The sequence below is a fragment of the Ictidomys tridecemlineatus genome, chromosome 15, assembly GCF_052094955.1.
Source record: "Ictidomys tridecemlineatus isolate mIctTri1 chromosome 15, mIctTri1.hap1, whole genome shotgun sequence".
Classification (NCBI taxonomy): domain Eukaryota; kingdom Metazoa; phylum Chordata; class Mammalia; order Rodentia; family Sciuridae; genus Ictidomys; species Ictidomys tridecemlineatus.
In genome coordinates this window covers 52,321,104-52,609,461 of record NC_135491.1, presented here as the reverse complement: position 1 = coordinate 52,609,461, position 288,358 = coordinate 52,321,104, and the positions used below count along the sequence as shown (strand labels likewise).

Genomic DNA, 288,358 nt, shown 5'->3' with positions numbered 1-288,358 from the left:
TACAGAAATAATTGTTAGCATAGAATTGTTGGCCCATTTTTAAAATGGGACTATTTTTATTTTTTTGTTGAATGACAAAGTTTCTTTACGTAAGTGATTTACAAATATTTCATCCTATTCTGTAGGTTTTCTTTATTTTTAGTTTTATATTTTGTTACTTGGGATTCAACCCAGGGGTGCTTTACCACTATCCTTTTTTTACTTTTTCATTTTGAGACAGAGTCTCACTAAATTGCTGAGGTTGGCCCCAAACTTGTGATCCTCCTGCCTCATCCTCCCAAGTCACTGGGATTACAGGTATAATCCACCGTACCTGGTTTTATGGGTTTTCTTTTTTTCTTTTTTGTTTCTTTTGTGTCCAAGGGAGAACAATGGTTTTAATTCTTTCATTTCTTTTTTGTAGTAGTTTTAAATTTTGCTGACATTCTTTTTTTTCTATTTTTTTAATTTTGTTACCTGACCGTTGCCTAATACAAAGTTATAAAGATTTATGCCTATGTATTTTTCTAAGAGTTTTATGATTTTAGTTCTTATATTCAGGTCTTGGACCTATTTTGAGTTTGTTTTGGTATGCATGAGAAAAGAGTCCAAAATGATCTTTATGAGTGTGGATAACTGGCTGTTCCAGCATCATTTGTCAAAAAGACTATTTTCTCCCACTGAATAATATTAGTACCCCTGTTGAAAAATCAGCTCTGTTCTACTGACCTATAGGTCTCTCCTTCTTCAAGTGTCATACTGTCTTGATTACTCTATAAGTGTACTAAATTTTGGATGTGTGAATTCTCCAACTTTGTTCTACTTTCCCCAGACTGTGTGTTCTGATCCCTTGCAATTCCATACGAATTTTAAGACCAACTTGTCAGTTTCTGTCTTAAGTCTTTTTCCTTTGACAAAGGAGTCAGCTTGGGTTTTGATATGAAGGTAATCTGAGGGATTCTGAGAGTGCTCATCACGTCAGATCCTATGCTGAGCATTCTGACAGGCGCCATCTCGTTGGATCCTCAGAGGACACAGGATCATGAAGACGGTGTGGCTTTGGGTGACATAGTTAGATTTCTCAAGAATAGATGGAAACAAGCTTTGCTTGCAGCAGGTTTATTGAGGGAGGGGGTGTCCTTAGTACCAACACCTGCCTTGAGGGCTCCAAGGCAGCAGCATAGGCAGAGGGGGAAGTTGAAACCAGATGCAGTTAGAACAGAAGCCTCAACTGATCCCATGGAAAGAACTGAAGCTGGGGTGGCCTCTCATCAGGTCCCAGAACAGAGGCAAGGACAGGTCTCTGTCCCTGATCATGGATGTCAGCTGTCCCGGGAAGAATGAAGCAGCTCCCTCTTCTGTTGAGTGTGATTCCTCAGGAGGGTCCCAGCTGGGGGCATCCAGGAACCATAGCTGGGATAATGAGCCCCGCATTCTAGAAGAGCAATCCAGGGCTCACCACGGCAGAGCAGATCAAGGTGACCTCTAACCCCTCAGCCTCACTGCAGCCTCCTGGCTCTTAACACACAGGCTACACCCGTAACTCATCTGCACCCGTTCAATCAGAGCTCGAACTCCCTGAACCGCAGCCTCACCAGCACTCCTCCTCCCCCAATGTTGAGCCTGGGACTTGTGAAGTGCCTCAGCCTGAGTCCTTGGGAGGTCATCTTGCACTGGGACTTCAAAGACTCAGCATTTGGAAACAAACTCTGGAATGAAGACTAAAGCTTCCCCCTTCTTAACTCTGCTGAAAAGTGAGGCCCCTGTCTGTGCTTGGGGCTCAGAGAGGCAATGCCTCGCAGATGACACCCCATGGTTTCTCGCTTGCCTCGCTGCCAGGAGATAGGGCTGGAACATTGTCTTCCCAGAGGGCAGGTGGCAAGGGCAGAGGCCCTGCTGAACAGATTAGCGAGGACTCGTCTTTCCTAGATAGGCTGTGGCAAGGGTACAGATTTTGGTATTTTGGGTGCTTGAGGCTCCATTTCAGCAGAGTTTCCAAGATCAATGCAGTTTAACCATCGGCACGTGTTTTTCCAGAAGTCTGTTTTGGGTTGACAAACATTCACTATGACTCCAAGCTTTACATTCAGAGTTTAAAAGGATTGGAATAGAGAATCCCGGGAGTTTATGAGGCCCTGAAACTGTTGTTGTCTGTGTGTGCCCACGTGGGCTTTATGGAAGGAGAGCTCAAACGTCTTCAGTAGGTCTTGTAACCTCTGCAAATACAGGATTATTAGTTAAGTGGCCAGGTGCAGTGGCACAAGCCTATAATTCCAGCAAATCAGAGGGCTGAGACAGGAGGATCACAAGTTTGAAGCCAGCCTGGACAACTTAGTGAGAAACTGTCTCAAAAAATTTAGAAAAGAAAGGAAAAAGGCAGGGGATGTAGATCAAGAGTAAACTATCTCTGGGTTTGATCCCCAGTACCACAAAACAAGACACACATACCTGTCCACACAAACACAAACTCCTGTCCCCAATTCTTGGTCTCTTCCTAGTTTTACCAAAAAGTGGTTCTAGGTTCGATACCTGATGTCAGTCATGAGACATGCAAATGACAAAGTGAAAAATTCTGATCCATCTTAGCATCACGTGTGTGGCTATTAGACCGCGCGGAGGTGATCCAACTCCGGCTTTTTCCTGCACGTCTGATAGTTAAACAATTGTGCTGAGCACTTTTTCCTCATCTTAAAATGTTTGCATTTTGATCCTGTAAAATATTTATACAATGCATTGGTGAAGATGGAGGTTATACCAAAAACAAAAAATGAAAGTAATCTAAATAGGCCAACAGTTCCTTAGAGGCTTAAACTAAAGGAAGGGGAAGTGAACATTTATTGAGCATTTCCTTTGTCCTTTGAAAAGCATGGGCCTTTCTATTCATGTCTTATAACTCTGAGATTGCCATTGCCCATACTCTCAAGTGACTTTTTAATTTTTTAACCAGAATTCTGAAACTTAAAGAACTTATCTTTAGTCCCATAGAAAGCGAATGGCAAAGTACATTTAATAAATCCATGGAATGCTCGTTCTTATTTATGCACCAGGACTGGTCACATTTCTCCCTGGAATTCTTGGTGAACAGTCAAGGAAGACTTGAACTTTGAGTGCAGAGGAAGAGCTGTTCCTCTCTCAGGGACTGACCTGCATTCGGAGGATGAGGAAGAAAGCGGATGCAGGTGCTCTCTGTTTTCTCTTTACCTCTTCCACCTGCCACTCCCTGTGTTTTAGAAGGAAAGTTTAACTCCTGTGAGCATGGCAGGATTGTTTTCAGACTGAGGAGTTTGGAAGGGATACTAAGATTCCCTTCTCTTTTTTTCTGGGAAGGAAGCTGAAGCTTCCCATCCCTTCCCATCCCTTTCTCAGCTCTCCTTCCCAGACGGACACTGGCCCAAAGCATCCTTTGGCACAGGAGGACTCTACTCCTAGAATTTCAAAGCCAACTGTTCTCTAGGATTGAATGATCATTTGCTGTGCAACAACACAAGCTCCATTCGTGGAAATGAAGTTACTCCGTCTGTGTCTCTTCCTGCCTATTGGATTATATGAGGAGCACTCCCAAAGGAATGCAAATAGGGAGAGGTCAGAAAAAGCTACCTCAAACCTCAGCACCAGGGAGGAAACAAGTACCAGTTGCAGGGGTGTCTTTGTGCCTGGCGCTGTGCTTGAGGTGCCCACACTTCTCATTCCTACTTAGTCTTTAATGACAATCCTTCGAGCTTGTTACAGATGTGCACAAATTTTAGGGGAGGATATTAAGTATCTGAGAAATCCAAAAATTTGCCCAATTTCACCCACTAATCATTGGTGGAGCCCATGTGTAAGCTCGGGTTGACTGACCCCTATCTCCATCCAAGGGAGGTTACCTCCTAGAGTTCACCTTAGCAGGTGAGTACACAGGGTATGGCATCCGAGAATCCAGTCTCCAGGGACCTGATTCTTACATGTCCCTCTGGGGGATTCAGCAGATGCCTGGAGTTGGGGACAGGGAGAGAGGCTCTTTTCTTTCTAACTATGAAAAGTCATCCTGCTAGGTGACATAAGTGAAGGATAACAAGAATAGCAGATGTTCTTTGCACATACCTGTGCATCTGTTGGGAGTTCATGAACACCGTCCTATGCGGTCCTCACAATAACCTGGAGATGAGAAGCTGAGGCTTGGAGAAGGTACCTTGCCCAGGCAAACTTGGGCACTTTTGCTAGTTAACTAGTAAGCGAACGATCCTTGATTCACACCGGGGTCTGTCTGACCTCAAAGCCTAAGCAACTGCTGCATTGCATCGCATCTGACATTGAGATTTTTCTCTCTGTCCTCAACAACTCAACAGCTGCTAACCCTTTTATTTACGGGCAGTGCAGGCAAGTAAATTTTATTGCCTAATGACAGAGCTCTTTTAATTAGAGAACGGTTCACCCGAGAGAACCTCCCTCTCTAGTTTGCTGGTGGGTATTTATTCATTTAGGGCTGCTGTCAATTTTAATTAGTTGTTTGATCTTTGACCACTATAAAGTTCATCTGATTAAAAAATATTTTCTTTTTATGTAGAAAATTACCAACAAATACCAAAAGCTTTAGATCAACCAAGACAAACATGCCTGAATAACTATCCACAGAGTTTGTAAAGTGTCTGCATGCACCCTTGGCTTTTGTAGAGACATTTACGACTTCAACACAATCTTTGCTGTCATTGAATTATTGCCAACACATCAACCTCAACTTGACCATCAACTTTGACTTTTTTCCCCCTGGCAAAAGAACAGCTTAATATCTTCACAAATGCTGAATTACTACACAGAGAGAACTAGCACCATTGAATACACACAGATACACAAACACACACACACACACACACACACACACTCACACACTCACATTTTTTCAGCAACAATCACTTTTGAGAGGCTAAAATAATACAAATCCTTAGTACTCTAAAACACAGAAGGCAACCTTTCATGGGTCATAGGAAAGGGAGGGCTTATAGCATAGCGAAGAATATACATTGAACACAAAAAGGAATTTCCTCTCTGAAGTTTAGGGACATTGTTTGCCAAGAATGTCCTTCTTGGAAGAGGCCTGTGAATAGAGTCAGTTTCTCCTCTGGTATTTTTGGAATTGGGGAAGGAGTCCTATGAATTTTTAAGTATTTTTAAGTATTCCTTCCATATCTCCTCCTCCTCCTCCTCCTCCTCCTCCTCCTCCTCCTCCATACCAGGGATTGAATTCACGAGCACGTAACCACTGAGCAACATCCCCAGCCCTTTTTGGTATCTTATTTTGAGACAGGATCCCACTGAGTTGCTTAGTGCCTTGCTAATTTTCTGAGGCTGGCTTTGAAATCACGATCCTCCTGCTTCAGCCTCCTGAGCCACTGAGATTACAGGCGTGCACCACTGTATCTGGCTTCTTCCATATCTTCTTTACTTTAATCTCTTGACAGAGCTCTTACTCTTCTGTGGTGGTGTCTAGATTATTAGGCAAAATTAATCAGAATTCCCCTCCAAAATTTGTATGTGTCAGAATCGCCTTGTGTCCCGCTAATCTGAGGCTGAGTGCCACGGTCCTCACTCACTACCTCACTGTAACTTGAGCTGAGAGCTGGTCTCTGGCGAAGACCCATGTTACTGGAAAATGAAAAAGTCTCAGGACTGGTCCCAACTCAAGTACCTTTTCTCTCTTTTTCTTCCCATGGAGCTCCCTTTCTTTGAGTTTGTTAACAATGTCTTTGTTTATCTTTCAAGGTAGCCTGAGACTTAAGCAACAGAAACCTTATGAAATGTGAAGCTGACAAATGACTCAATGGGGGTGACCTCACCAGAGTATCAAAATAAGTCAGCCATTGATAATCCTTTTACATACACCCAACATTCTTCTTGATTTAAAAGTGATCTATGCTCATTATAGAAAGCATGTAAAATAAGACAAAACCCAAAACTCTCCCCAAATCCTATCATCCAGAGGTAACATCTATTAAAAATTTAGTGTATTTCCTCCCAATTGTGTGTGCCTGTTAATGGTTACATGTCCTAAAAATCCAGACCAGACTATGAGCTGGGGGTTAAGCTAGAGGTCTTATGTTTTACTTAGCTTTTTTTTTTTTTCTGTGACCAAAAAAAAAACCGGACGATGACAACATAGAAGAGGGAAAGTTTATTTGGGGCTCATGGTTTCAGAGGTCTCAGTTCATAAATGGCCGATTCCATTGCTCTGGGCCCAAGTGAGGCCAAACATGATGGCGGAAGGGCATGGAGGAGGGAAGCAGCACAGGATGTGGCAATCAGAAACCAGAGGGAACTCTGCTCACCAGGAACAATATATAAACCCCTAACGCATGCCCCAAATGACCCACCTTCTCCAGCTACACCCTACCTGCCTATAGATCTCACCCAGTTAATCCACTCAACTGGATTAATGCACTGATTAGATTTAGGCTGTCATAACCCAGTTGTTTCACCTCCATGTTTTCTTGCATTGTCTCACACCTGAGCTTTTTTTGGGGAAACCTTATATCTAAGCTATAGCACTTTGAGTTCAATCCCCAGCACCACCACTCCCCTCCCCACCACACACACACACATACACACACAAAGAATCTAGAATAGTGACTTATGAATCTAATATGTATTTATGCTTTTCACTTGACTTGAGTTTGTTTTCAATTACTGTGAACATTCTGTGAGATACAGCTATAAACAACATTAATCTGTTTTGCAAGTTACTCCTACTGGTTACTTGATTTCCTCTGGGTGTTTGTCTTTGAACTTGGGAGGCTGTTCTCTAGAATGACCTACATAAATATGGTAGTTCATGTTTCATGTTAATATCACTGATAGATTAATTAGATAAAACAGCCACATGTTAATTTTAATTGGTAGGTTGTTACCATAAGATCATCCTGACTTTGAAGTTCTCCGGATCTGGGTTCCAGTCCTGGCTCTGCAACTTAAACCTGTATAGATTTAGGTTTAAGCAAATCAACCCAGATCAAAACTCATTTTAAATATTCACAGTGTCTGGCTATTGAAAGATAAAAATATATGAATATTCAAAGAAAATCGCCAGATACATTTGAGTTGCCATATTTAAGTAAGCGAAACTCAAAATTAAAAGAAACAACAAGCCAATCCTGTTTTGTGCCATATGAGTTTTCACCAGAGAAAAGGCCACACTATTATGTGGTTAAAAAGTACTTTTTTTCCCTCAATTGATATGCTAAAAGATGACAAATATTAAAAATCAAAAGTGTTCACTTTTCAAAGGGTTACTCTAGGGCTGACTGAGGGTTATTAGTCTGGCTAAATCTACACCTTGGAAAATAACTGTCATTTTAATTTTCTTCCCATTGTTCTTTGAATACTCCAGAAATTCGTCTTCCCTCAGAGCTGCCTGATATCTAATTTTTGAGTTGCTGCTTTAAAAGATGAGGGCCCTTCCCCCACCCCCGTCCTTAGAAATCTGTTCACAGCTGGTAACACTTTTCATTCCCTTAGCTTCTTCTCTGAGCAAGGACTGTGCAAGCTCCTTCCACCTGCAATGTCTCATGGAATCCCAGGCTTTGATGAACTGGGGTATCTACTTTCCAGATGTTCCTATTACAGTACCTGCACTTTGCAGATGAGGAAATCAAGTCAAAAAGCTGGTTTGATTCTCTGGCTTTGCCATTCCAGGAGGGAGCGAAGACAGTCGAGGCCATCAGTTGTCACTGATCTGGAGGTGAGTGTCCAAGGCTAAGGGTACAGTCTCTTCCCCCTTGACCCCTCCCAAAAGAAGGTGGAAGCCAGACTGCTGCCCCTTCCTCTCCAGGAGGCTGAACAGATGCTCGTGGGAGGCATCGACCCAGTGAAAAGTGGCCAAGGTGCCAGTAGCAGCCTACCACGTTATGGAAGTCACGGGAGGAGGCAGCCCTGCCGGGTCCTGGGCTATCTGTGTAGAGCGCTCTCAAGTTCAGCACCGGCTCGAGCGGACAGCGACCAGCCCAGGGGCCAATGGGGACTGCCCTGCCATCCTCAGCACAGGCCTCAGAGCGGTCCCACTGTGCTGACACACTTGCCTGAAGTCCCCACCCAAGGCCTGTCCGGCTGTTCTCAGGACTCTGTGTGGCACCCACCCCCAGGGGTAGCACCCACCCCTCTAACCCAGACACAGGACCCACATGGGCAGCTCTCCAGAGTACCCAGGTTGGCGTGTAGACTGCCCAAGCACAAACAAGGTCTGGACATGTACCCACCCTTTCATCTGGCTAAGGGCTCTTGTCACCCTGGGAGTCCGGAGTCTGTCTTCCTGGTATCATTTCTTGAGAACCCCTTCTTCACGTATCTTTTTAGAACCCCTTCTTCACATATCCTCTACTTGATTTAAAAATATGCTTATCAGTTTGTAGTCATATATATATATATATATGAAAAATCTAAAGTGAGGAAGAAATATATATATATTTGTAGATATATATATGTATGCACACATGCACACACACACACACAGACCAGGGGCCTCACACACGCTATGCAAACACTCTACCTAACTGGGCCTCATCTTCCACCTTAAGCACCTATGCTTATGAATAAGGTAGAGCACGAGATAATAGTGTCTGAATAGAGGGTAATGGAATCTCTGCAGTTTTGCATGGGTGCTGGAAGAATTACTTAGACACTGTTGATACAGGTGCTCAATAATGTTAATTGAATGAATGAATGAATGAAAAAGACCAGGATAAAGGGTAATTTCTAACATGTTTTTCCTGTCCTTTAAATTCTTTTATAATGAGATGTATTGGTGTTACAATATAATCAACACTATTTTTTTAAAAAAATATGTTATATGTAGAGTTTGCTTATAAATTATAATTTCAAATCTTATTTCACAGCCCTGTGGACGCTCTAGCATTCTCACCGACAGAAAAGGAAATGAGAGCTCAGTGAGTATGATAGAGCATAGTTTATTCATAGCTGCAATCACACAGGTGCTAAGTGCAAAAAAGTCTGGGTTTTCTGACCCCATTGCCCTTGACCTTGCCTGACCTTGAACTTGGCTCTTGTGTTCCAGGCTCTGGATGGAAAAATAGGAAACCAAATTCCAGTTCCTTCCCTGTCCAGGCTTGCTGGCTGATTAGGGGGTAAAGTCTCTTCTCTTTGAGTCCCTATTGGATCTTTCTTTTCCATTCTCTCTTCCCGTGGAGAAGGGGCTACCTTGGGAGGACGTGGCCGTCATGTTTAAATTCCTCCCCATCACTGTTACTCTCACTCCCAGTTTTATTTTCATGTATCATTTTCATGGTGTTACTCTGTTGTGTCATTTTCTCGTGTCAACCATTTGTTGACATTGTGTCAAACCATTTCTGGAAACGATCTTGCTTATTCTTTGCTACTGTACTGTAGGTGCCACCTCTCTAGGTACAAACTCTGGCAGCACCGAGCCTTCTCTGACTCATCTGTGTCTCCAAAACCTAGCAGAGTTAGGCTGCAGACTCACAGGTAATTCAACAAGATGTGATTCAGTGAGTTGAATGAGCAAAAAAGTGTCTGTATGATCACAGAAGACGGAAAATCACACAGCAAAAAGATCAAAATCAGGCTGACTCAACCACCATTATTTAACCTAAAGCCCTTGTTTGAATTTTTTAGATTATCTTAGTTTGTGAGGCAAGTGTCCTGGGGCTATTGAGCATCCCGGACCTCTCTTGAACTTGGGTCTCTCGTTCTAATTCATTTCAATGTCATTTGATAAGATCTGAAGCTTTCTTTCCATTCCTGGAGCCAATTCCTGCCCTGGCTGGGGCCTCCATATATCTGACACCAAGTCTGAGATGTTCTATTTACTGGAGGGATTGGGTGCAGTGACAGTGGGACCAAGCCCATTTACCAGGGGCACGTCGGTGGTAATTGGGAAGCTGGATAATAATGACCTGGATCTGGAACTAACATCTCCAAACTCAAGTCTTCTTCACCCAGTCTCCTTCGAAGGCTCTGGCGGTTCAGTGGTCTGTAATTATGGCAGAATGTTGTACTCGTTTTTCTCTCTGCCTTGTTCTCATAATCTCTCAATAAATTCTACCAGAAATGCACGGGACATCTTTTAGGAGAAATATTTACGCGTGGACCTTCTTTGCCGTTGTTGGGTATTGGTCGGATGTCACTTGTGTAAGACGGCATGACATTTCACGTGATTCAGATTTCTTTAATCCCTTCAGAAGCACATAAATTCTTCCTTCTGTCCTAAGAGGACCAGCACTGGCCAGTATCTAGCACCAAGTGGATGTAATTAGTGACAATTGGCTAAAACCGTATCTGTAAGAGCTTCTGTGAAAAATGACTCAAACCTGGGTGGCTTAAAATGGCAGAAAATTTATTCTCTCACAATTCAGGAGAACAGAAGTCTAACAGCAAGTGTGGGCAGTGCCTCCCGGGGACTCTGGGGGAGATGCTCTCCCATTCTCCCTCCTGGGAGCTCCTGACAGTGCTTGAGGTCTCTGGCCTGGAAGTCGCTCTGCTCTGATCTCTGCCCCAGGAGATCTCTTCACAGACTCTCTCCCTGGGTGGGTCTATGTCTCTTTCCCTCTATTTAATTTATTTATTTATGGTACAGGGGATTGAACCCAGAGACACTTAACCACTGAACCACATTCCCAGCCCTTATTATCTTATTTTTGTTTTGAGGCAGGGTCTCACTACGTTGCTTAGGGCCTCAATAAGTTGCAGAGGCCGGCCTCAAACTTTTGATCCTCCTGTCTCAGCCTACAGAGCTGCTGCTTTCTTGGGTCTGTGCCACGGTGCTGGTTCTTCCCTTCTTATTACACATCATCCATTAGGTTTAGAGCCCACTGTAATTCAGTTAGACTCATTTTAACTCACGGTGTCTGTGTGATGGACTGCGCAATATCCCTCTCCACAAATTCCTATGTTGAATTCCTGGTACCTCAGAATGTGACTGTGTGGAGATAAGGCCTTGGAGGATGAGGACACACACAGTGGGAAGTGCATCTGAAGATAGGCCATGGGAAGACGGCTTTATGAGCCGAGGAGGAGGCCTGGAAGACACGGGCCCTGTTAACACTGCTGTCTTGGGCCTTGAGCTTCCAGAACTGTTAGAACCTAAACGTCTGTCCTTTGAGCCACCCAGTCTGCAGTACTTTGTTACAACCACCCTAACAAGCAACAACACTCTGCAAAGACCCTCTTTCCCTGTGAGGCCCTATTTGGCAGTCCTGGGTAGAAATCAATTCAGGGGTTCACCATCAAGTACAGCATGAGTGAAAGAATTGTGAATTGGGAGAAATGATTCTAGAAAGATGGTCTGCGACCCAAATGTGGAGAGTCTCAAATGCCAGGGCTAGGGGTCAGGACCTTGTTCTAGGAGCGCAGACTCTGTCCAAGAGAACAAGAAACATGGGAAGTAAGCAAAAAGAAATGGTTGCAATTTCTAGACCATCCCTGCATCTCCTAAAGAGCGTCCAGGTGTGTCAGACCTGGGCAGCTGGACCTGATGATGCTGAGCATGTGGGAAAGGCTTTGGGGGTGTATAAACTCTTGGGATAATGCATGTTTTCTTCTGGGCCACCGCTGATACCAGGTGGGGGCTGCTGGAACTGCCCTGCACAAGGACTGCTTGTGGATTAGTGATGTCACTGGGGGTGAAGGAGGGAAATGGGGTCTGCCTGGCTTGAGTGCCTCCTGCAAAAACACTCATTGAAATGTAGTTACCATTGGCACGAGGTATGGGCACGAGGGACCTTTACGAGGTAATTAGACCACGAGGGCCCTGCCCCCGTGGGTGGGATGAGTGTTATAAAAGCCAAGTTCCAGCCCTCTTTCTCTCTGCTCTCTTTTGCCTCCACCGATTGACTACGCAGAGACAGCCCAGCCTCCCAGCCTGCCAGCCGTGAGTCAGTACGGTTTCTGTTCCTTATGCTTTCTGTGGGGTTCCGTTTTTGCAGCACAAAACAAACTAAAAGAAAGGCCCAGGTGCCTCATGTTTGCTATCCCCGATTGGATCATTCGGCTCATGGAACTGGTGTCATTTGTGTTTGTGATGGAGATGAGTACTGAGGATTGAACTCAAGCATGCTCTACCACTGAGCCACCTCCCCAGCTCTTTCAATTTTGAGACGGGGTTGCTGAGGGCCTCAGTACATCACTGAGACTGGCCTCAAACTTGTGATCCTCCCGCCTCGGCCTCCTGAGTTGCTGGAATGACAGGTGTGTGCCACCGTGCTGGGCTTGGGGCTAGTTTCTGAGTGGCAGCTGCAGCTTGTCCAGAGTCTCTAACTGTGAAGCAACACTTTTATTCTAATGTTAATCATTTTGGGAAGTGAAAGGTTTGCAAATATCTTGTGGAATGTCACACTGCGACACCTTGTGCATGGTGAATTCCATATGGGACGATGGCCTTCCCGACACCAGGTTAGAGGTAGTAGCACTCAATACCACTTTGACAAAGCTGTTTATTGGGGTTTTCCTTCATCTGGTCCAGGCAGCGTAGCCCAGAGTTTCCCCTGTGACATTTTCAAGCCTCCTGGATCAGTTCAGCTGGTGGTTGTTGACTCCTATGTCCTTTCCTGTCCGTCACCAAGAACCTGTCCCGTGCCAATACACCAGGTTTATGTTTTTCTGGATACAGTTTTGATATACTTCTGGGGGGATTCTTGTTTGGTTTGGGTACTGGTGATTGAATGTAGTGATGTTCTACCATTGAACTACTTTCCTGGTCTGTGTATTTTTTTTGTTAGTTTTAATTTTGAGTCAATGTCTTGCTAAGTTGCTTAAGGCCTCTCTAAGTTGCCTAGGCTGGTCTCAAACTTGCAAACCTCCCAACTCGGCTTCCCCAGTTGCTGATGATAGGTAAGCCCCATCACACCCAGCTCGTTACTGGTTTTAATTAGGAAATAAACCAAATCTTTTAGGACAGCAAAATATTTCAACCTGGAGGTAAGAGATTTAACAGAGGAAAAAAGTTCCTGTTGAAGCTTTGTATTCTCTGAGAAAATGATTTAATGATATTTAAATCATTTGTTCCTTTAATAATATATAACATCATGCTTGGAACCTGGGATATAGCAAATAGAGCTTGCATCTTGTACCTGAGCAGAGGGATATGAGTTTGCTAGTTTGAATAAACCAGTTAATGCATTAATGAACAATCAATGCATATGAGTTCTGTGGAAATACAATAATAAACAAAACATAATTTTCCAATTCCTGGGCACTTGAAGATTGCAGTATGAAGGGAGAGAGAAATAAATTTTAAAAAATCTGTTAAAAATCAAGCAGGAGGTACATGGTGCAGTGGGAATTTATGAGAAGGAGATTTGATCCTGGCAGAGTCTGTTCCTTAAAAATTTTTCTATTACCTTTCTTATTAATAGAACCAAAATTTTCTTTGGGGGTGGCAAGATATGCAGCCCAATAATCAGCCGCCCAGCTTTTCACGGGGCTAACAAATCCACACAGCAATTCTAACCTTTGAGGTTTGAGTGACAATCTACTGGAGGACATAAGAAAACAAACCAGAATGGTGTCATCTCACTTTGCATGTGGATATAATGTCTGGAGCTAAAGCAGATACTTTGTGATTATGAGGAAATGTGAACAGGATTACAGAAATTCTATTCTTGCCCTTTTTAACCTGCTAAATAGCAATACTAACAATTGCCCATGTCCTGACTTTGTATAATACATGGAAATCCTCATCTGTTTCATCATGTTTAATGGCATTTTTGGTTTCTTGTCCCCACGTGCAATCCTAAGGTCTGATGTGGGAGCTGTTTCCCTGGAGAAATCTTGATTAACTGAGATTTGACATGTGAGTAAGATTTAACTAGTTGAAGAAGGAAGAGATTCTAGGCAATGAGAAACAAGTGTGCCTTCCTGTGCTGAGTGGGAGATTGATGCCTATGAAGGGCGTCCATAAACTGAGAGCCCCACAAGCAAAGGGAATGGAGGCTGAGAAGGGAGAAGGTCAAGACCATGTGGCCTTTCCTAGCCTAAGAAACTTGGAAAGCCATTAGAGGATTTTAGGGAAGGGGGTGTTCAATCACATTTGTATGTTGTTAGACACACATGGTGTGTGCATGAGTCATGTGAGGGGTTAGTGATGGCCAGAGGAGGGTCACTAAGGCACTGAGCCCTAAAGGAGGACAAGATCATGGCAGGGAGGTCTGTGTTGAGGGCCGCTGGCCTGAGTTCATGGGGCCTTTAGTCTCCATGAGTGGCTTAGTTTGACTCGTGCATAAGGTTGCTGCGGGGGTGGGGAGGGGGCGAGAAGATGACCTTTAAGACATAGGCAAGGTCATCCAGCCTCTAAAACAAGGCCAACCTGGGTTATAGTCAGGATAACCATATGATTTGCTATTCAAACTAGGGAAATTTCAGAGTAAGAGGATGTTAAAAATTTCATGATTGTCATACGTCAGCACTCGCCAGGGAAAAACTGGGTCTCTGTGTGGTCACTCTACTTGGGCAGATTAAATATGTTGGGTAACTGGAATTACTGGTTTTTCATAAAACGCTTTGCATATACCTTCTCCCTACAGATTTACACTTGCAGAGCCCCCTTCCCCTAGAAAATGACCCAGAGGCTAAGAGCCTGCCTTTGGAGTTGCAGGTAGTAGTTCTGGTTTGAAGAGCTGAACAAAGCAGAATTGGTTTCTAGAAGATGAAGCTCTGACCTGGAGATTCCATTCCCCAGCGATGAGCCTATTGCTCTCTATTCTTCTCTCTCTGAACCCACTTTCTCCTTTGGTTGGATTATGGTCTTTCTAGTCTCGCCTCTCTTCATAGATTTTACTAATCAGCATTATTTTGGTGGCAAGTGACAGACCCAACCATGGGAGGTATGGTATATGATCCTGGCTCTCCACCTCCTGGGAATGCAGCAGAATTCTCTTGCAGATCTCAGGGCAGAGACGATGTTTGCCGTTTCTGTATCGGGTAGTGCCAGCCAAGGCTGTCCTGGGTCTCCAGAGCGCTCTTCTCCTCTGCTCTCTGGCTTCCCAGCATGACGTAGAGTAGAACCCCTTTCCCTGGACACCGAAGTGCACAAGAGAAATGAGCTTGTGTTTCAAACCACTCTGATTTTTAAAATTTTTAATTTGTTTTAATTAGTTATGCATGACAGTAGAATGTATTTATGCACTTTGATATATCATACATAAATGGGATATAATTTCTCGTTTATCTGAGTGTACATGTTGCAGAATCACATTGGTCATACAGTCACATATATACATAGTAGAATAAAAGACACATGACTGTCTCCCCTCCCCTCCTCTCCCCTCCCCATCTAATGCTATTCTTCTCTAGTGACCTCCACCTTATTGTAAATTGGCATCCACATATTAGAGAAAATATTCAGCCATTGGTTTTTCGGGATTGGCTTATTTCACTTGGCATGATATTCTCCAACTCCATCCATTTACTGGCAAATGCCACTTGAACTTGCAACTGCAGTACTACCCAGCCCATCTGGCTGATAGGTTTTGAGATGGCCACTGCATCATCTCCCGGCCTGTCCTTGCTGATGGGCCACTTTAAAGCTGCTCAAATGCGAAGGAGAACTTGTCTTGTGTAACTTGGGAATTATGGGGCAGCTCATAGAAGTCACAGAAAGTGACACCAGGCCTTGGGGACTGGGATGATGAACTAAGTGTTAGGCGAACACACACATTCTCTCTCTCTCTCCTGCCCACCCCCACCCCCATCCCCTCATTGCCCCCCCATTTCTAATCGCTGTTGAGATGCCTTGGAAAGCAGGAGTTCATCTGATGCATCTTTAAGGACCCCCTCCCTCCCTGATTGCATCTACTTATTGCAGGTGAAACTGTTCTCTAAATACATCGGTCACCAGTTTGGTCAAATGCAGAGTATTTTCTGCCAAGTTTATACAAACCAACATAGTTTGAATGACTATAATGAACATACAAACACGTCCACATTGATCAGAATCCAGGCTTTATTATTGTCTGAAAAGAGCTAAAACTTAATTCCAAGCACGTGTAATTAAAGTTTGCAGAGCAAGATGTGATTCACAAAACAGTGAAAATTTAAAGAAACTGAATATTTGTTGGAAGGACAGAATCTATTGAACTTTTTTTTCTTCTAAAAAAAAAAAAAAACCCTCTTCCCAGAGCCTCAATTTTGTAACTTCAACTGAAGTGATGAAATTATTTTCTGCAATTTTGTTGAAGTTTCATGGGGATAGCATTTAGCAGGATAAAAAAATTACCTAGATGCATGGCTCTAGAATAGTGCTACCTAAATCCAACTTGCAACTTCCAAAGATAGGTTGTCTTGAAGAGACTTAAATGGTTTTTTCCGCCATCATTATTTAAATATATAAAGAAAGTTTTAAAAAAGCTAACATATATATAGGGAGACAGTAAAGATGCAAAAGGAAGGAGAAAATAGGCTTTTCCACAGCGCTCCTGGCCCACAAGTTCTGCTGCTCTTGTCCTGCTTCAGGATTGCCCCTTTAAGGGGAAACTGATGTCATGCTTGGCATGGAATCCATCACCCATGCTACTTGCTCATGTCTTTTTGGACCCTGCCTGGGAACTTTAAAAAAAAAAAAAAAAAACTTGGGTGGGGGAGTTCAAAAGAAACAGTTAAATCAGAACCTCCTCAGACCTCATGGTCCTGAGGCAGCACACAAGACACAAGCCCAGCAGGGGAAGCAGCCACTCAAAGAAAGGGCCCTGGGCTAGCAGGTGTATGGGAGGTGGGGCAGATGGAGCATGAGAGAGTTGTTGGGTTACACAGCACCCAGAATCTCTGATTTAGGGAATTCTCATCCCACAAATACATACAGCATGCATCTATAGCAATGTCTGACCAATGCATGGTGGTACATGATGGTGGTCCCATAAGATTGTAATAGAGCTGAAATATGACCTTTGCCCACTGCCATGGTAGCTGCCCAATGTCACAATGCAGGGCACTACTCATGTGTTTTGATAATACTGGTGTAGACCAATGCACTGCTCTGTCAGTTGTATAAGATACAGCACATACAATTGGGCACCGTACAGAATATTTGATAATAAATGATTTGCTGCTTTGTGTATTTAGCATATGCTATGGCTTGAGGTAGCCTCATTTATTTCTCCCAAGGGTCCCCAGGGTGGGAGTATTAGCAGGTGCGGTGGATCTTAAGAGATGGAGCCATATTGGAGGCCCTTATCATGCCCTGAAAAGAGATTGTGGGACTCTGCCCATCCCCCCTCTCTTGTTGTGCAATGGTTTGAAATGTGACCATTTACTCCAACATGGCCCCTTCTGGGATATGCTGCCATCTGCCACCCTCCTAAACCAAGCCAACAGGACTGCCCAGTCTTGAACTTTGAACCACCCAAACTGTGAGCTAAATAAACCTCTGTACTTCATATGTAGACTGTGTCAGGTATCTTATAGTGATGGAAAACTAATACACTATACTATCATTTTATTACTGTTTTTAGAGTAGAGGTCTACTTATAGAAAAATAAGTATATGATAAGGCAGTATGCCATCCTACACCAGCAGCAGCCTGCATGTATCTTGTGTTTACTGCATCTGTTGATCACATCAAGAAGCCACTTGGAGTATTTAACTTATACCACATAAGGTCGAATAAATATACACTATGATGTTCATATGACCGGAATCACCTCTGACGCATTTCTCAGAAAGTATCCCTGTGCTAAACTTTCAAGAGAAAATCTTCCAGGTAGCCTAAGCTTGCTTCTCTGGGTTGAAGCAGTGTGTTGTATTTTTAAACAGACTGAGTCTACACAAATGAGAGGAACAAGGAAAGAGAAAGAATATGATAGCCCGTTTCATAGATGTCATTTTAATAGCATGCACATGTCTGGGTCATTATTTTCTGACCCCTTGAAGGGCAAACTCGCAATGAAATATGATAGCACAATTGTCTGATCCTGTATTGCTATGGACTTTGACACTTGTGTGGCAATTTTGCAATTATTAATTGCAATTCTGACTTATTCTTGGGGACCAGCAGCCTCTAAGTCGTGTCCGATCTTGCTTGGAGGATGTATCTGCAGAGGGCCTCTTAAGGGATGGTGAACTCGCAGATGTACCTCTTGCTACTGCGGCAGGCCTCATCGCTCCATTTCCCCTGAGCCGACTGGGAGAAGAGGATGCAGTTTTCCTTCTTGCCTCCGTTGGGTTGTGCGCGGTCCCAGTTGAGGAAGGAAACGGCGAATCCGTGGACATCGAGAAACTTGCCTTCTGTGACCATGTCATTGATGCCCAGCCAAAAGTCATCGACGCCTGGCAGGCTCCTCTTACCATAGTCTCGGAGGGCATTGATCTCGTCGGTGTTCCTGGGTACGACCAACGTCCCTCCCTTGGAAATGCAGTCTTCATTGGCTTCATGGAAGTGCTTCGAGCTTTCCGAAGCAAGGTAGCATTTCCTGTGAACTTTTGTGCCTCGAAGACACACTGTGGGAGGTGAAAGTACATACGTTAATTTGCTTTTGAGTGTGGACCTGTCGCTGGACCTGGCAGACGGCCATAAACTTGGATGGAATGGATAACATGCGACAGTGATGATGAGTTAATGTTTATCGGTGATTTTGTGTTTGTGTGTGTGTGTGTGCGTGTGCGCTGAGCACTTTACATACACGAACTCGTAATAATCATGACCACCCTGTGAAGTGGTACATCATTACCCCACTTATCAGGTCATTGAGGCTTAGAGAAATCCTTACTTTTCACAACTTGGCCATATCAGTAATGTAACTTGCATAGCATGTAAAATCACCTCTACACAATTCAGGTCTGCCCCACCCTCAAAGCAATTTTTTTTTTTTTGGTGGGGGGAATACTGGGGATTGAACCAAGGGGTGCTTAACCACTGAACAACTGAACAACATCCCCAGCCGTTTGTTGTTGTATTTTATTTAGACACCAGGTCTCACTGAGTTGCTTAGGGCCTCACCAAGTTGCTGAGGCTGGCTTAGCCCGCCGAGCCACTAGGATTACAGGCTTCCACCACTGTGCCCAGCTCAAAGCATAATCTTCAGCCTCTAGCTGCTTTGATACACCTGTGCATCCTAATTTATGCAGATCTGTGATATGCTGAATTTCCTTGGGACTTCTGGATTCGGATGGGATTTCAAAATGATCAAAACAAAAGCAAAAGTCTGAGTTTGTGTTTGCAGAGCCCATGTTTTTATTAAGTGGAATAACCGAGACCTTGTAATACTTTTTGGGCTACCTGGGATAAAGTAAACATAAACATAATTTTTGAGCACAGCTCCAGGTCCATGGTGTCCAGCTTTGGGTCTCCTCTCTGATGTTTCCTAGCTTTGTAAACCTTAGATAAATTTACTTAATTTCTGTGTGTATCACTTTCCTCATCTGTAAAGTGAGGATAATCGTCATGGCACAAGCTGGAAGAGTCGACATAAATCAGATATTCAACTTAAGTTGTTGGTGGGTTCATAAAATAGTAGTTTTGTGTAGTGACAGAATATGGGTAAAAGTTTACCCAAACTTTATTTTCCTTCTGCATGAGCATTTAACTTCACTTTAACTTTCTGATTCTATAACCCCGGAAACCTGAACAGGGGAACATGGTACCGTGTTACTAGGAAACTTTGCTTATGGTAAAAGTGACCCTGGATTGGTAAATACCTCCAGCCTGGGAGTTATAATTGCTTGATGGAAAGCTGTGACTTGTGTCTTCCCTGAAGTGTGATCTTGTACTTGGGCAAGTCCTGTGGGGCCTTCTACACTCTGCTTTTGGAGTTGATGTGAAGGATATTGTTTCCAGGGCTGGAAGCTTTGCAGGCCAGCGCTTTTTCTGAACCTGCCCAGTGCACTCTCATTTCCTCCCTCTTGGAGATTAGCTTCTGGATGCTTGTGTGGCTACACAGGCTGTGCACAGAAACACAGGACACAGCCCAGTGGGCAAGCCTTGGCTCTCACCTGTCTCTCTCCACAGGCATCTGATGCCCAGGGTGGCCTGGGGGATGGCCGTGAGCCTGGTCATTTAATCTCAGTGGCTCTCCTAGTGGTACCCATTTCACATTCAGTCAATGCTGTGCTTTGGTCATTTTATACTTCCTTCACTCTGTTTCTCCACCTAGTAGAGAGGAATTATGGCCTGGCTTCTAGAATGTATTCTTGAGCCACCTAGTTTTATTTCTGTACCACCCACATAGAGGAGGAAGGGTTGGCAAATGGAGCCGATTTCCCAAAACAATCATCTCCCAACTTTCGGGTCCTCTCACTGGGACACATCTCCGGTTTGTCCACAATTCTTTTAAGAAAAGCTGTCACCCAGAACTCGAGATGTGATCTAGGTTAGTCTAGAGCACGGGCCTGACCGGTGCTCTTCTGCTGTCCTTCGGAGGAGGTGCTGGTGGGGTGGGGGAGGGGCTCTCACCTGTCTGCAGGGCTTGCATGTCCTTCAGGGCGTTGACTTCTCTCCAGAGCTTTTCAACCTGAGACTTCAGATCTCCATCCTTTTCTGGGGACATTTTAGGGTGGGGTGAGGTAGATGGGAAAGAAAGCGTATGATTAAAATAAAATTCTTTAAAAAGAGCTTCAGGATGCAGAATTCAAGGCAGTGGCAATTTGGAGGAAACTGGGCTGAGTGTACGAAAAACTCATGCATGAAGACAGCGTGGGCAGGAAGACGGGGGCGAGGGATTGCTGAGGCTGTAACCCTGGGAACCCTTTTGAGATGGAGCTTTTGCCCCTCTTTCGCCCCACAAGATTCCCCTTGTCACAAGCCTTTGGACTCTTCAGCTCTTGGCATGTGGGAGAACGAGAGCTGTCTCCCCTCCCTGTGCACCTGGGTTGCCCCACTCCTGCCTCCCTCCTGACCCAGCTCCTCTTTGAACATTTCTGATTACGCTCTAGGTTGGAATCCCATCCGTACCCTCTTTCTTTGATTATTGTCTATTTTCTCCAGATCACTTTCTCCAATCTATATATCACCACTTATTTCCTTCTGAATGTTTTCACTACCCAGGGTATTCCTGATGCCTAACATGATGCTAGGCCCATAATATTCGTGGCATGTACTTTGGTGTAAAAAAATACTTTCATGTTAAGTGCTCTTTTTAAAAAAAAAAAAATTTGTAGTTGTAGATGGGCAGAATGCCTTTATTTTATTTGTTTATTTTTATGTGATGCTGAGGATCGAACCCAGGGCCTCACACATGCTGGGCAAGCACTCTGCCACTGAGCCCCAGCCCTAATGTGCTCTTTAAAAATAGAAATAAAGGGAGAAAACTGATTCTCATTGAGAAGGAGGCTCAGCCCAGGGAGTTAGGTGATTGGTAGGTAAGTTCCAGGACTCCAACTAATGTAGGACCCCATGCCATCTGTCCCCAGTATCCATTTACAGCTGATACATCTTGTCTGGTGGCTCCCAGCAGGGCTGAGCAACAAAGGATCAGGTAGAAATTCACCCATGTAAGGGATGAGCCACTTCTTTAGTCTTGAATGTTCTTGGATGGTGCTAAAGAATTTTCCTGGCTGTCGGATCAACTTGGCTATAGGTAAGTGGTGACAAATTAGTATCCTTGGCCAAATGCAAGCTCTAGAACTGCTAGGGACTCAGACATCAACAGCTTTATAATAAATCATAGTAAATCATAAAAACAAATATTAAAAGCCACCATATACTGTCTTCCAGGAGACTAATTCTTTCAGTATTCCTATGAGAAAGATGCTACTGTTGTCTCCATTTTACAGAAGAAAAACTAGAGGCAAAGAAAATGGAATGAGCCTGCTGAAGGTCACCCAGCTAGTGAGCTGCAGAGCTGGGAGTGCATTTCCCTGGCTCAAGCCTGTTTTCATCCCACCCCTCTGATCTGCTTCCACCCAGGGATTTCCTCTACTCCTTGGTCCCAGGCACATAGCCTCTGAGTAGATGCTTAAAGCTTCGTAAGAACTGTTCCCAGGAGTCTCTTTGTGGGGATGCCATACATAGAATCCATTTCATTTTTTTTTAATCCTAGGATTTTTTCAGGACAGTCTGAAATCTACATGTCCTAGTGCATTATCCCCCTTGAACATGCTCACAAGCCAGATATTTCCACATTTGGGTAAAGAAATCACCTTCTGGGGTATCCAGGGCCAGTCCCACCTCTACTTCACTTAATGCTGTACATGGATTCTTAAAGTATCAACAGCTCAGCTCAGAAATACAAAAAGACAGAGATTTTCTCCAAGGCACCATTCAAACAGGAATAGACTAAAGGGCACACTTAGAATGCAAAGCCATCAGCTGTTGGGCCAGGCTTGCAAAGTCCTCCGAAGAGACTCTTCCAAGTTATGCTGTCAACTGGACGACTGTCATCCCCCTCACTCTTGGCTTCCTGCTCCCTTCTATTTAAATAAGTGGCCTCCACTGGGAGACTGTAAACACTGTAATTAGCACCAAGACAGTGAATTAGTATTAGGCTCCTGGGAGATCATTATGGAAGTCATTATCCAGGTGACTTGGCTTCTGCTGCCTTCCCTTTGTTGCTAATGGGGATGAACAAAGGGATTATATTTCGCTGCAGAATTTGTATTTTAGTTATTAACGCAACACATAATTTGTTGTGACCTGGGATGTAAGTAATCACAGGAAAATCTCATGTTTGGAGCTCACTCATTGCCATTTTGAATTTCTGAAAAGGTTCCCTTTTATTTTATGAGGGTTGTTACCCAGAATTAGACATAATACGGGAATACAAACAATGTTCCAGAAGATATGACCAATAAAATTCTATGTTGATACTTTAAGAATCCATGTACAGTTGGTTGTCATGATGCAGGGGAATGGCCACGCCCACACACTAAGCCTAGGGCGTGGATGGCAGAGATCTTTTGAAGAGACGAGCAGAGAATCCCATTAACCTGCAGTTCTTCTTGAAGAAACATAACATCTAGCAAGGGGATGGATATGTGTATACAAAGCACTTCCTTGGGGACTCTGTACCATAAAGAGATGGATTGGAAGCCATACAGAAATTTACCAGGAGAGAACATTGTCACAACCCGCCCAAACAGTGGCACAATATCTTGAATGAAATAGGTTCTCTATGGAGAGCTGTCCAGGATTTAACAGATGAATTAGATCCATTTGCCTGCCAAACATTTTGCACAGCCAATCTGGAAACATTAACACTCAATGTTTAATGGGGGTAATACTGTGACAAGGACTGGGGTAGAAAAGACAGCTTGGACTTTTGACTTCATAAACTTTTAAAATATTTTAAGCTCTTTAAAACAATACCATAGTATATGGGTGGATGGGGAAAGACCTGTTCAGAAAATATGGCTATTGCTTCTCCTCCAGCAGGGTCTACTTTCTTGGATCTGATGGTGAGGAATGTTTTGGAGAGGCAATGTTTAAGTTGTGGACTCCCCAAAAAAGTATGTGTGTTGGGATGGGGGAGAGGGGGATGGAGAGCAAGCAAGCACACATTGACATTCTCTCCCTGCATCCCTCCTGGGTAACCCCCATTTTTTTCCTACTTTTCCCAGCAGTGAAGAGAGGCTGGCCAGAAAAATCTGCCACATCACCCTGGATCATCTCTCTCTCTCTCCCTTCTTCCCCTATCCTGGTCCTCAGCTGTGTACTTCATCTATTTACTAGAAATATTGTAACCTTTCATTAAGAGGGGGAACAGGGACATGTAATCCTTTATAAGGAAAAGGTTCTGCTTAGGACACCTCACACCAGACCTAGATTTTATAAATAAATACCCCTGGAAAGGGCCCTTTAAAATCACTAAAACAAAACACAATCTAATGCAATCTAGACTTTTATCTTGTTGGTATTTTTTTTCCCCTAAAACAACAAGATGAAGTGAAATTGGCATCAGTGCCATAATATCCCCCTTGAAATGTCCTGAGAGGAAAATGGCTAAAAGGATGAGATGAAATGTCCCCCTGGGTCTGGCTGTTTTTTTTTCTTTCTCGGTTTCAGCAAACTGCAAATACATTGTCCTACCTTAGTTCTTGACAACTTTTTTAAACCTCTTCGCCTATATCAAGTCGCCCCAAGTTTGGAATTGCTTAGAGAGTCCATTTTGTTTCCAAACATTGCATGACTTTACATGTGGACATGTAATCTTAAAGAGGAAGCTTGATGCTCTGACATAAAAAATGTAAATACGTGGCATAGACTCTCCTAAGACGGCCAGGGAATAAACATATAGGGTTGCTAAGGACAAGAAAGGAGCTGGCGGATACCTACAGTTCTGTCCTCTGCTGCACGTTTAGTACAATCACAGTTCTTACATATTTGAGGGAACTACTCAATACTTAGGAGTATTGAGTACTCCTACATAACGGTGGACTCTACTTGCCCTGTCATTCGTAATGCCCCAGCTTCACGTACCCAGGTGAGCGCCCTCCGAAGAACATGCCATATGTCTAAGCCCAACTGATGGGTAAGCCAGAAAGTTTTTATATTACAAAGCTTTTCTTCAATAACTATAAAATCCCGCATGATTCCTTTAACAAACTCTCAGAGATTCCAAAGTTCACTCACTCGGTCCCCTGTAAAATGACATGCACATGCTGGCATTGTGCTGTCACCAGGGACAGGCTCCTGGTGGGTAGATAGAACTTGCCCAGCACCTCCACACACTAAGCCCCAAGGGTGGCTGGGCTGAACAGTCCCGTTACCTTTCACTCGGCGTTTGCTGTGCTTCCTGGCTTTTAATCTGGATGTGTAGCTGGTGGTCTGGTCCAGGAGTAAGGTGATCACCAGGATACAGATCACAAATCCACTCTTTGCCATGGCTCCTGGGCAAGTCGGTGAGGCCACTCTGCCAGCCCCTCTGCAGCAGCAGCTACAGACCAAGGAGACTGCTCAGCCACATCTTGCCCTGGGTGCCCTGGGCCAGCTTTATAAACGTGAGCGGAGGAGGTTGGCTGAGCTCCTGCTGACGAAATGTTTGAATGCCTCGGCTGGCCAGGGCATAAGGTGGCTCCTTGTTCTCGGGCCACATGTTGGACTTTTTATTTATTTTAATTCTGTTTCATTTGCCTTCTCGGAGTGTATCAGAGTTCATTAAGGGTTTTGCCTGTTTTCCTATTTTTATTTTATTTTTTTAAATCTAAACTCTGGGAGCCTTGGTCTCCTTGAAGACCCAACACTTAAGTGTTTTATGTGGAGCTCTAAAGTTTATTAAATGTTCTGGAAAATGAATTCGGTTCAGTTTCAGAGCAAAAGGTTGGAGAGACATGGAGAGAGACATGGAGGCAGACAAACAGATCCCCAGTAGGGTGGTGAGAAAGAAACATCAAAAAAAAAAAAAAGCCAGGGAATTTACTTCTTTAATGTGCTTGTGTGCATGAGAGGGATGTTACAGAATTGGGCATTTAAACTATTGTGTGTGCACATGCATGTGTCTGAATGGCTCAGGGGGACCTTAGGAATAGTTCATGCAGTGGGATTTATGGAGTGGCTCATGTGAGTAACCCACAATGCAATTTATGAGTCCTCCCTCTGTTAGTTTTGTGGCTGCATCAATATATGCATGCATTCTTGAAAAATACCTTAGAGTGAAAAGAATATTAAAAAGGTGAATTACTTCCATGAGAATAATGTAAAACAATAATTATTTTACAAATTTCTATCGCCCTACTCTTTGCCCTTGAAGCTACTTGACCCACATTAAATCATACTTTCTCCCTGCTCAGTATTAGGGACTGAACCCAGATGTGCTGTACCACTGAGCTACGTCCGCAGCCCTTTTAACATTTAATTTCAAGACAGGGTCTTGCTCAGTTGTTGAAGCTGGCCTTGAGCTTGTCATTCTCCTGCCTCAGTCTCCCCATAGCTGGGATTATAGGTATGTACCACCATGCCTGGCTTGTAGTCAAGTTTTGATGGACAGTGTGCTTTGGCTTGAATACAGAAGATCAATGTGTATAAATCATTGGTCACACAATTGTTTAAAGTTTTCTTTGTCATCTTCCTGGATCCTTCAGGAAGAAATTTCAAGTTACAAAACAGTAATAGAATGTACAGCATTTTTCTTGATCTGTGTTGCACCCTTACATGGACAAGGTGTCTTTCTTCTTCAAAATAATTCTATATTATTTTAGGACTCTTCTTCTTTCCCAGTGACACCTCTGACAGATTGTTGATTTGGTTTTTCTTTGAGCCTGATCCTAAAGCATATACTCTTTTTCTTTTTTGTGTTGCTAGGGAACAAACCCAGGGCCTCATGCACACGAGGCAAGCCCTCCTTCACTAAGCCACACTCCACACCCACATTCTTCCTTTTAACTTAGATTTATGGACCTTATTTTTCTGGAGCACTTTTAGAGCAGTTTCCCATATGACCCTTCCCCCTATAGTTCTTCCTATTATTAACATCTTGAATTAGTGTGGTGTATTTGTTACAACTGATGAAAGGATTAATGATGATACATTGTATCAATTAAAGTCTGCAGTGAACCATGATCCATGGGCGGTGAACATTCTGTGGGGTTCAGACAATGTACTGGGTTTTGTCTACACCATCATAGAATCCTGCAGGATGGTTTCTCTGAAGCCCACCCTTCTGGTTCTAATGAAGCCTAGGAGACTCCACCTCTTCCCTTCTTCTGCCTGGCACTCCTCAGGACTTTCTGTGGGCTACTCTAATCCCCATCATCCCTCTTGCACAATCTGATTCCGTTTCATGGACTTAGATTCTCCGTCTTGGACTCCTCCATCTACCTCTCCAGTTGGATCTCTTCCCGTCCGGCTAATTGTTCCCATTTCCCACCTGAGAATTCTAGTTGTTGTCTCAGACATTTCAAACCTATTATGTTCAAAAGTCAAATTCTGGATTTTTTTCTCCCATGAATGCCCTATGGATTAAAAAAAAAAGTCACATTTCTCCCAAGGTTACAAAGAGATGTTAACTGGGAGTAAACAGAAAGGGAATAGACTGGATTTCCTCACTGTGATGTAGAAGGGGGCCCTGGCTCCTTGAGTCCTTCTGTAGTGTCTCAACAAGAACAACAAAAATGCAAGAAGCTCAGGCCTTCAGAACTTCCAAATCGGCCACCCCAGAGCCCCCTCTTTACCTGGCAGTCCAGACAATCTCCCCCATAACCTTGCCAGTAGTAAGTACCCCAGAAATGCTCATGACTTGTCCTTCTGCCCTGTCCTTACCTCCTCCAAGTCACCAAGAGCTCTTGTCCTGACCCAGTGAACCTTGTGTTCTTTGCTGATGGGACAGTCATCCTCCACTTCAAGCCCTCTGAATCTTCCCATCGTACTTAGCATGAGGCCCAGACTTCCCATCATGGTTTCTGAGGCCCTCCCACCTGGTGACATCTCACTTGGTCCTTCCTGGTGACTTTCTCCCATCCGAGACCCTTCACCAGTTTCGAGTCATTTCTAAGTCAGACTCCTCGCCCACACAGAGCAGTTCCACATGCTTCGTCTCCATGTCTCTCTACCCCAGCCCTCCTACACTTTAATTCCCCATGAGTGCCAGCGGGACCATGGCTGGCCACTTTTGTCCTTTAGGTCTGATCTCTGTGTCACCTGTGCTTTCTGTTTGCATCATCCAGGAGGGTTCTACTCTGTTGTTTAGGACCCTGGAATCCTCCCTGAACCCCCAAGAAGACTGGGGGACAGGAGGAGCATGCTCTCCTCCTTTCGGAGAGCACCCTTATTCTCCCTTGAGAGGGTCCCCTTTTCCTATCCCTTCTAACCTCCTGCCTCCCACTCTGAGGAAACGAAACTCTACACACATCAATGATAACGAGGCAGGTGGCCCCTCCCCTCCTGGTCCCTGGGAAGGCAGGCCTGTGTCCTCTGGAGGACTGAACAATTCCTTATTTGTGGAGCAGGATGATGTCATCTGCCTTGTCTCCTGGGCTGGACCTGGGCTTCTGAAAGGACTATTTCAGAAGAAGCCCACATTCATAGCCAGGGAACAGGAACTATAAAAATATTGCCTCTAGACAAAAAGTGTTTTGATGAGGATTTTAAAACCGTCACCAGGGTCTTATTTTCCTTAATAAATGACTATTGGCAGCACAGCCCTTGACCACCCTGTGTAGCTGGTGTGTTTATTCCACAGGTTGCTATTTTAAAGTTGCTCTAAGCTGTTTTCCAGAGTCTCGGATTCTAACCCACAAATCCATCCGGCCTCGGTGCTGTTTGTCTATTAATACTCAAGTCCGAACAAGTCTGCAGGCTGCGTTCAGAGGTTCAAGGGCAGCATTTGGGGGAGGTCACAGGACTGAACTTGAAGATAGCACAGAGAGCTCAAGGGCACGGAGGAAAGATTTGTTGTGGTGTGTGCGCTGAAGTGGCCTTGTTTCTCCTGTGGTGATTACTCGCAGCTGTGACTGCTGAAAATGTCATGGGATTTGAAGACAGAGTTGGTGACAGGTTTTAGGGAAGAGGGTTATCAGACTTCTAAGCCTGGGTTAGCACTGAATGGGACAAAGATCAAAACTCTGATAGTCTTGAGATTGAAGTTTTTGATGTCACTTATGAGTGGCGTGACAGTGGCCAGACTTGTTATCTCTTTGAAGCTGGTGTCCTCACCTATCTTGCAGAATGGTTATAAAAATGGGAAACCATGTATATAAAATAGGCAGAGCCTCATAATGTCATCGTAGGTGATCAGGCTTCCTTGGCTACTGTCCTATACACACACATCGTCTGAACTTCTCAGACTCACCCCAACCCTCACCCCAATCTCAAAGCCTCGGTCCTCTTTGAGCCCATAGAACTTCTAAAACATGCAGTCATTGTACATTTATTTATCTTCCCTCCTGCCACATGATGTGGGATATAAGTCTTAGTCTCTCCTGAGTTTCTAGACCTGTGTAGTTCAACAGGTGACACTGGCTGCCATATTGGATAGCATGGTTCTAATGCCTGTCTGAATGCCTCATAAATATGTATTGCATGAAATGATTTAACCAAGTGGCTCTGAAGTCAAGAAACTGGTGACTTAGATCCAATTACTCTTAGGTGCCATGCTAGGACTTTTTTTTTTAATGTAAATCCAGTAAGAAAGTCATTATTATCTGGTTTGATGAGAGTAGAGTGATGGTTCTTACATTTCTCAAATTGTAAGAGTTGGTCAGGCTTGGATCTCTCACACCAGAGCTCGGCTATGGGGCGAGATCCACCTGGTGGTAAAGGGGATTTGTGTCTTCCTGGGCTTAGCCAAGAGATCAGTCAGGAGGTGAGGTGAAAGTTTCTGGCAATCTCAGGGCAGTGGGAGTAGAACAGTTAGATACCAAGTTTAGGAGAGATGGGGAGTCATTCAATCCAACTAGATACTTGGGTCTCTATTTCAGAATCCCTGGCAAGTCTCTACTCTGTACCCTTCCCTTGATGGAGGACTCGCTACCCAGCAAGGTAGCCAATTCTATTGCTAGAAAGTTCTGTCTAACCCAGAAGGTATTTTTCCTCCTCCTCTACCACCTTACCCAACTTATTATGACTAGTTTTCTTTCTTGGCAACCCACGAGGAAAGATTACAGCCCCAATTAGCTCAGAGAGTCTCATGTTACAGCATTTCCCCCCACCTCCATGTTCTTGGAGTTCTCAGGATTAGTTACCCTCTGGCCTCTGGTTCAGCTTTAGGCATGTGGCAGGCGCTTCTCTGGGCTGGTTTCTGCTGTGTGATCTCATCTTGAACCAGTTCCCTCTCCTTTTTAGGACCAAGTGTTCTCCTGGCTCCTTCTCATCCTGCCTACTTGTGGGGCCTCCCAGACATGGTGCTGAGGTCACCACATCCCTGGCCCTGTAATAACCGGACACCTCACCTATTTCCCTGCTGCCCATACCAACATGTGGCAGTGGAGAGTGTACAAGTGACATCACACAGACAGGAGCTGAGTTGTGGTGCTCTTGTCTGCCAGTTCTGTGATTCAGGGAGCTCATTAACCTCTCTGGTCCTTACCTTCCTATAAACTGGAGATCATAAGGACAGTTCACCAACAATGCTGGGAAGTTTGAAAAGATGCCCTGGGGGGGGGGGAATCAGTTTAGTGGCTAACACTCATTTGAGATATTTAAAAAGTGGACTTTCTATTTATAATTTTTTCGTCACCCCTAAAAGACTATCCAAGTTCTTCCCAACTTCAGTCTGAAGTCCATCCCTTTTCTACCAACTAACTCATGTCCATCTGGTTACCCCATCTGCCCATCCTCCAAGCACTAACTCCAGTGAACAGTCCTTTTCTTAAGGCAGGCAAACATTTGGTTGATCTGTTTTTCCTAAGTGTACTGACGTTTCAAATTTATTGTGAGTTTTGCCTGGCCCCGCTGCCAAGAGTCCAAGAATACAAAAAAGACAGTATTCGCCTCCCTTCCACCAAGAGCAAGGGCAACCCACAGTGGAAAGATCTTCACAGTTCCCCTCTGTGGGCCTCCTGAGGTCAGACCTGGTGGAAACGCTTTTCAAACTTCAGCTGAGGATAACAGCAGGGTCCTTGTTCTTCCTGGAAATGCAGAAGCTGACAGACCCACTTGTGTCTGGAGCAAGATGGCGGCTCTTGCTGGGTATAAACATCCCTAGCCACATTATGGGATGAAATTTAGCAATGGCACTGGGGTGAGCACTCCCCGTGAGCTGGTTCAAAGAAATAATAAAGCTATTCCTTTTGGATCAAAGGTCATACACAAGCTTTGTCTTTTGGTCAACTTTCTTATTATTTTTTGCAATGGAAATCTGCTGTAGGATCTCGCTCCTAAGCAGAAAATGTAGCTCCATAATTTTGTGTGAACCTCTGGAGATAATGGCTGTTGTGTGCGTGATTGGATGGAGTACTGATGGAGATGCCTGACAACAGTTTTCACCCATGCTGGGGAGAACATAGATTGGCGCAGGTACTGTGAAGTCTGATGGTAGACCTAAAAGGTTTATGCTTATTTGCTACCATGTTTACCCTGGGGTCTGTGGTAGAGAAACATTGACACATGCACATTTACACAAAGTCCTGTGTCAGGGTAGTCATTATAACATTGCTCAAAATATAAAGAAGTTAGGAATAACTTAAGCATCTGTCAATGGAGAATGGCTCAGTATAGTTTGGTCTATTCAGATTATAAAAAAAACTCAAGCTATCACAAAGTTGTGGCCCTAAGATTCCCTAACATAGATAGATAGATCTTTAAGATGTACTAGAGGATAAAAATAATACAGTAAAGAATAAAACAGTGTGTCTCGGGTCATCTAGGCAGAGCACATGCAAATACTGTGTACCTTCTGTGAACAGCTGACCAGGAAGGTTTGCTTGTATGCTGGCAGCAGGGGGTAGGGTGTGCTGGGTGGAACTGGTCCCTCTGCAGTCTCCAGCCCCAGTCCCTGTCACCATCCTGTTTCCTAGGCCAGGCCAGTTCCAGCCCTGGGATCTTGCATGCACTTTACTCTTGTTGCCAGGAGTGTGCTGGCCACAGGGCCACAAGAGCCATGCCCACAGGCAGATGGGCAGAAGGTGGCTCCTTCCACAGACTGTGTGGGCTGGTGGATTCAGCACACACCGGAACTAGACTACCTTGGTCTGAAGCCTGGCTCCACCTCTCGGCTGTTGCCACATCTCCCATCTCATGGAAGGAGAGTCCTAACAGTACCAGCTCCTAGGTAGAGATTGAAGTAGCAAATGCAATGGGATGTTCTGAGTGGGGTCTGTCTGGTAATGAGTGATGCTCCTTAGTAGATGGGGTACTGAAGGGTTGTCGTCCTGGTTTGAAGGTTTTGTCTGTGAGGGTGGAACTGATCCATTTAATGGGTTGTCTGAGAGCTTCTTCTGGAACCTCACCTCCCGATTATCTCCTAATGTCATTCAGGCAGGAGGAAGCTGGCCGGTGGCTCAGGGGCACTCTGCTCTGTCGTACATATTCTCTGCAGGTCTGCAATAGCCTGTCCACCCTCCAGGTTATTACCCTTCATTTGAGTAGATGCCTAATAGTTCATGAACCTTAACTTTATAAACTTACTCCAATTGCTTGACCAATTACCATTTTTTCCCTTATTATAAATAATGATGAGAGGAACATCCATTGGTGTGTCAAACTGTTTTTCTCCTATACCCAGGGGGTCTGTCCTTCCTATTTGTTTATGTTCCTATTTATTTGGGGGGTGGCTGGGAATTGAGCAGGGCCACACACATGCAAGGCAAGTGGTCAACCACAGAGCTTTATCCCAACACTTGTTGGTTTATTTTGAGACAGGGTTGCACCAAATTGCTCAGGCTGGCTGGAGCTTGGTTCTCCTGCCCCCTTCTCCTGAGTGGCTGGGATTACAGGCGTGCACCACTGCACCTTGCAACTATAGGTTATACTCTTAGGAGTTATGATTCTATAAACAGATGTGCTGAAAAGCAACCTAGTCCAGAGCTGGATAGCAGAGATGGGGATCTGGAGTGTTTGTGATCCAATTCAGTCTCTGCCACTGATTGTGGTACCGTGGGCAGGGTTCTCAGCCTCTCTATACCTTGATTTCCCCATCTATGAAATGTGCTTCAAATATTAGATTATAATGGGACTTCAATAAATTCATGCCTGTAAAGCATATACTTAAGAAGAGGCCGTACCCACAGTAAGCATGGGCATATTGTAATTTTACTGGCCCAAAGGGAATGAAAACCTTAAGATTGTCACTATATGCTGCTGCCCATTATACTTGATGGGAAAGAGGAGTCAGTCTTAAGTTGTCTCCTTCCCCAGAGAAGAGAACTGTGATTGGATGGGGTCTGTGTCTAGGATCCAAGTTGGGCCATGGGAACAGCTGGGAGGTCAACAAGGCTTCCACGTGGGATGCCAGTGCTTTCTTCTTACCCTTTCATATGAGTGTCCCTTCTCATCTGTCTTTAATCCACATCGTGCAAATACTGAGGGAGGATGGGAAGGGCTCAAGATGTGGGTAGGGTTCAGGAAAGATTCAGATGCTCCTAAATTTGGGGGAGACTCTGTGGTCCAGCCCGGTACTCTGTACAGGGCTCTGCAATGGCATTTAGGGCCACAGCTCTGCAATCACAAAGTGTGTCCCTGTGTCCTTTCACCTCTGTCTCTTGTGCATGGAGGAGGAGGGCTGGGTGGGCCAGGGGAGACTCGGGTGCTTCTATGCTCCCTGACCATGATGTCATCTCAATGCCCCCAAAGGCCAGCCTCACACATGACTGTATTGAAAATGGTTGTGCCCACGTTCCCACCAGGAAACAAATGTCACAGGCAGACTTCAACCGTCTTTTTCTCAGGCAGGCAGAGAGGCCTTCAGTCGGGGGTGGGGGGTGATGTGGGTTTAACAAAGGGTTGGGCTGGCATCTAGAAAACGCCAAACTTTTTTTTTTTTCTTCTCAGAGCTGAAAGATTTTAGGGATTTAGAATGTGAACCAGCTTTTCTTTCCTTTCCAGAAACCGCCAGCACATCGATTCTGGATGTCGGTAAACAGGGAAGGAGTCGGTGTTTTATTAGTGTCTAGTTTTCTTCTCTGGAGTCTTTTTCGGCTTCTGCTTTTCCCTGATCAGCAGAGGGCCATCCAATTTGCACTGGACGCTGTGTTTTGTTAAAGGGCTCCTTCAAGTGCAAACCAGACAGGAAGCAACCCCAGAGCCTGGCCGCCTGACTGTGGAGCCAGCAAGCAGGTCCAGGAGACGGGCTGGGCCTTGAAAGCCCCACATTCACATGCCTGCCACTCCTTCTCATTTATTCCTGCCTGGAAAGATCAGGCCACCTCCAGAATACACGCGTGATAGCTGACGCTGTTGTTGGGAAACCAGGCATTTGCCGTGAGAGTCCTTTATCAGAGCAAAAGAGCAAATACAGTCTCTGATCTGAGCCTATGGATGATTATTCAGGGGGAATTGGGGACAAAATTGTTTCTAACAATGAAAAATTAAAATGGTATTCATGAAAGGGAATTAAAATATTGAAGTTCTAGGCCATCATTAAAATTCTTCTGTGGAAGAACTTTGATCAACAGAAAATGCTCCCCCCGCTGCCCTCTGCTTTTTTTGTACCGGGGATAGAACCACTGAGCCACATCCCCAGCTCTTTCTCATTTTTTATTTTGAGACAGAATCTTGCTAAGTTGCTTAGGGCCTCACTAAGTTGCTGAGGTTGGCTTTGAACTTGCCATCCTCTTGCCTCAGCCTCCCAAGCCGCTGGGATTACAGGTGGGTGTCACCACACCTAGCTATAGTGTATTTGTAAAGGAGAAAAAGCAGTTATAAAGCAGAATGTGTGGGTTGGGGAGTGACGGACATAGGGAGACGTATAAGGGAGTATCTGTATATTTGAGATGGGTCAAAATGAGAATAATGGCTATTTCTGAATGCAGAGATAATTTTTTTCCCCTCTGGTTTCCTAAACCATCTGCATCAAAAAATACGTCGATGTTTTAAAAGTAAATGTTATTGAAATAAAATACATGCAGACATACTCCCTGCGTCTTAAGTATTCAACTTCTGACTTTTCATAAAATAAACCTGGCTGTGTAACTAGGACCTAGATCAAAGAAGCAGCAGGACATTCCCAGCGCCAGACGCTTCCTGGTGTCCAGTCTCAATAGTGACCCCAGAGGCAAGCTGCCGCAGTGGCCGCCACAGTAGCCCAGGAAGGCCACCGCAGGGCTCAACTGCGTGTCCCAGAATTTCCTCCCTGGGACATTTCTGCCTATGGGGAGGCACCAGCTGTCCCCACAGATGCCCAGGTTGTCCTGGCAGAAGACCACGAGAGGTCGATGAGGGCTCCAGCTCACACTCGGGGTCCCTTGTCCTCCTCCCCTTCCCCTTCGCTTCTGCCCCCCACCCCATGGCTGTGGCCTTGGCGTCTAGTTCCAACTGCAGATGTGGAAACGGCAGCCTGCACGCTGCCCCGCCAGTTCCCACCAACACAGAGGCCAGATCCCCGTCTTGAACCCCCTCTATGCAAGTGTGTGCAAATGCCCGCGGACACAGGCTGTCTCCTGGCGCTGCTGGCCGGATGGCACCAGAACTAGAGGGTGGGTGATGAAGAGCCTCCAAGCTGGCTCCCCAGCATGGACCTCATCTCCTGGAGTCACGCACCTGCAAACTCTAATCCCCACCTCCAGGGCACAGGAGGCACCTTGGTGCTGGGTAAGACTGAGGAAATGGGAAAGGCACGTGACCTCCAAGACTGGGTCATGGAAGGCATTTCGACAGCCGCAGCTGTCTCCTGGATTTCCTGCTCTGGAGGAGGCCTGCCACCGTGTTCTGAGGACATTCAGCCAGCCCTGGGAAGATGTCCACCACCAGCCAGGGCCACTGACTAACCACTTCCAAATTCCCAACTCTCAGAAACCACATGAGATGATAAAATTGATTACTGAGCCCTAAATTGGGGGGTAATTTGTTACAGTGTTAGGCTCACGGAAGTGTAAGCAAATGAAATAGTACATTTTAATCCTCTAAGTTTTAGGGCAGTTTGTTACCTAACAATTTAAAAAATTACATTAAAAAATGTGTTGATGTTGTCCAGGATTCTATCACAGGCTTTTTTTTGGGGGGGGGATCCCCCAATCATGAAATGGGGTCTGACTTCTGGATGGGATTTCTTGTCTCCTTTCCTGGCTCCACTGCTTATGAACCCTTTGACCTTAGAGGGGCTCAGAAAGGTGAGGTGTCTGCTTTGTTCATCTTGGAAGCAAAGATAATACGTGCCCTTTGTAAGCCACTCGTGTGGTTCACGGGTCAGCGTCCATGAGGAAACGCCTGCAGACCTAATATTGCCAATGGTACCAGAGACCAGAGCCAGCAGCCCCGTTCTACAGGACATTTCTGCACCTGCTGATGGTCACCTGGATCTTCACAAACGTTAACACGCCGAGTGGCCTCTGCCCTCTATTAGCATCTTCACTTCTCCAGCGCCTGACCCCAGGGAACGTGCTGGATGAAGGTGAATGTCTTCAGGATCTTCTGCACTTTCACCACGTGTCTGTGGGAGGTGGAATAACGGCCCCTGAAAGATGCCCGAGTCCTCGTCCCCGGAACCTGTGAATATGTGGTGTTACAGAGCAGAAAGGATTTTTTTTTTTGGAGTTAAGGATCTTCAGAGGGAGCGATTGTCCTGGGTGATCTGGGGGGGGACCCCGTAGAATCCCAAGAGGCCTCATGGAGCTAGAAGCAGAAGAGCCAGGCTGGGAGGGAAGGTGACGTGATGGCAGAAGAAGAGGCCGGAGTGAAGCCCATGCTGGAAGAACACACAGCCTGAGGACAGCGGCACCTGGAGAAGCTGGACAGGAGGGGACAGATTCCCCCTGGGAGGCCTGCAGCCGTGATGCACCTGGTGTTGGCTTGGGGTTAGCCTGCGAGACCGGTTTTCAAGTTTCTGACTTTAGAATGACAAGATGACAATTTATATAAAGTTGCTGAACTTGTGACGAAGGCAGTAAGAGAAACAAGCCCAGCAGTGGGAGTGTGTAGGACAGGGCACATGGGAACCAGCTCTCACAAGCGGGTGAGAACCCCTTCTTCAGTATTTGAGAATTTTGCAAGATCACCATTCAACTATGGGCAGCCTGGAACTCGCTCTGGTGGGGGTATTTATACCCCTACAGTCTGCAGTTAAGCACCAGAGCTTTCTTTATTCTAACTCCTGAGCACTGCTTTGCCAGCACACCTCTGCAGTGGATGTGAGCAGTGGATGTGAGTGTCTGAGGGGTAACTGGGTCCACGTGGAGAGGCATGTGAAGGAACCCCAAGGGCCTCGAAGGCAGAGTCTGCTTCTCGTTCATCTCCCACCCTGCTCTTTCTCTGTTTCAGTCGGCTTTTTTATTGCTGTGATGCAAAGACCCCACCCACCAAGAGCAGTTTTAGAGGCGGAAAAGACTATTAGGGGCTTACGGTTTCAAAGGTTTCAATCTGTAGAGGGCTGACTCCCTTACTCTGTGCCGAAGTGAGGCAGCACAGCATGGCGGAAGGGTGTGGTGGAGGAAAGCAGCTGGGATATGGCCCCAGGAAGCCGAGATGGCTCCACTCTCCAGGGACAAAATATGTACTGCAGAGGCACCCACCTCTCCAACCACACCCTGCATCCTTCCAGTTACTACCCAGTTAATCACAGACTAGGTTAAGGCTCCCATAACCCAATCAGTTCACCTCTAAACTTTTTGCATTGTCTCGCACCTGACCTTTCGGGGACACCTCGTTTCTAAACCATAGCACTGTGCTTTGTACATTGTGGGTTCTCAAAATATTTGGAAAATAAAAATTTTAAATATATCACCCTTTAACCACTGTTTTAGGTGGTTCAGTGCTCTGATGTTGGCCTCTAGCATTCCATTGTCCAGCTACCTGTCCAGGGGCAGCCCGAGGGGGCAGGAAGCTATGGGGTTTGGCATTGGTCAGAGTCTGGACCTGAGACTTTGCCTTGTCACTAAGTTAGTGACCTGAAGAACTGACATGACCTGTTAAGAGCCCAGCTCCTCCTCTGCAGGGTAAAGATGTAGTGTGAAGGTCAAAGGTAGTAGCAGGTGTCACATGGGGAACCAGGGTAAGAGCCTAATGATATAGAACTGTGGCTTTCTACTCTCTGTTGGGGGGGGTTTATAAAAATTAGAATATCAGTTCAGTGGCGTAGACAAAGGACAAAAGGGAAGGGAGGAAGAATGGGATAAGAAAAGATAGTTGGATGAATCTCATCCAATTTTCCTATGTACATATATGAATATACCACAGTGAATCTCACCATATACATCCACAAGAAATCAATTAAAAATGACTGTGGGTAAATGGCAGAAAGATCCATAGAGGGAAGGGAGCATGGGTTGTGGGGAGACGAGAGGAAGGGGAGATATTGGGGACTGAACTAGAACAAGATATATTCCATGCTTTTATAATTATATCAAAATGAATTCTACTGTCATGTATAACTAAAAAGAACCAATTCAAAAAAATATCTGGAGTTTATAAACTGTTTTTACTGTGTGGGAACCCATTCCAGACATTCTGACAGACTTTAGGATCAGGCCCCTGACTGGGTCTATTTTCAACACCCCTTAACATGAGTGATTCTGATTCCCACCCCTGTTGTGTGGAGGAAAGAACATTTGGAAGTGAGTTATCAGAGTTGATGTGGGACCACGGGTGAGTCATCCCCACTGTCTCTGAGCCTGTCTCCCTACTGAGAAATGCCGAAGTCTGGCTTGGCACAAATCAGGAGCCACTTGTCAAAAAGAAACTAACTTTATTTTTAGAACTACAAACGCCAAACAAAACAGCTCCAGGGAAAAACCCTCAGAGCCCAACTGCCACCACCGGCTTCCACAAGCCTCTCTCCCCCACACCAGCCTTTTCCTCCCACCATCCTCCTCCTCTTGAGGCCGATTGGCTGGGTTGCGTGGGCAGAGCCAAAGAAGTCAGCCCAATGAACATCACCGCAGAGGAGCCAATCAGCTAGATGTTGCTGGGGCAGTCTGAAGCTTGCTGGCAGCTGGAAGTTTGCTGGGGCCCCTTTGGCTGTGGCTCTCAACATCTCCCCCTCTCTGTTTAAACAACAAGCATGTGGCTTATGGACCGTGTCTGCCTTAGGTTGTCCAATACATATGGTCCTTACCCGTCTTCGGATGAGCTGACCTCAGGGCGTCAGCCTCCTGTCTTAGGTTGGTACCATTGTAATTGGATCTTACCCGTCATTGACTACCGGTCCAGTACAGCCACACCTGTGGAGAGGTCTCAGCGGGGGGGGGGTGAGGTTCTTTGCCTCACCTCTGTTGACCCCCAAATTTTAGCTGAATGATCATGACAAGCAGAAGGGAGGAAGATATACCAAGTCAATTGACGGTTCTGTAAGCAGTTCAGTGTAAGTTCTGTAAGCAGTTCAGTGATGGCTATTGCAGAAACTGTAGATTAGTTTTATCTTTGTCTTCACCGGCACAGGGATGAAGATAGGAATTCTGGCAATAATGACTAAAGAAAAAATTAGGTAACATTCCAGAAGACACTAAAAGAAAACAATTTTCTTAACAATTTATATTATCTTCATCGGCACTGGGATGAAGATAGAAATTCTGGCAATAATGGCTAAAGAAAAAATTAGGTAACATTCCAGAAGGCACTAAAAGAAAACAATTTTCTTAAAAGAAAACAATTTTCTTAACAATTTATATTATAGTGAAGAGAATTATTAAATATAATGAAAACTAAAGGTGAGAGTAAACAAACAGATCTGTTAACCTCCTTTTTGTTTACATATTAAAACAATTCTTAACAGTTATTTACCCAATTTAAATTAAACCATTTAAATCACGTGAATAAAAAAAAATATTTGGATCCATCTTTTCATGAGCGCTCATCATATATGATATATGGAAATACGTACATTGGACATACGTACATTCAAACATATAACACAAAACACAAGTGTGCACACATAATATAATACATACAACACATAACATAATAGTAAAGGCCTTATAACTTTTTACAGGTAAAATCTCTATTGCAATGTTTAAAAACTCTATAGTCAAAAAAAAAAAAAAATAGAACTGATCAGCAAAACATTAACCTAGGTCTGTATGAGCTCAAAAAAATAAAATAGAACTTCATGATATGGGAAAGGGCAATAATAAAATAGATATTGAAAAAAGCATCCTGGTTCTGTCGCAGATGTAAGGATAGCCAAATTGGAGTTTTGGATATCAGCTATTATGGATTTGAGCTAAATCATCTTCTTTTTGGTCTGTAGAAATCGCTTTAGTTAATCTCTCTGGAATCCAAATCGGCTGCTGTTCTCTCTGTGGAAACACAAAAACAGACCCCCGACTCCAGACAATCACTGGGTCAGGATTTTAGTTAATCTCTCCGGAATCCAAATCAGCTGCTGTTCTCCCTGTGGAAACACACAAACAGGCCCCCGACTCCAGACAATCACTGGGTCAGAACCTTGGTTAATCTCTCTGAAATCCAAATCGGCTGCTGTTCTGGGTCAGAACCTTGGTTAATCTCTCTGGAATCCAAATCGGCTGCTGTTCTTCCTGTGGAAACACACAAACAGACCCCCGATTCCAGACAATTACTGGGTCAGGACCTTTCCATTGTCCTGTTAGAATATCTTTCCAAAGTACCTTGGGCTTATGTACATTTTTTGGACACATATGCCTTTCTGCAGCACTAAGTCCTGATGAATCCAAATTTAAAAAGTTTAGAGTAAAAAGCGTTATTTTAAGTTTATCTTTGGGGAATATATACCCCTTCCCAATTCCATCTTTTTGCTTTAATAAGTACATTTTAATAGTTTGATGAGCTCTTTCAACTATGCCTTGACCCTGTGGATTGTATGGGATTCCTGTTATATGAGTAATGCCAAATGATGAGCAAAATTGTTTAAAAGAAGTAGACGTATAACCAGGGGCATTATCTGTTTTTAACTGTTTTGGAATGCCCACAGTGGCAAAATTTTGTAAGCAATGAGCTATAACATCTTTAGTTTTTTCGCCGGCATGAAGGGAGCCCATCAAAAATCCAGAAGAAGTATCAATTGTAACATGCAAATATTTTAATTTTCCAAATTCTGGCAAGTGTGTGACGTCCATTTGCCAAATATGGTTAGGCATCAATCCTCTAGGATTGACTCCAAGATTAACTTGTGGTAAAAAGGTCACACAATTTTGACATTGTTTTATTATTTGTCTAGCTTGTTCCTTAGTTATTTTAAAACGCTTTTGTAAAGTATTAGCATTGACATGGAATCTTTCATGAAAATTTATAGCTTCTTCTAGTACAGAGAAAATATGTATGTCACGTGTAGTTTTATCTGCTAAATCATTGCCTAAACTAAGGGCTCCAGGCAATCCTGTATGTGCCCTGATATGTCCTATAAAGAATGGATCTTTTCTGTCCCAGATTAAACTTTGTATAGTGGAAAACAAAGAGAAAACAGTAGAAGAAGGGGAAATTCTACCAGCATCTTCAAGGGATACTATAGCATTAACTATATACTGGCTATCAGAAAATAAATTAAATACAGAATCTTTAAACATCACAAAAGTTTGTAATACTGCATTAAGCTCTACCTTTTGAGCTGATTGTTTGGGTACTAAAAATGTAAAAGTTTGATCAGGTGTAACTATTGCTGCTGTACCATTATTTGACCCATCAGTGAATATATTTGGAGCATTCATGATAGGTGTTTTTCTTGTCATTTTTGGAAAAATTACAGGATGCAATGACCAAAAAGACAATAAAGGATTAGATGGTAAGTGGTTATCAAATGAAACATTAGATTTGCACATTATTATTGCCCAAGTATTTAACTCATTAGCTAATTCATCAATTTGATTCATAGTATATGGAGTAATAATTTTATGGGGAGAAATTCCAAACACTGCCTTTGCTGTTTTTATTCCTTTGAGTATTAATTGTCCTACAGCCTCAGGATATCTAGTAAGAATAGTGTTAGGAGAATAAGATAAATGTATCCATAATAATGGACCTTCTTGCCAAAATACTCCTGTAGGAATATTTTTTGTTGGTAATACAATAAATAATAAAGGCAAACTTATATCAATTCTATCCAAATGCATATTTTCCATATATGTTTCAATGATTTTTAATGCCTTTCTTGCTTCAGGCGTTAACATTCGGGGTGAATTTGGATCTGATGGACCTTTTAGGATATCAAATAAAGGTCCCAATTCTCCTGTTGGAATACCTAGATAAGGCCTTATCCAATTTATGTCTCCTAATAACTTTTGAAAGTCATTAAGTGATTTGAGTTGATCTACTCGTATTTGAATTTTTGGTGGACGGACCATGGTTGAGGATAATAGAACTCCTAAATAATTAATTGGAAAATTTAATTGTACTTTATCTATTGCTATCTCTAGATTATAATTTTTTAATAAGTTTGTAAGTGTGGCATAACATTCTAGCAATGTGTTTTTAGCTTTGTGTGCCAATAACACATCATCCATATAGTGAAATATTTGTAGTTCAGGATTTTGATTTCTAAGTGGCTGGATTACTTTGTTAACATAAATTTGACACATAGTTGGGCTGTTAGCCATCCCTTGAGGGAGTACTTTCCATTCATATCTCTGATCAGGACCTTCATGATTTAGTGCAGGGATAGTAAATGCAAAACGTGGACTATCCTCAGGATGAATTGGAATTGAAAAAAAACAATCTTTAATATCTATAACTAAAACATACCAAGTTTTTGGCAAAGCAGACAATTGAGGAATCCCCGATTGAGCAGGTCCCATAATGACCATTTCATTGTTAATGGCTCTTAAATCTTGCAGTAATCTCCATTTACCAGATTTCTTTTTGATGACAAAAATGGGAGTATTATGGGGAGATACAGAAGGTTGTATATGTCCTTCCGCTAATTGTTGTTTGACCAGATCATGGGCTACTTGTGTCTTTTCTTTAGTCAAGGGCCACTGAGGAACCCATACTGGTCTTTCTGATTTCCATGTAATTTTTATTGTCTCAGTGGCCCTTTGTGAAAATCCAACCCATGTCTGTCTGTTCCTTGATCTATTTGTATTGGTGCTGCTATACATTGTTCTTGTCTTTCTAATCTTTTTCCTTTCCTAAAACCTTGTCTAGCCATAATAGTGGGTGCATTTTGATTGATATTATTTGTTAATGTCAAACCTAATTGATCTAAGACATCTCGTCCCCATAAATTTACGGGAAGATGATCCAATACATATGGCTGTATAGTTCCTTCACATCCTTCAGGATCCTTCCAATCTAATAGCATTGCACTTCTATCGGGATTAGTCGCCACTCCTAGGCCTCGAAGCGATTGAGTGGCTTGTTGTAATGGCCAATGTTTTGGCCATTCTTGACGAGAGATGATGCTAAGATCTGCACCTGTATCCAGTAGCCCATTAAATTCATGTCCTTGAATATTTAGTTTTAGCATGGGGCGAGAATCTAAATTTAAAGAAAGCATAGCCCAATCTACACCTGTGGAGCCTAATCCCTTGGAACCTCTTTCTACAACATGACTGGAAAATTTATCATGTAGGCTTGGTATTATTAGTAACTGTGCTATTCTATCTCCTGGTGAAATTACTGATATACCCTTTGGAGAACTGGCTATAATTTTTATTTCACCTTCATAATTGGAATCAATTACCCCAGGACTTATCAAAAGTCCTTTTAGAGTAGAAGAGCTGCGTCCCAATAATAAGCCTACTGTTCCTTTGGGAAGAGGTCCTTTTACCCCTGTGGGAATGATTTGAACTCCCATCTCTGGAGTTAGTACTGATTTGGTGGAGGCGCAGATGTCCAACCCTGCGCTCCCTCTGGTTTGTCTGATGAGGGATCTGATGTGCTGGGCACTACCCTGATGGGGTTGCTGGGGTTGCTGGGTTCCTCCAGTGCTCCGTATATTTGTGGTTTGGGGCCCCGGAGCATTGGGGCCCCCTGTCCATTTTTTGGCAATGGAGCCCGATGCCTTTGTCCACGATATTGTGGATAAACACCTTGTCCTTGTTCGTTTTTTGATAATGGAGTAACCTCTATGGTGGTTTGAGGACGGTATTCATTAGCCCAATATAATGGAGTACCCTCTATGGTGGTTTGAGAACGGCATTCATTAGCCCAATGTCTCCCTCTACGGCATCGTGGGCAAATACCCGGTATTCTACTTGTTTGATACCTAGTTTTGTTAAACCCTCCTCCTATGGGGCAATTCCTTTTAAAATGTCCTGTTTGTTGACAATTGTAGCATGTTCTTGGCCTGGCATCTAAAGCCTGTTTTACTGCAGCTGCCACAATTTGCCCTTGTTCATTAATGTCTCTGGCATCTAAAACCTGTTTTACTGCAGCTGCCACAATTTGCCCTTGTTCATTAATGTCTCTGGCATCTAAAGCCTGTTTTACTGCAGCTGCCACAATTTGCCCTTGTTCATTAATGTCTCTGGCATCTAAAGCTTGTTTTACTGCAGCTGCCACAATTTGCCCTTGTTCATTAATGTCTCTACATAATTTAATATATGTGTTTAAATCTTCATGTTTCCATGGTCTAATGATATCTCTACACCAACGATTCGCTTGGTCATAAGCCAGTTGTTTTATAAATGGCATTGCTTGTTCTGTATTCCCAAAAACTCTGGTAGCTGTTTGAATAAGCCTATCTACAAATTCAGCGTAAGGTTCATTAGCTCCTTGTATTATCTTAGATAATTGACCTTGTAAACCTCCAGGTTCTTGTAAAGACTTCCATGCCCTAACTGCATCTACAGCAATTTGTAAATATACACCAGGATCATATGCAAGTTGTTGCTGCCGATCCTCATAAGGTCCCTTTCCTAACAACATATCTAGATTTCTCTGAGGATAACCAGCTGCTGCATTTCGACTAGCCGTCTCCTTGCAAAATTCCTCATTGGCAACCTTCCATAACAGGTATTGTCCTCCATTTAGCACAGCTTTACACAAACTAGCCCAATCTGCTGGCGTCATGCTTAAGTTGGTAATGGATTCGACCAAGCTTACAGTGAAGGGTGCTTGAGGACCATAGGTTGCTACAGCCTCTTTTAGCTCCTTCACTGATTTGAAATTTAAACCCTGGTAAGTTCGCTGCCCTCCTACCTCAAATACAGGGCATACTTGAGATCCTGTCTCAGGATCCAAACTATCAACTGCGGGGGTTGGGAGTCTCTTAGCATATGGAGGTGGTGCTGTTGATTGGACACTTATGCCCTCTGGTGATAGAGTGCTGTTAGTAGCAGTCTCCTGTAGAGGTGGCGCTGTTGGTTGAACACTTACGCCCTCTGGTGATAGAATGCTGTTAGTAGCAGTCTCCTGTAGAGGCGGTGCTGTTGGTTGGACACTTACGCTCTCTAATAAAAGGGTCTTATTAGCAGTCACCTGTTTTAACTTTTCCCCTAATAGATTTTTCTGCTCTAAACTTCCTTCCTCTGTCTCACTATCTCGAAAGACCTTCTCTTTTACTTGAATCTTTTCCTCTTTCTGACTAGCTCGAGCTTTTACTTGAATCTTTTCCTCTGTCTGACTAACTTGAGAGACTTCCTCTTCTACTTGAATCAATATGTCTTCTTCTTCCTCTACCTCTGTCTGAACTGAAGGCTTTGGACTAAGCAAACTAGATACCAACGTCCACAATGACAATGTGCCAACTGGCAGAGTCCCTGGGTAGTTCTTTTCTATTCTTTTTAAATCTTCACCATGATGGTTCCATTGTGATATATCTAACAACTCCTCCTTAAAAAGCCATGGGCTATATTCTTGTATTACATCAACGTATGCCCTGACTGCTCTTGGTTTTACTGGGAAGCTTCCTTCCTCTAACAATTTACTTAACACTCTTTCGGTTTGTTTTTTACTAATTGCTGATCCCGTATTTCTACTATAATACAACCCAACAAGATGACGCCAAACAAAACCGAGACAGAATCCAATAAAAAGGGAACCACACAAAATCATTATAACAGCCTTTCTATCCTCCTGACATATGTATCCGTCCTTTCTCCCTATCTGTTCCTCAAACGCAAATAGTTTTTCCTCAGATGTGAGTGGTTTTTCTTCCCTCTCACTCATCTCCAGGGACAGGCAAGTTAAAACAAAAATGAAGCAAAACAAAAGAGGAATCTTAGAATGGCTCCCCATCCTCTCGCCCTGCCCTCAGGGGCGAGCAGTTTACTTACCCTCAGTTGCTCCCCGTGCGAGCCACCAAATGCCGAAGTCTGGCTTGGCACAAATCAGGAGCCACTTGTCAAAAAGAAACTAACTTTATTTTTAGAACTACAAACGCCAAACAAAACAGCTCCAGGGAAAAACCCTCAGAGCCCAACTGCCACCACCGGCTTCCACAAGCCTCTCTCCCCCACACCAGCCTTTTCCTCCCACCATCCTCCTCCTCTTGAGGCCGATTGGCTGGGTTGCGTGGGCAGAGCCAAAGAAGTCAGCCCAATGAACATCACCGCAGAGGAGCCAATCAGCTAGATGTTGCTGGGGCAGTCTGAAGCTTGCTGGCAGCTGGAAGTTTGCTGGGGCCCCTTTGGCTGTGGCTCTCAACAGAATAGCTTTTCTAAGGATCAGTAAGGCTCCTTGAAGCTCCCCAAGGTGGCATCTTGTTCATCTCCACAGCTCTGCAAAGTCTCCGCAACACTGTAGCTGCCCATCAAACTCCCTAGGGCAACAAATTAGAGTGGAGGTTAAGAAAAACTAGCAGCGTGTCCTCGACTGACCACTAGGTGGCAGGAGGCTTGAGACAGATCCAAACAGGATCCCTGCAGCCAAGTGGCTCACTGGGAACCTTGGCAGGAAGCCTTGAGGGCCCTTCTAGTGGGGGATTTACCATGGGGCTAGGGCTGGAGGTGGAGGTCAGGAGGCCTCTTTCACACAAGGCCTCATACTTAGACTTTTCACCTTGTTTTCAAATGAATTCATTTATGTTGTCATGGAAATTCATAGATAGGATTGAAACATTTTTTTTCCATATAATGGTAGATCCGTACATTTTTGTAAACTTAATATTAAATTTAAAAAATGTATGCACAATCTCCAAACAGTATGGCAATTTCTTTTTCTCCTTTTCCCATCCCACACCCTGGGAGCAGGCCTGCACCCTGACCTACAGGGCCCAGTGTGAAATGGGGTGGGGGGCCTCCCCACTGTAACATGGCCCTGGGCCCTTGGGCCTCATAGCTCCTTCCCATTGCAGGAGGAGCCTAACTCTAAACAAATCTTACTCAGTGTGTAGCAGAATGCTCAGAAGCAGATTCCTAGGGATCACCAGACTCCCAAAGTTGGAATCCCTGGAAGTGCAGTTGTGTTGACCTTTCACAAGCTCCACGGGATTCTCATGTTCAGGGAAGTTTGAAGACCATTCCCTGGGAATGTCCTAGTGGCTTCCTGGGCTCTCACCTCCTGACCCCCCACATGCTTAGATATATGCAAAGGGTGCTGTTTGTGTTCTGGGTTAAATACGTGATGCAAATTCATCATACAAACCCACACATAATGAATATGAATAACGTAAGTAGAAAACTGTATTCTTGTAGAGGAGCTGCTATTTGTATTTGGTATTTTATTTGCCTCCAATTTAGACCACCTCCTCCCTTTAAATACTAATACAGTGGAATATTTTTTCTTTTCCTAGAAGAGCCTTATAAAGCAGAACAGAGTGCTCACCCACCCAACAGATACCTCCTGGCTTCTCTGAGATCCAATCTACTTTTCCCCCCTCCTGTAGATACCAAGCTTTGGTCCTCTCAGTGGGGACCTGCAGGACTGTGAGGTCAGGTTCCCTCTTCCTGAAGCCAAGGGGCAGGTGCTGTGCTGTTCCAGGGTTTTCAAGGTGTGTAAGAGAAACTACAGTCGGGCCCAGGGACTTAGTTATCACACATGGTTATTATAATACACTCCAGAATCCAAGTTCTAGGACTTCTTGGAATACATTTTTACTTTAAAGTTTAATGTTTGTGACATACATGCCTGTCATTGTGATCTGTTGCTAGTTCCCTCCCTTACTGAAGCTAAAATTGTTGGCTATGCTAGTGAGTTGAGATCTTTCTATGAGCCCAAGCCTAAGCTAAGTGCTTTATGTGAATCAGCATGACAATTCAACTAGCTGGAATCTATTATTATCCTCACTCTACATATTAGGAAAGTGGTGATGTCATGACAAGTCTGACTTCATGAGATGCACAGGTGGGGTTGGGATTTATAAATCTGCGCAGTTTGACTTAATCAGTGTAATTCACTGGCCAGCCCATGTTTCCTTGCTGCCCATGGAGAATCATGGTAAATATTTGCTGTTTTTTCTAAGGGAAAGTGGACAGTCCTTTGCTTATGATATAATTTCTCTTTGAATTCTCTCAACAGCATTGCAAGGTGGGTGGTGTTCATCTCATTTTGCAGGTAAAGAAACTGGTCCTGAGATGGCATGATGGAATTTTGAAGTCACTCTCCCAACGCCTCCCCCCATGGCTCCTCCCTTTGCTGTGAACATCCCTGCATAATATCTTCCCCTTGAGTATGAGTGACATCTGGGATTAGAATATGACAAAGGTGAAGGGAATTTGCAGATATAATTAAGCTCCATGATCTGTTGACTTCAACAAGGAGATTATCCAGTGTGGACCCGGCCTCATCTGATAAGCTTTTTAAAAGAGGGTCCAGGTTTCCATGAATGAAGAAATACGGGGTCATGTTGAGATGGCCGTTGGTGTAGAAGATGACTCTGGGCTCCTGCATGAACTACAGTCTGATACCTTGATTATAGCTGTGATGTACTATGCAAAGGAACCAGCCAAGTCACGTTTGGATTGCTGACCCACGGAAGCAAGGAAGTAATATAAGTTGTTTTAAGCCCCTGAGTTTGTGGTAATTTGATCTGCAGCAATAGAAAATGAATAGAGATGTTCTGCAAATTTTCCAACACCACATCACATAGCCAGGTAGCAGAGACTCCAGACCCATTGCTCACAGTGCCAGAGAATCTGAGGCTTACAAGCACCATATTTAAGTCTGGTGCCCCTGGTGTGGCCGAAGCTCAATCAAAATGGGCTTGAACAAACAAAGCCAGTTTTGAGCCAGTCTGTCTGTCTCTACAAATCTGGCCCCTTCCATGGGGTCACACTTTCCTCTAACCTGACATCACAGGACATGTTTGGTGCTGCAGCTGGGTGTCTGTCGAGCATAGCTTTCCTTTGAACTTAATCTTCCATGAGTCAATACATCTGCAAATATTTACTAAGCGTGGTTAGATTCTCTGCCTGACTTGGGGAAACGGGAGAAATATGTAGCACTTGCTGTGAAATAGATGCTTGTTTGAAAGAGAAGACAAATGACCGAGGTCCATTCAGGTGAACACTATGTGCCGAGCTGGGCACTGCGGTGTTAATGCAAGGGGCCTCTAGTCCACAGGCCAGCTGTGTGGTTTGCCCATGGCCTGGGAAATGAAGTCTCCATGTAGACCACCACTCGGCCCCGCCATGACCAGGCATTGTGCGTTCCTGGGGGTGAAGGGAAGTGTGGGAATTGCTGGGCTCCTGGTTTTCTGTAATGAAAGACCTTCTCATAGCCATTCTCCCGCAGTGGCTGCCCCAGGACCTTCAGGAAGGAGTTCCCGATGCTCAGTTCCCCTGGAGGACTGAGAATTCTGGGTGGGCACTGTCTGGGGGACCCTAACCTAGAGTTGCCTAGTCCAGCTATTTCATTTCCATTACTATCTAAATTTATTATTATATTTAAAAGTGGGTTGTAATCTACATCTCATAATATTTGCCACTTACAGTGTGCAATTCCGTGGTTCTCGAGCTTGTGCAGTCATTCCTAGGATCAAATTCCAGAACATTTCATCACTGCAACAGGAAATCCCTGCTGGTTCAGAGTCCCTCCTGTCCTTCCTGGTTCAGAGTCCCTCCTGGTCCCTCCTCCCCACACCTCGGATCTACCTGTGGTGCCTAAGGATCTGTCTATTCTGGACGTTACCTATGAATTGGATCGGACAGCATGTGGCCTTTCGACTTCTTTCAATTAGCATCAAGTGTTCGAGGTTCATTAGTTTTCAACTGTGGGATGCAGCGGAATCTCTTCAGAATGCTATTAAAAGGTAGTCTTCTGGCTCTTCCGCTAAGACGCCTGGTTTGGTTGGTTTTGAACAGGAACTGAGACTCTACCTTCTTGATGCTGGTGATGCTGGTGCAGGTGGCCCAGGGTGTACTTTAGAATCCCCCGGTCTTCTCCAATGTGCTTCTTCTATTAGGATTTGGTTGAAGCTCAACAAGGGAAAGTGGCAGAGCTGGGAAAAGCTCCATCCAGGGTTTGCGCCATATTTGAGAACTGAGGCTTTGCCTTCTCATTCTCATTCATCAGACCCATCAGAACATCTAGGCACCCCAGTTCCTACTTTATAATTTGCTCATGGGATTCTCTGGCATCTTCCTAGAACATAGTCTCTGAACTGTCTACAATTCTAGAATGATCTGAAGGATGTTGGGCATGTACACTTTTGTGGAAGGTTCTAGAACACCTAGACCTCATGGGGATAGTTGATCCCTGTGGCCTAATACTTAAGCTACTCATATTCTGAGCCAGGGGTTGTGGGTTTGGGTCCTACCAGGTATAGGGTTCAAAATTGAATAAATTAAAAATAAAGGATGGATCCTGAGTTACATTGGAATTTAGATAAACAACAGGGACATTTTGATATAAGGATGTCTTCTTCAACATTTGGGATATACTTGTACTAAAAGTAAAATTCATCGATTGTCTGAAATTCCAGTGTAACTGTGAGTCCTATATTTTATGTGATAACCTTCCAGCGAGGTGCCCGTTTAATGTGGGGTTGCTCAGCTTAGTGGTTGACAGTGGCTAAGCTCATGAACTCCTTAAACGGATGATGGCAAGGTTCTGAATTCTGTGTTCCATGGCACATAGCTAGCCGTGGAACCAGGGTAAGTGACTTCTTCTAGTGTTGATTTCTTATCTGTAAAATAAGAGTTTCATATGGTGAGAGAATTAAATGGAATAATCCATGCCTATTACTTAGCAGGGGTCCTTCTTTGTGCTGATACATAAATATTACTGGGGATCCCCAAGACTCTTCCCAGCACCTCAGTTAAACATTCAATGGCTGTGGCCATGGTAATTGGGGCCATTGAAGTTTAGCCTTTAGGAAGCACTGGGACCCTTTGGGGGGGGGTCCATTTGGAGAGCTCTGTATTAAGTTTGAGACAGCAGGTGTCTGGGAACTGGAAAAAAACTGTAGGAGTGGTAGACAGATGGTTTCTCTTTCCATCCAATCTCCTGGTGGGGAGGAAGCAACACTTCTGTCCTGATGATTCATTGTGGAAGCAGAGTCTGGCCAGTGTTTAAATAGAAACAGCTGGATGAAGAAAATATTGACACCACCCAGAAGCAAGATGTGCTACCAAACTGTTGTGTGTGAAGTGGATTCTTACCAATGAAATGAGGGTATTAAATTATAGGCGCTGGGTTGTCTTCCCAGCGAAGAGCTCTGCAAGAAAGTTAGGCTGCCCTGGCCTCCAGCCTTCCCTGGCTGCCGGCCAGTCGACGTGTTGGAGGTTCTGCAGGCCTCGCGGCTGGAGAGCAGCTGTCCTGAGGTTTAGCGCTCACACCACGGGGCGCGTACATTAAAAAACACCGGAGCCCACAGGGAGAGGGCTGTTCCCTTTCTGACGTTCTTTACAGCTTGGATGTGGGGTAGAGGAAGCCACTTCAATTTGATGATGGCATGTCTTTTAACATCTTTCTAGAACTTGCTAATCTCCTTTATTAGCAAGAGACTGGCCTCAAGCTTGGAGACTTCAACAGGCAATAGTTTTTAACTAGATTCATAAAATGCATTTTTACCTTCATTTTATTGGTGTTCTTAGGATGATTTTTAATTTTAATGATTTTTCAATTTATAGAAAAGTTGCAAAAATAGCTTAAAGAGCTCCTTTTCACCACGGACCCATCATGTACCTGCTGATTTCCCTTCGGCCCTCTTTATAGCTTTCATTCTCCTATTAATATTTTTTGAACACATAGGGAATGTTGGAGACATCATTCTCCTTGACACCTAAGTACTTAAGTGGGCATTTTCTAAGAAATTCTTTTATATACCCACAAAAAAATATCAAAATTGGGCAATATAATAGTGACACAATGCTATTATCTAATCTGTAGTTCATATTTAAGTTTCATCCATTGTCTTAATATACACACGTGTATTTTATATATAACTGTGTGTATATAAATATAATTTTTTTGTGTCTGAGGTGCTGAGGATTGAATCCAGGGCCTTGTACGTAGGTAGTCGAGTGCTCTCCAACTGCGCTACATCCTCAGCCCTTTTTAAAATTTATATTGTGGGGACAGGGTCTTGCTGATTTTCCCAGGCTGGCCTGGGAAATGTAAGAGAACTTGTGTCCTTCCTTCCCCAGCCTCCCAAGGAGCTGGGAGTATAGTCATATGGCACCATGCCTGGCCCAGCAATTTGTATTAAAGGTGTAATGTGTTTACTTTTCTACATGTACACATTAAAAAATTTGTACACACACATGGGGTTTTATAGTGTGATAATTTAGTAGATGTATACCATGTGTAATGATCATGTCAGGATCAGCCAGGTGTTGTCCTTAGTTACCAGGTCTCTCATCTCCTTCGTCTCCTGGAACTGTGGAAGTTCTGCAGGGTCTTTTAGCTGTCTTGATCTTGCCATTAAAGGGTACAGGCCAGATTTTTTCCTTTTTTTTTTTTTTACTTTTTAGAATGTTCCATGTTTGGGTTTGCCTGGCATTTCCTCTTGAATAAACTCGTTGTGCCGATGTGGGCAGAACTATCCCAGCGGCGATTGTCCTTCTGTGCAGCATACATGTTGATGGCTTATCTGCATGGTTCTTGCTGCCTTTGATTCCTGGTGAAGGGATCTGTCCATGTCTCGGCTGCACAGCTCTCGGCCTTCTACATGTACACATATATTAAAAAATTTCATTTACAATGAAGTGATTTGAGGGGAAATATGTTGGGTTTAGGAAAATAACGTTTCTTAGCAAATTTTTGCCAACCAGTTGGTTTTAGAATGCCATCACTTCTATTTGTATTTTTTCAGTAGTCAATAGTGATTATTTATTGGTTGACTCATGTATTTACTTATTCATGGGGTATAGTCGATTACTTCCAGGATTTATTTTGCTGCTCTGATTGTCCTAGATTTGACCAGTCAGAGTCCCTAACCTGGCCCCAATGTACTTATATTTACCATTGCTTTCTTTTGGTGGCAAGTGGTACATCATGGAATTTCTTTTTAAATGGCATTAATGGAATTTAAAAATGTTTCTTTAAAATCAACACCCTTTTTAAAATATAAAGACCTATATTAACGATTATATATATATATATAAAATAAAAAAATGATAAAGATATTAATGATACCAGGGGCCTGGTATGAAAAGAATCGTACACGTTAGTCATGTAAATGATGGATATTTGGGAAATACTACACTCTTGCGGTGGTTATATTAACATTTTTTTTGTTTTGTTTGTATTTCAAATATTTGACCATTTTGTCCTGACAGAAAGTTTGGAATATTTCAGATATGCCTCTATTTTGGAATCCAAACTCTCTCCCTTACAATGCTCCTTATCTATGATGTGTGATGGAAATCCTTTGCCAGACTTGGTCTTCTGACCTTCCTTTGGGAAATAGAGGTGCTATTGATATGGATACAACCAGGAAGCTGAATCACCCCAGTTATAACGCAACCAAGTTGTGCAAGGCGCGCAGTTCAAAGGCCCTCTTTTTCCCAGATAGGGTTCTTGGGTTGCATGCAACAGAAACCAGGTCTGACTAATTTAAGCACATAAAATTCAATTCTGAGGATCTAAGCTTGAGCAGCTTTGGGGGTGTGGGTATTAGGGAATTTGGGGGTCTCTTTGGGTACCACTTTCAGAATGGATGGGTTTCATCCTCCTGTGTTTGCATTTCTCTTCTTAAGCTTGCATTGATGAGGGGGACATCTATTTGGCCTTCCTTGGGTCATGAGCCCAGAGATGGGGAGGACACCTTGATAGCAGAACCCCCACAGAAGATGCCAGAAACAAGGCCATGCTCCAAAGGAAAATGAGGCACCATGGAGAGAACATCTCAAAATCACAAGCACTTCCTGGGTGCCAGGCACCCATTTTACATCTCTCACTCTAATGGACACCACAACGTGGTAACACTTTGGAGAGGGGTGATAAAGACTCAGATTCAAAACTCATAGCTGGTTTGTGAGTCAGGATTCAAGCCCAGGCCCTCCGTCTTCAGAGTCCCTGCTTTGGATCACAGAGCTATAAATAGAGTTCAGTCAATTCTTGGCAGGAGAACCGAGTCTACTCCACCTCCATATCACAGGGACTTTCCTACAACCTGCTCCAGCATTATCTCTTAATTTTGCACCCAGAACCCCTGCATCTCTCCCTGTCAGCTCTCTCCTGGTGACTGAGGTCCCTGTCTCACACCAGCCTCTAGACAGTGGGCCTTTGGCCAGCAGTAGCCAGGCTGTGTTTATCTCTGAATCCTTCACAACATGTCAGAGCCAAAGCTTAGCCAAAGCACATAGCCGAAGCTTAGTCAATATTTGCAGAATTGAATCAAATCTCCTCCATAATATTTACCTTAATGGAGAGAGAGTGGGGAGAGGGAGAGAGAAAATGACAGCTTCTGGGTAAGAATGAGAAATTCCACACACTCTTAGTGCAAGGAATTAACTAGATGAGTTAGTGTCAGTTTGACGTGGCACTGACGTCCTGCCTTGCTAGGTGGTGAGTCTCAAAGCAATGTTGGAGATATCCAGACTTCTGCTCCTAAGCAGAGGCCATCATCAGAGCTACTATCAACAGTCAACTTAGGTATCAGCCTGGGTTCAGAAAGTAGATATTTATGCTGCTTTTGCAAAAGGTGAAGAAAATACATGTATTGGTGTCCCTGTGTTGGCCTGATCCCTGTCCCCAGCACAGCCCTTTAACTCATCAGGGCTGCTGGGCTTCCTCCTGCTGGCCTTGGATAGAGTTCTCCAGAGCTGGAAAAACAGCAATAATCCCTTCTCACTTTCTGGGAAGGTTTTTGAAAAAAGTGAGAAGGGCTGGCCCCAGAAGTCATTTTAATTATGACACTGGTTTAGCCTTTTGGATAATTTTTTCCAACTTAAGTGGTAATGTCTGTTTTGAGTGAGTTGGTCCTTAGAAATTGGCTTGATTTCTGGGCCCAAATGCTGGAAATGCAGTTAACTGCGTCGTTTGGGATAGTCTATTGAACGTCTCTGATCTTCATTGCATCAGCAGTAAAATGGGGATAGAGCATTTACTTTAGAGGGTTGTGTGCATGGTCAGCAAGTCGGCACGTGTGAAATGCTCTCTTCATTTGGGTTCCCCGAAAGTAGATTCCAGGACGAGGACTTGGATAAAAGTGGTTTATTTCAAAGGTGATCTCAGGAAGTAGGAGCAGGGCAAAGGGGGAATGAGTTAAGGAAAAATAAGTCAGCAAGGACCCTAATGAGGGTGTTGACATTGTGGGCAACCTGGGATTGATGCCACCAAGGGCACGCAGGAGATACCATATGCTTCAGACTCAATGTGCCACGAGGACAGGAATCTGGGGCATTTATCCACCAGCTCCATTATCTGCTGGATGAGCCCATCTCTGTTACTATCCCCCACCCCCAAGCCATCATTAGCTTGGGTCACCCTTGTGCATTTGTGTCATTGAGGCTGGAGTAAGCCTGCAGGTACAGAAAGAGACCAATGCAAGTGCTCAAAGTGGGATCTGTCACCCTGCCAGAAACCTTTTACAGCTGCAGGTGAGCTCTGGTGTACCAAGACCACATGGGGTGGGCATCGATGGGGCTGCTATGAGAGCTTCAGCAGTATCTGACACACGATGGGCACTCAATATGCTCTAGCTGGAGTGGACATGGGACTAACTGCTCAGCAACCCTTCTTATTAGGGTCTGGCTTCTGTCACTTGACATGGTTTTGGTATGGCTGTCAATCAGGTTGCCTGACCCTACCATGGCCAGTTACCTTTTCCAGACTGGCCAATCTCTCAGCTCAATGATTGGTTTATAAACAGGCATGTGACATAAGCTGGCTAATCAGCCTTCCTGAGAACACAAGAATTAGTGAAGGAAGTTATTTCTTGCCAAGAGGAGCTGGGAGCTTAAGTAGAAATGCTGGCCTCCATATTCACTAGCTGCTGGGAAGAAATCTCTGTCATGTGGAGTCCTGTGCTCCAAACAAGAGCCCTCTGTTTCCTGGGTGAATGTGCACAGACAGGCCGACTAACGTCCCTTAAATTTAGCATCCTTATATGTAAATAGGGACAATACCCACTTTTCAAGTACTGTTGCATTTCATTGGGGGTACGTGTAAAACTGTTGGCAAACGGAAAGTCCTCAGTAAATGTTAGTTTTTGTTTTGGTGTTATGGTTTGTCTTGATTCAGCTTCACTCTAACTCTGAGCTAGAGCAATGCTTTTGAAAACAATTCCAGTCTTTGAATGTGTCAGTGACCATGCCACGTGAGTTGTTGTCTTGGGTTAGTTCTGACTCCCTTATGTGATGGTTTATTTTCTGGGGGCCTCTCATGGAGGAGACTCCCCACACCTCCAGGAAAAGCCTGCACCCCCACCATCCCCGCCTTGTTTTACTGTCCTTGTGTTCCTTTTCTTCCACTCATGACAATTCCGTGGCACCTGAACTCATGGCCAAGTAGATTATGGATGGACCTTGGGAAAACAGCCAAAGAACAGTTATTCCAATATGGTACCCACTTCTGTTCTTGGCCTCTCATGGCTAGGCCAAGTAAAATAGTGTTCATCCTGGAAAAATTTCCCACGTTGTTTTCTTACTTGAGACCATTCTCCAATCATCACTTAGTCGTCTTGTCTTTAATATAAAATTAGAGTTCTTAAAGTGATAGGACTGGATTATGGAAATCCATGAATATCAGTCTCTTGGTGGATGCAATACCTAAGGGGACTGTAAAGCTGCCCTGAGTTTCCTCACTGAAGATAATTACTTCTCCTAGAGAACTCTCTACACATGCCCCAGATGGGCATTTTTCATCAAGTATGGTCATACTCTTTACTACCCAGTTCACACAAGCTCTGTCAAGGCAGCTCTACAAATACATTATCATTTGCACAAGAGATAATTCATTATCACATCATTGAGCCACAAACTCCTGGATATCAGTAGCTACGCATTTTTAATTTTTGCTACCAAAACATTAAAATTATTATGCCAGGAACATGCTAGGCATTTGATCTGTGTTTGTTGAAGGAATGGAAAACCTTATTTGAAGACATTCATGATCTGTGATCTGGCTTCTGGGATGAAACTTGAGAGTGATGGTTTCCATCAGGCTATGTGTATAATGCAGTACTTGCTCTTCACAATAACTCTGACATCTACATTATTAGTCATCTCTTTTTAATGGGAGAAAGCTCAGATGTCAAGCAACATGCCTTAATTTGTCCCCTGGTTTGAAAGAGCCTAAGGCATATGACCTTAATCATTGTGTGTGGGTGGGTACATGTGCCTCGGCTGTGGGCTTCCATGGCTCTTCTCTGAGATGTTCCTTTGTATGATTGGGTGCCAGTTTGAACACTCTGGGGACATGTTTCCCAGTATCTTTGCTTGGCTGCAACAGGAGATCTGCTCATTATGCTCATGGCAGAGGATGCAAAACACTATTTTTTTTTCTCCCATAAACAAATCTGGAAGCAAATATTGGGATCTGTGTGTTTTCTGTTATTTAACAAGAGCAGGAGGAAGAAGCTACTGAGCTTCTTCCTCCAAGAATCTCATTCTCCAAGCACCTCATTCTCCCAAGCACTGGCCCTCGGGAGCAGGGAAAGGAGCTCATGATTCTTGAGGGCTCACCACATGCCAGACACTAGGATGGATGCAGGAAGAACCTCTTTCAAGTTTCCCTCAGCATCACCTGCTCCATGAGGACTTCCTCTCCATCCCTTCCTTCATGGGGCTGAACCCTCCCTACTTTTCGTCCCTAACATTGTATCCTTGACATTAAATATAATGTCATTAAATATAAATAAGCCTTGGGGTCTATTTCTGTCCTTCCTTTAGACCTTGCCTGTCCAAATGGTAGCCCCAGTCATGGGTGCTGCTGAGCATTTGAAATGTGTTTAATCCAGGTCGAGCAGGGTTGTAAATATAAAGTGCACACCTGAGAGTTGGCAAATGAAAGAATGTAAACTGTCTCATTATCTTTGTTGACTACATATCAAAGTAACATTCTTTATGTACTGTTATTAAAGAGGACCTATTAAAACTAAGTTGGTCTCTGTTCACATGTCACCACTAATGTGATGACGGAAACGACTGACAATTTGTATGTGGCCCACGTTATTTCTATCAGATAGCAGGGCTCTGGACTGCAGAATTTCTTAAGGGACAGGCTATGTCTTATTTTCTTTTCCATTTCTAGGACTCAGAGTAGGGTCCTGTGTCCAGTAAACTGAAAATAGGCTGTATGTAAGAGACCAAGGAACAGAACCCAAATCAGGAAGCGGGTGGCCTGCGCTAGTGGGACAGCCGAGTGGGCAGTGGGGCAGTTGTTACGAAGGCTGGAGTGTAGTTTATAGAAATCCTCAAGAGCTTCCCCCTTGATGTTAAAGAAGGAGTTCCCCAGACAAGTTACAAATGCTCTGACATTGCTTATGTCCCCTCACCCTCCCATCGGGCTTGTGGCTCCTTGTGCCTCTGTCTGCAGCCATTGTGTGGCCACAGCAAAATCCAAGAGGCAAGACTGGAGTGGCAGAGCGTCAGCACCTTGTTGGGGGCAGTCATCTGTCGTGTGGGAACTGGGCCAGCACAGCAGCTTCCTTACCTTCAGAGGGACAAATCTGGGTATCACGCAGTGTCCTGTGCTGGCGAGCTGTTCTGGAGATCCCTGTCGGGCTCATTCCCACTCTTGGCCTGTGCTTCTTGGGTTCACCTCCCAACACTATTTACTTCCGCATCTCTGTGGCCGTGTCTGGTTTTGGAAGACCCACGCCAGGGGAAGGGCAGCCAGGGCATTGGTGCCTGCCTCTCGACCACCGGTGGGCTCCCCTCGGCTCCCTCCTCCCACTAAACCCCGAGTTTGAACTCATTGCCCTCACGCTCCAGGGCTTCATGTCATGCCTCTGCACACCCTTATTCCTTCCCTGGAAGCCCAAGATTATCTGCTTGGCCCCCAAGACCCTCAGACCTGGGTGCCAACTTCCAGAAAAGACTCTCCCCAACTGCCCTCCATCCTCAAGATTTTGGGATTCTTGTTCTCTTTGTTCCTTACATATGCCCTCCAAAATGCTCACCTCTTGCTCTTCACAAATGTTCCCCTGTGCCCCAAATGGCTTTGGAAATGCCGCCCTCCGTTACTACCTAACCTCGCCCCCAACTGCTTTAAAAAAAAAAAAAAAAAAAAAAGGCTTCCAACTGCTAGCAGGCCTCCTTCCCGAGCTCAGATTGCAATTTCTATTCCGGGTTCATTTCTGGGCTGTGTTTAAATGTGGCAGTGCACCAGTATCGGCTCTGTGCAGCCAAGAGATTTATACCGAGAACACGGGCACTGAGAAAGAATATAGGAGGACACCTTTAGTACAGTGACTTTGTAAGAATTTCACCGACAGTGTCGCTCCCTATTCTGGTTTGAAAACGCAGATTTATACGTGTGGCTGCCTGCAGAGAAATAGGGTAAAACGCAGTACAGCCTCCTGGATGATGGATTCCTCTTTCGTGAGGTTCTAGCCCTTGGAAATGGTTACCTCTGTTTCTCTTTGATAACCTTGAGAATTGTAGATCATGAAAATGGAAATTGTTGAGATGTGTCAGACACTTGGATAGAGGGCCAGAAAAAAAAAAAAAGAAGCTTCTCGACTGATATTAGTTGCTATAAAGCAAAACAAATGGAAGAATAACCTTGAAATAGGGAAACAGAATCCCCGGAGAATTTCTAGTGAGCAAGTCATGGCAATTTGAAGTGCATTGTATTTTACCCTTATTTAAAAGGCAGGGCAACGAGGTGTGGGGTTAAGAGCGTGAATTCTGGTGGCAAAGGTGTGTGGCTTGAATTTGGGAAATCCTGGGTCCCAAGCTTCAGTCTTGTCCTCTGTGTGTGGGTGAGATGACACACCTTGCCTCTTAGCCCTGTTGGGAGGGTAAGTAAATAGATGCACGCACAGCTCCTCCAGCAGCATACAGTGGGTGCCTAATAAATGTTTGTGATGGTAATTACTGTTACATTTTATTATTAGTCATATCATCACCATCATCCACTCACGATTTTTTTTTTAACATCACCTCTTTGTTAAGTGTTTTAAAACTATCATCATGTAATTTAATATACACTGGTTTCGTTTACATAGGAATTTTTGTTTGGAAATAAAGTGTTTTTGTTTTTAATGCTGCTTTTTTCAAGTAGTTTTACTTTCTTGCCTTGAGGGAACCAGAAAGTCTCTTTTGTTCATTAAAAAATTTTTAAAACAATCTAATATGTTCATCACATACATCAGGATGTTTGGTGTATGGCTAAATCAAGCTAATTAGCATATGCATTGGCTCCTTTACTTACACTAAATCTAAATGGCTTTTCAAAGGCTTGTCTCAGTTCAGCCCCCACTTTCCCTGTGGGCTTTCCCGTTTTCACTGAAGGCTGTCCTGCTGCCTTCTGATTTTTTTTTTTTTTTCATTTTATGTTACTCATCTTTCCGTCATAAGAGCGGGGCTCTCATCCAAATAGTTTTTGTGGATTAAATGATACCAGAAGAGGTTATGCTATGCTGAATACTTTATTTGTATTTTTATGTAAACATAATTTGCTTTGTAGGCACAATATAACAAAAGCTCTAAAGCCACAAACACATTAGACAATGCTTCTGTTCGCTCCCACCACGCTTCACTCGGGAGAAGCCTTCGCGGTTCCTCTAAGGCAAACCGAGACCTTCTTCACTCTTCCTTCAGAAAAACGACCAGGACACGGGGGAGGAGGTGCTTAAAATGGGAGTCCATGGAACCAGCAGATGTTCCCCCATTCTTCACAGCAGAAACTGACACGGTCGGTCAAACTCCAGCTTCCTCCCTCCGTGTCCCGAGAGGAGAGGGTTTTAACCAACGGGTTCGACAGGGAGGCTGGATTGACTTCACTGGCTAAAAGAACAGATGTGGGAAGGATGACGTTCATGCTTCTCTTCTGGACATAACAAAGGATGCCTGGAGGCCAGGTTCCCTCCCCCCGGAGGAGGACAGCCCCCTCAGGGCCAGCTCTTCCAGCCCTGGAAGATGCCATTTCTGCCCTGCTTCCTAGGAATCTCACCTGGACAGTGGTCCCTTAGAAGCCCCTTTCAGCCTGGTTATGGGAGAAACATGACCCGTAGTACAGTGTCCAGTTAAGAGAGGTAAACACTTGTTCTCAGGATGGCCCCAGACTGGACAACTGCCGAGTCCTGGGATAGGAAGAGGTGGTGACATGAGTGTCCCCTCTAGGGACACTCTCGTCCCTTGACTTATCAGATGGCCACCCCCTTTCCTGTCCTCATAGTTGACATGCATTCACCACCAGGAGAGACCCTTTTCAGATCGATATTTGGCATAAGTCATCACAAGCTTAGGAAAAACAGAACGTGCTGAGTGGGGTGACGAGTGTTACAAAGAAACTGGAAACTCGGCAGGTAACTGGAAGCGCACCCATTCCTGTCACTGGGGGAAGAGGTGGGTCCGCTGTCGAGCTTGTTGGTGGAAGAACTGGGCATGTGGGAACCCCCTTAGGTCTTCCCCAGAGCAAAAGCCAGTTGCCTGTGCTCCTTGTGTTTCTAGCGTGGTTTGTGAGTGACGGATGAATCATTGGGCCTGGGAGAAGGGAAGCGGGAGGCCGCTTCCCGGGTACGTGTGTTCACCTCTCAAGCCCAGTCAAATGGGCAGGTAGTGGGTGGAGTTTCTTAGGAGCTGAGGAGCTGGCAGCTGGACAGGGTATACAATCAAGCAGTTTGGTCCCTGGTTCCTGAGGAGCAGGGCCCTGCAGGATGGCACCATGGCCCTGTTGTGTTGGAGGGGAGGAAACTGCACATCTGGCAGCATAGAGTGAACAGCCACCTTCTGCATCCCTAGAGTGGTCGCTTGTTGGAACGTGCTTTGGCAAGAGAGAAGAGTTTTGCAAACATGGTCTACAAGGGAGCTCTTCCTTGGGGGAGGGTGGTGGCTTGCTACCAGGAATGGAAAATAGAAAAGTTGGTCATGCCGATGGTGAGTATGCAAACGCGGTCGAATCTCGGTGACATTTGAATGAGTCCTACACATGGTGAGTTTTCTTAAAGCCTCCCCACAGCCATATACATTTTGTCTCATGAGATGTGGCCTCAAAGAAGAAATCTCTGTGGCTGGTCTTCAAGTACAAGAAGATGACCCATTTTTCTATCCTGAAAAATTCAGAACCAGCCTCCCTGTGTTTATGAATGAGAACCAATGAAAGGATCCAGTGACAGAAGGTTAGAGGAGAGTGGCTCGGACCTATGGCCTTAAGACAGTGGATGGATGTCGGGAAGTTTTCCTCTTAAAGGGGAGAGAGGAGAAAGTACTGTTTGGAGAGTTTTTAAATTCATAGGCTCATGCCAATCTCTCCTGGCCTACCTTCTTTCTCCCACGGCCAAATTGGCGAGTGCTCTGGTCAGAGACATGGCAAAGAGTATCATTGGCCCGAAGAGTGCTAGGACCCGGACAGCTCTCTGTGACGATACCTTTCAGTCCAAACTTGTCTTCTCGTCATCCTTGCCCACATCTAGTCTCTTAGGTGTCGGGCCGGTGGGCTATTGGCAAGGCTATTCTAGAACCATCAAGAAGGACCTGAAGATGGATGGTTTGGATACCAGGGAGAAGGGAGAGTGTGATACACGGATCGGGAAGGGACATAATACTGCATGGAAATGGGCTTGGCACTTAATTCCAAAAAAACAACAGCGATCAACAGCTTCTTAGCTCAGCTGACTGCAGACGAACACGACACGCAGGGACTACAGCATGTGTTCACTGGGGCGGAGAAGAGATTCGCAGCGGGTCCTCTTCTTCCAAACCGTCCTTCACATCCTCCTGTCTGGTCCTGGGCTACTGGATAAAGGGCATCCGCTCCTTGTTCTCACTGTCGCCCTCGTGGTCCTCCTCCTCCTCCCCCGCCTCGCTGGTCTCTGTGCTGTCGTTGGCCATCTGTAATTCAATGGAGGCCGTCAGGGGGGCTCTGTGACCCACCCCTCACCTTCCCCAAGCATCTGATGAAGCCAGGCAGGTGGGGCTTCCTGGAGAGCAGTCATGCCCAGAGGTAGAGAAAGCGCTTCTTGTCCCCATCACCAGTACCTGCTGAGCTTCCTTTTCTATCAGATGCATGCGTTAGCGGTGACCTTGCGGGGCCCATCCCAGATCTCGGGATGCCCTCTGTGGAGCCTGATGCCACCCTCTCTCCCCTTCAAGTCCAGTCCTCTATCTGGAAGGACTGTGGTCTCCTCCCAAACCCCAAGACACTCCAATACCCGTTCTCCACATCTCTGTTTCTTTGGGGCTGAGGGGTAAAAGCTGCCTGAGGTTCAAAAACAAGGACAATGACATATATGGGTGCAGGTCCCAAGCTCTTGGTCTGAAAGGTGAGCTTTTCAGCTCCAGCTGGGGTGAAGCGGGGCTTCTGCCAGCTGGGACCCCGTCTCCTGGGGTATAGACAGCAGTGCCTCTGGGACAGCCAGTGCCAACTACCTTGCTCAAAAGCGATAAGCCATTCCTGACCACTCGGAGGCCTGTTTCCTGCTACCAATGGTGCTGAAGTAGACTCCTTCTTGTGTTGAAAGGCCACAGTGTCATGGACAGGGGACCCGGAATCCCAGCCCCTCCTTCCTAACCTGATCCCCTCATTCACCTTCAAACAGCCTTGGGACTTAGCATTTTGCAAAATGCTATCCATATTGTTTTCAGCCACTGAAATATCACAAAATGCCCTCTCATTAAACTGACCTTCACCCAGTGATAATCGTTATTAGACCTCAACTATATTATGGTTGTAAAGACCAAAATGCTTCTTAAAATACACGCTTTGACTAAAATGTGGAATGTTAGTTTTTTTTTTCTCTTAAGATTGATGCAGCTCTGAGGCTCAGAAGGGGACACCTCAGAGGTGGACACATCAACCTGTCAGGTCCAGGAATATGGGAAACCCACATTCCTGGACCACATCCCTGGAATCCTCCCCTCTTGAGAGCTCACGGAGGGGTGGGGGTAGGGGGTGGGGGTGGGGTCTGCTTTTCCTCTCCTTTCCTGTCTGTGCCCTGGCTTGCTCTTGACCTGCTCTTGCTGGGGCATTCGACTTTCCTCCTGAGCCCCCATCTCGGTGCCCAGGAGCGCCCATTTGTGAGGGTGTCTGATACCCAGCCCCTTCCAGCCCACAAGCTGCCTGTGCTCCTTCTGGCCCTGGGTTCATCTCTTGTGTAGAAAGATTTCCTCTGATTGACACTCACCAGTGGAGTCGGGGTCTTTTCCACATCCAGAATCAACTTCCCGATATTCCCTCGGTCGTGGATCCGCTGCATGGCCTCCTTCACCTGAGACACAAGGTAAGAAGAAACAAGCTCTGGTTAGGTGAGACGTTGCCCAGGTGAAAGGGGACCTGGACGGTCACACCGACAGCTTCCCACCAGGGGGCGCTGCAGTCCAAGCTCGGTGGTGGAACCCGCGACGTCTCCTGGACCCTGGGGTGCAAGTAAATTTCTGGTTGTGTCATTCACGCGCTCTGGTCTTCCTTTACAAGAATCTCCTCCATCTAAAATCAAAAGGTGGGCGCTTTTGAAATAATTAGATGAAAATTTCTTTTACAAAAGGGTCTGGGAATGTTCTCCGGACTGCCAAGAGTTATATGATGCAGGATAGCAGGGCAAATTAGTCCGACTAAGTGTTGAGCAATAAAAGTATTTTTGAGTATGATTAAGCCCTGTTTACTTAATATAATTCAGATTTATAATTTGGGCTAAATAAACCCATTATCCGGGTCTGAACTGCATTCAGAAGACAATTCCATGTTGCCTTCACCTGGGAGGAGTTCCTTTTAGAACCAGTAGTCAGACTGAGTATTTCTAGAAAAGATGACCCACTGTTTCCTTTCTGATGTCAAACCAAAGGATGTCTCCAGGGGACCCTCTGAAAAAGCAAGGGTGGGGCACAGACCCATGGTTTTATTTCATTCTGTTGCTGTGCAGAAAACGAACTGTAGGAGGCGCTGTGAGGGTTCAATGAGATATGGAAAGGGCACCAGGGAACCCAGGTCTCTGCTTGGGTACATGAAAACAAAACATTCCTTGATTTTAAAAAAGAAAATTCACAATAGATCTGGCCTAAACATTGTTCTCAAAATCTCTCACTTTCACATCTTTTTGTTCAATCATTCTGTCTGCAAATATTCAGTGAACGTTGCTTCTAGGCTAGATGCTGTGATTAAAAAAAAAATAAAAAGTAAGACATGGTGCCTGATTTTGAGGAGCTCAGCCTGTGGCTGATGGAGCCGCATTTGCTTATATAAAAAAGCAACCCAAGCCTTCTACTCATTTGTATACAAATTTGATAGAGCCATTAAAATGTTTGTATTTGAATTGCTTTTCTGGGACTTCATTCTAAAGACATAATTCAATTTATAGGGGGAAATAACACATAAAAGCTACTCAATCATGGCACTGCTTTTAAAGGCAAATCTCTGAAACTTTTATCACAGAGTAAGACGGTGTCTAAGTGAACAGTGGCTCTTTCATTTATCTACTGAATAGAAATGTTACGGAGCTGTTAAGGAATATAAAGATACACACAGCTAATCATCAAGAACACACAGGATTAAATGCTTTTGTAATACTGCAAAATGAGAAAAACTACATGTACATTTTCACATGCGTTTCTTTAAAGACATGGCTATTCTAAACAAGGAAGGGGCCACGGATCTATGATGAAAACTAATGTAGGGGAAAGAAGTCTTTGGCCACTAGTGGCCAAATATTATTATTTGGTAACAAGTTATCAAATCAATATTTAATATAAACTCAATGCCTCTTTAAATGCAGTCTTTGGATAACTTAGCATTGGTTAGAATCAACCTGTTTTATAGACAGTCTCATATGATTGTCAGTTGTCTGACCCTAATACATAATCCAGTAGATTCTATATCTGCGGTGACATAGCTTTCTGAAGTGCCTTCACATTTACCGTGAAGTTACCATAATTGTTCCTCAATACCTGTGGAAGATGGTTCCAGAACTCCCCATTGGTAAGAAAATCTGTGGCTGTTCCAGCCCCTTCTATAAAATGGTGTAGTCTGTATTTGCATAAAACCTATGCACATTTTCCCTTATACTTTAAATCATCTCTAGATTACTTATGACACAATGTAAATGCTATATAAATAGTTCTACTGTATTGTTCAGGGAATAATAACAAGAAATCAAAGTTGTTCAGGGAATAATAACAAGAAAATCAATGTATATGTTCATACAACTTTTTTCCCTGAACATTTTCTATCAGAGGTTGGTTGAACCTGTGGATGACAAATGTGTGGTTGAAGGGGGCCAACTGCACTCACTGAGAATCTATAAACAGTGGGTGATATTTTCTAAAGTGGCTATTAGTGACCTCTTCCCTGCCATGTCCATGTGTAAGCCCCTCTCTTTGAGGGCAGGCTGGTCAGAGTGACTTGCTTCTAACCAAGAGAACACAGCAAAAAGTAGGGAGATCTCCCTTCCAAGGTCAGGCTGCAAGAGACTGTCTTCCATCCTGCGGTCTCTTCTCCCTTCCTCATTCCTGTGGTGCAAACAGCCAAAGTCCTGAGCTGCCCCATGGAGAGGCCCCTGTGGCAAAGAACGGAGGGCAGCCTCCAGCCAATGGGGAACTGAGATAGTCAGCTCCATATCCTCCAAGCACTGAATCCGGCCCACTTGCTAAGGAAGCTTGTAGGCAGAGCCTGCTCCAGTCAGATCTCTAAGTGAGATCACGGGCATCTTGATGGCAGTCTTGTAAGAGCCAAAGGACCTGGCAAAGCCACACAGATTCCTCCCCACAAATTTGAGAGGTCACAAATGCTTTTTGTATTTAAAATATTCTTACCTTGGAAGAATTATACACATAATTCTTATCTATAACATCTTATCTATAAAATATCTTGTAAGCTAAGTACACCAATATTAAACAACAAAAAAAAAATATATATATAAGCAAACTGCCCCCAAATAGAAGCAAACCTGCTATTGGGGACAGAACTGTGGTTCTAAGTAGATTGGCTGGACTTCAAAACCAATGCTTTCCCCCAATTCCACCCAGACTAAGCAGCTTCATTTGATTCTCAAAGGCAAAGGAAAGAGGTAGATAATGTCTCCCTTAATGGCTCCCAGAATCCAGTTGTTTATCACTGTGGCAAGTCATTAAGCACCTGGAGACTCCAGGGAGATGAGGAGCAATTTTTAAGCTGTTTTTCTAATAGGATGGAGCCCAGGGAAACAAAGCTTTTTCTCACCAGTAAAAGCTTATCATGATGCTGGGGTGGGGGGGAGCCTCTTGCATGGCCGCCTCTAATCTGCATATTTTTGGATGCTTCTCTCTGAAATGAACTGACTCCTTGAAGTTTCTTATGTGGGAAGGGGATCAAGGGCTAGGAGCATTTCCAAGTGATCCCTTAATTAGTGAGATCACAATCACACTGTGAGGTCTCCATCTTCCTTCGATAACTTAGATGGAAAGAACCATCATTTGCTATCCATTCTCTATGGGGCGCAGAGTGTGGCATGTCTGTGTTACTTCGTTTTTATCCACACCCCAAGCCCTTAGGTGAGTACCTGCATCAGTGTTTTATAGATGAGAAAAGATGAAACGCCCCAGGGGTCTGCCTCTGGCCGTAATCTGGAAGGTGGTGGGAACCGAGTGGGAAGTGAGAGAGCGGCTTCCCCCTTTCTGGACTGGACAAAACCCAGGACAGGACTCTGCTGGCTGCACCCCAACACTGCTCTCTGGCAGGGGAAGCTCTGCAAACAGAGACTGCTTTCACGTCACCAATTTGCAAACAGTACCTTGGTGGACCTTGGTGGGTGACATCACCCAGACATGAGTGACAGGCTCCAGAAAGCTCAGTAGGACACTGGGAGACTTGTCTCCCTTGCAGATGCTAGACAGAATTTCCTAAAGCACTTTTCTGCTTACATTCAAGAGAAAAGCCTAGTAGACCTGCATTGCCTAATCCAGTGGCCACTGGTCACACGAGGAACTGAGCACTTGACCAGTGCTGAGGACCAATTGCTATGGGTACCATGTAGGCCAGATGTCAGAGACCTCATAATCATAACAGACAGGAGATCTCAGTAAGAATTGTCAACATGAGTAAATATGGAAGTAAGATTTTAAACATATCGGTTAAATAAAATATATCAAAGTTAATTTTTTTGTGTTTTTCTGAAGGTGGCTACTAGAAAATTTAAAACTGCATTTCCTGTAGGTGATGGAAGAAATTACCACTGACATAATGGCGTGAAATGCAAATTTATCCTCTTACCGTTCTGGAGGTCAGAAATCGGATATGGTCTCACTGTGCTAAAATCAAGCTGTGTTTCTTGTAGAGGGAGAATCCATCTCCTTGACCTTTCCAGGAGAACACCCCCATTCCTTTGCTCCTACTTCCCTCCTGCTGTCTTCAAAGTCATCTCTCCAACTTGGACTCGCTGGCCTTCCTCTTTTAAGGACCTTTGGGAGGCTTGACGGATAATCCGGGATAACCTCCCCATCTCCAAATCCTTAATCTCATATGCAAAAATCCCATCTGCTTTGTGAGGTCATGGGTTCTGGGGATGAGGATGTAGACTTCTTTGGGGATCATGAATCTGCCCATCACAGGTTTATACCCACACAATAGACTCGCATGGAGACTGACGGGCACTAAATGTCCCCTGTCTGCTCAGGACCAGGCATCTTGTTCTCCTGTAGGAGCTGCATCAGGAGAAAGCCTGAGGTTCCAGCGCCCTCTACTGGATTTCCGAAGGGTCTCTATAGAGCCCTGAAGTCTTTCTTTATGGGATGTCTCATCCACAGTATGCCCAGGGCCACCTAATAAGGGGTGGGCTCCAGCTGGGCTCTGCATGACTCTGAGACCTGGGCACCCCTCTGCAGGGCCAGAGGGACAGATGCCCAAAGCCAGGACCTACTTCTAAACCCTACTCTTGTTTTGTGGGCTCCCAGACTTCTCTTCCCAAGCATCCTCCAGATCATGTGGGAACTTCCCACCATGTGAGCGAGATCTGTCCTGGTGGTGCAGGTGGTACTCAAGGGTGGGGAGAGAAGGGGTTGGCCAGGGCTGGGAGCCCCCATTGTACTCTACCCTGGGGGCCTGCAAATGTGACAGGTCAGGCTGTGGGACACAGTGACTGGGCAGTAGGACAGGCAGGGCCTGATGACTGGCCATGGAGACAGAGGGCAGAAAGAACTGAGGATGATTCGGCTAAGAGGCGGTGGCACTCCATGCGCCTGGCATGGCAGAATGGGGTGCCCAGTAAGGGATTGGTCACTGTGCAACGCTAATGATGACGATGACAGTAATCCACATCTGTTCAGTGCTCCTGTGGTAGTCTTTGAGCTTCATCATGGAACAATGAACCCTTGGTTTCGAGATGCTATGTGCGTTACCTAAGGGTGCCCAGGGGCTGCTCCAGGAGCTGGGCGCAGCTGTTGGGTGCAGGAGCTGGGAGCGGAACCGGAGCACGGGGCTTTTCCTTTTCTTTCTCCTTGTTTTCTCTCCGAGGAGAAGACCGAATTCAAGTCCAGTGTTGTGTTTGAGGTCCTGCGTGTCCAGCCAGGGAAAAGCATCTGGCAGAAAACGCCTACATATGGGGCTTAGGAAAGAGGAAGCGGTAGGAGAAGCCCCCAGGGTCACCAGACATCACCTTAGTAAATGCGGTACCACTTGGGTGTGGGCGACTTACTGAATAAGCCAGTCCACAATGAGAAGATGGCCATGGAAACCTGAGAAAGATTCTTCTCCCATCTCCATCCCTAACAGGCCCAGCACCTGAGAACCAGGAGTAGCGCAAGCTGAGGGAACAAGGTGACCAGAGCCCAGGGGAAAGTTAAAGGCTGGCAGATGCCCTGGATCTTGGGTCATGGTGATTTAGAGAAGCTAGTTCACAGTGCATTGTGGGGAATGCCTTTGCAGACCTCCTGGAGCTCCTGTCTCTTGTATTTGGCTTCCCATTAGACTCGCCACCAACAGAGACTCTAGCCCCCAAGCCCATCTTCCTTGCATACATACATACATACAGTTCCAGCCGAGTCCCTCAAGGTTAAAGTTAGACACTCCCCAGCACAGAGGCTCTCCAGATGGCTTATCTAAAAGTATTTCACTGTGCAGCTGGACTCATGGAGGCAGAATGCCTGATTTGTTCACCTGGCCCTGATGTACTGCACCCTGGCACGGCTGACCGAGTGTCACTGGTCAGCATGCTCTCGGTGAAGTCTGGGGGTGCTCGATTCTCAGGGTGTCATTTTACAGTGCAGTCATTGAGAATTTAACTGGCTTACATTATGCAAACAGGGACATAGTCATCGCCATACTTATTTTTCTGTACAATGGAACTAGGAGAGAAGGGGTCTCCAGAAGTCAGAACGAGGGTTCATGGGCTGCAACCTATTCTTAGGGTATTGCTCTCCTCATCCATTCTTGGGCTTCTCTGTGGACTCCGTGTTAGCTGGCTTTGCATTGCTGTGACCAAAAATACCTAACAAGAACAACTTGGAGGAGAGAAATTTGACTTTGGCTCACGTTTTTCAGAGACTTAGTCCATGATGGGCCAACTCCATTGCTCTGGGTCCAAGATGAGGCAGTACATCAGGGAGGAAGGGAGAGGGAGCACTGGCCAGGAAGCAGAGAGGGAAAGGGGAAGGGGTTGCAAGGCAGATGAACCCTTCCAGGGCACAACCCACCTCTTCCAGCCACACCCCGTCGGCCTGCAGTTAACTCCCCGTCAATCCATCCAACCTGGGATGGACCGATTACATGACAGCTCTCACAATCCGGCCATTTGACCTCTGAATTTTCCTGCATTAACACAGGAGCTTTTGGGGGATGCCTCGCATACAAACCCTACATTTTACTGGGTCTCTTGTCCATTGGCTTCCACTTGGTTCTGACTATTGAGAGACACTGGAAGTGCTCAGAGGCCAAGAAGAAGGTCAAGGAGTTTCCTTCTTGGTCCCTGCCTTGAGCCAGGTCTCTGGCAGTACCTAGGCCCCTCTGCAACTGCAGCTCCTGTTGGGTCCCAGCTCCTTCTCTGGAATCCCATGATACGTTTTCTTCCCTGTGCTTCTTGGGCCAAGGGATGGGTGAGATCTTCCTACTATTGCTAATTTACAAACATCTCAGTAGCCCTGAAGCATCTCAGCAAATGCCCCCTTCATTTTTTAAAAACAAACAAAAAACCTTTGCCAACCCCAATTAAATGTGCCACTTGTTTCCTTTCGGGATACTGACTGATACAATTAGATTTTTTTTTTTAAATACAACAAATGTATTGAGCATGCTCAGTGTTAAGCCATGGGAAGTGGTGGAAAGCAAGACTCCCTGCCCTTAAGCTTACGGTCTTCTGGGGATACAGGCTTGCTCCAACAATGACTGCACTGTAAGATGACACCTCATAATTGCTAGGATGGTTTTATGAAAATGCAGATGAGGGATGTGACCTGGTTGGGAGGACCATGGAGAGCTTGTCTGAAAAGGTGATAATTGAGCTGGAATTTAAAGAATGAATAGCATCGACAAATATATGGGAAATGTTCACCATCTCTAGTAATTACAGAAATGCAAATCAAAACTAAGATTTCATCTCATGCTAGTCAGAATGGCAGTTATGAAGAATACAAATAAGAATAGGTGTTGGCAAGGATGTGGGAGGAAAAGGCACACTCATACATTGCTGGTGGGACTGCAAACTGGTGCAACCACTCTGGAAAGCAGTATTCAGATTTCTTAGAAAACTTAGAATGGAACCACCATTTGACCCAGATGTCTCACTCACTCCTTAGTCTATACCCAAAAGACTTAAAATCTGCATACCATAGTAATGCACCCACATCAATGTTCACAGCAGCTCTCTTGACAATAGCTAAACTGTGGAAGTAACCCAGATGCCCTTCAGTAGATGAGTGAAGAAGCTGTGGTATATATACACAATAGAATATTACTCAGCATTAAAAAATAAAATTATGGCATTTGCAGGTAAATGGATGGATCTTGGAGAATATTATGCTAAGTGAAGTAAGCCAATCCCCCCAAACCAAAGGCTGAATGTTCTGATAAGTGGATGCTGATCCATATTGGGGGTGGGGGGCATGGGAGAAATGGAGGAACTTTGATTGGGCAAAGGGCAGGAAAGATGGCGGAATGAGATGGACATCATTACCCTAGGTACATGTATGACTGCACATATGATGCGATGCTACACCGTGTACAATCAGATAAATGAAAAGTTGTGCTGAACTGTGTACAACGAATAAAAATGCATTCTGCCGTCATCTACACCTAACTAAAATAAATTTTATAAAAAAGAATGAATAGGATTTAGTTGTGGCCCTAGGGGGACAGAAGCTACTCCAAGCTGAGGGAGCAGGATGCAAAAGAGAGCTGGAAAAAGTCTGCTGGCCCCAGAAGGTAGGAATGTAGTGCCTTTGGTACTATATTCCCAAGAGTTTCCCGAAATACTCATCTCCATTTCCCATCCACCTGCATGGTTTATTTCTTCGTTCTTGGGCAACAGGGCTGGTTAACGATGCTCAGTCTTTGGGGTCTCATTTAATGCTTCACAATATTCAGTTTCCCCTTTGCATGGTGTGAAAGGCGCAGAGTCATTAGGGAACAAATGACACCACTTAATAACCACAGCCCTTGGCTTGTGTTACTAATGGTAATAAGCATAGCCACCTAAAGTAGGAAAAAATAATGATGAATGATTCCACGGATCACCGGGCCGATCAGATGATAAATTAAAAGCGTTGGAAATGAAGAAATGAGCAACAGCCTAATTGAGAAGGACATCTACCAAAGTCATCTGTGGAATATGGCTCACATCCATGATGTCCATCTCCGGGAGGGCTTGGGTGTTTGTGAAAGGAATACTCATTTCAAGTAGGACTGGGGTCTGCAATTTCTGGGTACTGCTAAGTAGCCAGGGGAGTCTTAATGTAAGTAAATTCCAATATTTTGATGGAAGAGCAACTAGAAATGTACAGATGTCAGGTCCATGGATTGACCCACTGGCAAGGGAGAAAAAGGTTCGAACATAATTTCCTTTTTGGAAGAGATGCATAGGGAGCTTTAGCAGGGCATGGACTAGGCTGGGCCTAGGGGTGTGACCAAGGCATAATGTGTACAGAGAGGACCATTCTCAGGGCCATGTAATGCAGGGTCAGCACCTGAGAGCAATCGCTGCCTTGCACTTGACACCCTAATTGCCTCTCTTAGCCATCCCTGCAGGACCAGGACTGGGTGAGCTATCACTTTTAAAGGAAGGGAAACGGAAAGGAAGCTGCTAGAAAAGAAGTCTCTACTTGGTAGCAGGATGATGAATGGGGATGATTTAGGAGGATTTTCCCCAGGGTCAGACATAGGGAGGAAAAAGGGCAAGGCAGCATGGTCTGGATGGAGTGCCTGGACCTCCGGTCCTGGGTGGCTGGGTGACACTGTCTGCCTTGGTCCTGCATCGTGGTCACCAGGAGTTCAAATGAATTGAACACCGAACCGAAGCCAGAGCATCCCGTGGAGGTCTACCTAGTCCACAACCAAGCCAGAGTGTGTTCTCATCCTCTTCTATTCTAAAGCAAAAGCTGAAAAGAATCTAGTGAATTGTCTCTGGTGTTTGTATTTATTATCAGTGTTTCACGGTGTTGGATTTGGATGGTTGAACAGAACTGAAGTGGCCCCTCAATGGATCTCAATTCCCACGTGTGAATGAGGCCTGGGCAGGAGGATGTGGTGCCGCCTCTTCTGGAGTTGCTCAGTTTCTCAGAAAGACCTGAAGAGGAATATCAGTTGTACCATTTTTTTTTTTTTTTTTGTATTTACTGTGCTGGGGATGGAACCCAGGGCCTTCTGCATGCTAGATAAGTGCTCTGTCACTGAGCTACACCCCAGGCTTTTGTATAATCTCAAGAAAGATGCTTGAAAGTGTATTGGGCACAGAAGAGGAGGTAACCTGTTTGAGATGGGGTAAGGGTGAAAATCAGAGAAAGTTATTGAGAAGAAGTGACATTTATTCTGGGACTTGAAGGTGGAGTAGAAGTCTGTCACCCAGCCAAATAGAAGGATGCAGAAATAATCTGAGGAAATATTGCTCTGTGCAGAGAGTTGAGGGGTTAATAAAACCCAAGATCCACTGCCCCTCAATTGTACAAGAGGAAAACTTCCAAAATATATGTCAAACTCATTCTTGCTTTGAATTTTTTTTTAATAGAACAGAATGGAAAGCAAGATTATTATTTTTTTAAGAGAGAATTTTAATATTTATTTTTTAGTTTTCGGCGGACACAACATCTTTGTATGTGGTGCTGAGGATCGAACCCGGGCCACACACATGCCAGAGGAGCGTGCTACCGTTTGAGCCACACACCGCCCCCAGCCCCTTGCTTTGAATTTTTAGAGAAAAAAAAAGGGCAAGAGATGCTGCATCTTTGCTTGCAAGATTCTAGTTCCTTCCTGACGTAACTGCCTTGCTTTGAGGTGGCGCTGGTTTTGTTTATTTGCAGATTAACAACAATATCACTGTCAATGATGGCTGAAGTTTTCATCTGGAATTGTCAAATGTGAGAATTTGTGGGAAAGTGTTAAAACAAATTGTAAGGAGTCCCAAGACCCTTCAAGGCCTTGTAGGTTCTTGAGTGGGTGCCCATCTTTGAAGAGAATGATGGTCAGACTTAATAATATTTGGAAAGGACAGTTTGGAGGGTACAGGTGACTTTTCCTTTAGGGTTAGAAAAAGAGGGCTGACTTACAGGGATTTGGGAGCATTTTAGTACTGAAGGGAACTGAGATCTGTGGATGATGTCCCTTAGACCTCACTGTCATTTGGACAAATGTCGGGTGATGGTGCAGATTTACAGGTGGCCCAAGAGGCAGAGTCTGGGGCAAGTTGCCTGGGAACCGTGGAATGATCTAAAGCACAGAGTAGAAATACAGAGAGATCCTGTTTGTGTAAGAAGCATTTGTGACCAAAGCGCTCCTGTAGAAGGCTGGCTGTGTGCCCCACCCCCTCCAAGCTGGCTAACGCGGGTGGGGGGTGGGGTTTCTATTGATCTTCCCACTTGGAGGAGGAGGACAGGGAGGGTTACAGGCTCTGAACCTAGAGCATAAAACATGAGTCACCACCTTCCCATAGGTTGTAGGTGAGCACTGCAGGTGAGCACAGAGGACAGGGCGGGGGTGGCGAGTCCACAGAGTGACAGAGGATGTTGCTCATCACTGTCACAGTAGCTGACATATGACTAGGAATCAGCAGGTGCATCACCAAGCAAAGCACCTTATATACATCATCTCATTTCATGGCATCCACCCCGTGAGTTGTGTGGGAGTCTGTCAGGCTGTCAATCGGGGGTACATAAAAATATCCCTCCTTTTTTTCTTGAGTCTGTGGCTCATGAAGGAGAGTTGAAAGAAGAGTGAAGCTGAGTGATGTTACTGGCTGCCAACTCGCCTGTCCCCAAGGTTAGACAGTGGGATAGGAAGGCTCGGGCTCCATGACCATCTCTGTACCATGGTAGTGCTCAGTGCACTTAGTTATCCTAAGAGAGGGGCCTGGGATCGGGAGAGTCATGGAGCCCGGGAGAGGAGTGAAGTCTGGAGCATGCTGGGCACCAGGCTACAGACCAGCAAATCATTCCCTCTTGAGGGATTCTCCCAGGAACATGGGCATTTAGAGACCAATGGCCCCTTGCTGTGGGGTGTCCTATACATTGCGGGATGTTTAAAGGAAATCTGGCCTCTGCTCTCCAGATGCTTCCAGACATTGCCAAGTGGCCCCTTCTTGCAAACTGCCTTCAGGTGGGAACTACAGGGTGCAGGAATGTGTTGCCCATCTCCATTCTTTCCATTGGTCAGTGGGCGCTCTATGGAGGCATCTTCATCTCCACATCACGAGGGAGTTGGCCATAGGAGATTTGGTTCTGCTCTCCAGGACTAGGAAGAGTGTGTGGCCCATGGCCCAGGGGGAACTGAATAACAGAACACACTTGGTTTCTGACTTCAAAATGCTTCTGTGATTAGATGAGCTTTTCTCAAAATATGATGGCTGGCTGCCTGCATCCAAGTCACGTGTGCTGCTCTAAGGAAGTGACGTTTGGCCTCACCCTAGCCCCCTCTGTTGAGACCAGCAGGCTGTCCATTTCCAGTGATTCTGGGGTTCTGAAGTTCTAGGACCTTTGAATTCAAACAGGGCTTCACTTAACAAATACTGGCTGCCTGGTGACTCATGCTAGGAACAAGAAAGATGAGCCCCTTGCTTGACTAAGAGCCCCGAGAGGGCGAGATGATTGACATCTGGGTAGGGCCTTGTTTAATGCCTGGCATTAATGCCATGCCATGCTACAGAGCCGCAGAGCACAGGACAGCTCCTTCCTCTCTGGAGCCCTTGATGAGGAACCGGATCTCAGCTGTGGTGCTGCACAAGCACCAATTAGACTTCTGCTTCGTGCATAAAGAAACCTTTGGGATATTGTTTTACAATTAATTAAAACCACTCACTGTCTCTACGTGGCCTCTCTGGGGCCCAGCAGCTGACTGCCCTCTGCTCATGGTGGGAGAGGCTGGTCTCCGTGATGGTGGGGTCAGAGGATGTGTGACGAGTTAGAACCAGTGGGTTACTACAGCAACTCACAGCCCAAGGAATTAGGAGCCAGATCTTCCTGCGATGTGAGTGGAGATATCAGAAGCAGGACTGCGCGCCGGAGATGCAGCCGGCATTTCCAGGCAGGAAAGAGCAGGAGGGGGGTTGACCCTATGGCAGGTGGAGATGCACATGGTTGAATGAGGAAATGCAGATCAGTGTTCTGCCAAGCTCCCACCTCAAAAAAATATCCCAGAAATAAAACTTTATTTGGTTTTTAACTACAACCAGGTAAATAATTGCATATGGACACCAGTGTAGAAACAACACTCTCTGAAAAATTACTCATACACAGCTAAACTAATCGTTCTTTGTTTTTTAAAAATTATGAGCACATGGTAACATCTGGGAAGTACATCATTTTCCTAGGGCAGCTGTAGCAAAGTACCACCAAACTAGGTGGCTGAGAAGAGCAAGAATTTATCCCCAGCTCTTTTATTTTATTTTATTTTTTTAATTTGAGACAGGGTTTCATTTCATTGCTTTGGTCTGCACCAAGTTGCTGAGGCTGGCCTCCAGCTTAAGATCCTCCTGCCTTAGCTTCCTGAGTTGCTGGGATTAGAGGGGTGCACCACCACGCCTGGCAAGAATATACTATTGCGCAGTTCTGGGGACAGAAGTTGAAATCAAAACAGCAGGGTTGGGCCCTCTTGAAGGATTAGCTAGAGTCTTTCTCAGGCTTCTACCCTAGTGTCTGGCAGCTGCTGACAGTGCCCAATGAACCTTGTGGACAGGTCACTCCAGAGTCTGCATGGTCCACCTTCACCTGGTGGTTTCCCTGTGCCTCTGTTTCTCTCTCCTTACAAGGACAGTCATTATTGGATCAAGAGGTCCCCCTACTCCAGTCTGATCTCCTATAGCTGTCTGCAATGGGACAACATCATGATACATTTGTAACAACTGTTTCCAAGTAAGGTTACGTTTTAGGTTTAGGGAAGGACATGGGTTTTGGAGGGGCACTAATGCAGTACAGCAGTAGCAGCTTTTGAAGTTCGTTTTTCAATTTCTTGTGTTTTGGATTTTTAAACCGTTTTATTATAAAATAAAACAGTATCAGGTCAAGAAATAGAACTTTGCCATCCACCCCAAAGCCCCCATCTTAACCCTTGCCCTTCCCCGAATGCCACCACCCTGATCCTGATGCTGACAGTGAGCACTTCCTTACATGTCTTTAGTTTTCACCCAACTTTACATCCCTTGGCACCATAATTTTGTCTGCTATTCACACACACACACACACCCCTCTATACCTTTAAGTCCTTTTAAATCTACAAGTTCTTCTTCAATTTTATTATTGTCCTCTGCAAGCACTACTGAAGATTGACCTGCGGAATCTGCCACCTCTGGACTGTGTGGATGTCAGCCAGCCAGCAGGAGTCCTGCATAGTTCCTCCAAGTTGGTAGGAGTTTGATCAGATTAAAATGTTCCCATGGCCAAGCCCATTGGTGCTCTTAGGTCCTCTTCCGGGAAGGCGCACAAGAGTTGACTGGCTCTCTTTTCCTAAGACCAGCTCAGTGCTAGATGCATTGATTTTCTGGGGGTGTGAAAGTACTCTCCTAATTCAAACACTTTGTGTTCATTTATTAGCTGTCATCACTTGATCAGGAAGTGACATCCCTCCAACTGCTATTTCATTACCAGTGATAAACAGTTCACATTGGAAAGAAGAATTGACTCTTTATGTCATAAGGCACAACAATGCCTTTAATAACAATCAAAGGAATGGAATTAAGTTTGATAGTCTCTTACTTGCAATTTAAAAGCAAGAGTTGGAGCAAAATGTCCATCAGGAGAGGGATGGTGAGGGAAGCCCAGCTTATCCTTGACGGATCACCTCTCCCATTTCTTCCTAACATAATAAGCAGAGCAACTCCATATTTAGTGTGGTCACATCTATGTAAAATATGTTAATGTAAATAACGGGTTATATCATAACCCTGGGTTATCTGAGAAGTAGGGTTAGAGCTTATTTTCATTTTCTCCATTTTCATTTCTCTGTATTAAGAAAAATTGACCACAATGAGCACACGTTTGTTGTGTACAAAGTTGTTGTCGGGGCTCGTGAGAAGGCTCGGGCTTCCTTTGGCAGTGAGGCCAGGTGACAGGGCTGGGTAGGACAAAGCGCACGGGGCAGGCTGGTCCGGACTCTTTTGCAGGGAGTCGTGTGAGTAAGTCCAAAATAAAACCAGCTTCCTGCTGCACGAAGGCCAGTCGAGGCTCAGCCATCAGGACCGACAGCCCCGTGTGCCAAGGCTCCCTTTCAGGTTGGCCACTGTGGGATGCCACCCGTCAGCACCACAGAGATAGCGACTCTAGGAAGAAACTCGCCACCCCCTCCTGCCACCTCCCCCTTTAACTTACTCTCTTCAGGCCACCAGAATCTAAACTTGGCCCGATTTAACTGCAGAAGGACGTCTCCAACTACCGCCCATTAGTTGGTGGCCTTTGCTCTAATGTCCTGGGTGCGCTGTCTCCACCCTGTCCCTGGCTGGTTGAGGGCCTCCTCATCTCTCTACAGGATTCTTTTCCTAGGCTCCTACCTGGTCCATGAGTTCCTGCTTTTCCACTCTCAATCTGACCCTCTCTGCTGCCAGAGTCTTGATTTCAGATAGACGCCCGTCTTCTTATCTTTCAGGTCTCGAATGCTGGGGGCTGTGTATAAATTCAGTAATGCTAAGGACAATGGGAGTGATGTGATGGCTGAAACTGACCGGTCCGCACATCAGCTGGGCATGTGCCCTCAGGGGTTTTCCATGGAGTGGTCCACTTGCTCCTCTTTGTGACCCTGTGACCAACGTACCAGAATCATTCTCCCTTTACATACGTAAACAATGAGGTTCAGGGAGGTTACCCTGCCTGTGGCCATAGGCTCAGCAGGCAGAAGAGTTCGGCTTTCAACCTGGACTGTTTACGAAATATTTACAGTTGGAGTGATATTTTATCTGAGATGTACCTTAAAATACTCCAGAAAAACACCGAGGACAGGAAGTCAACAAAGGAGCACTGATCACAGTGATGTGTTGGGGCCATGCGTAGCAAAAAGGGAAGGAGTAGTGCCAACGCTCTATTCTCGCTGCTTTAGGGTATGTTTGGAATTTTCCCAAAAGTTTATGAAATGTGAGCTCTGGGCTTTTTTTTTTTTTCTCAGATGATGATGATGATAACCCAGCAATTCTAGCACCCAAACGCTCCACCATGGTATAGGGTTGCCAGGAACCCAGCATATGGTAAGGATGACATCACAGATGAAAGGTTTGGGTTGCCCTGCAACTTGGGGTTAGAGAAGTTGAAAGCATGACTGCCATCTCCCCAATAGAAGAAGATATCCCTTCCACCAACAGCCCACCTCTGCAGAACGAGAACCTTCCACCTCCTAGGAGCCAGGTGACATGCACAGGTGGACACAGGAAGCTCCTGTCCCAGAGGATGCCACCAGCCGGCAGAGGAGAAGAGGAGGTTGGGACAGGAGGGGTGCAGGCCATGGAGGCAGCTGACAGAGCAGGGAACGTGCCAGATTCCAAGTCTGAATGAAGAGGCCTGTGAGCCCAGGGGAGGAAATGACTGCGTTTAGAGACGGATGGCATCTGCGGTGGGTTTCCATAGTTGGTGGGACTCTCTTTTGTGGGCAGCATGGAGCTGGCCATTATGGGTGTGTGTCTTAGGAAGCCAGCTCCGAGGGCAGTGTTGACAGGCAGGCTCTGGGGGACAGAAACTGGGAAACCAGTGAGAACTGGGATGAGGGACACTGGAGAGGTGGAGCTGGCGAGATTTGACGTGGGTGACAGGTGTGTCACTGCTAAGGCCCACTTCACCTTTAAGATCATTTTAGGTGGTTTGGAAGTCAGATAATTCCCCAAAGAATGGACGGATCCTCTAAAATGACCTACGCTTTGAAAGATTCTCCACCAAGGAGAGATGAAATTTGATATATCCTCATCCATTTTAACTAGCATGAGTCACAGATGGTCTTGCTAGCCCCGGAACCTTCCTTATGCTCTGTCAGTGTCTCTGTGACTCTAAAGCCTAATTTTTAATCTCTCTGTTTGTGAGGCACAGAAGGGAAACAGCAAGGTGCTAACCTTTTCCTTCCAGCATCTTTTGCGCCTGCCCATGAGCTGAGACTTCTCTCTCAGCACCAAGGAATGTCTATCAGCCTGGAGGTTGTGCTGCCACTGTAACGGGACCAACCTGGGTCCAGGAGAGAGGTGATAAAATTAAAGGTTTCAGGAAGGCATCATTTTCCAGCCACTTGGCATCTCTCTGAGAGGCTGACATGTCAGGCACCTCCAGGCTGCAGCTCCTCCCATTCTAAACTGGGGTTCATCAGGTGGCTGGGTCGGACTGATCACTGAGGCGTGGTTGTTGGACAGCAGCCAGACTCTTGGGGATCTGGGGGATGGGGGCCTAGGAAGTTCCCCATGGCAGGCCAGAATTTAGTGGAAGTTGTAGAAGAGGTAAGTGGCACTCACTCATGCTGACAAGAAGCTGAAGTCGCATCCATCCTGAGTGTTTGACTTGTTCATCAAGTTTTTAAAAGGTCTTTAAAACACCTTGCAAACTCTTAAATATTCTCTGACCTGGAAATTCTGTTTCTGAAAATATATCCCAAAGGAATAATCCTGTCTGGAACTTTTTTTTTTTTTGGAGAGATTTATATTCAAAATATTTGCAGTTACCCCAATAAAAATGAAAAAGTAACCTAGATGTTCAGCAACAGGGGACTTGTTGCAGAACATCATCATTGGTTAAAATATCATGTAGCCACTCTAGTGTAAAATGCTTACAAGGGTGTATAAGAGGGGAAAAACAGTTTAAAAATATTACACAATATAATTATAATCTCTAGAAAAGATCACACCCCTAAACAAAACAAAAGCAAAAAACAAATTCCCATGAGCACACAGAGAAAATACTGGAAGACAACAAAATATTCATTAGGGTATTGTCAGTGATAGGAATATAAGTGCTTTCTTAAGTTTTCTTTCTTTGAAGGACATAGTTTTAATTCTCTATTGAGTATATGCTGCCGTTTTTGTTGTTGTTAAAAGAAAACAACTAAAAAATAAGTGCTCCGACCTAGACTTAGTCACGTTCCCAGGTGAATGAGTCAACGGTCTCATTAGGCACAGATAGCACACGCCACATTTGGGGGGATTCTCCTGGGTGCCAGGGCAGCTGTATGCATTGTGCAAAACACACAAGCAAATGATGGTATTTTTGCCCTCAGGTACTTGACAGATTAGGTCTGTTAGCTTCTAGATGGTTCCAAAGTTGAACATTCTGAATGGACTTTGACTAAAGCCAGATGGTCCATATGAACGCACAGCAGACAGGCCTTTGTGCAAGGCAGAGTCTATAATTAGCCTCGTCTTTCTTCATTACTGCGGCTTCCAGGCAGGCTTGAACGAAGCCGGCCCTGGTGAAGGCAGCTTGGGAGAACGTTTGGTTTCTCTCTGCACATGTGCAGTGGGGTAGGAGAAACCTGCCCCCATGAAGGTCCATCTGTTGGAATTATTTTCCTTTCCTACAATCTGCCCAGAGTTGTGGCTCAAAGAATAGACAGGTACATGTGCCCCTCAGCTGCAGCCATTTAAGAAACAGAAACATCTAGAGTAACAATGTTGATGAGAATAGCTATTTGAGCTCTGCCTACTGAAGACAGGAGCAATAGATTTTGTGTACTAAGGACTTACAACCTGCTGGCAGCCTTTGGTCAGCTGGTCTACCCAAGGGAGGTGTGTTGTTGTTTCTGTCTTACAAATGAGGAAATGGAGGATCCTAGAACTTAATATGCTCAGGGTCACGTGGCTGAGAAGTAGAGAGCTAGGATTTAAAGGTGGGGATCAGATCAATACAATGCAAATCTGTTGTGCCTACTACTACCATTTTGTCATTTTGTGTTGCTAATAAGTCTCAGAAGTGTGAGACATTGTTGCCATCACTAAAGATGAGAAAACAAGCCAAGAGAAGTTAAGTAACTTTCCCAAAGCCACACAGGGGGAAGGCAGCGAAACTGGGGTTCAATCTCAGCTGATGTTCCTGCAACCCCACAGCTTGCTTCCCTCCTCCTACAGCACAGTACTCTGGTCACCTAAAGATGGCTTAGAATATCAGCCAAATATTTCATTTCTGACACTTAACACTGGACCTGGTAGAATGGGTGAGCAAATATAAAGATTGAAATGAGGGAATGATGCATAAATGCCAAGAAACTCAGAGCAAGGCGGAGAGAAGGTCTGAGACAGATCCATCCATGCCAAACTACATAATGAACCATTACAGACAGCTCTGAATGTTATGTAGCAGGTGTCTATCTATACCTTATCAATGCAGAGGTCAGAATACATATTTCATCCTCTGAGTGATTGGTCTTGTTCTGGAAATGAGGTCCTGGCTTACAGGGACCCGTGCTTTGCTGGCAGGTGTCTTTGAATCCCAAATAGTCATCAGGAGAAAGAGCAGTGGGCGCAACCTTGGAAAGATGGTCTCATTCTGATTGGGAAGCATGAGATTTTTCTTCCCTCAGGGTCTATGCTACCTCTAGGGGTCTATGCTACCTCTACCGTCTTCCAGAGGGACACTGCTCTCTACCATCTTAGATCAGGGTTTCTGGGGTTGGCATGGTGACATTTTGGGCTGATTATTTTCTGGTTGTGGGGGCTGTACTGGGTATTGTGGGATGTTTAGCTACTACTCACAGGATGCCGGTACAATTCTTCCAGTGGTGAAAACTAAAACTTTCTCCAGATGTTTTCAATTGTCCACTGAAGGACAAAGTTGCTTCCGGCTGAGAACCACCGTCTCTGCGGTAGACATTAAGAATGAGAGGTCTGGAGAGGAGCCAAGCCAGGCCTCAGCTGGCAAATGCAGGAAGGACCTGTCCTATAAAGTGCCTCATCTGGAGCTTTCCTTAAACGATGCTCATCTGCCCTGGTTCTGCAGTTATAGGAGGAAAAAGGGGGCAGTGATCCTAAATAGCTGCATTTGCTGGGAGGACTCTGTGTTCCGCTCCTGGAAAGATCACTGCTCTTGAGGTTAAATGACTTGCTTGAGGTCACACCACTAGTAAGCGGCAGAGTTAGTTTGGGAATATAAGACATTCCTGAGTCCAAAACGGTGTTTTGCACCATTGACACATGGAAGTGACGTGGGGACCTCCCTTAACCTGATTCTCTGAAGTCGGCAGAATCAGTAATTAGAGAATGGGAGACATGGGGCTGGGGATGCAAGGTTCCTCTTTCCCCAGTGAATTAATTCTCTTTCCCTCAAAAATCTTGTTTTATTACCACTGCCATTGCTACTCTGACCTGTGGGGACGCTGCTGTCCTTCACCATCTGGCTTATGTTCGGCATTGCAATATTTACTTAAGTATTGAACGAATGGAGAATTGGTTATAATATGGAAATAAGACTTAACTAAAAGTTCAGCCATTAACCTTCATCATTAATCCACTGTCTTTCCATGAAGACAATGACGTCATCTTTTAGTTCTGAGTGAACCCTGTAGTGATTAGAGAATACAAAGGAGGAAATGGGCAGCGAGAGGTGAGTGATCTGCCTGTGGGTGCACAGCCCATAAGTGATAAAGGATGAAAATCCAGTTTTGCCTTACTTGAAAAGTCTGGCTCCTTCCACTGTATTTGGAAGGCTCACAACTCAGGCAGGCTGCGTCTTCAGGACTTAGAAGCAAGCCATGGTTATTCTTAAGTAACAGTGACATGGAGGAGGAGGAGAACTGGACCTACTTCACCAAAGACCCTATAACAGAGCTGAGACTTTGACACTGAGACATTCTGGGCTTTGCAAGTCACTCCACTTTCTGGCCTCAGTGATTTCGTCTGAGACGCGGTGAGAGGTCTACCTGACTCGCAGGTACAGGGGTTTAAGAGTCCTTGGCTTGTGTATCTCATTGGTTGTTCTAAAGATCCGATGAGAATTTGTGGCTTCCTCTAGAGCCTTTATCCTTACTGTCCTGGGACTCAGAGAGCCACAGGGACCTTCCCCAAAATGAATGCATTTGGGGGAGCTCTCATGAGCAACCAGGAGTGCAGCTAACAGCCGTAGTGTCTGAAGAGAGAATGATCCAGAAACGCCAGCCCAACCAATATGGATGCATCTGCTCAGCAAACATCTACAGGGCTACGCCACCTCCCTGCCCTTACACTCTTGCTGTTGGGGGACCAGGGAGGGGCCACACAGAGCAGAGCAGTGGGGGTAATGCAGGGAGGTAAAGTAGCCTCCATGGCCAACACAAGCAGATAGTTCCAACTCTGCCTGGGAGTGGGAGAGTCAGTTACTGCTCCCACTGCTCCTGCTCAGAGCAGAAATCCACAGAACCCCTCCAGCATTCCAGGACACTAAGCCTACCTTATTCCCCCACCTCAAGGAATCCTGGAGCCATTGCCCTGGAGGGCCCAGACTCCTGGAGGTCACGTGGCTCCCTCCTCTCCCACTCCACCCTGCACCCGGACTCAGATGACGTTAGAATTTAGTGAGTCTGTGGGCAGGTGCTGGCCCTGCGGCAGAGCAAGTTTAGTAGAGACTTGGTAGGCTTTGGAGTTCCGACCCCAGCCTCCCCCGATCCAACCTGGGTGGTCTCCAGGATGTCACTCAAACTCTGAGCCTCACTTTCCTCGGCTGTAAAGTGGCGACGCTGCTTACCTCACGGAATGGCTGTGAGGATACAATGAGAGCTGTGGGCAAAGACAGCGAGCACATGATAGGTACTCAATCAATACTCCTCAATGTCACGGCCAAGGTGAAAGTGAATCTTAGCAGCAGCAGGATAACTGGGGCTTTCTAGTGCTAGACAAAGACTTGATGAAAGATGTCGTGGATAAAAATGCTTTTGCCTCGGGTTTTCCCCTTAAGTGCTGCATGGATGGGTTTGGAGCAGAAAGTGGGTATGAAAAGAGAAGTAAGGCAAGATGGGCAGAGCTTCAGTTGCTTCAGGCCTCACGAGGTGGGAGAAGGGAAGCTTTTACTTGAAGGGATGTGCGAGGATGATGGCTGAGTAGAGCGATGCCAACTCCAGTGTGAACTAGGTACCCTGTTGCCTTAGACCTGGGTTCAAAGCCCACCTCCATCACTGACCAGTCATGTGGCCTTGGGCATGCCATGCATCCTCCGTCCTACAGGTACTTATCTGCAGAATGGCAGCCATCATTCTCAGCAGCTTACAGCCGTGGGGGGCTAACATGAGGCCCATGTGAATGTGCCTTGCGTAGTCCAGGACCTTACAAAGGTGTGCCTGAAGCCAGTGGTGTGCTGGGACCAGCTCCTATGGGTTCATAAAAGCTGACCATGCACATTTTTCCCCTCCTTCCAATTCCTGAGTTCAGTGAAGCCAGCTTGGCAGCTTAAGATGAGCCATGGTGGAGATAGTTACATCACGGAAATGGCCATGATACAAACCAGCAACTGGTACAAATGAGCACGAGACAGGATATTGCTGCTTGAACCTAACCTGTTTGGGTGGGCAGCAGATTCCAAAAGTAGTAACAGCTAATGCACCCAAGCTGCCCAGGCCATTCTGTGCCCACACTGCCCTCCACGCACAACCCATGAGAGGCTGGGCCTCACCCGCCCAGGACTCCCAACTGCAAGTGACTGTTGCTTCATCCAGATACTACTACAGTACAAGACACATGTTCAAGAACATACTAGTAACACATTTAAAAGAAATCTCTGCACTACTTCCATATTAAAAAAAAATCAGTATTGTGTGTCATAAGAAGCTGAATATAAAGAGTAAAATGAAAAGAAACAATTTTATTTCATTCTAGGTAGAGAGGGTTGCCTGCCTATGATCCTGAACCTGAGTTCTGCTTTCTTTAAGAGGGACAGTGTTCAAAAGGTATTAGGGCACATTAACAGCAGTATCATGGGCTGAGTCTTGACTTATGATAGTATGAGGAGGATTGAGAGAGATAAATGCAAAGGAAGTAAGTTTTCATGAAGCTAGTCTATATTTGAGCCCCACCCAAGTCATCACACATGTAAGGGAGCGCTTTCTTTGGGAAACATACCTCAGGTGATGCTAGAAAATTTGAAGGCAGAGGAAAAAATTTTTAATTGAGTATGAATATGTCATTGAACTGAATGCAAAGTTCATACTAACTCATAAGCTAGAATGAGTGGTGTGTTGGACGTGGCTTGTACTAGTTCATGTAGTTAAACTTTCAGGAACTTACCAAGTCAGGCAATAGCACATGGGTAGCTTGAAATTGGCCACATGGGAATCTTTACACTGTGGATATTGGAAGATGCTACAAAATGCCTTACCCTGAAGATCTGCGTTTTCAAATACTTCCTGGCAGACCACTGGCTAAAACCTCATGCCATTTGGGCTTATTGAAATGCTTTCAGCTACCACCGTTAGAGTTCTGGGATGTCCATTCTTTGTCCTGCCTTAGAGAATTGTGTGGATGTACTGAGCAACTTCCTCAAGTCTGATGGTCTCATTTCCATTACTGCATCTTAAAGGAGAGTGATAGAAACTACTGCTGAGAAGTGTGCTGTAATTGATTATTGTATATAAAGTAGACTAAGCAGCCTTCCTTCCAGCCTACGCTGTTTAATGAGCTATTTTAGTGCTGGCCCTGCTAAGTGTTTGAAATTTACAATGCTCTGGAAACTCATCAATTTCCGAGGGTGTAATGACTATTAAGAAAAAAACACAACAACTCAAGATATGAGACAACTGAGTGCAGCGATTTTACACCCCTGGTATTCTCTCAAAGCACTGCTGTGTATCTTTGGTCTAGAATCCTAAACTTTTTGGTCTTTACCCCCCAGGAAGCAAGAGAGGGAGGAGGCCCGGGTTGTTGGATGTAGGGAGGGCAGTGCACTGGGATTATGCTCTTGTGAGACTGTTTTTAGCCCATAACTGTGACCATGGTGTGATGGTAAATGTGTAATGACAGGGTCTCTGGGGGAGCCCTTATCCATGGTGCTTGCTGATTTATCAGTCTGTGATGATTCCTCCCATCCCTGCAGATTTTAAACTAGGTTAGGAATCACTGAGGCGTGGCAGTAAGGGGAACACACAATTGACTCTCAGGAGCTGGTGCATTGTGGGTCTGGCACAGTACTGCACCTCGAGTCCTCCCAGCGTTTCAGAGAACTGTAAGTGCTCAGTCCCACAGACAGATGTGGGCAGGTCTTTTCCCAGAGTAGCCTGGAGAAGTGGTGATGAATTCCAATGAGCCTGCAAGTTCCCTTCCCGTGCCTTGTGGGTGGAGCCTGTAGGAGCCAGGAGCAGGCAGCACAGAGAGCTCAGGGCAGGAAGCAGGCAGCAGAGGCAGGAGGTCCAGAGCTGAGCAGTCCCAGTGGGTGGGACTACTCAGATAGATGGGAAGATTTTGCAGCTGCATTCCAAGGGTAGGGAAAGGGTCCAGAGACCCAGGAGCCAACCCACCCCTCTCCAGGTTTCCCCTTCACCTTCCTCCATGTTTTCCCTGATGCTCATCCCTTTCTAATATAAAGTGAAAAACAATTTCCTTCTAATTCTAATTGCTTATCATTTTCCTCCCCCGACCTACAACACAGAGTAGAATGGAAGCTGTAGTAAACAGAAAGTTTTGGGTCAGTTTTGTTTACAAGTGTTATTTATTCCAAGGGCCTAAAGCAGAGTTTGACAAATAGTTGGAATTCAGTGAATGACCACTGAAGCCAGTAGGCAAGGGGACACCAGACAGGAGCTCAGAGCGGAAGTTCCCACCTTGTAGTACGCATTAGGGCCACCAGGGTAGCACATTAAAGCAGAAGGCTGTGAGGCCCTTTTCTGAGTTCTTGGGTCAAGGTGAAGCTCGGGAGTTGACCCCGGGGTCCACACTAGAGAAGCCCCATCTCGGCAGTCATGGGTGTGAGCCACAGTGACCCAGTGCCGAGAAGAGAGGGATTGGCCCTTCACAACCAGGCAGTGGACCCGCCAAGAGCACCTGGTCAGACAGGTGTGAGTCAAGTTGTGGTCTTGTCTTTGGGTGGGTTCAGATCCACTTCAAGTCGTGATTTTTTTTCATGTGCTCTTCCCCAGTACCAAATAGACTTGATAATGAAATATATGACCCTCCCACCTGTTCAGAACAATGCTTTGAATTTTTAGAACTGCAACTTTCCCCAATTTTTAAACCTTCAATGATTTAACAACTTCTTTCAAAACATTATGATTCTATCTCAAGTATTTTGGGGGGAAATTCTCTTAAGTAATTTCTACCTCTCCTTAAATCTCGTTTGAATCCTCACTTACCGCGAGGCATCACGGTTAAATGGAGGCTCAGATTGTCTCCTGCTTTCATGAAACCCTGGGCATCTGTTATGGTTTGGATGTGAGGCTTCCCCCCAAAGTTCATGTGTGATACAATGCAAGAATGTTCAGGCGTGAAGCGATTAGATTATGAGTGCTGTAACCTAACCAGTGGATTAATCCATTTGATGGATTAATCATCTGAGTGGGTTTTGGGGTAGTAACTGTAGGCAGATAAGGTGTGGTTGGAGAACAGATACTTTATGCCATAGATGGGCCTGTAATTCTGGCCAGTATAACATCACTGCCAGTACTGATACTCCTGAGCGATGGCTGTGTACCATGTTCCATGTCTGAACCCCTTTCCCACGGTTCTGACTTTTTCTCATCTTCATTCTCTCCCCATCTCTCTGCATCTTTCTCTCAGAGATTTGGGATAAGTATACATTCTTCCGTAATCACTGCTCGATAGAGAGTAAAAGAACTATTGGTGATAAGCTCCTGCTTATCACAATGTGTTAAAAACCCTTGGTGTCCCAAAGAGGCTGCTCACTTCTAATTTCCCAATTCTGCAGAAAAATCTATTCACCTGCACTGCCAGTTTATTTCATTATCCATCATAAACAATAATGACATTTCTTAATTGCACTTCATAAAAATCTCAATTATCACTTTAGAATTATGTCAGAGCCATCTCGTAAAATCAAAAAGAAATAGAAATTTCACTCCTTGAATGGACGTCTTGCTATTTTTTCAGATGCCATATACTCCGTGGATGATTTTTCTGGTTTCAGTAGAGGAATCAGAACCAAGTGGAACAAATGACATTGGGTGAGGCCAAAAAAAAAAAAAAAAAAAAGGAGGAAAGACCTTCTTGGGGACATTCCAGGGGCCCCCAAAGGCCTGGGAGCCACTATGCCTTTCCCTCTGCACTCACAGGGGAGGCAGATCCATTAAGCTGTCATGAAATTATTCCTTGGCCTACAAGGTTATCCACCATGGACCTGGCCCACATCTTACTCATCTCCTTCCATCCTTCGGTGTAGGACCTAGGCATAAATAGACACCTCCTACTTGTCAATGAAAAAACTAGGTGCTTTTCCATTTTAAGGTTGAACAGTAAATCTATTCTGTCTCCCTCTCTGCTTTAATCCCTAGTTTTCCAGGATGGTCACTGTGTAATATTTTACATGCCACTGTATTAGTTTCCTATTGCTGTTATAACAAAGTGCTATAAACTTAATGGCTTACACCAATATGGATTTATCATCTTACAGTTCTAGAGGTCAGAATCCAAAGTGGCTCTTACCAGCCTAAAATCAAGGTTTCAGCCAGGCTCTGTTTCTTCTGAATGCTCTAGAAGAGAATCTATTTCCTTGAATTCTGCCTGAGGCTCTTGGTCTCTTCCTTCATCTTCAAAGCCAGCAGCATCTCCAAATTTTTACTCAAACTCTGGCCTCATGCTTCCAAACTCTCTCAGGGATCCATCTAATTCATTTGGACACTCCTGGATAATTCAGGATCAGCTCCCCATCTCAAGATCTGTGACTTCATCCCATCTGAAAAACCCTTGTTGTTGTGTAAGCTAACATATTCACAGGTGCTTAGGATTTAAAGACAGATATGTTTGGAAACCATCGATCTGTCTACCACAGCCCCTATTCACCCATTTACTTCAGACCCCAAATCAAGAGTTTTTTCTTGATTTTCTTCTTCTCCTCTATCTTTGCTTCCAGTCTACCATCAGATCTGGCAGCCCAACATCAAGAGGACAGCCTGAATTTGCCCACTTCTCACCTTCTCTTTGACCATGGTTGTCCACTACTGCCATCTTTTGCCTGCATGACTTCAGAAGCCTCCTAATTATTCTCCCTACTTCCATTCTTATTCCCCCCTTTCCAGAACACTCTATTTTACACAAAGGAATCAGAGTGACCTTTGAAAACAAGAAAACCAGTCTATGTCAACTCATTGCTCAAGGACTCCAAGGGTCCTTCCCATCATGGTCAGAAAACTCTCAGGTTCCTCACTGTACCCTCTCCCCATGCCACACACCTTCTGCCCACTTCTTGACTTCACCTCATTTATTTCCCCAAAGCGGCCACCTCACACTTGCTGACCCCTCATCCAGCTTGGCTGAAGACTGCTGCTGCTTCCTTCAGCTTCCTGTCCATGAATCAGGCTTTCCTTGACTCCCGTATCTAGAATATCTGCCCTCTCCATCCCCCTCATCTCATTCTCTAGCTCATTTTATTTTCTCTTAGCACTTGACATTAAGTGATTTTATTTGGCAATTTTCCTACTTATCCCAATGCAAATATAAGCTTGACAAGGGCAGCGTCTACCAATTCCTCCACATCTTAAATACCAAATGGCACCTGTAGGTGTTTAATAAGTATCTGCCTGAATGAGTCAATTTCTGACATCATCAGTCCTCAGAATAGCCCAAAAGGTACGTCAGGCAGGTATGGCTTTGGGTCTAGCTTTGTCATTGTTAGCCCAAGGACCCTTGGGCAAGTTATTTAACCATTCAGAGCAACAGTTTCTCAATTGAAAATGGGGAACTCGGATGTGTTCAGGTTTACTATAGGCAGATCAGGGAAACTCCAAGGTGTGAGAGTTGAAGTGTTCTGTCACAATAATCTCCCTTTCTTCTCTTGGTCACTGGCATTGCTAACTCGGGGACTTGGCTTAGGGAGACAACACTTCCCAGGCTCCCTGCAGTTAGGTGGGGCCAGGGGACCAGCCTGAGCCAGTGAGATCTGTGTGGGACACTATTCCCAAGTCCCTGGAACCACAAAACACTGTCCCATTTGTGTTGAATTCTAACACACTGAGTCCTCGTGCTGCTTCTCCTGGTTGCTGGCTCAGCACTGCTGGTGAACAAAGACCCCCTTTTGTATTTTCCCTTTGGATTTCTGGGAATCCCTGGGGGTGAGCAGGAATGCAGGTTTGTGGGCAGAGCCGAGAGATGGGGAAACTCGGGGGTCAGGGACTGCTTTCTAGGTGGGAGGCCCCATTCCTTCCTCAGGCACCCTCAGAAGCAGAACCTAGGGTTCCAAATGGTGGGCTTCTCTTCTCGGAAATGTGAACTACTGAGTTGCTAGCGTTTGGCAATCTGATGGCAGAGACGGTTATAAGTTTGCCAAGAAGTCAACTTTCCAAACACTGCCCATGGGACATGAGTGCCACATGACATTTTATTCAGTGAGATACTATCCAGCAATGAGTCTTCATAGTCAAATAAATAGAAAAATGCTATACGTTCTGTCAACACGAACTCTTCAGGAAAGAAACATGTTTGACTACTATAACCTAGTGCTCCTTTAAACTTTGTATTTCAAGCTTGATGGATAATATTCCCTACCTTCTTCTTCCCACCATGCAAAAATCCAAAAATCCCACAAAAATATAAACACTGCCCTAAATGCCCAGGTATGAATGGATGAATGAAAACCCAAGAAATGATAATATACAATGACCGTCTTGGCAACCAGGTGGAAAAGACGACCCCAAACGGTCCCAGTGATGATATCCATTTTTCACATTAGGTCAGAAGTTGAAAGTCCATAGTTATTTAGGTGTGGAATTTGGGTTCTTCCCTTAATAGGAAATCTAAACGTATTACTACTAACTCAACCATGTGCTAGAAGCAGTCACTAAAACCAATATATTTCTTTTAGCTTTGTGATTTTCACATCCCTTCGGAGGTTTGCATTATCTGAGAACCAAGCACTATGATTTCCTGCTAGGATTCCAGTGTACGGCATTCTCCATTTGCATGAATAAATTATTTGCCTCCATAAAATCACTTTTTAAAAAGTATGATGAAAGGTACTTTCTTGCATGCAATTTCTTTATAAAACTGGGTTATGACTCACATAACTGATGCACTTTACACATCAGCAAATGTAGAATTTGACCCCCAAACCCTCCTCTCTCCTTCCCTGAAGTGTTTTTTAATGTCTTGCTAGCCTCACTTTTCTGAGGAATGCACGTTGGAAAATCTAATGTAAAAATTAACTTTCTGCAAGCTGCTGCTGTTTGTTTTCTAGGGGTCAAATCTCTGGTCTTGGCTGAGTTAGTTCTTCTCTCTGGGTCTCAGGTCCCTTATAAGAAAATGAGTGATTGAAATACCTACAGCCCAGAACCTTTCAACTCTGACATTCTGTCATTCTTTGGGTATGCTAAGCTGCCTAATGCTCACCTACCCACATTACTGATTGCTCATAACCAGTGTATGAGACAATGCAATGGAAGGATGAAGCCATTGGCCCCTGGAGTAGAATGACCTGGGTTTAAACTGCAGCTCTACCACTGATTGGCTGGGTGCTCCCGAGCATGTGATCTCTGTCATCTCACCTATAAAATGGGTATAATGCTGTTATCCCCTAGAAGTCTGATGTTTAAAGGAAATTTGGAATTAAGATTCTTATTACAGTGCCTGGTACATCATAGGCACTCAATAGATTATGTTGATTGAGTCAGGGTCAAGCCAGGGAGAATACAGTGTTAGAAGACACCTTTCCTCACCTGCTGCTTCTAGGACAGATGCTCTGGGAAGGATAGAGAAAAGGAGTACCCATCTGCATGGCCCTTGGACGACTCTGCAATATTGGGGCAGCCAAGAGGAGATGTGTGTGTGCTGGGAGCAAGAACAAAGGCTTTTCTCCACCAATCAAGGTTTCAACACCCTGGGATCCAGAGTGTCCAAGCACTGAAGGGCAATCCATGACTTCAGAGGGCTTTACTGAGTGCTAGAAATTCACCCTGAGATGCAAGTGAGGCAAGACTCCTGGGCCTGTCTTGAATGTTGGATCGAGTTTGGGGGCATGTTACTGAATTTGATTCAGCCCGTCTCATCTATTACGATAGAGATCAAAAGATCAGGGTCAGAGCAAATTCTTGTCCTTCCATAGTATGGTGAGAGGCCCAACAGATGGGTAAAAGGAGGGGGCCACTTTTTCCCACTGTGTGGGGGGAAAAAGCTGAGCAATGACCCCCAAAGAACGCTGGTAGTGTTGACAGTGTGAAAACCTGATGGCTTTCACTGAATCTGTACACCACCAGGGAAGATTGGCAACATGGCTGGACACGGAATTTGGCTCATTTCAAGAATGATGAAGAATATGGACTGGTGGGGGGTGGGCCTTCATTCCCAGGAGGATAAGGAATTTGGGCTATGGCAGAAGTGGGAGGTTCATTTGGAAATAAGGCACCTTTTCTGGAACGGCATGCAGAAAGCAAGATCCATCGTCTGACGGAGACTGTTCTGTTGCATAGTTTTAGAATCACTGTCCTGCCTGCAAATGCCAGTCTACCATTTACCAGCGGGGTGGTCTCAGACCATTTGCATACTCTCAAAGTGCTTCCTTCGTTATAAAATGGGGACGATTGTCTTTTCTTCTCCTAGCATCTCATGAATAGTAAAGCATGGAGCAAGGGCAGCTTTTGTTTCTGTCTGCAAGGGGTCTCTCTCTCTCCTACTAAGAGTCCCCATCTGACTTCTTATGTCCTTCTGTCTCCATTTAGAAAATGTCAGCGGTTTGAGAAATGTTGACTCTTTGGGGGGAAATGGGGCTCTTTTCTTCTACTTGAAATTGACATCTGTATTTTAAACGTTCTCTTGAACACATCTGTGATTTGCTGGAGCCAAGCATTGCCACGAAGACTTTTCATATGAAGTATTAAACACTGGAGGCTGCTCGGCATGTCCTGAAGCTCCTTAGGGAATTGTACAAATGTAGGTACTTTAAAACCCACGTACAGAGCGCTGGGGAAACTCCTGTTCCCACCGATGCTGAAAAATATTGCAGATCTTTCCTTCATGATGATCCCTGCCTGGAAGAGAGGACCTCATTGTTCGAGCAGCACTGAGTCAAGAGTCTAATTACTGAAGAAGAAAGAGAGGAATTTCTGGAGACAAAGAAAGATGTCACGTTCCATTCATCCCGAACACAGAGCCCACATGAAGAGCTTTCAAAGTACGTCAGTATCATGCGGCACAAAAATAACAGATCGTCCTACCACAGCCATCTAGATGCCTGTGACACTCATTGGCGAAAACATTTCTTGCTTTCCTGACTCTTCCGTTGATTTATGGCATTTTACACAATTATCCTTAACACTGATTTTGGTGAGTAACATGAAACATGTCATTTTTTAAAAGAGGGTTGCTTTCAAATCTGATTTCTTTAAATCCAAGTTTTCCAGGACACGCGTGGAGGGAGTTGTGTCCCCACACGGAGCCTGCAAAGGAACAGGATGTGACTGTACCTGGGTGGCAAACAAAGGCTTAGTCAGAGGTCTGGTTAGGGAGGTTGTGCTTCTTGAAGAGTCCTTGGGAATGGGTGGGGCTGGGAAGGTGACCTCATTTTTTACGCTGAAATCATTTTTTGGGGAAAATCTGGCTACATTTTCATGTGCTCAATCAACCAGCGTATCTTTGAGTATTCTTTTTCCTCCTTATTTTTAAATGATGGGTCATGGGCAAGAAAGGATCAAATGAACACGTGCCATTGATCATCAAAGGATCTAGTCAATTTCATGGTCAAGGACTTTCAGAACAAGAAGAGGGTGGAATTGAAGAAAGATGATGCTTTTGGCTTTTTATGTTGTTTTTAAAGATTTCTCAAAAAGCCCCATCCTGTGACCCAGCAACAACTCGGCAGGTCTGCGATCCATGTTACTCTTTCAATCTCCTTCTGCCTCGCCTCTAGACTTGACGTCATCCTCGGGGCCAGGGGAGAGCATAATTGATTTCAGACAGGGAGGCTGTGAGAAATGGTTCTGGGTTAGTCTCTCTCCTGCTGAGTTCATTTCATTAAGAGAAGCAGGGAAAACACGTGGACCTGGGAGGCTGAAAGGGTCCCTTTTTCTTACACTGACTCTGGGCAGAGAGAAGCAGCACTTAATGGATGCCTTTAATCCCCTGAACATTCCTTCCCATTAAGGGGGATTATTAGCCTGGATTAGGTGGATCCAATTCAGATTCAGATCCCGGGAGGAGCAGTCAATCCTATAACCAGTGCCAGGATATGGTAAGGCGAGAGGCAGACGGAGAGGCGAGGTTCAAGGAAGTGCTTGCTCTCACGGCTGTGTGAACCTCACAATGAGCACCTTCTTCAGCTGTGCACCTGGGTCCTTGCTGGCCTCACTCTGGTCTTCCCTGGCCATAATCATGGGCTGGTGGTAGGGAAGGCCCATCAGCCTCTGACTTGGAGCCTGCTGTGGGTTAGACACTGCCAGCACCATCGTCTTCACACGGATCACACAGGTTTATATGTCCGAGTCTCTCATATGGAGAGGGATGTATGTTTGAAAAGCATTGTTTGGAAAGGGACATCTGGCTCTCTCCCTGCCCAGGGATTAGGTGTCTGCTGTCACCAGGTCGTAAGGAAAGGACGGAGTTGCTGGATAGAAGAGAATGAGGCGGAAGGTTCTGGAGGCTGGGTTGAGGGCATATGGAAAGAAGGGGAAACAGATGGAAGCTTAAACAAACTTGAGATCTATCCTCACCTTCTAGGATTTTGGTTTTTTTTTGGATGGGGGGCATCTTATGGGACATAGTGAAGGTGCTATAAGCTTGAAGCTGGGGTCATCCTGGGTGAACCAGAGACCCTGTCCACAGCTACCGGGAAGACCACAAGATCATGAGCCCCAGGAAATGGGGACGACTGAAGGAAGGGTTTCAGATTTCTGCAGACTGCAGGATTGACTAGGGGGCGTCTGAGTTAAAAAAGGCTCCTCCAAGGAAGGGGAACCCTCGCTGCCATCTCACCTGTCTTATGTTCAGATGGAGACCATGGGGTTCAGAGAGGTTGAGTCAGCAGCTCAACATCCCACAGCTGGTAAGAGGCAGTGGAGATCCCACTCCGGGGTGTCTAGCTTCAGAGCTGCATAAACAGATTTCCTTACCTGTGCCAGGGGAAGGGAGGGTGGTAAGGCAGGCCCCAAACCCTGAGGGACTCCTCCAGGCAGAGGAGAAGGCCAGCTTGATAGATGGGTCCTCTCGTGAGCAGCGGGTGGGCTGCTCAGCTCTCTTTAGCCGTCCTGGGGCAGTGCTCATGGAATCCATATTTTTTCCCTCTTAATGAAAGCAGATTGTTTGTAGAAGCTGCATGTACCAAAGTGCAAACATTTTCCTGGGTAGAAACTCTGAGCAAGAAGGGGCCTTGGGAGATGTCCTTTGGAAAGACATTGATTCTTTGAAAGCCCAAATGAGAGCAGAACAGGGAGGCAAGGGAGGCGGCTTGCTTGGTTTGTTAGAATCAATCCTCCACGGGACAGGGATTTTAGGATCTGAGGTTATGCTGCCGATGGCTCTCCACCCAGGCCTGGGCTCCTGTTACTGCTGCAGATAAGCACCCGGTTGCCCCTCTCCCCAGAACTGCCCTATGGAAGCTGAGGTCCAGGAGATCTTGCAGAATCTAGGTCCTGCCGTTGTGGGAAACGGTATGGGTGGGAGAACTTTCCAAAGCCCTCCACGGTGGCCAGGAACTGCTGGCTTTGGGAGGCCAACACGTATGTGCCATGGTTCTCAGGATTTAGCACAGGCAGATAATCGACCAAGAGTGAGAATTAGTGCATCTGGGTTGAAGCCCTGGACTCTGCATTATAAAGCTCTCCAGGAACTCCAGCTCAAGGTGTTCACCGGCCACGCACTGCAAGGGACACTTCATGGTGACAATCACCTAGGCTGGGAGGCCAAATGAAGCTGGATCTCACTCGGAGCTCTGTGGGGAAGGGGACTCGCCCCACTGCACTCGGTTTCTTCATCCACAGTGGGAGGGGTTTGGGGGCGCGAGCTGTGTGAGCATGTCTCAGCAGCACGCAGCTCAGGGACTGGCACCTCGAAAGAGTGTCAGCGCCTTTAACACTCCCTTTCCCCGTGCCCTATTCTCAAGGCTGCTTCTCTGCCACAAAATGCCGTCCTTGCTGTCACCTGCCACATCTCCCCTCTCTTCCTCATGTTCCCAGCTGTGACAAGCTGCCGGCACCTGCCTGTCTTTTCATCACAAAGAATTAATCTCTCCTTCTGTGGCTGGGGCAGGAGAAGAATGCCTTCCTGTAGCCATTAATAAGCAGCACATTTCCACAGTGGCTTGGGCTCCTGGGTGAGTTCAACTGAAACGTGTCCAGCTCTGCTGCCTTGATGGACCTGGCCTGGGTGATTACTGCAATTCTGTGGCTCTGAGTAGCTCAGCTGGAACCTAGAGCCTTTGAACTCCAAGACCTAATAAGAGCCACAGGCATATACGTACACCAAGACACACGTGTGCACTCACACATGAACGTACAAGCACTCGGGGAAAGCCCTTCATCTATCTAACATGTATTCCACATGGAAAGTAACAACTGGTCTCAATATGGGCTAATCTGAAAAATACACACAATTCACTGGTAATTATTTACTTGAGCTGGATGTGTATATAAAAATTATATACACTATATATATGCACACACACTATATATATATATATATATTAGTATATTATACCATATACTATATAAACACACTACATAGTGTGTCTATATATACACATATATAGTGTGTGTATAATATATGTGTGTGTATGTATATAACTCTATATATAGTTTTTGATACTGGGGACTGAACACAGGGACTCTGTATATATATACCCCCAGCTCTTCTTATTTTGGGACAGGGTCTTGCTAAGTTGCCCAGGCTGCCTTGAACTTGCAATACTCTTGTCTCAACCTCCCAAGTAGCTGTGTGTGCCACCATGCCCACTTCTTCAAGTAGGATTTAAGGTGACCTATAGAAACAAAAATGTTTGAAAGTCTCGAATGAAGTGGTCGAATGAGAACAAAGAGGAACTCTTAACAGAGGTTGGAAACTAAGTCATGGGCAGGTAGACCCATACAAAGGAGCCTGTGTCCGTTTCCAGCGAGTCCACGTCTGGCCCCCACGACCAGTGCAAAGGAGAGCAGAGTGCACTGCAGGACTAGTGCTCCTCCCAAGGCCAGAGCAAGCCAGTTTCTCAAGAAAGAATGGTTCTCTCCCCACTGAATGCATTTCCTCCCCGGCCCTCATAAGGGGAAGCTCTGCACTAGAGCACGTTTTCAAACTCTGAGAGAGGAAGGAGATTCTTGTCATTGCAATTTGTTTTTTTTGTTTGTTTTGTTTTGCTGCAAGATAAGGAAGCATCTACACGCTGCTCACTAAAAGTAGTTCTGTGAGGAGCTGGAGCAATACTGTCTTGATTTATAGCATTCTTGGGCTCCGACTTGCTCCACTAGGACAGAGTGGGAAGCCAGGCTTGCTTCCCCACTGAGCCTCCTGATACTATTGCTCATCAGTCAGAGCCCTTCTTACCTCTAAGATTCACCCTCAGAATCTTCCCTAACACAGATAGCCACTGTCAGCCCACTGAATTTGACATGAGATAAAACTGATTTTCACCTCTGGCCTAGAGCAATGGATACCTGTGCTCACATCTGATGAATTCACTGCATGTATGTGTGTATGCATGCACGCTCCATGTACATATATTCACATGCTCTCATACACTTATGTACATACAGAAGCATTATGTGTACACATATTTTCAGGCTCACCACTACCAATGGTGGCTGTATCTTGGAGTCCCCACGATAGCACTTTGAAGGTCTCCTCCACTTCTACCTGTTTTCCTAGGCTACAGACTATCACCTCTGCGGTTCCCTCCACATTTTGAACCCCTGCTCAGATTAGGAGCAGCCAGAGCTGGCAGAGGCTAGAATTTGTGAAAAGCAAAAGTTCCTAGGAACCCAATGAGGCCTTGCTTGACCAAGCACAGGTTTGGACAGCTCAGGGCCGTCCCAACAGAGGTTCCTGGCGGTATCTGGATAAGGCATGCCTGATTTCTTAGTGCCATGTCTCCTGCTTTTTGACTTCTCGCCGCCTTAACTCTTGCTCAACCCACCCCAGGGGAGGAGATTTAAAAAGTGACCTACAGTGTGTAAATTCTTCCTCTGTCACAGCCCCTTTCCTCCATCTCACGTAACCAATTCACATAAGTTTATGCTACCCGAGAGCCATGGCTTGCAAAAACTGGGATCCGAGAAGCAACTCAAACTCCGGCAAGCACCTTATCTGGCTCATCCTGCCAGCCCCTGCCAGCCCTGCGCATGGGGAGGGAGCTCTGCAGTCCCAGACTCCGCCTCTCATTAATCTTAAGTAGGCTGCCTGGCAACACTGTTGCCAACACTTCCCATTCCAGCCCCAGCCTCTGTTTCTGATAATTGGAGGATGTTTTGTTTCAACTCATCAGCCCCGTCCCCTTTCCAATCAAAACAGCAATCCCTGCTAGGTACAACACCCATCACTGAGGGGCCTGACGTGGTTTGCAAATCGGGAAGCACGGGGGCTTTCTGTTCTCTGCCACGTTTCGGGCAAAACGTCACAACACACGCGTGTGTGCAAACACACATACACACACCTGTGTTAAAACTCCAGAGGGACTTTTAGTCTTTCATTAATAACTAATTAGTTTCAATGTCCTTCCCTTTCCCCCTGGCACAACCTCTACTAGGAGAGAAAAGATGGATGCCTTAGGATTGTGAACCTAGCCAAGGATCTCTTGAATAAACAAGAAATTCCATACTGAGGAATGATGGATATTTCCTGCCTCCTGAGCAACTCGATTTTAACCAACAGCCATTCTAAGCTCGAGGGAGAATAGACAGTAACTGGGAGCCCATTTTGTGCAGCATTCCGAACCCTGAGATAAATAAGGGAAGGTTCCTGTGTCCATGAGCTCAGGGTTGGAAGGAAGAGGAAAAACAGGTGTAGTAAGAATTCTGTCTGATCAGCCTGGGAGGGCCCAGGCGTCTCCTTCCCCCTTTAAACCTGTATCTTCAGGGATAGAACTGAGTGCTGAGAATGATTGGCAAAGCAGGCTTTGCACCCATCGCCCTATAGCACCGGTCAGCCTGGTGCACCCTGGGAAGCACTGACTCTCCCACAGGCCCTGGGGACCTGACATCCTGATGTTGGTCACAGTGAGACAAACAGAGCAGGGACAGGACAGGTGACAGAAAGACTCCCTCGTTGGCCATTTGTCTAAACAGGGAAGGGGGGTGGAATAACAGCAGTGTCTGGGGATGAGAGGAGAGGACAAGATTTAAGAGAGGGAGGGACTGAACAGGACCTGCATTTGAATGTGTGTCTGCAGAGAAGGAGAGATTCCAGCCTTGGTTTCCGGGTGGAGGGTAGTGCCCTGAATTGGAAGGTAGTGGGAATAGCATCACCCCATGTCTGAGTCAGTGCTTAGCGTAGTGGGCTCCCTGTTCACCTTTTCCTGGCCTGAGACACTGCTGGATAATGAGCACACGGGGCCAGCTGATGTGGCGTGCGACACGAAGAAACCTGCTCGTTTCCTGAGCCAATTAGCACTTAGTTTCTTAATGCTTTTGCTTGGTGTCTGCAGAGCTCCCCCATCTACATACATATTGGACACAAAATTCTTCAAAGTGTGTCTTCCGATGGAGAAGAGTCGGGATTATGTCTCTTGTTCTTTATTTTCCTATTTCCCTGCCTAGTTGGGTGCCAAGTAATTGACAGTTTCCTAAAGTGATGGGGAGGAGCAGTCCCAGCAGAACTTCTGTATCTGGCTTCAACTGATTCCTATCCCTGGGACTCCCCCAAGCACAGAGACCGAGGAAGTCTGGGTATTCAGAAGCATTCCAACCCATATATCTCCCCATCAAAGGGAGAAGAAATCATCTACCTGCTTCACTAGTCTTTAGTATAATTTGATGATAATCTCTCCTACTTTCTGAGAAACTCACTTTGACCAAAAAGGTTAGATGGCTTGACGGAAGGTCCTTAGACTAAACAGAACACAAATCTCTGCTCTACCCTGTATTTTTTGGACCCTCCATTTTCTTATCTCTAGCTGCCCGTTAGTGGAAGCTGGAAACAGATCAAAACATAACAAAAACGTTGGTTAGTTCTCAGCAGGATTGAGAAGCGCCTTCTTAATTACACTGATTTGAAGTCGAACAGGGATCTTTGGGACCGTATGAGGATGAATTTAATTATGCCTGTTAAATTTGAAGCGGGACCTGGGTCCCTTTAGCCATTTCTATTTCCCAGTATTAAAGGTGATGTGATTAAAGGTAATGCTTTAATAGAAGGTAATATCCCGGACATTATAACGCACAGGTAAAATGTCTTTCCACACAGTAGCAGCATCTTTCTTCTCTTCCAGTTTTTCTCCCCTCTGTTCCCACTTGCCTCTCATCTTACTCCTAACTCTGAAGATGAGTTTAGATTTCCTTTCATACCTCCCCCTTCCCCGCCCTCATCCTTCCAAACTGGTCCTTAAATAATGAGTCTTCCAGGAGGACTAGCGAATTTCGGTTACATTTCAGAGTCTCCATCGGGCCAAGGAGACAAATGGCTGCACAGTATCTCTTATCTAAATCCTTCAAGTGCTGGTGGGTGAATAATAAACTTTGATTCTCTGTGTAATACACAAAGATGATTTTTTATCAAAGCAGAGCCTGCGAGGGCTTTCGCGCAGCCTGGCTGGCTGTGAAAAATGACGAATATCACTGTGGGTGCGATTGCCGCTCATCCGAGGGGAGGGCACTCTTTGCCCAGGATGCCAACCACAAACTGGGAACAGGACAGAGGTTGCTTTGAAGCTGTGCCTGCTTTCAGAAAGAGCAAGACCCAAGAGGGCATAGGAAGGATCCTTGAGCAGCAGATGGAAAAAAACAAACAAACAAAAACCCAGACCAACTTCACTGTACATTCTTCTGAAAGCCTCGTTCTTCGTTCTCTGTTGACATTTCAACATGTAATTAAAATAACAAAATCCTCATTTAGGAAACACTTTCACATATGTTCTGGAAGCTCAGAACAACCCTATGCAGACAGTTGCAATATTCTGATTTTACAGAAGGGGAGGCCCAGGTCTTCCGAGCTTCCTTGTTAGGCAGGGGCTAAGTGGCAGGAGGACTTGAACTTTGACCTCCTGAACCCAAGCCCCTTGCCCTTCCTGCAGTTCCAGGAATCTGATCATAGGGAGGCCTCTTGGGGAGCAGAATTTCCAAGGGTACTTCTGGGCTTCAGGACATATGGTGGACCCCCACCGTTGAATGCACTTAACCCACAGCTGACTTCTGGGGACAGCAGATGTTATCATACCACGCCCTTGGCCCATCAGCACAGCTGCCACGTCTTAGTCTGAGGGCTTTCTCTTACAGGCCAGAGGGCCAGGGCACTAGTGATCCTCACCTGGGAACAGCCACCAGCCAACCCCTATTGGGAGTTCACCTTCCAGTTCTCTGTCCCTCAGCGAGGATGACTGAGGTAGTTCTGCCTCTCACAGGGGCCCAGTGGGACCGGCCTCCAGTTGCCCACTGAAGCCAGCTTGGCAAGGTCCCCTTCCTGTCAACACTCCCATCCCTCCCACAGTGTTCGAGAGCCCTTGAATTCCTATCTCGAGGTTTGCTTCGGGTCTGTGAGACCCTCCTTCTAGCCCCATGTCTTCTTTCCAACCTCACTGCCCCGCCGGCTCACCCATTCCCAGAGGCTTGGTCTCACAATTTACTCAGCGAGGGAATGTCGGCAACATGGTCTCTGCCCCCGGACCTTTACCTCTGCGGCTTTTGCCCAACTTCTGCACCTGATCTGGTCTTCCTTTAGTGTTCTGCTAAAATCCAGCTCTTCTCTGAGGTCTTCCCTGCTGGGTCCTACATGGACCCACTCACCAGGACTTTCAGGACATTTACCCCACATTAAACAATGTCATACATTGCCAGGTCCCTTAATTCTTCTTTCATCGGTGCCATCTATTTCCCCCGAATGGGTTCTAAGCCTCTGAGGATCAGCATCATGGTCACAGCCAGTGTTGGGCTAGTGAATATTTCACAACTGACTCTCTGACCCCATATATGTACGTATGTAAGCTGCTGATACCGACACAGAGATTGTGTGGTGCACAACTTACAATAATAATATACAACATTTTTATTTTTGAGTGTGCATAGATTATTTATTCTCAGAAGACTTGTTGATTTCTGCCAAACCTTTTGATCTACAGCCAACTTATGGGTACCATTCAATCATGATTTGACAAATGGAGTCACATCCCAATCTAATTACCCCAGAAACTTGTATAATTAAACCTTACAGGTTAATTATACAATTAATGGTGAAACCATCTCTCACCCTCAAATATGTTCTCTGCCAACAATGGCCACCTCTTTCAGCATCAGCACTAGACGGGACGGAGTTGAAGGTTTAATTTTCATTATGTTTTCTCTATTTACTTTAAGAATATTAGACAATCAACAAACTAAATAAACCACGCCCTGATTGTCCTATTTGCCATGTCCATGGTATTTGCCAAATACACTTGCCCAGGCTGATTCAAGCTGCCCCGTGTGGTCACTGAACATGCAGCACGCAAATGACCTCAGGGGCACAGATGGCCAAATGTGGCAAATAATTGAAAGTGATGAGTTTTAAAGATTAATCACCATATGTAAAGAGCTTTGTAATGTTGTGAACAACCAATAAAAAAAATAAAGGAAAAAAAAAGATTAATCACCTTTGAGTTAAAAAAAAATCTTGAACAATAAGTTTATATGCTTTAATAGCTTGGCTGAATGACTGGCTCACAAAGTTTATGAATACTTTATAATCGGCTCTTAAGAGCAGCCTGAGCCAGCTCCAGCACACAGCAGACTGTTTTGTAATCCAGTGTCCACTGTGGGTCTGGCTGCAGTAACAGCTGTCTCAATGCTTACTGTGTGAGTGAGGGGCTTAAGTTTTTAAAAGGGCAAATGACCAAAGAGATGAAGAAAACAATGCAGCCTTCAGATGCTTCCTCAGTCAACTTCATGGCTGAAGAGTGGCCTCTCTGCAGATGAGGAGCCTTGGCATCCTCATGAGGGTCAAAGACGTGGTCCTAGGTTTTTGCCTCATCTATACTCCATTCCGAAATCTGCAGCATTCTTCATCCACTGATTTGGTTTCTGAGTAGGATCTCAAACTTAGCCTTCTGATCTGATGCCCAGCACTGTCTTGGGCGATGCCTGGCCTGCTTCTCACTGACCATGTTTTCTTCTAGCCATGGTAGCGGGTAACCAATGCAGTATGTAATGTCCCCAGAGCAGCTGCTCTCAGCAGGGGGTCAGGGGAGGCTGAACTGGGTTGAAGGGCAGAGGAAATGCAGGCCTGGAGATATTCAGAATCTCAGTAGTGTGGGTTCAATTCCCGACTCCTCCGTGGAGCAGATGTATGATCCTGGACAAGCCACTCAACCTCTCTGTGCCTCCTTACTCCTTACCTTACCTCCTTACCAACCAGTTGAATTGGTCGTGGTAAACTGCCCGAGAATCCAGGCAGAGTGCTCAGCACTGAGCAGCTCAAGAAAACTTTACCTCCTTACTGCAGAGAAGTAAGGAGCAGAAGGAGGTAAGGTTTAGAAGTGTAGAATTCCTTGAGAAAGAACCATCACCACCTAATTTTTAAACCATTGTTTAAATATTTTCTTTTATATCTTACTGTGTGACTTTGGTCAAGTTACAGCACTTCTTTGCACCCACCCAATTTTTTTTGTGTGTGAGAAATATGAACCTCCATGTGCAATGGGGATAAATAATATCACCTAATTCCTGTAGTTATTGTGATGATCGAAGGAAATATGGTCCATATAAAGTGCTTGGGACAGGGTCCAGGATGCAGTCGGTGTTTAATGTGTGCTGATCACCGTCATCAACACCCTTTGCCTTTGTCCTTCCCTGATTGCTCAACCCTCTCTCCTCTTCCTGTTTGAAGCCTTTGAAAGACCACAGCTGTCAGCCAGTGACCGCCTGCCCTTCTGCAAGGTTAGCAGGTGGTGGGGGCTCTTTCTGAACGCCAGCAGCTCCTGTGATCTAGGCTTTCCATTTAACGATTAGTCACCGAGAGGCCTGTGATGGCTTTTCTATTGCCGTGTTGAAGCTGCTGTTCCAATCCTCCTTTGCTTCTCTGTTTTTCCAGACCGCTCTCCCTAAGCTGGCACTAAAATCAACCAGAGTGGAAATCATAGCCGCGGGCGTCTGCTTTTGACAGGACCTAAACTGTCCAGCTCAGGGGCAAACATGGTGCTTGGCACCACTCAGAACAGCTTCCAAAGGAGACGGGAGGAGGAAAGCGGATGTGTATGAGGTTTCAGGCACCTGAGCTTACAATAAGTGGCATGAATATAAAACTGAACTTGATGAGTGCCCCTGCTTTTAGGAAGCTTTCTTGGTGAGAAATATGAACTTCCATGTTGGCTGTGCCGAGTGTTGGGAATACAAACAGAGGGACTTGAACTGGCGGGTGGGTGTTCGAGAAATGAGAGCTAAGCAGAGGCCTAAAGAATTATGCAGAAACAGACCTGAAGCAATCCTGAAGCCTGCAGATACTGAGAAAGGTTCTACCTGGATATTGTTTGTTTGTTTGTTTGTTTGTCTCACGATAAATCTTCTAGAATGTTCTAAGATAGCCCTCTCTAGTTATTAGACATAACCAGGTATATTGTACCAAGTGGCAGAGGCACATAACCAGAGTTCTGTCCACAAGAGACTAGAGAAAGTCAGCTCTATGTCCACCATCCAAGAGATCATATTGTTAGCCAGGGAACTTGCACCTGGGGCACCTGCTCTGTGAGCTCATTGTGGACAGCTCTTCCCAGCTCCGCATCTTCAGGGATGCTCTGGTGGGGGCATTTACACCAGGGAAGTTGGTGAAGGCCAGGGTCGGTTGGTAACACTGTACCACTGTATGTACCTCCTCTCAGGAGCTTTCTCTGCTGCTTCCTGTAAGAAGTGACCATCTTTATAGCTCCCTACCTCTTATTTCACTCATGACCCTTCACTCCACCGTACTGGGCACCTCTTGTACACCACCTTAAGACTTCTGGGCCCCCTTCACACTCCAGCTGCTGCTGTTGGGGCTAATGGCACAAAGACTTGACCACTTCATGTAGGTGAGAACCGACCGTTCTGGGCTGCACCTGTCTGCACCTTTGCTTCCCCTGGAGGCTTGTCTGATGTGAGAATGGGGCATTTCGACGTTGCATGGACACTCTGCAAACAAGAGGAATCGGTGCCTGTGGGGCCACCCTTGTCCAGTGGGGAGTGACGGCCAATGACCAACATCCCTCTTTTTCTGAGGAAGAGCTTCCTGATCCGTCTGTACAGCTCCCCAGGGACTGGGATCCAGCACCACTCACTCAGCAGGAGCCGCCTTTGACAGCTCATCCTTTCTTCTCTTTCTGAAGGATTTCCTTCTCCTTCACTTTTTCTCTCTGGGATCTTTTCTCCAAAAAATTCCTGTGCACCACCTGTACCCCAGACTGTTTTGAGGGGGTCCTAGGCCAAGGCATCCTCCAACAGAGGCTGTTGTCTTCTGGCTGGCTGACTGTGGAGTGCACCACAGTGATAAATAGGAAGTAGGCCATGTTGGAGAACCAGGCCAAGTGTGACCTTCTCTTTGAAGCCTGGCCCAGTTCTCCCAGACCCCATCATGCTTTTGCTCCTGTGGGAGCTCTTTGAAAGCACTCATCATGTTGGACTATAATTAACTGATAGATTTAAGCATCAAATCTCTTTCCCTTCATACTCTGGACATGAAGACAGCAGGGCTTTGTCCCTTTTACCGAACAACCAACCTCCAGCACAGAGTAGGTGGTCATAACCTTTGGATGAGCCAACAAGGCAATACTTGAAAAGCACCCTGGCACCTTTTGGAAGAGTCCATCGTTCAAGAGTCATTGTTGGGTAGATGGTGGGAAAATGAGTTCTTGAAGTGAGTATGGGCCATCCAAAGGTCAGGGAGATCCGACAGCACACACAAGGAAAAGCAAAACAGTCACACCCCTAGTAAATACAAGCCCATATCTCCCAAATCCAATAAAATATTTGCAATGTCCAGAGAAGCTGTGGCAACTGATCCTGTTTTAATGAGGCATGTTTCTCCAGCCTGCAGGCCTGTGATAAGCTTGCAAATGCTTTAGAGGAAGCACCAGCTCAGTCATGAAAGTTAAAGAGAGCTGGGAAATTTTGCAAAGCATGGGGTGGGGGGACACCACCAACACGACAAACCTAAATGGAACCTTGTTCTGCAAACCATGCATAATGATGCAGGGAAGCCTGCCAACCCAGAAAACGGGACCGAGCAAGCCAACCTGGGAATCGCAGGAACACAGAGGACTCTGAAAAATGGCAGCCTAATGGAAACCCGAAGCAGGAAAAGACCACTCCCTGTGTGGACCTAGACCCAGAAACGGTCTCGGCAGGAGTCTGCAGGGAGACTCCATATTGGCTCGGGGCTTTCTCCTGGGAACAGCTGAAGAAAACTCCTTGTCTAATTTTTTAAGGACAAAAAAGTAAGGTTAGACTCTTGACAAAAAGAATAACTTCAGGCATCTCCTCTCAGCCGTTACTACTTCTTTCTTGATTTTTGCCTTAATTTCTTTTCTACTTTAAGGTCAATCATGTGGCACTAACAAATTTAACAGTGTCTTTTCCTCTCTCCTTTTTTTAGTCCTAGGGAAATTATTTTCAGATTTGGAGCACCTAAGATTTTTAATTGTCCTTACAAGTTGCCAACCAAAGTCATACAGATGAAGCCCATTGGTAGGTAGGGGATAATTAAAAAGGTCTTTTACAACCACGTAGAATTGAAATTCTGTTATGTGCCATTAGTCTTTCTGAAGAGCCTCTCTCCTTATTGAGTTTGCAATGATGTGTTTTAATCATCTGTTTACATTTCTGCTTTACTGTCATTTTCTTGGAGGGTGCTTTGATTTTCTGCCTCTTTAGGCCCTGCCCCAGGCTTAGAAGACAGATGCTAAGGGAAGATGAGTTGGTTTACAAATGAATGAAGAAAGTTAAGTGCAGGCATATGTGAACTGAAAAAGAATAATTTCTTCAATTAAAAAAAAAAAAAGAAATGGATCACCAAAGGAATCCATATGCTGCCCAGATTATATCGCATTTCTTTATCCTGAATTCTTATGAAGTAGAAAGAACAGAAAGATGGATCTAAGTCTCTCCCTGTGGCATTTGGGAAATGTTACAGATCGAGTGATTGTTTTCTTCCCAATCTATATGCTGAAGCTCTGATCCCCACTGAGAGTGGTGGTATTTAGAGATGGGGCCTCAGGAGGTAATTTGGGGTGTGATGAGGTCCTAAGATGGTGCCCTTCCATTGGTATTACTGTCCTTATAAGAGGAGACAACAGAGATGTCACTCTCCCCCCCTATCATGGGAAGCCAAGGTGAGACGGTAGCCCTTCAGAGAGCCAGAAAAAGAGCCCTCACCAGGGATCAAATCAGTCTCCACCTTGATCTTGGACTTGCGGCCTCCTTATGAGTGGGGAAATACATTTCTATTGTGTAAGCCGCCCAGTCCAGGGTATTTTGTTATGGCAGCCTGAGCAGGAAGGAAATCAAGCAATAAGCCATAAACATTAAAACTAAAAAACAAAGCAGAATATAAATGAATTAAACCTCAGAACAGATAAACCACATCGATAAACCATTAGTGCCTTTAATGAAAAAGGAGAGTAAATCAATAACATCAGGAATAAAAGAGTGGCATGGTAAAAAAAAATATACACCTGTGGGGTATTTTTGATGGGGAAAGAGTTATTCTGTTATATACTAGTAGTCTTTAAGTAAATTGCTATTGCGATATTATGTTTTAAACTATAAAATGCCCAAGCTGACCACCAAAGAACCATAATTGTGAGGACTAGGTATACTGGCTGTCTCCAGTTTCTCTGAGACACGTGGACCTGTGCGTGGTGTGTGTTTCTATCTTTGTATATGCCAGTTCCTCCAATGTTTGGCTTATAATAGGTCTCCAATAAAGAACAGAACTACTGTTATTCATAGTGTCTATTAAAAGAGCTTCATATATTGATTTATACTCTCACAGAAACTCATGCTCAGAGACACTGTATCATATATGCTAACTACTTACTGCAAAGTACATTTCCAAAATCATTTAAAGAAGCAAATGCATTTTTAAGCCTGGGACTTCAAATGAAAATAAAGTAACAAAGAGCAAATCAAAGACAGAGCTCAAACGGCCTGGGAGAAGAAGGTGTTTCCTATGAGCTCTCTCTGATAGACCTGTTGGATCTCATTCACGCTTTACAGATGACGACAATCTAGTTGAGGGTAAGTTTCTTGCCAAAATCTCATTACTAACGGGAGATGTCTATTTAAAACAGAGATGCTAGCCAGGCACGGTGGCACACGCCCGTAAACCCAGGAGCTTGGGAGGCTGAGGCAGGAGGATCATGAGTTCAAAACCTCAGCAACTGTGAGGTGCTAAGCAACTCAGTGAGACTCTCTCTCTGAATAATACACAAAATAGGGCTGGGGATGTGGCTCAGTGGTTGACAGCTCCTGGGATCAATCCCCAGTATCTGCCTCCCCACCCCGCACCCCCACCAAAAAAACCCAACCAAACAAACAGATACTGGGCTGGAGAGCAGCTCAGTGGTTAAAGCACATGCCTCATATGTATGAGACCCTGGGTTTGGTCCCTAGTACTGTAAACAAAACAAAAATCAAAATGTCACACACTTAAAGGCATTAAATTGCAAGAGAATGAGGCATGGCATTTTTGTCTTTTGATGTCCTTATTAATTTTCTGCGTCTTTTCTTCTTTTTTGGCTGGCTTTTCCAGCAAGGGCCACCCTTATCTGATGTGGCTTGTTGGGGGTTCGTAAACTTTTCCACTGAATACAATTTTATTTGGCATTTTGGTTTAAAATGCCCTTTGAAAGCATTTATCAGGTTAAGAATAAGAAACGTAGTGACTGAATAAAAAATAGCTGTTGAATTTCATCAAATGCCTTCGCATCTATTGAGATAATTATATCATGTTTTTATGGAAATGTGACAAATGATATAAATAACCTGATCCCCTATTGTCCCCCTCTGTGCACAGGTGAGGTTAATTGCTGAGAAATGAAGACTATCATGCATTTCTCACTTCATCGGTGGCCTCTGCTTTTTTTTTTTTTTCTGAGTAGAACACAAAAAGGAATAAGATGATATTGTGTATGCTTTCTGCCTTACAATAGAAAAAATGTAGAAAATCACACATACATGGTCAGTCCTCCATATCTGTGGGGTCCCCATCTGCCGATCAACCCATCGTGGACTGAAAATATTTGGGGAAAAAAAATGGCATCTATATTGAACATGTACAAAATTTTTTCTCATCGTCATTCCCTAAACAATACAGCACAACAGCTATTTAGGCAGCGATTAGGTTGGATTAGACATTCTACATAATGTAGTGATGTAGAATACATTGCAGGCTGTGCTCGGCTTCACACAGTTACTAGGCCATTTTATGTAGGGAATTGGGGTAGCAGGAAGTTTGGCATCTGCAGAGGGTCCTGAAACCAATCCCTCTTGGATACCAAGGGACAACAGTACAAAAGAAATTTGGAGGTTTTTAATAGAGCATTTCCAAAGACCTTGAATAACTGGTGTTTACACTATAAAAACACAGGATCGGAGTTAGGGAAACTGAGAAAGTCTGGACTAAAATGTGGCTGACAATTTTTCAAATCATCTCTGCAGCCACTTCCTCGGCAAGCCTTAAATGAGGTGGGCATTGTCCTGAAGAGGGAAAGGACAGACACATCAGGGAGAAATGCTCCTAAGACAGGTTGCTCTGGCTCAATCACTTAGATGGGCTGCGCACTGGTCAGGCTACTGTCCGGTTGGGGTGGAGATGGCCAAGGTGGGCCATTTGATGCAGCCTCTCTGAGTGGCAGAGGCTGCCTGGCACGTGGAGCTGAGAGAGGGCTGATGCCAGGTTGGATCCCTGGAAAAGACTGAGGCCGACGGGCAATGGATGCCAGGGGCGGGGCAGGCAGGAGGGACGGCCTGCAGGCCGTGGAGCCCGCACATCGTGTCTAAAGGGAAAACATTCCCCTGGCTCTGACAGGAGAAAAAGCAAGCAGCTTCTGGCGCCGGCATCTGCCAGAACTGGTCTTTTAAATGATTCTGTGACTGTAGAGGAATAAAAAGAGAAAATGTATTGATGTTCGTAAACAGAAGGTGAGCTACGGGGCTCCGCTTCTGCACTTCAGTGTTGCATCGGTTCCATCTCCAACCCCTCTGGATCCCGCTTTCCTGGTTGCTCTCTCACTCCCACCCCTACTTTACCCTGCAAGCCTGACTCCTCCACAGCCATGAGCTTCTGAGCAAGTCCAGCCCCCCGCCCCTAACTGTGCTCTATGGGCAGAGCTGGTCCAAAGTAGTCACCTCTTCCAACTGGTGGTGACCCTGTGGTCTGCCTTAGCCTTCCCAACAGACCCTCACTTTGCCCACACAGCTCCTAAGCAACCTGGGCACTCAGTTATAGCTGTGGGAAGAAAGAAGAGATGGACAAGAATCGGCCAGGAACAGGGTACACGAGAGCAGTGACGGGTGGAGCATTATGAGTGATCCTTCTGTCCTTTTGACTGTTTCCTAGGTATTCTGTATTGTGGCCCTATGGTATTTATATAATGCATTATTTTAATTGCAAAAAAACTATGGTGGGCAAAAGGCAAAGAAGCACATAATCGGATCACTTACAGAGACACATATACACAAACACAACACCTACACAAAGACGCACAAACATACAAAATCATAAACAAAGACAACATCTACACAAAAACACACATTCACAAACACTATATGCACACACACATATACATACCAACAACAGAAACACAATGCATACCTACAAGCACACAGTCTCTCAAATAAGAAACCAGACTCAGACTCCTGGTTTGACTATGCTATCCAATCCCCTTTCTCAGTCTGTCTTTGTAAAAATCTGCATGATGGCCAGGCAACACCTGCCCTGTTATCTCAGTGGTTTACTGTGGCTTTGACCCCCCACAGGAACAGGTATAGGATGCTCTGCAAATAGAAGGTACACAGGGCACCCAGCTGTCACCTCTGCATTTTCCAGCACAGCCAGGCATGCCGCAGCTTGGGAGGTAAAGTGCTCGTCCGCAGCGTGTTCAACCACCAGGCAGCGGCAGTGTGCGGAGACTGGCACTTGGCTGCTGGCACTTATAGTCAGTGGCTGAGTGAAGTGGCTCAGTGCTGGCCTTGGGGTCAGGGGATCTGTGCCACCACTCACAGCCTCTCCTCATCTCGGCCTTCTCTGAAATGCCTGCTTAACTCCTCCAGCCACAGAGGGCTGAGGTGATCATGGAAATAAGTGCTAAGCTCCACGTCCCCAGACTTGTTCCCCTGGTGTTTGTTGAACAAACTCGCTGCATCATGATGCATGTGAGCCCTGCTAGAGAAGCTAGGGAAATGACACGTTTTGGAAGAGAAATGGAAAGCAAGGAACAAATGAAAGTGGTATCCAGCACCGGCTCTGTGGCGCTTAGATCCAGCATGAGTTGGCAGCTTTCACATTCCCTGTAACTAACTTTGGAGCAGGAAGGAAGGTCAAGGGTTATTCCCATTTTACAGCTGCAGAAAAACCAAGGCTTGCAATGCAAAGCCAACTGTGTATAACCAGAGAAGTCAGGCTGATGAACAGAGTCTTGAAGACTGGACGTTCCCTTGGAACCAGGATGCTTCCAACCAGGGAGATGGGCCACCAGGGAGAGGGACTTAGGACAGTGGGTGGAGACCTGGGTTGTGAGCACAGCCCCGGGGGGAACCAGTCCAACTCTGGCTCCACCACTTCTTGGCTGTGTGACCTCACCCAGTCACTCACTCCTCTCCCTGAGCCTCCGTTTCCTCATCTGTAAGATGGGAAGTCGTGTCAAGAGGGGCTAACGCTCATCAAGGGCTGGGCAGTGGGCCTGGTTCAGGGCCAAGGTCAAACCTTCGCCACTCCTGCTACTCTGTCGTTCATCCAGGGCTCCGTGGGCAGCCGCTCACTTGGAGTTTATTGAATGACTAACCGGAGCGTGGTACTTCCCTGGCAGCAGCTCCATAAACAAGCTCACAGCTTCGCAGTCAGGCGGGCTGGAGGAGGAGAGCCCAGACACCAGCCTGTGGGGATCCTGGTGCTGCCTCGAGCTTCTGCTCCACACAGTGGCTCCACAGATGTCTTTGGCGAGGACGGGGAGCTGGCTTCTTCATGGTGGTGGCATAACAGACAGGAAACCAGCCCCGGGAGGCCTGACTGCAGGATGGCAGGAAGGTGCCCCCCACCCCCGGCTCCCTTTCCAGGGGGCAGTGGTGCTCACTGCTGCTGCTTGCCCCGAGAGCTTCCAGGAGGCACCACTGAGCATTTGCAAAACAGCCCCGTGGAGGAGGGGCTGCCACCATCCCTATTTCCCAGAGGACAAAAGCAAGCCCAGAGCCTTTTTCAGGGGTTCACAGCTGTGACTGGAGGGAGGAGAACCTGTCCTTCTAAACCTGGCCTTGAATTTTTTTTTCTTTTTTCTTTTTTATTGGTTATTCAAAACATTACAAAGATTGCAGAATCACATCGGTTACACATCCACATTTTTATATAATGCCATAATAGTAACTGTTGTATTCTGCTACCTTTCCTATCCTCTACTATCCCCCCTCCCTTCCCCTCCCATCTTCTCTCTCTACCCCATCTACTCGAATTCATTTCTCTCCTTATTTTTTCCATTCCCCTCACTTCCTCTTATATGTAATTTTGTATAACAATGAGGGTCTCCTTCCATTTCCATGCAATTTCCCTTTTCTCTCCCTTTCCCTCCCACCTCATGTCTCTGTTTAATGTTAATCTTTTCCTCCTGCTCTTCCTCCCTGCTCTGTTCTTAGTTGCTCTCATTATATCAAAGAAGACATTTGGCATTTGTTTTTTAGGGATTGGCTAGCTTCACTTAGCATAATCTGCTCTAATGCCATCCATTTCCCTGCAAATTCCATGATTTTGTCATTTCTTAGTGTTGCGTAGTACTCCATTGTGTATAAATGCCACTTTTTTTTATCCATTCATCTATTGAGGGGCATCGGGGTTGGTTCCACAGTCTAGCTATTGTGAATTGTGCTGCTATGAACATCGATGTGGCAGTATCCCTGTAGTATGCTCTTTTAAGGTCTTCAGGGAATAGTCCGAGAAGGGCAATAGCTGGGTCAAATGGTGGTTCCATTCCCAACTTTCCCAGGAATCTCCATACTGCTTTTCAAATTGGCCTGGCCCTGAATTTTATCTCTTCCTCCCTTCGTAACTCACAGAACCCCCTGCTTGCCTGTCCAGCACCTATAGGCTCCTCTCCTTCTCCAGCTCCCACATCACCTTCCTTCCTTCTCTGACTCTGGCCCCTCCTCCCCCTTGCTAGGACCCTTGTGACTGCATTGGGCCCATTTGGATGCTCCAATGTCCACATCTCAAATTCTTTAACTACTTGCATCGGCAAGGCCCCTATTTCCACACAAGGTGACATAGTCATAGGGATTGGACATCTTTAAGGAGTCACAGCTGAGCCTATTACAGATCCACAGGTGAATAAGCTGAGCCAGACCTGGGCTTCCGTTGGGTCTGCTGGGTGCCTCAGCAGGGCTGGAGCAGGTCCACACAGGGCTCAGGCCACAGTGGTGCTGATGCATTTGAGTGACAGGAAACATGGTATGTGGCCCATGGGGAGGTTATGGCGGAAATTGGGAATGTGTGGGGACAGGGTGATGTTGAACTGAAGAATTTAGGATTCCATTTGAGAAAAGGAAGGCATGCAGGAGAGAGACAAAGAAGAGTAGGGACATAGAGTAAGACATAGTCACTTCTGGGGTTTCAGTTTTCTCTTCTGAATACTGAGAGAATGGACCAGATGCCAGGTCACATGGCTAGGATGTTAGTGAAGATTGGGGCCAGATTTCCCAGGTGGTGCCACTGCCCTACCTTCCAAATCCCCTCTTATCCCAATGTTAAATAGCCCTTTAATTGTGTCCTTTCTCAATATATAGAGTGTGTGTGTGTGTGTGTGTGTGTGTGTGTGTGTTGTGTGTGCATACATAAGATATCTGTGTGTTAGGCTTAAATTAACTCACATCCCATACAATCCCCCACTTAAAATGCAACACAGTGCTTTCTGGCATATTCACGATTTGTAACCATCATCACTATTATTTTTAGAACATTTTTATCCCTCCAAAAAGCACTCCCATGCTGACAGCCATCTCTCCATTCCTCCTACCCCGGCTTCCCAGGCATTTGGACTGTTCGAGGCCAAGCAGGAGCTGCTGCTGGCCGTCAGCCTGTCCCACCCACCCACTCATTCCCTTCCTGACCCTTTGCATTCAGACTCCTGCCCTCGTCCTTTGACTGAAATAGCTTTCCAAAAGGTCAGCAGTGAACTCCGAGCAGATCTGGAGGCGTCTCCTCCTCTTCCTGACTCTGGAGCAGCAGTCAGTGATAATGACCTGTCAGATGGTGGTGATGGTCCCTCTATCAAACGTCTGTCTGCAGATGCCTGTCCTCTGCCCGCAGGGTGAAGGGTGGGGATATGAGGGTTCTGGACATTCCCCCCACCGTGGGGGAAGTTAATGTCCCTGTCTCAGTGCCACATCCTCACTGTATGACCCTGGGCAGTGCATTTTCTCAGTTTCGCTGAGGTTGGCTTTTAACCCGTGATCCTCCTGCCTTAGCCTCCCCCAAGCTGCTAGTTTTATAGATATATTATAGCCTCCATCTCCTCCTCTGTGTCACTGGGACTGTGACAGTAGCCACCACGAGGGGCGATTGTGCACAGGAAATCAGCTAATGAATGTTCAGGGCTCGGCAAGACACTTGGTTCATATAAACATACCGAGCTGAGTGTTTGCTAGTGTAATTATTTCACTCCTCCTTTTGTTCACCGGGTTTACTCATTGCCATTTTTTTCAATGTATTAGAGTTCCCTGGGGTTCAAATGCCCACCAAATCAATTGTAATCTGGGACTTTAGGTAAGTAAACCTTTCTAAAGTCTGTTTCTTGATCTACAAGATGAGGATTAACATAGTTTGATCTTTGGTGAGTATAAATCAGTGAATACTTGAAGTCCTTAGAGCAGAGCCTGACATATAATGAATCCTCCAGAAATATTACCAGTAACAATGGCTGACCCCCTTTTTGGACCTCCATGAGGCTGTGGATCGGAGGTGCCTCTAGTCATCTCTACCTGTTCCAGCATCACCTTAAACCCAACTCCCATCGAAGCTCTTCAATTTCATGTCAGCTTCTATCCTCGTTAACTAAAATGATTCGGTTGACCCCCATCCCTGGGCTCCCAGGTTCAAAGATCCTTGGTCATCTCTGACTCTTTTTTCGGGGGTGGACGAAGAGTACTGGGGATTCAACTCGGGGGCACTCGGCCACTGAGCCACATCCCCAGCCCTATTTTTGTATTTTATTTAGAGACGGGGTCTCACGGAGTTCCTTAGCACCACAGTCTTGCTGAGGCTGGCTTTGAACCCACAATCCTCCCGCCTCAGCCTCCCCCAAGCTGCTAGGATATAGATATCTCTGACTCTTGATTCTCTTTTGTCCTTTATGTTAAAATTTCCTCTCTTTAAAGTCTCAGATTTGCTCATTTGCTTGCATTCCATGGTCCCCACTGTTGTTAGGAGCTTACCTATTCCTGCCTCAAATGCTACCATGGCATCCTGGCTGCATGAGCTGTCCCTAGCCCCTCCTCCAGGTCACTGTGCACAGGGTACAACACACTGCTTCTTTGAGTGCTGCTTGGACAATCCTCCCCCACCTCCAACTGTGCCTTGGAAGGAGCCTCTACCCCCTTAAAGAAGCCAGGTGCCACCTACATGATCAAGGTCGGCTCCATGCTTCTCCTCGAGTCTTCACCTGTCAGTTTGGTTGGGGCATCTTGGCTCCATCCTCTTTAAGTTCCCAGTTTGGCACTGGAGTTGAAGCCTATGGCTACTCTAAGACTGACAATCACCCCTCCCCCCACAGCTATCTTCTGGGTCAGTCCACCCTCCTCCTCACTGTGTTCCACACGGGTCTCTCTTTATCAAGTTACCCTCTTGTCGTGGGACAGAGAAGAGGACCTACCAAGCTTGGCTTCACATGTTTTCCCATTCACTTACTTCTTTTGGATAAATCTATATCTGTTAAGGATTTGTGATGATTTAGAATGAATGACAAATATAATTCAGTCGTAACTGTTAACATGGAGGTAAAAAATACAGACACCACAAAATAAGAAGAGATTAGGGACACTTACATCAAATCAACAACTGCATTTAGGCAGTGACTTTTGATACAGCCAAGGCCAAGAGAGGAATGGAGGGAAGGACCCATTAACATAATCCACGGAGGGCAATCATGGGGAGTGCTGGGGAGACGGGCGATTTTCTACCTTCAAACAGAAGGAAGCCATCAGCTCAGAGATCAGGTGCAATAGAACTTTCTCCAGCAGTAGGAATGTTCTTCCAGAGCTGTTCCGTCCAGTAAGGTAACCACCAGTCATGTGTGGCTTTTAAGCACTTGAAATGTGGCTACTGTCACTGAGGAACTGCATTTTAAAACAGTCTTTTTTTTTCTTTTGGTGGTGCTGGGATTGAACCCAGCACATGCTAGACAAGCATCTACCACCGAGCCACATTTCCAATCCAAGGAACTGCATTTCAATAAAATTAAGTTAAAATAGCCACATGGGACTAGTTATCATTATTGGAGCTAGGCTTTTCTGTAATATCATTATTGGAGATGGGCTATAGCCATAGACTTTTATGTAAATAATACTGTTAGTACAGATAATGTCTTCAATAGTGAATTTTAAAAAATTAGTAACATCTCCTTGCAGCCCTTGCTATACTGCTGAGTGGCACACAGGTGAAGACAACTGTAATCAGAGGCCACAGAAATACAGTCTGGGCACCCATCTGTATGATGATATGTGGGACCAGATGGGCCTCAGGGAACTGAGAAGTGAAGTTAATGGTGCATGCTGCATAGGTCACATTCTCCAATAGCAGTCCCCTCACCCAGAAGGTTAACTCCAAGTCCTCTGCCCCATAGCTAAGGTGTCTGTGATGTGACTCCATCCATCAAACTGACCTTATTTCCTCTCGATGTTTATCCCAGATCTTTCTTTCTATCCTACTTCCTTCTACTCGCCATGGTGATTTTGTTTATACTGTCTCTCCTGTTAATAATATCTTTTTGCTTTTTTTTTGTGACTCCAACTTTTGCTGTGGTTCAGATACTAGGTGTCAAAAGCTCATGTGAGAAACAAGGCACGAAAGCTTGGGTGTGAAAGAATTGGGTTAAGAGAGCTTTAACCTAATTGGCGCATTAATCCCCTGATAGGAACTAATTGGGTGGAAGCTATAGGCAGAAGGGTGAGGCTGGAGGAGGTGGGGGATGGGGTGTGTGTGTTTGGGGTAAGGGACTCTCTCTCTCTCTGCTTCCTGGTGTGATGTTCCAAGATGTTCACCACAGACACACTTCTGCACCATAGTTCTGCTTCACCTCAGGCCCCAAGAAATGGAGTAGGCCATCTATGGACTAAGACTTCTGAAACTGTGAGCCCCCAAATTATCCTTTCTTCCTTATAATTGCTCTCATCAGATTTTTTTGGTCATAGCAGTGAAAAAGTGAAAAAGCTGACTAAAATAAAAGTTGGTACTGAGTAGTAGGATCATTATTACTATGACTAACCTGACCATGTGGTTCAGAAAATACACTTTCTTCTCAGCAGCACATGGATCCTTCTCTAAAATAGACCATATATTATCCCACAAAGCAAATCTTAGCAAATATAAAAAATCTTGTGGAGCTTTTTAGAATTTTTTGGAGGAATTTTGGAAAGTTAAGTGATGCAAGCTGGGCTTTAGAATGTTTGGGATGGGATCTCAGATGATCAAAATACCTATAGGAGGGTGGACAGTAAAGACTGGGTTCATGAGATTCCAGAGTAAAAGTAGAACTCTATTGAAAACTGGACTAGAGGCCATTTGTGCTATACTTTGGATAAGAATTTGTAGGCATTTTTCCAATGTCCTGAGACTTTGAGGCTGAATTTAAGAGTGTTGGACTTCTTCATCTGGCAGAAAACAATTTCTAGACATAATAGCATTCAGGTAGTGGCAAGGATTTTGCTGACAGTTTTAAAGCCAAGTTTATTGTGATAATCAGGAGCAGAAAGCAGAGCTAAAAGATTTGAAAAACTTACAATCTTACCAGAGAACTGGGAGTAATGCTGGGGCTAAGGAAGATGTGGTTGTTAAAAAAAAAAAAAATTACAGTCATACAAGTAATGCTAATTGCTTTACCCAGAAACAACAGGAAAGATGACTTGAGGGCACCTCGGGAATTGGCAAGACCACACCCAACTCGGGCTCAAGGATATAAAAGTTCCTTTAAGATGAGGCCATGGGGGCACCCTCCTTGCATTAGGGCGTCTTAGGAACTTGTTTCACCATGCTTGGCCATCGAGGCACTCAGAGGCTGCTGCAGCCATGGTCCCTGGAGCCTTGGCTACTGCTCAAGGTGGTGAAAGACCTTGATGTTAACCACATCATGCTGGTTCTGTAGAAGTGCAGGATGCTGGAATTAGGGGGCCATGGAGGCTTCCACTGAAATTTCAAAGGAAGGCCTAGGAGGCCAGGTACAATGCAGAAGGGTCAGAGTCCCTCAAGCTGCCCCCGAGAGGGCAGTGTGTGGAGAAGTGAGAAGAAAGCCAAAGCAGCAGTGGACACCCCTGAGATTAGGAAATGCCAGTAACATGGGATGTCTGTCAGGAAAGTTGCAGGAATAGAGAAGAAACGAGCCAACAGAGAGGCCAGGTGGTCTGCACCCAGCAAAGTCCTAGAGGCAGAGCTACACAGGCCCTTTACAGAGAACATCATGATGCCACGTGTCCCAGACGCTGGATGTAGAACTACAGGACTTGTTCACCCAGCTGGATTTGGGTCTTTATTTGGTCCTGTCCCTCTTTCTATGCCTTATTTCTTCCTTTTGGAATGGAAATAGTTACAATGTGCCTTCATAGAGTGGATATATGTAACTTGCCCTGGATATTCCCAGGGGTCACGTGAGTTTGCCTTAAATCTCGGTGGAGACTTTGGACTTAGACTTTGAAGAGAGCTGGAACTGATAAGGCTATGGGGACTCTTGGAAATGGACTAAAAGTATTTTGCATTGTGAGAAATGCATGAGATTTTGGGGGGCAGAGGTGGAATGTTAGGATTTATCTACGAGGTGTCCCCCAAAAGCTCATGTGTGAGACAAAGATTAGATGCAGAAGGACTGGGATATGAAAGCCTTAACCTAACTGATGCTTTATTCCTTTGATGGGGATTTACTGTGTAGTAACTGTAGGCAGACAGGGTGTGGCTAGAGGAAGTGGGACCCTGGGGGTGTGCCTTTGGGGTTCATATTGTCCTTATGGAGCAGGGCTCTCTCTGCTTCATAGTGGGATGTTCCCAGCTGTTTCCTCGGCCACACACTTCTGCTCTGATGTTCCACCTCACCTCAGGCCCTGACAGATGGAGTAAGCTGTAAGACCTCTGACACCATGAGCCCCCAGATAACTTTTTCTCCTATAAAATAATTCTTGTCAGATCTTTTGATCACAGAGGTAAAAAAGATGACTAAAAATCATCCAAGTAATGTCTAGCCTTCCAATCACAGTAAAGCCCCACCTCATTCTTTAAAACCATCTCTGAACATTCTTATCATTGTTCTCTCTCATTTTCAAACCTATTTGTGTTGAAATCAACACCCCATGATTGACAACTAAGCTAATCTCTGTTTAATAGTTTTGTCTTAAAAACTAAGTTATAAACTCAAGGGTGGAAAACATGTTTTCTACAACTTCTGTAGACTTGACATCCTGAAACAGTATTAGCACAGAGTAGGTGCTCAACAAAACTTTTGCCTCTGGATTGATCAATAGTTCTTTTCATCCGTTTCCCCCCTCTAAACTGTCTGTGAAGTTAATTTTGTTCCAACTTAATATACGGCTGCGCGTTTCATATCTGGAAGCAAATCTGAGGGCTGCAGCATAACCACTCTGCTCTGTGTATTAAACTTACAATAAAGCCAAAGATAGATGACTAAAAAGAAACTTTAATCGTCTCTGATATTATTAAATCGTCTACTTGGAGGTCTCAGAGAGCCCAAGGAAATTTTCTTTTAATCCCTATGGACTTTCTATTCCACAGATGGAGTTACAGAGCTGGTCTGAAAAGCAATTTGGTGCAATCATTGACCAAAGGAAAGGGGGAAATCATTACAGTCTCCTTCCAGGGTTCACAAGCAATAAGCATGCTCTGTTCTCTTTGATCCCAGCAGAGCTGCGTGGGCTTGATAAATATCCACGTGTGGCTCCACCGTGGCTCTGAACAGATGTCTGTAAATATTGTAGAAAAGAACCTTCAGAATGTTGAGCAGCAGCTGTGGATGCTTTTGTGGGCCAACTGGCAGCTGCCATCTTGCTCCCTCCTGGGCGGGGCTGCCCTGCTGGAAAAAGCTACCATCCCTTTGTTTGCTGGTCACTAAATGAACCACCATGGCTTCTTTTAAAGCGGCGATTCTCAGATTGGGGTTGTTTCATCCCTGACCCTTGTCCCATCAGGGAACATTTGACAATGTCTGGAGCATTTTTGTATCGCCTTGGCTGGCAGACAGCAGGTACCCCTGGCATCTAGTGGATAGAAGCCAGAGATGCTGCTGACCCTCTGCCAAGCACAGGGCACCCCCCCCAACCCTTGCCAACAAAGGATCATCCCGACTCAAATATCAATCACGCCCAGGTTAAGAAAATATGACTTTTTAACTTGCCTATCAGTAATAATACCTTTTATAGTATAGCTTGCTCATTCATTTACTCATTCATTCATTAAACATTTATTATCAAGTATAGAAAATACCAAGGAGTCAGATTTCTGAGTGTTGGGGGATTCCTTAATTATTCATGCAGGATGTACTTAGCATCTACTCTGCCAGGGACAGGGGTCTGGAGAAACATAGTGTGGGTGTCTCCTCACATGGGGATCACGGTCTAGTGGAAGGGGGCCAAGAACCTAAACGAGTTAGTGACTAAATGCACAAGGAAACTTCAAACAGTGATAAGGACAATGGAGAGTATCAAACAGGGGGAAGGGGGAGAGAATGACCAGCGCAGAGGTGGCTTCTTTTAAGAGGTGGGGTTAGAGAAGGACGCTCTGTAAAGGTCCTATGGAGGCTGAGATGTTGAAGAGGGGAAGGAAGCTAATTGGCAAATACCAGGAGGAGGAAGCGGCAGGTTCAGAGGCGGGTTCAAGGACCAGGATCCTTGAACTGCTGAAGCTTGGGTGGAGGAGGGAGGTAGACATGAGGAGCCTGTGGAGATGGGCAAGGATCAGAGGAGGCAGGGCCTTGTTACCTTGGTAAGGAATCTAGACTCTTATTTCAGGCTCAAAAGGGAGCCTTGGGGTGGGGTGTTAATGAGGGTGGAACATGACCTGGTTTAGGTATGTTCAGCCCACGCAGGTAGCTGGTCAGAGAATGCCCTGGAGAGGGGCAAGATGCAAGGAGGGGCCCGTCAGAAGGCTCCTTGTAGGAGGGAGTCCAGGTTAGACAACAGCACTGAGTGGAGATGGAGGAAGGTGTGGATCCAGGGGTTCCAGACTGCCTTGCACGCAGCCCACAGCTCAGTGATGCAAGCTCCAGCCGGGTCCCAAGGGTCCTGCTCTGCATCCTCAGCTCACTCGTGCTCCGCTGGTCCTGACTGAGGAATGGCAGGCATGGAGAGCCTGTGTCCTCAGCAGTGAGGACTGTGATGAGTCCTGCTGACCCTGCTAAGGAGAGCTGGGCGATCTGCCATGAGCTCCCTGATCTGCACTGCAGTGTGCCTGTCCCACTCCTTAGCTAGATGGGGTCTTCCCTGCATATCTGACTTCTGGACTTGCCCAGGTTCCTGGCCAGCAATCTCAGCCTCTTCCCTGGTGGATGATGCTCTTGGGACGGGCATAGCACTTCTTGACGTTGACCCTTTAGCAGCCTCCCTTGGTACTCAGAGTAAAGCCCGGTTCCTAGCTGGCCCTTCCTTGATGACCTATTCAGGCCCTTTGCACAGCATCCTCCTTGGCTCACAAGACACCTGTGGAACTCTCCAGGACAGTTCTTGCTCACCTCTTGGCTCTCGAGGGTCTCTCTGCTTTAAATGTTCTTCCTTCTGTTTTGTGCCACCTTCACATCCTAGCTCAAAGGGCATCACTCCAAGACGCTTCCTCCTCTGTACTCACTCACCCTTTCTCAATGGGCCTCATATCAAACTAACAAGAGAAAATTAATTCTTGGGAGATGAAAAAATCTTATTCTTTCAATGCATAAAGCTCAGATATACTTACAGAAGGCGCACGCGCGCGCGCGCGCGCGCGCGTGTGTGTGTGTGTGTGTGTGTGTGTGTGTGTGTAGAGAGAGAATATGAAAATCTCATGTGGAAACCAAGTCTCCCACTCCACCAGTTCACCAACGTATATCCTGACTTATCTCCTTCCAAGAACTCATTACAATTGGCCATCACCCTGCCTGTGTTTGTCCACCTCCATGATGTGTTTTCTGCCCCTTTCCACTGTCCTGAATACAAGGTCCATGAAGTCCAGGGTACTTGGTCATCAGGTTGCCATTGTGTCTCTGGCATCTGCACAGTACTGGGCACGTTGCAGTCATTTAATAAATATTTGGTGATTTAATTACCACTGTGACCTAGGAGAGATTTCAGGTACCAGCACGAGAACCCACGGTGCCAAGAGGAGTCCCTCTTGGATTTCAATCCTCACTTAATACTACTAGACTTGCTGGGGCCATTTGCACACTAAGTTTAGGCGTAAGTCCCTTCTCTGCCCCAGGGATGAACTAACCTCCTCCCCCTCATCTTAACTATTTCCGATGTTCTCTCCTCCCTGACACCGGAACCCCATACCCATGCAGCTCAGTCCTTCCCCGTTCCACTGAGATGACATGGTGAACATATGGATGTCTGACTCATTCAATTAAAAACATCTTCAAGAAGATCATTACAACAGGCTAACCACTTTGGTAATTACACAGCAGAAAGCATGCATTATTAACTGGTTTAATTTAGCAATAAATTGAATCATAGTGAGCACCTGCATTAGAAAAAAAAAAACACTGGAAGGAAGTGAAGCAAATGTTAATGACATTATCCTTCTCTGGAATGTGGACCTGTGGTTGGTTTTCTCCTTATGTTTTTGGTTAATTTGGGAATTTCCTGTAATCAGGATGTATTTCTTTTATCAAAAGAAATAAGTTCTTTTCATTTCTCAAAGAAATGGACAACAAATATATGAAAAAAATGAATGTTCAACATCTCTAGCCATCAGAGAAATGCAATCAACAAGACATTAAGATTTTCTCTCACGTTTGTCAGAATGGCAACCATCAAGAAGACGAATAATAATAAATACTGGAAGGATGTGGGGACAAAGGTAGACACATACATTGTTTGTAGGACTGCAAATTAGTACAGTCACTCTGAAAAGCAGTATGAAGATTCCTGAAATAGCTAAGAATGGAACCACCATATGACCCAGTCATTCCACTCTTCAGTATGTACCTAAAGGAACCCAAATCATCATACTATAGTGATACAGTCATATCAGTGTTTATAGCAGTGTAATTCACAATAGCCAAGTTATGGAACCAGCCCAGGTGCCTGTCAATAGATGAAGGGGTAAAGAGAATGTGGTTTATATACACAATAAAGTTTTATTCAGCTGTAAAGAAGAATGAAATTGTGAATGAAATTTGCCAGTAGATGCATGGACCTGGAGGATATCATGCTAAGTGAAATAAGCAGACCCAGAAAGTCAAGGATCAGATGTTTTCTCTCATTTGTGGAAGGTAGACCAAAAGGCAAGTCAGGGAGCAGGGAGGAAATCCCAGGGAAATAGAAGGGAGAGCAGTGAAGTATAGGAAGGAGATTGATATGAAGGGAAGGAGAACTGGAAAAGGGTAGAACAGTAGAATGAAATTAATCAAACTATCTTATGTAAGTATGAGAATAGTATACCAAATTTCGCCTTTATGTATATCTATAATGCACTAATTTAAAAATACTAAAAACTGCTTGTAACTAGCAGATGTTGAATCAGGGTGACAAGTATCTTATACTATTTTAAGTATATATATATATGTATATATACACTTAAAATTTTATGTGATAAAACAGTTGCATAAAAAGATAATGTATAAGGGCTGGGGCTGGGGCTCAGTGGTAGAGCGCTCACCTAGCACGTGGGAGGCGCTGGGCTCGATCCTCAGCACCACATAAAATAAATAAAGGTATCGTGTTCAACTACAACTAAAAATACATATGTATTAAAAATATTATGTATATATTTATGTGTGTGTATATAAAAAGATTATGTGTTTATATAAATAGAGATAGATATAGATATATGGAAGGTAGACCAGTAGGAGGGAGAGGGGAGAGAAAGTAGGGATCCCAGGGACTAAAATGGAGTAAATTAAATTCCATGCATGTATAATTATGTCAAAATGAACTCAAGTATTATGTATAACTCTAATACACCAATAAAAGGAAAAAAAAATCTTTTGTTGGCTGGGTTTGAGACCATAAGTGATACATCAGTGCTGGAGAGATACGTGGACACATTTCTGGTCCACAGAACCAAGGCTAGTAGTCATCTTTGCTTACACAGTTCTCTCAACCTAGCCGTTTGGGGAGATTTCTGTGCTTAGAGAAGCCACTGCCTTTGAGTCAACTTAGTCCAACAGGCAAGTACAACCGTTTCTTCCCAGAAACATACCCATTCCGTCCCATGGAATGTAGTGTGTGCTACAGATGGTAAAAACATCTGTGACTCCTAAAAGTGTAACAGCACTTCTATAAGGCACCTCTTCCACGAGAAATGCAAAACACAGACGAAAAACACACCCCACATATTTTAAAATATTTTTCAGGGGCTTCTTGGCTCCCTGAAGCCAAGGTTGCAGAGGCCCGAGTTAGATAGATCTTAATGAAACGCCTCCTGAAATCCAGGCCACACCTGTCCTTGGTCCTCACAGGGAACAGCCATAACTAAACCTTCCTTTGTCCAGAACGGTTGTGGAGACCCAGTCTCCTCCTGCAAGTCTTAGATGAACCAAGACGACCAGTTCATGCCTCAGCACCCTGAAAGGTTATGCTCAGGGCTCTTAATTTTTTTCATGGCCAAGGATGCTTTCAAGTAGTAGAACTTCTGGCCGTTGTCTTAACGAAAAGATTCAATCCAACAGCAGACCTAGCAATTCAGCGAGAATTACAGCATCCATCATGGCTGCTAACAATGTCTCCCAGGGGCTTAAAACATCTGGGCTCAGCACACAAAGCATTTCAGCTCTGAGGTCTTGTCTGCCCTGCCCTTGATCTCTTACATACCCACAAGGTGACTGTGTATGTGATTCTGTAACAGTGCACACACGCTCTCGTAACCCAGGTGAACTGCACACACCCATGTAAACTCAGCAGCTTACCTGGGAGGAAAGGGTTCATGGCACTGGTGGTGAGCTGGGGCACACAGTCTGAGAAATACTAAGGAACTTACATCGAATGCACTATACTATGAGACAATGACTTTCAAGATACTCAATTCCAACAAACCAACCTGGGAAATATCACCAATAAAAAAAACAAAAATGTATCTGGCTGCCCAAACTCGCCTGGGCCAAAAAGAAGAGGCTTTTTGCCGAGGAAGGGTACCATTCTTACCTCCTCCAGGGCCCACAAGGAGTCCACCACCGGCTTGATCTTCTTCTGGTTGTACAGGCCTATGAGTCTGTCCACCACGCCTCGGACGAGGCCTGCTCGGCCCTGTTTGAAGAGCAGGTGTAAGAGGGAGAACCCCGCGATGACTTTGTTCTCTTCGTACAGCTTGATGGGGTTCACTTTCTCCACCTGCCACCACTGAAAGAGAAGCAGGCCCTGGGTTAGGAGACCGAACATCAGCCCACGTCTGCCCCCACCCCATGCTGTCAGCTTCCACGGGACAGCGGAGGGCTGATCCCCCGCTGCCACAGACAGCTCTCGCTGGGCCTTTCTTAAAGCACCAGTTTCATCAGGGAGTGCTGGGGGCGCACAGGATACTGCAGATGGCAGTGCTCATGCTAAGCTCAGGATCTAGGCGGGAGAGCCCAAACCAACTGCAGGTTGAACGTCTCAAACCCCGAAATCTAAAAAAGTTCCAACGTCTGAAAACTTCAGAGTGCCAACAGGATGTCACACTTGGAAAACCTTACCTCACCTCCTGTAACAAGTCTCAGTCAAAATGCAGGTGCACTAACACTAACACATTAAATATTCCTTGGACTCTGTATATCAAGTGTACATGACACATAAATGAATTTTGGGTACAGACTTGGGTCTTATCATCAAGTGGTCTCATTATGTTATATGCAAATATTCCAACACTAAAACAGATATCCAAAATCTGAAACACTTCTGGCCCCAAGCATTCTGGATACAGATACTCAACCTGTACTGGGCCACGTACAGTCCAAACGTTAGGAACGTGATAGGAACCATTGGCTCTGGAGTTGAATCCTGACTTACTCCCCGTTACGCTCTGGGCTTTGTTTTCTCCACTGACTATAGTGGCAGAATCTGAACTCCATGGCTTCCCAGAAGCATAAGGTATGCAATACTTGGCCTAGGCAGTGGCCCTGCAGCTACCTGGGTTGGTGAAGCAGAAGTTGAAGAGGTATTGGGGGGCATGGTTGGGGTGACCTCTGTGATTGCAGGTGTAGCTTTCTTAAGGGTGGAGAATGGCAGGGCTATACCAGACAGGTGGGCAGGAATCTGTCACAGAAAGAAGAGCATGTGGGGGCAGGAGGTAACTTACACAGAAGGAAGAATGTAAAGGGCAGTGAGGCTGAAGGGTTGGGAATTTCCTAGTGGTTTTCAACCAGGGGCAGTTTTGCCCCCTACAGGGACGTTAAGTGATGTTGGGGGATATTTTTGGTTGTGTTACTGGGTCGAGGGGGTATTGCTGTGGTGCTCAGGACAGCTCCATGGCAAAGATGATCCAGCCCTAAAAACCAACAGCACTGATATGGAGAAGCCCAGACTGAAGACCTGGGTGGCCACACACAGCTGGTACCTGTGGCTGTCTCTTTTCCAGGCTCCCCATGAGACATCAACACAAGCACATCGTCCTTAACAACCTGCACAAATGGCCATCCAGCCACTCTGTGCTGACTTAATTGCTATGCCTTTGGTGCCAGTTGTAGGTTAGAAATTCAAACTTCTAGTTTCTGGAGGGTTTTAAGAGGTAAAATGTTTACTGTAGGTTTCAGTACAGAATGCAAGCAGAAATGTGATGGGCATTCATAAGTTTCATGATATTTGTTATCAAGGTGCTTATTTGGATTCTTCCTGTTTCTAAAAAGAATTGAAGAGGCTTACAAAAGTAAAAGATATTTATTTTTATTTTATTTCACTTCATTTTTTTTTTGGTACCAGGCATTAAACCCAGGAGTTCTTAACCATTGAGCCACACAACCCCAGTCCTTTTTATTTGTTGATATAGGGGTTTGCTAAGTTGTTGAGACTGGCTTTGAACTTGAGATCCTAAAATTCCGGCCTCCCAAATTGCTGGGATTTGGGGTGTGTGCCACTGTGCCCAGACAGATTTTGATTTATTTAGGTTGGGAGACCATGTTAGGTTGAAACCAGGACTGAGGTTCATACACAAAATTCTTTACCAAAAACTCTACTGCGCCCTTCAGCAAGGGCAAGGACCAGCTCTAGAAGAGTCACATATTGACAACGAATGTCTTTTTACAAAGCAAAGGTAGAAAAATGATTAATAACTTGGTGCATGCCTCAAGGAATATTTATGGAAGGGATGCTTGCAGAATCCACAACTGCTCCACACTAGTGGTTAAGAGTTCTTGGGCTGAATGCCACTTACTAATTGTGTGACTTTAGTGGAGTCACCTAGCCTATCTGTGCTGGGTTTCCTCTCTGAACCTCATGGCACAGTGATGAGGAGTAACCGTGTTCATGCGTGTCAGGTGCCTAGAATGGTACCCTGACATTTGCTAGGTGCCCTAGAAGCACAACTTTTATTACCTTAATTTGAAAGGGATGTTTGGATTTAGAGAATAAGAGCTGTGAGTTTGGAGTCAGATTGTGCTCTAGGCTTGTCCCTCATCTGTGAATATCATCACATTTTATGGCCCAAAAGCAAATAGCATATTTGAGAATGAGTGAAATTCTAAGAGGGAATATAATTAAGAAAGCAGAGTGAGAAATCCGAGTACAAGTCCAACACCTCTCTACAGATTTAAGAGTTTTTATTTTTTTAAGAACATTTCAAAGCAAAGTTCTCCTTCCATTCTTTGTAATACCCTCTTCAAATTACTTCTAATCAACTAGCATCAAACCAGTCCCTCTGAGCACACAGGGCTCAGAGGGTTAATCTTTGTTCTTAGCCTTCAGCTACAAAGCATAATGCGCAAAGGAATCTACCTCCACCCTAGCTGCCCTAATCACCTAGCTGTGTGTCCGTGAGGGCCTTCCCTGAGTGTGAGCACACTGCAGTTATTTTGTTAGTGTCCTGTGTTGTGATTGTGCATTTAGTGGAGAAGGGAAAACGCTTTTCTTACAATTGCATCTAATGTGTGGTAACCCACAGCAGTCGATCAGCATCACATTAGTTACAGCCACGTTAATAAAACAGCTGTGCGTGGTACCAAGTCTGTCTTCAGGGATGCGGGAACATGGCATCCCGAAGAGATAGGCCCCACCCCTGCTCCTCCTGCAAATCCTGTAGCCTAGATGATCCCTGACCCAGATTTTAAAGCCTCAATGGAGAACGAACGAAGCCCTCTAATTCCAATCTCATAGTGTAGGGAGCAGGAACCTCCCAAAATCAGGGAAGGTTCGGGGTAAAGTTTCTGGCAGCTGGTGCTGGCTCTTTGGGAGCACATGACATCCCTGTAGTGCCGCACATAGAACAGACTCTCAGCTTCCCACGGATCTCCCTGACCGCTCTATTCAAAATGCCTCTGCCCCATCCTGCTGTTTTCTCTTCCGCATCCTATTTCAATCCCCTTCTGATGCTGGAGAGCCATCAATCACGTTATTATTATGTCTGTCTTAATTTGACTTTGCCTTCCTATTGGCATAGGAGAGCCACCTCTCTACACACTGTGACTCCTGGATGGCTGGCACAATGTTGCAAACAGTAGGCACCAAGAAAATGCTTATCACAGTAAGTGAAGCCATTGGGCTGTGGAGGAAGCACACAGCAAGCACTGTGAGAAACAGCAGGTCCCTGCTCTGGGGGTGGAGGGGAGTAAAAATAAAAGCAGCAGCCCAAATTTGCTAATGTCTAGCACTGCGTAGCTCTAGACAGGAACACACGTCCCTTCAGGCATCCAGTAGGGGCAAATGCCCAGAGAGGAGGTTTCTCAATGGCAGACAAAATAATTGTGTATTCAGAGCTTGATAAAGTCATGGGATCCCACACAGTAGGATGAAAACACAGAAAAATCTCAGGCACACAAAGAGACCTGGTCAGAAAGTGGCCAAACTGAGAGGCTGGTCCTCCTGGGAGCAAATAAAATGCACTAATGCTAAGTTCATTTCTGACTTATGATTAAAAACACAAATGCCTCAGCAGTCTCTGTTGAAGTCAAAATAAAGCTTTCTTGAGTTTCCCAGCACTCCTACCTCTTGACTTCATTCAGATAAAAGGAGCTCAAGCCCTGGTCCTGCCTGGGTGCAGTGAGCAGGGCAGAGATGCAGGCTTTATTGAAAATAAATGATGCAAATAAAGGACAAGCAGGAGTGGTCAGCGTCTCCGACCACCCCCCAGCACGGTGCTGTTAGACATGCACAGGTACTTACTGATTTAGCAAAGCTGAAGAAGCTCTTGGTCTCTCCAGTTACCATGTTGGACGAACCTGCAGATGAAAGGGTCCCCAATCAGGCACTTGATCATGGAAATGGGCATCACTTGTTACACCTGGAAGGACCACAGTTGTCTGGTACCCAACTGGCAATGGCTTAAAAACGAGTTTAACTCAGCCTTAGAAAAATGAAGGCATCAGGTTGACTATTTTAACTAGGTGTCATTGGATCAAAGAGGAAATGGAGATTCTTCTCATGATGACTAATGACATTGGAAAACTGTGTAACAAAGGGCATCCAAGGCAAGTGTTTTAATGAAATGGTGCACTGCTGACACAGCTGCCAGGTTCTGCTCTTTGAGAAAGGGACGGTGAGAAGCTGCTCTATGGGTCTGAATGTGATTCCCCAGCAAGGGAGAGGCGCAGGGCGCTGATCTGGCCTGGGCACAGAGGTAGTGGAGGGGGATTCAGATGGATGGAGAAAGAAGAGGAGGTTAAAAACAGGTTCAGAAGACAAGGAAATGGTGTGGCCAGTGGGTCAGCCCCAGAGCAGTCTGGGCAGAGCGGTGAATGCCACTTGAGACAATGCAATGAGAATCTAGTTTTGCCAGTTTGCACAAGCAAGGCTCAGATGGCAGGTGGGAGGTGGAGTTGGAGAAGTTACTGTAAGATGCTGACACTGGAAGGAAGGACCCTCCCCCCGGGATAGGGGAGGAGGAGACTTAACAATATAGGGATACCATAATGGTATTCTTTTAGTGTCTCAGACACCATAATGGTACCTCTTCGGTGGCTTTCCTGACTTGTACCCAGAGATTTGGAAGTAAGTTTTTCTTAAGAGAATAATTATTTAATGACAAAATAATGTACATATTAAACTTAATTATTCAACCTGCGTAAACTAGTAGCCACTTTACTGCTTCTGCCTTTATGGGCTAACTTCCAGTAGGCATATGGCACAAGGCTTGCAATAATTAGTAACCAAGGAATCAATGCAATGGATTTGATAATTATGACATTCAAGCTGAACTGCACAAAAATGACATCATGGAATTGGGCCAAAAATAGAACTACTGGGGGCTGGGGTTGTGGCTCAGTGGTAGAGTGCTTGCCTAGCACGTGTGAGACCCTGGGTTCGGTCCTCAGCACCACATAAAAATAAAGTATTGTGTCCAATATAACTAAAAAATAAATATTAAAAATATAAATAGAATTCCTGGTAAATGATAAGAAAGACGAGGAAACTACCCATCTGCATGGTATTCGCCATATTTGTCATAATGTCCTTGGACTCCCAGAAGGCCCCTCACCAATAATAATAATAAATTATGTATCCACTTCCAAGGAAATATGTGGTCATGATAGAGATTATCAAAACACCAGCTATGGAGTATTTATCCATCTCTGATGAGCTCAATTCTCTTTCTGTTATAATGATCTAATGATGACAAAGAGATACTTATATTCCTCAAATATCTTTTTTATAAGCTTCTCAGCTAATGTCAGGGAAATGAATGTTTTTTCTTTTTCCCCTGAGCTACCCAGAGTTAAGGTTCAATATCTATTGCACCTACAGGACACAGAGCAGTCAAGAATCTCAAACACCAGGTAACTCCAGTATCCCTTTGCTTAGGAATATGACACCTGGCCTCATATGAGCCTTTTTGTAGAGCCTGCTGTTTAGATCAGCTTGCGTGCCTATGACAGGGAAGAGGGGGCTCTAGAGTCTCCTGTGGGAGAAGACTTGCTCCCAGCTGTTTCCATCAATCTTCTCCACCACCAAGAGCGTAGAAATGGAGGTAGGCGCAGAGCAGATGGGACTAGACCCGTGCCATCCTTCCATGGCTCCCATCTTGATGGGACATTCAGGTAGTCTGGAGGAAGGAGGGCAGCTCTCTGCAACCCATCACCAATCGAGATGAATCCCCCAGAGGCCTCCATATCCTGCCCACTTTTCTCCATCCTGCTATGGCTCCTCCATGCTGACATCTTCTTAATGTCCTTGAAGCCAGTTGGTATTCCCCACTTCCTGTGGGCCAAGTCCCTCAAGGTTCTACTCATCTTGGACTATCTTGGCTCCGCCTTGCTTTATCTCTTCTAAGATAACAGGATTATGGGGCAGTAGGCACAAAGTTTATCATTAAAAACAACTAACAGCAGCATCAACAGAAGAAAAGAAACACGCCATCCCACAACCCCAACACACCAACCAGCACATTTCATCTCTCAGAGCCTTGGTCTTGGGCACAAGGGCAGCGTCCCTGTCACTGACCATGCCCTGCTGCTGTGTACCACTCACCATATAAAATGTAGGTTCCCAGGGGCTTGAGAAGGCTGAGGCCTTTCCCAGTGTTGTCCCCGCACAGGCAATCCAAGACGATGTCCACACCTTCGGCGGAGATTCTAAATGGTGAGAAGACAAAGCAAAAGATGGAGAGCTGTCAGCAACCAAACTGTGGAGCCTTCTCTTTTCTTGGGTCATGTCATTTGACACAGGATCAGGCAGAGAGAGGGACCTAGGAGAATCCTGGGAGGTGGGTTTATCCTCTAAGTTACTATGAGTTACTATGGGGTCACCTCCTGATAAACCCAACCTGAGTTGAAAAAAGCTGGAGTAGAAATGTTATTGAATCCACCTCACCTCCTGGACGCCATAGCTGAGCAAGGCCTCTGATCACCAGGCTGGGGGAGCCGAGTCACTGCCGCTGCCCAGCATTGGGAGAGACTATGACACTGCCTCTTGCTAGCCCAGGAGAAGATCCAAATGCAAAATGGGAAGTTCAATTATTACTAAATGCACATCGTTTTCATGCCAACATAAAGTCAAAAGGTCTGAAGCCAACCATTGTCAGCCAGGGACTGTCTGTGAAAGAGATGCTAGAGGTAGCCAAGAACTGGCTGGTGGCTCACATCAAGAACCAGCCTGGAATCCAAGAAGGATGGTGGGCACTGGAGTCGGAGGGCTCCGCTGGTACCGGCTGCCCCACTCAACCTCTCTGTGCCTTAGCTTTCTCCTTTGTAAAGTGGAGTTAGTCTGTTTCTAACTAAAGGATGAGACAAGGTGACAAATAAAATGGGTGGCCCCGGTTTGCTGCAGAGCAGACATTCCATAAGCCAGTTGAAGAGCTCTATTTCTGCAGCAAGGCCCTGTGCTGGGATCTGTCCAAGGTGCTGAGATAGAGTCAGGAAGGAAACCAGCGTGCTCCCAGTTTTCTTGGGGCTACTGGTCCAGCAGAGAGGCGCCGTCATCTCTAGGTATAGCCTAAAACTGACTCTTAGAAGATAAGGGTTAAGTAGAGAAGCTCTTAACTGAGGCTGAGGAGGGAAGGTGACTTACTCCAGGGCTCACTGCAGGTAGAGAGAACCCACATTTGTATTCCACTGGACAAGCAACACGGGTTTATCTTTTCTGTTCATTTATTTATACATCCATTGATTCTCCTAATGCATTTAACAAACATTTACTGGGTTTCTGCTGTTAGGAGACACTACACAGGAGAGGGCTGCAGAACAGGCAGGTTCCAGAGATTGTTGAGGAACTATTGATGCCCACGAGACCCCTGTTGTGGCTGGCCCTGCTCCGTTCAGACAGGACTAGCCTTTCTTCAGGACTGTGAGTCTGTGGGATTATTTGCTACAATAGTTGTGTTAGCAGATAGCTCAATTTTTCTACCCCAACATAGCTCAATTTTTCTACCCATGTCAACAGCTGAGTCTGTCTCTGTTCCTTATAAAATACCCAGTCTGTGGCGAGCTCTGATGGGGACAGAGGTAGCAAGAGACCACCCTAACAGAGAGGCTCCAACAGAGCACTTCGGGGGCCTTGGAAGATGACCCACTGTCGAGTGTTGGTGGATGAGCAGGAATTGCCCAGGTGACTCAGGGAAGGCATCTCTCAAGAGAACACAACAGCTTGGCCTGGGCTGGCAGAAGGCGTTGGGACACCAACCACGGCAATGAGAAGCCAGGCCTTTGGCCTTGTGATGAAAGGGCCCAGACACTGGCTGCCACCACCAGTGGCTAGCTCGGAGGTGGGTGGACAGGGGCCGGGGGTAGTGTAGCACTGGGCTTAGGATCATGAATTTTGCCTCAGTGTTAAGCATGGAGTTCTGCCACTTGCTGTGTGACCTCAAGTGATTTACTTAGCTTCTCTGTACCTAAAACCTCCTTCCTCATCTGTGAAAGGGGATAATGATGATAGGCACTTTGTGAAACTTGTAAGAGCTGGCACAGGCAGAGCACAGAGCCTAGCTCACAGTGGGCACAGGGTCCATAGCAGCTTTTATTACCTTTGGTCAGAATGGCCTGACTTCAAGAGGGTCTTTGGCTAGGAAAAGGGCAAGAAAGGAGAATATTCAAAACCCCAACAAGCCAGCCACAGACACGAGCAGCCTTCCAGGTGGGTGACATCACCAGTCCAGAAACCAGCAGAGCTGAGGCTGATGCCCTGGATCTTTCTAGGAGAAAGAGCATCCATGAGCGCTCAGTACAGCCCAGGTCCACTGTGGGGAAATCCCGAGAGTCATCCATTCCTAGCCGCAGTTCTCTCTATTTGATGGATGGAGAACAGAGGCTGAGGAGGTCAGGTGATTTGCTCCAGGGCTCACTGCAGAGAACTGGGGGTGGTGGGGTGGGGGTGGGGGGTTAGTTCAACCCATCACATCCGGAAACCAGGAGAGCCCCGAGGCACAGAATGGCTTTGCAGGATGAACTGTGGCCATCCTGGGGTGACTGCCACTGTCCTTTCTCAGCCACGCAGGCTCTAGCAGGGACTGAGCAAGGCAGGCTTCATTCCCAGGTCCTGAGGATGGGGGTCCAGGTGCTGCTTGTGCACACCAAGTAGGAAGTTCCTCGGGTCAGAGCTTCAAGACGGCTAAGTGCTGCATCCCTGTTCCGTCACCACGACCTTGACCAGTGGACCACACTGAAATGGAACCTTACTGACCTGAACTCGGGTCTGTTTAAAATGTCCCAGGTCCCACACCAGCCTTAGGACTGGCCCTCCGGGGACCCGCTCATGTTAGCCAGCCCCTCAGAGTCCTTCCAAGGCCGTCGTCCTCGGGAAAATCGCTAACAGAGCCAAACAGCTCATCAGGGGCACACGGGCCACCCTCACTCCTAATCCCCATTTCCAGGGTGACCAACCACCTGTACATGACAATAATTGGGTAGAAGCAGAGCGGTTCGGGGCAGAGGCCAACCGCAGGGAATTTTCTGTCTGCTCGCTCTGCTGACATAAAATCTCTGTGGATTTAAAAAGCAAACACAAAAGAGCTCCAGCTCAGGGATTCTGGGGCCAAATCCAGTGGCAAGACGTTTTGGAATTGCTGATCTGGCCCCTTGTGTCTGTCCTTCCTTTGTCCCCCTCGCCCCCGGCCCCTCCATGGTGAATGCTGCCTCTTGGCTCTCCACCCACGTGGATCAGGGAGGAATTTCTATCGAGTGGTGGCAAGTTCCCATGGAACCATGGCTGGGAGAGAGGCCCTGGACCTGCCAAGAGGCGATCCCTTTGTTCTGACTTTGTTCTGACATAACTTGGCTTGAACCCCACTGAAGGGCTTTCCAGAGCATGGTCCCTGTAACCTGTGGCTCCCTTTAAAATTCCTCTTAATTTTTAACTGATCACATTTAGAGGTACATGTCCACAAATTGTAACGTGTACATCCGGGGCATTGGCCCATCTGTTACTCATTAAGTTCCTCTTTTGCCATCACCAAACACTCATCATTCCAGAGGTCCTTCCCTGGGAGCAGTTTTGCTCACACCCTGCCATGAGTGATGGCTGGAGACATCTTGCATTGTCTCAGCTTGGGACAGGGGCAGGCATTACTACATCTAGAGAGGAGAGCCGGGTTGAGAATCCTGCAAGGCACAGGACAGAATCTGGCAGCAGAACCATCAGCCTGGAATGCATGTGGGACTGAGAGAGAGAAGCCCTCATCTAGCCGGATCCTCCTGGGCACAGCATCTAGCCCATCACAGGTACTCAGTCTCACACTGCCATGTGCTTCCACCCAGGCTGCCTGGCTTCCTCATGGGCTCAGGGGCGAGCCACCTGCCTTTGGGAGGGTGAGTGTGGGTGGGAGGAGACCACAGGCTCTGGAACCAGAACCACATGGGGCTTAGTCCTGCCACAGGGAGGGGTGTGGAATCAAGTAACTCAGGATGCATTGGGCTCTCTGAAAAATAAAGACAATGTCTACTTTACAAAACTGAGCTCCTCTGTGTTGTCTGGGCTTCCAATTAGATGGTGCTCACCTGTGTTTCCCAAATGCCTTATCTTTTCCCATCAGGTGCTAGCTTTACTCTCTTGCAACTGCCCCTATAACCATCTGTCCCTACTAGTTTGGATGCCTTGGGTCACAGGGATGTGTGTGTCTGGCTCCTCACGGTGTCACGAGGCCCATTCACAGGAATCAACAATGTGTGAATAAATGAATGAATAAAATACAGCCTGAAATAATACTGGGCACCACTTTTCACCAAAGGAGGTTTACAATGTTTGATTTTTAAGAAAAGATGTTTTGAAATAGCTTTATTGAGGCACAACTGACGCACCAAACCTGCACACATTGGAGGTATACAACTCGGCTGGGACCCAGGTTCACACCTGAGGAGCTATCATCACCCTCAAGGTGACCAATGCATGCTTTCTGCCCCAGAGCTCCCTCGAGGTCCCTGGTTAACCAAGGGAAAGGTTGGCAGGTTCGAGTCCCTACCTCGTGCACCTCTGAGTCTGTGAGGGAAAAAGCCGTATTCCGTGTTCCATCTATGCCTGTGAGTAGTTTCTTGCCTTGAGGGATGGGGTAAGGTGCACATAACGTGGTCTAAGCAAACTTGGCAGAACAGGAGGAGACCGATAGCTGTTCCTCTCCATCTTGCCCTGCCCGAGAGCTCCCACCTGGGACCCTCCCCACTTCCTCACTTGCAGAAATCCTGCTTGTCCCCCAAGTGTCCCTGAGGGGCTGTCCATCTTGGTCCCCTCTGATCTTCTCTCTCCTTTATTTCTGGAGCCCTTATATCCGGTGCACACGGCTCAAGGTGTCTCGCTCTAACTCGGCTCACTCGTAGTCACGGCTCTCCTCCCAGACAGACGGAAGGCGGTGAAGGTGAAGTCTGTATCATACATATTTTTTCCTCTTCCCTTTAAAATATTTGGCTTAAGGCTGAGAGTGCATTCAAAAGAGGTGTGCTGCTTGACTGGTTTATAAGAGTTCTCACTGTAGGAAATTCATCATTTTTTTCTAGTTCATCACACACATAATCATGTAACCATCTCTGTGATCAGAAAATAAAGGAGAGTGGCTCTGCCCACACTCGTGATGTATGTTAGCAGTTGATATTTTCCGTTTCATTCTACGTGCAAAGCTAGTTTGTGCAAAGCTAGGACGCAGGCATAGATGGAACATGGAATACGGCTTTTTTTCCCCTCAATATGCTCCCAGGAGTGTTTTTCCATTGTGTGACAGTCGTCATAATTAGCCGTTTTTAGGGGCTGGGGAATACTCAGGCAGGTGGGTGTAGCCTAAGCCTTGGAGCCGGTTCCCTTCTGCTGGGTGGGGCAGCTGGCTCCCGGTCCCCTCTGCTGCAGACACCGTGCGTGGCTCTGCACTAGGCAGCGTGGCTCTGCACTAGGCAGCGTGGCTCTGCACTAGGCAGCGTGGCTCCCGCAGCTTCATCTCACTCTGGGCTGTTTGGAGGGCAGGATGACCAGGGCACAGGCTGCCACCATGGCCATGGCTACCCAGTCACTTCCAGTCCAATCCCAGGGTCTCTGCTTACGACAAGAGTGAGCTGCCGGAGTGGTATCTGAAGGAAGGTGGGGAGGTGGCCTTAGGTGCTGTTGCCTCTGCTCTTCTGATAAGAGTGGAAATCACTGATCCTGGTGCAGAGAAGCAGGTCAGGGACAGGGAGAGGAGGGGACGGAGCAGCTACATGGCAGATGGGGTCCCTGGCTAGGGGGTGTCACTTCTTCAGAAGAGCTGCCTGGCACTTTTCTTACCCTCCCCACCTCCAGCTGCCTCCAACTGCCTCCAGCTGCACCGGCCTCCTTTCAGACCCTTGAACTGACCCAGGGCCTCAGCACCTGCAGCCCCCGGCCAACGTCTGGACCCTTCCACTCTCAGCCAAGTCTCGCTCTTCCACTCATGACCCGATTTTTCCCCGTGTGTGTATATCCACTAAGGCTCTGCATTTCTCTACCAGAACACACATCAAAAGTATAAACCAATTCATTCTCTTTCGAGTCTTATTTGCTCACCCCACCCCTGCAGCTACATCTCAGTCTCTAGAAGGACAGTGACTCTAACGGTTACTGTTGGGTCTCCCTCCTGGGCACAGCCCCTAGCCCATCACAGGTACTCAGCACATATTTATCAAGCAGGACGCACATAAAGAGTGAGAGAGTACTTGGAAAAAAAATCACTTAAAGGGGTGAAAGAAAAATGGTGGAAGGGATTGGTGGTAGTTTCTCATCTGTTTTGCAGACCGCAGCCTGAGAGGCTCAGGGTAAAAGTGGAAGAACCACCTGAGAGCTATGGTGCTGGGCAGAGGGGCGTCTTTCAAGTAAGCCTGCTTATCTGGAAATGGGGTGGGGGGGTTCCACGTCTAGATTCAAAGCTCTTCTATCATGTCAATATTCTTCTCCTGGAATATCGGGATGATCTAAAGTTATATACAAATTTTTACATTCGAGATTTAAAAACAGACCATTGGAAGATTTCCTTTCCTAGAAACTCCCCAAGTTTCACCAAGTTGATCTAAATCCATCCCCTCAAACAAACTATTCTGCGGTTCCCCTGGTCTTTCATTTTCCATCTTAATTTGTGATTTGGAGAAAATGGCTCCTTAGCTATGAGGTTGGCGAGGCAACTTAATACCGGTGTACCTTACAAGGTAGGGCTGAAAATAAGCCACACTGAAACGGTGGCTCCTGGCCACTCTGAACCTCTCCTGGAGCAGAGCAGACCCCAAGCCTGAGCACAGATCCCCAAGCAGCAGCCAGAATGAGCCACATGGGTCCTCTGCAACCAGGAGGCAGCTGGGTTTCCTTAGGATTCCCTGTTCACTCACATGCGCAAACCCACACACACACACACACACACACACACACACACACACACACGCACACATGCACACACATGCACACACATTACTCTCTCACATTCATGTACATACAGCCACCATCAGGAGCCACAGCATCAAAGGTGGAAAGTGGATCCAGCTATAAACCTACATTCCCCAGGTGACTGCAGTGGCCAGAAGACTGGTCTCCTTGGCTCCCTCTCCTCGACCCACCACCAGGGACTGAGCAAAACCTAAATCTGATCACGTCAACGCGGTAGTCCTTGCTAGCTCTTGGAGGTTTCCCCTTTGGGTGCTCCGTTGTCAATATCCATACCTGGATCAGGAGACCAGACATCCCTAGATTTGCACAGATAAGCTTTTCCCACTCTGAGGAGCTCCTTAATCTGCATGCGCATGGCAACCTCGATAGGGTGCCCCCAGCCCCATCTTCCTGCAGGCAACCTTAGTACAGGCTCCACTCTTCAGAGAGAACTCGTACGTGAACAGCGTGAGGCCCCAAGTCAAATGCCTGGCTTGAACCAGGGCTCCACTCTTTACCCCTGGGCCAGCCTTCCTGCTGCCCTCTAGATGGTTTCCCAGATTGCTCTCGGGGAGGTGTGGCCAAGGACCTGAGCAGGATGTGTGCTCCTGCTGGGACGGACCCTCAGAAGCCCCTTGTGCATGCCCTCCCAGTGATCTTTCCATCTGCCATCGAGAAGCAGACCCAAGACAATGGCAGAACCATAAAGTGAAAAGAGCCCAGTCCCTGAATCTCCTTACAGAAGACGATCCATCCAACGTGCATCTTTGGTACGTGAATAGATGGGGAATAAACTCTGATGTGCTAAGGCAGTGGAGTAACACCTGCCTGACTCTTAACACATTCCTCCGCAAGTTCTTTAACAGCTTGGTTTCTTGGGGTAAGATTAGGGCTGTGGGAGGGTTGGATGAGCTAATTCGTGTGAAGCACGGGCCTGGAGCTAGCAATACCAAGCCCCCTGTACATAGTTGTTATTATCACCATTATAGGCTATTCTTTAAGCAAATGCTGCTGCTGTTTGAGAGAAGAGCAGTGCTAAGCCTGAGCAAGCAAGTGCCTACCTTTTGACTTCTTGCACGTAGTCTGCATTTCGATCAAAGAGGTGGGTCACGGACTCTTTGATTGCTTCATGCTTGAAAGTAGATGCCGTTCCAAAGACAGTCACATTGGGTACGGTGGAACACAGCTGAGCCACAGCTTGGCCCTGGAAGTGACATATACACACAGGCGAGTCACACACTAGGGCTACCATGTTCAATGAGGTATTATAGGTCTCAGGTTGAGGACCTGGTACGAGATGTGGCACTGAACAGATACTCAATAAATCTTCATTATCTTTTCTTTCCCCTTAGGGGCTTATTACATCCACAGCTGAGATATCCAGGCAGAGACAGGAAAGGTCAACATGAGTTTTAAGTATTAAAGGGTCCAGGGGCAAATTACAAATGCAGTCAGGAATGGGTGGTTTTCCACATCCGCTTCCAATACGGTCAAAATTTAAGTAAAAATGCCATGACCATGCGTGTTCAGAAACCTTCTAGCGAAAACCCTATCTGCTGGTAATTAAGATGCATTCTGAAACCGCTGCCTCTTTCCAGCATACCATCTGCCATTTTAAGAAGGGAAAATTATCCTACCAGAGTCATGTGCGGTATTCATTTCTGCCCATCATCTTATTTTCATGTCTTGGTGTTGGTGGATAATTCAGGGTGGCAGGTCAATTTATGGAAATGTTATCTTATCAGCAGTTGCAATTAAAGCAACATGGAGAGACTCACAGGACGTCAGAGCTGGCAGGTCATCCCAGTGCCTCCTCCCTGTCATTGTTTTTCAGAGGAGGGAAAGGACACTCGGAAAAATAAAGGTCACCCCGTTTTCCAGACACACATCTGAAATTCAGAGCAAGACCTCCTGACTGCAGTTATTGCCATTTTCCATTATCCTGTGCTGTCTACTGATTCTGACATTTTAAGCTAAGCAGACTTCTAAGTCGCTACCTAAAATAGACACGTCATCCGCACGCTCCCTTGGAGGTCAGCGGTTTTAGAACATGGGTGTGAACCCAAGACCGTAGGCTGCAACCCTTGTTCCAAGAATAGCTTTGATATTTGTTTATTTTTTTTTATATCCCAGATTGTATAGAACAAAGAAGGTTCTATCCTTGCTAGTGAGGGTAGCTGTCAGCAACCGGCATGGCAACTGTCTACAGTTAATTGGCCTCCTGTGAGTCACGGTTACAGCTCCATAGCCACGGGGCTTGAGCTAATCTTGTACTAACTGGGAAAGGAGCTTAGAATTGATTCCAGTGTCCCTGAAGTTCCTCTGCCCTCTGTTCTTGGGCAAGCATGACTTTTCTTCATTCAACTGTTCTTCAAATTTCTATTAAGTAGTAGTCACACGGTGCTAGCGAGAGACGTCCATGTCAGAAAGGACCTGCACACCCTCGCCGCTTGTCTCAGGCTGCCCACAGAGTCTTAGACCTGCAGATTCAGCTACCACTCTGGCATGTTCCCAAAGCACCATCAGACTCCACGGACCCTAAACATAACCCGTGACCCTCGGCAAAGAGGCTGCTCAAGCAGAATGTCCCAACTGGGCAGCTTAAACAATAGAAATTTCTTTTCTCACAATTTGGGGGTTTAAAATCCAAAATGAAGGCGTTGGTAGATGGGTTCCTTCTCAGGGCCAGGAGGGAAGCCTCTGTGGCAGCGTCTCTGCTGGGCTTGCTGAGGGACATCTTCTCCCTCTGTCTTGTGACCTCCCCTCCCCTCTAGGCCATTCACACTGGATTAGGGCCACCCCAAGGATGGAGACCCTGACATTGTTTGGATCGAAATCAATCCCCCAGAGGTCCATGTGTGGAAGACTTCTGTCCCCAAGTGGAACTACTCGGATGTTGAGAACCTTTAAGGCGGGAGGTTAGTGGGAGTTTTCAGTTTGGAGCAGAATGCCCTTGAAGGGAATACTGGGACCCCCAGCATCTTTCTCCCTGTTTCCTGGCTGCCATGAGATGAGCCATCTGGCTCCACCTGGAGCCCCGGGCCTGATGCCGTCTCGCCGTAGGCGCCCCAAAGCCATGTGGTCAATCTATGATGGACTGGAACCTTGGAAACTGAGCGTTAAAGTCAACCTTTTCTCTCCAGGGGTTGATTTCTCTCGGGCATTTGTGATAGTCTCGGAAAGCTGACCCACAGACCCTGTCTCCAAGGAAGGCCACGTTCTGAGCTGCTCAAGGTTGGGCAGGAATTGGGGGTTGAGCCAGGTCAACACGGAACACTCCTCTCACTGCCTCCCTCCTTCTGTGTAGTGGACTGATGGGTTCCACCACTGAAATGGGAGTCCAGGTGTCACCTGGCACTCCCCCCACACACAGCCCCTGAGTCACCCCCATATTCTTTTTCTCTTTTTCTTGGTCCACATTGGTTCTGGCTGGATCAGGGCCGTGCTCTTGTGAAGGACCTGGCTGCCTCCCTGTGTCCTCCCGAGGCCAGAGGGAGGAACACTTCCCCCAGGACAGTGGCTGCCACAGCCTTCCCTGGCTGCCTGCTGGCCCATCTGTGTGCTCAAGGTGCACGGGGCCTGTGCCTCCTTGTCTCTGTCCCCAGGGCCTGGCACGGGACCTGGCACACAGCAGGAGCTTGGGGCAGCTTGTTGAGTGGATGCTTGAGAAACTGGCCGGGTCAGTGTCCTGGGGCAGTTCGGGTTTATAGAGCTGGGATGCAGCATGGGTTTTAAAAATGATGATCAGAACTGACACAGGAACTGTACGTATTTTTGGAGTTGCAGTGTGGCATTCTGACACATGTCCATGATGGGTCCCCATTCGTCAGGGTAATTGAGTCCTTCACCTCAGACCTGGGTCATTTCTTTGCATTGGGAATAAATATTCAAAATCCTTTCTGCTATTTATTTTGGAAGAGTTACTGAATCGCTCTCCATAGTTACCCTGTGCTAGGGGACAGTAGCAGTTACCCCTCTCCAGCTCCACCTCTGTGCCTGTCCTCGCTCCGTTCCTCCCTCCCGCATGCCTTCCCAGGTCTGGTGACCACTCTTCTGTCTGGGCTCCTTTGAAATCAACTTTTTAGCTTCCAGTAAAGGTGAGGGCAGGCTTATTTCACTTAACCCAACATTCTCCAGTTCCATGCCTATTGCTGCAAATGACCAAATGTCCTCTCTTTCGCGGCTTAATAACATTCCATCTTGCACATGGAGTGCATCTTCCTTCTCCATTCACCCATGAGCGACACCTGGGTTGGGTCCCAGGGCAGGGCGCTCAGGAACAGTGCTTAGGTGTACGTGAGCGCAGCGTCTCCTCCAGGTGCCGCTTCCAGGTCCTTGGGTACAGACTCAGCCACAGAACTGCTGGGTCATGTGGCAGGTCTCTTTTCAGCTCTTTGAGGAACCCCCATACTGTTTTCCAAGGTGGCGACAGTGATTTACATTCCCACCAACAGAGAAGGAGGACTTCCCTTCTGAAGTACAGATTTAATTAACATGGGCCGTCTCTGCCTGGAGCCCAGCTTTGCCACGTCCATTTGAAAGACGCGGTAAAAACAATCAAAACAGAGCCACCATGAGTAATCTGGTCCATGGACACATAGCCACGCGGCTCTACCCACGAGGTACTTCCAGGAAATGCCCCTGGATGGTCTCATCATGGGGTGATGGTCGTGTGCACACTGAAGTGAGCACTACACAAACCTTGATGTCACTCACTGATGCTGGACTGTGTCAAGAAGAGCCCTAAACAGGAGATGTGGGGGGCTGCCCCCCGGCCACACAGCCTCGCACTGCACGGTAAATGTTATTTCACTAAGTTCAGGAGAGTAAATACACACGCCAGATCTCGGCCACGGGTGGCTATCCTCACCTTAGCTAACAACACACCAGACCCGATCGAATAACATGTGGTGGGTGGTGTCTTGATGGTGACGTGGTCAACAGGTGGCAAGAGTCTTTCAGTTCCATTTCAGTCTTAGGGGACCCCCATCTTGTATGATGTGAGCTGTTGACTACAATATCATTAAGCAGGTGAGACTCTATTTAAATTAGATATAATAAATATTATGTATTTATAAATATAATAAGTATAAGAAATATATATTAAATATATTGTACATATAACACATAAGCATTATGTGTACTATGTCATGTGCATATGTAATATATATGATTGTAATTAGAATAAAGCATGATTAGTATTAGTGTTATAAACATGTATGTACAATGAGTATTACATATATATAAATTTAATAGTACAAAACAATTGTATTATAGTTAATAACTATAATACAATTCATAGGCTATGAGTATTGAACATAATTTAGTAATTTACATCATGAGAGAGAGAGAGGTGCTGGAAGACACGAACTCGGCACACCAATTTGCAGGCTCCCAGTTCTCCATCAACTCACTGAGGTGACGAGAGGCCCTTAGTAGACCCTCAGTGATTTTTATTTTTTAAGGTAAATAACGCTCAGCATACTGTATTTAAAGTGCTTTCCCTCACAGCTGTAGGAAATCTGTACTCTGCCTTCTCACGTCCCCCGGTAAGTGCAGGCTCAGCAGCTCATTTATCCTGGCTCTCCTGCGTGCCTAGCAAATAGCACGGGCTCAATAAACATTTGTGGAAGACAGAATGAATTTTCAATAAAAAGGATTTTGCAATTCACCTGCAGACCTAGGACATGAAGTGAACAAAACAATCCATGCTCCCGCAGCTGCAGGGAGGGAGATCCGAGTGGACCTGTTCTAATGGACTTTCCTTCCCCCTTGGTGAGAGTTCTACACCAAGCCCCTCTCCAGGGCCAGCGACACAGCAGTCACAGCAGCCGTGGTTCCCTTTGTCCTCACATGGCCGGGTACTGTACCAAGGGGCGTCATGAGATCCTTAAACCACCTTTAGACAAAGTATCTTGATTTCCCATTTTCACTTAAAAATGGGGATTCAGAGAGGGGAAGGGACTTGGGTAAATCCAGAGACCCAGGACTCCGAGGCTTCTCTGCTGTTAGTCTAGCGAAGCTCTGGATGGCTGACATGGGGACTCCAGTCTCAGAGACCTGGCCTCCATTAAGGCCCCCTGGAGCCCCCATCTGGACAGCTCTGCCTCGGCTCTGCAGGTGGACAGATTTTCAGCTGGATTTCAATCAGCCTCGTGGCTATTGCAGGGCTGCAGGGCTGTCCCCAACTAGCACAGGCAGCAGGAATCCAGGGACAGCAGTAATAAGGGAGATGTTTTGGGTCCCTGAGCTATGTCTCTTGACAACAGACTGGCAGTTCAAAGCCACATCCTATTCCAGAAAAGCCAGGTGCAGTAGACAAATGATTATAGAAATAACTGCATTTCTATAAAAGGCTTAGTAAACTGTGTGGTCCACATTAAGGATTGAATGAGTGACAGTTTTTGGCTGTCACTGTTGGAATTGGGACAAAGCCTGGATGAAATTCTGGTTACCCAGTAAATGGGAATTTAAGATAGATGATCCTATTGATGTGCTGAGATTCAGGATTCAGCATCAGAGACTCAACTAATCAGGAGACAGGATAGATGGCTCTAGGGTCTCTATAATGTAGGCATCACGTACCTCTCAGCCTCTTCTCATCATATGCAAAAACTTTAGCTTTGATCACAGGGAAAAACACCCAGTTCTTTCAAAGTGCCACCCTATGTCTGACCACAGGGTGTTTACACATGCTGCTGTTCTCATCTATGACGCTCTAGGAACCAGATTGCCTTTATTTTCCTTTGTGTTATTTGTTGCTGCAAATCTGTTGACCTCATGTGACACTCGTGTAACAAGTGAGTGCTGAGAATAAGACACTTTAGGGGTGTGTGGCTAAGGTAGGAGGAGAAGATGAAGAGTGCGGCTAGAATTTTTCAGTTGCTCAAAATCTAAGAATGGATAACTATTTTGTTTTTAATGCAAAAGAGCAACAGACACATTGGGGAGACTTGGTAGCTGCTGTCTCTCTCTCTCTTTTTATTCATTACATAAATCAGGGCAGCTCTATGTGGAGGGCTGGGACCAGCATCCTCCCTATCCAGGGGCTTGTGGGAATGCAGTTCCCCAGGTCTACCCAGACCTGTGGGGTCAGACAGTCTCAGGTGTCGGAGGTGGATGATGGGGGTGCAGCCTGATTTTAACGAGCCCTCTGGGGGACCCCAGTGCAGCCCACAGGAGTCTTCCTGACTGCCGACAGGGCCTCTAGCAGCTCATCAGACGGTTGGTTTAAAGCCCGGGGCAGGGCCTCATTATCAGGACACATTCATAAGCTCCCTGGGGGACTCTCAGGTGCAGCCAGGCTGAGACCCCTGCTCCCTGAGGTCTTCTTCCTGCTGTCCTCTAATACTCCCCTTCCTCTTTGTCTGACTGTGGTGACATCACAGCCCGTGGGTTCGGTGTGTGGGATCCTGGAGATGTGGGGTGACTACCGCGGCCTTGGGTGACTCAGAGACACGGGAGGAGAAAACCAGCCCCCTCTCTGCTGGCAGGGTCTGCAGCTGCTGGGCTGGGAGCTGCTCAGCCAGTGGCCACAGCCCCTGGGCACAGGTTTGCCAGCCAGTCCCAGCTCTGTCACTTGACTGCTGACGTGACTATTTAAACAGAGCTCCCTGCAGAGGCTCTGGGTTAAGAAGCAAGTGGGCCAAGCAGTGAGGAGCGGAGGTTGGCTCACTCCACCTCACCTGTGCAGAGCTCACTGCGCACCTGGCAGGGTTCCATGTGCTGCACGAATCACTTGATTCTCACACAGCAACAAGGTTTGAACCCATGTTGTCTGGCTGCGGTTTCCACGATCTTAACCACTGTCCCAGCAATGGGTCCAGAGGCTACACGAAGAGAAGGAAGAGGGACATCTCCCACTGGCTAGTTACTCCTTGTCAAGCACTGTATGGGCCACTTGCCACACAGTTCATGCTCCCTGCCCATCATCGGGCTCTGATACAAGGGCACTCCCTCAAGGTCATCCCACCACTCACTGGGAAAACCAGAACTGGAGGTGCTGGGATTTCAACCCTAGCCTCCTTGGTGCTAAGCCCCTGACCTCCATGCAAACAATGAAGCAGCCTGAGAGGGTGGTCATGCCAACTGGAGGCCCAGCTCCGTCCCTGGGGCCATGCTGGACTCACTGCTGGCTGATGCTGGGCAGGCTGAGCCTGGCAGAGCCTCAGATTCCTGCTCTTTAGGTCAGGGATGATAATGGCTCCTCCACGAGGTCAAGGGTGGGTCACACGTGATGTGATCTACCCAAGGTCAACCCAGACAGGTGCCCAATAAGCTGGCATCTTCCTGGTGCCCTCCAAACTACCTCTTCTAGGAAGCCTTCCTGAGGGACCTGGAAGAGCTGACATCTTGCCCCATCTAGGCCCAAGGGCCCAATTACTGTTTGAGCAATAAGGAGAGGCAGCCCTAATGTGGGTGAGGTCCCCTCTTTCAGAACTAGACCAAACAGGGTAGCTATGAAGGGGTCCTGGACACACAGGAGCAGAAACACTGCCCTGAGCCTGTTTGGGTGACCTCAGTGTGTTCCATGAGTGCCTTCCATGAGCAGGAAAGGCCAGAGCTACTCCCAAGGGTCTCGCCTAAGGCAGCTCAGCATTTGGGAAGGACTTTACTACAGCACTCTTGGGCTTTGTGACTTTGAAAAGCTACTTTATCTCTCTGATCCTCAATAACTTCATCTATAACATGCAGAAAGGGCAGGTGAGGGGTCCCCGTGCCACAGGCCAGCTTGCTTAGTACAGGGCCAGGTACGCAGGAGGTGCTCAGCCAATTTTTAGGGCTCCTGTTCTTCTTACTCAAAGACCACTCCATTCAGTGTTGGGATCTTTGGTCTACTAATTCCAGGTTAAATAGCTTTTCCTCGGGCCCTCTGGGATTTATGCTCGTCAACTGCAGGACAGGTAGCTGGGTTGGAACGGCTCAACCTGAAACCATGGCCACTGCCCCCCAGCTGGTGCCCTACTACAGTTTTGTGTGGATTATTAAAAAGGCCTGGTACCTCCCGGTAGGCAAAGCTGTGAGTCTAACCAGCTGGAGTACGGACAGCCCCTGCTCACTCCCCAGGGTGGGTGTTTTTGTGCAGTGTATGGACGGCCCAGCTGTACACGGCACCTCTACTAAGTAATCCTTGTGTCCCTCATCAGCAATGCTCTCCAAGTGACAAATGCCATGTGTGGCCATGAGATGGTCCACAGCCATATACCACTTCCCTCCTAAGAGCTGGGTTCCAGCAAAGGTGTGGCTAGAGTCCTGGCCGGCGTGCAGCCCAGCCCACCAGATGGCTAAGTCCCCTTCTTGGAGCTCTAAATCACTGGGTCAGAGTCACTTGCAGGCTGGCTGCCTTCCACGTGGTGCATCTGGATAGATTTCCTGGGTGACTGCATTTGCATAGTGGGAAGCTGGATTCTCATTTCCAGCCAAATTACAATTTGTACCCACCCAAATTGTGGTTTGGAGCTGTGGTTTTGATAAATGCATCTCTTTCCAAATAAACACCTAAAATAGCAAAATCAAAAATAATTGAACTACTGCTAGGTAGGGTGACCATTTGGTCTGTACAACTTATTGTCTAAATTGGGACTCTTTGTGAAACAGGTTGCTATTATTAATCTGCCTTGATTGGTAGGTGTAAACTGGAAATGTTCTGGGTAAAGTGAGTCCTATAGCCACTCTAATAGTAAGTCAAGGAAAATAACTTATCTCGTGGCCAAGAGAGAAGAGCATCAGTGAGGCGTGGATTGGGATCCTTGGATCTACTATGCATCCCTGGAGGTACCTCGACCTGGTTAGCTGGTGGTTGTGTCTACAATAAGGGGATAACTCGCCTCGTCTGAGTACCACGAGTCAGAACGGGGGGGGGGGGGGGGGGGGAGACATGTGCAGGCACCAGCATAAAGCTAGACCTGGAAGCTTGCTTCCCTCCTGCAGTTCTGTGTCATTACGACAGTCCTGATCCCGAACACGGGGGCAGTGAACCAACCTGCCACTGCGCTTAGCAGACGGCCAGTGCCCGTTCTCAGGCTGACCATTTTTCAGCTCGGCAGTCGGCCTTCATGCCTCCCAGAGCATGTGTGCTGGCCCAAGGCACCGCCTCACCCAGGGCTCAGCAGACTCTGCAGCCTGACCTTGATTTCAACACCTTTGGATGTGAGCAACAATTTCGTGGGAAAGCACCTGCCTGGGTGCACTGACTGCTCTACCTGCCATGGATGCTGTGTTCCCGCCAGCCCTCCAGAGATCAGACACCGGGACTCTCTCTGGGACTTCAAATCCTGAGGCTGAGGTTCTGAACCAGATGGCTCAGGGCCCGTCACAGCTGGAAGTTGACTCCTGGATCAGAGTCATTTCCAGGTCAGTCCTGCAGGGAACTGAGAGGCATCGGCCAGGTCTCAGACAGGGGTTCCCGCGGGGATGCCTCGTGCCGTTCACCTCATCTTTTCCACCTCTCCGTCCTCAGACCTGCTCTCTTTGAAGGTTCACCCACAGCCCTCCCTATGCCACGAGGAGCTTGCAGAGTAAACTGGTTTGCTTTGCCAATGGACGAGGGCAAAATTATTTCTCTCTTAATGTTGTTTACTAAGCTGTCTCCCCTACTTAAACGGTGACACCAAGAATTTGGTTTTAGTCACCTCTTCTGTGAACCCCAGCGCAGCGTGACACCCACAGGTGTGGAGGAGACATGGAGATGGCCTCAATGGAGGAGGGACAGTCTCTTTGCACTTTTTCCTTCTGTGACCTTTTGGGGAGGCCACGCTCTGTTCCCTTCTCGGCACCCTCTGCTGTCCCCTGACGTTCACATGTTACTTGTGTGTGACTCTTACACGCCACACCTAGGATAATGTGCCGTGGAGGGAGATCCCTGTGGAGGCACCCCCGGTGACACTGACTAGCCAGATGGACTTGGGAAAGTTGCTTACAAGTGTTCAGAGCGTTGATTTTGCAGCCGAGTGTGGCAAGGATGCCCTCCTGATGGCGGGCATCAGGAGTCAAGGGGACGATCCTTGCAAGGGGCTCCACACTGCCTTGCCCAGCCGATGTTGACAGGAAGGACTTGGGCTCCTTTCCTACTTTTCCAACAAGATCATGGACCAGGCAGCCCCACAGGGGCCAAGAAGGCACAGCCATGAGGAGCTCTGGGAGCAGGAGATGCTCAGGACTTGAAATGCTCTTGGGGCATCACTCCGTCCCCTACCTGGTGCAGGAAGAAGTGCCTGACTCGGCTTCCCCCATAATATTCCCAGAATGAAAACCCAGGAGATAGGGATGAAGAACTCATTGCCTCCAGGGTGCCCTATTGTCTTTTGAGGCAACTCCCAGTGTTCGGCAGGTCTTCCCTGAGTGCAGGTCTACCTTGCTCCTAGGAACCATGGCTCCCAAGGCTGTGACTCTGCTGGCATTCCCAACACCTCCCCTCTTCTCTCCCAGTCGGAGCATGTTCAACCCTCCAGCTCTTTGGCAAACAGAACTATGTCCAGTGGACAAGGACCTGGAGGACAATAATTTTCTCACATGTGCCACAGTGGGTCCACCCCCCTCTACCAGCACTTCTAGAACCTTCTTATAACAGTATTTGGGGGGTAGCATGCATGAATGGATCAAAAAGAAAACAATACTACAAAAGCAGGGGAGATCACGTTGCCGTCCACAACCCCAGTGTCAGTGAACCCAGAGTCTCCACAGAGGCATGAAAGTCATCTCACCATTCCTTTGGCTTTGTCACTTCCTTTAGAATGGCTTCGTGGCCCAACTGGGCTCTTTTTACACACATAAGGCACATTTCTGATGTGGTTCAGAAAGCAGGTGATCCTCCCTCGGCAACCATTTCAATTTAGGTTTCGGCTTTTGCTCACAGAAAGTTGCATCATGTGCTCTAAAATATATATATTTCTTTAGCTCTTTCCTGTCCACACTTTGATAGGAAGGCTACCACCAGTTGCACCAAAACCAAATGTTTTGGGGTAGAATGACGACCCGAAATCTTGGCGTGCAGTGATGGACTAACGTGTCAGAGGCAGGAGGACTGAGGGAGAGGTGGGTGGTTTGGCTTGGTCTCTCCACCTTCTCCCATACATCCCTTGCTTTAACCACCAGATATCTGCAGGTCTCAGCTTCCTGTCTGCTCCCCTCAGGCTCCTGGCAGGACAGACAGCAGTTATCTCCCCCAAGCCCAGCACCAGCTCTGCACATATTAGCAAGTTCCCTGAAAAGCTTAAACATCGGAGAATGAATGGCCACACTGCACAGTCGAGGATCTAGGCCGGGCTGTACTACGCTCTGCGGAAAAGCATCACTGTGAGAGCTGCACGCGTTCGTGCCACTGTGAAGTACAGAATTCTGAAAACTCAGAAGAAGACAAAAACGTCCTCATGCTGGTGCCGTATTTCGGAGATAAACACTCTATAAAAATTGGCTTGTTTTTTTTTTCCAGTAGTTTTCCGATAGGTATTACCCCAGTGTATCTGGTTATCCTGTGCCCTTGATTATTTTTTTTTCCTTTCTGAGTTTGTACTGTATTTTGGTGGGCCATGGGAAAGTTTCAGTGCCATCATTTCTGAATGGCTACAGAACATTCTATTGCATGAATAGGTTATAATTCCTCTTAATTCATGTCTTACAGGAAATCATAATGCTGTATTTCAGTGGACATCTTTGTGCATAGATCTTTGTAGGCTACAGAAGGCAGAGTATAAATCTGCTTTATGTACGACTGTGTACTCTGTATCCAGCACATGGAAGGACAAACTGCAGATGTGCAGTTAGAGACTGGCTGTTTGACTCTCAGATTTCTTTAGAAGATATTGCCAGGAGTTAGGATTTGTTAGATTGTGGATCTAGAACGTCCCCCAAGGTCCCCTGTATTGAAGGTGTAGTCCCCAATGAAGCCATGTTCAGAGACGTGGCTTTTGGGAAGTCATTGGAGCATGAGGGCTATGACCTCATGGGTGGATTAATCCACTGAGAGCTGAACAGACCATTGGGAGGCGGTGGAAACTGTAAGTGGTGGGGCATGGTGGGGGGGCAGGGTAGGTAACTGGGGGTGGGCTCTGGAAGGCTCTTTCTTGTCCCTGGCCCCTTCTATAACCCCTGCCCCCCCCCCCCGCCTTGGCCATTTGAGGTGAACAACTCTACTCTGCCATACCCTTCCAATATGTTTGGTCTTGTCGTAGGCCCAAAGCAATGGAGCCAGCAAATTATGAACTGAAACCTCTGAAACTATAAATAAATCTTTCTTCCTCTAAATTGTTTTTGTCAGGTATTTGCCCAAGCAATGAAAAGGTGACTCACATAGGGTTGCACCCTATATTTTATATGGAAGTCCTACCAGTATGAAATTATGAGGTTCACTCCTATGATCCACAGAGAGGTAAGGAGCCCACGGAGGGCTTTGCTATTTTGAAGAATACATTTTGGTATTGGGAAATCAAACATGTTCATTGACTTAATGGCTTACAAGCTGTTTTAAATAATGAAACCGTGTCTAAATGTGGCTCACATTTTGATGATAATATACTCATTTATTAATTCTACATACTTAATGTATCCTCCCCCATGTAATTAAGAACCTCATTATCACGACACAGATGCTATCTTCCTACAACAGGTGAAGTTCGCCAATTTAATTTATCCAGCCATTGTCAAGACCTCCTCCATTACAGAGCCTCTTCTATGCGCTGGAAGCACAGAGATGTCTAAGACCCACCTTAGTTCAAGAAGATCCATTTAGCACAGGAAGATTGGTTGCTAACTGCAGGACACTACTAGTGCCTGCCTTCTAAATGCAGTTAGTACATACTGTTTAATGGATGATGGGTGGGTGAATGGATGGATGGTTGAGTGGATGAATGGATGGATGGATGGATGGATGGTTGAGTGGATGGAATCTGGTTAGAACAATATCAGAAAGACAATGTAGACAGCATAGAGGTAAAGGAGTAGGGTAGACATCCAAGAGGAAACTATTCATCCACTTAAACTATGCATAGAAATTTTCCAGAGAAAAACAAGGGGAGCTACAAAGACACTCAGGCTGGAAAGTTCAGAGTTACAAGGGGAAAGACAGAAAGGCATGGCTGGAGATGGAAAGGTTGGTGGCATGCATAACAAGGAGGGATGTTTGTTGTAAACTTTGGCCAATCAGGAAATACTTGTGCACGGATTTGGGTTTCCCAAAGAGTGGGTTCTAAGATAAAAATTTAAGTTAAAATTTGCATTTTATTTGGGAATTGATCTTAGGAAGTAAGATGTAGGAGTAGGGTCAGGGCAGAGAAGAGGGGAAAGCCTGTAAATAGCTTGCCTTGGTGAACAGCAGACTCAGTTCTAGTGGAGTCCCCCTGCAAGGCCATATAAAACAAGCCAAATGATTCCCACACAGGAGGAGGAAGCTCAGCACTTGATCCCCAGACTCATCCTGCAGGTGCTATGAGACATAATGTCCTGGGTACATTAACTCCAGGGCACTTCCAGCCTGCCTGAGCATGTGCCACGTTGCAAACCAGAAACTAAGCTCTGGCAGAGGCTGCAGCTGTCCACTGGCATGAACTGAGGCTATGTGCAGTGATGTAAGGGACAGGGACATGGATGTATCTGCTTCGAAGCCCCTTGGACAATAGGCTAGATCACTGCAAGCAAACTCTGCAACTCAACAAGGAAACGAATCCCAGTCCAATGACTCGATCCCATTGGCCGGCCCTACCTGGTGTGCACTGAGTCCTAAAGCCAGCAAGGGGCTTCTCTTCTGCTTTTCCTATAGCTGCCTCCTGTCTCTGCTTCAGCGCCACCCACTCAGTGAGGACATCTTTGATAATTCAGTCTGCAAGCAGTCTCTCTCTCTCCCTTTTATTCTCTGTGATAACAACCTGATCCCTTCCTTAACTGCATATAATAAATGTATTTGTTACATATGTATATGTGGGTACGCGTCTGTGTGGGTATTACCTAAACACATGTAATCTGCATATATGAATATGTATTTGTTTGCCTTTGGCTATGTGCCTATTTATCCCTGAGAACAGAGACTGTTTGTCTCTGCATTCCAGAGCTGCCTCGCTTTGAACAAGTATTCAAAAAGGTCTACAGGGTTACTGCAGAAAGTTGGCCACCTGCCTCATGCACTTTCTGGCAGAGGATGGTAGGGAAAGGCAGGGACTATTCCCTCCCTCTCCTCCCGGGCCTCCAGGTCTCATCTGTCTACACCATGGGGTCATGTGGCTGGGAAAGATCCCTGCACAAGGGAGCCCAGTCTTGGAACTGAACACACAGCCTTTTTCTCACCCTGGGGATAGGCTCCTGAGAAGAGGGCTCCCTTCAGTTGCTGCTTTTGAGGCTTAACATATTTGCCCTTCTTAATGCATTCCTAAACGGACGTGCACCTCTAATTACTTCAGGTCTGGGCTTTCACCCTCACTAGCATAATTAGTCCCTTGGAAGGTTGAGAACTCTTTGTGGGAGAACTCGGGGCTTCATGGGAAGTAAAGGAGTACCCGATAAAATTTGTGTGTGCTAAATCTAACAATCCTATGGGGACCGACCTTCTATTGGGGTTCTGGAGGTGAGAGAAGCAATAGGACCCCTCTGAGCTGGGTGGGCTGGTGCTCCACCCCCAGCTCCATGAGGTGCTCTCCCACAACTCAACTGGCTTCTAAAGGCCAGCAGAAGCCCACACGCCAGCAGGAAAGACAGCTTGTAGCAAGGACACTTCGGTGCTCCAAAAATAGGTGAGTGGTCAGGAGCCGTGAGCAGATGGGGAGACCTGTACCTGCTGTCTCCGTCCACATTTTCTGACTTATAATTTGTGGTTCAAAACGCTGATTTTGAGAAAGACTCATCCGGGTGTGGATTTCACCTCCATTCTTTGCCAACCACGTTGACTTTGTAAAACTGGTTTCGCTTCAGTCAGTCTCAATTTTTTCAAATCTCAAAATGGGTTGATGGCCATCGTCTATCCCTCATAAAGCTGTTGTGAGCATAAATGAAACAATGAATGCAAAGCCCTTAGCGGCATGCTTGTGAAAAATTGAGCATGGAAAAACACACTGCACGCTTAATTTTACATATATATGGTGCATATAAATTTACCCAGTAAATTTTGAAAATTGCTACTTGGTATCATCTTGAAACTCATTCATCCATCAATTTAACTCTTCAAAGAGTTATGAATATAAATTAGTTGCACTGGGAGTGTGGAGAGTGGAGGGGTGTGGGGAAGCTAGCATTATGGGGGGACTTGGGCTCTCCTGATGGTCCCTGGCCACCTCTCTTACTTATCACCCCTGCTCCTCGGGCTTGGCTGGACCAGATGCTTGCAGCTCTCCCAAAGTTGTCCTGGGCTTTTGGGCCCACGTCCTGGCTGCTGGGAAAACTCCTGTATATGCTTCAGAGCTCCATTAACCTCCAAGCAATCATTTCTCCCTGAATGCTTCTGATGGTTCTATTATTATAGACTTCTCATGTTTCCTTGCTTGTTGGTCTCCTACAGAGAGCTAGGAGCCACATGAGTGCAGGGGCTGTGTCTTGCCCATCTTTATCTGCAGGGCTCATATGGGACCATGCCAAGTAGGGACACATCCATATAACTGCATTTCAACTGACCCCTAAACTTCGGTCATTCAGCCCCAGAAATAGTTTCTAATGTTTGCCCTAAAAAACAGCAATCAGCTGGATTCGAGGGCCTTTGGTAGCTTCTTTTGAAGGGTGCCACAATATCTTTAAGTGAAGCTAAGACTTACCCCTGCAGGAGGTGAGACTCCTTTTACCACCACATCCCAACACTACCCTAAGCTAGGATCATCTTCTGATAATAACAGCTTCCAGGCTCTTTTGAGAGAGACCAGGATGCAATGGTCTGCCCTCCAGTACCCCAACACGGGGATCAGTGGGTATGAAGATCTGTCACATGCAGTGGTCAACAAGCAGGGAATCCAGGTAGGCACCTGCCCAATGGTGGAGTTCTATATGAGAATTTCTACACGTGAAACTTGCTATTGCTGCCTATAAGACCATTTGATTTAATGGTTAACTTTCATATCCATGTAGTTTGCTTAAGGTTTAAAGCTGATGTTATTACAAACCCAATTCAACCTGAACATGGACAGAGCAAACAAAATTATAAAAGAAGGATGCTTACGTAGAATATTTGCCTCTTCATATCCATGCTGGACAGTCTAACAAGATCATTTCCAATACTACACTTATAATCAGCAAGTGAGTACTATGGTCCAGACCCTTTGCTGACTACTGAATACAGGTGAAATGAGTTTTCTCATTTTACAAATGAGTAAACTGAGATTTAGAGAGGTTAAGAAAGGTTACAAATCAGCAAATAGCAGAGCCAGGAACTAAACCCACATCAGCCAAGCACAGAGCCCTGACCTCTGTGCTCTACCACCACAGGAACAAACATGTGGGCTACTAAGTGGCTGTGTATTTTATAGATACTGACAGTCTGTAGTATTTCTCCTGCCTTGGAAGACTGAATTGGTTCAAGGCGAGGAAGAGACATGAATGCCATACAGATTTATAGATGAAAAAAAGAGAACTGAAGATAAACAGTAGCCCAACACTTCTTAAAGGCTGACTCTTCTGTTACTTTACACTAAGGAATGTTATCAAAACTCTCAAACTACTGGCTTCATGTATAGCAAGAAGTTGGACTTTCTACCAGCTGGGACAGACAGGCCGGGCAGGAGAAAATCTCAGAGGAGAAGAGATCATAAATTTGGATTTGGAAAAAAAAAAATTTTTTTTAGAATACCCATTCACATGTGACAGACAGGCACCATTTTATAAAACCTTCCTGTCTACCCCGCTTTCTACATAATAAGGTAGGTTGCCTCTCTGCAACCTAGCTGTGGTTGAAGAGGCACTGGTTGAAGATGCTTCATCCAGTCCCACGTGGATCTCTAAATCCAGGACAGCTCTTCAAAGTGAAAGTTTTCACCCAGAAGGTAAAGACAAGCAGCATCACAAAAAAAATTATAGGACCACCAATGAAGGCAGACAGGGGCCAGAGATCAGTGGGTCCACCTCATCTCCCAGAAACAGCATCTGGTCTAACTCATCTTGCAGAAGAAACATGGGGTCCACCACCTTTACAGAAGCAGCTGGTCTACCTCATCTTACAGAATAAATACCAGGTCCACCACCTTTTCCAGAATCATCTGGTCTACCTCATCTTACAAAAGAAACACTAGTTCCACAGCCTTCTATAGAAGCAGCTGGTCTACCTCATCTTACAGAATAAATACCAGGCCCACCACCTTTTCCAGAATCATCTGGTCTACCTCATCTTACAGAAGAAACACTGGGTACACCTCATTTTACAGGAGAAATTGAAGTCCAAGGATGGAAAAGGGCTCATCAGGGGTTGCACGAGGATGACAACAGATGGAAGGATGTAGCCCTGGATGCCTGAATCTCTGAACACAGCCCCTCCTCCAGTCCTTGAGAGATCCTGGAGAGGACCCTGGAACACAGCCATCTCAAAATCACCTGGCTCCCACCCTGGCCTGCTCCAACCTGTTCACCCTCCTAACCTTCACATAGGATCTTGCAGAACTGTCGACCGTGAGTCAAATCCCTGCTCAAACTCTCTTATGACCCCTCGTGGCTTTTGATAAGCATGAGGGTGCAGTCATCCACACGGCTGCTCTGTGGTCACACACTAACCCATCACGGTCACTCTTTCTGGTCTCCTCTCTCGCCATACTCCATCAGTTCCCCACATGCCCAGGTCCCACATTGGTGTCCATTCTAACTCAGTCCCTTCTCCCTTCACTTCTTTCTCCCCTGCCCCTCCCCATGTATGGGTGGACACCAGTCCCAAGTTCAGCTGCTAAGGAGTCTCTGATTCCCGAGACCAGGGACTTAGGTCCTCCTGTGCCACAGCCACAGTTTCCTTTGCTCCCGCCTCCAGGAGCAATCGGCACTGCCACAGGAGAAAGCTGGGCCCCTCTGGCAAACCTATGTCACATTTATGAGACTTCAGGCCTCAGGAAGGTGGGAGCAGTTCTGAAGAGTTTCCCCCAAGGCCTGCAAAGGAAGGGAGATGAGACTGGCTGGACCTGCCCTTGCTGCTGGTTTCCACAGCCAGGCCCCCTGTGACCGCTACTGGCTGCTCTCTCGCTCTTGGTGTTAAAAGAGAAAGAAAAGAAGGGAAGAAAAAAAGAGAGAAAGAAGAGAAGAGAAAGGAAAAGAAGGAAAGAAAGAGAAAACAGAAGTGAGGGAGAGAGACAGTGGACAGAAAGACTAAGGGACAGAAAGAGGTGGAACAGGGAAAGGGGAGGGCAGGTAGAGAGGCACAGGAGGTATGCAGGGTGGGTAGGGAGGTGTGGGGTGGGGAGAAGCTCCCTGGCTTGGATGAGGGAGGGGTGGGCGGCTTTCATCTCCCCTCCTCTCACACAGTGGAGGGGCCCAAACATGTTTTGAGCAGGGAGAGAGTGAATGGAAAAGGGAACGTGTTGAATCTGTGCTGGGTGAGCTGCAGGAGAAGTCCCATCAGGTCACCAGCGGTCAGCCTGGGGGGAGACAGGGTGCCCAGGTCTGGGGCCACCACCATGGATGTCAGTGAGGGCAGAGACCACACGCCTCAAATGGGAAGAGGCCGCCGCTGGCCATGTCCCACTCGCCCCCCTGCCGAGCCGACTCTTCTTCTTAATAAGGCAATCATATTCTGAAAAGCAACTGTGGCCTTTCTAGTGTGTCGCCGGGGAAGTGGATGGGTCCCCAGGGTCATATAAACTCGGTAAAGACTAGTCTGTGTGTTTGGAGTTTTTGGCACGTGACCCAGGGGCCAGAACTCTGGAGCTAAATTTTCCTTCAAGTTGAACTACGTTGGCTGTATTCAAGGAAGGTGCCTTTGGGGAAGGGGCTCGTGAAATCATTTCACGGAGCCTGCGGAGCACGGAGCAGCAGCTGTCAGGGAAGATACAGGAAGGGAGGCGAGACTGGTGGATCTGCCCTTGCTGCTGGTCTCCACAGCCAGGCCCCCTGTGACCACTACTGGCTGCTCTCTTGCTTCTGGCTATAAATGTCAAATTATCACTGAGTAATATTTGCTAATCAGATAATGATAACAGTGTGCCAGAGATACTAATAGTCCTAACAGCAGCTAACATTTGGATTTTCAACGTGCCGGAGCGCGTGCCGATCCTACTGTAAGACCCCCCTCTGGTAGAACACCACACACAAGCTATGAGATGGGAATTGCACCCATTTCTTTTACAGATTAAGAAAATAAGGTCCAAGGAAGTCCAAGTTCTGCCAAGGTCGTTCATTTAGCCCCTTATGACTTTCATCCTTCCCCTGGTGACTTCATTCTGTTTGCAAATATTTATCCAGCGACAGCAGTTGCTGGGCTCAATGGTCCTGGGCTTAATGGTCGAGAGGGAGTCGGGGATGAAGAGGTGGCACTGTCCCTGCCTTTGTGGCCTGGGCAGCCTGGTGGTTGATCTCTAGGTGAAATCTCTAAGGGCAGCTGCAGTGCTGTCAGTCAAAGATCCTTCCCTCCCCTCCCCCCTCCCCCAGGGTCTCTCAATTCCTGGAAAGTCCACAACTGTCCTCAATTGTGGGGGGGAAAGCCTGCCACCAAAGTCCCACAAGACAGAATCCCACAGGACAGAAGTCCCACCTCATAGGACTTCTCTAGCAGAGCCCACTGGCCAGCTCAGCCTCACCCTTCACAATACAGGCTCTGCAGCCCTCGAGTTCCAATGTCAGCTCTTCCTTTTAATAACTGTGTGACCTGGAATGAGTTACTTAACCTCTCTGTGTCTCAGTTTCCCCTGTTAGAAGGGGGATGTAGCAGTATCTACCTTATAGAAAATGTGTAGAAATTATTGGGTTCTATCTATTTCAGCGCTTCTCCCCTCAGGGGTTGATATATTCATTCAGCTAATATTGAGTGAATGAATCCTGTCTCAGAGGCCAAATTCAACCTTTATAATATTTATGATGGAGGTAGTTTCTCCAAGCCGTTTGTGATTTGCTAGAAAGGAGTTCAAAGCAACTAGAATAAAGATCAAGTGAGGTTTCTGCAGATTTAGACATAACTTAGAAGTCTATTTTTTTTTTAAGATATTATGTATTTTTAACTTGCAGAATGTTGCTGGTGTGGGAAATCCAGCCCCTAGCTGCCGGCATCAGAGGCCTCTGGAAAGTACGGTGGGCCCTGTTCCACGCCCCGTCTCAGGAGCACAACTGACACATGGGAAGCTAGGGTTTTGCTTCCCAGGGTGGGCAGGTAGAGAAGGAGGGGATCAAGCATCCAGAGAGTCCCCAGCCTCAGGCCCTCCTGCTGAGGAGATGCAGTTAATCCCTGTCCCTTCGATTATTCATGAAGGACATGATAGTGCCACTTTGTTCTCTTTAAATTTTCAGCAGTTCCATTTCCATCATCGCAGGTCCTTGGGGGCCGAGAGTCTTGCTGTAGCGAAACCTCCCTTATCCAGGGGCTCGAGATGGGGCAGGTGGCAGAAAGGGAGGACAGTGCGGATTTTCTGAGGACACTGCTGGAGGTAGTGCCAAGAGCACTAGTTTAGGAGTCCCCAGCCCTGGGTATGTCCACCTTTGATCTCTAACTAATGCACACTGTGGCCTTGAAAACTACATAGGAGCCCTCGACCTGCCATGCTCAATTTCAGGGCGAGCCAAGTGCTGCTCCAGGTTGACAAGTAACACCTAAGGCTGACACCTGTGTCCCCCCCCCCCACTTCCAGATGGGGACACTGAGTCAGACTGGTTGGGAACATGGGGCTGGGATTGAGCCAGGAAGCTGACTCGAGGCTCATGCCCTGCTCTCCTCACTCTCCACCCTTCCCAGCGGAGAGGACTTCCCGTGGGTTAAAAGAACAAGGATTTCATGGCCCGGAGCATGGCCAGTCGGTGGTGCCGTGGCTTCCTTCTGGCTCTGCGGTCCCACTCAAGCACTGGCTATTGGAGTCCTGAAGGACGTGGACTCCACATAGCTGGGCCATGGGACAGTGGAGGGTATGGGTGGGACAGGCACAGCGGCCATGAAAGAGCCGGCACACCCATGCAGACCAAAAGATCCGAGAAGGATACCAAAATGTCGGCCAGCATGGTCAAGAGCCCCCAAAGGCTACTTAATAGATTGAAATATACAAACTCTCTGGGAATGACTTTCCCCTGGGATTAATTCAACCACAGGGCCCTCCTGAGCTCAGCAAAAACATTCTTCTAGAACATTAAAAAAAAAAAAAGGGAGGGGGCCTATGACAGCTTTTTGATTCATAAATATTTGCTGTACTTCTTACGTGTCAGGGACCAGGCCCAAAGAGAGCAAGGTCCAGACAGAAGCTCTGATGGGTGCTTCTGGGTTGGGGGATGGAGTAAAATAAGCACTCCAACACTTAATAACAATAGCCAACGCTTCATGCCCGCTCCCAGCCTACGCTAAGTGCCTCCTCAGCATCTGATCATCTAATGCGCACAGAAGCCTCAGAGGAATGATTTCCATTATGTGAATGAGGAAACTGAGAAGTTAAGTAGCTGCCCAAGGTGGCGGGCTCTGGATGGTGGCGGGCTCTAGACAGGGGCTGGCTCTGGACAGGGGCTGGCTCTAGGGACCAAGTTCAGCTGCTGCCCTCAGGAGAGCGGAGGAGTCGGCAGCAGCCAGGTGGAGTTAAGGCAAAGCGAGCCCCCGCAGCAGGTGATGGTGGGATTCCGAGTCACTGAGGATAATGGGAGTTTCTTTTCTTCTCCTTGCTCATACTAAGTCCTCGCAGCAGTGGGGCTGGGACCAGATAGGGTTCAGGGAGAAAGGGCAGCTAACTATTCAGGGTCCCAGGCTGACGGCAGCTGTGCCCTGGTTGAGCTCAACGCCTGCAGGGATCCGGGGAAAGCGATCCTGGAGGATGGCGTGGGGATGGCAGGACTGAAGTGCTGCTCACCGCAGGGCCTCTGTCCATGCCCCACTGGCCAACTCGGCCGCATGGCCCCAGCCAGATGCAAGGGCTGGGGTGAGGCACAGAGGCAGGGGAAGAACTGGGCAGAGCACAGAGCTTGGGGTCAGCCCTCTATCCTTGCCACAGTCCTTATAGAGGCTGCCAGCCCTTCTGCACCACCAGTGGAAAGAGGAACAGGAGACGTAGGGAGAGTGGGTGGGCAGGGGGAGACCTAGAGGATGTGTGCCGTGTGTCCCAAGGAGCCTGAACTGATCCAAGAACAGTGGGAGCCACTGAAGATTATAACCAAGGGTGACAAAGAGCAAGCTGATGGGCTGGGAGAATCATCCTGGCTACAAGCAAAGAGTGGGAAGAATAAGAAAAGAGAGGGTCATGGTCAGGAAGCCAGTAAGTGGCTATTGCAGTAACCCAGGTGAAAGAGATTGGGACCACATGAACAGCAGGGGCAGAGGACAGAGAGGTAGGACAGGAGAGATGTTATCTGGAATTCCATCTAGGAAGGTGTACTCCACCCCCCTTAAACTCGTTTAGAAAGCTCAGCCCACCTCCACACTAAGAAGCCCCACCCTCTCACGCATGCCACCCACCTGTACCCTTGTCCAGTCCACCTGCTTATCATCCTTAGGTTGCACTACAAATGCCACTTGCAGGGAAAGCTGATCTCTGATTCCACACCCCACTGTAGGCCAGGTCATGTTTTGTTGTCAACACTCATATCGACTTGCGTCTCTTTCCTAGCACATCACAAAGTCATCCATGTGACCATGTGATTTAAGTGGTCATCTGTGAGTTATAGGACTTGTTGAAAGGAAAGAGCCCGTCTGTTCTCTGTTGAATTCCCAGCGCCTTACGTCTTGAACACAGTCGGCCCTCATTACTCATGTGCCGACTGAGGGTAGGAACCCATGAATCACAGGACTTGGAAACTCTCGGTGGCAGGTTGGAGAAGAGCTGGCTGGGTACGTGTTGGTGCCTTTCACGATCACCCATGGTTTTGTTTTCAACTAAGGACACTCCTACAGTAAAACTGCAGGCGGCTGAGTCTTTTCTGCCAAAACTGTGCACCGCTTCTATGTGCCTAAACCCTTCAACACGCTGAGGATGGGTGCTCACTCCGTGTTCTCAGGGTTTCATGTTAGAACATGTAGAGTCATTCATTCAGGCGACCACCAGCGCCTGGGCCCCAGAGGGTGTGGAGGAGGCCCCCAAGGTCCCTTTGTACACTCCCCTGTCTTCCTTCTGTGTGGCTCCTTCTACAGGGTTTGAATGACACAGGGAAAGGCCTCGTCCATAATGAATAGAATTTAATCACTGGCCACTTAACTCTCGAGTTGGCTGTGCTTGCCTCTCCCAGCTCAGAGCTGTAATCGGAGCCGGGCCTCAGCCTCCAGCTCTTCCTCCTAGCTGGGTACCTGTGGAGAAGACCTCAGAGACTCTCCACTCCATCCTTCCTGCGATTTGCAGTTGGAGCCAGATGAGAGGAGCTAAATGTTTTAGGGTGTCTCTCAACGGTTCTCTTGGTGAGGAACATGGAAACAGTGCTATGGCCCGGGGTAGAGACGTCTGCCCAAGTGGAGGTGAGACAATTCCAGAAGGAATGTGCCTTAGCCAAGAATCCACTGGCTAAAAGAGCATCTTCTGACTGTCTTTCCCTCCAACTCTTTATCTTGAAATATTTTTGTATGGAGATTTCCCATATAAACTTTGCCCAGATTTCCCTGATGGTAATGCCTTACACTGCTCTGGTATGCTTTCCAAAACTGGGGGATTAACACCATAATATGAGCTAAATCACAGACTTCACCTGAATTGAATAAGTTTTTCCACTAAGGCCCATTTTCTGTTTCGGGATCCAATTCAGGCTACCATATTGCTTTTAGTTTCCATGACTCCTTTGTCTCTTCTGGTCTGTGACAGTTCCTTAATCTTTCTTTGTTTTCCATGACCTTGAAAGTTTTGAGGAATATGGGTCAGATCTCTTATAGAATTTCTCCAATTTGTGCCTGCATGGTGTTTTATCATGATTAAACTGTGGTTATAGGTTGGGAGAAAGAAGATTACAGAAGCGAAGGGCCTTCTCTTTGTGTCATCTCAGGAAGTGCAATATACACAGGGAAGCAGTATCTTTTTTTAGCCTCAAATAATTGGCCAGAAATAATTCAATTTACTCTGTCCCTACTTTGGGTCCAAGGTTATATACAAAGAATTCTTTCTCTCTTTCTCTCCCTCTTTTCCACTTTATCCCTCTCCCTCTCCCTCCATTCTCTCCTTGCCATTTATAGACTACACGTCAGGTATTATGCTGATAATGATGTACACGTTGTCACTTCCATTTTACAGAAATTAAGTTGCCCACACATGCACTCAGCTAATAAATGATAGGGCTGAGGGTTGAATTTGGGTTACTCCTAACACCCAACCATGCCTCTGGAAGATACAGCTCTGGCCAAGAAATGTTGCCCAGAAAATGACTCCATGATAATCTAGAAGGATTCTCCCGCAGCTTTCAAGCAAGGTTAAGGTTACCCACACCAAGAAGTTCAGTATGGCTTCTCAGAGTGGGTGGAACTTGACCTAGCAGAGAAGACCTTTCTGGAAGGAAGCAGCAGTATGTGAAAAGGCAGACAGGTTCAAAGAGCTTGGTGGGTTCTGAGCAGAGTGAGCGGCTGGGTGTGGCTGGAGGGGAAGACGACAGTCTGGGGTTACCCTCCCAGAGCCACTTCCTGAAGAGGTGTTGGAGGGAGGCACATCTTATCTCCTCACCCACCAGCTGCTGCAGGGCTGGGTAGAGCAGCAAGGGCATCAGACACAGGCTCAGCAGCCCCTTCTGGCCTGACCTTCACACCGCTCCAGCTTCTCTCTCCTTCGGCTCTCTCTCCTGTCAAATGGGAGCGACGCTCACTGTCCACAGCGCTGGCTGCCTTGGGTGGTACAGTGATAAAGGAAAGGACCCTGGGAACTAGAGAGCATCACATGTCGACTGTAGCTGCAAACAGCCTCGCAGAGCCACCACAGCGTCCCCCTCCAGAAATGGAGCAGGCCTCTGTACACAGCCTCCCAGGCACCGCTGCCTCGCTGGCAAGTCTCGTTAAACGGAATTGGCAGCAAAACCCAGTGACGTTCCTGACATGAGTCCCATGCCACTGCTTATTTGGTTACTTCCCCTTTGAGGGGACTCTGAGCCAATTTTCCAGCAGTTTCTGAAGATTCGATTAGTGGCATTACCATCCCAGCCCATCTGGTCCTGCTCTAGTCAGGGCAAAGCAATGGGTTCAGAGTTGTGACAGGACAGTGGAGGCATCTGGGCAATTCAGGGACAGCGCATCCTGCTCTGCACTGAAGTTCTTGCCAATGCCAAATTAAAGCTCCCCAAAGTCACAGCGGAGCTTGGCATAACTCACTTGCTGTCTGCAAATTCCCCATCCCAGGAGTCTTGGTGCCATTAGGACCACACACTCTCTGTATAAACCCGATTTAGGCCACTTTATCTAAATTAGGCTTCATCTCTTGTCATCTCCTCCACATCGGGTTAGAATGAAGAGCTGGGCCATCGTCTCTCAGCTCTTCTAAACGTCCGTACTTAGCACGAGGTAGAGGTTGGATAAATACTTACTAAATGAAAGGATAAGTGAAGGAGTGAACGATCCATGTTCTCCCAACACCCTGGGCTTCTGAGTGGAAGGGATGATGGGTTTGGAATTGTCACATCCGGGAACAAATCCTAGCTCTGATATTTGCTCCTGGCATTTTTTGCAGGCCTCGGTGGTCTCTCCACAGAGACAATGGAGGGTGGCATGAGTTCCTGACATGAGTCCCATGTCACCGTGGATGTGTTAGTTTCCTTGCCACTGTAACAAATTGCCACAAGCTTAGTGGCTCTGAAAGATTTATTATGTTACCATTCTGGAGGTCTGAAACTCAAAATGGGCTTCATTTGGCAAAAATCGTGGTGATAGCTGGGTTGTGCTCCTTCTGAAGGCTCCAGAAGGGAATCCATTTCCTGTCTCTTCTATCATCTAGAGGCCACCTGCATTCCTTGGCTCATTGCCCCATCCTCCATGACGGAAGCCAGCAGTGGAGCATTTCAAGTCTCTGACTTTTCTGCCTACTCCACCCCCATTTCCACCTTTAAGGGCCCTTCTGGTTACGCTGGGCCCAACTGCATAATTCAACACAGTCCATCTCCAGGTCTTGCCCTCCATTACATCTTTACTTCCTTTTGCCATGTACTGACAGGTGCTGGGCATCCAGATGTGGAGGTGTGCAGGGGGCGTTACCTGCCTACGGCAGCAGCCATGTAGCTGGTGGCTGCACTTCAGAGATCTAACAGCAGCAAAGGGAAGCACCATTCCTCTCCAGGGTGTCACAGATAATATATAGAAATGTACCCAACAGAGGCTCCCGCCACCATAAGAACAGTGGCCGGGCATCCTCTTGGGAGGAATTTGATTCAAACCGAGGGGACTCTGCTCTTTCCACCCTGGGACTCCACTTAGGACTCTCTCATTTTTGTAACAAAGTGTCCACCCAATACCAGCTCAGTTCAGTGTTCACATACATGGATCTGCAATGGTTATGGCTAATGGTGACCCTGCACTGCTACACACCTCCTCCAAATCTTGGTGGGAAGACTGCTGCTCAAGAAGACCCCCTACCTGAGAGAGAGGTGGCCCAACTATACCTTTAACCTCTGTGCATAGATTAAGCCAGACCATATCCTTTGGGCCTTAGAGTATTTGCTCTCATTACATTTTTCTTTATTTTGATGCTATTGGACTATGGTGGGAATAGAGCATAAGGAAAAGATTCATGGAAACAGTTGCATTTATTACTATAACAATTTCAATGAGGCTATCCACTGCCTTTCAGCACATATTTCTTATAGGAAACCCCACAGAAATATTATTCCAGTGTCACAAACACAGTACGAGTTATGGCTTTCTCGGCTCTTCTAAAGGTCTGTACTTAGCATCATGTGAACACAGACTCATGTGGAGGACAATTTTTCCCTATTTTCGCCACCATTAGGAAGACTAGACACAAAACTGTCCCTTTGAAAATACCTTTAGACACCATAACCTGAATTATATGATTAGTTTACTTTCCTCCCCTCTTGCCCCTCTCCCCCAGTTCCTTTGCCTGTTTTATATCTCCCTTCTTATTGTTGATAGTGTCTGTAAGCCCAGAAGAAGGCATGGTAAAAACTTCTGTTATTGCCAGGATTTTTTTTCTCTATGTGAAACCAATACCCCTGTTCCTCTTTGTTCCAGAAACATACACACAAGTGGAAAAATAAAAAAAATTTAAAAATGAAAGTCATCAGTGCCAAGGTATAGACACTGAGCATGCAGGACTGAGTCCAGCATCGGGGCAGAGTGGGGAGCTTATGCTGAGCCTATGAGAACACTTCTGCACTCTGCATGCTGAGCACGCTGAGCTTGTAAATGCCAGTGTTCTAAATGGCTGGCGTGCTGCTCGTAGATTGCTGGAACCGAAATCCATTTCTTTTCTAAGGGATATTTAGCTTTTATTATGTCTTTACTCACGGTCAAAAGACATCAGCAAATTTGCTAAATGATTGAAGATATTCTTCTTAAGGCAGTCCTAAGCTTTCATAGCTTTGCCTTCGCGGTGTTGAACGTGAGCTTGTTTTCTTAGAAATGAAAAACAGAAATGTGCTTGACACACATAAGGTTTTGATAGCTGTAAAAAGCCATGATTTTTTAAAAAAAATCAATGTGAGCAAAATCTCCAGTGAAAATATCTCTGAGATAGACTCCGTTGAAAGAGTTCATCTCTGAGTTCATCAAACCACAGAATCACCAACTCTAAGAATGTCAGAACCTTCTCTTTTGATCTCGACATCCGGTGTCTAGAACATGGCGAATGTTTAATAAAGAAGTGTCAAGTTAGTGAGCAACACTTCCTACTCTCAGAAAGCCTAGAATTCCATCCCAACCCCTGCAGACTGGTGGACATACTGCCCTTGCCATATGGGGACATATGACATACACTGACTGGCCCGGAGACAGTCAAACCAGTGGAGAAATTTCGGCCATCCCCCAACTCCAGAACAACGATTTCTATTTCTACTATTTGGTCCTTTGGCAAAGACACATCAGAGAGATGATACACAAAGTCCACTTATGTGCAACTGTTCTCATGGGTGTACTTGGGTTTATGTGCAATTCCCAGGGTGCCAGTATAATCTCTGTCTTCCCTTCTCCCACTCAAGAAAATATACCAGAACACAAATGAATGAAAATGTCAGTAAGGTGGGTACCATCTCAAGTCCAGTGCAATTTACTGAAAATTTTGGCAGTGCCTTCGAAATGCTTCCTACATTATTGACGAGTCATCTCACGATGACTGACACAACATTTCATCCTGATTCTGTGACTGAGAGTGCTTCTCCACAGAAACCAGCTCAGAGACCACTGTATCCTCACATGCCACCTGGGAGAGCTTCCTCACCTCCAGAGAAACCATCTATGATGGTGTCTACCAATGCAATCATTTATTGAGGCTCTGCCATCCCCGAGGGACCCCCAGAGCTATAGATGACTTCCACTAAGGCCTAACTCGCACAAGAACCCAATCTTCAGTTGGGTATCAGTCCTCTTCCCTATTTGACCTTGAGGAAACTGAGCCAACTTACCACTCCACCACCAGCCGAATGCACAAGCACAGACATCCCCTCCCGCAGGTTGGCCACTTCGAAGAGCATCATGTATGCTGTGACGAAGTTCATGGGGAACGCGGCGGCCTCAGAGAAGCTCATGTCATCTGGGATCTTGTAGACAAACTCCACTGGTGTGCAGACCACTTCAGCCCAGGCGTTGTAATTGACAAAGGCCATGACACGGTCCCCGATCTGGGCACAGGGAAATACAGGGTTAATGAAGGCTAGCTCATGACAGAGGGCCTAGGAGGACTAAAACATTTGGAGCTGTCCATGGTACATAATATCATTATCTTTCTTCCTAATTCATATATTTGGGACTTCCATCCAAATTCTTCTGAGTTCAGTTGCCTTTTACTCTTTGATGAAACAGATAACTCTTTAATAAATTTGCAGGAAAATCTCAAACTACTATTCAAGTTTCACAAGTTATGCAACTTATTGGCAGCTCTGGATACCTGCCTCATCCCTAGAACCAGGGAAGCTGGGAGGTTGAGGACCCGTTCTCTCCTTGAAATTCTGAACATCATTTAGGGGGGCAGCAAGAGGCCAGAACAGTCCTGGCACATCCAGAGAAGGGAGAAGATAACACACCTTGCCCCTGGCCAACCTGTGCCCTTCCTTTAAGACTTCTAGAGAATTTCAGTCCCCATAGTCCAAGATGAGAGACTGACAGCCCCGCTGGAGAATGGATTTCTACTCAGAGGTTTTTCCATGTGCACAATTCATCACAACAGAAAAGCTACCATTTACTATACGATAATAACACACCACACTCTGTGATCTTCATTTGATGTCACTTGCTCAGTATACATGACAGCTTTATGGGATACTGCCCCCAATAACACATAAGAAACTGAGACTGAGACAGGTTAAGTCTCTGGGCTACAAACAACCAGCCTAAGTCCTGTTGAATTCCAAATATCTTCTCATGACACCACAATGATCCCCTGCCAGGATTACTTATTAAGCCCCTTCTGTTCTTGGGTTCTAGGGACTGGAGATACAATTATAAATGAGGTACAATTCGTGCTTTCAAACTGTTCACATTCCCTGAAAATTTCATGTGGCAAGCAATGTGGGTGACAGGGCTTAGAAGGCGAATCCTTTTGGAAAGGATATGTTAGTAGAGAATGAAGCTGTGGTGGTGATATTCAGACAGTGATCCAAAGATAATAAGGTCATACTGTGTGTGAGTGGGGGAGAGTAGATGGGAGCCCGGGGATGGCAGAGTCGCTTGGAGGTAAGCTCCCTGGCTCTCTGGGGATTGGCCAGACTGCCAGTTCTGTGTACTTTGGAGTAGGGTTGCCATAGCCTCGGTGTGCCTACAAGGACCCACTTGCCATCCAGCCTGGGAATGCTGAAGCAGAAAGACAGCTCACCAATCCTGGCATCCCTCACACCTGGGTCATGAAGAGTTCAAGCTGATGAGACAGGTGTGGACAGCGGCAGTAACATTATGTGTGAGCCTGGGCATCTCCACTCCAGGTGCCAAGGCAGACCATCAGGGGCCGGGCGGCTGGAGTTCTGGAGAGACACCTGAACCACAGTAGCAAATCACTCTGCCCCAGTGTGTTTGCTAGCAACAGGATCAGGGCCAAGCCTGGTCGGCTAGCTCTGAAAGTGGCAAGAAATTAATCAGCATGGTGATCTGACAGCTGGGCAGGGAGGCGTCTCTGACTGCCTCCTGGAGTCTCTCCTCCTCATCCTGGGAAGTTTGGTCTCCTCCTGTCCCAAACTCTCCCGGAGGCTGTGGATGGGAAGAGTTTGTGGATTTACCTGTGTGCTCTCTGTGGCCTGGTTCCCAGCTGCTGCCTTCTCTCCCCCCTCCCCAGCCCATAAATAACCGGGAAACTCAGATACTGGAAGGGGGTGGCCCTCCACCTTGACAGTGGCATTAGTCTGTCCCAGAGAGGGGACAGCTAAGAACATCAGCCTAAAATGACAAAGTGGCGGTGTGGGTGGGAGTTAAGACCACCTGAGAAAGGGAGGTGCTCTTACCTGAGGCAGGTATCCAGAGCTGCCAATAAGTTGCATAACTTGTGAAACTTGAATAGCAGTTTGAGATTTTCCTGCAAATTTATTAAAGAGGCTCAGCCCCGGTGCCTGTCCAGTACCCACACCTGCCTCTGCCCTGTGGCCATCTTGGAAACCACCCCCAGGAAAAGCCTAGAGAGGTTTCTCGCAGCACTGGGGCTCTGGGCCTGCTTCTCCTGCATCTGGCCTTCCCTATCTTCCTTCATTGAGGCAAATCTTTGCGTTCCTTCAACACTCAGCTCAGATATCCCCTTTTCCCTGATGACCCTCCTTCCCACAAAGCCAGAACCAGCCGCTCTTTTTAGCATTTCTAGTGTTTGTATGTATGAAGCGTGTCCTTTGTGCTGGAATAAGTATGTGGGCCGTGTCACTGTGTTTTATCCTCCAGCAATCCTACGTGGTGATACCTTTATCATGCTCCCTCGGACAGACTGGGAATCGAAGCTCAGAGTAGCTGAGAAACTTTCCCAAGACCTCACAGCTGTAAGTGGTGAACACAGGACTTCAACTAAAGTTCGTCCCACCCCTTAGGCAGCCCTTTGTTCTTGTGCTGATCCTTGTCAGGAGCTATCCTTTTACGTGATTGGCTCTCTCCTCTACAGAGTGAGCTCTCACAAGGCAGAGACTGGGGCTTTTTGGCCCAAGGATTCTCAAGGCATGGTGCAGTGCTTGGTTTGTAGAGAGAAATGGATTGACGATTGTGAGCAATTGACCCTGGTCTAACTTCTCTAGGGGGTTGGGGTGGTGTGGGAGAATAAGGGCAGTTCTATTCTTCCAAAAGTCTCAAAGGAAGTGTCTCTGAATCCACAGGGAAAATCACTGTCTGGCCTTGCTTAGAACTACTGGGGCAGGGCTGCTAGGAGCTACTGATATTAAAAATGATAAGTGACATTTACAGAGAATCCAACATACTCCTGCATCTGGGCTAAGTGCCTTTCTTTATATGACTTCATATAATTCCCAAAAGAACTCATGAAATTCTTGAACTTCATGAATAGTCATAAACTATTATGATGATGGGGAAGTTGAGTCTAAAGAACAAAACTGGAAGAATTCCAGTCCAGATCTGTCCCACTCCAGAGCTTTTAATTGGTCCAACCAGACCCCTTCTTCTTCACATTGCCAAGGGGGATGTCCACCTTCCCTGGCCACCAATGCTAGTGTGAGGCCTTTTCTTACTTCCCAGGAAAAGATCCAGAAACTATCAGAAACATTCCACAGAGCTCAAGCTCGAAGGCACAACATGGGCAAGGTCTCCTTTCCTCCCAAGGGGGTATCTTCAGCTAGACACGTGTTCTTGCTGAATCCGAGGGGAGTCTACAGTGGCTCTGGCCTGTCCAGCTATAGAGGCCTCAGGAAAGGCCATGAGATTGCTCATTGCAAATATTTCTGTTCAGGAAGAGTCAAGAAAACCCTAGGAATCAGCACACCTGCTGTCATCTCCTCCAAGATCCAGGTGGAAGTTCAACCTGCCTTAATCCTCTAGGGACAGTGAAAGAAATGTATTCTTTTTCACCTGAGATAGTGAAAGACAGTTTTATTTTCCTTGTAGCTTAGTATTTCTCTTCTACCACCATCTAACAAAAACATAAGCCTCCTTTGACATAGTTCTGCAATGACCCCATCATTCAGATGAGTGGACGTAGATTATACAGGCATTTAAATGGAGGCAAAGAGAGGTTAAATTCCATGCTCAAGGTCACAGAGCCAGAGAGCAGCAGGGCCAGACCTGGAATCCAGATCACCTGACTCCAGATACAAATAATTAATTTATTAAACCTGAGATCAATGCTACAAAAAACCATAAAGTAATAGGCGGATGCACAACAGGGGAAGCTATGAAGTCTGAGAACATTAGTTGAACTCTTTAGGTCTCGGTTTTCTCAGTCCTAAAATGGGTATGTTAATAAAAGGGGTGCGTCTTAAGAAGATGTTTAGCTAGAGTTAAGAAAAATGAGGAAAGAGCAAAACATGGTAACTCTTAAAAGCAGACCGGTTCCTCATCTCATGGAATTCACAGATCACCGATCAAAGGTTAAACAAAGACTCACTCTGTGTCATGAGGTGGAAGAACTAAGGAACTGAGAGAAAGGAGAAGCTGTCCCACCAAGGTGTGTCCCTATCCCCGAAGGTCAGTGATCAACTTCTCTGCAGGGGTCTGGACCAGATGGTAACCAGGGCGCACACTGGCCTCCTCTTCTTCACTCAGCGCCACAGAGCAGCAATGGCCTCGATGGCAAGAGAGTGAAATGAAGGGACAATGCAGGCCGACTGACCACTCCCAGACTGACGCTCATTCCTGTCCATACTCCGGACCACAAACGTGGCCAGGCCACAGCCTCAACCTCCGAGTCTAATTATATAATATGTACGTAAATATTTAACCGAGTCACCGTATTGTTTATTTCTGCTAAGAAATGGAAATCACTCTTGATTTGCGTGAGTGAGCTGAAGCTATTCCTTTACTGCCGGGCCTCTGGTGACAACTTTTCCATCCTCCTTTACAACTGATCAGAGCAAGAGAGCTCTCCAGCAGGCAGGCTGCTGTGCTCTGCCTGGAACTCCATCCCCAGCATGACTGCAAACCTTGAAATCACACAGTGCGTATTAGTGCAGCTTTCTCCCACATCACCCTCTAACTGGGAATGTGGAGGCGGCTTCTTTTATTTATTTCTGGGCAAAAAAAAAAAAACAAAAAAAACGCATTGGTGAAAAGAGAGTTTGGGGGTGCATTTGATAGTAAGAATCCAGGGCTAATGAGAAGATAAATCATATTTAGAGGAAAAATAGACATCAACAAGTGTAGTAAGTTAGCCCTCTACACCGAGTCTAATAACGCCCCTGTTCGCTGTTTTCTTCTGAGATCACCGGTCATTTATTCCGCGGTTATTTATTCAAGGACTAATAGAGTGAGTAGGAAGGGCTTTCCTTCTAGGTCATGTGTAGGAGTTAAGAACAGGTAATCTCCTAAGGCAGTTCTTTCAGGGAGAGAGAGAGTGTGTCTCTGGTTATACTGCTTACCTAGGGACAGAAAATGTAAAAGTCATGTGAAAGAGAGAAAGAAAGAAAGAAAAAACTCATTTTCTTCTTTCTCAGTATTTTTCTACTGTATTATCTGGAAGCCATTGACCAGAAAGTGATAAGCAGGATGAGATTTCTGGACATTCATTATAAGGAATTTGAGGCATATTAATATTTTCAGAATACAATGAGGCTCAGATCCTCTGAGACTGAGAAGCAGACTCCAATCCACCTGAAGGGCACTCTGGCAATGGACTTTATAGGATGCACCTTCAGTTCTTTCTCGTATTTAGTGCTGCAGCACTTGGGGGTTGGGTTCAAGGCTGAAATTCTAGGCATGTAAAAAGGCTCTGGTGACAAATCCAGGTCCTACTGCCACTCACTACCCTTCTGACCTCACAGGAAATTACTGAGCCTTTCTGACCCTCAGGGGTAATCATGACCTTTACCTTGCAGGGTTCTACAAGATAACTTCTCTATGGTTCTGGTTCTGGTGGCTTCTCAGGTATGAGATCCCTCCCATCTCCCCTGGGAAGACTTAGTTATGACTGAGTGCTCTTGTTCGTGATTTGCATTGATTTTTCTGACTCCAAAATATTATAATTTTAGGCAAGTGATGTGTCCATAGTGTTGAGTTTGTATAGATCTTATTCTATTTGCTTTGCATAATGGTAGAGAGGGTCATGCATTTTTCACAAATTTAAAAAAAAAAAGTTTTATTATGGAAAATTTTGAACATAAACAAAAGTGGTCAGAATAACATAATAATAAACCTTTTTTACCCACTGTCCTCCTCAGAAGCCATAAGTCCATGGCCAACTCTGTCTCATTGTCAAGCACCCCTACTCTTTGACTTAAGATCTCTTCATACCCTTATTCCTATAGTAGTTAAGGATTTATAAATGATAAATGTGTATGTTGAATAAATATTTAAAGGAACCAAATTATAAAATACAGAGGTTATTCCCCACCCCCCTCCGGAATGTTTGGGCTTTGTAATTTTGAGCCCAAGGTAATGGTAAATGGCAGGTGGGGCACGGAGCCATGCCCCTTAGCTAATCCAAGTCCAGACACTGATTCAATAGCTGCATTACATGAAAAAAGGGGAAGAGGAGATTCATGCTGCTCACTTATCCAAAGTACTACTAGAAGCAACCAAAACAGTACACGAGAGAGGCATGAGGTCTTTGGAAAGTCCTATCGCTACCAGCGTTGTTAATAAAACTGAATAATAAGATGACGAGAATAACATCAGGCCTAATGACTCCAAGCATGTTTCCACCTAATCCCGTATTGTCTCCCTGGATTCCAGAGGGAGATGACTCTTTAAGGCAGCGTCAAAACAATACCTCGTATCCCTTCACGCTGTCTCCCAGAGCTTCAACGATCCCAGAACACTCGAATCCGGGCACCAGGGGAGTCTTGGGAGGGTTGTCAATATTCCCTTGTCGCACCATCAAGTCAATGAAGTTCAAACCACTGCAAACAGCAAACGGGAAAAGAGAGAAATGCAAAATGAGATTAATCAAGCCACCAAAACCCAGCACCGGCCTGGCTTTTCTTTTCTTCCTCTCTCCCCACCTTCTCTCCCTCCCTCCTTTCCTTCTTTCCTTCCTTCCTTCCCGCCAAAGCATCCCTCATAGTAATGCCACTATGTAAATGTCACTAATAATACAAAATTCAATTATCTCTACACAGAGAAGTAGTGCTTTTTCTGACGGTGAAAATAGCTCCCGTTCCTAATTCAAAAGAGCCCCTTTGTTCTCCCTCGGAGTCTGTTAACTCTTATTTTTAAAAACACATATCGACTAGCCTGGTCATTAGACACCCGAGCACTTGATCAAGGGTAAAAAATGTACTAGCAACTGTTTACAAGCAGACACGTGGACAGCGGCCAGACACCATGGCCACCAGCCAATCTGTGAGTAAGAGAGAAAGAGAAAGGAGTCCTAATTTTAAAAGGCCTCAAAATAACCAGGCATCTCTCCTCCCTCACGGCACACACCCAGGCCAGCGCTGTGCAGAAACAGGATGGTGCCTGTGAGCCATCAGGAGGCTGTACTCCATTCTGGGCAGGAGAGAGACTCAAAGAGGAGAGATCAAAGGGGTGTCCCGATGGATGCGGGAAGACTGAAGTGTCTGCTTCAAAACTCCAAGCTTCCTCTGGAGGAGAGATGTTATAGGGTATTTTCTATTAACAGTACTTTTGAAATAAGGAAGTTATTAAATATATCAAAGTCATCTTTGATAGATCGATTCCAACATATCTTGATCCTTGGATTCCAAGGATGCTACCAATGATTTTATTTTCTAGAACTACTATTGGGGATTGCACTTAGCACCTACTTGCTAGTCACATGGGGGAACACGTCCCATCCAACTTGCATTTTTCCAACAGATATGGTTCTAATGTGCTTCTTATTTTCATAAACCTCCATCTGAGAAAGACTTGGGTTAGAGAAACCAAACTCTTTCAGTGCAAGCCAGGGCTCATCAGCATCTGGCCACAGGTTCCCTTCCACGTGAGGCCACCTAAACTATTTTTAAGCCTATCTTGCTCCTTCTTTCCCTGTTCTCTCGGGAGGAAAGCATCCAATCCTACCTACCTGTCCTTGCTCACTGATCTCATCCACACAGAATGGATAAAGGCAAGAAGGATGGCTTTAAGGGTGGGTTCAAAGCCACCACTGTCTCAAAGTCTTGCTGAGAGTGAATCTGCAAGTTTCACAGGCTGCCTTAGCTGGCACCTCTCCTAAGGGTGCCCCCTTGAAAGCAGCTGCAGACCTTGTATTGCTTGGCTTCCAGAGCACCTGGCACAGAGTGGGCCCTGAATAATCAGTAAAGTTGATACCTAAGTAACGTCTGCTGGATGAAGAAATCGCCATCCATATTCAAAACTTTGCCCTCCCAGGTTAAACACGAATTCCTTTGTCACACATATATTTCTGAAATGCACATGTGGACTTACAAAGGCCCTACTTTGGTGGCGAAAAATTATTTAGGTCATTTATGCACCAAAATATTCTCTAGTAAACAACCTGGAAGAACAGAGTACAATTCCCGACTCGACCACTTCAACCCACGTGACCATGAACCTGGGAAAGCAGCTCAGCCTCCCTGTGCTTCGGCTTCCCATCGGTAAAATGAGGGTGTGGCAGCCCCTGCTTCCAGGGCTGTGAAAAAGAAGGGAGGGACGCATGTAGCCCCGCACAGTCAGGGTGCACAGTGGGAGCCTTGAGATGCACAGCAGCCCTGAAGGAGGCAGGAGCTGTGTCCTGTTAAAAACGGCTGGAAACCCTTTCCGAGCTGGACAGCCTTTGGCTACCTGTCACCCTCAGTGCTGTGAACCCGCCCCTTTCTATAAAGCGTCACTGCAGAACAACCCAAGGAATTTCTGTGGCCCAAAGCAAACACTCCATCTCTTCCCATGCCTACTTTAGCTCCCTGTGTTTTCCCTCATGTGAAATCTTGGGGCTTCCCCTCCTGATGCGGAAATGTCAGAAGAAATCACTTCACAGGTCTGCAAATACGGCCTCCCCTGGAGAAGGCTTCACCCTAGGGCATCACGCTGCCCAGTTGGGCCCTCTTAACACCATCAGCATGAGCTGCTTCTGGTGGCTGGAAACAGCCAGCCAGCCACTTAGTCTCCTGGAAGAGGCCTAAGGCTAACTTGATAGAAGCCAGTGGCTTCCTGTGGCCTTGATTAATCAAGTGTTGGGCAGCTCCACCAGATCTTGGTGAATGCCACCTGTTTTTAAGAAGCAGGCATATTCTGAGAGATGGGGATGGGACCGTGCCATCTGCTTCAACACCAAGGAAGGAGGCGAATGATTGGTAAGGTTGTATCAGACCCCCATCAGGTGCCTTTCTCCTCACTACAGCTGGCATTTGCTGAAGGGTTAGTTTGTGGCAGAAACTGTGCCCAGGACTTTACTTTTGATATTTAGGAATCAATAATACTCCTGTGAATTCTGAATCAGCGAGCCCATTTTTCAGATGAGGAAGCCCAAGCACACAGATGAAGCAACCTTCATCTTTTTTTTTTTAATCGTTGTTCACAACATTACAAAGCTCTTGACATATCATATTTCATACATTAGATTGAAGTGGGTTATGAACTCCCAATTTTACCCCAAATGCAGATTGCAGAATCATGTCGGTTACACATCCACAATTTTACATAATGCTCAATTAGTAATTGTTGTATTCTGCTACCTTTCCTATCCCCTACTATCCCCCCTCCCCTTCCCTCCCATCTTCTCTCTCTACCCCATCTACTGTATTTCATTTCTCTTCTTGTTTATTTTCCCATTCCCCTCACAACCTCTTATACGTAATTTTGTATAGCAATGAGGGTCTCCCTCCATTTCCATGCAATTTCCCTTTTCTCTCCCTTTCCCTCCCATCTCATGTCTCTGTTTAATCTTTTTTTTTTTCCTACTCTTCCTCCCTACTCTGTCAACCTTCATCTTAAGATGTGCTTAAGGTCACATCTTCAGAAAATGCTCAGGTCGGGATCTGAACCCAAGCCCAGTGTAAACTTGACCCCCTACACAACAATCTTCTACTGGTCCCAGAACTGGGTGATCTCTCCAAAGCTAGGAATGGAGAAACGCACAGTAAGAGAACAACTTAGTCACACAAAGGATGTTGGATGACAGAATTGAACTGGAGGGACTTAGCTGACCTGAGCGTTGGGGAAACCAAAGGGCCAAAGCCAGTAGGAGGAGAAACTAAACTTAAGGAAAAACACAAGAGGTCACAGTCCACCCTACAGCTGTATGGGGGACAAGTGGCCAACTTCCACTGTGGAGTGACCTAGAATGGGAAAGTCCAGCCCTGGCCTTGGTGAGGCCAGCTCCATTGTGCCTCCTGCCCTCTGTCTCCTTTTAATACATGTGTCTTTACCATGGAATCTCTTTGCATGGATTAGAAGAAATAAACCAAAGTACCATAATTCAATTACCTCCAATACTCCATTGGGACATTGTTAACTTTTTTTTTTTCCAAACAAAATAAGTAACAATGTTTAGCAATATTAAGCCAAGGTCACACAGACAACAAAGCCTATAGGCTTACACAGAGATCAAATGGTTCATTTTCCCACCACAACAGAAAAACACAGGAGTCTGTCAAGCTCTCCACCTCCACAGTGACAGTTTCCAGTATTCGCTAAGATAATTTGATTTTTAGCTGAAAACTTCCGGGGGTGGCCATGACTACATCTAGTGACTCAGGAGCATGTGGGGGTAATCTTCAGACACCTCTCTTGCTTAATTTGTATACAACTCTTGAACATTTGAGATCAATGCAAACAAAATAGCATTGGATAGTACTTGGCATAATGTTCTGCTAGGTGATCCCATATTTCTCAAAGATTGGTATGATTTTAATTAATAAGACTTTTATTTTTCTTCTTCTGTTACACTATTAGTCAGAGGCTATTTATAAAGAGTTATTATTGAGATGAAGCATCCTGAAGGAGTAAAGGCAAAAATTTGAGAAAAGGACCCTTGGGGAAGGGGAGGATTCTAAAAAGGAGGAGGAATCTGCAGGCATGTGGCAGAAGACACAGGGAAATCGGGGTGGGGGGGGTCAGTCCTCCTAATAAATAACACTTTCTCACATTTGCATAGAAGAGCACAGCTTACAAGAAGCTTTCGTACAAATCTCATTAAACTTTGTAATGACTCCAGAAAAGCAACAGGTGCAGATGTTATTGTTCGAATTAAGGCGTGAACACTAAGACCCGCAGAAGATGAGTGACTTGCTAAAGGCAGCACAATTAGTACGTGACAAAGCCGAAACTTGAGTCAGAGTCTTCAGATCCTTGCTATTGTGCATTCCATGACACGGTGAAATCTCAAATGGAGGTAAATCAAATGTTACTAAATTCAAAAATTTTAAGAGTCAGGGGCAAGAAGACCAAGAAAAACTGGTGAACGAATGTGATGTAGGGGCATGGGTTTCAGCCTCTGTTCTGCTGCCCATCAGCCAGGGCCATGGCAAAGTTTCTGAAGCCCTCCCTGTGCTCTGCGCTGTTTGCTAGATGGGCCTTTATTCTGTGGGTTCTGCTTACAACATTATCAGAACCAAAGTGCAGAGATGAAGGGTTGTGGGGGTCTGAATCGGATGCTCAGGCTCCATGGAGGAGCCAAAATCTAGCCGCAGCATCCTCACTTTGTACTTTGTACCTTTTGTTAAGGGAGGGATGTCACCTATGATGTCTCATGAAAGAAGTTCAATGTTCTCATTTTGTGTTCTGCCAAAGTCAACAAGCACTGCTCCCACCATGACCACGCTGCGTGTCAGATGCCAAATGTGGACCATTTTCACGTCCACCTTGCCCAAGATCACGGAGTAGGTACCGGAACTGAGAAGATGAGCCATGGCTACATGACTGTCAGCTCGTGTTTCTGACCCCTGGGCTGTCATTCCCTTATCTCTATCTATGATTTATAAATCATAGTACTCTGACGTGTATTCTTTGCCCCAAACTTGTCATTTGAGATATGTGAAATTTTATATGCGTATAATCTCATATGAAGACATAAATTATTTCTTTAAAGATAGCATAAGTGAATGACATACCAAGCAGTCCAGCTACAGTTCATTAATATTCCAACTTGAAATAAAAATGGATCCAAAGGAGGAGATTACCAAAGAAGAGACAAGTGGCCATGGGGAAGGTCCTTTTCTTTTATTCTGGTGAAAGGAAGGCAGGGATTGCCCACAGGAAAGAATTGTGGGATTCTTTCTATTCTATTCTTTCATCAAAGGTTGTCAATAACCTCAGCTCTAACCATAGGGATCCAAACACTGTCAGACCATATCCCCAGATGGGGACATATCACAGTTGGTAGGGTGCTTGCCTCACATGCACAAGGCCCTAGGTTCAATCCCTAGAACCACCAAAATAACAACAACAACAAAAAACCCACAATGATAAAAATCCCCTTTTTCCTTTAACTTACTTGTTTATGGACACAGATCAACAGAGCACCCCCAAATACATGTTGATCTTATTCTCAATAGAAATCCCATCTTGGCCCATCGTTGGCCCAATTAAGATGCAGATTACAGAGAAATAACCTTCCTAAGCCATTTTTTACTACTGCAGGGATACAGCTGAGCATACCATGTGTTACGATGTGTGTTCACTTCTTTATGAAGACAGAGGGAATTTTTTCCCAAATCTTAGCACACAGGCTGGCTGTAGGAAGCTTTCAGGCCTGGTCTTGTGTATACGCTGTTATGAATTTTTCTTTGTGTTAGCTGTTTGAATGCTCAGCGCCAAATTTGTGTTGATAAATTTGTTCTGTGATGACATTTGTTCTGTCATCTTACTGCTTGCTCAATTGTCACTCACTGCAACTTCTGCATCCTCTGGAATTTCCTATTTAAATATCTGATGACCTCTTACAATGGTTTTCAAAATTTACTGTGCACAAGAATTCCCCAAAAGGCTTATTTTTGCAGGGTGGGTACTGAGGATTGAACTCAGGGGCACTTAACCAGTGAGCCACATCCCCAGCCTTATTTTGTATTGTATTTAGAGACAGAGTCTCACTGAGTTGCTTAGCTCCTCATTTTTGCTGAGGCTGGCTTTGAACTTTTCATCTTCCTGCCTCAACCTCCTGAGCTGCTGAGATTACAGTCAAAACCCAGATTGTAGGGCTCTCCCTCCAAGTCCTGACTCTAGGTCTGAGGTGATGTCCCAGGTGTTACGTTTCTAAAAAGTTTCTAGGTGATGCTGAGGCTGTTGATCTGGGGCCCTGCTTGGTGACCAGCTGGTCTATCATTTCTTCTTAAGCTAATTCAAGCCCTTTTTAGAAGGAGATAGGGTAAATATTAATAGATGATCATTAGATAGATATAAAAATGAAAATGAAGAGCTCTCTCAGTGTCTTTGAGGGCAATTGAACATTTTGGTCCTAGTCCAGAAGAGGATATTTATCTTGTTAACTGTAGTCTTATTAGGTTAGATTCATCATTCTAATTTGTCCTTCTATTTCTTGGATCCTAATTCTTTCATCCAAAAAGTTGGTTCTGCCTCTTGGATTTGTATCCTCTGAAAAATGTGGTTATCATGCCATTGACTTCTGCGTCCAAAGTGCTGATAAAAATAGTGGACTGGCTGTCACATTCCTGGTTCCTAAGCGGGTTTTATGAATTCTATAGAAGTTGTCATGGAGGAAATATAAAATATAAGGCTAGCTGACATCTGAAATTTCTTCGGATCATGAGCTCTTATGATTCTATGAAATAACCTCCAAGACATGTTGAATGCATGTGTAATAAATAATAAGTACTCAGTAAAGACCCTGAGGCCTGACTCTTGGTGGGTAATGACAATCAATTCCCACCCTCCATAGTAGTAATGTCCAAGCAGAGGGGCTTCCCCTTGAGCCTTTGGATGCCTGTCGGGATCCTCATGATGGTGTGGGCATGTTGTTTTTTCCTAAATGTGCATTTCCCAACTCCAGATCTGAGCATCTCTTTAAGCTTAGACATATTCTCCTTGCCGTAGAGGTCATGAAGGACCACTACTGGCCCAATGTCAGCTTCTCCCATGAGGAGAAATGTTCAAGAAGGGTTCGATCCTTCCTGAAAGGGCTCTTCCACAGGACCTTGCGACTCTTAGAGAGGCCCCAAGAAGCCAGAAGAAATCTGAAAAACCCCATACCGGTTTTCCTAATGGTAGAGCATGGGGATAAAAGGAATTGATTTGTGGCTAGCAACTGAATGTATGATATTTACGAGGTGTTTACAAAAGAAGAGCCCTGGTGGTCCTCTACAACCAGTAGGTATCAGGCATGAGGCTAAGTGTTTTATGGGCATGATATCATTTAATTTTTATGTCACCCATAAACAATGCTAAGAGGCAAACAATACTATCCTTACTTTACCGAGAACAAAATCAAGGCACATCTAGGTTTGCAAAGTCACTATGTCAACCTAAGCAATGTAGATTCAGCACCTGTGCTCTTGAAAACCGTCCTCTGCTACTGAACTTTGCTTTCCTGTTGAAAGAGCATCACTAAGTATCCCAAGTTACATAAATGAGACCTTCTTTTAGTCAGTTTTTCATCCCTGGGACCAAAATACCTGTCAAGGACAACTTAGAGGAGGAAAAGCTTATTTGGGGCCAAGAGTTTCAGAGATTCAGTTCATGGTAGGCTGAATCCATGGCTCTGGAGCCAAGGTGAGGCAGAACATCATGGCAGACAGGCCTGGTGGAGGAGTGCTCCTCTGTGATTCATGGAAAGCACGAGGCAGAGAGAGGGAGAGGGGAAGGGGCCACAAGGAAGATGAATTCTTCCAGAATACTCCACCAGTGGGCTATTTCCTCCAGCCATGCCTTACCTACCTACAGTTCCCACCCTGTTAGTCCATCGAAACTAGGTTACTGCTTAGGTTACAGCTCACACGATCTCATGATTTCACCTCTGAATATTCCTGCACAACACAGGAGCTTTGGGGGACCCTCTCATATCCACACCATGCACACCTCTGTACTTAACTAGCACGTTGAGCACCTACTGTGTACCAAGCGGTATCCTAGGTACTGAATACCCCAGATTAACAAATTTGAAATTCTCACAGGAAAGCAAAACCATAAAAGGTGATTATAGCATGATGTGAAGAGTTCAATCATGGGTCAAAGTGGTACCTGGGTGACCACGAAGTGTGGCTAAGATACAATAGAACCACGAAGTCAAAACATTAACCTCCAGAAAGTTTCCAAAAGAATAGTCCTACTGGTCCTCTGCAACCATCAGAGCCAAGTTTACTCCTTAGCTTTGGCTTTTTGGCTCCTTCTCAAGTGGGGTGCTTGACTCAAGTCCTTCTGCCTCAGTGTTTTCCATCTCAAAAAACCCTAGGGATGTTGGCACAGATTGAAGATGACAATATATGTTGGACAGAGTAACTTGCACACAGTAGGTGCTCAGAAGTATGAGCTGCTGTTGTCGTTGTCATCATCATCATCATCATCACCATTATCATCATCTTCTTCGTCATCACATCATCACACAAAGAAGGCATTAAAGGTCAGGTTCCCTGGGAAACAGACACAAAGTCTGGTCTGCATGCAGGTCTGATAGGGAGTGTTCTAGGAAGCAGTATTTAGATCAGCGGGAGGGAAGCTGGGCTACGCAGAGATAGAAGGCTCTGATATACTAATGAAGAGATTTCAGCTCATCCATGGAAGCTTCTTGGGCTAGTATGGCCCCTTGAGTGATTCTGAATCAAAGCAAAGGCACTAGCACCCCTCCATCAACTGGTGATGGGTTGAGGCTGCACCCAAGGAGGGATGCAGTTTGGGACAAGGAGGCTTCCTGAAGTGGAGGGCAACTCCTCAGGAGAGGACGGAGGGGGGGGAGCTGTCAATAGCCATCACTCCCAGTAACTGGAAGAATAAGCATAGAGGTCCTAAGATAACACTCTGGGGGGTACATCCACCACCTGCTACAAGAGTGGTGGTGTGATTTCCCCTTTGGAGGTTTTATTCTCTTCTGGCTACAGATATTTGTCACTCACAGTGAACATTTATGGGTTCCTTTGCATGGTGGTCCCTGAGGAGGAAAGATCGAGCGTTTCTTACAACAAATTGTATGAAGTCAAAGAAGACCGTGAGATCTTTAAAGAGAGACCCGAAAGAATGAAAGAGAAATGAAGGAATTAAAGAACTCAAGGAATCAAGGAAGGGACTAAGGAAAAATAAAATGGAAAACGTTAGCAGGTGGATGAATTACCTGAATGCCTGCAGGATTGGTACACTGTTGGGGAAAAGATATATGAAACCCCGCAGTTCAGGTTTTTTACATGTTTGTGGAAAGTTGAGGTCACAGTATTCTGGGGGAGATGTGGGCATCAGGGAAAACACGGTCGAATTCCAAATGGGAAGCTTTCACCAGCCTCCTGCAGGCGGGCATTAATGACCCCGGCATTCGTGACAGCTTCTGCCAGCTCTGGGATGAACCAAACAGACCCAATGTGAGGCTTTGACAAAGCAAAAGCAGTGGGAAAATAAGGGGAGCCCTTCTTCATTCCGCTCTTGTCTTGCTGGTAATATGTTCATCAAAGCACTTGACTCCAATCCATATGGGGTCAGAGAAGCCGAAGTTGATCCATTTCCTCATATCCTGAGAACCGTAGCTTCTGTTTCTGTTTCTTCATCTCAACTGATACCTTGAAAATGCCTATGGAAATAGGCATTGATTGATCTCAGAAAATACGTTCGTTCACAAGCTTTGCTTTCTCTTTGTTGGTTTGTTCGAGCACCCGTTTTGTTATCTCAAGTCTACAGAACAATCTGCTTTGAAAGGAAAACACTCAGGGTCCAAACCAAAAGTACCTTATGTGCAAATCTCATACAGCATCTTATTTGAAGACAGACAGAGTGCCCTGGATAGATGGCAGGATAGAGAAGTCACCCGGTTCCATCCCAGGGCAGAAAGAATGTGTTAAGGGTGCCCTGACCCCCTTCTGCCCATTGCTGGTCCGTGGCCCTTGACACTGGTTCCCTCCTAACCCTGCACACCCTCCCTAGCCACTACATTTAAATAAAAACAATCTCGCATCCATGTAAGACATAGGAAATTCTCTGATGCGTTTGAGGCTTCCTCATAATCTTTACTTACTAAGTAAATACTGCTGTTGTTGCCCCCACCCAAATCCCTTTCTCCATAACAGATGCAGTGGTAATGAGGGTAATATAGTTTGGGAAATGGTTGTACAAATCCTCTGTTGCTACTGTGTCTGAGAAAGGAAATATATTCAGATCTTATGTCCAAATTAATATTCAAGACACACTTCAGTAGTATTTCCAACACAGAACGAAATAGCCAAGTAGACGTATGTAGAATATGAACATCTAGAGTCAGTTTTCAACAGAAACAGAAAAGCCTAGTACAGGCAGGTCCAACACAAGCTCTCCCTGATGCCAAAACCAACCTTTGCTGGCTCCTGACAAGGTTAGCATCTCTACGCTCCATGTTGATGGTGACCAAGGCATTGATTTCAAATGGGCACTTGGCAGTGATTGGCTGCACAGAACATGCAATCTCATCCGACTTAAATTCAACAGACCCTCTGTGTTTGGGGGCTTGGTTGGGCAGTGATGTTACAACAGAGATGATGCCATCTGTGCTTCCCAGAGTTCAGAGATCAGCAAATAAATGATTACACACTAAGACAGTTCCACAAGAGGAGGCCATTTAAGGGTCAGAGCTAGCACAGAGACAGTAGTTACTAAGTCACTTTACTGCGATCAGGAAAGAATTCTCTAGGAACAAATGTGTCCTTTGCTCCCATTCCCTGACTCTCCAGCTCCAGCCCACCTCTCCATGGAGGAAGAAAGACAGTACAGAGTGACCTCAGCTTGATTTTTCCATTCAGCCACAGAGGGGGCAGGATCATCATGGAGAAACAGTCCATTTTTGCTATAATGTGAATGTTATTTCTTAAGACATTGCAATTGATAAAAAATAATGGTTTGTAAAACAGTTGTTTCTCTAGGGGAAAGGGGGGGCGTTGAAGACTACAACAATGTGCAATGGAACATTCTGTGATGATGGAAACGTTCAGCATTCATCCAATATGGCAGCCACCGGCCACGTGTGGGTACTGAATGCTGGCAATGGGTTAGTGTCACTAAGGACTAAACTTTAATTTTTGGCCAATTGGAATCTAACTGAATTAGCCTAAGAAGGTGACAGTAGCAGAATCACTCCTACTGTCTTCCCTCTAGATTAGAAGCACCACTAGACACCTATGTTTCCACATTCCATGCTTGGACAGGGCACAGAGGGGCCGGCAAACAGTGTTCCTCTGCTGGAGAAGCACATAGGAAAACGCCTAGGAGTGACTGAGCGCTCCCCTTCCTCCACCTTCCTAGAAGGATTTTCTCTCAGTCTCACGGGGCTGGCAGCATCATGTGCACTGGGGTAATGGAAAGAGAACTGAGAAGGTCCCAGAGCTGCTTGATTGCTGTGCTTTGGAGAGAGCAAAGATTTACTCCTGGAAGGTAAGAAATAAATATGAAAGGTGAACAAAGATACAAGATTTGAAAGCCTGGGAGAGCTGGAGGAGAGCAGGGGAGAAGGTCTGGAGGGATGAATGTAGGAAAACATATTTGAGAAATTCTCTCTAGCGCTCAGGAACCCAGCTTTTATGTCTTCTAAAGGCTCCACGGTTTGACGGTACTTTTCAAAAAATGCAGAATTTGGATTTCTCCTCCAGCTACCTTAGGGAAACAAGAGGAAAAAAGACCAAGAACCAGAAACACCATTGTCCTAAGAGTGCAGGAAAGGAGAGAAGCTCTCCATAGTGTTGTTGGCTGAGGACAGAGACAGAGTCTCAAAGAGGACTGCAGCATGACAAATGCCTTTGCTATTTATTCCCTATGAAGTAGAAGTTCCAAAGGCCCTGACTATTGTTCCTCTGTGATCAGATCTTGAACCTGAAAAGACCATCTCAGGAAGGTGGCCTCTCCATGGCTGTGTGATACATCCCCAGTTCTGACTGCACGACTTTGAGCCACAGGCCCCCAGTTTGAACAATGCTGGTGAATTTAGCTGGGATGTTAAAGAGACGCCAACTGCAAAATTAATCCCACCAATCATAGCAATGGTGGGTTTAATAGCTCCCCATTCGCTGATTGAGTTAGGCACAGCATACATAAATGAAAAGCAATTTTTTTTTTCTGATCCTAGACATGGGTTCCTTCTTTTTTTAAAAAAAAAAAAGAATGTCTATAAATCGATAGATCCCTGTTTAAAGATGAAGGGTGACTGTGCTGGGAAGAGAAAGGGCTATGGCATGTGCACTGCTGAAGGTCTCATCAGAGCTCCTGGGGATCACGGGACTCACACCGCCTGGGCCGGGAGCTGCCTACCACACACGTGTGTGCGTGAAGAGCAGCCAAGTCTCCTAGGAACAACGGAACCCACCCTAAAGGGAAGAGTAGGTTTAAGAACATAAGCTTGGGTGAAGAAGTCTATGGCAACATGAAAAAAATCAGATTCTGATACTCTCCCCACTAGGAACCGGGGATTTGAATCCAGGGGTGCGTTACCATTGAACTACATCCCCAGTCCTTTTTGTTTTTTAATTGAGACAGAACCTTGCTAAACTGTTCAGGCTGGACTTGAAACTTGTGATCCTCCTTCTTCTGCCTTCTGGGCAAATGGTATTGTGTGCATGTACGGTGAGAAATTAAATTACTGAATGTAATATTTGCCATCTCTCAGGCTATCTTCCCACTCCAGGGGTTTGTGTCTAGGACAGAACAGTGAAAAGAAGATATATTTTTAAAAAAATTTTTTAAGAGAGTTTTTTAATATTTATTTTTTCATTTTCGGCGGACACAACATCTTTGTACGTGGTGCTGAGGATCGAACTCGGGCCGCACGCATGCCAGGCGAGCGCGCTACCGCTTGAGCCACATCCCCAGCCCCCCAATTGTTTTTTTTTTTTTTTAATGAAGGTGTAGCCACTGCTGGGAAGACACACTCTGACTCAAATCCCAGCTCTCTGTCTTATTAGCTATGTGATCTTTCTTTCCCATGCTTTTTATTGGTCCATTATCATTACACATAATGGTGGGATTCATTGTTACATACTTAGCTGTGTGATCTGAAGTCCTCCTACCTGTCTGATCCCATGTCTTCATCTGTAAAATGTTGGTTCTCGTAAGGATGTGTTCGAAACCCTTATATACCCAAGGCGTTCTTGCTCGGGCTATTATGATGCTAATAATGTACAAGTTGGTGATAAGAACATCCTTAAATTGACCTCAGACAGGTGGAGTCTGACTCCATCCTGTGTGGAGAAAAAAACGGGGATATCAGAACAGGGCGAGCGGAAAGACTCAGAATCAATGGGAACCAGGAGCCTGTGTTTCTAAAGACCTCTGAGCATGCCCTCAGAATTGCCTCCCACTCTCTGGAGGTGCTGGAGGGAGGCTGGGGGGCCTGGGGCAGAGTCGGGGAAATGCTGTTGGTTTTAAAATTGTGTTGTAGCATCCAAGCGGGAGGGACCCAAGGTCCCCAGGTGGGAGCCGGGTGGGAGAGCTGGGGCGAGTGTTCTTGGAATGACAGTCATCAGAAGAGGCACAGTGGGTGTTTGCTGAGAGCCCTGGCCTCCAGCACTTGGTGGAGCCAGATGTCAACAAGGAGAAAATTACAGCGCATCTTGGGAATCCGAGACCTGCGGTCCCGGCCGAGGGAAAGCAGTTATTACAGAGCACAGAGAGGGGGTGTCTGGCTGCGGGCGAACGGGCTGTGTTAGAAGAGATGGACTGAGTGCCTGAAGGCCGGCTCCTTGGTGTTTGCTCTTCCAAGGGCTCGCTCACTCAAAGACCTGCAGGCTGCAGGTCTTGGGAGAGGGCGGCTTCTTACTGGGGAAAAATGCTGGAGAGGTTGAGGTTTCTTGTTGGAGAAAGTTGTTGAGATGGGGAGGGGACCTTGAGGTCACTCTCACTCGAATGGCCACTTGTTAGATCCGGAAGGTCATATGCACTATATGGAGAAAGCCCCCGGCAATGGACTTACTCATCCTGTGAACACTTAGGGAGTGCTTACTGTTAACCAAGCACCGTGCTTAGCATCAACAGTCCACTGATGATAACGTTTCCAGAATTTCCAAGATCACCACAGAGATCTAAAAGACGATGGCCTCGACATTTAAAACAGTGCCTGTGTTACTTAATGAAATTCAATGACTTTGCACTGAGAAATGTAAGATCCTAGGATAGGAAATGAGCTCCACACACACCTTTGTTCCTGTTGGGCTGTCAATCATGATGCCTCTGCTCTCTCAGGCCAGAGTAGGAAGCAGGAGACACACACGTGGTCAACCTCAGCTCTTCATTCCCTTGGTTGGAAAGGGAAAACTCCAGAAGCTGGGATGTGATCCACAAAGGGCCAATCAGATTCCTTCCTTGAAATATGGAAATTAGGAGCAAAGTTTTGTCTCTGCACTGAGGTTTGCTAAAACGAGGCCACCAGAGGTAAAGGCTGCTATCTTTCTCAGTCCTAAGAAGGAAGCTCCTTGGCACACATAGGAGTGTGCGAGCTAACCCAGAAGAAGAGAGAGGATGAAAGAGGGAAGCTAAGAGGGAAGTTGTTGGAAAGTCTAGAAGTTCAGGGACAAATGCGTTATGATAGCTAGTATGGCTGAAATTTAAAGAGAGGGAGAGGGCAGGGAGCAATGAACAATCTCCCCCGGAAGATTTCTAAGCTTGATCTAGTTCCAGGCACACAGTAGGAGCACAGAATATCCTGGTTCCACTTTTCACTTTTTCTGTTGTTCCTGCAGGCATTATCTTGATTTCTTGTCTATGTCACGACAGAGTAGCACATCCTGTCCATGATGCTTGTGATGTTAGGGTATTTTACCCTTGGGGGAGTCATGGAGTCTGAACAGTGGACTCCATTCAGAAAGTTTTATCAAGTATGGGTGGTCTCTCTAATGTCCTGTGCCTCAGCATCGTCTCCCCACAATAATGTCTATCAGACACACAGTATGTGACACAGACTTCATTCATCAACCAATGTTAAACACGTCAGCATCATTGCTGGGCACTTTGAGTTCGTTACCTTTTTTTTCTCCTCACACACAAACTTACCCCAGAGGTATTATCATTATGCCCACATGACAGATGAGGAAACTGAGGATTCAGAAAACTAAATCATTCCTGCAAGATTATACAGAATGCTAAAGCCATGAGAGCCAGGATTTGAATCCATGCCTGTTTCACCTCAAATATTAACTCTTTTATAGCCAAGAAGCTCCCATACAGTTTGGGTGTATACTCAGCACCAGTTCAAGAAATGAACCATTATCATTTCTTGCATAGGAGATAAATATCCTGTGTTGAGCTCTGGGGACCACAGTCATTTAGAGAAGTCAACAGTAAGAAGAGCCACCCTGGGCGTGGTGGCACACACTTTTAATTCCAGCAGCTCTGGAAGGTGAGACAGGAGGATCATGAGTTCAAAGCCAGCCTCAGCAAAAGCGAGGGGCTAAGCAACTCCGTGAGACCCTGTCTCTAAATAAAATACAAAATAGGGCTGGAGATGTGGCTCAGTGGTCAAGTGTCCCTGGAGTAAATCCTTGGTACCAAAAAATAAAAATAAAAGGACCCATTGCTTTAGCTCACAGAGGGGGTTCTGTCTGGGTAAGTACTCTTCAGCATATCCCTGGCTCCAGACAGTGCTGGGGATGAGGCTCCGCTCAAGGGTCAGGAGTCACTGGCAAAAGGAGATTGAAGAAGGAAGCCAAGTGCATAGTCTTATGAAGAAAATAATACATTTGAGATGAAACAGCTCCTGTCGCTGGCACATCTATTTTGTCTCCAGGGCCTTCAAACATAAAATTCACTTATTTTAATAGCATGGCTTCAACCGATTTCCTGTATGAGATCACACACAGAGGAATCAAACTAATTTGAGATTACATGCCTGCTGCCCTTTCCTATGATGAAGAGTCTCTTCTTGCTTCTAATTAAACTTTTTCTTCTCTGACAAATGCCAAGATGTCAAAAAAAAGGATCCATCTGAGAAAAGCGAAGAACCAAGAACTTGGGGGTAATGGGGTGCTACTTCTCTATGGCTGAGTGAGCTCTGTTGTCAGGGTTGAAGGTCAGTGATATGCCCAAAGGTCATGGGATTTTTGGTCCCTTCAAATAGGAGTGAGCCAAACTCCCAAGGCCGGAGTGGCACCTACACATACCCGGGTGTCAGAGAAACCCCTGTCCCCACCATGGATGGGTGTGCCCAGGACTGGCGTGATGGCAACAGTAGATCAGTCCAAGAAGATGCTCAATCCTGGGAATGAGATTCAGAAGCCAGCACCCTAGTCCCTGATGCCAAGGTAGACTGATGGGACAACAGCTGGGCTCAGAACCAGGAGATGCCACTTCAAGTCTTGGTTCTGTCTTTTGTCACTTGAGTGACATAGAAAGGAAAATGAACTTAATTAAACATTCACTACACGGGACCCTCTCGGGGCTTTCACGGGTGCTCGGCTCATCTTCATAAAAGTTCTTAAAAGTAGGCGTTACTACGTTATTCCCCGGGTGAGTGGAAAGTGCTCTTTGCTGAAGGTGGCACAGCAGTGAGTTTGGGTCAGGGTCTAAACCCAAGTCACTGCAGCTTCTCACAATCTCTGCTTAATCTCTGAGTCCCAGTTTCCTCTCCTAGAAATGGGAGTGATAATTCCTGTGCCACACACCTCACGGGGTGTGAGGATCAGATACGAAGCTGATGTGCACACTCGGCGTTGTCACTGCAAAGACTCTGCAAGCTGAGAGTGGGGCGGGTGGGACACCGTCCTCACTCCTTCTGCCTGTCAAGAGCCACCTGCCAAGGGCTTCCGATGAGTGCCTGGGTCATTAAAACCTGGCTGTTGCTGATGGGAACCTACAATATGTCAGATCTTCTATAGGGTTTTGTCTCCATTTTATAAGTAAAAACAAGGCTTAGAAAGCTAAGTAACTTGCCTAATGGGCAGAGCTAAATTCTGACCCATGGCTCCCTGAAAATGAAGACCAAGCAACCCTCCAAAATAGACAGCTCTATACCCACCCTCTCTTGCTTCCTTACCAAAGCAGACTGGTGGCCACCTCTGAGTGTCCTTTCTAAAGGCTGAATGAGTGGACCGTTTCTAAATGCACATATCCATCTTCAAGCCTGTTCTTCCTTCAGGTACTTACATCTAGATCCAAGGTTGGTTTTAATTCTGTAACTTTGACACCCCCCATTTTTTTTTAATCCTGAAGATATAGCAACTACAAAAAAAATCAGAATCATGGCAACATGAGTGTTCAAAGTATTCTAAATGATATTGTTGAGTATTTGCAATTTACTAATAGTATTGTCGAGCTCTCTGCAATTTACTTCATTTTAATTTTACTGAAGTTATTCCTACTTGGATGAATCCTATGCTACATAAAATATTATGACAACAAATTTTAATTTCTTAATTTTTTTCACCCACTATAAATTTTACCAATTAATGCTTCTGTTATTGGGAATTCTTTGCTGGTCATATTTTTTTTTTAACCAGCATAATGGAAAAATTGGGAGGGAGAGAGAAATATTTAAAGATATACAGAGAGGGAGAAGGGATACAGAAAGGAGAAAAGATACAGGTCTCTTTAATGATAGATCACAAAAGTCTCAAGAGGGCAAGATGGCTAAGTCTAAACAGTGAGTTTGAATATGAGGAAAAGGTGTATTTTTTTCACCTGAGATAGAAGACCCACTGAGTCTGGGTTTCTTTGCCTCCTTGAATTGAAGTGAGAGCAAGAAATCCCTTCCCTTATTGGGTAGAGAGCAAACATCACCATCTCTAGCCCTCATCAGCAGCTAGTGAGAAAAGGAAAACTTCAGTAAATAAGAAAGACTCTGAGCTGGCAGCTCCATCTTCTCATCATCAAAGGAGGCTCAAATAGGACACAGCACAGAGTCAGTGTTTCCCCTCAAATCCTGATACCTGTACCAAACACGGAGGGATTCATATCAGAGTGGCTCCCGGCTTGGGTATGGGGGGTTCTCTGAGCAATTTCTCGGTTTTACAGGGATCTGTGCCACTGAGCCTCAGGGACTCCATGTGCTTATTTGAATAAACACAGGGAATGTCACTGGCTACATTTCACTGCATCAACCTTATTAGTGACAATTCAATGCAGTGTTGTTTGGGGACATCTCACAGTGGAGTTGCCAGGGTAGCTATGGCCCAGTCAAGCAAAGGAGGGAGAGGAAGGCACCCCAGTATCTTGAGGGGTCCAAGGAGTGGTGACCATGCTGATGAGCATGAATATTCTGGTTAACACTGGGCCACACCATCTCCATCCTCAGTGGGTCCCCAAAGCATCCCATGCCTCAGAACTAGAGGGAAAATGGATGTGGTGTAGAAACAGGATGACCATTTTGGGGGACAGGCAAGATGGCTGTATGCAATCTTTAGTCTTTTCCATTCTATTTGAAATTGGCCAAATGTGTTCATGGTGTTTTCTCATGTGCCTGTCTCTGGGTCAGTCTGTGCTCGATGCTCATCATCTGTCTCTGCCTTTCTCTTGCCCTTTTGTGTCTTTATCTTCTGATCCCCTGTCTCCCAAATATAAGGCACCTGGGAACAAGGCAGCTTGGCTTCTCCCCTAGTCTTCCCCTCAGCAGTCTGTGGTCCTGATATCTCAGCACCAGTTTCAAGTGGAGATGTCATACTGATCTCGAGACGCCATTAGGATGAAATGAAACCCAGAGTCGCGCAGGCCACTCCGTTCCTGGTGTGTAACCACTGCTAAGTAAATGCCTGTTCCTTCCCCATCTCCAGTCGATTGTCCCCTTGTGACACATTAGACTCCCACCAATCTGATGCCTTTCTTCTAGTGCGGCCGCCCTCAGCCCATTTTCAGATCAGCCAATGGAGCCAGGACTGCTGGAACCATTTTTCATCCAGTTGGTCTCTTTCCAGCAGTTTCATATGGCCTCTCACCGTAAATCACTCTGGGAAAATAAATGTCCCCAATCCATTAGTGCCTTTCCACCACAAGCCAATTTGTACCACCAACTAGACAAGGCTTGTTAATGGCCACTTAAATACATTCCTGCAGCCCAACCTGGAGACCCCGAGCTGGCCTCAAATCCTACCAGCCCCTGTCCACGAGACACTCCTCTGTTGATCAGACTGACGGCGGCAAAGGCGCAAATCTGATCCTTCTCAGTTGGGGGCCCTCACACCCAAGTTTGTCCAGGGCAGCTCCAGTTTGCTCCTGGAACCCCACAGTAATTTTTTCATAGTGCCCCTTTCACTTTCAAAAGAGTTCCAGTTCCAGTGATAAACTATATGGGGTATCTATGGCAACCAAGAATAATAGTTTAGATAATAATAGCTATCATTTATCCACCCCTTGCTACCCGCCAGGCAGCATCATAAAGGTCTTAATGCTGTGCCTCGTTTAAGCTTCTTTACACACTAAGGAACGAGGCGCTATGATCATCGCTATTTATAGACCAGGATGCTCAAGTGCAGAGGAGGTAAGCAACAGGGCAACGTCAACCAGGAGGAGTTGTTCGTGCCTCACCCAGATCCCAACTGCTGGAGTGTTGGCTGCTCATGGCTCAGAGCTGTCCTCTTCCCTTGAGAAGTTTGCTCCATCAAATACAAGCCACCTCTGCTTGAGAGATCCCCTGCCCACTCACGAAGCAGCCCCCATCCAATGACACACAGGGCTTCCTGCTCCTTGCTGCCTCTGTGACGGGGTCCCCCTGAGACCACATCCCTGCTGAGCGCTCTCCTCCACCCCAACCTGTTTTCCTTGCTCCCCACTGTCCCGAAAATACTCAGTAAACTACTCGAAAATGGATCCCTGTGTCAGGCCCTGCCTCCAAGGAGTCAGACCTATGGCGTGTGGCTAGCAGGCAGCAGAGCTGGGACTCGGGTCTAAGAAGTCTGGCATCCGCCCACTGATGTGACAGGACATCACCTACAGGATAGACCTGATGGAAGGAGGGCCTCCACGTTGTCTGATCACCAAAAGGCACGTCACAGAGGTCTAGACATGACAACACCGATGGCAACGGTCACAGTGAGGTAACTCTGCTTACTGAGTGCTGACTCAGGTCCATGTTGTGTCTGTCCTCTCAATGCCACCGCAAGGTTCATCTTATCCCCACTGTGCAGAGGAAGCCCAGGAAGCTTGAAGACATCAAGACACACCCACCAAGGTCACACGGAGAGGAGGATACAAGGCCCACACCTATATCCGGGTTGGTCTTTCTTCAAAGGTCATACACTCTTGATACTTGATCACTTACATCTCCTGCTGTGTGAACTATTTGATGGATAATTGATGAAGTGGGTCCCATCAAACTGCTCTTCTTTAGATGGAAGACTATCCCTCTGACCCCCACCACTGCCCCCAGTGGTGATGTTTTGCACTGCATTTAAGAAAGCCATCTTACTCTGGGAATAGCCAGAGCGGAAGTTCCCTTAAGCCATGCATAGAAACAACAAAGCAGTTGAATTTATTGAAGAAACGAGGGAAAGCAATCATACAGGCCAAAAGGTCCAGACAGACAAATCACATTTCTTGTGACTTTTCTACCAAGGGAAGCTAAATGGAATAAAAGAAAAACATCAGAGCTTTGAGAAGAGGCAGATTCAAATTCTAATTCTGCTGCTTGTGTGATATTTTTGGCAATTACCCGACAGCCCCAAACCTCAACTTATTCTTCTGCAACATAGGAAAAATAATTCTGTCATCGGTCCGTCAATGAGAGGGATAACTGAAATGAAATATGTATTTCTTCCTGCTGCTTCTCTTCCATTTGCACAAAATTTATAGAGTACCCAACTTAAGCCCTCATTCCAAGTCTGTCTGATACAGGTTCAGATGTACTATGCTTTCGTTCCAAGCAAAGAGCATATCCTATTTATGATAAAAGGTTTCCATTAAAAATAGAGAGCAGATAAAAGGGGACCTTCATCCATGAGGCCATCAGTTGATTCATAAAAATACCAGTGAGTCATCCTGGATCTCAAGGCTAAAACTTACAATCAATGGGCATCTCTAGCCAGCCAATCCTAGCCCAGTGGAGGAGGAAGTGCCCAGAGAGCCATCTTCACAAGCTATTCCAATCCTCTCTTGCAAAACTCAATAGCTCTGCTTCCAGCTCGGCAAAAAAAAAAAAAAAAATCAATCGGGGCCCTTTCCAATTCTGTTCCATGGGCACCCCCATGTCTGGCTGGGTGGCTTTCTGAACAACTGGACAACAGAGGTGGGGGGCTTTAGTGATTCCATTGTGTGGGGGGATTGTGGGGTATGTGTACAGCTCCTCTGAAGAACAGATTTGTGTGTTTGGCCTTGAAAATCAATCTCTTGGCTTTCATTGTGACATTTATTATCTCAAAATGCTTCAGTTTTTATAGCATTTATGCAGTTAGTATAAGGCTACTGAATGCAGAAGACCAATTTGCATTGCAGATACTCTTTTCTTTAAAAAGTAGCCACAACATACCTACTCTGACATAGGAGTCCTGGAACACCATTTTCAATTTGGATGAAGAGTCATAAATTACAAACACACACACACACACACACGTAATCGTTTTATGTATATATATATATATAAATGCCTGTGTGTGTATACATATGACATTTTTATGCCATGGTTAAGAAGGGAGAGTCATCAGTGTCTGGTTTAAATTGTGCTAGGCAGAAAGTCTTTCACCAGCAAGTGAAGAAAATTGATGACTCCACAACCCCCTTCCAGCTCTTTCGTCCATCCATTCGCCTAATGACAGCTCATCAGGACAGAGGGCCAGGCACTGTGCTAGACATGGGGTGTTTGTTGGTGAAAATGGAAGATATTAAGCACTGCTTTTAGGATGGATTAACTTGGTTCTGTAAGAGTTAACAAAAAGAACCAGATAGGATCTCCCCATTTGCAAAAGCCTCTTTCTTACCCTGAATTCCCCAGAGAGGCCTCAGAGTGGTGTTCAGAGTCAAAACAGACCAGCAGGATATGTGAGGAGCCAGCCAGACATCAGAGTCCACTGCTCCCACGGCTGGCTTCTAAGCTGGCAAATCATGCCTGCTTCTACTCTCAAGAGGAGAAGGGAAGGGAGATCTTTGCAATTTTTTTTTTGTCTCTTGATTAGGTCCCAATTTGGGGTTTCTGATCTTGCTTGGGAAACCTGCGCTGGCTGCTGCTTTCGAAGCAGTGTGTGTTGGAGGCTTCAAGAGGTAGCTATGGGAAGGGCTAGGCTCATCTCTCTGAGAAAACAGTTCCACTTACAAGCTTCAGGCGGCTGCAGGGTTGGGTCCGCTGATCTTCCCCATAAGCCTCCTAGCAATGATCCCGCAGGGCGTTCACCCACAGGGGCTTACACACACATCGTGCCGTGCCGTGTGTGTCTCAACAGGCACGGTCCAGGAAGTTTCCCCAGGAGGAAGGGGGAATGGAGGGCCTCTTGGAGGGCTGGGCTCCTTCTGAGATGAGAGCAGGAGTTGGAAGGAAACTGATCAAGATTTTACCCCCTTAGAGAAACACCAGGCGTGTGGGCAAGGGGAGGGGTGGGCTTGAGCCCTGGCGTCCACCCCTCACTCAGTTTAGACACTAAGTACCTAACTGTCTTGCTTCCCAGTTCCTTTCCACATACCAGGCCACAAGGAGGGAAGTGCGCAGGGGAGTGGGGGTGGAGTGGGAAGAGACTTGCACCCAACTCCGCCTCCTCATCAGGACAACAGCACAGAGGTTAAAAAGGGTGTCAAATCCCTGCCATGCCACTTAGTAGCGGCTGAGCGGTCTTGGGCAAATCACTGGCTCTGAGCGGCGGTTTTCTCACCTGTAAGGAAGGGTAAACGATGACGGTGCCCAACTCGCTCGGTCCCAGGAAGTATTAAATAGGATCGCACATGTAAAACTCTAAAATCGGCGGCTGGCACCCAGTAAGCGCACCATTATTAGTATATTTAACCAGGTTTACCATCAACCTCTCGCATCCCCACCCCTGTGCTGAGCTGTCCTACAGGACAGAGAACTCCCGCGGCACATTTTTCCAGACCCAGGGTGCTGACTCCACCATCCTCCCGGGCACTTTATATCTGGCTCCGGGAAGGAATGCCACCCTCGGCACCCACTCTGCCACTCGGTGGGTCACTGGCCTCGGGGAGGCTCTGTGCGCCCCGGCGGGAGCGCGAAGGGGAAGCCCGCAGAGGCTCCCCAGGGCAGCGTCCCCCGCCGAGGCTCTCCCACCTCCCCCCGGATCCCCGAGCGCAAAGAGCGAGTGAGCGAGAAAGGCACGGATACTGGACCAGGCTTTGACGCGGATCTTGATCTCGCCGTCCTGCGGCTCGGGCATGGCCTTCCTGGAGAGCCGCAGCTTGTTGAGCCCGCCGAAGCCGGCCAGCACCACGGCGCGCATCTCCTGAGCATCCCCGAGGCGATGCGAGCCATCGCTGCCGCCGCCCTCCGCCGGCTCCTTGCTTGGCTCCTTCTCGATCATCTGCTCCGTCTCCTCCGCCTTCTCCACGCCTTCCTTGGCCATGGCGCGCGGGGCGCGGGGCGCACGGGCTGCGGCGGCTGCGGCGCGAGGTGCTCGGGGTTCCTCTCCCGCGGGCTCCTCCTGTTGAATGTGGGATGCTTGGCGGCGCAATGGCTGCAGCCGAGGCGAGCGGCGCCGCGGTCCACAGCTCCACCGTAATCCTCGCAGGCGCCGCGCCCAGCCCGCCCCACCCCCGCTGCCGCCGGCCTTCCCTGCCCAAAGGAAGCTCTGGCTCCGGTTTCTGAACCAGTCGCAAATTAGGCTCTTGATGGAAGCCCTAGTAATGGATTTGCCCAAGAGTCGTGGATGAAACACACCTAGAGCGGGCCGCCTAGCTCTCCCCTGGGGCCCAGTACTTGGTTATATACGGCGCAGGCTCGGAAGCCTTGAAATGGACAGAGATGAATGTCGGGGCCTGGATGCCAGGCAAAGGCAAGGTTGCCTGCTTTCCAACCCATCTGCGGGGGCGGGCGGGATAGCGGGAAACCGGGCTGTTTCCCAGGCCGTGGGTTCTGAGTGGAAGGACAGAGAGGTTCCGGAAGCAGGAAACTAGAGGTACCAATCCCCGCCCTCAAGAGTCCCAGGTAGGGTCTTTTCTCTCCGGGTGGACAGAGCCCCCAGGGTCAGCCAGGATGCTCTCTTCCCAGGGCATCCCCAGGAGCTTCCTATGACGGCTAATTCTCAGCACCTACGTCGTTTCAGGACAATAAAGAGGCTCCAGTAAAGAACTCAGTACCAGAACACAGTCCTGTTCTCCTTCTGACCCCCAGAGAACCAACAGTAACACCCACGTAGCTGACCTTTTGTTTTGTTTTGTTGTTTGCTCTTGGGCCCCTTTGAATAAAAGATCTCATTTTAAAAAAAAAAAACTTGTATTTTCATTTTTTAAAAAATGAGGGTGATTTACCTTGTGGCAGTTTAAGGAAAGCAATGGGATTGACAAATATTCTAGTTACTGTGCAACCAACAACCTTCTGATCTTTGGCACTTTGTTCACCCTTCCTGAGCCTCAACGCCCCCATCCACAAAATAGGTACACTTAATTTTGCCTCTGCATTGTAAGTGCTCAGGTAGATACGATTTCAGGGATGCCTGATCCTTACTTTTGAGGAGCTCAACTTAGAGCACAAGGCAGGGAGAACACAACAAATAGGCAATATATTAACAATTGAAGAGCCTCTTCTCCCTCCGTTCTCCCTGTGCCTCTCTGCTTTAAAGGCCCTGGCCTTCTATGTTACTGTATCCACTCCCATCAAAGGGCTCTGTCTCTGTGGTGCCCTTGGCCTGGGATGTATGTCTCACCTCCTTCATCTGGTGTTAACTCCTACTTCACTCCTACCTAGAATGTCCATTCTTTCTGGGATGCTCTCCAGCTCCCAAGATGGGTCTGTGTCCTTACTAGAAACTCTCACTCCAGTCCAGAACTAACTATGCTTATTTGATGTCTCTCTTTCCTTCACCCAACTGTGAACTTCATGTGGGCTTTTATCCAGTCTGGTTCCCTTGGGGCTTAGCACAGGATTGGCAGGTAGTAGAATATGCTCAGAAAACACTTGTTGAACAAATCTGTGGGAGGCCAGAGAAGGAAACGGTTAATTTCTCCAGACCACGGAGAAGTCCTCAGGGAGGAGGGCATGTGTGAGCCTTGAAGCATAAGCAGGATTGTTCAGACAGAAAAGGTCACAAGCACATAGAAAGGTGACAGGTGACGGTGCTTTTGAGAGGACACTGGTTTGTTCCAGGAGCAGAGCATTGGCTGTGTTCAGCAGTCACTGGAGAGAGAGCTGAAGAGGTAGTTGGAATCAGCTTGGAAGGGTCTCTCATACCATGTTTAAATTTCAGGCACAACCGCGGAGCCACTGGGTACCAATAAAGGCTTAAAAAACTAAAGCAAGGGCCTGGCACGGCTAGAGGTGTGTTTTAGGGCAATAGCTTGGGCTCCTGCCCAAGAGCATGGTGGCTTAGATAACGGGGTCACTGGAAGCATGGAGATAGCTACAGATGGCAAAACCAAAATAAATGAGAAGGGTGTGACCCAAGGTAGTGGGGTGCCCCATGAAAGGGAAGGGAGGGGGCTGGAAGGGCTGCTGCACAGACAGGGCTTTGTTAATGAATTGAGCATTTTTTTTTCGGAACCCAGTTGTCCACATCGTGAACCCTGTTTGTACTGTGAGATAGTGTTTAAGCTGGATTCTATCCTGAAACAAGAATTCGAGTGCCGGTGGTTTATTTTGGAGATAATCCTAGGAAGTGCTGGTTGAGAAGTAGGAAAGTGAGCAGTGATATGGCCAGTGTGCGTGTAATGATAAGCCAGTCCCTACAGTGGACAGATGAGGCTCACACCCGCCAGGGACCTTTGAAATACAGCATGGAGCAAGTCTCAGAGTTGTCACACCCAAGCAGTAAGGAAATAGATGTTTATTCACTATATTCTATGCACAATTGGCCAAGAGCTGTTCCTAGAAGGTTAACTCCCTGGCACATCCATCCAACCCCAGGTACATGGGCAGAGAGAGACCCCAGGCAGAGAACTCTGGACACTCACAATAGGAAGCCATCATCTTGTACATGGAATGGCAGGTTCCATGGGGAAATGACATCTACAATGTATATTATTGCTTGCCCATGTCTGCTGTTGTGCACAGGTTAGGCATGTTATGTTCTTTGATTTTCAGGATAATCTCGTGAGATAAGAATTATTATTGCTCCCTTACAGAAGAGGAAGCCTGAGTATCCACGTGGTGAATTGGGCTCAGAGGAGCACATTGGCTCCCTTGGTTGTGATTAGATACAAAATCTGACTCCAGGTTCATGCCCATAACATCTCACCTGTTCAGCCCCTGATTGATAACACCCCGTGGAAGTTTTGGAGGTTTTCCATTGAACTCTGGATGTTCTCTGCTCTTTCCTTGGCCTCCTAGTATCTCTGTTCTACCGAGGTCCCTTGCCTTGGTTCTGAAGTTTTCCTTTGGCATTAGAAAAGTAAATCTAGTTGGCAGTCAGCACACAGCGTATTTAAGAGAATGTGTTTGTCTTATATACTGTGTTAAAGGAAATATACTTACTCTCTCCAGGGAGTCTTCTGGCTGTTTACAAATCCAAGACTGTAATTGGCAGTCAGGTGGTTATCACAGCCCAAAGTGTGGCTGTGCTGTTTGGGGAAGGACTGTCTTCTGAGTTCTGTGTACTGTTCTGAATACTGTTAGGTATTCCCAACTCTTCTCCTCTCTAGTGGAGTGTGACAAGAGCTATACTACACAGCACATCTCCAAATAAACACAGTAAATCAAATTTTAAGTATAAAATCGATTCTAGAGCCTCAGTTGGGAAGTTTCTTACATTGTAGAGCAATGTCAAACAGCGGCCACTAATGGTGAAACATAGTATTACAGCTCAGCTCTAATGAACTTGTAAATGGCCAGAAAGGGCAGGAGTTGGGGGGTGGGTGAGGGCAAATTTAGGAGCTCCTCTAGATGTTGGCCATCAGAGGGGAGTAAGGTGAGGTCTTGGAGATGAGAAATAATATCAGCTTTACTTTAGAGATGATTTTCTAAATAATTTGAAATGGTACCAGAATTCTTCAGTGAAATATGTTACTTCTCTGATGCTGTGTCTTCAAATATGTCCTTTAGTAGTATTCATTCCATTGTATTATCTTCAATATTGTTAGTACATGTTTAGCAAATAATTCTATTAAATCTCCAAAATAATCATACGGCATAGGAACAATCGTTCCTGCTCTACAGAGGTAAAGATGTCATACAAACTAAGTAGCTTTCCCAAGATCACCTAATTGATAAGCAGCAGAGTTGGAGTTTGAAGTGGGAACCATCTGACTCTGAAATGTGGATTTCTTTTATATTATACTGTCTTTGGCTTTATGTATTTCTCTTTCGCTCATAAAATACTGTTTAATATGCCACAGGAAGGAGACAAATTTAGGTTAATAATGGAGACTGGTTAAAAAAACAAAACAAAACAAAACAAAACTCTATCCAATAAAAGATCTTAGTGAAGTCCAAGGCCTTATATTAAAGGGTATGAGCCATAATTTCTTATAATTCATGGTGATGCCATTTAAAAGTTAATGGAACTTAATTGCCATGAACACAGCCGTAGTCTTCAGAGAAGAACTGGGGGCCAGGCAGTGGGACAGAAGACATTTCCTATCTATATCCCCTGGGACCAGTCCCATGCAGTAAACCCTGGTTGTATCAGAGGAGGGAAAAAGTGAACTTCTATTTATTCATCCCCTTTGAATGCTGACCTGAGCTAATGCTAAGCACTGGAGATCCAGTGGTGACTAAGACAAGCAGATTCTCATTGCTGACAGAGATAGCAGTCTAGTGAAGCGGCACATATTAGTTGGGTCAGGTTACCCAGAAGCAAACTTTCTTAGTTCAGAGGTTTGAGTACAAGTCATTTGTGAGTGCTTCCCAGGAAGCACGGTAGAGGCCTGGGGAAGAGATGGGCACGGAAAAGAAATGAACATGAGGTGGGTATCCACAGGTGATGTTGTGACTTGTGTATGAATTGTCCCCTGAATGCAGGAGCATTCCGAGGTGAGATGATTAGATTGTGAGAGCTGTGACCTAATCAGTGCATTAATCCATCTGAGACATGAATGGGTGGTAGTCATAGGCAGGTAGTGCATGGCCCAAGGGAGAAGTCAGTGGGGACGTGCCCTTGGGGATTCTGTTATCCCTGGTTCCTTGCACTCCAGTTCTGCCTGCTTCCTGGCTGTTGTGAACTCGGCCACTTTCCCCCTGCACATCCTTCTGCCATGATGTTTTACCTCAACTCATGCCCAGAGCTACGGAGTCGACGGGCCATGGGCTGAACTTCTGAAACCATAAGCCCAAACAAAACTTTCCTCCTCAAAGTTGTTGTGGTTAGGTATTTTGGTCACGGAAACAAAAAAGCTGACAGAAGCAGGTGATCACGGCCATAAGGCAGGTTGAATCCTGCTGGAGAACTCGAGCGGACAGTGAGGGACACACCACAGAGGCTCCCAATCAAGAGGCGAGGTAAAGGAGCATCAGCCAGCTCCTGTCAGTGCTTGGTTGAGGGCTGTTCCTAAGGGCTACTTAACCATCTGCCGCTTCTGGCTGGCCCCGCACAGAGGCTGTTTGGGAATCCATGACTAGACAAAGCTGTCCTGAAAAAGTTGCAGGTGTGCAGAGGTAACAGCCACTAGGTCATTGTACATGGCACTGGTGAGTCCCCAGGGGGCAAAGGTGGGGCAATGGCAGGCTCTGCTACAGGTATTAAACCAAAATAAATCACATGAGTAATTAATCATTCATGAGTTTGATAAGTGCTGTGAAGGAGAAATGCCGTGTACCATCTGGAGGGTCAGAGAAGACTTCACTATGAAAGTGACAGAAAGCCATGAGATTCAGCTGCCAATACCAAAAAAAAAAAAAGCTAAAAAATGACTTAAAGATGATAGGGTCATGGGATATAAAGACTCCACAAGGTCACAAAGACCTATGTGAATGTGCCTTCCCTGCAGCTCATGAAGGGTCGACCTCGTTCTCACGGTTCAAGACTCAGCTGTCATGGCCTTGTTCTGGTCAGCAGGATGGAGAAGAGCAGGAGAGGAGCAGACCCAGGTCCTGTTTCTAAGCACCCTACAGGAGCCGTCCTTACCAGCAGACTTCTTACCTGGTACGGGCCGGAGCCTAGTCTTGCTACATCCTGTTGCAAAAGAGGATGTAGTTCCCCAATTAAGTGACAATGTCCCAGGTAAAGGAGTTTGATAGTTAAAGGAGAAAGGGGAGGTGGTATTGGAGGTATGGCGGTATCTTCCTCCAGTGACACTGAAGGGCTTTCACAACAGACTGCAAGAACAAAGGGGAGTGGCCAGCCTCTGCATAAAGCCCATCGTCCCCAAGTACCCTGGTCCCTGGGGTGCAATGCTGCCTTCTCAATGGCTCCTCTCAGCTGGGTTTTCACCCTATTGGATTTTTCTCTCCATAAGATTCAACTGCAATCTTATAAACTCAATTCCCTTTTCATGACCAAAAGGTGCTAGTCATAAGACATTAAAAAAATCATTTAAGCTTTGTATCATCCAGAACACAGAAAAAATAAAATGCAAACCATTTCACCTGCTCTTACATTTTATTCATAAGTATCCATTATCCACAAAGAGATAATTTCATCAAGTGTTTTGCATCATTGGGTAAACATGGTTGGCCAAGTGTGGAGGAGAATATACCACGGAGGACTGAGTAAGGAATTCAAATGAAGTAGTTTATGGTTTTGAAACCCCATTTGTGCTTGGAGATAATTTCTGAGTGATTTCTTTTATCCCCTCCCCTGCATATTATCTAGGGTTTTTCCCTAGTGTGCTGCTGTATGAGTTCTTGTGTGAATCATCACACAATAATGCTGCCTGCTTCTTCCAGAAGCCGCATACAGCTGTGCTTGCCCCAAAGTACTTTGAATATAGATCATTGTGAGTAACGGCCATGGGATGAGATGTAAAATTCGGATTCAGAAGTAAACAAAGCATCTACACCTCGGATAGGGTCCAAGGGAAACTAGACAGGGAGCTTCCTCCGTGCACTTTTTTTCCCCCTTCTTGCAAGCTGAGAACGTTCTCTTATAAATCAGGATGAACCAGCTTCTGGCTAACTCACTCTCTCATTTCCCTGATGTCCCTGGTTTGAGCCAAGAGGTGATTTCCCTGAGAGTTTTGCCTCCTTCATTATTGTATTGGCCCATATCCAGTTTGTGGGGGCTTGCTCAGAATAATCACTGCGTGAGGCTGCAAGACCTCACCGTGGTAAAAATGCTCAGTTTGCGAAGGGCACATTTTCTGAGGTTAGCTGGCTTAAATCATAGGAGATTGGAACATGTTCTTTGAAGGCAGCAATCTACCCTCTTCTTTTTAGGATGTTCCTCTTCTTCATGAGCTAGGGGGAGGGGTCTACCCAAAGTAGGGAGCGAGAAGTTCTATCCATCCACCTGTCCTCCGTTCACCCATCCATCCATCCGTCAGTCCATCCATCAAGTTCTTGTAGTCCTACTATGCACTAAGCAAGGGGAAGGATCACACTAACAGTCCTTGCACAAATCCCAGGCTTTCCACTTCCAAGCTGTGGATTTTAGTCTCCAGAAGGGTAAGAGAGTTGCTCAAATTAAATTAAAATCAGAATACCTAAATTTGGGGGCATGATGTAAGCAACCGCATGAGACTCCAGGACGAACCAGGTATTATTTTTCAATAGTTGGTCAATGAGCAATGATTCCCTTTTTGCTTCCTCCATGAGTAAGGCTGGGTGCATGTCTTAAGGGAGAAACAAACAGGTAAACAACATGCTGTGAAGTCCCAGGGAGGCGGAAAAGGTAAGCAGAGGCTGAGCACATAGGCCCTGGGGGCAGACAGGCTGCATTCCAATCCTGACCTGACCTCTTCCTTGCTGGGTAACCATGGCTGAGTTCCTTAATCTTAATCCCAGCCTCCTAATCGGTAAAATATGGATGTTAATCATGCAGCCTTCACAACCTTGTGGAGAAATTGAAAACAAATAATCCAAATAAATGTCCATGCTTAGGGAATAATCCCTCTTCACATGTTAGTACTCTGTCTGCCTTTATCAGATTGCTTAGTATGTCAACACCTGTGTAGTTCCAAGGTGAGCATTCCAGTGCAACCTTCTCCTAAGTCTTGAGTGGAGCAGTGGTCTCTTGGGATGTTGGATTGATGCTAGGGCCAAAGGGAGTTCTGTGTTCTCTTCAGCTGGGGACCCTCTGGTCAAATGTAGTAAAGCATCTTTCTTTAATGCAGATCTGGAGCCTTACGCTAGCATGATTTCTGAATCCCCAAAAGGAGATACAGATGACAGTTTCATCCAGACTTAGTTGACTTCCAGCCCTTTACCCTGGACATTCAGAAGGCTTTCTATAGATCGATGTTTTAGATAAATCAAGGGGTAAGTATTCTTGAGTGTCTGCTCAGGGTTAGACACTTAGAAGAAACAACAGCGAAAAATGGCACCACCTTGCTCCCAAATGGCCGAGAAGCTTATTTAAGAGAAATAGACCCACAATCAGTTTTGAGAAGACTTCACCCTCAGTGGAGAACCCAAAACAGTATGAAACAGATGAAGTGGCTCTGGTGTGGGGCACAGTAAGGAGTGGTGGGGACTGTGATGAAAAGGAGTGCAGATGGCATTGCAAAGCAGGGTGGCGTCAACTCCACCTGGATTCACTGTCACCCTGTGAGAATGTCAGGTCAGGGTTGCCGGGTCTACCAAACACCCATAGGAACCCGGAAGTCTGGATTTTTATGTGAAATACACCAAATGTATAAAATCCTGTCAAATGTGACACAGAATGAACAAAGTGAATCTGTGAGCCAAATCTAGCTCATGTGGCTCCAGTTCAAAATCTTTGCTCTGTTGCCAGGGGTTCTCAGGCAGGAGTGATTTCACCCCTTGGGATGTTTTTTGGTCATCACAACTGGTACAGTCAGCTAATGGGCAGGGGCTGGGGATGTTGTTAAACAGCCTGCCCTGCTTAGCACAGCCGCCCTCAACAGAGAGTCATCCAACTCAAAACGTTAACAGTGCGAGGTGGGAAAGCTCCACTCCACGCCAGGGATCCTTGGGAGCCAGGAGGTCTGTGGGTCAACTGTGCAACTTTGGAAATGTCCTTGTTCTGGTTGGTAAAAGAGGGAACGTGGACTGATTGATGCTCAAGGTGCTTTCTAGCCCAGGGGCTGAGGTCACATTGGTCCTCTATGTTGGCAGTGACCTGGTACAAGAACTCTCTCTGCAGACATCACGTTGATGACATTGGCCGGAAATGATAGCTATTAATGTGACGACACACACGGGGGGACTGCTCTCCACTCCAAATCTGGTTTGTCCTTTTTATGAGTCCAGAAGCCTGTTTCATGCAGGTCTCACTCCAGACAGCTGGATAAATTTGAAGCTGGCATTGGAAAGCCACTAAATCACTTGAGGTAATTTAGTTTTAGAGGCGGTTCATATTTGGTTGAGGGGAAAATCAAAGGACACACCTTCATTTTAATATACCACTGCCTTCCCAAATACAGACAGTCTCTTCTGATATTGATTTTGAGTGTGGGCATTGCGTGTGCCTGTTTATCTGTTGGCCGTCGTGAACAAAGTTGCTCTTTTATCTTAGGGTGTGATTCACTCATGCCCACAGTGCAGCTGAGACGGCTGCAAGATCTGGTGAGGAGGACAGGGGCTGAGGCTTTGACCAGGAGAAGCAGCGATGGGCAGGGACAGAAAGCGCTGAAGGACTGAAAACTGGTGTTTTCAGTACTCTCACCCAGCACGTGGCTGCCAACACCCATCTCCAGCCCGGGTGTCATTCACAGTGCTTTGTTTGGGCTGCTGGAACAAAATGCCATCGCCGAGTGGCTTACAGACAGAGAGAGGTATTTCCCACTGATCTGGAGATGGAAGTTCTAGATCACAATGGCAGCAGGGCCAATCCACAGAAGAGGGCCCTCACAGGGTAGAGGTGCAAGGCTTCCTTGTGGGGCTCCTTTTATGAGGACACCAAACCTGCTTGGGAGAGCTCTCCTCCCATAACCTCATCACTCCCAAAGGCCTCACATCCTGATGCTATGATTTGGGGGGTGAGGGTTTCACCACATGAATTTGGGGTAGGGACACGAATATCCTTTGGGTGGCCCTTGCAGGGTGTCATTACCTCTTTCCTCAACATGCTTTGGGATTTCTCAAACTGGGGTGCACTTCTAGGGGAAAGGGGCTTTCTGAGCTCCTGGAGAGGAGATGCTCTTCAGGGACTTCTGGGTGTAAGCCTGTCTTCCATCCCAGAGCAGGGGTGGCCTTGGTGACTCCAAGTTTCCTTCAGACACCAGGGAGCCAGGAGCTTGTAGCATTTGCCTTCACAGCAGCATGCAGATTATATGGCAAGTTCTTCTGGTATCATGGCGAAGCAAAGCCCTGCCCTGAGTGGCCCATGCCATCTGCTCCTGTGCCCTCGGGGACTCTGGGAAGCAGAGCACTAAAATGTGCTACAGCTGCTCCTTCCCTGGGTAGCAGTGGCCCTTCCAATCATTTCCTGTAGCCCTAGTTTATCAAGTTGGGAAATCAGTCCTCTCGATGACAGGTACAGGTACACTTGAGATGTCCTGTGTGACGAGTCACTCTGTGGGTGAGGGGCAAATCTCCCACTTTAGGTTTCCCTTAAGCAGAGGCTGTGGCTGGCCTTTGAGGTTGACTAGCTCATGTTGGAGATGACCCAGGAAGTGGAGTGGGGAAGGGAGACAGGGAAAGGGTGCATTTTCAAGCAAGTTGGGAACCTGAGGCTCATCCCCACTGGGGACTTTAAGAAGACAGTGTGGGATGTTTTTGAGTTATCCCAAGTGGCCATCAATAAAGCTGGGGTATTTATGCACCAATAATCCCCCCTCTATCATGTGTCCAGGGCTACTTTCAGATTAACTTGTCAGAACTTCTAGAATGTACTTTGAGTATAGCACAACCCCTAGCAAGAGTCCTGAGGCTGAGAGTGGGGATTCCCAGGGAGCAGCTTCAGGAGGGTCGAAGGGGTGCTCAGGGGTGTTGGCTGGGAGCAGTGGCACCTGCTGGAGCACCTTGATTGAAGCGGTTATCACACTACTCATGTGAACGCCAGCCACCTGTGTTTAGCACTTACAAATAACTCTGAAAAGCAGAATGCGCTTGAAGATTACATTTTTAAAGCTATAAAAAGCAATGCAAGTCAAAATAACAATACATTGACGTGATCCATGGCATTTGGTCAAACAAAATCAAGGTTTGCAGCGCAAGTATGGAACCAACTCCTGAAAGGCGGGTTGTTTTGAACTCAACATACTGTAGCGTCCAGTAGCAGCTGGGATCCCCCCTATTTTTGTGTCTTCGGGCTGCTGCAGAGGTCAACACTGCAGCTCTGAGCTCATGCAGTCTTCATGCAATCTAAATGCTTCCTTTTGCATTAACTAAAAGTCATACAGGGATCTTAATGGAACCTGGTTGATTTAACTAGTTAAAGAAGTAGATCAATTGAAAAGATGTTGGGCAGCTCCCAGAATCCCTGAGAATTCTGCAGAAAGGTTTGGAGAAGAAACATATGGGTATAAAACCAAGAAAGATCCGGGTATTTGCTATGATGTGCATCTGATTTGAGTGTGTCCCCCAGGTGTCCCCTCGGTTCAGGGTGTAGAGGTGGGGGAGCCTTGGGGAGCTGGGGCTTAGGAGGAAGTGACTAGGTCACGGGATACTGCCTCAGAAGGGATTCAAGCTGGTCTCACGAAGTGAGTTCTCACAGGAACCTGTTGTTGCAAGGCCACCCCCACACCTGGCCTCTTCTCAAGCAGCCATTGCCCCTTCTGCTTCTCTGACATGTGATGGCCCAGCCACTCGGGTCCTCTCTAGAGGCTGACAGATGGGGCTGCCAAATCTTGGGCTTTCAACCTTAAATCCTCTAAGCTAAATAAACCTCTTTTCTTTGAAAAGTACCTAGCCTTAGGTATTTTATTGTAGCAACAAAAAATGGACTGGTATGGTATTTCATAAGAATACAAAGTTCTACAGAAAAATTGTCCTGGGGGAATATTCAAGGACAAGTTTTCTTTTCATGGTCCTTGGCCTGTAAATAAAACTGAGAGAAAATCTATTACCCAAGACCCCTTGAGCAGCTGTTCTTACTGACTTTAGTTAAAGCACCAGAGCTGCTTGTGAGGGAGGAGATGAAGATTTCATTATTTTTGTTTAAAAAAATTGTAGAGTCCCAGGTAAATTTGCTTTACCACCTTTTCTCTAATTATGTAAAAAGAAAATTATTCCCATAAGAAAAACATTAGGAGCAGATGGATTGCATAATCTACTTGAGATAATTTTCCATCTGTATTTTTGGGCAACTGGGGATTAGCTTGGAAATTTCACAGAAAGGCATAAGCTCAGGAGCGAAAGTCATTTTCGGATAGACACAACTCAAGTGAAAGCCCATCCCCTTGCATGAAAAAGACCCAAGACACACATCAAGTCAGGGCATCGATTTAAGGATGTTTCAGTGAGTGAGCAAAAGCCATTTGAAAAAATAGGCTCAAATAAGTAAAAAATTTAAATCTTGACCTTTCTGTTTTTGGCCAGTAAATTTGAAAGGTGTGTGTTCATGGGTTTTTTTTTTGAATGCTGTGATGCAATGTGGTTGTACAGATACGGTAAAGGACCCACAGAGTGATTTTTGGACACGTCAAGTGATAAATATTTGGGAGGGTAATTTGAGCATTTAAAATAGATGCCTTAAAAAGAAAATACTTGACTCAGCAATTCCTTTTTTTTAGAAAGCTATTTATTCTCAGGAAACAAAGGTGTGCAAATATTTTAGCTTTAAATATGTAATGAATATCATGCCATCAGTTAAAATACTCCAAATCTGGAAATCTAAAATTCTAGCAACAGGAGTAGAGATATGTTTTATGTGTCCACAGAGTTGAAAGCCGTGGGTACCTTGAAAATATTATCAGTGGAAGTTTATTTTAAGCAGGATAAAAGTACCCCAATGAAATGACCTCATGTCTGAGATATCTGCACGCAAGCAAATGCACTGAATGTTAAGAAGAATTGGGAAGGTCAAGGACTGAATGCTGACATCTCTAGCTAAGGTTCTGATGAATGACCTGACTTTATTCTGTATGCATTTCTGTATTTTCTAATTTTCTTACAGTTAAAGTACATTGCTTTTATAAACAAGCATTTTAAATGAACATGTTTTAGGGGGAAAAAAAAGTATTACTGCAGAGTTCCTGCCTTTCAGATTTATTGATGAGGGAAGCAAGAAGTAATTTTTAATAAGTAAATGGCTATGAGGTTGGCAATATTTTTGTATACATCATCTCATGAATTGACACAACAATACCCCGTGAAGTAGACAAGACTTTTATCTTAATTTACTTCTGTTTACAAGAAGCTCAGAGCTGCAGAGACTGCATGTTGCCAGAGAACGGAGAATTTGGGTTCAATGCGACTTGGCTGGTTCCAAAACCCATATTATTTTCACCACGCCAGCTGTTACCCGGGTCCCAAAGGATGTTCGAGGGGACTCTCTTGCCCATGTTTATCGTTTTCCAGACTTCTGTCCTCCACCTGGCATTGAGAAGCCGAGGCTCCTTTTCAGGGTAGAGAGAAGACAAGAGTTTAGTCTATCAGATTTCAATACCCAACAAGCATTGGCCTTGGGGTAAGATCATTTCTGCCCCTGCCCCTCTTCCTGAGATAACAGAGGCTGTAAGCAGTGTCAAACCTGGGTCCGAGGTGACTGGCATCCAGTTCCTGTGGGAAATTAACTGAATGAATGAGAGGTGGGTCTTTCCTGCCCCTGGGTGGAGAGAACTAAAGGATTAAATATACCAATGGGAAGGGGAGGGAATGGAATTCCCAAAGGAGGAGAGTCATTTCTTTTTTTAATGTTCTACCTACAAAATAGGCCATGATGATAATAGGCATGATTGCAGGTACTCAGGTGGGTCCCTTCACAGTTGCTGGGAGACTGGCTGCCAGCTTGGTATGGGTTAGATAGTAGAACTTGAACCCAAAACGTGGGAACACTTGGCACACGCCAGACCTTGTCTCACATCAACCTTGAGCATGTGAGGGCCACGGGACACTAAGTCACCAATGGATTGCACCACTCCTTCTTTTTTTCTTAATATTTAATTTTTAGTTGTTGTCCGACACAATACCTTCATTTTATTTATTTTTATGTGGTGCTGAGGATCGAACCCAGGGCCTCGCATGTGCTAGGTGAGTACTGTACCGCTGAGCCACAACCCCAGCCCACTCCTGCCTTCTTGTCTGGGCTGATTTTATTTTAAGTGTGCAGAACATTAATATATTTCTGGAGGTCAGAACCATAGACAGGTGAGCTGGGATAAGCATCGTGACCTTCTTCATCCGCCACCCTCCTCCTCCTCCCCAGCCCTGGAGGCATGGGGAGCTTGATTTCTGGCTTATCCTTTGTTTCTTTTTGAGATGATGAGCGTGTGTATATGTATGGTGTTTGTTCCCCTCTTCAGACACACAAGGTGGCCTTCTACGTACACATTTGTGGGCTTTGTTTTTTTCCTTTAACAATAATATCTCCTGCAAACTGCTCTCTCATCATTTCATACAGAGCTTCCTTATTTTTTTATAACTGCCTAGTAATTCCAGTGTGTGTGGACCAAGGTTTACTCTTACTCAGTTTTTAACTCTTGACAACTAAATCGATTTTTAAAGTAGAATAAATCACATGTGTGTGCTGTGAGTTTATGGCCACTGGCCTGAGCGCTTGCATAGTTGGAAGGACCCGAGGGAAGGAGAGGGCTCTGGGAAGGATAGGGCTCTGGAGGAGAGGGGAACTGAAGCAACCAGCTCAGGGTCAGGGGCTTGGGCCTTTCCCAAGCCTGAGAAAGGGTCCTGGGCTCCATGGGTGATGGGAACACCCAGCCTTCTGTCTCCCGTTGCACCAGGGAGGTAGGTGACAGACACTAGAAGAAAGTGGCTGATGAGAGGACGCTGCTGAGGGGGCTGAGCCCCGGTACCAGAACCTCAGCCTTGGCAGAGCCTTGCATTCTGCCATGCATGGGAGCAACTGGAAACATCCTCCTTCAGGAGGCGTATGGGTGGGGACCAGGTGCCACCTGAGTGGACGGTCTGCCCTCAGAAGACGGCTAGGGCTTTCCCAGCAGGAAGGGGGCTTCACTGCTGCATTTCCTCCCATTCTGGTTGAAGGGGGGGTCAGCACAGATTTTTTTCTTTATGTACAGTCATCCCTCTGTATCCATGGGGATTGGTCCTAGGATCCCTGTTGGCCCCCCAAATCCACTGATGCTCGCTCAGGTCTCTTATGGAAAATGGTGTGGTGTTCAGTTCAGCTCAGGTGGTTCCATATAACCCATGCACATCCCCCTATATGATTCAAATCAACCCTAAAACACCTAGCAATACATCACACAAGGCCCCTGCTGTTTGGATAGTGGTGCTATGTTGTTTAGGGAAGGACAGAGAAAAGTCTGTGCATGTTTAATACAGATGTGATTTTTCTTTCAAATTCTTTTGGTCTGCAGTTGGTTGGATTCACAGATGCAGAACCTGTGGATGCGGAGGAACAAGGGTTTACTTCCATGTTCACGGCTGCTGAGCGGAGGGTTAGTAGGTTGAGTGCTATCCAGAGAGACAAGTGTGCCACCTTTGCCCCTGTGAGTTGGAGCTGGGTTCCATCCTCCTCCTATATCACGTTACTTGACTTGTACTAAACTCTTGCCGGGTAGAGGTTATTCCAACTTTACAAGTTTCAAATCTAAGACCAAAGAGACTGATTTTCTTGCCCAATGACACACAGCAAATAAAGGGCAAAACTGGGATTTGCACCCTATGCCTGACTCCAAAATACCTCATTCATTTTTTTCCAAAGGGGGCACTTCTCAAAATTGTGAAATCCAGAGTGAGTTCATGGTCACGGAAATTATACTCTTTCAGAGAGTTCAAAAATATACGTTGGCGTGTTCTTTTGTTCTATTCAAATTTCCAAAAGTACAGAGAGTTCAAAGTACGGCACATCTTAGCTTTGTACAAGCAAATCTAAATATCCAGGGGTGCTTTTGAACAGGCAGATGAAGCAGTCACGGATATTTATTTGGTATCTTTGTGAATTAAACAATTTAATTTTATTTCTTGGCGGGGGGGGGGCAGGGAGCATTCACTTCAAACAGATGGAGAAGCGATGGAAGGTGGAGGAGGGCTGGAGGTGGACAAGCTGGATTGACCACCCAACGACTTTTGCTTTTTTGTGATGGTCTTTGGTTAAAAGTGAAGGAAACCCTGTGACAAAGGAAAAAGCAAGGTGGCATTTGGAGGGAAGCCAGGGTGAGGAGGAGCACTCCAGACCCTGTTGTCGGGTCTCTGTGGGGCGATGTGGTGTTGGATCTGTGCTGGTCTCCAAAGGTTCTTCTTCTCCCCTGTCCTTTGCTGATCTGTGCGGATGGTGGAAAGTTACTGCTCGGGCCCTGGCAGCCACCACTCAGCAAATCTCACGGAAGGAGAGGACATCGGCCAGGCTTCAAAGCCAGGAGGATGCTGCGGGCGAGGGGACTTGGGGGAACCAGGGCCCCGCCCAGGCTTCTTCCTCCTGCTCCATGGCCTTTCCCCTGCAGAGTAGCTGTGGTGCTTTTGATGTTGTCACCCTCCTCCTAGAGGTTCCTGTCCTGGAAGCTTGGTCCCCAAAGTGGCGGTATTGGGAGGTGGTGTCAAGCGGGAGGTCCTGAGGCCAGCTGGGATATTTCCACAGAAGGGTGGGAGGACCGTGGTTAGTTCCTTCCAGAGGGTCCCTGTGAAGCCCCCGCCTCACCCGCCCAGTCTCTCTGGCTTCCTGTTTGGAGATGTGAGTGCTTCCTCCCCACACTCTTTCTCTGGCTCCCTTCATCTTCTGTGAGGTGACACAGCCAAGACGTGGAAGCTGGAAAGAACCTCCAAAAGAGTGAACTGAATAAATGCCTTTTTCTTCCTGAGCAGCCCGCCTCGGGTGTTTTATTATAGTAGCCAGACTCACACCGTTGGCTCTGCAGAGGGTGGGGAAGTGCGGAAGGCAGTGGGGCATAGGAAGGCCTGGAAGCAAATCTCCCAAGGTCACATCCTCCTAACAGGCAGAGACAGGATTGGAACCCAGCTTTCTCTGACTGAAAACCACCCAACCAGGCCTGTAAAACAGGAGTGACTTTTCCTTTCCTGGCCCCCTGGTGGATGATGGGGAAATTCAAATATGATAAATAGATGCTAATAATATTTTAGGGATTAAAGCATGTTTACCAGATGTGCAAGGTTTATCATGACCTAACCCACCAAGGGCCAGACTCTGTCTACAGCAGCAGACCCTGTATTGGGGCAGGCCAACGAAGCAGAGTTGTACAAGTAGGAGCTGGGCCTCGTCCTGATGGAAACTACTGATAATTTAATCATTACGAACTCTTTGTATCCATTTTAATTTTTAGCAATAAAGCATTAGGCTAGTGATCATCATGATTCCTGAGGTTTGGGATGCCTTTAACCTTTGTGAGGGAAGTGCCTCTCTCTGCTGGCCCTGCAGAGATCCACCTCCCAGCGGGGTTTCTCTAAACATGAGGCATATTCAGTGTGCAGCGCCCACAATAATTTTATTGGTATTTTAACATGACATTAAATAACACCAAACACGTGATGAGAACATCATTTTTTATTTTTTTAAATCGGGTTGGGCGCTAGCACCATTGAACAATGAGAGACAAGACTGGAGCCCCATCTCCCCCGAAGGTGTGTCTGGGAGACTTCTGTTGCTCTCTGGGATTCTTCCTCTCTCCACACCTTGCTCTGTGCTCTGGGAGGCCGGTCTCCATGGAAAACGAGTTTCTGGATTGTATTAATAATTGGAAATCCAAGCAGATAGTTGGGAGATGGGAAGTAGAGACAGAACTCAGGACCTCTGTTCCCCAGCTCATGGCCTGACCAGCGCGGTCACGCTCCTCTAAGGCAGTACCCGCCACGGGCAGTCTTCCTCCGTGTCCTCTCCCCCAGGTCTTCACACCCAGGGCAGTGCTGGCAGGAAAATACAGAGGCCAGTTAAATTTGAATTTCAGAGAAATTATGAAACAGTTTTTAGAGCAACTAGTGTCCACTTATTGCGTGGAGCATAGCTATACTGAAAATAATGATTTGTTTTCTGAAATTCACTTTTAGGTGAACACCTGGTGTTCCTGTTGGCTCTACGTGGCAAGTTGAGTCCTGTAGGTAATTGCTCCCTGGCTGCCAGCATCTTGTTAGTGACCCCTAACCTGCCCACAGCTTCATTAGTGGCTTCTAGACTAAACCCTACTCCTTTTTCCCACTGGAAACTGACATCTATTTTTTTTATGAGTCTGGAACTCATACTAATAGACACAGATATCTGGTGATATTTTCCTCTTTTTCAGTTTTTTTTTCCTCCATGACAAGTAATATAGGTTTTCTTTTCTTGGCAGTGAAATACATTTTCCTTTTAAAATAGATGTATTTAAGTTTGAAAGTAAAATCAGAGGTGGATATAAATACAGCAAGAATAATAAAGATGGTTCGTAAATGGGCTGAGAAACATTCAGAAATGAAAATCATGGCCCCAGAGTAAGACCAATTCTGGTTCCTGTCCCAGCCCCACTATACAGGGTGGCTGCAGAGACTGAATGAGTTCAAGGATGCACGGCACTTGTCAGTGTAGGGACACAGCTCTTAACAGGGTCATATTTACAAAATATATAAATACACCATCACTCACCCAGAGAGGTAAAATGATTTACTCCAAGGCACACAGCAAATGTGGCTGGAGTGCATGAATTTGGCTCCGAGCTCAGCATCTTTCCGTGAGACCACAGGCCCTCTTCATTTGCATACAGAGGATGCTGTGTCAGCTCTGGCCCTACTCTGCCCTATGGGCTGTCTGGCAAGAATGGTCTATCCCTATGACTCTGGTGTTTTGGAAGGCTGGAGTGAAGTTTTCTAAGTCTGGCCAAGTTGTGTCTCAGAGGGAGATGCCAAAGATAAAAATTTTCCTAGCTTGGTAATTTTAGAGAAGGAAAGCAGAGGCCTTGCTTGAATGATGAATGAATGAATGAATGAGTGAGTGCATGAATGAATGAATGAGTGCATGAGTGAATGAATTCAGGGCTGTTCAAGGTCTCAACCTACCCCACCCTGGCTCTAGTCCCCACCCCTGCATTCCTAAACATTTCCTGCCAGCTGCAGTTAGACTTCCTGTGATACCTTCCCATCCTGGGACCCACATCAGGAGATCTAGTTCAGCCTGCCTGTCCCCTCACTCTCTGGGCTCTTGGTTAACCTGCTTTCCAAGCGTTCTCCAATCCTTTCCATCACTAACCAAGAATCTGCCATCTGCCCAGCACATGGTGAGGCACAGAGACGGTCCTCAGGAGTGAACAAGGAGGACAGGGACTTCTCTTTTGCCCAGGTGAGGACAGGGCTCACATGTCCTGAGGCACTCCTGTGCCATGGACGGTCTCAGGAACCTCACACGCAGCCTTTCCTCCCTCACGACGGAGCTGGGATGGGAAGATTGCTGCTAACACCAACACTGTCATCATGCATGGCACCTGTCCAACCCCCTCATTGGTCCTCACACTTCTCTGGGAAAAGGTACCATTATCTTAGTACTTGTCCAGAAGAATTGGGATCAGGACCTCAAAGATGCTGAGACCCAGAGAGCTTGGTGCTGTGCTCCAAATCACACAGCTGCCGCGCAGTAGGGCCAGAACTAAAGACCAGCGCTGTGGCCCGGGACCCCAGCCTCTTCCCATCAGGGGCCTGCAGGTGGGCCTGGCGGTGGAGGGAGTTGCTCACAGGGGTGGTAGGAGGCAGAAAGCTGTGCTCTTTCCTCTACACAAGCACGCAGCTCCAGGAATGGGGTGTCTTGTAGTCTTGGGACCTATGTTTCTACTGAATTGAGTTAAAGTACCAACAGATTGGGGGTGGGAGAGGGACCGAGGAAGGGAAAAGAGGGAGCCATCACAGGTTAGTAAGACAGGAGTCACAGAGGAGGCCACATGGAAGGACGGCCTGAATTTGATGAGGTGGTCATAGGGACAGGCCTGAGAGGGACGCTGTGGGATAGTGTGAACAAAGGGTGCAGGTGAGGAGGACATGCAGGACACCATTGATGCCCACTCTAGATGGTTTGGTGCTGGCTGTGCTGGTCTGGGCCACCTCTCTAGGCAGGGCCTTCTGGAATGTTCCTTTGGGCCCATTCTTTAGAGATCTTCCCTCTGATAGAGCCACGTAGAAGTGACACGAACAGAATCTAACTGTCCAAGAGCACTTTCCACAGACAGTTCCGCCTTCCCACTTGCTCAGTGGGCTTCTGGGACCCGGCACTGACATCACAATGCCCCCTGGGAGGGACAAATTCCTGCTTGAAGATGTACATCAGCCGGGCGGCCAGATAACCGCCTTTGCTGGGCTTTGTTGGAAAGAAAGGAGCCTTTTCCTTGGCCCAGAGCCTGTTGTGTCAGGCCCTTTTTTCTGATGCAAGGAACATCATGACTTTCATATTCGTTTTCTTTGATGAAAGGAGGAAGCCCAGGGCTTTGCATTTTCCCAACCTCTTTGCAAAGTGGGCCTTTCAAGATGGTAAACAAATGAAGAACTGACATTTCTTCGGTTTACAAAGGGCTACAGCACTTTTGATCCTTAGCATGATTACGAGGAGGAACGGATGCTGTACAGATCACTGATCTCCACACACAGCTGAGGAAATCGGCTGCAGTTGGTCAGTAGGAAGAACTGAGCTCCCATAAGCTCTCAGAGCTGCTGCAGGTGTCACTGCGCCTCGGGGGCCAGGTCCCCATCATGTCACTCTGGCAGCACTTTACGTTTCCACAGGCAAGGGCCACCGTGTCACCAGGGCTGAGGTGTTAGCTGCAGAAGACACAGTGTTGGAGCCTTGCACACTACGGGCAGGGAATGCAGTGGCCTCAAGGGAAGACAGATGGAGGTTCCTCAAAGGTGTGAAAATAGAACTGCCACAGGCCCAGCAGTTCCACCTGTGAGTCTTTCCACGTGGAGAAGAAACCAGGATCCCAGGAGCTCCCCCAGGGGCCCGGCCGCTCTCTTCACAGTGGACCACAACCGAGGGCCTGGAGAAGCAGCCACAGACCATTCATCAAGAGGATGGAGAAAGAACGTGTGGCACAAGTATTCCTGTTCAGCCTTTCAAAAGGAGGAAATCTGCAGTACGTGAAAACACAGATGTACCTTGAGGACGTTGTAAAATCACAGACAAACACCACAAGATTCTACTTACATTGGGTGTTATGTAAATTATGCATCAAAAAAAGAGTCTGATGTACAAGATCAAAGAGGGGAATGGTGGGGGCTGGGGGGGAAGGGAAATGGAAAGTTACTAACCCAAGGAGTAAGTTCTAGAGATCTGCTGAGAACACAGGACCTACCGTCAACAACGCACTTATGCACTTACAGTTCAATTAAGAGGGTGGAACTCATGCTACAGGAAAATAAAACTGATAAAGGACAAGAATATAATAAGCCCATATAAGACTTTGCCTCACATTAAAGTTATTTTTAAATATGTAATAAAGGTGCTGGCCTCTATTTCTTACACCACTGCTGTGGCTGTGGGCACCCCTCTCTGACTCACTGAGGTTGCCTTGGGTGGTCATCGAATTACTTCAGTAGGATAATGGAGACAACCATAATGACCAGTCCCCTTAAACTGTAGATCACTAGGTAAATCAGCGCATGCTGACCAACACGTAAAGAAGAAAACAAAGTAAAACAGCAGAGTGTACAGAAGAGGGCTCAGTGCAGTACAGGTGTTGTAGCTTTAAATACAGTAGAAAACAAACTTTTTATTCTGGTCAACATTAAAAGTTTTAGGAAAACATTTGTAAAGACTAGAGACAATTTAGGTAAAGCAAGATATTACGGGCGGGGCCATTTTCCTCATTATCTCCACTGTCATCTCCATCTTTAGACTCCAGGAGAACTCAAGGCTCTCTGTCTACATTGACCAGATGGTTTGCTGGTCTCAGACAAACAAAAGATGGCTCAGAAGGACAGACCAGTGCTCCTGAGTCCTGCTGACCATCAGAGCTGGCTAGAGATGCTCATTAAAAACACAGATGATTACCAACAATACAAGCCTTCTGAATCTGCAAAGGGCTTGGCAAGAGGCAGACTGAACTTGTCTTATAGGAGCCAAGGTGCCTTCTGGGCATGCGGGGCAAAGAGCTCATCTGCCATCTAATACCTGGTGTCCACTCTCTACTCAAAAACGGTGGAACAGCAACAGGCCCTCTTTCCCCAGCAGCTCAAGCATGATGGTGCATATGAGAGTTATTTGCAGATATTTATTCAAACACCTGCCATGAACCAAACGGTTAATTTAATTGGGCTGAACTTTTGCATAACAGTCTCCACACTGTCACCAGAATGACCTTCTTTGCTTTTGGCTCTGGTTTTTTCAATCTTCTGACTTTAACCCTTTGACGGCTGCCTATTATCCACAGGGCAAGCATCAGTCTCCTTGATGAGGAATTCAAAGCCCTTCCTGGTGGGATCCCCACTGAGTCCGTTTGCTTCATCTTCTGATGGTTCTGCCTTCACACTTACATCTCATTTTCCCAATGCCTTCAGCTCCCTAAATAGGCTTTGGCATGATTCATGTTTTCTTTTGTGCTTCTTTTAATGCAATTTCCACTATTTGAGGTGTCTCCCCGTCTCAGTCACTTCCTGAATTTGTAATCATCTTTCAGGACTCAGCCCACCTCTTTTGTGAAGCCCTCAAGGTTAATTACTTCCTTCCATTGGAAACACATGAACTACAGAGTGGGTTCATTAGAACTGGAGGATGATAGATGATAGGCCATTTATTTATTTGCCTATCTCCATGAAGTCTTCTCCAGACGGTCGTAAATCAATTATGACATCCCCCAAATAATTACAAATCTCAACTACTGCTCTTATGAAAGTCCTACTAAGCACCAGAGACCCAGAGATAGTAGGTTGTATGATAGTCCCCAAAACATCTATCTCCAAACCCCTAGAACCTGTGACTGCTACCTTGGAAGGAACTTTGGTGGGTGATTAAGTTAAGGATCTTCAGATAGAGATGTTGTCCAGGTTTATGCTGGTGGGCCCTAAATATGATGACAAGTGTCCTTCTAAGAGGTGATAGAAGTAAACAGGAGGTAATATAAACAGGAGGCAATCTGGCTCTGCAGCTGGAGGAAGGAACCCTGAGCCAAGCGCTATGGCTCTAGAAGCCGGAAAAGGCAAAGCAACAGGTCCCTTCCCCAGAGCCCCTGGAGGGAGCGTGGCCTTGCCTGCACTTTGGGGTTAGACCAGGAAATGGATCTCACGCTTGGGTTCTAGCAATTCAAGAGAATAGATTTGTGCTGTCTTAAGCCACCATGTTTGTGATTTGTCACAGCAGCAACAGGAATCCAATACATCACGGCAAATGTGTAATCGGACAAAAATGACGGATGGTAGTCATGGGGGAGGAGAGAAATGGAGCAAAGCTCAAACTTCAAGATGCACGTGAATCTCAGAGATCTTGGTAAAATGCAGGCTCTGACTCACTGGTCTGCAGAAGGGCCTGAGATTTTGCTTCCTGTAGGCTCCCTAGTGAGGGCCATGCAGGTTGTCCAGGTAACACACCTTGAGCAGCGTGGGAATCCAGAGCCAAGTGTGAGGCTGTAGACATCAGAATGAAGTTTGGAAGTCGCAGCTGGGTGCAGGGTTTTGGAGGCCAAATCTGATGGGGGAGAGGGGGGAGGCGGCTATGTGGTAGAGTAATTGGATGTGCCTACAATCCCAGCAACGACTCAGGGCCCCTCTTAGTAGAGACTGGTGGCTTCTCATTTTATTGTAGTTCTCCTGACCCTGCAGAGTAGGCACCTTAATGTTCTTGTGACAGATCAGGATACGGTGGTTTTGGGGATTCAATTGCTTTAGTTGCACCCACTTGGGGCCAGAATTGTCTACCTCTGGGAGGCTTTTATAATTGTTTCCATCATGGATAATACACACGTGTAACAGGGTTTTACAGAGAAAGCAGGGATTTTTTTGTCTGTTTTTGTTTCTTGCAAGATCTTGATCCCACCTAATTGGAGATTTCCAAATGCCCCCATGAAACATGCTCACAGTACCAGGGACAGAAGGTAGACTTGCCAAACCAGAGAAGAACCAGAGCTTTGGCTGGGGTATCCTTTTCGGGATAGTGGGTCTAATTGCAGGAGGCCTTCCTTGCTGCCGGCAGGTACAGCAGAGGGATGGACGTGGGCATGGCCAGCCCTTGAAGGTCTCCCAGGGGTCAAATCAGAGGAGCAGAACCAGGGTGGAAGTGGGGAGGAAATACTCAGATCCAGAACTGGATGGAAGAGCCTTGGTACCACGGGCCAAGCAGGGCCACAAAGGGGACACGTCCTCTGTCCAGCATCTTTCCTGGGCCTCGGTGGGTCACTTTATCTGCAGTAGGGGAATGGCTGTAGTGATGTTTGGAGGGAGGATAATCAGACCCTATCTATGTAAAACTCATGCCATTCTAAGCTCCTGGGAGGGACTGGTGCTCCCAGAGCCAAGGTATCTGCCATTGGTCCTCATGGATCGCTGGGCTTACACTCCTGGATGGAATCGGATGACCTGAGGTACAAGTTTGGCACAGTCTCTGTGCTGTGGTTTCAATGTGTCGCCCCAAAGTTGAAACGTTGGAAACTTAACTCCTGAAGTTGTATGTTAATGGCATTTGGAGGTGGAGCTTCGGGAGGTAACTAGGATTGAATGAAGTCATGAGAGCAGGTCCACACCATGGCCTGAGTGGGTTAGAAGAGGAAGAGAAACCTGAGATAGCACTCTAGCTCTGTGTCACCATATGATGCCCTCCCCCACGTTTTGAGACATCAAGAAGACCCCCACCATATGCCAGTACCATGCTCTGAGACTTTCCAGACTCATGAACCTTAAGCTAGATAAACCTCTATTCTTTTTTTTTTTTGGTACCAGGGATTGAACTCAGGGGCACTCAACCACTGAGCCACATCTCCAGCCCTATGTTGTATTTTATTTAGAGACAGGGTCTCACTGACTTTCTTAGTACCTTGCTTTTTGCTAAGGCTGGTTTTGAACTTGTGATCTTCTTGTCTCAGCCTCCAGAGCCACTGGGATTACAGGCGTGCGCCACCAGGCCCGGCTAAACCTCTATTCTTCATAAATTACCCAGTCTGTGGTATTCAGGTATAGCAGCATAAAGCAGACTAGAATACCTGTGAACATTACGTTTCCTTTTTCTTCTCCTTTTTTGGGGGGTTGGGATGAGAGTAGTGATACGGGATTGAACCCAGGAGCACTTAACCACTAAGCCACATCCCAGTCCTTTTGATTTTTATTTTGAGACAGGGTCTTCCTAAATTGCTTAGGGTCTTGCTAAATTGCTGAGGCTGGCCTCAAACTTGCAATCCTCCTGTCTCAGTCTCCCAAGTTGCTGGAATTACAGGCATGTATCACCATGTCCAGCATTTCCTAAATTATTAAAGGTCAGCAAAGGGTACACGGAGACAGGAAAGATAAAGTTTGGGCAGAGTTATCTTCATTTTGTGGGTGGCATCTTCAAGTGCTGGCTGGTATCTGCATAATACATGGTATAGAAAGGCCTTCACTTTAACTCCTCTGACAAACACCCCCTCATCCCGCTCATCCAAGGCCCTACTTAAGTCTCTAAAGCTACTGTTCTTGCCTGAGCTGCAGAAATCACAGAATTTAGAGACCCTGTAATAAGGAAGAGCAGTAGATGTAGCCATGCGTGAGACAGCGGCAGCCATTAGCAAGTTCTGCTCTTAGAAGAGACTGGGCCAGCTCTCCTTCAAGTCCCTGAAAAGGTTTCAGTTTCACCACTGAGAAATGGGAATGGAAACAGCCATCAAGCAACCTCTTGGTCTTGGTGAGAGTTAAGTACAAAAGAGTCAGAGAAGCATTTAGACTAGGGTTTAGCACATATTTTCCATAAAGGGCCAGACAGCCAATATGTTTGGCTTTGCAGGTCCTGGGTCTCTGTGGCAGCTCTTCCACTCTGTCCATGGAGAGAGCAAAAGCAGCCAGACGATATGTAAATGATCAGGCAAGACTATGTTCTAATGCAACTGTATTAAAACAGGGTTCAGGTCACCATCTGCACATCTGTGCCTTAGAACAGTATAAGAAAGCCTTTGAAAATGGTGGAAGAATTTATGTGCATTACTATTGTTAGAGCGTTGTTACATGGACCTCATCCTCATTCTTTTGGCAAGCAGGTTCTCAGAAGTTGAGGCTGAGACCATTCATTTTTATCCTCCTTGGAGAATTGTGTTTGTGGAAGTACCCGTGTGCGGGGGTGGGATGGGGGTGGATTCTTTTCTTTGGACTTTAAATCTGCCAACAGAATTTTATAATCCAAATGATTTTGGTATTGCTTTTTTTTTTTAAATGTTGGCCCCTTGAAGATTTAATTTTTATTGATCAAACGTCAGGGTGATAGAGGATAATCCAAGCTATAAATAATACACAGCATGGTTCATTTCTCATTAACTCAGCCAAAATCAGCTGCAGAGCAAAAGAAGGGAAATCATATACGGGAATAATTAACTGCAAAATGTGAGTAGATCGAGATAATTTAATTGTTTACTTTGAGCTATCCCTGAGGTCTGAGTTCTTTGAGCCAAGAGAATTCATTTGATGAATTGAGTCCAACGCCACAGCTTTATTTTCCCCCTACTAGCTGAGCATAAGTGTCGATTTAACAGTGCTGTGTGCCCTGCAAACATCGATGGCCTCATGTTCCAAACGAAAAAGTTCATTAGTGAGCTTACTTCCTGATGTGCTGTTAGCCAGAAACCAAAGTTAATGAATTTTGTCAGATTGCCTCCAGTAGAAGGGAAAGGATAGAATTCTTTAGTAGTCAACTGTCATTCCGTCATCTGCTTATTATTCTCTTCTGTTTTGTTTTTAATGTCACTCCTAGGGGTCTTCTGAACTTAGGATGGCCTGGAATTCTTAGGGCTAAATTCCATTCTATTTCCCTACCTTCATAATGTCTTTTAAAATGTCTGTAAATCTGCTGCCCAGGCTGGAAAGGCAACTGTGGTTTCTATGACAAGAACCTAGAAAAGAACAAACTTTTGACCCAGGTGGGCCTGGAATACAGTTGGCCCTCTGTACCTGTGAGTGCTGCATCTATGGATTTTTTTAAAAAAAATAGTTTTAGCTGTAGATGTACGCCATACCTTTATTTTGTTTATTTAGGTTTTTGTTGTTGTGGTGGTTTGTGGGTTTTGTGTGTGTGTGTGTGTGTGTGTGTGGGTGTGGGTGTGGGTGTGTGGTTCTGGGACCAATCCAGTGCCTCATGCATGCTAGGCAAGTGCTCTACCACTGAGCCACTACCCCAGCCCGTATCTGTGGATTTAATCAAGTATGGATGAAGAATATTTTTTTAAAATTTTTGTGCCCATTTTGAACATATATAGACATTTTGTTCTTGTCATTATGCATAACAACTATTTACATGGCTTTGACGTTGTTTCTGGGATTATAAATGATCTAGTTATAAAGTGTATGGGAGTGTTCCAGAGGCTATGTGCAAATACCATGCCTTTTCTGTACAGGATTGAGCATCCGTGGCTGTTGGTGTTTATAGAGTCCTGGGAATCCCAGTGGATACTGAACGCCAGCCGCCGCGGTGCTGTTTGAACAGTGTGGAGCTCTTGGGAAGCACTGACCTTCCCCAGATCTCCTTTGGCTGCATGACGAGACTAAGGGTTCCAATCCTGCACTTAGCATTGTCAGGACAACAGAATAAGAGGCAGAGTAAGAGCACCATGGATATGCGCAGAATTGTTCATTTTGCTTGTTCTTTGGTGCTTTTCAGGCCCAGCCATTCCCAGTAGGAGGGGGTAGAGAGGAAGTCGTGGGCAAAGGTTTGCCTGATCCATGTGGGCAGAGAGCAAAGGTTTTCAAATCTCCATTGAATTACCCGTTCTTCATTTTGAATTAACCCTCTACAGAATGAGACACAGGAGCCTGGGTATGTGAAGGCTAGGAATCTTTATTTTATTCATTATTTGCCCCCAATATCTACCTCTAACTTAAACCCTGGACAGGATGCTTGCAATTGTAGAGTGGATTGGAAATTCTGCAAAATTCCAGTTTCCCCCTTCTGGGTGAGCAGGGCTTGGCCCATGGGCTTTACATACACATAACAGTTGCTTAAGGCCGTGAGCTGCAGCTCAGGCTGAGCTCAGGCACTCAGAGGGTTCTCTCTTTGAGCTCTCTGACCACACTCCTTTTTCCCGTGGAGCTGAACATGGGCACTGCTGAGGCAGCAGGAGAAACAGGCCACCATAGTCCCTTTTGAACTTGAACCATGACCTCCCTGGTCCTCTCAGGCTCTTCTGACCCAGCTCAGCTTGTTGTCCTAGATTTGATTCCTTCTGAGCGGTTTTCTCCTAGGGGACCCGAGGTTCTCCTGACCACGTGTTCGCAGTGGGGTCTGCGTGGGACTCTGACATTGTGTGTTGCTGGACCTCTCATTGAGGCCAGGTTCCAATGTACTTTTCTAGGACGTGGCTTAGCCCGCATGTGAATTGGCCGATGACAGAGAAGACCCCAGGGGACAGGCCCACTGGGTCACGCACCTTCTGTGCATTTAGAGAACCTCAGGCTTCTCAGATATTTCAGTATGACCAATTTGTACTGCAGAAATGTGAATCGAACCCCTTGGGTGTAGTGGGTTCACGGGGGCGGGGGGGGGGGGGGGGCGCGTTTGAGGGAAAGAGGAGGAGAGAGAACAAAAGGAAAAATGGCCTCAAAGCCACGAACATTTTATCCTAGTGTCACCTGTCCAGGTGAACCTATGTGTGGCAAAGGTGTACCAAGGATTGCCTTTATCTGGTCATCCCAGCTGAATTCAGTAGGTGAAAATTCAGGTTTTACAATGTGAATTCTTTCTTCTTTCTTTTAAAATTTGGGGATAGTAACTAAAAAATTCCTCATATTCAAAACATGCCAAGTCCTTATGTTCTATGACCTTTCAAAAATCTTGTTTTTAAAATTACTTTTTCTGACCCTCAAGGCAATGCATACTTGTTTTAGAAATCACGAAACAATAACAAAAATGAAAACAAGATCAAAACCCCACCCAAACCCAAAGCCAGGAAGGATGGCTATAACCTCAGCCCCTACCCTGAAAAGATGATTTCTAGCATGTTGGTGAATTTCATTCCAAATACAACATTGTGGGAAAAAACTGACAAAAATGGTACCCTGTATATATACTTTTCTATACCTTACTGTAATTTATTTAAATATTTCACAAGTTGTTTGGTGTCTATGTTATCCTTCATTTTTCCTAATGTGTACAGCCAAAGAGCTTGGCTAATTAGCTGAGAGTAAATTAGACTTTTTTTAAGAAAAAATTCAGCAATTATAAAACATAATTAAAGATGCATAAGTGGTTATAAAATTAACCCATGTTGGAGCAAATGATCAATATTAAAAATAGTAAAAATAAAAGTAGTAGTGCCTGGGAATGAGTATATAGGTCTAATTTTTTTGTACATAATCACTAATATGATTTCATAATTGCACTGAGCTACTTCTTTGTGAGAAAATGACTTTGATCATCCAGTTTAAAATATAAAAGTGGATTCATTCATTCATTCAGGTTCTTAGCATTCACTGTGTTCCTAACGGAAAACAAAATACAATAATAAAAAGGTGCCTACCCTCATGGACCTTTTGTTTTAATGTGAGTGGTAGGAAAAAAATGCAAATAAGTAAGTAAGTATGTAAAATATCAGATATGGAAGTAGAGTACAGGAAATTAAAACATGGGGTGTGTGATAGGGAGTGAGTCGGAGTCAGACTTTCCTAGGAGGGAACAGCGCACAGAAAATGGGCAACACTGTGGCAGCTGCGAGAAGACAGGACGCGCACCGGCTGGGGGAGAGACGGTGGATGCCCAGGTGCTCTGGAGGGAAGGGGCACAGCCTGCTCCGGGAGCAGGAAGGGGGTTCTTACTGCAGGAAGCTGCATCCGAGGTCAGCAGAGCCTAGACCATGCCAGCTTGGTCAGTAAGGAGCAAAGGCAAGTTTCATTATGGCACAACCAGAAAGCACCAGAGGGGCTGAAGCCAAGAAGTGGCAGGATGCTACTCATGTGGTCAACAGATGGCTCTTGGGATTGAACAACTGGGTGCAGCGTCAAGAGTAAGCCCAAGGGGAGGCAGGTTAGGAAAGCCACAGGTGCAGGTGGGAGGTGCTGGAGGCTGGGCCATCTGCCAGGGCAGGTGTGAGGAGCAAGGTGCACCGGGTTGTGGACTGCAGGCAGAACGGGCCATCGTGCTCCTGGAGAGAAGGCAGGAGATGCAGGAGCATAAGGGAATGGAGGAAATACCCACGGACCTGCTAAGAAGAACCGTGGTTTTGTCTGGTGAGCGTTTTTGGAGAAAGAGAAGGACAAGATGTTTGGGCACTTGCTATATATATATAGCAGTGTGTAAAAATGATTTCTGATAATCATAGCGCTCTCCATTTATTAAGTTCCTACCGAGTACTTAACACTGGTCCCTATCTTTGTTACTGTGTGTAAGGGAGACACAAAGATGCATATTGAATTGAATTCTATCCTTTTTAACTTACTTACTAAATTACCAAATAACCCATGTTTTCCATATGGCCTTTGTCCCTCTGAGGATTGCATTGCCAAGGAAACAGATTGCTAAGCAGGGGCTCTGCAGCTAAATCCTATTAAATGTGCAATAATTCAAACAAAATGCACAAAGCCAAACAGCACTTGAGTTTGGAATATTGGCTTTCAAATATCATCCCCTTCCTAATGCCTAACTATAGACTTAATAAGGTCCAACATTTAGATGCCTGTCTAATTCTACCCAGAGTTTTGGACTTGTACATTCCTGCCCCAAATCCCTACTCTGAATGTCAGAATTTTTAATTAACTTCCCCAAGTGGTATTTTCACATAATAAACTCTCTGCATGCTGCTAGCTTTAAATGGTAGGGGGTGGGGGGAAAGTGACTCTTTTCTTCTCCTCAGAATTTACCTTGATAAAACGTGAAGCAAACTGCTTACATACCTACCTGTACATACCCAAATACTGCTGGAGAAAGTTCAAAACAAGAGATTTCAGAAGCAGGAGCTCAGAGACCAACTGGGTCAAATCCACTTTACACGTAGGGAACCTGAGGTTCAGCAAGGTTGATGTATTGGCCAAAGTTACACAGCTTATTCCTGGGCAGTTTCACGGGCAATGCCCACTTCCCAGGCTGATGACTTAATGCCATTTTTCTAAGTCTCAAGATTGTTCCTCTAATAACCCCACGCCCCAAAATGGCCCCCACTTCCTCTTCACTTCCTCTTCTCTCTCCCTACATCCTCTGGGCCCAGACTCCCTGACTGACACTCATGGCCTTAGGTCTACCCTCCCCTGCCCACTTCTCAATACTCAGGATTCGCTCCTGGAATGCAGCCGAACACTCCAGGTCTCACATCTAATCTTGCCGTTCGCCCCCCCGTCCTCGTTCCTCAGCCCCATCCGTCTCCTTGCAGGATCAACGAATTTACACATCAAATTGGGTTTGGCACAAATATGTTTTCCAATCCAGTGCCCATGGGTTTTCCAATCAGACCGCTCTCACTTGACCCTGGTCATTTCATTAAAGAATATCCAGTGGAGTGCAAAAAAAATGTAATTGGAATCGGTGCACCACCAATAAACACTTATGTAGCAAACTCACTGCTGAGCTCACTGGCTGCAGATGGGTCCTGGGGGGCCTGACATGCACTGGGTCAGCAGGTGATGGTCCTAGAGAAAGAGTGTCACCTTAGTGGTGGGGAAGAGGAAGGGCAGGAGCACTGAGCAGCACAGCATCTGCCTGGAGCCTGATTGACAGAAACGGATGGGACATTCCAGAATAGAAGCAGCACAATGCTCAGGTGTAAGTTCTGCTTCTTGGATGTGCCATGGAAGTTTACCTCAATCTTCCCGTGTCTCTGACTAAGGGCGAGCGGGACGAAAGGCCCTGAGATGCAGAATGCGGAACTAAGAGTCACTGAAGCTGGAAATGGAACCAGAGGCGATTAGAAGAAATAGAGGCCCTAAAGGATTTGAATACATCTAGAGGAACACATGGAGCTCAGCCCTAATTACGACAAGGACTTAAGTCAAGGTCATTTGGACCTGAAGGGACATGGGTCCCAAATCTGCACAGGTGGTCAGGCTAGAAGGATGAAGAAGACCTAGTTCTAGTCTCCTGGCGCTCACGGTACACCAAGACAGGCAGCTACAGAAATAACTAGGCTACCAGGCAAGGATTAGCTAAAGACAGAGTTGCTCACTGGTGTCCACGCTTGATAGGGTGCTTATTATATAATACTCAGCAAGTGGGGTGGGGTGATTTACGATATTGTCAGGTCACCTGGGGTCGTCTGTTGGGAAGTGACTGAATTTATCTTAGCCCACTGCTTTAATAGCTAATCAAATAGAGGATTTGACTAGAAATAGTTGCCTTTTATTTAGTTATATTTTTTTCATTTAACTCATATGCATTGAGCACCTACTGTTTACCAAGCATTGTGTCAAGTGTTCAGAGCACAGTGATGGACTCAGATTGAGACTTGATTTTGCCATTATGAAGCCTGGAATCTGGAGGAGTCAAGGGGCACTAATCAGCAAATCAAAGGGACAACATATTGTTCAAGTTATGAAGGAGAGGCCCATGGTATCAAGAGGGTTCATGACGAGGGGAATTAACCTAGTTAGAGGCTTCTGAATGATGAGTAAGAGTTAACAAAGCAAAGGGAAATGTGAAATCATTGCAGAGTGAGGGAACTGCTTGTGCAAGTGTCCTGTGGCATCAGTGAACAGAACCGAGGTCAGTGCTGGGGGAGTGGATGAGCAGGGAGGAGGCACGTGGTAGAGCACAGATAGAGAGGCAGACAGGAGCCAGAACACAGACCTTGGGAACTCTGGCAGTCTCTCCTAGAGAAGACAATGAGAATACATCTGGGTGTCTCAAACAGAATGATCCTGGGTTAAGTGTTGAAAAAAAAGAACTACCTTAGGAGAAAGAAAGTGCACGGCAATAGTTAGCAGACAGAACGAGAGTTGGCAGATCGGGGTAAATTTAGTAGGATTTGGTGACAGTCTTCATGTGGATGTACCTAGAAACAAAGAAACAAGTCCTTTATTTGGAATATATGGGGATCACTGATATGGGGTGGGGAAAGGAGAAGAGGAAGGAAAGTCAGTCAATAAAGAGGTATTAAGCCAGCTCCCACAGCAGGCAATGGGAGTTTAATTGAGTTTAAAAGTGAGTGCAGAGCACATGGCTTAGAATTATCCCACCAAGGGGCGAAGAAGCCGGTACATTGAAATACCAAATCCCATCAGCCGCTTGTTGACTTGGGGACATTAACTCTGGCACTTCCAGCTTCCAGCCAAGGATTTGGAAAAGTCCTTTGGGAACAGAGATACAAGTAGTGGTTGCTAGAAGTAGCCTGGAGCTCATTGCAAAGGTGGGGTCCTAGGGTTGGGTGGGGGACACTGACCACCCTATGTGGGGGGCGAGAGCTACAGCAGAGTGTCAGCAACAACTCCGACCTTTGGGTTGAGCCACTGAGGGGAGAAACATGGGAAAACACTCCATGCCAGACCCGGTCTATGAGAATGCCGATGAGGTACGGGGCCTGCCCTCACGGAGCCTGCAGTCTAGCCCCAAAGCCATCAGTGAGGACTCTCAAAGGTGTATCGGAGAAGGAGGCGACCAGCCTGTAAACATGGGAGACCACGAAGTGGGGTGTGTGTGTGTGTGTGTGTGTGTGTGTGTGTCCATGCACAATAATTTTGGTCCTAAGTGGTGTCCAGGCCAGGTGTCCTTCAGAGCACCAGTCTCTGATGGAAACATATTGCAAGCCATTTGTTCCATGTAATTTCAAATTTTCTAGTACCTATATTCAAGAAAATAAAAAGAAACAAGGTAAGTTTATTTTATTTTATTTTTTAAAGAGAGAGTGAGAGAGACTTTTTTTAATATTTATTTTTTTATTTTAGTTTTCGGCAGACACAACATCATTGTTTTGTATGTGGTGCTGAGGATCGAACCCAGGCCGCCCGCATGCCAGGCGAGCGGGCTACCTCTTGAGCCACATCCCCAGCCCATCGTTTTAATACTATATTTTATTTAACCCAACATCTCCATAACGTTATGATTTCAACATGTCGGCAACGCTGAGCCTTTGACACCTGCTGTGCATTTTATAAAATCTCAAATCAGACTCACCACATTGCAGGCAACTGTAGGCCCACGTCTAGTGGCTGCCATACTGGAAGCACAGCTCTCAAGTTCATTCCAAAAGCTGACCCAGGCTTAAGGATGATCAGGGATTCTGATTCAGACTTTGACATACTTATTTCAGAAGAGAGATGTCAATGACGTGGAGCTTAAGAAAGACACGGGTGTGCTAACTCGGGTCTGCAGTGCCTAGCTTGCTTCTCAGGGATCCTACGGAAGAGTCAGAGGGGTGACTGTAGAGGGCAAAGGAGAGAAGAGCCAAGAGGGGAAACCATTCCTCCTACTCCCTCATCCAGCAGAGCAGGTCCCCTTCCACGTGGCAGGCTCTGGGCTTCCCACCATGCCCCCTTCCTTGTGGACTGGGCCAGCCTCTCACAGAGGTCAAAATGCCCGATGTCCATTTGTCCTTTGATCTTTCTGTATGGCCTGATCAGCTCCGTGGGTCACACAGCGAGTGACAATGGCAGAATTCTAACCCTGAGTTTTCCATCTTCACAGTCTTCCCTAGCACACCACAGTGCCTCCAGAAAGTTCCGCACACGTGTAGCTCTACTCTCAGTGAACAGAATTACTAGGGCCCCCACGGTGTGACGGGGGTGAGGAAAGTGAAGGAGGGAGGTTAAAGAAGGCGGTGACGAGCACTGTGGGTGGGGGACACTGTCGGAGGATGTTAGAGAAACCCTCAGCTTGCCCGTTAGAGGCCATGAGAACACTCAGGACCCAGTGCCCACAGGACACGCTGAGGACTCCCCTTACTGTTCTGTGCTGGGCACTCACTCCGCTGTCCTCTCATTGCAAACAAATGTCATCTGCTTCCCAGGGCCAACGGTGACCCACAGACAGCAGGCAGACAGACTCGGGGGCCACTCGGACCTACACCCAAGGGATTTCCAAGGAGATAAATGTGATCAGCTACTTAAGGCTGGTGCCAGACCCTGACAGTCCACGGTGGCCTGTTTCTGTGTGACCAGAGACTGAGGGAGAGCCGCGTACCTCAAAAGCGGCAGCTGTTTCAGAAGGGAGGTGACCGGGGACCTAGGGATGTCATTAAAAAATTACCACAAATATAATCCAGAAATGTATGATCTCACTGTTCCAGAGGCCAGAGGTCAGAAATGAGGGCGTTGGCAGGGCCATGCTCCCCCCTGAGGCTCTCAGGAAGGTCCTCGCGGCCTCTTCCACCTGATGGTGACTCCTGTTGTCCCTTGGCTTGGGACAGCATCTCTAACCTTGCCTGTCCTCCCACGGTACTCTTCCAGGCTGACTCTAGAGCTCTGTGCCTCAAACCTCCCTTTCCTCCTGTTATGGTCTAAAATAAGCAAGATAATTTTATAAGAGATAAATCACAGATTATTACTAAGTCATATTGATAGGGCACAGGCTACAGATTAATAGACATAAATCAATAAATAGAAAATAATGAAAATAAAAGTTAAGGTCAAGATACTTAAACATGTTTTAAGATAGAAATAACAATACAGTAGGATAAACACATAGCCTTATATAGTACAAAGATATAAGACTTGAGGATATTAGTGATTGGTATAGATAATACAAGTTGTAAGTATGTGTGTGGGGGGCAAAGGTTAACTATAGTCATAGGCAAATGTTAAGATGATATAGGTTAAGTTACAAGATAAAAATAATTAAGACATAGTCATATTAAGGCAAAAACTGTTGCAGGCCAAAATGAGTAAGCCTGGCTAAAGGGCTTCCATTGTTCTTCCTGTAGGAGCCATTTCTGGAAAATCAGCGTCTGAGCTGGCTTCCCCCAAAGAGTTGTGTTTTCTGTACTTTGTACCCTGCAGATGTACTAAAACCCAAACCGTAACCCACCTTAGGGGGTCTTTAGTTCTGCTTAGGGGCTCTAAAGTTACACTAACTGCTGTTTTAGCTTCTGTGACTGGCTAGCTCGCATGCTAAGAACTTCCCAAGGCTTGTGGTTTTTATCCTTAACTGATGAAGGTATGAACAGGGAAATTGCCATTCTCCCACAGAGATTCAGTCTCTACATGTGGGTGACAGTCCCTGGCCAATAAAGCTCTCTTTGATTTAAATTCAGACTTAGAGTGTTTTCTGAAGTGGCTCCTCATGACACTCCCATTTATAAAGATGCCCGTCATTGAATTTAGGGCCCATTCGGCATCCAGGATGATCCCATCTAAAAATCCTTAACCACATCTGCAAAGACCCTACTTTCAAAAAAGGTCACATTCACCAGTACTGAGGTTAGGGTTGGGATGTGTCTTTTGGGGGCCGTTTATTCAATTCACTAAGATGCACTGATTCATGTTTACAACAGGTTAAGAGTTCTAGCAAAAACATTCCCCCTATTTTCACTATATCCTTGAGCCTGATTGTAGGCCATACAGATTTATAGTCAAAAAAGAAAAACGTAGGCGATTTCTCAGATCGTCTTTTGGGATCCATGAAATGTGGCAGATTCAGAAGACAAGCTCAAGGCTGGAAGAAAGAGATGGAAACAGCCCAGAGTGGAGAAACAGACACGAGTTAAGTGAGAAGAAAATAATCAGAGGAAACCTTAAAAGTTTCCCATGGATAATAAGTGAAAAGAAAAATGACCCAGAAATGCCTGTGGACCATGGCACAGTAGGGAATAAAGGCCTGAGAATGTAACATGGAGAAAGAGGAAAGTCACAGTCAAGGAAAATCCCACGCCAAGTCCACAGCTATAAAATAAAAACCTACAGACTTGAGTATGGGAACTTGAAAAAGGATCTTTATGTTGCTTCAGGAATTATTTCTTCTCCATCCAGTTGCATTGGGTGGAATCTCTCACATGGCAACTGCTGCTCAGAGCCAAGACACGATTCCACCAATTATTGGCCAACGAACCTTTAGACTTTGACTTCTTGGGCTCACTTCCAAATATTTCCCAAGCGTACGTTATGTTCCAGTAGAGGTCAAAGTCTTTGGGACCATCTTACAGACTTAGGTCACTTATGTGAGACCAAACAAGTCACAGATTATTGGTCATCGAATTAAAGGCTACCTTTGGGTCAGTCCTTGACCACTGATCCACTCACCTGAGGCCAGGGGAAGTCAGACTGAGGATCTCATGGTCTGTGGATCTGTCCTTTCCAGGGTCATATTGGACAAACAAAAGGATACACAGGTGCACTACAGGTGTGCAAAGGATCAATGGAGTGTCCACAGTATAAATTAGGGGTGGCTGAAGGTGTGTACACAGAAGATGAACTTGCAAAGTCTGGGCTACGTTCAGCAGTGGGACTGCACAGGGAGGGGAGTGAGTGGGGATGGGATGGCAATCAGGAGTTCTGAATGGAGCATACGCTCCGCCCCCAGTGGGGGCCACAAGTATGTCACAGCTAAGACAACTATGTCACAGCTAAGACAACTGGACCGTGTGATGATCACGCATCAGTTTCATCAGGATCTCATGTTATTCTCAAGAAACCAAATGAAAAAGAGAAACAGCAAAACTCGAGCCGTATCATCTCATCCGAGGGGTGGAGGGATGGCTCCCAACTGATCTTTAACTGGAGACCCGGTATCATGACTGAGTTGGCAAATTAGCAAGTATGCCAGCACTTCATTTATTAATTGGTATGTTCCATTTTAATTAAAATCATCCTAGCTAATTACTCATCTCGATGTGTTCAATGCCAGCTGAATAGGCCGGAGGACATGATTAAGGCAAAAATAAACTCTGCACCCAGTGCACTGGATTCACCCCCTTACTTTCCCTCCACCTGAGGCGATGCCAGGGAAGTGGGAACTCAACCCTCCCTTCTGCCTCATCTCGGAATGAGTGGAAGGAGGAGAAAGAGCATGGGCTTTGAAACTCATAATTTGGGTTCTGATGCTGGCTCTGCCATTTACAATCTGGGTGACCATGAGCAAATAGTCAACCTCTCTGACCTTCTAGTTGTCCCATCTAAAAATAGGAACAGCAATAGTCCTCACTACAGAGAACTGGTATGAGGGTAAATGGAATAAAGGGAAGGACTGGGTACAGAACTGCAGCTCAATACACTTTAATCCCAGGCTTGGCACCACCACCCACTCACTAGGGTGGCATCTCCTCGTTCACGAGGCTCAATTCAGACACTGCCTCCTCCCAGATGTTTTCCCTGAGTCCCAGATCTGAGCCAGGGTCCCTCTTCTGTGGGCTTATCTTACCATACGACTGTATTTATTAGCTCTCGTATTTACTTCTAAGCCCAGCAGGTGCACACACCCTTCAGTGAGCAATTGTGGTTACGACTGAAATGAAAACAGTATTTTTCTTTCTGTGTATCTTTTTAAATGGCTTCCAAGTTAGTAGGAGATAAACATTTATTACGTTATTTGGATCTAACTACATAATAAACAAAATTGTTAGGTGTCTCTTTTGACTTCGATGTGCCTTGGAAAAACTACCAAGATGCCAAGGGCTCTGTGACCTGAGAAAGTTCTAGAACCCCCTAGTGGGAAAATGATGCAGCTGTGGTAGAGTGACGATAATGCCATAATTAAGAGGTAAGAGGAATCCGTCCTTCTTATTTCCCAGGCACCGTCTGAGCCCCTGGGAGTGCTTTAAGTGAAAGGATCCTGTGTTACTCATTGAATCCCCCGAGAGGCCAGAACAGAGAGTTCATTCCTACAAGTTACCAAAGAGGAAATGGAGGTCTACAGAGGAGGGATAACTTGCTCAAGGTCACAGAATGGGAGATGCTGGAGCTAGTTTTCACACCTAAGCATCCTGATTCCAGGTCAGGGCTCTCTTTACCAACACTTCAGGGCTGCTGAGAATCTGGATCCCAGAATCCACTCACAGAAGTGAGGACTAGAAGGAGAAGATGCTTTGGGTTGTCTGCTAGCCCACACTGACCCTCGCCCTTGAAAGGCCTCCCAGGTTACTGGAAACCTCGCTGGTGACCCCGCAGTAAGCCACAGGGAGTCTTTTCCAAGGAACTGGGGACTGCGGCACTGAGTTCACTGAGTTTCTGTGGCTTGCCTGTCTGATCAGGCAATTCTAACAGACATTGGCAGGATGCAAAAAGGAGGTCTGTGACCTCTACTTTTTGAGGTAGCAGCTGCATTGGCTCCCACTGCTGTCCTTCTTGGAGTTGATTTGTTCAGGGGCTTTGTAGAGTCCCTGAGATCTGCACCTTGCCAGTAACTTCCCTCATTTGATCCAGATTTGTTGCTTAATTAGAGCCCTGAACATAGATGTCATAAAATACACTGCTAAAAAGATGATCCCTCCACTGCTAAGTATCCAGCACTGAAAACTGGGCGTCCACAAATGTCGCTCAGACTGCAGACTTCAGCTGGGCCATCTCCTCTCAGAAGCCAGGCGGATCTGTGCGCTTCATGTAAATAAACAGTTCGGAAGGGTGGCTTTCTGTATTGCCAGAGAGGTCGGCCATCTACCCGCCAATTATGCCACTGTCAGACTGTAAATACACATTTGCAAATGCCTCTGTAATTGTTCAGAAACAGTTGGGGCTGCGCATGGAGGGCTAGTTACAGAATGTTAATGGGGTGGCTACCCAACATCTGCTTTCAAGGCTGCCGCTAGATTTATGCCGTTGAAACATTTATGGGTATAGAGCAGGGGAATGGGTGTTTGCCTCTGCCAACTTTCAGAAAATAAAAACTCAGCAGCTGTGGACAGTTGCATGGCAGATTGATGGTATCGCAGTTTCAGCAAGAGCAAAGTCTTACTTAAAAATGCTTTGGCTTCCTAAAAATTAAGTAACACTCAGCAAGGCGTGAGACTGCCACCCCAGAGCTGTGGTTGTGCGGCTTTAGTCGTCGGCTTCTCTGACCTCACGCAACACGGTCAGTGTCATGATTAAGCAAAGGCATTCCTGCTGACTCCAAAGCATGGTTCACGGAGATGCCCACAGAAGTGGTGGATCTCAAGGCAGTCCGTTCAGAATGTTTGTCTTTTGACTTTCACTTTGGGGCTTGTGTTTGGAACCAGGTTTTCTGCCCTCCTCATCATGAGATATAGATGGTTCCCTCTCCCAATCAGTAGGTGTACTGGCTTCTCGAGTTCTGGATTTCAACTGTTTTAGCTAACATCTGCAAAACCCCCAGGCCCGCGGAGGGCACTGTGTATATACGCCACAGAACCTACGTACTGGAATGCCAAGTGCTATTTGTAACAAACCCCTTAAGCTTTGGCAAATGATCATTTAGCCAATATTCAAGTGTTACAGAATATTACTTAGGGTTACAGAAAGCATGTGAAAAAGGTACCCCAGATTCCAATGGCAGAGTGATGATAGAATTTTATTCTTTCCTCCTGGAACACTTCGCAAGCATCAGTGCGGGTGGGAGGATCACTTTACTCTAGAGTCATTTGAAGATCGAGCTCTGACCATCTTTTGGTTCTGCCACTGCCCCTGGAATTTTCCTATCTATACAGTGAAGACTGGGTTGCAGAGAAGCCCATAGAACAGCTCATGGAAGAGACAGAGTGGACCTAGGGAAACTGGCTTGTCTCTTAAGCTGGAGACAACCTCAAGGTCAACGCCCACCTCCATTATACTGGCCTCAATGAAATCCCAGAGGCCCACTTCATGGCAGGGATCCTGGGGAATGCTGCTGCCCCTGGGGCACCTGCCATGGAGGAAAGGGAGGGCAGGTGCTGACAGCCACCAAGCTTCAGCCACATCTAACAACAGACTAAAAAGGACACTGCCCTACACATAAGATAAATGCCACATAGTCACATGTTATCAAGAGCTTATTATCTGCCAGATCCTCTCTCTTAAGCATTTAAGAAAGCATTAGCCTATTGTGGGGGAAATCAAATGACACTGTAAATACACTTTCCACTCTTGAAAGACTTCTGCTCTTCCAGAGAGATATCAATAGAAATCAACTAGGAAAAAAGGCAAGGTTTTTACTTTCACATGCAGGAAAGTCGTTCACATCTATCTGATCCCTATACCTGGTGTTTTCTGATGCTCTGTGCATAAGCTCACCCCGGAGACCTTTGGCTAGTTTCTGGATTTTGATCTAGTAAGTCACAGCTGGCTTGTAGCATATTTACGAAGGAAGGACTTTTCACAAGATGCTATGACATCATCGAGATTAAATTCTATCTCAAAGTTAGGTTTTTCCCCCAAAATAATTAAGGCAACCAATAGAGCAAGTTTTGCAGTCATGCCCCTGATTGTGTAAGTCAACCCATCTTCAGGATTTGTGTACTCAAAGCAATGAAAAACAAAACCATGTCCAAAGTGAGTGACGTAATTCTGGGAGTGGACCTTCGGATACAGGAAGTAGTCCAGCGGCACCAGGAACACATCTTTGACTTCATCAGGATTAGGCTGGGCCTGGAAGTTGTGGTCTATAAAACCCACTACTGGGGTTACCAATGTATCTTTCTAAAAGCAGAAAATAAAATACATCAATTAAGAAGGGCAGTGATATTGTTTCAAATGTCAAACTCTTTGCCACTTCTATGTTAGGTAAGCCAAGGGCATCAATTACAAAGGTGGGTAGTGAAGGGGGAAGAATTTGCTCTAGAAGCAAACTGACAGTCTTTGTTCATCTCAATTTCTCAATGGAGTTATTTTGGAAATACCCTTAAGACTCCACATAGTCCCTCACTTAATGGGAGATGTCTGCCGGACCTGAGGAGGCAACTGTGAGATGACTCTGAAAACATTATGTGTCATGAACATAAACTGGTATGAAAACTGGTGCCTTCTGTTTAGAATAGTGTAAAAACGACACTTACAAAAACATCCCTGTGGCTTAGGGATGTGTGTGAGTGTATCTGCATCATAAATTCCTCTCAGCAGGAAAAGATGCATGAACGAAGCAGAAGTATTACTTGCAACAGCCTTGGTCTCTAGAGTTGCTGGTCTTCATTCAGTTCTTGGATATTTACATTAGATGAATTGTGGTTATAGCCATATGCTAGAATACTATGAAGCAAAGAATGTGTAAATACCTTTCCCTCACAGTAAAGACTAAGGTATTCTCTCTCATCAACAGAAAAGTGACATATTAGTTATGGCATATTTCCATTTATGGGGAATTATATAAGATATATAATTATATATATGATATATAATTATATATCAGATATATAATTATATATCTGATATATAATTATGTATATAAGATATATAATTATATATCTCATATAAGATATAATTTTATATATAATGACATATAAATTACTTTTTCATAACATACATATTTATATTATGGTGGGGGGATTTCTATTTATATCCACAAGTGCTTGCAAATGAATGAGTTCTGTTTGGTGAAAGATGCTCCGTCCTGGGAATCTTGAGGCCAGGACTAAGTTGGGTATAGGAGCTGGTAAGAGGGCCAGAGGGCCACAGCCTGCCTGGGAGAGGGAGGGGAGGGGGAAACCAGCAGCACCCACTCCGGTTGTGACATCCCAAGATATCCCCAGCCATCCCCAAATGTCCCTAGGATGGGAGGAGATTGCTCCAGATCACTCCAGTTTAAAAACCATTGAGCCAGGTGTAGTGGTCCACACTTGTAATCCCAGCTGCTTGGGAGACTGCAGCAGGAGGAACTCAAGTTCAAAGCCAGGCAGAGCAATTTAGTGAGACCCTAAAGAACTTGGTAAGACCTTGTCTCAAAATAAAAAATAAAAAATAGCTGGGATGTGGCTCAGTGGCTAAGCACCCTTGGGTTCAATCCCTGGTACTAAAAAACAAAATCAAACAAACAAAAACCCACCAAAGCATATTATGCTCATAAGTGACCGATAAATGGGGTTTCTTGTGATACAGCTTAGAGTTAGAAAGGGCCAAAACACACAACAACATGCCCCAGCACGTTCACACCCAACACCTTTCTTTACAGCCTTTGTTCATCCCAATTTCTCAATGGAGACATTTTGGAAATACTCTGAAGACTCCACATAGTCCTGTGCTGGTCTGGGTCTGCAATGAGTCCCAGAGGCCTGGGTGGAAGGCTTGGGCCTCAGCCACTGGTGCTACCAGGAGGTGGCTGAAGCTTTAAGGGGAAGTTAGGTCATTGGGGGCATCGAAGGGGTTGCGGCTCTCTGTCTCTTCCACCTTCCTCTGTTCACTCCCCTGCTGCCAGAAAGCAAGTACTTGTCTAACATTTGCACCCTGCCTTGATGTCCCACCTTGCCACAGGCCCAAAGAAAGGTCCTCCACCGAGACCTCCAGAATGGGAGCCCCCACAAACCTTTCACCTGTAAACCCATCGTCTCCCAAGAAGTGAACACTGCCCCACCAACCATGCATGTGAACCCAGTAGCTCCCAAGGGCCTTGAAGTGAAGCTGCTCTCACGTGGGGACCTCTTAAACATTATGTCTCAATGTGTCAACAGTGTTCTGAAATAAATCCCTAAAATGTGCTAGGGGATTTGCAAAAATCAACTGAAAAAGAGTACCCAGTAGAAAACACTATTGAAAAAAGAAGGAAGGAAGGGAGGGAGGGAGGGAGGGTGACACAACTGGAGTAAATTACACATTTCTTATCTAATCCCATGTAAACTGCCCTCCCCCACCCCCCACACCCCTCCCCAGACACACACACACACACACACACACACACACACACACACGACCGTGCATGCAGTTATTGGGCAGCCACGAGCTTCTTCCAGTCTAACCTCTTCTGAGTGACAACCTTAACCCTCCTGTTTTCAAATGGGCTTAATATAAGAGAAAGTCTCAGAATCACTGACCTTCACAACACTACTCCACCCAGACTTGAAGCCAAATGGAAAACAAAAGCCAAACTAAGCCACTGGCTTTTTAGTGGTTAAGCAGAATGGGATCATTCCTTCGAAATAAAAATATACCTGGAAGCTCAATATATCAAATACAAAAAACCTTAAAGCTACGTCTGTTATCTTGGGGTGAGGGCACCTGACCGCTGCAGTGTCCTCCCCCAAACCATGACCCCAGTTCAACCATGAGAAAAACATCAGATGGTTTACAAAAATACTTGACCAGTGCACCTCAAAAAAGTCATAAGTCTGAAAAATCCTCATGGACCAGAGGACCAAGGAGACGTGAAAACCAAATCCAATGTGGTATCTCAGATGAGACCCTCCACAGACCAGAGACAGCAGGAGAAGCTAGCAAATGGCAAATGAAATGTGGACTGAGTTAGCCATCGTGTACTAACACTGACTCTTTAGTTGTGACAGATGGCCTACAGTGATGTAAGATGAATTCCTTTTGGTTTTGTCTATGCTGTGTTAGCTTATACTATCAAGGAGATCCTGAGTCACACAAAAATACAGTTACAAAGAGGAGTTTCCCACAACTTGCCAGCTCAGGGCTCTGCTCAATTGCAAAAACAAGTACCCATAGGGTAAAGGTAATGCCCTGGTTTCCTTGGGGATAATATTTGTTACATAGCACACTGGAGTATTTTTTTTAAAGCAAATTCTCCAAATAAATGTATCCTGGAACAAAGTAAATATGAACTGAATGCTAATGAAATAATTCTGAAGCATCCACAGCACCTGGTCTGAAACTCACTGATGAAGCTCAACCCTTTCACTTCTGGGGAGGGAAAGAAGGGTTGGCTTGGGGCCACTGGGCTCACAAATGACAAAGTCCACCCAAGAACCCAGGCTGTGAACTCTTGGGCAGCACTCTTTGGGGTCACACTTGGTGGAGTGAGTGTGGGATCCTGAGGCGGCAGATCCCCTGGGCACCCGGGAGGGGGACGAGAATCCTTACTTCAAACAGATAAGGCACCAGGCGGCTGATGACCTCCACTTGCTGAGGACGCAGCCCCACCTCCTCCTGCGCTTCCCGCAGAGCTGTGGCTATGTCATCCTGGTCCGTGGGATCCCTCTTTCCACCAGGGAAGCAAACTTCTCCAGGTGACCTTCTTAGCTAGGCATGGAGAGAACAGAGGTGACGTGTGGATCTCAGGGTGGCACCATTCCCTCACTCAGCAGATGCCTACCCAGCTTCTGCCCACCATCCCTAGCCGGGGGGCATTAGATGGTGAGCAAGAAAAAGCATGCAAAGTGTTTCTTTGAATCCTTAAACAAAGAAAAAGAAATTCTAAAGAATTCCCCTCACAGCTAATTTTTCTCTACCTGTTCCCAAAAGATACCACCTACACAAACAGATTGACGTTGATGGAGAAAGGCTGAAAGGAAGGATAATTTTATAAAGGGCAAAATTACTCACGGAGCACTTTGCCAAGTCCTTTAAGGGGCTCACCGCGTGTCAGGCAACAAGGACTTTCCTCCCTGGATCCTCAGCTCTATAAACCACTCTTTTTTAAAAGTATTTTGAATAAGGTCACATAATAAAAAATTAAAGCATTTAAAAGGGAACAGCTCCTGGGTGCGTGGAGCATGCCTGTAATCTCAGAGGCTCAAGAGGCTGAGACAGGAGGATCGTGAGTTCAAAGCCAGCCTCAGCAAAAGAGAGGCGCTAAGCAACTCAGTGAGACCCTGTCTCTAAAATAAAATACAAGATAGGGCTGGGGATGTGGCTCAGTAGTTGAGTGCCCCTGAGTTAGATCCCTGGTTCCCCACCCCGCAAAAAAGGGAATAGCTCGGTGATAGTTAATGTATTGCCAGTGTTGTACAACCACCCGCTATCTAATTTCAGAATATTGTCATCACCCCCAAAAGAAATCCACTACCTGTTAAGAGGTGATCACCTCTTACCCCAACACCCACCAACTGTCTGTCTCTGGGTCTCTCCAGTTGGGATGTTCTATGTGAATGGAGTCCCATGTGGCTTTTTTGCCTCTCCCTTGGCGCAACGACTATGCACATGTGTTTCACTCTGTTCACGCATCTATTCATGGACGGACACACAGGGGAACTAGGGCTCAAAGAGGTTCCACAACCTGACAAGGTTCACACAACGAGCTGGAATGTAAATCAAGGTTTAATTCTAGCACCTGGGTTCTTAATTAGCACACCTTCAATTCATCAAGAGCTTATTAGGATACAGAAAATACGGTCACTGGAGTCATTAACAGAAACCTGTGGCAGCATCTCTGTGTATCTTGTAAAAGAACAGGGGTCCCTCCTGGCCCTCTATTGCCCCTTCCACCCCATCCCCAATTCCATTCCTTCTCCACCTCAGGAGAATTTGAGAAGAGAGTATGTCTCCATCTGTGGCATCCTAAATATATCCCTCTTTCTCATCTGTCTCAAATGATTTCTCTCAAGTCCTGAGCAGGGAGAGAGGCACAATCCTTCCACCCTTCTCGATTCTGGAGGATCCAAATTCCCAGCAAACTGGCCCTCATTTCCCTTATGCCCACCCCATGCAGTGCCCAGTGTCCTCTCCACTGAACTGTCGACGAGACCTCAGCTCAGCAAGACTCCTGGCCTCATCTCAACTGTCTGCCCTTCCCAGAACCGTGTGATGGTGACGTGGTTGAAGTATGTGCCACAGGGTCCCGCCTGTGCTAGCGACTTCACCATGAGCAACCCTAAAGTCTCTCCAGGGTTAGGAGCTCCGCCCAGGGCTCATGGTGGCATCCTTAGCGCTGGGGCTGATGAGGCTGCATAAGATCAAACACAACGCCTGCTGTGGTCTGAATGCCTGGGTCCCCTGAAGATTCATGTGTTGAAATTAAATCTACTTCAGTCTGACCGTAGGCGTTACCTGGCTGCCTGGGCAAGAGATGCCCTGTGAGGCCTTCATTGCCGGAGCTTCCCGGCTCCCTGGAGTCACATAACTGTGATCCCAGGAGACGACTCCTGGAGGATGGGGAAGAGGCCTCCGATCATCCGTCCACTTGACTTGGATGTGTGCCCTCCCACTCGCCCTGCAGCTTGGAGCAGTTCCTACCCCAGGATTCACCCCTAAAAGGAGACTGCAAACTGCCCAGTGTGTCGTGGGGAAGGGAAAAGGGGGCAGCCGAGTGGGCACAGCTCTGGCATGCCAGAAGACCTCCGGGATGGCTGTTGCCCTCTGTGTTTTCCTTTTCTCCTTTTTGGGGTCCATCTTGTCCACCAGACTCCTCTCAGAGCCTGGGGCAACGATGCCGCTGCTTCAGGGCTTCAGGGCTCTGCTCTGCATTATCCCCTTCCCCCACCTCCCTCCCACCTTCCTTCCCAGCTCTCTGGGGCTCGAAACAGGCAAGAGAAAATTCAAGAACAACACAGAGACTGAAGTCTTAGGAAACTGGGCTGAAACTTTAGTCGGCTTCTGAGTAGAATTTCATAAGGTTTTGTTTAATAAAAGTTTTATAGTATTACAGAAGAAGAGATTGAGAGCTTCTGTTTTGAGAGTCCTTTTTAGCAAAGCCAGTTTGTGAAGAGTCAGCTTTAGAAAGGCATCTGGAATTTCAAAACAGCATAAAATTTTCTTAAGGGTAGAGTTAGCACAGATCTCAAAAGGTCTTTACTCCCTATTAATTGGAATAGGCATACAAAGCCACTTGAGTTGAGCTGGTATGCTCTGAGATCTTTTTGAGATGCTTTCAACATACACTTAAAATCAGGTCCACATAAAAAACAAAATGAATTCTGGAGCTGAAGCAGCCTGATCTTATTTGCCAATTTGCCTGCTCACTCACCACAGCGACCTCATTGTTCTAATGGTCTTGAGAAGGGGTGTCGGGACAGCATTACTTTATCCCGACAAATGTTATGATATAAACCTTTAATTTTAGTTTAGAATACAGATTTTAGTGTGCCCCTGTCACCAGCTGCCTTGGAGTTAAATATAATGACCGTAAATCGCTTTTTTCAAGGTGCTGTAACCAGAGGTCTATTTCTTGTGCACTCTGAGACCTCTTGGGTGGGTGGAGTGAGGTCACATGGCAGGACCACGCCCATCAGCCTTCCCTTCCCTGCTCTCAGAAGGAGCCCCGATGACAGCATGTGTGAGGAGGTGGCTATGGGAGCCACACCTGTGGTGCTCCCAGTTTATCAGCAGGAAGGACTTGAAAATGTGGGTTTCTTTCTTTCTTTTTTTTTTTTAAGGCTTGCCCTGGGCTCCCATACAAAGGCAGAACTCCTCTGAATGCAACAGGAGACCTACCAGCTTGAGGGTTTGGTCTTACCTAGATCTTCTACGTTATTGTCTGTCTGGTAATTCAAACAATAGATTTAAGTGCCAGGCCTGTGCTTACCGGCAGACCTGGGAACAGATCCCCGTGAAGCCCCTCCCTCAGGAACCTCAGGATTTTTACTGCTGTGTGTTTGTGTCATTAATGTCTGGCCCAGACCAGAAAGAATCCACATGTGTCTCCTTCCAAGTCCACAGGTGTGCAGTAGACAACCTCAGCTCTGCTTTCTTTTCTAACAAAATACTTTCCATCATTCTGTTTAAAAAGCCCAGTTATACCATGGTCCATTTCTTTTTGTACTTGGATAATCTTGAAATTTCCATTTCCCCAATTCTTCCTCCCCCAACAGCAAGGCAGGATGACAGCACCCAGGGATGCAGGGGTAAGCCAGAAACCCTATTCCCAAACCAATCTTCCTTTCAAGTGAAATCATTTATCTTAAATTTCAGGCCATGTCTGCCACTTGACACAATGACAGCTGTAACTACGGAATTCTTGCCAAGTGCCAGAGCTGTTTTAGGTGCTTTGCAATTGTTACCCCGTGAAACCCTCACAGCAGCCCCTCGAAGGAGGTATTAATATGTTGACCTCATTCTACAGTGAAGAGAGAGAAGCACAGAGAGGGTAAGGAACTAGGACAAAGTCATACCACGGGCCAGGAGAGAGCTTGCCCTCCATGTGGGCAGCTAGCTGGCTTTAGGGCCGCGGCTGCTAACTTGCACGTTCCAATATTTCACATCATCCCTGGGGTGAGCTCAGCCTAAAGCAGTGGTTCTTGGCAGGGGTAATTTTATCCCTCCCCAACATCCCTTCCAGGGAGGCACAGGCAAGGTCTAGAGGCAATTGTGGCTACCACAGAAGTGTGTGTGCTACTGGCATCAAGAGAGCAGAGGTCAAGGATGATGCCTGACATCCCATGGTGCATAGGACAGGTCCCCAACAGAGTCATCTGGCCCACACTGTCAATGCACCACGACTAGGATAACCCTAGTCAAAAATATTTTAAATTAAATGCTGGCTAAATTCCTTATTTTTCTTTCCGAAACCTCCCCCTCCCCCAAGCCCCATCCTGTAGCTTCTTATACCCTCCCAACATCATGATTTTGAAAGTTCATTGGAGAATCAAGGCCTCAAACTGTGCACAAGTCACAAAACTTGATGCTGTTTTCAGACATCCTGAGATGATGGCAACAGCCTCTTGTTCACTTACCTTCTCCGACCGGCGGGTGAAGAGCAGGTGAAGTTTTCCTTCTTTAACCAATAATGGCAAAAGGATGGAGTATTTGTGAAACGATAAGTGATCATATTTGGTCCCAACATCAAGCTTTTTCAAACGGGCTTTCGCATCATCTATCAAATTGTTTCTGAAATGAAAACAAACCAAACATTTCAGTAACCAGAGTTATGGCAGAAATTTTTCAGTCCTGCCTATATTTCTCCTTTTGTGTGCCTTGGAGTTTACCATTTCTGAGTCTCAGGGGATTTGTCAACAATGTGGCAGAAATACTAGTATTTCAATAGCATGATTTTTGGTAAGATTGAATGAAGCAAAAAACCACTAAGCACAGAGTTACGTACATGAGTTTACTTTGAAAAATCTAAAATTAAAGAATGGTAAAATGTTTTTTTCAATAATGCAGAAGTTGAACTTTGAAATCCATAATTATATTCAGACAAGATAAGCTCACTAAGAAGGTCATTATAAGGTTAGATCATTTTCTGTTTCCTGGCCCTTATGTCAAGGTACCAGACCCTATGTCTTATAACGGTGCCTCTCAACTGAGAAGCTATAGAATCACCTAGAAGGCTGCTCACAACACAGTCTGCTGGGTCTACTCCTACTGATAACTCAGTAACTTTGGAGTGAGGCCTGAGAATTAGCATTTTAATAAACTCCCAAGAAATGGTGTTGCAGATGCTGCTGCAGAATAGGGGAACGTATGCTGAGAACCATCCCCTGACAATGAACTCGTGTCTGGATAAAAGCACAAATGGTGCCCTTTTCATGGGGATTTGTTTTGGTCCTTTTGACAAGTCCTTTTTATGTATTGGGTTGAATACTGTTCCCCCCAAATTCATATGCACTCAGAATATTACTTTATTCAGAAATAAGATCTTTGCCGATATAACTAGCAAAGGGTCTTATGATACAATCCCCCTGGTGACTTTACGCCTGTAAGGAAGAGGAGACAACATGGAGAGATAGGTGCACACAGGGAAGTCCTGTGAAGATGGACACAGGGACTGGAAATATGCCATTACAAGCCAAGGTATGCCAGAAGCCCCCAGGTGCTGGAAAAGGCAAGGAGGTACGCCCCAGAGATTTCAGAGGGAGTGTGGCTCTGTCAACACCTTGATTTTGGACTTCTAGACATCAGAACTAGAGAATAAATTGTTGTTTTAATCTACCTGGTTTGCTGTACTTTGTTATGGTAGCCCTAGAAAATGAACACACTGGTTTTAATTTTGTGTAGGAAGGCTGTATTACATAGTGAGTAAAATCAGATGTCTAAGTTAGCCAGAACTGGTTTAATAAGGGTACAGAAATAACCTCTCTAACCCTTGCTGTGATCTGTGACATGCTTGAGTGTACTTATGAGGATTAAGTGACATTCACATACTGAGGCTGGCACTCAGCTGCTGCTCTATGATTGGTAACCAATGTCATCATCATCAGAAAAAAAAGTTGTTTGCTTCTTTTTATGTGGCAGGGTGCTCACTAATGTGGTTGGGCAACACCATCGATTGAAAAAACGACCAACGTCCTCAAAACAATCACTGGCAAAGGACTTCAGAGTGTCCCCTGCAAATAGGACTCTGTCCAGAAAACGAAAGGGGACAGTACGGAGTGGGGAAGGACCTTTCCAAGGACAGCTCTTAAGAAGCCCCCAGAACTGACCAGTGGAATCAGTAGAGGTAAAAGACTGCAAAAACATGTCTGTCCACTGTAGGGCTGGCCCTTGGAATAATCACCAGGAAAGCACCAACAGCAGCTCTGGGCAGGGCTGGCAGCAGGAGCTCCCCACTCTTTTCTCACAGAATCCTCGCAGCAGCCCCCAGGTGAGAACCTGATTGCGTCCAGATTCAGCGACACTAGGGAATAGCCACTAGGTCACTAAGGGACTAGCCATCAGGGAACCTGAGGTCATCAGAGGACCTGAGGTCTAGTTGCAGAGACGCGGCTGGCAGAAGAGAGAAGCCGGCTGCGAAGGGGAAAGCGCTCTGTCCCCGCCACCAGGAGCAAACCTACGCCTGTGTGAATCACGCTGGCTGAGGCCTGTCAGCTCCTGGAGGGGAAGGTGGAGCGTCCTGGGGCTGTGCACTGCCCAGGTGCAAGGACAACGGCCAGCTAAAGGCCTGGGAGGCGCCCGGGACAATCGAGGAGGCCTGCGAGCGTAGCTAGGGTGACAAGGCCAGGAGCAGTTTACCTGCCGGTCTCCTGAAGCTGACAAGGCCGCGACATGGTCCTGAGAAGGTTTGTTTCCAGTTGGAGACTCCCCGGCAGGGATCCGCCCGAACCCGCATGCGCAGAGCGGCCTTGGCCTAGGCAGGCTCTGGGGGGCGGAGCTTAGCGGAAGAGGCGGGTCTAGACCTGGGGCCGTGGCAAGATTGGGCGGGGCCTGCAGCCAGGGGCGGGGCTGGGGCGGGGCTGGGGCGGGGCTGGCAGGGTTCAGGGGCGGGCCTTCCTAATCACTCAGAGCAGCTTCTGCTTGAAAAGGGAGAGGCACTTTAGAAAGCATGACATTGAGAACTGCAAAGACGTTTGAAAAAAATGAAAACAGTGCGGGTGAGGTGAGAGGATTCTGACACTCGCATCAGGATCTGTGGCTTTAGTGTCTGGGGCCACCGTTTTTTTGTTTTGTTTTGTTTTTTTAACAGCAGGAAGAAAATGAGCGGAATAATAAGCAACATATAAGAATGAACACAGCCAGGATTATACTCATCTTTATACCAATGCATCCTAAAATATAATTCGTGTATTATTATTTTATGGAAAAAGCTGTCTATAAAAATGAAAGTGCTTAGGAGGTGTGAAAGTCACACTGCGCCCCTGGGTCAGGAGACAGTAGGGCCACAGTTCCTAATGCTTTCAAAACCGATGAACCGGCATTCAGAGGTTTCACCAGGGGAGTCATGGCCAAGGCTGGGGAGGGTCCAAACCAAAAGCTCTTGACCTCCCAAAAATACTGATGGTGGGCTTTACCCACAGTAGTGCACTGAATCCTCTGAGCAGCCCCCTGAGGTAGGGTGGTCTCTGTAGAGACATCACACCGTCTGTCCTTCCTTTCCAGAGTAGGAGACAAATTGTACCATGCTTAAGACCCTACAGTTCTGGTTCATTCTGAGCTCTGAGCATCTTTATTTCCACACCACCACACTGAAGCAATGACCCTGTGTAGGTCTCACTGTGAAGAAGGAGACACACTAACTCCTCATCCAAGTGGCTCCTAAGGGCCAGGCATGAGGCATCAGCCCTTGACCTCTAAAGTCTCCAAGTGTAGTGGGGTGACAACAAACACTCTCAGCTCTGGTAATTCAGTGTGTTCTTGGCTCTGGGTGAGAAGGGAGGGAACAATGGTTCAGAGGATTGAGTTGGAAGGTGAAAACTGTTTGGGGACTTGGTCTTCTCTTCTTTAGACATCCTTTGACTCAGTCCTCATTTTTGAACATGAACAAACTAAAGCTCAGAGTGAGAGTGCCTTTCCCATAGTCACACAGCAAGTAAATGATGAAGCCAGGTGTTGATCCCATCCAGTGATCTCTACCTGGGCCTCAGGGTGTGGAGTTTGAGAGTTAGGTGGGATTTCAAGAGGCCCAGGTGGGAAAGACAGCAGGGAACAGCAGAAGTCAAGCCTGGGTGAGTTCAGGGAGTCCTATTCGAAGGGGCCCGTTGGTCAGCGTGGCTGGGACAAAATGGATGTCCTACTGAGCGGAGCCCTGGACATAGATGAAAAGTCCTTGGAACCAGAGGGAGATCTACCTTCTTTCTAAAGAAAAAGGAAGAAGAAATCTTGGTTGTAGGAAGATCTCTGTGGCAGCAGAAGATGGGTTGGCAGTGGGAGACACTGGGTGTGTGTGTGTGGGGGGGGCTTTTCTGAAAATCTGGGCCCAAGAAACCAGAAAAAAAAAATGCTGCTAAACTTTCTGAAAAGCCCCCATATTCTCAGCACCCAAAAGTCAGAGTGTTGAAGGGGTCTGGTTGGCCTTCATGCAAAATGCAGCCCCCGAATTGCCTCGGGTGGCCAAAGCTATATGCATGGTTCCTTCTTTCACGTTCAGAAATACTGCTGTAAAATTAGCTTTCACTGCTTTGATGAGACTGGAAGCCATAGCACAGGGGCGTCACAAGGAGAAATATGATCTTGATAGACGGCCTGTGAGTCGGCTCCTACAAGACAACAGAACTTCCAGGAAAACTGACAGTATATTAGGAGAAATGTCTCTGCTTTGCACAGATCTGTGGGTAATAATGTAATTCTAGAGGCTGCGATGAAGAGAAGCCGTGTTCTAAGCAGGTCAGGCTGCCGCACAGCCAACACCCAGTTGGTAAAGGCCTCTCAGGGAGCACATTCCAGGCTCCAGGGTGAACCTTGTCTGTGCACCTCCCAACTGGATCCTGAATTTGAGTAGCACTTGAGGGTGTGGGCTGGGAGAAGGAGAGAATATCAGTCAGCTCTGAGGAGCAGAGGCTGTCTGGGGAAGAAAGCTGCAGTCCACACTCCAGAGAGCTGTAAGGTCAGGTAGAGGCTCTACTCTAGGAAAGGGGACCTGGGTGCCCTCAGGAGTGTGGAGCAACTGAAGCAGGTACCTTCGCCTGGGTGTGGGCAGGGAATGCCAAGGTCTCAGCTTGGCACCAGAATCACGAGCCACCACACACCTTCCTAGGTTCAAACAGCAGTTCTTTATTCCCGCTCTCACACCGCCTCCACACAGGTCCAGGGGCAATCGCGTTCTGCCGTCTCCCGCACAATCCACCTACTCCACGAGGCTATCTCCAAATCCCATTTTAATCTCACGAGAACTCAATGGGAACAAGCAGCAGGAACACCCTAATCCCAGCAATAATCTTCAATCTCTAACTTCCCTAAAACCCATTATCTTAAACTGGCAACGCCTTAAACTCAAGGAGCTGGTTACTTCCTCAAACCTGATCAGCTCTAATCCCGGATCCGCCTTGGTCCTTGAGCAAGGTCACCTTATTAAAGCATGCATGCAATGTCCCATCGAATGTCCTCTAAGCAGCATGGGGTACCTTGGCAAGGAAATTTCGATGCGTCATTCCTACTTGTTAATGGCCCTCAGCAAGGGAATTAGTTAATGTTAATTAATTAATGTTCCTGGGAAAACAACACTCAAGAAATGTGAGTTTCTCTGGAGCCTGAGGCAGGAGGATCCCAAGTTCAAGACCAGCTTGGGCAACCCTGTCTCAAACCAAAAAAGGGCTGGGGATGTGGCTCAGTGGAAAAGCACTTGCCTAGCATGCATGAGGCCCTGGGATCCATCCCCAGTACCATAATAAATACATAAAATTTAAAAAGAAGAAAAGGAAAATGTGAGTTTCCCCCACTCCCTCCCTCAGTTTTCAGGAGGTCCTCTAAAAGCTCTTGGAGGAAAGGTTTTCAGATTAAGACTTGCATCCAAGAGTGCTATATCAGCCTGGTGCAGAGGCAGGTGCCTGTAATCCCAGCCACTCAGGAGGCTCAGGCAGGAGGGTTGTGGAGTTCAAAGCCAGCCTCAGCAATTTTAGCGAAAGCCTAAGCAACTCGGAGAGACCCTGTCTCTAAATAAAATATATAACAGGGTTGGGGATGTGCCTCAGTGGTAAAGCATATCCCTGGTACCCAAAAACAAACAAGAGTGCTGCATCATGTTTATAGGTGCAGGGTTGAGCATCTGATAAAGAAGGGACTTCCCCCTCTTACTCCTGCCAGCTCAACCCCACTCCACCCCAGCCCAGCAGCTCTTACTCCACCTCCTAAATCAAGAATAGTCCAGGGGACACAGCCCCGCCCCCACTTCACCCCCCAAAAGAGGAAGTAGAGGGACATCTTCAAGGACTGAGTTAAATAGAAATTTCTCTACAAATAATTCAGGGGTCTTCAGTGTCAAAATCATCTGGGGACAGGCTGTTGTCTGCACAACCCAATTCCCCAAACCTCACCTTGCAGGTTCTTACCTCTAGTTGGAAATTCACGCAGGAGCATGCATTTTGAAGCAAGCTTCTGGGTGACTCTGATGTAAAGATAGAAGACAGTGGTTTCAGAGTTGCACAGATGATAAGGCCACCTGCTTCTGATACTTGGTGATATGGCGACCCTAGAGAGAAGAAGACAGAATGGCCACAAAGGGCCAGGAGGTACCAGTCCTGGTACCATGGGAACCATCTTTCTTTCTGGTCTGGGGAGCTGGCAATATGGGCAGGTCACATCAAAGAGGTTCTGAGGGTATCGACTGGATTGTTTTACAGCAAGTGGGATGGAGCAGCAGAATTCCACATAATGTGACATTTTGTTTTTTATTAAAATACTGTTAAAAAGGAAAGACCTACTGGGTTAGGTGGTGAACACCCGTAATCCCAGCGGCTCTGGAGGCTGACAGACAGGAGGATCTAGTTCAGAGCCAGCCTCAGCAACAACAAGGTACTAAGCAAGTCAACGAGACCCTGTCTCTAAATAAAATACAAAATAGAGCTGGGGATGTGGCTCAGTGGTGGAGTGCCCCTGAGTTCAATCCCCAGTACAAAAAAAAAAAAAAAAGAAAAGAAAAGAAAAGAAAGAAAGAGTTTAGTTCAGCATGCTTTCTGATTGCTATTTTTTGGCTGGGCATCTGGTTGGATGTTGGAGAGGCAGAGACCTGTAATAATTGGCCCTTGCCCATAAGGGATTTTGTGTCAAAGCACCTGTACAAGCATCTTCCTGGGCTTATTCAACACAGGCACTTTGGCCATAGCCTCAGGGATGCTGCCTCAGAAGGGAATCAAAGCTGCATTTGCAACCAAATCCTGATCTGGTGATTCTGATGCAAGTCTATACTCTGAAGTCTTGGAAATGGAACCTAAGTCTGAGAAAATTAATGAGTTTAAAAAGGCAGAAATTAGCAGGCGAGAAGTAAGTAGCCTAAAAGTTGGTCCTTGATTTCTGGCAATAGGTGCGAATTAGGAATCAAAGGTTTCTGTAGAAATTATAGGAAAAATGCCTCTGGAACTGCCATGAGTTATAAAATATAAATGCTGGCAGTTTATTTCTGGCTACTATAAATGAGATTTCATGGTTGGTGTTTTTCACCCATGTTTAATTTTCATGGTGAAAGAATAAAATAGATATATGCTTACATATTAAGACGCCTTAAATCTCTGGGTCTCCGGGAGCCAGGCCTGCCCAAAGCTGACACACACTTATGAGTAAGCATCATTCACATTTTACGCGTTGGTTCTCATTTCCGCGCACCTTTAGAAATGAGATAAAGATTAGTGATGTTCGAATCCTTTACTGTCATGTAATCTTTGTGTAATAGAACAATCAAGGAGGTTTAATTACCAGTGATGACTGAGCTGGGACATTTGTAATCTAAATGAAGGCTCAGCCTAGGAGGCACATCTCTGCGTGACTGTGCCTCACAATGAGGAGCAGTCTGCTCTCCATTAACATGAAAATTAGTTGTGAAATTGGCTTAAGATTTTCCAGTGCGTGTGGGTAGTTTAGTGTCTGCAGAGAAACAGACTCTGCTCCACAGGGAATTCGCCTTCCTGTGGCTTCCCCTTGGCCTTGGGTCTGCCTACTGGAACCCTGGTTATACTCCACATTCACAGGCAACTGTGACGCTTCTCCCTAAGGCTCGACTCCACCGCTTAGGTGGCACGGTGCTTCAAGGATCTCATGCTCTGCCATCTCATCAAGGACCACGCCACTTGTGCTCTGCTCACAGGAATCCTCTGATGGTCACCCACTGCTGCTGTAACTGATGTTAAACACCACTGGGTGGGCAGACGGACAGACGGGGATGATGGGCTCTGGCTTCATGTTTGTCCCGTGACTGTCTTAGAGTAGCCACCAAGCAGTCTTGCTGGGGAGAAAGGCCAGTGGCCGTTGCCTACATCTTCAGAGGAAGGCACATGAGAATGTGTGTTGTCCCAGAGTCATTTCAAGGGTCTGATGGTGAAGGACAGCACTCCCAGCAGCGCTGTCTGGGAAGGACTGTCTGCCATGAGAGAAATGGTCTACGTCTGTGCTCATGTGGTGGCCACTCACCTCACGTGGCTCCTGAACACGGGACACGGGTTAGAAGTGATACTCAATGTCATACCGACAGGTAGACAGGAGTGGTGGAGATGAAGGGCTCGATTCTAGAGGCAAGGCCACAGACAGGGAGGGAAGGGAAGATGGGGGCAGGCCAAGGGAAGGAGCCCCAAGATGGGGTGACAGGAGGGCTACCTACGCCTGGTTGCCGTAGAGCTGCGAGTTCTATGTGGAAAGCAGAACACTCCGTCAAACCTGCCCCGACTGCTCCCCTGGATGGGCACACCAAGCTGCATAGTATGTCCAAGGGTAACCTTTGGCAAATTAAAATATTGTGGTTTTGACATCCTCTGTGGCCTTTCCTGGGGAATGCTGGGACACTGCATGCATCCTTCACCTGAAGTTGGATAAAAATGCCTGTCAATCATGTCTGCCAATCAGGACAAGGGAAGAACTAGACAGACCAGATCAGGACATCAAAACACACTGAACCCAAATCCCTGGGCTGTATCCTCTCTGGACTAGTTCACAATCTGTGGAGTGCACCAGGCCAGAGAGGTCTGGTGGGTGTGGACTCAGGGAGAGATAACTCTGCCTAAAATAGGGAAGAAAGGTAATCCTGTTTTTCCTGAGATTAGGGATAGGAGAGATTAGGGAGGAGCAGGGAGAGAGGAAGAGAAAGAAAAATGTCCATTTTTAAAATAAGTTGCAGTGGCAGACAGAGCAGCAAGGGTTATATTTAAAGCATAACGTGGACCACTTCTCCAATTTCCTTTTTCTTTTTTTTTTGTACAGGGAATTGAACTCAGGGGCACTCAACCCTGAACCACAGCCCCAGCCCTATTTTGTATTTTGTTTAGAGACAGGGTCAAAGTGACTTGCTTAGCATCTCCCTTTTGCTGAGGCTGGCTGTGAACTCACAATCTTCCTCCTTAGCCTCCTGAGCTGCTGGGATTACAGGCATGCACCATGATGCCCGTCTTTGCCTCACAAATTTTGAAGAATGAAATCTTCCAAATATGGAAGGGAAGAGTAAATGGAGCAGGATTTATTTAAGCAAGAAGAGAGAGAACTCCTGCCAACTGGGAGGGGGCCAGATTACAGAAAAACCCATTGTGGGGTGCCAGATTAGGAGTTTATATTTAATTCTGGGCAGAGCATGGAGCATTATGTATGTAAACTAAGCATTGAAATAGTATCTGGGCTATCATCCGGATTCACCCCCATTGTCCTTCCTATCACTTCATGCTGGGCTCAACCCCACCTTCTGTTTGTCACTTCTGAGACAAAGAAGTTGGTGGAGGTGTTCCCAGAGGTTAGCCTCAGAATCTTTTACATTTGAAATAAATACTCCTTGTTGGTGCTCATGAATATGTCTAGTTAACCTCCAGGTGTGGTTCCTGTGTTTGAAGAAGACTGACCCTAGATATTCTTACTCAGTATTACTAAATGAAAGCAAAATACATAGTGTAAAATACATACACATCCAGGGGTTCTCGAAGGATTCTGACTTTATAAATAAGTACCAGTGGGATGTCACCCTTCTGGAAAGGGCACTGGCTGCCGGGCTGGACTTCTTTCTGCTTTGTCACTCAGAATACGGATCTGCTTCAGAGGCAGGGCTGAAAAGCAGAGCATGTTTCTGTGAGTGTTGTCTTTCCTCATAGTTAAAAGTACCATTTTGTTCCCTGAATAGATGCTGGGTAGCTACTAGGCTAATTTGTTTAGCCCCCGGGGAAATGAGATATTTATAGTTTTTATAACACAGCTCCTGCAACCCTATGTAGCAGTTCAAACCTAAGTCCTAGTTAATGGAGGTAAAAATGTGTTTCCATGAGCTTCCTCCTCCACAGGCAGCCCTAGAGTGGCTAGTTTTCTTTCCTCTATCCCCTGCTGAAGTCACATGTTACATTCATGAATGTAACAGTAACTGAATGAGAAGGAGGTTTCTGTCAATCAGCAATAGTAACTTGTGCTTGAGGACATGGTGTTGGAGGATACCATGTTCAATTGCTGGCGTATGGGTGAGTTTACTTAGTTCTCACAGCCACCCTTTGGCATTGACATTTTTCTTTTTGCAAAAGAGCATGCAATGGTGGGACACAGGGAAACACCTTGGTGTCATAAAGCAGGTGTGGATGGAGCTAGGGTTGGAGTAAACCCCATTTCACTTCAATGTCAACATCCATCCTAAGACATTTTGTTTCTTAATCAACGTGATTTTTATGCTTTCTAATGCCTATTTTTGTGTCTACTTGATTCCTACTTGCTATATACACACACACATACACACACAATGTAGGAAGTGATAGTCAAGTGGACACAAAGACAGGCATTATCTACCCACATACACATGTGTATCTCTGTGTGAGTGTGTGTGTAGATAACCTCACACACCCTTATTTTTAATATATACCATGCCTCTTTTTAAGTGTTTAAGAAGGCTTCTCTGATACTAACAGAGCTGACGGGGGAAGACCTGTACACGTGGGAAAGGGGTAAATACTGTACCAAAGGCCAAGAATAAGGTGACGGATATTTGCTGTGTTTAGTTTACCTTCAAACTTCCAGGTAGCCCAGGTAAGGAAAGAAGAATCCTTTTCCATTGCCTATCTATATCCTGCTGCATGTTTCTTCCTGTTCTTCCCTTGGGTATCCACAGATTGTGGGCTTTTCTAGCTTTAGAGAAGACCAAGTCCCCATCTCTCTCTTGAACCGAAGAGAAAAGACTTCAAGGTGGATCATCCTTGAAGTCTCCAGTCTGTGCTAACCCCTGGTGGTGGGGCATCCCCTGTGTGTTGATGACCACGTTTTTCAGGGACCAGACCTTACCAAGTGTTAGCTCATGGTGCACCAAAAAAAAAAAAAAAAAAAAAAAAGGCAGGAAATGGGAAATAAATCTTAGATCAGCAGGCTTTCCTGTATTTTGCAGTGAAGTCCATCCATCAGGCACGCACGGGAGGGCTCATTTTCTGGGTATGGAGATGGCCCCCAGGTTACAGAAGGAGTCTGGCTCTTCTAGTTTACGATCAGGGTGACTTAGTTATTGGAGATTGCCGACGTGCTGTTTGGACAGTCAGGACCTGGTTGTACAGGCTGGAGATTTTAACTCAGGAAGGCAGTTGTAAAAAGTTTGAAAACTCATTGTCTGGGACCCATTGTTACCTAGAGCTTCGCTGTTTGCTTTTCTCCTTCCAGAACTTGTCTGCCATGGGAAAGGGTAAAGTCCAGGGCCTAGAGTTTGAGGTTCACCCCCTCCCTTCAGGACCCATTGTGTTTGGGAAGGGGTCAATATTTGCTTTTGGTGGAGATGCTGGGGATGAACCCAGGAAGGGATATAAGTTTGCTTTTTCCCTGGGGCCCATTGTCCCTGGGAAAGGATGTACTGGGAGAGGTTTAATGTTTAGCTAATTTCTCCTCCCTCCTCCTAAGCCACACTGTCCCTCTGGTTTTTTTTTTGGGGGGGGGGTGGGGAGCGGTCTTGTAGGAACATGATTTTCTATAACCCTTCACAAAGTACCCTTAGCTGTAGTTCTGCACCCAGTTCACTGGAGAAAGGGCTACAGGGATTGTGGTGCAAATCTGGCCAAATAGAATTTTATAGACCTATGAGGTCCATGGAAAGGCAAGCTGGAACTGAGGAGCTCTGAAAGAATAGGAGGAGCTGACGTTACTATCAAGGAGTACTGTGCCAGGGCTGACCCTGAGTACCCTGGGGGCAGAAGGAATGGGGTCCTAATCCGCATCAGATCTTGCTTGCAGGTGAAATCTGGCTCATGAAATAACGGGGCCACCTTGTAGGGCTATTTTAGCACCAGCTGAGATAACGTAGATAAAGCGCTCTAGTCTGTACGCGGCAAGCAATAAGTGCTCTGTCAATAGCGTAACACCCGCCGATTTCCAGGGACCTTATGGAGTTGTTGTTCATCTTTGTACCTCACATGCTCACTGACACTTAAATGGCAAACACTTCACCTGTCGGTGGAAGCTGTACTACTGCTCCCTCCCTTCTCCTTTCTTTCCTGGGCTTAGAGAAAGCTACTCTGCCCAGCTTCCCATGTAGCTAGCAGTCCTGAGACTTGTCCTGGCCAATGAAATGTGAGTGGAAGCCAGGTAGGATCAAAGAAATAAGGATAGATAAGGAGAACACTAACAGGGAAGGGAAAGAGAATGCACCTTTAAATCTGAGAGGCTCCATGAACACCTTTATTCTCCAAGCCTGTCTTCCTACAGACACAAATTCTTAAAATAACCTTGAATCTCAGAGTACTGAGTTGAGCTGCTTAATACCTCCATACATTGCTAACTTGTACAGTGCTCTTTTTTTTTTTTTTTTTACTAAATAAATCCAAGGGAAAATATTGTTAGACCCTTATGATATCAGGTATATTTCAAATATTATCTATTGACTGTATGACATCAACTATAGCTCCTGCAAGAACCACACCACTGTGAGCTGCCTGGTGCTCCATAATGAGAAGAGCTGAGCTCACCAGGCTGATGGTACCCCCATGCGCTTCTTAGGCTATTTACAAGTTTCTATTAAAAGAAGAGCTCCTGGTCCCAGACGTGTGTCTCACAAGCGCCCTCACATGCACCCTTTGAATATGTATCCTGCTCTATTGCTTTTCTAAATAAATCTTCCTGGATTTCTTAAACATTTGTGCCTCTTTTGATGCATCCTAAAATTCTTTCCTGTGGCATAAGTCAAGGATCTGCCAGGGTGAAATTGAGATCCCCTTCTCCCTTCTGGAGAAACTACCTGGTAAAAGAAATGTGTCACTTCTACCTGAGAGGTTTAAAAACCTCTGTAGGAGTGTCCAGTGACTGCCCTGCAACAATATCCCAGAGCTTCATGGTGAAGGAACTATGTTCCAAGATGGGAGAGCTCTGTTAGCCTGAGCCTAGAGTGTTGGCTGGATGGGGTAAAATCCTTCCTTAACTCCTGCCACCCACTATTGTTCATGCATACCCCATTCTGGATATCTAATATGAGCCCGAGATAAAAATAAACCAGTGGAGCCAGTAGTCGGTATGGCATACACATGTAATCCCAGCAGCTTGGGAGGCTGAGGCAGGAAGATTTCAAGTTCAAAGCCAGCTTCAGCAAAAGCAAAGCACTAAGCAACTCAGTGAGACCCTATCTCTAAATAAAATACAAAATAGGACTGGGGATGTGACTCAGTGGTCAAGTACCCCTGAGTTCAATCCATGGCACTCAAATAAATAAATAAACAAGTGGAAATTTCTATGGATGTATTACTTAGCTCATCTCTTCTTGACTAATAGACCACTTCAGTCAAATGATTCCTGATATTCAGAGGCAAATTTGATACAATGAAACAAGTATCCCAATTTCAATTGAATTAAAGTTAGGGCTGGTAAAATTACGACGATGACTCTGCTTGTACTATTATTGAGAAGTCATAACCTTCCATCCAACAAATACAGAAGCCATGTTCATTGGATTGAGGTCTTTGTTATGCTGCATGTTCTGTTCTACTATAGTGACATGTAGATCTTGGAAATGTTCATTGTAGGAAAATTTGTGTCTTACCACAAATGTATCAATTAGGACAAAGTCTACATATGCACAAATATATATTGGACAACTTCACAACTCAGACTAAAGATGAATCTGGGTATGGTCTGGGGCTTTTAGAAGGCTACCGCACAATTTGCCATCTTTGAGAAGTTGAGAGATTTATCTGGAAGGTTTGGCATGGGTCCTCTGTGCCTGTAGAAATCACATCAGGATCTCTTCCCTCATCTGGACATTGGTCAGCATTTGTCAAGGAGAGGAGAGGAGAATGCATTGCTTTCCAAATCAGGGGTCCAGGTCTACTTGCATCAGCATCCCCAGGAGAGCTTGGAATGCAGATCTCCCCAGAATTTTTGATTCCATAGTTCTGGAACCAGACTTGAGAGAATGTGAATTTCTTATAAGCTCTCAGATGATGCTGGTGCTACAGATCCAGGAAGCACACTCAGAACCACCACTCAGAGCTTTGTTTGTCCAGGTGTGGTCTATGGATTGACAGCATCAGCATCCTCTGGGATGCAGAGTCTCAGGCCCCACTCCAGACCTGTGGAATCAGAACCAGGTGAGTGGTATTCCCAGGGAGGTGTGGAAAGCATCACTGTGGAGGAAAGAGGTGTTTTCCAGCACAACAGGATGTTAGAAAACCCAGCTGCTACCAGTAGTGGTTCAGACCTTCCAAGGTCAGACCTGCTGGTTTCTGCTTTGTGATCACATGGTGAGTGTTCATGCTCTTCCAATCCCCAGGTGCAAGTGAACATCCTAGAACCCAATGCCCATCGTAAGTTACCTCCTGGCACAAACTGCAGCAGGGGCCTGGTGCCTGCACGGTATGCTGTGCAGTGTGCTGTGTACTGAGTCTAAGTCCCAGCTTCACTACTTCATTGCTTTATGTCTTTTTATAGGATACGCACCCTCTGCTTCCAGCTAAAATAAACCTAATTGCAGCATCTACCTCAAGGGATTGCTGTCAACGTGTATGAAATTCTGGGGACAATTTTGGGCAGAGTCACTATTCCTTAAATGACAGCCATGGTCTGCAAAGCTTTTCAAGTCTGAGCTTCTCTCCTGATTTCTTATCTTAATTGACTAAACCCAGAATGTGAGCTGTATTGGTGGCTGAACTTGAGCATCAGGGTCTCATTCATCTCTGTATCAGCATTCGGCACAAGCCCTTCCACGCACAAGGTGCTCAGTTAGTGGGGCTGATGGGGTAACCCTGAAGTGTGCTAACTTTACTCATCAGGCTGGGAAGGGGCTTCTCAGGAACACACACAAATGCCAGACTAAGAAAGAACTTGTGTTATTGAGCAGGAAATGGTCTCCTGAATCCTGAAAGCGAATTCTCTATGAGGGTAAAGTCAAGGTGATGCCTGGATCTTCCACCAGCCAAATATTAATGAAAGAAAGAAAACTCAGTCCCGGCCCTCTCTGGGCTGCAGAGACATCATAGACTGTCAGCTCTCTAGCCCCGAGGAACTGCCTGCCCAGTGCACCCCAGGACCTGGCAGAGACTCGGCTCCAGACCATCCCAGTTCAGCAAGCATCGCCCTCCCCGTCTTGGCAACTTCATTGTTGCCCCTCACTCTGCCCGCCACTGTCCTTCCCAGCTGCCTTTGCAGTTGAGCCTGACCTCTCCTGACACTATGGCCACGGTCCTGATCACGGTCTTCCTTTCCATTTTAACATGTCATTTGTTAATGACCCCCAGACCTGAAAGGCCAGTAGGTGGCTGACCTGATTCTGTGTCCTGTAGGCGCTGTCTTGGTGTCCACTTTTAGATCTGACCTGGCTTATTTGAACCAAGGGGCAACCTGTCACCTATGGCCTGGTGAAACGTCCCCTGGCCTTGGGGTGCTGTGTGGTATAGGCTGCTTGCCCCTCCTCTCACCCCAAACCCAACATCCCACAGCTGCTGAGCATGGTGAGGCCTAACGCTCCACACCAGAGTCCTATAAATGGGGGCTTCACCTAAGGAGCCAGCCGGCCGGCTGGAGGTCTGCAAAATGGCTCCATCCTAAACCTTGGCCTGAAGGCCGCTCTCTGGTTCCCTATCCACTGCTGAAACCTCCGGAATCCCACCGGCTTCCAGCTGGCACCACAGCCTCTCCCAGATCTGGAAGGACCACAGCTCTTGCTTTCATGGGGCTTCACCTCCTCCTGTGGCTCACCCAGGACACACCTGGACTAATTCTCCTAGTCAGGGCTTTTCTGGAAAATGGCTAGCCTCCATGGCTGGTGGCACCCGCAGTGAGAAGCCATTCAAAAGCAAATTAGAGGAAAGCACAGCAACGACCTGTGATTACATGACACGGGAGAGGGGAGGCAACATCAAAGAGTGTGGTGTTGGGATTCAGGAGCTCTGTCCCTTCCTAACGGTGTGATCCTCCCTGGGTGGATTATTTAAACTCTCTGAATTTCACTTTTCTCACATGGAAAATGGACAGCATGGTTCTACTTACCTTGATGGTTTGTTTTGAGGCTTAAGTGAGTCGATGATGCATTTAGCACTGGGTCTGGTACCAAGTAAGTCCTTAGAAAAATTTAAAATCATGGTTTTCCAGTCATATTTGAGTTTGCAATTCACCCCACTACCTGTCAGCCACACGGTCTTGAATATATTGTGTCGCATCTTGGAACCTGTTTTTTCTTTTTTTTTTTTAAAAAAAATGCGATCATCTCTGTCAAGTTCAGGAGGCGTGGCGAGGCATCATTGAAGTCCCCCATAAAACAGACAACCCTGCACCTGCATGCTCCTTCAGAAAACGTAAACCCAGCACAAACTACACATGAAACACTGCAGTGCAGTGATCACATGGCCCCCTCCCTCCCCCCACGGCTTAGGCTCTCATGATAGAGACACACGATTAAACTGATAATCAAAGGAGTAAGTGCATAACTTCCCGCAGCAGAAGGTGTCTCCGAAGGGGAAATACAGGGAGCTCTGAGTATAAGGGGAGGAACAGAAGGGTGGACTCTGAGAACAGAAACATTAAAGGGATCCTTCACTTGACGGTGGGAGGAGGAAGCCCAGCACACAAGAAGCTCCCTGGGAGGGCGGGGGAGGAGCTCAGAGCATTGGTGGATCCCAGAGAAGACCAGGGGCAGACAGGCTTGGAAGGGCCGGGAGGGAAGAGGGCCAGGTCGTGCAGGGTTTGGTGACCACGTCAAGGAGTTCTGGGTTGCGCTTCCATGGCAAACAAAGCATTCGGAGCATCCTAGCGGCCCCCTGAAGATCTCCCCTTTCCCTGCCATATTTTTGAAAACCGTGTTTATGGCGCAGCTGGATCCTGGAGGCTTTGTTTTGTGATTACTTGTCTTGCGAACAGCGGCAGGTCCCTCCGGGAACTGTTTACCTAATTGGGTTAGGCTGGTGCGCAGACAAATGGGCTTTGATATGATAAATGGCCCATGAAAGTGAAAGGGGAAGGCAGACACGGCGCTAATTTCCATTCTCTCCCGGAATAAAGGAGAAAGGTCGCCGGCTGTGAAACGCCACCCGGTTAGAAGCAGGTTTCTGATTGCCAGCCTGCGGGGAGGTCATCTTGTCAGTGGGATCTACCCGAGGGGAAATAATTTGCAATTATGCAGCAGCCTTCCTCTGGGGACACACAAGCCCTTTCTAGATGTTTCCCTAAACCGGGAGGCGGAGAGGCCGCGGTGTCTGTGGTCACTTTGCAATTAAAAAAGTCATCTTAGGAGAACTGCTTTCATGATCTTCCTCACTCTGCTGGATGGTAAAGCTTCTCAAGACCGTGTTTGGGGAGGGAAATGTCGCCGGATCCCGTGGTGAACACCCCTCGGTTCCCTGGGTAAATGACGAGAAGTGTGTTTCCACCCAGGCTGGTGGCTCACGTTCTGAAGCAGCGTCGCTTTGGTTTCCTGTTCAGTGAGGCACCACCAGATTATTAGAACAAATGTCGTTTAACCCAGGCTTCCTCCAGAACCCGCAGTACCTTGCAGAGCCCCAGAGGTCAAGGGAGAAGTTCATTTACAAATGAAAGTTCACTCTGCAGAGTAGAGAGGGCTGCTGCGGTGGGTAGCAGCTCACAGCCCTGCACACCGTCAGCTGAGCTTGCTTTCTTAGGCTGTACTAATTCTCCCCTTTCTCCCCTGGGTGGGTCTGGGGTGGATTGTCGCCTTGATTGACAGCTGAATTTTATATGATTTCTCTTCTACTGCCCAGGAGGTTTTTTTTCCCTCTAGAAAACGCAGAGGGGGAGCAACCTGCAATGCTAATGATGGGATAAATAGCAACAGGTTCACTTTGTCAGTCCCTTGGACTCTTGCGTATGCCCAGGACTGAGGCTTCCCTTCCTAGTCCTGAATTACCCTTGGGGTTGTTCTAGCTTTTCTGCTTCAACTGCAGGATGACCCAGTTTCCCCTGATAGGAAGAGTCTTCTGGTGCAGTGTTGTGAGGGCCCTGGGTGGAGCGGAGAGCCCTAAGGGCTGGTCCCTTCCCCATCCCCCACTGCCTGCCTAACAAGTGCTTCCTCTTCTTGTCTCAGAAATCTCTCCAGAGCTGAGACCATGTTCCTCATCTCCAGTGAGAACCAAGCCTCTGTGCCAGGTCTTAAGGTGCAGGTTCCTGTTAGGAACCCTGAAGAAAATGAAGGCTCTAATCTTGGTTTTCAAAGCCACCGACGTTGCCTGACTTTGGAAACACCATGTAACTCCTATGAAACCTTTTTCTTCCCATTATCTAAGATGTCTGCTTTCCAAGAGGGTTAACAGCACAGAAGGTGATGACGTAAATCTTAGCAGTCCACAGAGGGAAGTAAGTTTCTAGGGAAGGGTTTGTTTTTATACTCTTGGTTACAGTTTAAGCAGACAGATTAAAAGTAACACAGGAAAACAAACAAACAAACAAACATAGGGCAGAGTCCAGGACAAACCCGGCAGGCACTTGCTGTTGTCCACTCCCAACAGAGTTGTGTGGACAGTGTTTGATTCTCTTACCAGCAATGGGTGACAAAAGGCCTGAGGGAGGAGCCACGGGGGAAGTTCATTCAAGCCTCACTGAAGCATGGAGCATCTGTGATCCAGTGGCTGAACTCACTTTACTCAGGGTCTGCTGACCCTCCTCCAGGGGTCACATTGAGTGAAGCACTGCCCAAAGCTCCCTCCATAAATCACCTTGTTGACCTGGAGCCCAGGGATACAAGGACACCTTAGTGGGTCAGGCACCATGGAGTTGGGAGGCTGTCATCCAGGAGCTGGACCCAAGCTGGCCCTCCCTGGAACTGCATTGGTTGCACCTCCCAAGCCAGAGGAGGCAGCCCTGGTGGGCAAGCCATGCCTGTCCTCTATAGCAGCCTTGGCTCGGACTTACCCACCTCGTCCACGGTTTCATTGATCAACATTTTTCTTGCTCTCAAAACACCATCCTGTGATATTCTTTTGGATTAAGTGCATTTCTAAAACTCGCCTTTAATGCGCATTTCTTCGTGGTAACTTCTCCGATTGTGTTTCTTTTAAAATGTATTCCTTTTGTCCTCGTTCTTAAATTGGAATTTAGCTCGATTTAAAATTTGGAGTAAAAAGTATTTTTCCCCCCTCACTAAAGATGTCACTTCATGCTATTCCAGGCTCCATTTTTATTATTAAGCCTTCATGGGTTTAATTGTAAATTTTCAAAGATGACTTACCTTCTCTGTTTTCATGCTTCTCTTTTCCAGTAATTTTGCAGTGTTCTATCATTTCACTACCATTTGTTGAAAGGTGTGGACTATTTTTATCTTTTTGTTGTTGGTGGTGCGTTTAATTATCCAGCCTGACGAGCTTCGTGGTGGCATATTCGTACTTGCCTGTAACATAATTTGTAGGGGAAGATTTTGATCAAGTTATTTGAGGTCTAAGAGCAGGCATTCTGACCTCTTCGGGACTGACATAGCAATGAGCATTTCCCCATTACCCTTGCCTGCTCCCACGGTAACGGGAGGCGGGGACCCTCTGTGGCACACCTACACTTCCTCCTCATCATTGACCATTGCCATTGATATCACTCGTTGATCCCAGCACTCATTCCGAGCTGGGTTTGTCTTGGCATAATGCTCTTGACCACCAACTACAATGAGAATAGTTTGAGTTCAGGGGTCACCTGAAATGAAATACAAAGAAATCTGTCAGGAGCCTCTACTACTCCACGTACCACCGCTAACTCCCCTGGAACTTGCATCAGGGAGGCTGAGGGTGGACTGACCAGTCGCCCTCCAACAAAGAATTCTTACACTCAGCTCTTGTAGCCCCTGGGAGGGGTCCTGCTGGGAAGGCTGCCAGAGATGATAATGTTCACTAGATGTTCTTCCTCCCTCAGCCCTGAGTTAAGACCTGCCCATGCAGAGCTGGACAACAGCCTTTAGACAAAAGTGGCCTGTGTCACTTCTGTGTCAGAGCACAGCCTCCTCCGGCTGGGGCTTTACTCCTTAAAAAAACAAAACACATAAATAAACAACAGCAATAAAGGAAAACCAGGCAGCCCCGAGTTCCACATGGTCCAGCTACGAGATGGCAGAGTTCTTATTATCCCGGCTCCTTGGGGACACTGCATTAGTTTGCTCGGGCCACCATGACAAGGCATCCCAACCTGGGTGATTCAGTGGCAGAGATTTCTCTCCTGTTCTGGAGGCTAGAAGTTTAAGATCAAGGCGTTGGCGGGGTTGACTCCTTCCCAGGACTGGGGAAGAGGCCATTCGACACTGCTTGTAGCTGCTTGGAGTTCGCTGGCCATCTTTGTGACCTTCGTTGACTTTTAGAGATGTCGCCCCCATCTTTGCTTTCATCTTCACACGGCATTCTCCCTGTGGGGGTCTCCAAGCTCCCTCTTCTTGTAAGGATGCCGGCCATGTTGGATTAGGGACCACCATATTCCAGCTGACCTCATCTTAACGAATCACATCTGCAATGACCTTATTTCCAAGTAAAGCCACAGTCAGAGGTATTGGGGATGAGGGCCTCGATATATGAATTTTTAGTGGACACAACCCAACCTGTTGTAGACAGTGATGACATTGGACATGAAGCATGAGTGAGAAAATTAATTTTTATTCTAAGCAACTGACTTTTGGGGGCTATTTATTACAGCAGCAGCATCTCACTTGTCCTAATAACATGAGATGCTTAGTGGTTGGTGCACCCAAAGCCACCAGGGTGTGCATGCAACATTCCTCCAGGCAGGTGGATGCTCCCTGAAGTGACCACTTCATAGGTCACCCGGGCACTTTCACACAGCCTCTAGATCTAACGCTACCTGGTGGGCTCTCAGGATCACTGAGTGGGTCTTCCCTGTTGCACCTTTAGCTCTTTGTGTCAGCCTTTTTCCTGTCATGATAACACAATACCCCAGACTGGATGCATTATTAGAATAAAAGAGGTTTATTTTTGGCCCGTGGTTCTGGCCCAAGGTTAAGGGGGCTGCACATGGTGATGATCATCTTATTGGCAGAGTCCTGAAGTGGCACAGGATATCAGGTGGCAAGAGGCAGGGAGGGTGTGTGTGCACTGCGTGTGTGTGTGTGTGTGTGTGTGTGTGTGTGTGTGCACATGTTTGTGTAATGTGCTCTCAGCCTTTTAGAAAGTCACCAGGGTTCAACCACAGGAGTGGGCGCTACTCTGAGTTTATCTACTCCCAACTCCAAAGCCCCACCTCTACACATCACAGCCAGGTTGAAGTCCCTCTTCTTACTACCTCACCATGTGGATTGAACTCCCATATGAGTTTTCAAAGGGACAGGCCACATTCCTGCCACAGCTCTCTCAGGATCATCATTAGACAATGGGAAGAAAAAAAAAATACTCCTCTTTTGGAACCCGTTGGTAGGTGAATACATTTGTCAGCTCTGGTGAGTCAAAGAAGGGTCTCCAGAGATTGTCTAGTTCAAGTAAATCACTAAAGGAGGGCAAGATTGGGACCTTGACCAGTGAAAAGGGCACTTGTCCAGGCTCACGCAGCGTACTCTGAGGCAGAGCGGAACGGAGATTGGGACCCAGGCCTCCTATTTTAAATCTGGAGAAGGATGTTGGAGCAAATGGGAGCCGCCAAATACACCGTGAGACTCTGAGCAGGTTAAGAGGCTGCAAGGGAGATTAAAAGGTGCAAAGCCCTTTTCCTGGTGTCTCGGGGTCCCCTGTCTCAGTCCCTGCTTCCCACAAAGACAAAGGGGTCACCTTCCACTGACAATCCTCCAAACCCAGAACCCTTTGCAGATAGTCTGAACCGGCCTTGAAGTCTTCTCAGATTACTCCTTGCAAAGAGTCCAATTACATCCCAGTTCACCGTCATGCTGACTCTGTCCTTGCTTTCTGACGTCATCTCTTGCTTTTCTGCTCTTGCCCTGCTGCGCTTGGCTGACACTGGTTTTCCCTCCATACCAGCAAGGTGCCAAGTCTTCCCACTCAGGGCCTTCGCATATGCAGTCCCTCAGCCTGGAATTCTCTCCCCCAAGCCTTCCTCTCTCTGCAGGCTGAGATGTTACCTCTGCAGAGATGCTGCCCGTCTTCCCCATCCAAGTGGTGCCCTCTGTGGGTCTCTCTGTCCACCTGGTTTCTTCTTGCCCGTATCGTGGTGGATTTGCTTCCCCCTCTTGTCCGCACCACTCTGTGTGAGCTGCAGGAGGTCAGAGACAGCGGCTGTGGTCTTTGCTCTTTTGCCCCAGGACTGAACATGAAGCCATCAACGAAGCCACTAAGTCAGTGCTGGTGTTGGTTTTCTTTTCTTGCTGTAACAATTGCCTCAAACACTGTGGTTTAAGACAATGCAGATCTATTCTCTTACAGTTCTGAAGGTCAGAAGTTCAAATTGGGTCTTGTTGGACTGGGATCCAGGTGTTGGCAGGCACAGAAGCTCTGGGTGCTCCAGGGCTGAACTACTTCCTTGCTCCTTCAGAGGGTGCCCAGGTGCCTTGGCTCTAAGGTGAGATCTCTCTGCACCTTTGTCCCATAGCGAGAGACCTCTGACTCCTCCGTCTTCCCCTCCACTTTTATAGTCCCTGGTGATTATGTGGGGTGCACCTGGACGATGCCGACTAATTTTCTTATTTTAAAACCGCTGGATTAGTGCTCTTAATTCTATCTGCCAACTGAATCCCCTTTTGCCATGTAGTTAAACATATTCACAAATTCTGGGGATTAAGAGGTGGACATCTTGGGAGACCATTATTCTGCCTCCATAAATATTTATGAAATTCTGATCAAGTCCATAAAGGACCACTAGCTTGAAAGTTCTTTGTGGGCAAATGGCAGCATTTGCATTTCTTTTTGTGGCTTTCTGTGCTTGCCCAACCCGGTCCAAGATTCAGGCACAGTAATTTCTCTAGGTACTTTCAGCTTCCCAGAGGAGGACAGAGGACTGGGGAACGAGTTCTTCCTTTAATTATCAGCCTCAAAAGAGGACCTGGAGACCCTTCAGGTGCTAGATGAAGAGCATCTTCCGGATCTAATTAAATATCTAATATTCTTGGGAAGGCTTGAGAATTATGGTCGGTGCCACTGTAATTGGCATGGTCTCTCCCAGAGTGACAAACTGAGGCCTTATAAACATTTGCACCTCGAGTGATTTCAACCAGCTTGATTAATTTCTGGGAGATTAATACAGGGAAGGCTGAAGGCTATGTTTTGCAATCAAGTACAGAGTGTCTGCTTTCAACCTGGATTGAATTCCAGCCACAGGGTGGGGGAAAAAAAAATGGAGCTAGATTTTTCCCGAGTTCTGTACAAATGGTGGTCCCTTCCTTCCCTTTGTGTGGAATGAAGTAGTGTGTTTTCTGAGCAAAGCTGCATCCCATAATTTTATGTTTCTCCAAGGACAATACCGCAAAGACATTCAGTTGTGCAAAATGGGTTTTCTTCTCAGACGAGACCTTGAGTTTATCTGTCACGTCGCAGGCTATTTTTAGTGCCAGTCCTTTAAAAACTTAAGGAGCCTATCTCCCCTCACCAGGCTCAAGCACAGGGTTGCTATGCAACAGGACCAGCTCCCCAGAGGTTTCCACACTCATTCCTCTCACAGTCAGTGAACTGGACCTGGGCAGAAAAAAAAAAAAAATCAAACAATCAAGTGAGGCCAGGACATGAAAAAAAGAGCAATGGTTTTGAAAACCCGGCCTCGAGAGTCCTCGCTTCACCTGCTCCTAGTTGTCTGGCCCCAGGAAAACCTTTTCATCTTCCAGGGCCTCAGTTTCACCATGTGTTCAATGGGGCTGTCATTAGTATCCAGCCCTTGAGGTTACTGTGTCGGGAAAACACAATTATACACCCACAGGGCTTAAAGCAAAGACATGGCTTACGTTTAATTCCCACAAAATGAGCATTGTACAACCACGTGGGAAAATTGAAGAGATTCTGTTAGCACTGAGGTACCCCTTTACTTCTTGGGTTTATTAGTATCTATGGCAAGGTAGTTCCTCTAGGAAGTAAAAATCACAATGGTGATACTAGTCGTTAAAACCCGTATGCGTAAAAGGAGTTCAAATGCTGACGTTAGGCACCATTTCAGGGTTTTTATAGGGTATTGAAACTTCCTGGCTTTGCTGCCTGAGTGTAGTGAGATGGCTTGAGTTATTCTGAAAGTGAATAAGTTCCCGGTACCTCCCCGTGTGTTTTAGGGGAACCAGGACAGCCATCTAGGAAATTCCTTACTGAGCCATGAACAACATCTTTGGTTCTCACTTAGGCCGGTGGCCCTGTGTGCCTGCCTGTGAACGAGGGTCCCCTCCACGTCTCTGGAGCTCCTGTTTGTAGCTTCGTTTGCCCAGTGATGGCCTTTACTGATTGTGAACTTTACTGAGTGCAATCAGTACCCTTTCTACTTGTGATGACATTAACATCATGACAAACTTGCAGGAGAGGTGCCCCTACTGCAGAGTGGGCAAACTCGGGCTACTTGCTGAGACCTGCAGGCACAGCCTGTTCAGGCTCACTGAATTCTACAGTCCGTTTTCCTAACCATGACCCTGCTCCCCCGACCCTGCTTCACTTCACACTCACAGAAGTGCTGCCTGTGGGCAGGAAAGGCCGTGCTCTGGCCTGAACATTGGAGCCCTGCCCAGGTTTCTGTGTAGGAACCTAACCCCCAATGCAGTAGTGTTCAGAGGTGAGAGCCCTTGGAGGTGGTTGGGTGAGATGGTGGAGCCCTTATGGATAGGGTCCTTCTAAATGAGGCCTGGCCTCAGAGGACACACACAAGGTGACCTCTGTGAGGAGCAGGCCATGCTGTGCCACAGTCCAGCTGCAGCCAAATAACGGGGGGGGGGGGGGTGACGAGGAACTTGTGTAGATTGATACAGCAGGAGTGGGAGCCGTTGATTGTAGGACAGGAGGGGTATATATACATTCCACACAGCTTATCTTAATTAACATAAACTAGATACAGCAGTCAACCAATAAGGAATCTCCACACTTAATGGCTCGCTGGCGTTACTTCACAAACCACTCCCTCTGGCAAAATGCCAGGCGCCATCCTGACTTGTTTACAGACCCTAACAATGGTGGACACTGACTCTGTTGAATCTTGATGGTGGACTTCCAGCTTCCAGAGCTGTGTGCAAAAAATTTCTATTTATAGAGTGCCCAGCCTAAGGTATTTTATGATAGTGTCCTGAATGGATCAAAACAGGTGAATATTCTGGTCTATATCAGAGGAAACTGAGCCTCAGAGAAGTAAAATGTCCTGACATAAATGGCCAGATTGCAATTAGAAGCCAGGTTCTGACATCCAGAATAGTATTCTTTCTTCTCTTACCATCACGTTCCAATAGGGTACTGGAGAGGAGCCATTTTACACCCTTTATGAAGAAAAAAGGGACTCTATGAATGTAGTGGTATTTTTTTTTAAATTTTTAAAATTTGTTTTAATTAGTTATACATGACAGTAGAATGCATTTATGCACTTCGTTATCATCAATACATAGATGGAATAATGTCTCATTTTTCTGAGTGTACGTGTTGCAGAATCATATTGGTCCTGCAGTCACATATATGCATACAGTAATAATATCTGTTTAATTATACTCTCTTTCCTATCCCCATATCCCCTCCCCTCCCTTCCCATCACTTCCTTCTACCTAATCTAAGGTAACGCTATTCTTCCCTAGTGCCCCCCTGCCTTATTGTGAATTAGCATCTGTGTATTAGAGAAAATATTTGGCCTTTGATTTTCCGGGATTGGCTTATTTTTCGCTTAGCATGATATTCTCCAACTCCAACCATTCACTGGAAAATGCCATAATTTCACTCTTCTTTAAAGCTGAGTAATATTCCATTGAGTACATATACCACATCTTCTTTATTCATTCATCTATTGCCGGACACCTAGGTTGGTTCCATAGTCTAGCTATCGTGAATTGAGTTGCTATAAACATTGATGTGGCTACGTCACTATAATATGCTGATTTTAAGTCCTTTGAGTATAAACCAAGGAGTGGGATAGCTGGGTCAAATGGTGGTTCCATTCCCAGTTCTCTGAGGAATCTCCATACTGCTTTCCATAGTGGTTGCACCAATTTGCAATCCCACCAACAATGTATGAGTGTGCCTTTTTCACCACATCCTCGCCAACATTTACTGTTGCCTGTGTTCTTGATGAAGCAATCCTTAGCAAGAAAAGGGAAGCAGGAGGCATCACAGTACCAGACCTTAAACTATACTCCAGAGCCATAGAAACAAAAACAGCATGGTATTGGCACCAAAATAGACTTGTAGACCAATGATACAGAATAGAGGACACAGAGACAAACCCACATAGATCCAGTTATCTCATACGTAGTGTTCTTTTATGATTTTATTGGGTGAATATAACTGCAGTTGATTGGTCAGCAGGGGCACTGTCACCACCAGGCAGACTGGACCTTAAGGCAGAGCTTTGGGAAGACAGATCTCCCTGAGATCCTGCCCAACACAGGTCCTCATTTTCTGGGCCTCAGGAAGAGCCTGTGACTGAGTTTCTGCCCAGTTTCTAGGTGAAGCGGTTGCTGCTCTTGTGGGTGCACTGTTTGAGTAGCAATGCTTTAGGGTCTGAAGATCATTTTGTGTTGACTGACAAAAAAGCCCTTGTGGTGTAAATTGGTGCCCACTTGTAGTCTCAACTGCTCAGGAGGCTGAGACTGGCAGATGGGAAGTTCAAGGCCAGCCGGGGCAACTTCCTGAGACCGTGTCTCAACATAAAATATTTCAGTCAGCTTCCTCACTGCTGCCACTAAAAGATCTGACCAGAAAAGTTGTAGAGGTAGAAAAGTTTGTTTAGGGGTTCACTGTTTCAGAGGTCTCAGATCCACAGAAGCCCAGCCTCACTCCTCAGGGCTTGAGGGGAGGCAGAACATCATGGTGGAAGAGTGTGGCAGAGGGAAGCCGCTCACATGGTGATCGGGAAGCAGAGATCTCTACTTGCCAGCTACAAATATGTCCCCCAAAGCCAGTCCCCCAATGCCCTACCTTTCCAGCCACACCCCACCTGCCTTCAGTTACCCCTCAATTAATCCTATCAGGTGATTAATTCACTGACTGGGTTAAGGCTCTGGTAACCCAATCGTTTCTCCTCTAAACCTTCTTGCATTTTCTCACACATGAGCTTTTGAGGGGCACCCCACATCCAAACCGTGTCACCTAGCATGTGTGGGACCTTGGTTAGGGACATGGCTAGGGGAGCTGTTTGGTGAGGGGAGGGCTGTTTTAGAGTAAATGCAACAAGTGGAGTTTGGTAAATACCGCTGTTTCTTGTCCTGATTTTGCCAGTGATGCTATGATCTTTAGGGAAACTTCTTGTTCTGTTGGTCAGGAACCTTGTAAACCACAGTCCCAGCTCCTCCCAGGTTCTGATTAGATATTTCTAAGACGACCGGATACCCTAGGTTTTCTGGGATGTTCTTCATTTTAATATCCCATCAAGATATCCAGCTATGTTCTCAAATCTGCACCTCAACTTTGTGTGTGTGTGTGTGTGTGTGTTTGTGTGTGTGTGTGGTGCTGGGGCTCCAACCCAGGGCCTTGTGCATGCAAGGTAAGCCCTCTCCCAACTGAGATATATCTCCAGCCCTGCACCTCAATTTTTGATTTTAAGAAATTTGTTTATCATGATTTTGCCCCAGCAAGAACACGTTCACAGTTGGTTTGCCTAATTGATATCCTGCGCATCTCAGTAGTTCTTAATCTGTGTGGGGGTGTGCGCACGCATGCATGCGTGCAATAGCCCTTTGAGAATTTATTATTAAAAGCTATGGATCATCAACTCAGAAAATGTACATATGCACAGATATGTGAGAACTGGCATTTCCCCAGGGCATTTCTCTGGCTCTCAGGAGCTCACTGCATTGCAGGATCTAAGTGGATCTGTGGATTGGCTCCAGGTGTCGAGGATGGACTGTTGCACCACAGAATGAGCTGGCTTTTTATTCACAACTTTCGGGGTGCAACCCCACACTCATTTCATTTCTGCTCCTGCTGAAGAGCAGAATGCATTTTTACCAATGGAAGTGACTGGGTATGGTGGACCTGTGTGTTCTGGACATTCACATTGCTTCATTTTTTTCAAGATCTACTTTTCCACTTTGTATGGCAAGATTCTCTTCCCCCAGACATCAATTTACTTGGTATATGGGTTGCTCTTAAGAAGAAAAGTGTCACGGAGAGAGAAAGAGAAAGAAACCAAATCCGGTTTTTGGAGACTTTAGTCCTACTTAGGTTTAGTTGCAATTTCTTATTTTTGTTGCAAGAAGATGACTCTAGTTAATTAATCAATATATTGTATGTACGAAAATTGCAAAGAGTAGATTTTAAATGTTTTTGTTACAAAAAATAAGTATGCAAGATAAAGCCTATGTTAAATAGCTTGATTGATTGATTCCAGCAGGTATACATGCATCAAAATGTCATGTTGTACACATAAGTATACATAATTTTAACTGGTTAATTAAAAAAAAATTTAAAGGAAAATTTGATGTGGAATAGTAGTTGCAGTTTAGGAAAAAAAAAAAGTTATGCCTTTCCAAAGTCATTATTTGCAAATGAGAACCTCTCTGCCCATTGCTTTGTTTAGAAATCAACAGTTTCCCTCCTTGGCAGCAGATGGAGAATCTGAGACTCAGAGAGACTAAGTGACTCGATAACAATCACAGAGCTAGAAAGCAGAACTGGGCTGAGACCTATCATGTCCTATCATTTTTTACTCCTTTGCCTCTCTTGTTGCTTTGGATCCTGGTTTTTCTCTTTTTCTCCTGATGCTGGGGATTGAACCCAGGGCCTCACATACATTAGACAGGTACCCTCCTACTGAGCTATACCCCCAGCCCTCTCCTTTGTTGATCCAATGATGTTTCTGGACTCTGTTGGGTAGAAGCTGAAACCGCTCTGATTCCTCTGTAGGGGTGAGTGGACGGTGCCCGTGAAATCACAGGCAGGGCTCTCGGTGGAAGGCTCAGCCCTTTGGATTTCACAGGTAGGGATTGATTCACCAGAAGCAATAGTGCCCTTGCTCACATGGCCCTTAATGATAAAGAGCATACATTTTAATAGGATAGGTTTCTAGAACCAGAGTGACCACTGAGATCATCTCACCACGCTTACTTCCCACATGGGTGGCAGCAGTGCGTGGAGCCAGCCTGTCACGTCATTTCCATACGCACATGCTCTGTTTGCACATGACAGACTTAAGGTAGTTGTCAGTTCCACAGAACATGATCCCGCTGCCACTTTTACTGACTCAAGTGGCTCTCATACCTATCAGCTCCTGCCCACATATTCTTTTTCTATCAAAATTAAACAGTTTTTTTACTAGAAGAGGGAAGCAGAGCCTGGTGAATGTAAATGAAAGCTCCTGCCTCAATCTCGGGGGCCAATATGAGGAGTGTGGAGTCCGTGGCCAACTGGATCCCAGATCTCATTGGAAGGGGAGAACAGCTGGACACATCTAACCATAACTGGTGTCCATGAGGACTGTAGCTGTATGTGGCCAAATTTTCTCAGTTTTTTTTTTTCAGTTAACAGCTGAACATTTGGAATTTGATAGAAAATTTCTTGACTTTAAAAAATCTTGGCTCTGTGGGTTTTTTCTGTTTCTGTTTGTTTATTTTAAATACTGTGCAGGCCAAAGAAAACATGCTTGCCAGCCAAGTCCTGCCAAGTGATCTGCCAGTATGGGATTCCTGGTCTAATCTAGCTCCCTAATCTTACAGGTCAGGGTGCTAAGAGGAAGAGCGACATCTGTGTGTATTCAGTGAGCAGAAGAGTGAAGGGATTCAAGTCAGGTTTTCTGATCTCAGTTTTCTCCTACCTCAGTGTACTGGGGCCATTATTTTCATTCTCTCTAGCCATTTGGGCTTTGCATTGAAGGCAAGCAACACCCTTGAATTTAAGTTGCATGCAAGGAAACGCGAACACTTTCTTCAATCAAATGCCAAAGGCTGAAGGATCTCTCAGGTGATATTTAAGTGGCTGGCAATCACACCATTTCTGGGAACGAGAACAGGCACTAAGAATCCTCAATACAATTTTCCTCCATACTCAATCACAACATGCTGTTCTCTGCTGATAATTTGTCTTAGAACATACTGTGTCTGCAGAGTCATTAAGCCATAAATCAATTATTCTCTGGAGCATCCTATACTGGAATTTATACAAATAAAATAGTTTGGGTCATTGGAAACCAGAAGTTCGTGCAGGCTGCAGAATTCTATTATAGTGAAAAACTTACAAAATAGCTCTTGGCCTGATATAATCCATGACAATGGGAAAGGATTTGTCAGTATTTCAATTTAGGGATTTAATGTGGTCCAGTGAATTGATGGAGGGAGTATAACTCCCTCTGAGGAACACTGAGGACATGATGCATTGATTTTTTTCATGTCCTGCACGGTGTCTCTGGCCAGGCAATCAGTCCTAGAGGGATAAACACAAAACGAACACTTCTTCCAAGCATCAGAAAAGGCAAGAAGAATCCACACAAGGATTAAGGTGAAGGAGAAGGAACCCAGAGTGACTGTTCTCTAGAGATGCATAAGGTAGGGCTGAGGGTCCCTGAGTACTGGAAACGAGGGGAAAATCTTTGCTCTTGAAAGAGTTTGTGAAGCTGTTTGGCTCGTGATCAAAAAGGCCTTAGCTGTGATGTTTCTGGAATCAGGACACCAGCATATCTTTTCCCCCAGTGAAATTCCAACATTCGGCAGGACCTGTTCTTAGTAAAGGCTCAAAATATATCTCTGGTCTCTTCGGGGTTGATTTATTAAAAGCAGAATCCCCTAACCACAAAATCCATAAGAACGAGTTTTGACTAAATTGGTCAGCATGGGCCAAAGGGACCCAGAGGTGACTTGGGTCTTTAGCATATCATTGGGTACAGCATTAAGAATGAGGAAAAAGTGCTCACATATTCACCAGAATCCTGTTAGGTAGGTGCACTGAACAATGGAGGCCAGGAAGGTTACACAGCTTACCAGGTTCGCACAGTAGGAATCACAGGAGAACTGGGAGGTCAGCCCAATCCCAAGTCCTTTGGTCTTCACTGATCTATCCTTCCCTCTCTTGAAGGAAAGCACAGACGCATAAATGGGTGACTATCTCAAGATCAAGACTGCCGTAGAATTCAGGGATGGGTCTCTTGTACCTGGTAGCCTGGTAGAGGGATAGACACAAAATGAACATCTGAGTGTGTCCAGCGAGAATAAAACTGCCCCAAACCTGATTGCCACTGCTTGGGAAGGAGAGACGGCACCTCACTGTCCGGAATCTTGAACTCCTTGCTAATGGATTTCTCTATAAGAGCCCAGCTTCCTGGACCTGGAGCTAAGTATAGCCCAGACCTTGCTTAGAATTTACTGAATGTCTTTAGGACATGACGTAAGTGCCCCAAACCTCGATTCATATTTTACATGGTGGGTTGTGCTATTCCCCGAGAGAATATCTGAAAAGTCCTTAGCCCTGTGCCAGGTGCACACCAAACGTGTCTTATATCTACAGTGACTTAAGGTTTACCCAAAGGGTGGAGAAGAGAGGAAGCAGAGAGTCCTTGTTGTGGCAAGGACCTCTGTGGAGCCAAAGTGACTACAGGTGTCCTCCATCACCACTCCTTGTAACCCTGCTGGAAAGATTTCAGTCGAGTCACTTGGAGAAGAAGCCATGAATCTATTAGGAGGGACAGGAAAGGGGGAAAGGGGGACACTCTCAAAGGGGAGAGTGGGTTCTCTCAGAAGAGGGCTGGTACGACCCTCCTGCTCTCCTGTTTTATTGGGGTCTTAGGGAAGTTTCCAGAGAGTCCTGTCCAGGTCCACCTCTTGACTTTTGACAGACAGCAGGATTGTATCAGACTTTCAAGTCCCCACTGTGCTTGGTGTTACTTCCTGGAGAGGAGGTTTACTGTTGTAATGATATGCTAAAGACCCAAGTCACCTCTGGGTCCCTTTGGCCCATGCTGACCAGTTTAGTCAAAACTCATTCTTATGGATTTCGTAGTTAGGGGGCTTTGCTTTTAATTATCCCTTCTCCCTGAGTCCTGGAATCTGGTCTGCGTAAAGGTCACAGAAATCCTCTTCAGGGTAACTCATGTTCTTCTTATAGGCAGGGAGGAGCCTCTTGGGTCATGGTTTCTCCCGTAGATAACAGTTGATGACTTAAGCCCAGAAGGACCAGAGCAGCGTCAGGCAAGTTGCCCTTCAAGAGAAAACATGAGAGAGACGGCACAGCAGGTCCGGTTAACCTCCCGTCTCCCCTGCTCCTGTCTATTATCTATCCTAGGGGTAACTCTCCCCAGCCCTTGGAATCAATGAGAGGTCATTGAATGTCAAGGTCCAGCTCAGGGTCCTCTTCCTTTCTTTTAGGACTTTCCTGATGCTCTTTGTAAATTCCCTGTTCCTTCACCTGGAAAGCACAGTTACTGGCGGATGTCCCAAAGGAGGGGGAAATCTTGGGGGACACATTGTGGTGGGCTTGACTCTGGTTTCTCTGGACTGGAGAGAGAGCCAAGTTCTCTGCGATTTTCTCCAAACAGCCCATGGTGTGGTACATGGGGCATTCACTGCACGCCCTTTGTGTTCTAGGTGGGCTGGGCATATTCAAGGCCGGTCTCCACTCCTCTACCTGCAGTCTCTACCCACACAGGATAATGCAAATGGCGATGAAATATACTGTAGCACTCCTGTCCCTTCAGGAGACCATTAATTGATTTGGTCAATAGGAAACTCTGATAGGAGGTGGGAGAAGGAGGGGACATACAATGAGGCTACTTATTTATTTATTTAGTACTGGAGGCCTGTCCCAGGGCTTTGATAATGATAAGCAAACACTTTATTACTGAGCTACGCCCCTAGCTCAAGGCTTATTTTTAATTTTTTAGATTGATGACTATTGGGTAAGTGTACCATGGGGTGACTGTTCAGTGAACCCATGTGTGCAACCAGCACCCCAAATCAAGAAACAGAAATCAGCAGCACCCCATCACCCCCCCTCCATTCCCCTTGTCAGTCACCGTCCCCAGCAGCAGGTGAGCCGTCCCAGCCCCCTCAGGCAAGAGCACCTTAGCCTTAGCCTGTCCTGATCTTCAGCCTCAGTAGAGGGTCTTCAGTCACCCTTCCTCACAATCGAACTCTTAGTTGACCCCTCCCACTCTGGGTTCTGGAAACCAGTCCCTCTCCCGGCTCCTTCCGGCTCAGGGCTGGGCTCTGGTTATCTGCAGGTGGCTTCAATGTTGTTGTCTGCCTTGTCCCCACCCACAGCCTTGTCCTGAGTTCCCGTAGTAAACTACGCATCCTGTTTGGAATATGCCATCTGTTTTCTGCCGAGATGTTAACGGATAAACGAGGCAAGGATTCAGTGTTTGGCTAGATCAGGGCTCTGCCAACGAGCAAACCGAGAAGCCTGCTCAAAGGAGGGTGCTGGGACTGGATAGAATGTCCATAAATTACCTTCCAGACACTAAAACATCAACACGGCATTTTCAAATGATGTCTTCTGAGGAATCAATACGCGAGAGATGTCCAGTCTGACGTGAAGTGATGAAATGGGGCTCAGGAGGTGAGTGCACTGGCCCAGGCTGGAAATTACCGGAGGAACAGTGGGACTAGGAGGGTGGTGTTGGAAGAGGTGGAGAGAGGGGGGTGGCTCCGGAGATACCGAGGGGCAGAATTGGGGAGGAGGAGGAGGAGGAATTGCCAAGGGTCCCCTCGTTGCTGGCTTGTGCCACTGATGGGATGGTGGGGTCCTCTGCTGAGTTAGGGAATCCTGGAGGGGCAAGGCCACGGGAGCAAGTTCTTGAGTTCAGACTTGGACACACCGAGTCTGTGGCATCCAGTGGACATGCTGAGCTGGTCCCCATCAGAGCTAAGGATAGAAATTCTGGTTTGTTTCTCCTATAGACTGAGCTTTGGGCATGGAGAAGCTCCTCCAGCAAAAGGTTATAAAGGGGGCTCAGAGTCTGGACCTCGTCGCATTCTGGGCCAGTTCATCCCAAGCTGTGAGGTCCCGTTCCGTGCACTGTAGGAGGTTCAGCATCATCCCTGACTTCTACGCACTAGATGCCAGCAGCACTTCCCAATTGGGACAGTCAAAATGTACTCAGATATTTCCAATTGCCCTCTTGGGAGCAAAGCTGCCTCAGTTGAGAACTGCTACCAAGGGGTGACATTGGGAGAGGAGGCTGTGGCTCTTGATTGCCTGGGATCTTATCCCGGCTCTGTCCCGGTGGGCTGTGAGACCCAGGGCAGGTAGGCCCTTGAACTTCTCTGGGCCTCTGACTCTTCCTCTGTGCAGGAGGGAAGATAGCAGGAGGGAGGCCTCATGTGCTTTGGCAAGATCCAGGAGAGGGCGTGAGAAATGGCTTACGGGAGCGTCTGGCTCACCTGAAGTGTTTGTTGTTAATGTATCCCTGTGTTACTCCTACTGAGAAGAAGGGGGGACGCAGGAGTGCACCTTGGGAAACACCAGCACTGAGAGGGAACAGGACAGGAGGAGTCGGGGAATAGGAATAAGTGACTGCGGCAGGGAGGGAGGATGAGGCCAGGGTGGTGTCACAGGGCGGGGAGGAGGTGAAGTCGGTGGTAGCAAGGTGTACAGGGCTGCTCACCCAGCCAGGGTGGCTTCAGCTCTGGGACACTCCTAACCACCTCCCCAACACAGGCCTGTGCACATACGCACACACGTGGGCCTGGGAGCAACCAACTTAGTATGTTGTAAAGTGCTCTAGAACACCATTGTTAGAATTTAGAGTCTAGGATGTGTCTAGGAGCGATCCTTCCTAGTGTTCTTAAACAGCACTTTTGGTACAGAATTCTCCCTGACTGATGGTCATTTGAAAACAGTAATATATCATTAGTTAAGATGTATTAACCACTGATGAGTGCTGAGCTTGGAGAAGCCCACAAAGGGAATGGACAGATAGCTTTGACCCCACCCATATCCTCCAAGTATTCAGGACAAAGGAGGAGGAGATACATGATGGTCACCTGATGAAAAGAGTTGAGAAACAGTTGGGGCCTGTAATCTCAATTAAGGAGGCTGAGGCAGGAGGATTGCAAGTTTGAGGCCAGCCTCAGCAATTTAATGAGGTCCTAAGCAAGTTAATGAGATGCTTTCTCAATAAATAGAAAGGGCTGGGGATGTAGCTCAGTGGTAAAGCATCCCTGGGTTCAATTCCCAGTTTTTTTTTTTTTTTTAAAGACCGTGGCGTGTATCAGATTATTTTAGTTGTATAGTTCAACACCTTTGGCACCAACAAATAGGAAAGTGGCTCTGTACCTTGCTTTCCCACTCTTCCCCAGTAGATCTGACACATTTCTGTTCTTTCTCAACTTGTGGATCACACTTCTCAGAAGTGAACACACTCAGGTGGGTGGAAGAACAGGATTCTTGGAAATCATGAATCTGTTTTTCCCTCTCTCTCTTTCTTCCTCCCTCTCCTACTCCTTCCCTCCCTCACACACACATCACACCCTGTCTGTGTTCCAGAGCTGAGCCAGGTTCTAGGCATACAGCAGAGAGCAAGGCAGAGAGACAAATATCCTTATTTTTAAAATGTGACCAAATGCCTTTAAAAAGACTGCACACAGATTCTCATGAAAGCAAGAAAATAAGCAGACTGCACTGAGGAGATGAAGAGGCACGTCCCCGTACAGGGAGACCAGGAGGGGACTCTGAGAGGGTAACATGGAGCCAAGATCTGAACGGGAGGCCCTAGAAGGGCCAGCGCCCAGGTGCTGGAACACACAAGGGTTGGCGGGGACAAGATGCGTTGCAGGTGATCGGCCCTGAGCACCACCAGTGAGCCCTTTGGAGGGGTGGAAATGAGGTGTCCCGGACAGTGGTGCACAACCCGACTGTTCCAGAGTCCAGGTGCCTGGCCAGGGACGTGGCTGGGGACAAAGGACAGGTGTGCAGATTTGAGAGCATTTTTCTTCCCCGTCTCCACAAGACTATTGGTTTTGAGCAAACGAGGTGACTCATGATGCCATCTCCTTTCCTGAGGCTTTGGGAACAAGGACACCTTCAAGATCCTCCCTACAGTGCTTTGAGACGCCAAGGACATCACTACTACACACTCCCCTCTGCCGTTCATCTGAAAGACATGGAGACTTGCTAAAGCACCAGCCTCAGCTTTCCAATTCCTCATCAAATGTCACATTGCTTCCTGTGGCTTCCTTGCAATAGCTGGAAATCAGAACCTGGAGCGGGTGGGGAGGAGGACGGGAATCGGATGAGAAACTGCTTTTGCTGTGAGGTTCGTTAGAAAATCTGTCCATCACTTGATGAACATTAAGTGCCTCTGGGGACAGGACGAGGAGGGTGGTGGTGACCTGCGGAGTTTCGGTTGTGAAGTGTGATGCTTGAATAGTGTCAGTTGATAATGTATTGAATGCAATGTATGCTAAAAATGACTGAGTACAAGTGGAGAGTTATTCTGCTCATGAAGTCTGCGAGGACTTCCTGGGGAGGGTGGTAGCTGAGCTGCAGAGTGAGTACAGCGTTTCCCCAGTGGCAAAGTGAGTAAGGGACTGCAGCCGTGAAGAGTTTGCATGTGCAAAGGTCCAGTGCATCCAGAAGCAAGCAGGTTCCCGGCAAGCTGCGTCATCTTAGCAAGGACACCGTGTTCAGCAGCCTTAAATGGGACTGGACAGCGTGTAGTGGCCAGGCTATGATGGACAGCGAAGATGTTCTAAGTCTTTTGGACAATGGCCCATGAGTCAGTGTTTCTAAAACCCAATTTTAATCATTTACCATTTCTTGTTATGTAATACGTTATAAGCATTTTCATAATACTAGCGCCATTTAGCTAAAGTTGTTCATTTCTTTCAATTTATTGTTATTTGCTATATTTAGAAAGAAACATTTACACATAATATCTTAAAGAAACTTTGCATTTCCATAGAAATGATATATTTGATGTACTAAGCTACATTTTTTACATAATAGAGCCATCCCAGAATCCTTGGAGGATTTGTTTCAGGACATCTTGCAGATAACCAAATCTGACATGCTCCAGTCCTTTGTATAAAATGACACGGTGTTTGCATATAACCTATGCAGATCATCCTGTACCCTTTAATCCTCTCTAGGTCACCTGTTAAGCTTAATATAGTGTAGATGCTGTGCCGGTGGTTGTTCCCTGAGCAATATATTATAGCAATGACAAGAAAATAGCCTGCACATGTTCAGCTGAGATGAAATTTCTTTTTCCTAAATATTTTCCACCCATGGCCGCGGAACCCACAGATACGCAGTGCAGACTGCACGTGCTACGTTAAATGCTCAACTACGGACACAGGAAAAGCTCGTCTGCATGCTTCTCCACCCCTCACGTGTGCTGAGTCTGTTCTGTCGATGAAACTTCAGGCAAAGAAAGGAGGAGGAGATCCTAAGTGAGTACAGCATATTGTCCCATCTGTGCCGAGAAACATCACTCAAGTGGTGGTGCCCAGAGTAGAGGAGAAAGGGAGCTAGACTTTCAAAATGCTTTCCATTCGTTATCTGCAGAGTTTAAATAATTGCACAAACAAGGTGCCTTCTCCTCTGTGGAAATGCGTATTGCAGAAGATACAGTTAGTTCCTGAAGGACCTTGGTGGTAAATAACTAGACCTGTCCCCTGTCCTTCTCTAGGAAACTTTATGAGCCAATTTCCTTTTCAGCAAGATCATGGAAAACCAGAATAGGGCTCCAGGCATGATTACTTGCCATTGAATATAGGAAAAATCCTTTCTCTGGCATATAACTCCAGAGCCAAATACGCAGATGTGTCAGGGGCCCAGCAGGTATTGGGATGAATAATGAAGGAGAGTGGTCCAGCTAGAGAAACTGACCTGGTTGAAGGGATGATTATTACGGTTGCTTGCTATCCCTGAGGGTCATCAAATGTTCTCAAATGGAATGGGCCCAACATCTTTAGAACTCTCAATTTTTCAAGAAAATCTGGGTTTTATTTTGATATCATCTTACCATTTTGTGGACTATCTGCCACCTCTCAAATGCACCCATGAAAAGAGGCAAGATCTGTGGCCCAAACACACACACCTGTAGTCCCAAGCAGACTTGTAGACCACATAATAGAATCTCTGTATTAATTTGTCTTTCCACCTGACTTGTCCCCTTTTTAACAGAGTATTGGCTTCTGCTTTATCCCCTCTGGAGCCAGAAGCCCCACTACCTCACAAATGAGTCCATTGTACTATTAGAAAATGTCTGTGAAATGGGAAATCCTTCTGAAAAAAAAAAGCCCAAATCTCAGCCTGGAATCAAGTGCAACACCAACACCTCAGCATGGACCATACCACGGGGTCATCCTCTGCTCCTATTGGCCTCTCTGTGTCTCTCGGACTTGTCATCTGCTCCCAGCACCAAGGTTTCACCCCCTCTCCCTGTGTCTAGAGTTCCTGGGCTCTGCTCTTTGATATTCTAAATTCAACAGCCTATTTTTAAAAGCCATCAAGATGATGCCTGCGAAAATAACGCACTTCATAAAAAAAGGCAAATTGTGTATTTTGAGTACGATTTGAAAAGGTCCTGAAGCCAAGCCTGCCTATTTGAAATTGCAAGTTAAAATCAAAGTAGGTTTTCAGAGAAGGAACACAAAACGACGAAATGAATTTTGCATGTGGTTTCAATCCAAAAATATGTATGTATATTTTTCTCGGCAAGATGAGTGAAGTTTAGATCTATTGGAAGGAGCGGGGAGGTGGGAAATGCCCTAATTGGGTTGGGTGGTGGAAAACATTTCTATGGAAGAGTCATTGATTTTTTTTTTTTCTAGAGAGATTTTCCTGGTAGGGGCTTATGGCAGGTATGTTCTGAAATAGTAGAAGTGCGCCACACAGACCACCAATCCCTCCACAGTCCTGCACATTGGAGCATAGAACATACACCACCAGAACGGGGGCTCCCGGGGCAGGAACTGCGTCTCTCTCGTACACTGATACATTTCTTGCACCTGACACAGTTAGTGGCATATGATTTTTTATTATTAAAATGATTGAATATATAGCCACTGAGGTCAGAA

General features: G+C 46.2%; 3 protein-coding genes and 2 long non-coding RNA genes across 7 annotated transcripts in view; 1 reads left to right on the top strand and 4 right to left on the bottom strand.

Annotated features, from left to right (window-relative positions):
* LOC144370913 (uncharacterized) overlaps positions 1-858 on the top strand; it is a 17,929-nt gene extending 17,071 nt beyond the window's left edge. Inside the window, exon 4 of the long non-coding RNA XR_013431001.1 lies at positions 1-858. This exon is cut by the window's left edge and continues 1,478 nt beyond it. This is a non-coding gene — a long non-coding RNA (uncharacterized LOC144370913).
* The window catches only part of LOC144370914 (uncharacterized), a 16,749-nt gene extending 12,435 nt beyond the window's left edge, over positions 1-4,314 (bottom strand). Inside the window, exon 1 of one of the 2 annotated variants that reach the window (XR_013431003.1) lies at positions 4,063-4,314. This is a non-coding gene — a long non-coding RNA (uncharacterized LOC144370914). Of the gene's footprint in view, positions 1-2,427; positions 2,656-4,062 lie in introns of those variants that run through there. The other variant, XR_013431004.1, reaches the window with a different exon arrangement.
* Positions 4,315-16,522: 12,208 nt separating this feature from the next.
* Positions 16,523-24,811, bottom strand: Clec3a (C-type lectin domain family 3 member A). Its single transcript, XM_005318453.4, has 3 exons — positions 24,610-24,811; positions 20,360-20,443; positions 16,523-18,408 (listed from the first exon to the last, which is right to left on the bottom strand). The coding sequence occupies exons 1-3, from the start codon at positions 24,722-24,724 to the stop codon at positions 18,017-18,019; spliced, it is 591 nt and encodes a 196-aa protein (XP_005318510.2). The 5' UTR covers positions 24,725-24,811; the 3' UTR covers positions 16,523-18,016.
* A 35,367-nt stretch (positions 24,812-60,178) lies between these two features.
* Vat1l (vesicle amine transport 1 like) lies at positions 60,179-200,366 on the bottom strand. Its single transcript, XM_005318452.4, has 9 exons — positions 199,989-200,366; positions 176,509-176,638; positions 170,078-170,293; positions 141,559-141,701; positions 133,691-133,794; positions 131,390-131,445; positions 127,247-127,441; positions 63,894-63,977; positions 60,179-62,601 (listed from the first exon to the last, which is right to left on the bottom strand). The coding sequence occupies exons 1-9, from the start codon at positions 200,219-200,221 to the stop codon at positions 62,503-62,505; spliced, it is 1,260 nt and encodes a 419-aa protein (XP_005318509.2). The 5' UTR covers positions 200,222-200,366; the 3' UTR covers positions 60,179-62,502.
* A 39,991-nt stretch (positions 200,367-240,357) lies between these two features.
* On the bottom strand, positions 240,358-251,709 carry Nudt7 (nudix hydrolase 7). Of its 2 annotated transcripts, XM_005318449.5 has the most exons (4): positions 251,554-251,709; positions 249,336-249,489; positions 244,810-244,968; positions 240,358-241,479 (listed from the first exon to the last, which is right to left on the bottom strand). In XM_005318449.5, the coding sequence occupies exons 1-4, from the start codon at positions 251,586-251,588 to the stop codon at positions 241,117-241,119; spliced, it is 711 nt and encodes a 236-aa protein (XP_005318506.1). In that variant the 5' UTR covers positions 251,589-251,709; the 3' UTR covers positions 240,358-241,116. The 2 variants fall into 2 exon arrangements, with proteins under 2 accessions (XP_005318506.1, XP_005318508.1); XM_005318451.5 differs by lacking the exon at positions 244,810-244,968.
* Between the last annotated feature and the right edge of the window lie 36,649 nt (positions 251,710-288,358).

What these genes read in the sequence shown, in the direction of transcription:
- Clec3a (XM_005318453.4), bottom strand. Translation starts at nt 24,724, where the DNA reads ATGGCAAAGAGTGGATTTGTGATCTGTATCCTGGTGATCACCTTACTC. An exon ending in CAGCAAACGCCGAGTGAAAG is followed by an intron (nt 20,444 to 24,609) that starts GTAACGGGACTG and finishes AAATGTCCCCAG; the next exon opens with AAAAGGATGGAGATCTGAAG. An exon ending in CATGCAAGCCCTGCAGACAG is followed by an intron (nt 18,409 to 20,359) that starts GTGAGAGCCCCT and finishes CACCTCCCACAG; the next exon opens with TGTGTCTTCGAGGCACAAAA.
- Vat1l (XM_005318452.4), bottom strand. Translation starts at nt 200,221, where the DNA reads ATGGCCAAGGAAGGCGTGGAGAAGGCGGAGGAGACGGAGCAGATGATC. An exon ending in TACGTGCAAGAAGTCAAAAG is followed by an intron (nt 133,795 to 141,558) that starts GTAGGCACTTGC and finishes CTCACCATTTAG; the next exon opens with AATCTCCGCCGAAGGTGTGG. An exon ending in AAAAGACCCCGACTCCACTG is followed by an intron (nt 62,602 to 63,893) that starts GTGAGTGTCAAT and finishes ATTGAATTACAG; the next exon opens with ATGGCCAACGACAGCACAGA.
- Nudt7 (XM_005318449.5), bottom strand. Translation starts at nt 251,588, where the DNA reads ATGTCGCGGCCTTGTCAGCTTCAGGAGACCGGCAG. An exon ending in CAGCTTCAGGAGACCGGCAG is followed by an intron (nt 249,490 to 251,553) that starts GTAAACTGCTCC and finishes TTTTCATTTCAG; the next exon opens with AAACAATTTGATAGATGATG. An exon ending in TCACCCGCCGGTCGGAGAAG is followed by an intron (nt 244,969 to 249,335) that starts GTAAGTGAACAA and finishes CTCCATGCCTAG; the next exon opens with CTAAGAAGGTCACCTGGAGA.